We start from the raw sequence: 225,879 nt of genomic DNA on the forward strand, positions 1-225,879 counted from the left end.
TGTGTGGCAGAAAATTCTTGAGAATACCATGAATGGGCTACAGAACAAACAAATGTACTATTGAATAAATTAATTCATGATTCTCACTCCAGACACAAATTACCCTACTTTGGACACATTCTGGGAAGACCTGGTGAGAACTTTAGTGCTAGGAAAGGTGAAAAGAAAGAGAAAAGAGGATGATCATCAGCAAGATAGATGGATTCAGTTACAGTACTGATTGCTACCCCATTAATAGACGAGATTAGGGAGCGATCTCTATAGAGAAAATCTATGTATGTAATTGCTAAGAGAAAACACCAACTAGATAGCATATAATTGAATAACACCAGAACATCATATTTTTAATTGTTTGTTTGTTTGTTTATTAGATTTCTATGCCGCCCTTTTCAAGGCAAAGTACAACATTAAATAGAACAATATATAAGAAATCTAATAACTATAAAATATGAAAATTTACTAAAACATTTTTAAAAAACCCATGTACACTCACACACATTCATCCAATCTAATCATATATCATATCGGCCAGAGACACTCACGGCCCCCATGCCGCCGGCATAGGTAGGTTTTTAAAGCTTTATGAAAGACCAAGAGGGAGGGGGCGTTACATATCTCTGAAGGGAGTTCATTCCAGAGGGCCAGGGCCGCCACAGAGAAGGCTCTTCCCCTAGGCCTCACCAGTCGATATTGTCTGGTCAACGGGACTTGGAGAAGTCTGACTCTGTGGGACCTAACTGGCCACTGGGATACATGAGGCAGAAGACAGTCCCGAAGATAAGCCATGTAGGACTGGATTTAGCTAAATAGGGTGTACATTATTTGCATTATTTGCAAATAGTTAATATCCCAGGAAAGGAAAGTTGTTGAATACAAGGACAACATATCAATATCAAACTTCCATGTTCTCCAGAATTCTTTATTTATTCCAGTGAGTTCTGAAATCTCTGAAAGCTGACATCATAGTAAAACATATTTCCACAGAGCCAGTTTGTTGTAATGGTTAAGGCATCAGGCTAGAAACTAGACCACCATGAATTCTATCTCACCTTAGGCACAAAGCCCATTAAGTGACTTTGGACCAGTCTCTTCTTAGCCCTAGGAAGGAGGTAATAGCAAACAGAAAAACCTTGTCAATAAAACTGCAGAAAATATACTGGTTGTGGATCTTTTTTATGATCAACATACCCACCCATCTTTATTAAGAAAGTGAAAATATATGATAAATTTTGTACCATCTGGTATTTGCATAAAGTTGGTTGCATAGTTATTTTAAAATAAAATGTGCACTTCTGTTAATACGTATCAGAATTTACTTTTAGCAGGTCTGTGTAATGCCAAGATATAACAAATGATGTATGATGGTAAATCTAATTAGATTTTTAAAAAAACAAGAATAAAAGAAAACCCTGGGGGCAGTACATGGACTTAGAAATGTACATATTAGAACTGGTTAGGGAATTTTAATTTTAAAAAGAATTTATTTGGCAGAACAATAAGTGCATAGTAACTTCTGCAATCTGGATACTATAAACATTAGAACTCTTTGTGGAGATCAGAATCAAATCCACATAACTGAATTTATTTAACCTCACAGTATTCAGGTGTTTTTACTTGATAACTCTTACAGTAAGCGCTTTCCAGGAATGCCTCAATCTCCATTGATTCCTTATTAGAATCTCCTTTGGATATTCAAACAAATGCCTACAACAAAGAAGCATTTTCATCAATGACTACACACTTACTCCATTTGAGCCAAAGGCTTGCAATATCATGGCACTTTTGTCAAGTAGAAGGCAAGCTTTCTTACTAGAGTACTGGGGTCAAAAACTCAATATGATAGCTACCATAATATAATTGAAGCTCTGCCATTTTGCTAAAACCAAACAAATAAACAAGGGACAGGAGTACTTCCCAGAAAGCAATGGTAGACGGAAGATAGAATGCAAATACACCTAAAGGGGGGTCAGAGGTCGAACTCTAGGCTTCTCCCTTGCGAGGTGCCTCAGGGGTCGGTCCTCTCCCCCCTGCTATTTAATATCTACATGAAACCTCTGGGTGAAATCATCCAAGGGCATGGGGTGAGGTATCATCATACGCTGATGATACCCAGCTGTACATCTCCACCCCCTGTCCAGTCAACGAAGCAGTGGAAGTGATGTGCCATTGCCTGGAGGCTGCTAGGGTCTGGACGAGTGTCAACAGACTCAAACTCAACCCTGATAAGATGGTATGGCTGTGGGTTTTGCTTCCCAAGGATGATTCCATCTGTCCATCCATCACCCTGGGGGAGAACTATTGACCCCCTCAGAGAGGGTCCGCAACTTGGGCATCCTCCTCGATCCACAGCTCACATTAGAGAACCATCTTTCAGCTGTGGCGAGGGGGGCGTTTACCCAGGTTCACCTGGTGCACCAGTTGCGGCCCAATCTGGACCGGAAGTCACTGCTCACAGTCACTCATGCCCTCATCACCTTGAGGCTCGACTACTGTAATGCTCTCTACCTGGGGCTACCTTTGAAGAGTGTTCGGAAACTTCAGATCATGCAAAATGCAGCTGCCTGCAAGAGCAATCATGGGCTTCCCTAGGTATGCCCATGTAACAGCAACACTCCACAGTCTGCATTGGTTGCCAATCAGTTTCCGGTCACAATTCAAAGTGTTGGTTATGACCTATAAAGCCCTTTATGGCATTGGACCAGAATATCTCTGAGACTGCCTTCTGCCGCACGAATCCCAGTGACCGGTTAGGTCCCACAGAGTTGGCCTTCTCCGGGTCCCGTCGACTAAACCTAAACAATGTCGTCTGGCGGGACCCAGGGGCAGCCCCCACCCTCTGGAACCAGCTACCCCCGGAGATTAGGATTGCCCCCACCCTCCTTGCCTTTCGCAAACTTCTTAAAACCCACCTCTGCCATCAGGCATGGGGGAATTGAGACATCTCCCCCAGGCTTATATAGTTTTATGTATGGTATGTTGTGTTGTATGTTTTTAAAATAATGGGGTTTTAGCTATTTTTTAAATACAGTATTAGATTTGTTTATTATATACTGTTTTATTGTTGTTGTGAGCTGCCCCAAGTCTGCGGAGAGGGGCGGCATACAAATCTAATAATAAATAAATAAAGAAATAAATAAATACAGATTTTGGTCCTTTTTTATGGCTAATGTGATTTCATTTGCTTAATACTAGTTGTTGGTTGTCTTCTGAATGCAATTCAAATTGTTGGTCGCTACTTTGCTCGACCAAGTTATTTATGAGACTACTTTCTTCTAAATTCATCGGCCTGTCCAATCAGATCAGACAAGATTACCTCCCTTCAGGTCCTCTCCCTCTTCCAAGACTACCATCTGACAAGACTTAAGAAATTAGTACAGGTAATTCTTGACTTAGGACCACATTTGAGCCCAAATTTTCTGTTGCTCAGTGAGATCAGTTAAGTGAATTTTGCCCTGTTTTACAACCTTCCTTGCTTCCGTTGTTAAGTGAATCACTGCAGTTGATAAGTTAGTCACCCAGTTGTTAAGGCAATGTGTCTTCCCTGTTGGTTTTGCTTATCAGAAGGTCACAAAAGGGAATCACATGACCTTGGGACACAACAAGGTTGTAAGTATGAAACAATTGCCAAGCCTCTGAATTTTGATCGCATGATCACAGGGAAAGGCCACAACTGTGAAAATGGTCATAAGTCACTATGTGCTGTTGTAACTTTGAATGGTCACTAAATGAACTTGTAAATCAAGGATTAGCTGTATTTTCAATCCCACTGTATAAAAATCCTATGTACCTTTTCTCTCTTGGGTTTCAGGAAAGTATTGGCGACTTGGTTTTTCTAACTAGCCCTGAAAGGAGGCATAAATATTCCTGAAAAGAACATTGTCCATACATATAGATAGATAGATAGATAGATAGATAGATAGATAGATAGATAGATAGATAGATATAGATATAGATATAGATATAGATATAAAAATGCCTTTTTATTTTTAAAAGGATTATTGTAATTATTTTTTTAAAAAATATATTATTCCTTCAGAGATTTGGGGATGGACAGCAAATGAAGAAATTCACCACTAACCGAACCCAATTTTGCCTGGCAGTGCACCCTAAAGCCACTGCGTGTTACACAACTCTGTTAGTTACACAACAGGCTTTTAAGCTAAAACCCCATTGGTCGGTTTTAGGTCTCGGTTGTGTGAATTTGCAGTGTTGTTATTGCACAAGCCCATTTCCTATCACAGAGAGAGATTAACAAACCAGCCAAGGATCTGCTACAATGGAGCCCGCAGAAACACGTGCCAGAATTCCTGCCCTGCCATTCCCGGTTAATAATTTACTGAGCAGTTCGTTCAGCCTGGCCACAAAACCATCCCTGCAATGGCATGCCTGGCTTCATTCACAATGATATTAAGGCACCGGCTGGATGACATTAAATGTTATAACATCCCTAATGTGGACATGCCTTATTCTTAATTAAATATGACTGTAACTTATGACTGTAACTTGTTGTTTGTATCCTTAAGATTTTTATTAATATTGATTGTTTCCTGACTGCTTATTTAATCATTAAGTGTTGTATCTCATGATTCTTGACAAATGTATTTTTTCTTTTATGTACACTGAGAGCATATGCACAGTGATGGGCTGCCAAAATTTGTATTGCCCCACTGTAGGGGTGGCTTATTTTGTGGGTGTGGCTTGATGGTCATGTGACCGGGTATGAGTGGCTTGCCGGCCATGGGACCAGGTGGGAGTGGCTTGACAATCATGTGACCTGTGGTGGCTTAAAGGTCATGTAACTGGGTGGGAGTGGCTTACGACCAACATACATTTTCAAATAGGTGCTTGGACTCTTTATCAGTTGATTAAGTCACATTATTTGAATAGCCACACAAAGGACAAATGATAAACAGCATTATTTGTTGAGGAGCACAGTAACATTTTAAGGTTTTGTACTGAACCCACAAGGGTCAGTATGATAACAGATTAGGCAAGTAGCTCAATTTTCTTTAATTGCTATAAAAGTTCAGTTCTAGTTACTGATTAAAATGATTAAAGCGTTTATGGGTAAAAACATACTATTTAATTATTATTTTTATTTTAAAAGTAATTAAGGATCATACTAAGATACTAGAGAAGGAAGGACAATAAAAAACTATAAAGTATTCAATAAATAGTGCATAAACTTACTAACCCCCACTGCTCCCCCTCCCTGCAGCAGCAAATCACTGCATATGCACCAAAGACAAATTCCTTGTGTGTCCAATCACACTTGGCCAATAAAGAATTCTATTCTATTCTATTCTATTCCATTCTATTCCATTCAGGCGACCTGAGCCTGCCTGGCCCTTCGCGGTTTCCATAACAGCGCGCGATAACAAAAGGGAAGGGAAGGGTCAGGCCGGAGCCTTCCCTGCAGGGTTAACCTTCACCTCCCCTCAGCGCAGCGGCTCTCGCTCTCTCTCCCCTCCCCGCCTTCTGTTTTTTGCTTCCCTTTCATTGGCTGCTGGGCGTCTTGAGGCAAGAAACCTCTCTAATTAGGACGCGGGCGGACACGCATCCCGTTTCCTGAGCAAAGCAGAAGCCGGAGCCGAAGAAGGCAAAGTCCAAGCCTGGTCGCCGCCGCCAGCCTCGCTGTTTTGTAAACAAGAGCTGAGTTGCTTTAGCTTCGCGGGCTTTTCTTCTTGCCCAGAGCCAGGAGTTGTTCTTGTTGTTTTGCACTCAGGTGTGGAGGGCACCGAGGAGTTGAAGAAGCAGGAGGGGGAGACACAGCCCTGGGCAGAGGCGGAAGGAGCGCGCCTTTAATAGGCTGGGAAGGAAAAAAATAAATCTCATTAAGCGAAGGGCAAGTTGGCCGCGGAATTCCTGACCGTTCCGCCGCGGGACAGAGCTGGCGGGAGAATAAAAGCAGAATCACCAACCGCAGGTAAGTGATCTCGGGTGGCTTTCCAGGAAAGGACGAGGGCGGTTCCTTGAAGCGGACGGGCTCGTCACAAGCCCGACTTGGAGGGCGGTGGGAAAGACAAATTCCTTGTGTGTCCAATCACCCTTGGCCGATAGAAAATTCTATTCTATTCTATTCCAGAGCTGTTTCGGTGCAGCTAGAGGAGAATGGGAATGGGAAATAAATGGGAAATAAAATCATATTTTCCCCTTTTGCAGTCATACTAACCCTGCACATATACTTGGTTGCTGCAGGAATAGGGTATAATGTACACTGCTCAAAATAAAATAAAATAAAGGGAACACTTAAAGAACACAATATAACTCCAAGTTACTCAAACTTTTGTGAAATCAAACTGTCTACTTCAGCACTGATTGACCATCAATTTCACATGCTGTTGTGCATATTCAACTTTGTACAGAACAAAGTACTGTATTCAATGAGAATATTTCATTCATTGAGATCTAGGATGTGTTATTTGAGTGTTCCCTTTATTTTTTTGAGCAGTATAGTTGCAGTTCAAATCAAATCGCTCCAGACCTGTGGAGCTGTTGTGGGTACGCAGGAAAGGCACAAGGGTAAGAGAATCCTTTAAAAAAAAAAACTGCCAGTAGTTCTTAAGGTCTACAAACTATTATCTCTTGCTTTAATTTGGTAGTTTGCAATCTCCAATGTCTTTAATTAATTAAATTTGTATGCCGCCCAACCCCTTAGGACTCAGGGTGGCTTACAACAATAAAACAGCGTAAAATCAATTGACATTAATAATAATATAAAACCCAGAAATTTATCCATACAATCGTACCATATCACACACACGTAGATAGGATAACCTGTTAAAAAATGGACCCTCCTCTTTAAGTCTTAGGTTTGATTACAAGCAGTCTTAGCCCATTGGGAATCTTTCACCAATTAAAATAGAATAGAATAAAATTCTTTATTTGGCCAAGTGTGATTGGACACACACACAAGGAATTTGTCTTTGGTGCATATGCTCTCAGTGTACATTAAAAAAACATATGTTTGTCAAGAATCATGAGGGACAACAGTTAATGATTGTCATAGGGTACAAATAAGCAGGAAACAATATTAATATAAATGATAAGGATACAAGCAACAAGTCATAAGAGGGAGGAGATCAGTGATAGGAACGATGAGAAGACTAATAATAATAGTAATGCAGCCTTAGTGAATAGTTTGACAGTGGTAAGGGAATTGTTTAGCAGAATGATGGCATTTGGGAAAAAACTGTTCTTGTGTCTAGTTGTCTTGGTGTGCAGTGCTCTATAGTGTTGTTTTGAGGATAGGAGTTGAGGGGTCAGTAGATATTTTCACTGACCTCTTTTTGACTCGTGCAGTATACAGGTCCTCAATGGAAGACAGGTTGGCAGTAATTGTTTCTTCTGCAGTTCAGATTACCCTCTTTGTCTGTCTTGTTGGGTTGCAGAACCGATGGTACATAGGTTAAGGAAGGTACATTGCATTAAGGACTTTTCTGACTTTTGAGTTGAGACAGTGTTTTAGATGTTTGCTAAATAAATACTGAAATTTGATTCTGTTAATGGGAATTTGGATGAGAGAAAAGTATTTCTTAATGATACATTCTTTTAATAAATAACATTTAAAAATACTTCTTTTTCATCTTTCACTACATTTCTTCAATGAATCTGCAAAACAGTGCACACATATTCTAACTGGGCTGTATTTATTTCATCACCAGGACAATTGGGAACCTGCTTCTGCATTAGTTATGAGATGAGTGGTGCCTAAATTTGATAAATAAAAATAAATATTATATGTAATTCTCTATAGAGAGCATCTTTACAATTACAGGCTCGTTAATTGGTAATTTCAAAGTATTACTGCTGTAAACATTACCTAGGTCATTATTTATGTGAAACATATGTTAGGTTATCAGATCTGGACTGCAAAATTCCAACAATTGTAGACAACTGCAACAATTAGAATTTTCTATATCTGTTTGCTGGTGTGTGGATTTTTTGCATCCCACAACTGGTATCCCTAATATAATTGATTTTTCATGTGATTATTTGTGCTTTGTGAAATCTGCCTATAGCAAGAATACTTTAAGAGTGCTGATGAAAGTCTTTATGTTCTAGAGACTGCATTTTATCTTTCATATCCTCCTGGTTCAAGTACTTCATAGCAAAGAAGGAACAATATTGACATGTTATGTTTTTTTATGGCTATGAGGTCTGGCAAGATCTGTGGTATCTATGCTAAGCAAATACTAATGAATGGCACAACTATGGTTATGAATATTGTGCCCTGCTTAATAGGCTGATTGTATTGAAGTATATGTGATATACTGTACTTTCAATCAGAATAGAAGGGACCTTGGAGGTCTTTTAGTCCAACCCCCTGCTCAATCAGGAGTCCCTATACCATTTTAGATAAGTGACTCTCCAGTCCCTTTTTAAAAGCTTCCAGCGATGAAGCACCCACAACTTCTGTTCCACTGGTTAATTGTTCTCATCGTTAGGAGGTTTCTCCTTAATTTCAGGTTGCTTTTCTCCTTGATTAGTTTCCATTCATTGTTTCTTGTCCTGTCTTTTATACCACATTTCATTCATGGAAAATTAGATGGTACACTCTTTTGTTTGAATGTATGTTGAGAGAAAAATTTTAAAAAATTTATACCACCTCCAGAAAGACCTTCCTTCCTCTGTCCCTCCATTAATTTCTTCTTCCTTCCATCTTTCCTTCCTTCCTTTTCCCTCAATTTCTCTTTCCTTCCCTCCCTCCTTCCTTCCTCTCCTTTTCTCTCTCTCTCGCTTTCTTTCTCTCCCTTGCTCTCTCCCTTCCTCTCTCTCTCTCTCTCTTTCTCCCCCTTCCTTCCCTCCCTCCTTCCTTCCTTCCTCTCCACTTCTCTTTCCGTCCCTCTTTTTCCCTTCTCTTTCCCTTTTCTTTCTTTCTCTCCACTTCTCTCTCTCTCTTTTCCCTCTTCTCTCCCCATGGAGGATTCACCTGACAAGCCTCCACCCTCCGACCCTGGACTCCCATTCAATCCCCATTCAGAAAATGGGAGCTGGCAACTCAAAGAGAAGGAGGAGGTGTGTGTGTGCGTGTATGTGTGTGTGTTGTGCCTGGCTCGGCTTTTGGCAGGCTTTCCTTTACGTCGGGTGAGATGAGATCGAGGAGGACGTTTCCATCATTGCTGTTACTCCAGCTTCAGATGCGGAGGTGCCTCAGCGAGTGGGCACAGAGATTCACTGCCTCCTCCGGGTGCAATCCCCACCTTGGCAGGAGGCGCCAGCAATAGACAGGCGGTGGGGAAGGAGAGGGAGCCGCTGCCACCCCCGGCACCGCCCATTGCAGATGGGCCAGTGCTGAGCCTCTTTGAAGTTTGCAGCGGAGTGCTCAGCCTCCCCACCCCCCCAGGCACATGGCGGGTTGGCAGTGGAACAGGGAGCTCGCGCACGCAAGCACGCGTGAACCTTCGTTGGAAAAGACTGCACGGGGGTTGTTTTTGTGTGTGCAAAATGTTACAGGGAACATTGGCGTGGTCCCCGGACACAGCTGGAGAAGCCGGGCGGGGCTCAGAGCCCACGGGGGTTTCTCCCGGCCAACAGCAGATCAGTTGTTGGGCAGGAGAAACAGCGCTGGCTCTACCATGCGGGGTTTGACCGCACAGGCTAGAGGGAACAGTGGCCAGGAGCACAGGATGCAGACGCCACCCTGTACTCCTGTCACTCATCTGCAGGCCGGATAAATGGCCTCAGCGGGCGGTATGCGGCCCACGGGCTGTAGTTTGGGGACCGCTGCTCTAGGCCTTTAATCCTCTTATTTGCCCTTCTTTGCACTTTTTCCAAAGTCTCAACATCTTTTTTGTAATGAGATAACCAAAATTGGATGCAGTATTTAAGGTGTGGCTACTAAGGATTTGTAAAGTGGTACCAATACTTCATGTGATTTTGATTCTGTGCCTCTGGTATTAGCTTTTTTGGTTGCTGTACACTGCTGGCTCATATTTAACTTATGTCCATTAGGACTCCAAGGTCTATCTTACAATTACTGTTTTTGAGCCAAGTTTCACTTAATCTGTACTTGTAACTTAGTGTAAAACCTTGCTTTTCTTGACATTCAATTTCATTTTGTTGTTTAAGTCTGTGAAGATCTTTTTGAGCTTGTCTTCTGTGACATTGGTTATTCTTGCCAGCTTAGTATGCAATCTTTGTTTGTTTATTAAATTGATTTGCTGCCTATCTCACTTGGAGTTACTCTGGGCATTTTACAACAGTAAAAATGTAAAACTACAAAAATGTCAACATAACAATAGTAAAACAATGGAACAAAGTAAATGCTGAAAATACGATTAAAAGATGAGTGGAGGGGGAGAAGGATGCATAGTGGGAGATTATGTCCTACTATTCAAGGAATAATTTAAAAAATGATATTTCTTTCCCCCCCCCCCTAACTCTGACCTCCCAAAAGACATACTCTCACTTTCTTTTTGTTAGCAGTAGAGTTGGGATCCACTAGAAATGTAAAGGAATAAAAACCTTTTATTAGCAAGACTTGCATCTTCATCAAAATAATTTTATAAGATTTATTGCCTAAGTAAGTATTCCACCCGCCTCAGAAAATAATTGTTAGAATGTGGTCAGAGGTTATTCTCACAAAACAGCTGTGAGTGTAGAAAGGTCCCTGAAGGTATAATTATTTTCATAGTTGCAACTTCATAATCTCATGGAAATGTAAATTCTCTCTCCTCCCCTGCCTCGTGGCTCCAATTTCATTCCTAGGTAGCAGATGAGCTGCCAGATGTTGTAGTTGTGTAAAAAATTTCAACAGCCCTTGTTTGATGTAGCTTCCTGTTTCCTTCCACTACAACCTCACTCTACTTTTATTTTTAATTGCAGACATCGTTGTTTCTGATTTATACAAATATGTTCCATGTGCCTTGGGAAAAGTTCATTCCCCTTTGAAGAGGTGCAATTTGGCATGAGATAAGACTATCTCAATACCACACCTAGGCTAATTGCAGCTGTACTTGTGTGGATCTTTTTGGAATGATGCATGAGAAAATGGGAAAAATGCAACACTGTTGGTCCTAAGTCAGATGCAGGTTATGACGGATATTAATTTTACTTTCCATATTGTCAAGCCAGAAGCTTAAACTTAGGTTTATGGTCCCACAAGAATAAAGTTGAAAGCAGCTGTTTCAGGTCTAAAATATCCTTGTTTCATTTAAATCAGAGTCTCCAACCTTGGCAACTTTAAGACTTGACTTGACTTCAACTCCCAGAATTCCTCAGCCAGCTTTGCTTGTGGACTTCAACTTGTAAACTTCAATTCCCAGAATTCCTCAGCCAGCTGTGCTGGCTGAGGAATTCTGGAAGTTGAAGTCCACAAGTCTTAAAGTTGCCAAGATTGGAGACCCCTGATTTAAATGTTTATGTTGCAAGTTACAATGGGCAAAGCATAAAGCCTCCACTGCAGATCGTTACAAATGCTTCCAGAAGTTCAACTTTTATTTATTTATTCATTCATTCATTCATTCATTCATTCGATTTTCATGCCGCCCTTCTCCTTAGACTCAGGGTGATCCTTTGACCCAGCAAATAACAACACTTATATGGATCTTCAGTGATCCACAATGAATAAAGACAAGGACAATCCACTCTTAATAGTATCTCCAGAAAAGCAACATTTTACTGACCCATCCATGGTTATACAAATGAGGAAAGTCGTTCTATGGCTTCAGTAATAGCCAAAGATGTAGGAAAGTGCTACCTACATTCCTCTTCCTCTTCTCACCATGTTTAAGTCTTCTACCCATGGGTTAGTATCAATTTGACCTTGGAGTTGCTTCCTGCACCCTTACTACAAGGGTTTCTATAAGGCTGTAACATCTCCAAGTGTGGTTCACAATTCAACACTCTGCACTTCTGGAACTGTGACATGGACAGATTCCGTAGCGGCAGACATGGTTGCCTCATTCTTCCTCTCAGATTTCCAATCTCATGCTGGGAGTCAAGCCATTATGGAGAGCTTTTGTCTCTAACCCTAGATATCTGTCTTCTTTTTCTTTGACTGCTAAAGAACCCTGCCTGGAACATTGACTTTTCCATTTCCTTACTGTCAAAACTGCCTGGCTTTTATTCAATTGATATCTACACCATCTTCCCTTCACAGTAGTCCTTTTTTACCAATTTCCTGCAACCATTGTGTTTGGAATACATTGGGGAGAGAGACTGACCCAGTGAATTTTTCAAAGCTGAGTCTAGGTCTCCCCAGTCCTATGCATCTTGGCCTTCTTGGTTTCTCATTCATAGAAGCTCCAGGAAGCAGAAACTCTGTGTTGGCATAAAGTGTAGCACAGTGATGGTGAACCTTTTCTCCCTCAGGTGCCAAAAGAGTGTGGGCGCACACTATCACGTGAGTGCCCACACCCATAATTCAATGCCTGGGGATGGCGAAACAGCTTCCTCTGCCCCCTGGAGGCCCTCTGGAGGCTGGAAACAGCCTGTTTCCCAACTTCTGGTGAGCCCAGTAGGCTTGTATTTTGCTCTCCCCATGCTCCAAAGGCATTGGTTATGACCTATAAAGCCCTACATGGCATCGGACCAGAATACCTTCTACCGGACAAATCCCAGCGACTGATCAGGTCCCACAGAGTTGGCCTTCTCCGGGTCCCGTCAACAAAACAATGTCGTCTGGCGGACCCCAGGAGAAGAGCCTTCTCTGTGGCGGCCCCGGCCCTCTGCAATCAACTCCCCCCAGCCAGAGATCAGGACTGCCCCCTCCTTCCTTACCTTTTGCAAATTACTGAAAACCCACCTATGCCGCCAGGCTTGGGGGACATAACTGACCCTTAGCTGTTTCATTTTATGTATGGTTTAATTGGATGGTATGACTGTTTTTTATAATAGGGTTTTTTAAATTTGTTTTTGATATTAGATTTATGCTTTGTATTTTGTTGTGAGCCGCTCCAAGTCTCCAGAGGGGCGGCATACAAGTCTAATAAATTATTATTATTATTATTAAATTATTATTCCCTGGAGCCAGGGGAGGATAAAAACGCCCTCCCCATCCCTCCCAGAGGCTCTCTGGAAGCCAAAAATGTTCTCCCAGAGCCTCTGTGCAAGCAAAAAATCTGCTGGCCAGCACACACATGCATGTTGAAGCTGAGCTAGGGCAACAGCTCATATGCCAGCAGACATGGCTCCGCATGCCACCTGTGGCACCCGTGCCATAGGTTCGCATCACTGGTGTAACCATCAGTCAGTGGGGTAAGGCTAGTGGCTTTGTAAGAATGTCGTTGTTTGGGGCCTGCCTTCTGATGGGGATGTTGGTGGGGAAATACTGTAGAAGAGGCAATGGGGAACTACTTAAAATTGCTAAGAAAACTGCATGGATGCATTCACCATGCGTTCTCAAGCCAACCTGACTTGAGGGCACAGTTACGGAAGAACAGTGATTTTTATCTCAGCTGCTGTACCACAAGTTCCAGAATTCCATACTAATAGCAAGGAGTTATGGGAGATGAAACCCCTGCACATTTAAAGAATAACTAAACTGCGGAGAACTTTCTATATTGTAAAGAACTGATCCTTCATAACTGATGTGCAGGCATAAAAAGCCAGCTCTCTTCAAGAGCAATTCATTTGGAAACGGAGTCAGGCCAGAAAACAGTATATGGTGGAGGGACAGAGACAATTGTTTTCAGGTGGGGCTTTTAAAATGTCTTGATAATCTAAATAACTTCATTTTCATAGTGTTTTGTTTGCGCAGTTTTGAGAAAGCTTGTCTTTAATGAGAGCACAGATACAGTAGCTAATTTGACAGGGTTGCTGACTGAGTCTTTAATGAAGGCAGTGATATGAACAGGATTGCTGCTTCTCATCTGGAAGAGACAGTTTTTGTGTTGTTCAATCAACACCTTTGGCTTGAGTCATCCGATGGGTGGTTACCTGTTCTGATGAAATAATTTGTGATATAATTGGCTTCCTGAAAACATGCATTTTCCAGTGCTATAGGTAGGGGTCATGGGGTCCTCTTGGCTGGAAATTTCCAGTAAAGATGTTCTAGGGAAACCACAAATAGATTACTGGATACTACTATCCAGATTATGCTTATAGATTGTTGTTTAATTTACATGTTGGCTTTTGAAACTAATTATACTGGTGAGAATTAAAGCCAGAGTACTACAGTGATCCCCCGTTTATTGCGTCCCCAACCATTGCGAACAGGGTACTTCGCGATTTTTCAACCCGGAAGTCAAAATACCATCTATGCATGCGTGCGTTTTTTCTATGGGCACGCATGCGTAGATGGCAACCGGGAGATCAGCTGCTGGGTGGCTTTCCTGGGTCTTCCCCCTCTTGCTGGCGTCAGCGAGGAGTTTCCCCACCGCCCACGCAAACTCCTCGCTGCCGCCCGCCCTTCGCCCGCCCACGCCGTTCATTCTCGCCGCTTTCGAGCTGAGTCCTGAAGCGAATTCGCTCCCGGACTCAGCTCGAAAGCGCCGAGAGACAGCGCCAAGGAACGGGCCTGTCCACGCTGTCTCTCGGCGCTTTCGAGCCGAGTCCGGGAGCGAGTTCGCTCCCGGACTCGGCTCGAAAGCGCCGAGAGACAGCGCCAAGGAACGGGCCTGTCCACGCTGTCTCTCGGCTCGAAAGCGCTGAGAGACAGCGCCAAGGAACGGGCCTGTCCACGCTGTCTCTCGGCTCGAAAGCGCCAAGAGACAGCGCCAAGGAACGGGCCTGTCCACGCTGTCTCTCGGCTGGAAAGCGCCGAGAGACAGCGCCAAGGAACGGGCCTGTCCACACTGTCTCTCGGCTCGAAAGCGCCGAGAGACAGCGCCAAGGAACGGGCCTGTCCACGCTGTCTCTCGGCTCGAAAGCGCCGAGAGACAGCGCCAAGGAACGGGCCTGTCCACGCTGTCTCTCGGCTCGAAAGCGCCGAGAGACAGCGCCAAGGAACGGGCCTGTCCACGCTGTCTCTCGGCTCGAAAGCGCCGAGAGACAGCGCCAAGGAACGGGCCTGTCCACGCTGTCTCTCGGCTCGAAAGCGCCGAGAGACAGCGCCAAGGAACGGGCCTGTCCACGCTGTCTCTCGGCTCGAAAGCGCCGAGAGACAGCGCCAAGGAACGGGCCTGTCCACGCTGTCTCTCGGCTCGAAAGCGCCGAGAGACAGCGCCAAGGAACGGGCCTGTCCACGCTGTCTCTCGGCTCGAAAGCGCCGAGAGACAGCGCCAAGGAACGGGCCTGTCCACGCTGTCTCTCGGCTCGAAAGCGCCGAGAGACAGCGCCAAGGAACGGGCCTGTCCACGCTGTCTCTCGGCTCGAAAGCGCCGAGAGACAGCGCCAAGGAACGGGCCTGTCCACGCTGTCTCTCGGCTCGAAAGCGCCGAGAGACAGCGCCAAGGAACGGGCCTGTCCACGCTGTCTCTCGGCTCGAAAGCGCCGAGAGACAGCGCCAAGGAACGGGCCTGTCCACGCTGTCTCTCGGCTCGAAAGCGCCGAGAGACAGCGCCCCCCGGACCACCGCCTGTCTCCTGCTGCCCGGTTTAGCCAGGACACGAGCGGCGAAATGACTTGGAGGAATGTGAAGCTGAAACCGGCCGGTTTCAGCTTCCCATTCCTCCAAGTCATTTCGCACCCCGCTTTAGGGCGACAGGCGGTGGGCTGGGAGCCGCAGGCGAAAGGAGCTCAGGCATTGTTCTTCGGACCCCGCCCGCAGCCTGGAGAGGGAAAGGGCCGCCGCGGGGCTGAGCGGGCGGGGTCCGAAGAACAATGCCTGAGCTCCTTTCGCCTGCGGCTCCCAGCCCACCGCCTGTCGCCCTAAAGCGGGGTGCGAAATGACTTGGAGGAATGGGAAGCTGAAACCGGCCGGTTTCAGCTTCACATTCCTCCAAGTCATTTCGCCGCTCGTGTCCTGGCTAAACCGGGCAGCAGGAGACAGGCTTTGAGTTTTTGGCTGCGGGGGGAGAAGTAGGACTTTCCTAACTCCCTCGCCCCGCAGCCAAAACTCAAAGCCTGTCTCCTGCTGCCCGGTTTAGCCAGGACACGAGCGGCGAAGTGACTTGGAGGAATGGGAAGTCCAAATCGGCCGGTTTCAGCTTCCCATTCCTCCAAGTCATTTCGCACCCCGCTTTAGGAGTCAGCGGAGAACGGCGCAACTGTTTTAAAACGATCGGAGCTTTCCAATGAGTCCCGAAGACGTGTCTTCGGGACTCATTGGAAAGCCGCGCGGGTGTTTTAAAAGGTCCCCGCCGACATGGGGGGCTCGCTAGCACCCCCCCAAACCTGGGTTGGGGGTTCGGGGGGTGCTAGCGAGCCCCCCATTTCGGCGGCGACGTTTTAAAACAGCCCCGCCGCCCCCAATCTTCGGCTCCTCGCTAGCGCTGCGGAAGTTAAAAACATCATCTGCACATGCGCAGATGGTGTTTTTACTTCCGCAGCGCTACTTCGCGAAAACCCGCTCGTTGCGTGGGGTCCTGGAACGGAACCCTCGCAACGAGTGGGGGATCACTGTACTGCAAGTAGTCTACCTGCCATGTGAAAGTGAAGGCTCACCAGAGATTCCACAACAACTTGTGTGAAAAGTTTCCATACTATGCAGTATGGAATTTTTGACACTCTTGCAACAATTCATTTGAGAAACTGTTACATAGGTTACAAATGTTGCTTTAAAAACAAGACATCTGAAAATTGATTCAAGTCATTTGCATCCAAGTACTGTAGGTATTTTAGTTTCATTGAAATTGGTATCCTCAGCATTTCATTTTGATCAAAGTCTCTTTTCTATAAAGATTTTGTTTGCGGGAAATAATGTAATAGATTAGATCCCGTTTAAGAGGAAATACACTCAATGCAGTTTAAATTAGTCTTAACCATGCCTTGCTGAATAGATTACAATTGATTAGGATTTTAAGGCCACAAGTTATGATTTGTTCAAGTTGTTAAGGATTCGCAAGAACTCAGTTAAGATTTACTGCCTTCATTCAATCAGTGTTAAAATGTAAATAAACATCAATTATTGTGAAATTCAATTAAATTAGTGATAATATGCATTTCGACCATATATATAGTATGAGGTCTCACCTTGTTCTCCTGACTCACCACTAAATAGGAGTTTTCTGGTACTGGATTTGTCTCACTTGCATAATCTATTTCATCTGTTTTAAAATATAGTGAGTGTGCTCCAGTTAGATATCACTGATAAAGTTGAACTTAATTCAACCTCCTAATTTGTAGAGGCCCTAAATAAACATTTTTTTCCTGCCCACCCCTCTGCTGTTACACAATTATTATTATTTTTCACGTGGCCATTTGTTCTTGGAAACTTTGCTAGAGAAATAGTCCTCTCCTCCAATGCTTATTATCTATACCAGTTGTCTATATCAATTTTGCATTTGTGAGGTAAGGTATTGGAATCTGATTAAATCAGCTATAGGAAATCCTCAAGTTATGACAGCTAACTTAGCAATCATTTAAAATTACAACATTATCCCCCCCCTCTCCCATGTATTTATGACACAGTCACGGAGTCAAAGAATGTTGCAGCACCACAGCAGTTGTTCACACTTATGAACAACCACAGAGGCACTGCAACATTTACCCTGCCTAGTCCACACCCTCCACCCCGCTGGGTCTCCATAGGAACAGGGCCTATGGAGGGTCACTTACTTTGTGACGATCGGTTCCTTTGCCTGTTTCGGTGGGTTCAGAGAGAACAGAGACCTAGACCGAGATTACGCAAAATCAGTGGGGTGAGATCTTGCGCTACTGATCTTTTATGATTTCGCACTACAGTACCTTAGGTCAGTGTTTCCCAACCTTGGCAAGTCAAAGATATTTGGACTTCAACTCCCAGAATTCCCCAGCCAGCGAATGCTGGGAAACACTGCCTTAGGCCTTTGTTCTCTGTGCACTAAGGTCTGCAAGAGATCTGTAGCCAAAGGGGCCTTCCCTCTGTTTGCAAAGCCTTTTGCCATGGGTCTGCTACAGGCCTCCATTTGTAGAGAACGGGGGCCTAAAGTACTGTAGTGCGAGATCATGCAATATCAGTATTTATTTATTTATTTGTTTGTCTGTCTATCTGTCTGTCTATCTATCTATCTATCTATCTATCTATCTATCTATCTATCTATCTATCTATCTATCTATTAGATTTGTATGCTGTCGCTCTCCGGGGCAGCTAACAACAGTAAAAAAGACAATATAAACAAATCTAATTTTAAAAGTAATTTAAAAAACCCCAATTTAAGAAAAACCAATCATACATACAGATATACCATGCATAAATTTTATAAGCCTAGGGGTAAGGGAATATCTCAATTCCCTCATGCCTGACGACAGAGGTGGGTTTTGAGGCGCTTACGAAAGGCAAGGAGGGTGGGGGCAACTCTGATATCTGGGGGAAGTTGGTTCCAGAGAAGGCTCTTCCCCTGGGCCCCGCCAAACGACATTGTTTTGTCGATGGGACTCGGAGAAGGCCAACTCTGTGGGACCTAACTGGTCGCTGGGATTTGTGCGGCAGAAGGCGGTCCCTGAGATAATCTGGTTCGATGCCATGAAGGGCTTTATAGGTCATAACCAACACATTGAATTGTGACCAGAAACCGATCGGCAACCAATGCAGACTGCGGAGTGTTGGTGTGACATGGGCATATTTAGAAAAACCCATGATAGCTCTCGCAGCTGCATTCTGCACGATCTGAAGTTTCCGAACACGCAAAATCATGGCCCCTGGAAGTTTCCAGTCTCAGCATGAAAAGTGTTTGCAGGCCAATGGGAGGCTTGAAGCAATGCAATTTCACTGCCCCAAAGTCTCATCGGCTTGCAAACACCAAGAGTGCAAACAGGCAAAGCAACTGCAGCAAACCAATTGGAGAGGAGACAGCTTTGCTAGACCTTCACAAGGTAAATGACCTAGCACAGCTGGATGCGGGGGCAGGAGCAATTGTGGGGACTCCAAGGGAGGGAGCATGAGGGTGGGTCCATGGGCAGGTCTGAAGCAGGAGGCCTGTTCCATCATAGGCCTCTCCATGGCCTTCCCCACCTGGAGATACCTCAGGTGCGCTTAATAACCAGTGCATTCAATTAGTGAATACGTGGGCAAAAGCAGGGAGTGACCACATTTGTTTGGTGTGATTCACTCACAACAAATCCTCGGGTTACAAATTTTAAGCATTCCTAATTCAGGGATTACCTGTATTGTTTTTATTTTTCCTCCTGCTCACCAGTTAATTTGCTGAGTTAATTATTGATCCAGATGCAAACTAAACATCTTGAGTTCTCCTTGCTAATTATATCTTAAGAAGATTGCACTACAGTATACCAAAAATGTGGCATGCTTCTGAAGCACTTGAAAATAATTAGTTGGTCATTAAACTCTATAGTTAGTTGCTGATCCTTACAGTTCCTAGTTGCCTTGTCTTTCTGCTGAAGATTTTTAATTGTGTAACTGGCAGTTTTTGGTAGATACCAATAATTTCCAACAATGTGTATTGAAGACCAAAAGTCATGAAAGAGAAAGTTGGATTTGGGGATAGCTGTTTGCAATCTAATGGCAATGTACAGAAGTATCCATTCCTTCTCCCAACCTAAAACATAACTAGTTGAAGCTAGAGTAATTTATGCTATATTTGACCTTGACTATATACATGTATGTCCCTCTGTATTAGTAGTTCTATTCGGAGGTGAATTTCAGAAATTGTGAAATGTCCCAAATAAATCAGATACTACCTGCCAGTTGGACAGAAAAGCTTTTTATAACTACATGCTGATAGCATCTGATTGGATTACCTCCTTGCCACTAAAGCTATAACCACTGATGGCTCCAGATAAGAGTCAGGCTGTTGCATCCTCATTCCTCCTCAGTCCCATTCAAGGCAGAGATGGGATTCATCCTATTCAGACCGGTTTGGGTAACCGGATGTTAATTTTATGTTTGGTTCAGCGTACCGGTAGTTCTGGTGACCAGCTAGCCACGCCCACCCCTCCCCTTCCAGGAGTCTCCAAGCAGTCCATTTTGGATCTCAGGTAATTGTAGGAGATGCATGGACCCTGGGAACGTGGAAAACGGGCCTTCCAGAGGCCCATGTTGGGCAAAAACGGGCCCATTTCCAGCCTCCAGAGAGATCCAGGGGCTTATGGAAGGAGAAAATGGGCTTCTTTCCAGCCTCCAGAGAGCCTCCGGACCCCAGGGAAATTGAAAATGGGCCTTCCACAACCCATTTTACCTCCCAGGAGGCTGCAGGGAGGCCCACTAGGCCCAAAATGGGACATAGTGTATATGCGTGGCATTGCCCCTCCACAGCCTGTTTTTGCTTCAGGGGGTGCAGGAGGCCGAGTGCTGCCTGTTATACCCCACCCCCAGCCATGTCCATCCAGCCGGTCATTAGGGTAGAGAACCAGTTGTTAATTTATTTGAATCTCACCACTGATTCAAGGCAGTGAAGGGCCGCACTTACCTTTTCCTACCGGAATGGTCCAGGAGGTTGGCACAGGATCCCCCGCATGCGCGGAAACAAAGAAATCAGTGAAAATTCCCCAAATCTCACATGTGCAAGCGTCCTCATGTGAGATTTTGGGGATGTTCACCAATTTCTCATCCGGGGGTATGTGGGGGCACACATGCACATGGCAGGGACACACAGATGCACACACATGGCTGTTTCCACTCCCGGAACGGCGTTCCCAGACATACCAGGGGCAGCCCACCCCTGATTCAAGGCCACCTCTCCCTCTTTTTCTCTGCTTGCTTTGGTGTTGGGAAAGGAAAGTTAACTAGAGGGAGCCGGTCTCTGGGAAGGTATCCAAGTCGTCACAGAAGTTGAACTGAGCCATCAAACTGCCATCAAAACCCCTTTTGTTTTGGAAAGGGACCACAGGAAGGAAAGTCAGCAAGCAAGATCTGGAAAAGAGAATTATAAAATCAGTTTCTTTCCATAACCATTAACCAGGAAAGTTACTCCCTGCCCAAGCTTCTGGGAATGATTAACACTGCAGGCTTATGAAGACGTGAAGGGAAAAATCAATGTCCCACAGGCAGAATAGATATCCAACCAAAAGATGCCATATCTCTGAAAATAAACTGTGTGAACAGTATCTGCATCCTTGTTATGTAAATATGTGACTACGTAAATGGAAAACCTTTTTGGAAAATGGAGTTGACTCATAACTTTTTTAGGAAGTTGGACACATTACATCAACTCAGTTTGAATTAAGTCTGGGATAGTGTTGATAGGTTTGCCACACACCCAAGTGCCAGCTTATGTATCAGTAATTGTATAACAGTTTGCACACAATGGCAGCGGATTTGCTGCTTATCTGGGCACATGCCAAGCCTGTTAATTCAGCCAGTCACAGCACGAACAGTCCAAGTGTGTTGAATGAAATGTCTGTTCTCCTTTTAAAGCTGTGAAGCCTAGAAACATTCTTTTAAAATGTTACAAGAAACAGCATTAAACGACATAATTACCAGTATATTTAAGGTCAGTAAAGTAGCAAAAATAAAAGAGTGGCATTTTGAAATCTTCACAATGCTTTCAGGAGAGTCAGGAAGGAAATGAAGCCCAGGGCAAATCTCAGAGGCCATTGTCTGGTTTTCTCACAGATGGGATGTGAGAGTCGCCAATTGTGTCGTGGCAAAGTTGGACATATGCCTGGGTGCCAAGACTAGAAAAGGACTCTCCTAAAAACAATACCACCACTTTTGCTTTCTGCAAGGTATTTAAGAAGACCCAATGAACGTTTTGCTCTGCTTTTTTATAGTTTGCGGGGGGGGGGGGATGCTAGGTTATAACTGACAAATCCATAGTTAGGACTCACCAAATCCTGAAATTGAAATTCAAGTAACATCCAAGGTGGTAGTTTCTGGATTCATTTGTGTTGTACATACTCCTGGTCAGTTGGAGGATGATGAAGATATTGAGGACTGGGATTCAGATAGTGTTTATGAATTAGTGGGGGGCCCAGGGTTACAGGTAGTAGAACAGGTGGGAGGCCAGCCACAGGATGGGGCTATGAGTTCAGGATTTAGCGAGGGAGAATCAGACGCTCGCTGGGTTAACCCTAAATTCAGAAGGGCCCAAAAATGTAGAGAACAGGTGTCTGGAAGAAGATATTAAGGAGAGGAATGGGTTAAATACTGTAGTGGTGTATTTGGCACATCAGAGGGTCAGTGGGGAAGGAGGGTGGAGTTTCAATATTGCCGAAGAGAAAAATGGAGGTTTTTCTCTGCCTCTCCCAAGTAAGCAAAAGTATTCCATGTTGATTAACAGTCAGGGCTGCTGTTTTAGAAATCATGCTGTTAGGAAAATAAATCTTGTTAAGTGAAGAAGGAGAAGGAATGTGAGATATGCAGTTAAGGGAGATAACGGACCAACAGAGAAGTGCCTGTATGAAATGTGTTTGAATTCCAGAAGAGCAGAGAAATAAATGGAGTTTCTTTATTCATGAAATAATGCATTTAATAAGAGTTATTTGTAATTGCTAAATTTCTACCAGAAACCAGAACAATTTGAATCAGTTATTTTTAGATGTTAATTATGGGGGTTATCCAGAAAGTAAGGCTACAAGGCACGTAGCTCTTAAAGCACTTGTACCACTGCACCACTGCATCATTCAGACAAAGCAGTCACATTCAAAAGTGAGCCATCTTTTGTATCAGTGAAAGCAGCAATTCTTTAGTGGAAACCTATCAGAAACTATGCTGTGAATGAGACCATAGTAAATGTCTCTGTGAGAAATGGACAGTATCAGAACCCAATGGCTCTGTTGATACCATCCCATATTCCATGGACCTGTCTATACACATTCCAGACTCTAGGGCTGCATTGTTATAGTCTTCCCTAACTTGGTACCTTCAGAAAGGTTGAAATTCAATTTTAATCAGTCCAATCCAGGAGAGGAACACTTATCAGGTACTAGTTATAAGTTAAGGTAGATATCAATACAACATAATTAAAGAAGTGAATTAAGTGTTGAAGTATATATGAGGGTTATCCGGAAAGTAAGGTTACAAGGCAGATAGCTTTTGTGGGGAATGTTCATGGAGGAAGTTGGTATTACTATCGTGTTAGCAGGAAGCCAGCAGAGGAGAATGAGCAGTGCCAGTGGTAAGTAGATCATGCACTCTAATATGCTACCTGAATGCTAAGGGCATGAAAGCTGCTGCAAAGGGTACCCAAGATTTGTGCACGATGGGTACCCAAGATTTTTCTCATCGATTGCTGAGTTCTGACCCTTGGCCGCCTCCTGGCTAACCCTCATACACTTAATTCACTTCTTGAAATCATCTACTAGTCATTGACTTTGTCTGGTATGGTTCCTTGTTTATTGGCATATCTTTGCCACACTGTTTCACCCAAGCTCACAATGAAAAATAAAAGCAGTTTGAGTGAATACATAATATTTATACGTGTGTCTAGATCTGATGGTAAGGAAAAATGTGGTTTCAATCCATTTTAGTAATAATTTTGGAAAAAGCAGGAAAATGGGACAAAATATCTCTATAAGGTAGAGCTTGGAATAAACAATAAAGCTTGGACATGTTTTGTTTGTAAGAATGAACTCTCACATAATATGTGTTTCCCCAAATACAAGTATCAAGAGCAAGGCTGAATCTTGCCAATGAGAAGGCTATTCTATAATTGTGAATTATTATATTAAATAAATAATCAATGAGTTTCACGGAGCAATTTATTCCATTCATAGAAACATAGAAACATAGAAGACTGACGGCAGAAAAAGACCTCATGGTCCATCTAGTCTGCCCTTATACTATTTCCTGTGTTTTATCTTAGGATGGATATATGTTTATCCCAGGCATGTTTAAATTCAGTTACTGTGGATTTACCAACCACGTCTGCTGGAAGTTTGTTCCAAGGATCTACTACTCTTTCAGTGAAATAATCACTTGTAATCCATGAAATATCCCTATTTTCTTGTTTAGAGTGGACTCTGCCATTTCTTAATCCTGGTACGAAGAAGGCCTTCTGGAGAGAAACCATACATCTAACGTGGTTGTGAGAAGATAGGATTCTGTAAGTATATTGGAGCCAAATAAAAGGGGGATAAATTCAATTTAGCCACTAAGATTTGGCTTTATTAACCATTTTTAAAATAACCTTGTAAGAACACCTATGGGACTTAGAAGCATTCAGGAACAAAATGTATGCTGCAGGGTTATGTTTTACTTTGTGACATGTCCATTTCCATTTACAGTTAACATAGTATTTAAGAAAATTCAGTGGAGTAGCACTCTTGATAATGTGTAAGGCAGTGGTTCTCAACCTGGGGGTCGGGACCCCTCTGGGGGTTGAATGACCATATCACAGGGGTCACCTAAGACCATGGGAAAAGACAAATTCCCCATGGTGTTAGGAACTAAAGCTTCTATTCAGGCACCTTGGAACATATTTTTACAATCTGACCAATCAGGCGTTCACAATGGGGTTGTCCCTCTGAACTTCCTGCCAATCAGCTTAAAGCTCTGTTGAGATAATTGGCGCTAGACTTATGGTTGGGGGTCACCACAACACTAGGAACTGTATTAAGGGGTCGTGGCATTAGAAAGATTGAGAACCACTGGTCTAAGGTATATTGACTGCCATTTTGGAGACCCAAAGTTAGATCAGAACTTCAGGAATACATCATTCATAGGCAAATGCTAAAGCCACCATACCCCAATTTAACTAATCACTTCTGGGTTAGTCTCTCTTTATATGTTGTCCTCAGTAGAGTGTTTACATTTTTCACCCTAACTTGAATGCATTATAGGAATACCAGGTATAATGAGCAGCCAAATGTTGCTATTGAAAGGAGTAGTCCATTAGCACTCCATAAGGCTTGAAGCTATCCCTGATGAACTGGATAAAATATATATACTAATATGAGAAAATTCAACTATATATAGTTGGCTGATTGGGAGTTGGGGAGAATGGTAGGTACATTCCAGTAATAAGAATACTGAACTTCAAATACTGAACTTCAAATACAAAAACAGCCAAAGGTTAGTGCTATTTCAAACTTTTAATACTTTGATTCTTCTGACTATGGCATCATCATTTGGAGAAAATATCAGCTTTGTAAAAGTTAAAAATTGTAACACTTTCTTGTGAATATAGGACAGAATGAAACATGTACCCCTTAGTCATGTGTGAATGATAAATTAGTTATATTGAAAGTGATTAGCTGTATAACTTACGTTTATAGAACATGACTATGCTAGTTCTTTTAACAAGAACTCTTTATGACACTCTTAATTTATGACATGGAGACACACAGACTTGGCAGGAAACAAATTCCTGAACGACCAGATGTCTTAAAAAAAACCCGACTCGCATTGACGGGAGATGGCGCGCACAATGATTACTGGGGCGGAGTGGGTTTGATTTTAAACACAGGGGGGAAAAGAAATCTACAGAGGGGGGCGTTGGATTTTGGGGAGTGGGGGGAGCCCCCCGAGGTGAGGTTTCTCTTGCGACGAACACACATGTCACATGTCACTTCCACAATTAAACTCTTAGTTTAATTAATTAATATATGTATGGCCAAAGGAAATTCCCCCCTAGCATCCCTTTTGATTTAAAAGGCTACATGACTATAAGTCTCACACTTCCCTCAAATTGTAATGACCCTGTGAAATACTTGCTTCAATATTTGTTTCTGTTATTCCTCTGTCGCACAGATTTAATAGAAAATCTTAGTATGGCATGTTAAATATTTATATATATTGGTAATCCGGTATATCGGTAGCAGTGTTCCAGTATTTCAGGGGCTGCCACAAACAAGAGGGAATCAAGCTTTGCTTCAAAGCACCTGAGGCAATGGGTGGAAACTAATCAAGGAGAGAAGCAACTTAGAACTAAGGAGAAATTTCCTGGCAGTTGGAACAATTAATCAAGGGGACAGCTTGCCTCCAGAAATTGTGAATGCTCCAACACTGGAAGTTTTTAAGAAGATGTTAGAAAACCGCCCCGAGTCTATGGAGAGGGGCGGCATACAAATCTAATAAATAAATTTGTCTGAAGGGTTTCCTGCCTAAGCAGGGGGATGGATGAAAAGACCTCCAAGGTTCCAACTCTGTTGTTTGGTTGTTATTCTAAGGCTGTAAGGGAAAGGGGGAGAATTGGTCTTTTTTAATAGACTCGTTTTGCTTTTTTCAGCACTTCTTTTCTGCGGATGTCCCAGCCAAGTCATATTTGGTCCGAGAGAGAGAGGTCTCCATGTAGTAGAATTGTAACTTCTCTACCACCTGCTTCATCTTCAGATAGTGATTCTGGCTGCGCCCTGGAAGATTATCCAGGTCCAACCACTGAATTTCCTCTGTCAGAGCCGGTAAGGTCTACATCGCTGGGTGATATATTATTTTTGGTATAAGGTACAATTTCCCTCAGGTCTGATTCTTTGATGACTATACAGTGGTACCTCAGGATACGAACTTAATTGGTTCCAGGAGGAGGTTTGTAAGGTGAAAAGTTTGTAAGATGAAACAATGTTACCCATAGGAATCAATGTAAAAGCAAATAATACGTGCAAATCCTTCAGGAAAATCCCAAACTTTAGAAGGGAGGCGAACAGAGGGCAGGGAGGAGCAACTAAAGGGGGCGGGTGGAAGAAGCAAGGCTAGGCTAAAGGGAGAGTGGGAAGGAAGAAAGGCACCCCTCCCTTTTCTTTCTTCAAAAGACACTCTTTCAGTGCCTGCAAGCACGCTGTTCTCCTAGTTTTTAAAATGCAGTCTTTCCTCCTCCAAGCCACCCCTCCCTTTTCTTTCTTCAAAAAAAGGGGGGAAAAGAAACCCCTTCATCCCAGCAGCAGCGGCTTGGGTTCATAAGGTGAAAATAGTTCGGAAGAAGAGGCAAAAAAATCTTAAACACCGGGTTCGTATCTTGAAAAGTTCGTTAGAAGAGGCGTTCGTAAGATGAGGTACCACTGAAGTCAGAAGATCATTTTTGTCTTCTTCAAACCATATGATTTGTCACTGCCTTATTGCAAGATGTTTTCCTCCCTCAATTTCACACACAAGTTTAAGGTTCTGGGATTTTATTTTCATTTCCTATTTAAATATTCACAAGGTTTAACTCTGCTGAGATTTTTTTCCAGATCAGCTAGTGAATAGTGTTTTCATTTGATAATCACTTGGAGTTGTGACAGTAGCAAGGGACTAAACCCACATCACACAACTCTCTGTAAATATCAGTATTGCACACATGACCTTTTGTCAAGCTTGATTCCAGGAAATAAAAGAATTTGAAAACAGGTGGATTGTAATCAGTAGATGATTGCAACTTGAAAATGTAATATCACTTGAAGATGTAAACTGCCGGTTTTGAAGCAGTGGGAAAAAACAAAGATCCCCTTTCTATTTTGGAAAGGAAAAAGTAATGGGGAGGAAATTTGAAATCTGTGTAATACTAAATTCTTTATAGATATGAAACGATTTTGTTGCTCTATAAAATGTTTCATGTATAATTTGATTTATTAAACTTAATTAAAAGGCTGAGAAAGACAGGCTACTCATAATTTTCAGAATTGTGAAATGTTGTTTAATCAGTCTTCTATTCTGAACTTGAAATTATCAGTATTTTCTATGTCTGATAATTTATGATTTTCATATTAAAGCTATACTGAGGAAAGCTTCACTATGCCCTTGTATCTTCCCTTGTTTCTTAATTTACTGTATTTCCAAAAAATATTTCTTTCTTTCTTTATAAATATATTTCTGTTCATTTCAACAATTTTATTGTAAAATATAAATAAATGTTTTGGGAAATATTTTTAATTACATCATCGAAAAGGCTATGGAAAAGTACAGGAAACAAATAAACTTTTTTAAAAAATATTTTTTGCCCAATTTTTCTATTCTTTTGGTGAGGAGACTTCCCATGTTGAGTCTAAACTGCTTGATCAAATTCATATGCAGGAGGACAAGTCTAGCTTTTGCCAAACTTTTTTTTCCTAGTTTATGTGCTATACAATAAATGGGAAGTAAATTACCTCTCTTTCTTTTGTTGGTTTTAATTATCCCTTTATCTCTTAATGTGGCAGGGACCTCAGATTACCGTATTTTATCAAGCTTAGAGAAGATAATCTGTAAGAAAGAGGATAGTGCAGAAAACTCTTTTCCCACAATATCACTCTTTCATTGCCATCTCATTTACTTTTACAGGTATTACCAAACAGCAGCTCTTTTCCATCAGCTGTGGTACCTGCTGCTATTCACAATCAGCTCCGCATCAAAACTCTCCTCCACCAACTGCCTCCACAAGACTGTGATGTAAGCGCCTTAAAACCTTATCCAGGTCTTTTTTACTCCTATATCACTTGATTGAAGAGTTCCGCTAAAACTATTTTCTTCTGCCCCTGAAAAAATTATTCCGCACTGAAAAGATTTGGGTTATCCATTCTTTTCAAATTCTAGTCATGCAATTCCATCATCTTTCTAAAAAACAGCAATAGGAGAAGCTTTCTCTTTATATACTGTATATGGAGAAAAGGTAATCAAACAAATGCTGTAAACAGGCCGGAGTCACTTAGGTGAGATGGGTGCTATAGAAATGTAATAAATAATAACAATGCACTAACTTGGTGATTCAAATGCCTGTGGGGAAGAGAGGGTGAGTAGCACAATTTTATTCTTCATGTTGCAGTGCAGAGTTGCATTACATATCATGACATGGTTTGTTATTTTGTCATCCCAGTGATTGGGAAGATATGTTTATACCGCCCCTGTGGCCCCTTGTGCTAGAGTGCCATTGTCACATGGATCACCAAACTTACTTGCAACTAATGCTCTCATGGAGGTCCTCTAGGACAGTGGTCCCCAACCTTTTGGGCACCAGGGACCGGTTCTGTAAAGAAAGGTTTTTCCGCAGACCTCACAGACCATGGTTTCATGTGCTACATGCATTCTGAGGATGGGGCTTCGCTTATTTCTGTATTTCTGGCATGCTATGAACTGGTGTCGGTCCACAGACTGGAGGTTAGAAACCCCTGTTCTAGGATACTCCAGTCAGAAAGCTGACTGAGTATTTTATTTTCTATTTCCAAGAACTTAACAACAGAAAGAGATTTCTGACCTACTGAAGTTAAGTTAAAATTCAGTGTCTCTGTCTGTCTACACAAAATATGCAACTGTTTGGGTTCACATCCACTAGCTAGTATCCAGCTTTGATTAAAGCTATTGTTGCAATGCTGTTCTAATGACTTAGCCAACCAGAGGTGGGTTCTTGCCGGTTCAGACTGGTTCTATAGAACCGGTAGCAAGAATTTCCCTACACTCACCAAACTGGCTGAGATAGCTAGTTGGACATTCTCCTGAACTGGCTCTCTCAGCGGCGCCATCTTGGTTTTTGCTTCTGCGCACATGTAGGAGCTGTTTTTAGCTTCTGCACATGCATAGAAGCTGGGTTTTTAGCACTATGTATGTGCCCGCATGGCAAGCGCGCAGGGCACATCGAGAAGCGAACTGGCAATGAGGTAAGCCAGGACCCACCCCTGTAGCCAACTGCTAGCACTTTCTTCCTCAATTTGGTACCCTCCATACGGGCAGGACTGACTCCAAAATTAATGTCAAATATTAAATAGATGATTAAATTGGGACACACTGCCCAGGCTTTTAAAACTTTTCCTTCCAAATAATGTGTATCGGACAAAAATAGGTCTTAGAGAAAAGGAATTAGTCACAGTTGGCATAGTAGGATTTCTTCTGAGTAGATATGCATAGACTTTCAGAATCATGTTAGAGAAAAAGAGCTAAGAGTGCAGAGAAATGAGCTGCCAACTAAATATAGCATTGGAGTTTATTGTGGACATATGAATGATATGGTTTTGACTAATGAGATAAACTGCTTGCAGCAAGATCTTTATTTAAATATTTACAAGCCAATTTTTTTAACCAAGCCGACCAGATATTGAATAAAATACAAATATGAAAATAAAATGATGTTATAATAATAAATGCCTATGCATATCCTCAATCGTTTAGGTCATGGTTGTTCTAAAGGCGCTTTTCAAAAGGCACATTTTGGACTTTCTTGGGTGGAGGATTTCCTTCAAACATTTTGCTTCTCATTGGAATAAAAATATTCCAATAAAAGAAATGGAAAACAGCAACACAAACAATAATTCTTACTTTAAGATTCAGAGATTTATTTCATGAGCAATTTCATGGACAGCCATCATAACATTACTTATTCACATCAATAACCCATTGCAATATGGTCCACTGATACAGCAGAGTCCAGCAAGGATTAACTATGGCCAGTGACCCTGAACTCATCTCAAACATTCTTTTTATACTTTTCTGTATGCATTTCAAAACTTACTTCCTTGTACGCTCATACTGACCATCAGTTAACACATACTTGAGTGTACAGGTGAAATCTCCTCCCATCCTTTACTTTCAGTTCCCTGTTTCCCAACATCTTACTGTCCTTAATCTGAATCTGCTTCTTTGCAAATACATGTCATAAATTGCACTGGTGCAACAAATTACCAAAAAGCACTTTATTCTTAAGCAATCATTTCAATTCATTCTGTAATATATGGCAATTTATTCGAGGTCTACTATTAATTTGAGGGCTATAGAATCAAACTCTAGATTTCTTCTTCTCACAAACTGAATGAGAAGCAAAATGTTTTCAAGGAAGACAAAAACAAAGTCTGAAAAGAATCTTTGGAAATTACAATAAAACTTCAAAAATATTTGCAAGTTGATCAACACCTGTTTTGTTCCTGCATCTCAAATGTATATTTTTATCTAGGTGCTTCTTTTGGATCATGGCACCAATTTTGCTTTTTTTAATTTAAGGAGAGATATTGTCCATTCATCGGTGAAGAAGAAAGAAAGCAACTCCGTACCTTTGCTGCATGGCGGCAACAAGAATCGCTGGGACAGGGAGTTCTACGTCATCTGCCTCTCACAGCTCAAGAGTACTTATGCAGAAAGGTGAGCTATTCTTACCATGATATTGGACATATTATGAAGTTGTCTGGGCTGATCTCTAGCCGTTTTCCCTACTTAGTGTGATCTTTGCAGTTACACTGACTTTGGATATGCTAACAAGTGCAGGTGGAAGTTGTAGGTCCTTATGTCGGAGAAAAAGGCATAGACAGTGTTTACTGAAATCTTAGAAATGCAAGGAATGACTACATAATTTTTGTACTGGTTGGAGGAACATAATGTGATTACCTCCTTTGTTATGAAAAATTATATATATATAATTATATATATGTATGAAAAAGGAGGTAATGACTCTATGTTCCTCCAACCAGTACAAATATTATGTAGTCATTCCTTGCATTTCTAAAAAAAGTTCACCATCACTGTTTATAGTGTTTTGTCTTTTATATATATATATTATCTACGGTTGACCTATCCAGATTCCTAAGAGGTCAGTAAGGGGCGAGTACAAGTGCACTAGAGTGCCTTCTGTCCCCTGTCCTATTGCTCTCCTATATCTCCTACTCCTTTCTTCTATTCCTTTATCTCTTCTTCTATTCTTTCATTGATATGTTCTATTACTATATCTTCTTTTCTATTATTTCTTAGATATGTTTTACTATGAGTATCTCCTCTATAACCTTCATCATGTATTTTACTAGGTGTATATAGATATATACCCACTAAAACCCTCATTGGGTATTGGAATGAATGAATGAATGAATGAATGAATGAATGAATGAATGAATGAATGAATAAATATTACACACAAAACAGCAAAACACTATAAGCAGTGATGGCGAACTTTTTTTGGCTCGCGTGCCTAAAGGATGGACATGTGTACAATAGCACATGCACTCCCACCGTGCACCTTCACTGCCCCCTGCGCATACATACTGCCCGCACTGCCTGTCTCGTTCATGTGCACAGGCTTCACTGAAACCTCTGGAGTTCCGGTAGGACCGTTGGGCCATTTTTTGCCATCTCCAGGGTTCAGGAAAGCCTCCTGAAGCCCGGAGAGAACGAAAAACAGCCAACAGCCAAATGGAAATTTGTTTCCAAACTTCCATTTGGGCTGTTGGAGCATTTTCCACCGTCCTCAGGGTTCAGAAGGCTTTCCTGAATTCTGGGGAGAACAAAAATGGCTGAAAATCAGAACTGACGTAGGGCGTCACCTCGCCTGGTCTCAGATATGGCTCCACATGCCACAGATTAGCCATCACTGCTATAGAACTATACGCAGAAAAAACAGCTAAGCAAACAATTGCAATTTGCTAATACTGTATTGCATTTTGCATGTTCCTTTCACTCACAATTTAAATTGCGTGAGTAAAATAATATTGTTGGAACGCTCTCTACATGGGGCTACCTTTGAAAAGTGTTCGGAAACTTCAGATCGTGCAGAATGAAGCTGCGAGAGCAGTCATGGGCTTCCCCAAATATGCCCATGCCACACCAACACTCCGTAGTCTGCATTGGTTGCCGATCAGTTTCCGGTCACAATTCAAAGTGTTGGTTATGACCTATAAAGCCCTTCATGGCACTGGACCAGATGATCTCCGGGACTGCCTTCTGCCGCACGAATCCCAGCGACTGATTAGGTCCCACAGAGTGGGCCTTCTCCGGGTCCCGTCAACTAAACAATGTCACTTGGCGGGGCCCAGGGGAAGAGCCTTCTCTGTGGCGGCCCCGGCCCTCTGGAACCAACTCCCCCCAGAGATTAGAATTGCCCCCACCCTCCTTGCCTTTTGTAAGCTGCTTAAAACCCACCTCTGCCGCCAGGCATGGGGGGATTGATATACGCTTTACAATTTTATGCATGGTATGTCTGTATGTATGATTGGTTTTTATAATAATGGGTTTTTAACTGTTTTTAGTATTGGATTATTGTTATATGCTGTTTTATTACTGTTGTTAGCCGCCCCGAGTCTGCGGAGAGGAGCGGCATACAAATCCAATAAATAATAATAATAATAATTATTATTATTATTATTAAAGCATGCATAGCAATCTTAATAATTTATGAATATTCAGGCTCCTAGATAAAGAAATTCTCTCTGCTTGATTTTTAGTGCGATATGAATATAATCAGAGGAGACCAAGCTGTATTTGCCTCTAAGCTGGGCGAAGAGTACTGGTGGCATCCTACCTGCTTCGTCTGCCACATTTGCCAGCAACCACTCATAGATTTAATTTACTTCCATCGAGATGAGAAGATTTTTTGTGGTCGGCACCATGCAGAATTTTTCCGCCCTCGCTGTGCTTCCTGTGATCAGGTAGTTATGCTTGTGCTCTTGTAATTAAATCAACTGATATATCTAGCTTGGCCATTTCCAAATCCAGACTGATAGATTGGAAATAGAATCCTGTTACCCATAGGAGTGGATTCATGATATAATGGGATTTTTAATTTCCTCCCTCATTACCTCCGGAACCGCCTGCTACCGCACGAATCCCAGCGACCGATAAGGTCCCACAGAGTTGGCCTTCTCCGGGTCCTGTCGACTAAACAATGTCGTTTGGCGGGCCCAAGGGGAAGAGCCTTCTCTTTGGCGGCTCCAGCCCTCTGGAACCAACTCCCCCCGGAGATCAGAACTGCCCCCACCCTCCCTGTCTTTCGTAAACTACTCAAGACTCATTTATGCCGCCAGGCATGGGGGAGTTAAGATATTCCTTCCGCCTAGGCCATTACAAGTTATGCATGGTATGTTTGTTTGTATGTTTGGTTTTATTACAAGGGTTTTTAGTTGTTTTATTAATTGGATTTCTACATGCTGTTTTTATCATTGTTAGCCGCCCTGACTCTGCGGAGAGGGGCGGCATACAAATCCAATAAATAAATAAATAAAAATAAAATAAATAACTGAAGAAATTTTATTTTGGAGGAGATTTAACCAAGATTTAAGTAAATTTAGGACTTTCCCCTGTAGAAAGTCCTAAATTTACTTCCCTTCAATGTTTTGATCTTTTCATTGGGAATAGGTAAGAGAATTAGGTACATGGAAGATAAAACACTTAAGACTATGCAGTGACCAGTATGTTACTAGTGCAGTTTCAGAATTCTTGACTTTGCTGGGTAGTGATAATTGTCATAGAAACATCAAAATAAAACAGGCAAAAGTAAACAAAGTGTACATATTTAACATGGTTTCAAGCCTGAAAACTTTGGAGATATTTAAAGAATATATTATGACCTATTTGATATATATCAAGAGAACATTATCAGTTGGAAAAATATGGTGTCATTTTAAGCAGAAAACCTGATTTATAGGATAGAGTCTGCAAAGGGTTGAGTAAATAATAGCTGTGTAGCCTGAGCGCTTAGAAAGAAAACTTGGTACACTGTGTACTTCACCTTAATAACTAGTTTATAGGATTTTGAATTTTCATCTCTTATGTCTCTACAGCTGATCTTCACCTCTGAGTGCGTGGAGGCAGAAGGCATGCGGTGGCATGAAGAACACTTTTGCTGTCTCGAGTGTGACTTGCCCCTGCGCATTCAGCAATATGTGATGAAGGGTGGACAGCCTTGCTGTTGTGCTTGCTTTGAGAGTCTTTATGCAGATATCTGTCAAGCCTGTGGAGAGGTTGTTGGTGAGTCCAGAATCCTTCCATAGACTTGTAAAGGAAAGTATAAATCTGTCTCAGATCATCACTCATCTAGACAAGTGCTGTCTATTAAGGAGTGAATCTGGCATGTTCTTGCAAGCAAAGCATGTGCAGAGAGTTTACCCTTCCCGTTTCTCAGAGGTATCAACTTGCCTAAAGATTGCCTGAATGTTACTCAGAGGGGACTACATGATTATAAAGATACACGTGGGCATCTATGTGTATCTACTGGAGAAGATAATGAGAGGGTGGAAGAAGTGACAAAATCAAGATACAACATGACATAAAACTTGCTATTACAGATTTGTACCAGCTACCATATGCATAAGAATATAATTCATCTTAAGCCATCACTATCGCATTTACGCATGCCAATGTCTGGTTTTTATTTTAATTATTACGTATTTGGTATTCATAGTGTTATGAGAAAAATGCTCACTTAAAAGGAGAACCAAAACATGTGAAGATAGAAGCAACAAAGTATACTTAATTGGAAATTACTCATAGTGATCACTGCCAACAAACTGAGGTTCTGCAGTAACCCTACTTTCCAGTATTATATCAGTATTAACAATAGCAATAGCATTTAGCAATAGCATATACCACTTCATAGTGCTTTACAACCCTCTCTAAGCTGTTTACATGGTCATCATATTGCCCCCAACAATTTGGATCCTCATTTTACCAACCTTGGAAGGATGGAAGGCTGAGTCAACCTTGACTTGAGATGAGATAAATACATTAATGCAATTATACAGCATCTTTTCCTGTGGAATGTTTTGATAAACTATTAGATTGATCTTACTATTACTTTTCACACTTCTAATATTCTTCATGATATTATCAATATGTACCATAAACAACAGTGTTTAAATGATGATTTCTTGTGATTTACCTATCGGTGTCTAAGGGCAAGCATCTGTGTTACACTAGCTGTCTCCACTTTAAGGCCATACCACTAGGTATAAGATTCTAAGTTCAAATCATTGCTACCAAACTACACGAAAAGCTAAACCTTTACCAGAGAAAATTGACAAGCTTTAATATGCCCTTTATAACCACAATAGGTACAATTTGTGTCTAATTTAATCATTAGGCCAACTTCTCGTTACAATTGTTATTGTTGCAAATATAAAAATCTGTCAGTTTATGACAAATATGTTTTCCATTTTGCTATTTGAAGCTCAAAGTGTTACCTTTATTTACAGTTGCTAGGATCAGGCCATATTCTGTGTAAAAGCAGTAACAGTAGTAGTAATCTAACCAAAACTATGTATATATTGTAAGCATTTTAGATAATGCAATAGTTGCAATGCTAAATATATATTTTGCTTTGCTTTGTTGAATCAAATGGAAATCTCAATTTCAAATTGCGTAATAGGTGTCAAGCATGCAGTAATTTTAGATTTATTATACCTCTGAATAATATGGTTAACTGTTTATGATGACTGCCTAAATCATAGTTCGCTAACTAGCTTTCTCTGGATTTGACAGATTCATTTATTGGGATTCATTTATTGGATTCATTTATTGGATTTTGTGGCTGTTTAGCCATTGGTTTGCAGCTGGAGTCCTATACTTACTGTCTAGGAAAAAGTTCCATTGAAACCTGTGGTTCTCACCTCTGAGTGAGTGGTTGTATGTGAGATGGTGTTACAGTAGGAATTTAATCTGTTTTCAAAGCCACCTGATAATACAAAATTCTGGAAGTTGTGGTTTAACAGCAGCTGGAAAGCCAGAGGTTCATCTCCCAAAATATGAACCAAGAAAAATAAAAAACGAAAGAGTAATATAAAATCAGTATTACTAGTGCTGATGTATAGCTTTGTGAAGTTTGGACAAAGATTACGATGTTAAGACTTACTTTAGCATGCAAGGGCACTTCATGTTTATAAAAAGTTCTGATTTTATATTAATCGTGCAGTCTTTTGTTTACACACTTTGAAACTTGATTTTTATTCTGTCTTTTACATGAGGGAGAGATTGTTCTCAACCAAGTTAGGAAGTAAATAGTTTTCCAGCAACACTGCAGGATGTAAAATGCTTTGTTGATTACTCTCTCCTCACAGGTATTAACAGTAAACAGATCGTACTACAAGGTCAACACTGGCACAGCAAAGACTCATGTTTCTGCTGCACCCTTTGCCATAAAGCATTGCTGGGTCAGCCAATCACCATTCACAATGGTCTTCTCTTCTGCTCTGAGGCCTGTAGTTTGGAAAAGGAGTCAGTTTTGTCTTCCAGTGGCTCGGATTCCTGTGACTCTGCCTTCATCTCTGCTCCATCCCCAGACTCCACCCCAATTTCAAGAGCTAGAAACAGCAGCCCTGACGTCTCCTCTGAAACTGCGAGAACTCAAAGAGATGGCCGTCAAGAAAGGACAGGTGCGGTTGGTAATGCTCTTGCATATCATCCTCTAGAATTTGGGGGGGAGGGGGGGGAGAGAAACTATTTGATCCTGGCCAAATGACGTTTTTCTCTTATTGAAACTCTCTTGATTTGATTTAATTTGATTTACGGAGACTCAGGGCGACTAACAACAATAATAGAACAGTATACACAATAATCCAATAATAAAAACAATTAAAAACCATTAAAGTAAAAACCAAACATACATTCAGACATACCATGCATAAAATTGTGAAGGCCTAGGGGGAAAGAGTATCTCAGTTCCCCCATGCCTGACGGCAGAGTGGGTTTTAAGTAGCTTACGAAAGGCAAGGAGGGTGGGGGCAATTCTAATCTCTGGGGAGAGTTGGTTCCAGAGGGCCGGGGCCGCCACAGAGAAGGCTCTTCCCCTGGGTCCTGCCAAGCGGCATTGTTTAGTTGACGGGACCCGGAGAAGACCCACTCTGTGGGACCTAACTGGTCGCTGGGATTCGTGCAGCAGAAGGCGGTCCCTGAGATAATCTGGTCCTCTTGCAGTTTTTTCTAAGATTCTATAATTAATATAACCTCCATATACTCCCACAGAGCTTCCAACTAACCTCTATTATCACTGCACATTTGAAGGTAATCTATGGGAGTGTGCTGTAGGAAGAAGGCAGCTGATTTATTTATTTATTTTATTTATTAATCAGATTTGTATGCCGCCCCTCTCCGCAGACTCGGGGCGGCTAACAACAATAAAAAGACAATGAAAACAAATCTAATATTAAAAATAATCTAAAAAACCCCAATTTAAAGTACCAATCATACATACAAACATACCATGTATAAATTCTATAAGCCTAGGGGAAGGGAAATTTCAATTCCCCCATGCCTGACCACAGAGGTGGGTTTTGAGGAGCTTATGAAAGGCAAGAAGGGTGGGGGCAACTCTGATATCCAGGGGGAGTTGGTTCCAGAGGGTCGGGGCCGCCACAGAGAAGGCTCTTCCCCTGGGTCCCGCCAGATGACATTGTTTAGTCGACAGGACCCAGAGAAGGCCAACTCTGTGGGACCTAACCGGTCGCTGGGATTCATGCGGCAGAAGGCGGTCCCGGAGATATTCTGGTCCGATGCCATGAAGGGCTTTATAGATCATAACCAACACTTTGAATTGTGACCGGAAACCGATCGGCAACCAATGCAGACTGCAGAGTGTTGGAGTAACATGGGCATATTTGGAAAAGCCCATGATTGCTCTCGCAGCTGCATTCTGCACGATCTGAAGTTTCCGAACACTTTTCAAAGGTAGCCCCAGGTAGAGAGCGTTACAGACTATTACATGTCTCTTCTCACTACTCAGAGATTGCAGGTGGGCATGTACAGGCAGGAAAAACAAGGAGATTCTAGGGTTTTAGAAATAGCAAACCAATCAGCTTGATGGTAGCTTCCAACAATGGCAATAGTACCCTGTTTCCCCCAAAATAAGACCTCCCCTGATAATAAGCCCAAATGTGCTTTTGAATGCATGGCAATAAGGCCCAGCGCTTATTTCAGGGTTAAAAAAAAAAAATAAGACAGGAAGAAACACGGATATTAAAAATGATACCTTTGGATGAAAATGACATACAATTCTGGAATTCTTGAAATTAATGGAAGCTAACACTGGGTGTGGTTGATTACATATCTTAGATGTCAAAAAAGCAGATTTTAATTATTTCAGAACAGCAATAAATATCAGGAAAAACTGGGAAAGATAAGTAAGAATTTATAGAACACAAGTTCTTAAAAGCACAATTGCAAAGAATTCCAATGAGGAAAAATATGTAAATAACAGAAAAACCAATATAATTTCTTCAAAAGCTTAATGAAAATCTGAAATGTTATAAAGGGACTCATTAACAGAGAGAAGCAAACATGGAAGACTACACCTAGACATGCAGATGAGAAAACCACAATTAAAGATGCCAAGAACAATCAATCAGTTATGTTTAAAAGAAGCAGTGTTCCAGTTGTTCCATGAATAGCATATAAAGCTAACAGAATAGCAACAAAAAGGGCAGAACTAATTTAACTCCTATTTTCAGTTAGTCTCTTCTTCGGCCAATTATAAAGAGCTGTTTGGAGAAACAGATTTCCAGTTCTACCTTTATAAGAATATAAGGAATTACCTACTGCAGTTGAATGAATCTAACTGGAATACAAAAGCAATTTGCTGATGGTGCGGTTAACATAATTGGAGGATTATATATGATTATATACATTCTCTCTGAGAAATTCTGCAGGACTAGTTTAGGAAACATGGCTACAGAAGGGCAGTTGTCTCTATCTTCAAAAACTGAAGAAAGAAGAATCCAGGAAACTATGGACCAGGCAAAATTCTAAGGCAGATTATACAGTCACATTAGTAGATTATAACTGAATGGTAATCAAAATTTAATTTGAATTCCTGCAATGAACAGGACTCTGTAACTTAAATAACTCAATGAATCTATGAAATGGCTTCATAGAATAACTGGAACCTTTACTTGAGTTATAAAATGCAAAGACACAATGTCTGGTTTGATTCTGTGTGGTACACGAGCTTAGACGCTGTAGTTACTAACACAATATTCTTAGCAAATTCTGCGAATCAAGCTTTTATAGTTTATACAATAAAGCAGGGTAAAAAATAAAACTATCGTTTAAAGTAATGTGTGAATAAGTCTGAGGATAATTTCAATCTCTTGCTAACTCATTGATGCCAGCAAATGGTTATTGGAACACTTTCTGGGAATCAATCATTCATTCATTCATTCATTCATTTTGTCCAATACATAATACACATTGAAGAGAATAGATATGTAATAATATAAAGAAAGAAAAGAATAGAAGAAAAGATATAAAAGTATAGGTGAACATATTTGAAAGGAAGAAAAGATAAATGAGATAAGGAGAGACAATTGGACTGGCACACTTCTCATAAATGCTAACCTTTCATTCCTTTTGCAGTCACTGAAAGGCTTCACTCATGTGGGAATTCCTCAGTGTATGCCGAATCTGACAGCCAGGAGGAATCAGTTCCTTTCAAAAATAGAACTATTGCCCCACAGCTTCATGTATTTGAATCATTGACTGTTTCCCCTCAAGAGGACGTAAGAATCTCCATCCCTCATCCCACGGACACAGCTTGGAGCACCACAGTTGTGAGGGATAATTGCAACTTGAAAACATATTTTCCAGAAACGTCTCGGCCACAAGCAGACTTCCACAAGCAGACTTCCAAAAGCAGGCACTCTGTAGCCTCACAGGCATCTGCATTTATTACAGATTTTCCAGACCGAATACATGAAGGCAGCACTGGAGAACAGGAAGCTACTGAGGAATTAGATGGTTCCAAGTACCTCACTTGCTCATCCTCATCCTCTTCTGACTCTGAACCAGAAGGATTCTTCTTTGGGAAGCCAATTCCAAAGCCCGGTTCCAGATGTGGAGCTTTCACCAACATGGAGCAGGAAACACTTGGGAAAGGAATGGGATGGGCCGCTAGAGCAAGAGGCAACAGCAAACACTGTAGTATATCCTAACAGTCAGGCAAGGATCAGCCCTCTGAACAGTAAAGCAAATAGGGAAGAGACAGTAATGAAAGCACTATGCTGCAATGAATAGATTAAAATTAGCATCAGAAACATGCTCAAAAATGCATGCATGCATGCATATTCCATTCTCTTCCTGCTGCACGGCTGATAATTCTAAATCCAAAAAGCAGATTAAAAAGTCACCGTTTGTTTTATAATTTTGGATGCGATAATAGGATTATTTCTAATGAGTCAGCACACTTTTATTAAATCAAATAAAGATAGCAGCCATCTTGGCTATAAGATATTCTCTAAAACACTTTTGTTTGGTTCACTCAAATTAATTCTTAAATTTTCTCCATCACATTAGATGTTGAAGAAAGAAAAAATATGCTACCTGCTTATATATAAACTGTATTTAGTTTTGATGCTATTGGGGAAAAGCCTACAGTATTCCACCTTGGCTCTGCCAAGTACCGAGAGTATTTCAGGTTAGCAAGATGATTACTCCACGTTTGCTCTGAAGAAACTAACCACTTAATGCTGTTTCACCTGTCAAGGAAACAATCTTATTCCTGTTTTGTGCATTTAACATGTTTTCCTAAAACATTCTGCTACAGGACTTATTTTCATGTTGACTCAGATTTCCTATCTCAGCATCGCATACAGCCTCATTTGAATGTCTGCAGCTGACTCAGCAAACACACACTTGTGGTTGGAACATTAACTTACTGTAACAAACTGGGGCCTCCTATAACAGCAGTTATGATTGGATGTTGCTTTCTATGTTATTGCACAGATTTGTATGTTCTGGAAGTTAACGAAATAAAATACAATTTCCCAAATGAGATTTGAGGTTAAATGTCATACAGTGAAATTAGTGGGTCAGGAATTGAAACCACAGCCTCTACAGATGTTAAAGTCTTCAAATCAATGACAGGGTAAGAGTGAGTGCAAAGAAAAGTGGGTGAGGTAAGTGGTTTGGAGATGTGATTCACTTTTAGTGGAGCATATAGAGAGTTCAACTATAGACATAAAAAGTAGAAAAATAACATCAGGTGTGGCACTTAGGAGGAAAAATGTATTAAGGGTGATTGTTACAGCAATGAAGCACAAAGATTACATTCGTATACGTCACATCCACATTCATGCTGCTAAAAGAGAGGCCTTTTTGCATAGTTACACTTTGCTTGGGAAAGATTAATCTAAGAAGGCGATGTTCTTCACTGAAAAAGAAGAGGCAGGAATTAAGAAAATAATCACCTTTCCTTTGGATGCCTAGGATGAGGTGTACTGGAAGCTGGTGCAGCTTCTTCGAATTAAAGAAGCAGCATCAGCAAGAAGTGTTTTCGTCTGACTCAACTGTTGTCAGCCACTTTTATACTTCTCTTGAGGAATTAAGTCAATTAAATCGAAACCAAATTCTCACTTCAGGATTTGAGAAGTGGCCAGGAGTCAACAAGAAGGAATGTTTTCCTTCAATTTTGCTAGGCTAAAGGAAGACAAAAAAGACAGGTTATTTTGTAGCATAAAGATCAGTGTTTTCATTGATTGTTTTAAGAAAATGCTTCCTTGAAGTGAAGCCTTGATAAATTTGGAGACAAAAGTGAGATAGTTTCAATCTTTTTATGTCACATTCAATATTAGAAAATTAAATTCTGCATAGATACTATACATAGCCTATCTGATTAATCTTTATAGCTATTTATAAAACTTCTCCCCTTGGACAGGATCTGCAATGGATGGAAAGCATTAACAAAGTTATTATGGCAATGTTTCTGGAAGCTCATATATCAAATCGTGGAGCATCTTCATTGGGTTTTAATAGAAATAGAAAACATTTTTCCAGTACTTTTGCCAAATTAAGAATTATCCTTTCAATTGTGGACTATCTTCTCCCAACATGTAGTAGCTCCTTGACACATCCTTTGTTGATGAGTCATAAGCACCATGAAATAATATTCCAAAGCTTTCCTCATGTCTCCTGTAGTCATTTACATAGCCAATTATTTCAATAATGAGTGTGATGACAAATCAAGAGTACAGTCAACCAAAAAAGGATCAGAAACTTATTTTCCTTGAGATAAATTATGGTCAGCATATTATCAGTTTTTAATACTGCTTCAAACTAGCTGCAAGATGAGATTTTAAGGGAAGATGGAGACCAGTTGTTATGGGTTAGACAGCAGGCAGCGAGGTCTGCTTCTTCTACCAGTAGTGGTGCTATTATTGGATATTGCCTGCCCATCAGGGAAGTGCTATGCTGAACACAGACCAAACCAATGTCAGGCCCAGGCGACAAGCCAGGCAGGCGGGGTTTTTTGTTACAAACAATAGATTTACAGCCATCTCCATTAAAATGCAGAAATGACTCAGTTGCACTTGCTTGTGCAAGATGGTATTTGTTGATCTGAAAAGCAGACCCTGCATCTGTGGGAATAAGGGTAGGAAGACAATAAAATGAGTTAGACGGCAATTTTTACAGTACATTGGATCTTGGTAAGAAGCTGTATATGGATCCAGTGTTATTCCATTTGGGGTGGGGGTTGTCCTATTGTCTCACCTATCATTAATTAATAATTAATAAATTATTAATTTATTAATTTTTGAACGGGTTCAAAGATGGGCTACAAGAATGGTGTAAGGTCTTAAGCATAAAACGTATCAGGAAAGACTTAATGAACTCAATCTGTATAGTCTGGAGGACAGAAGGAAAAGGGGGGACATGATCGAAACATTTAAATATGTTAAAGGATTAAATAAGGTTCAGGAGGGAAGTGTTTTTAATAGGAAAGTGAACACAAGAACAAGGGGACACAATCTGAAGTTAGTTGGGGGAAAGATCAAAAGCAACATGAGAAAATATTATTTTACTGAAAGAGTAGTAGATCCTTGGAACAAACTTCCAGCAGATGTGGTTGGTAAATCCACAGTAACTGAATTTAAACATGCCTGGGATAAACATAGATCCATCCTAAGATAAAATACAGAAAATAGTATAAGGGCAGACTAGATGGATCATGAGGTCTTTTTCTGCCGTCAGTCTTCTATGTTTCCATGTTTCTATTTTTGCTTGTGTGAAGGGTCCCTTAGCTGATCTGTCAAAATCCGGGCAGGGAGCTATAGTAAGCCATTCAATTTTCTTTCACAAATAAGATGCAGAAATAGTCTAGCTCTAATCCTGTCCAAAGTTCCACATAGAACTATATTGAAAAGATGCTGAGATAAAGAAAAACTGAGCCTGCCTTCATTATCTTATTTGAATGCTTAGCTTGATAAACTCAACCAGAAGTTTAAAAAAATATGTCTGAATAGGGACAACACCTTGAAGTCAAACTCACCAATAAAAGCAGCTCTAAGAGATAAGTTGACTCAAATTTATTTTGTTTCTTAAAAAATATTACTTCATAGATTTGACAAGAGTAAAAACATTCAAAACTGCTCAACATATTTTTTAATAAACAACAATAAGAACTTCTTCCCCGCTACCAAGAACATGTGATGCTTCTATGTAAATCGAAGTATAAATCTTAGTAGATTCTACTGGTATTCTACCTGACCTGAGTTACCTGAGCCTTTCAGAGTTCATTCGGCATCACATCTTTTTACACTTTTTGCCTCCCTCCTCCCAATGTTCTCTTCCCAAGTCTTTGGATTGATATTAAAACAATACTTTCAATTCTTTTAGCTGTCATTTCTGCAGCCTGTAGTCATTGCAGGAGAAAGTGGTTCCTCAAGCTCTTTTGGGAGACAGAGGCCTTCTGCAAGGCCATCGTTCATCCTGGGCTTGAAGAACAGGAAGCCTCTTCCCATTGTCTTAAAAAAGACTTCACGTACATTAGGTAGATTTGCCAATGTGATGTCCTCTCAGCTGGCTTCAGTTAAGCTGTCAATGTAGTTCTTTAGCAGACATTCATAGTAGTCTCCAATCTTTCTCAGGTTAGCTCGTAGTGCTGAACTCACGGTTTCTACCATACAGGGTTCCTTTTCCACCAGCATGATGGCTATTACTCCAAAGTTGAGAAGGACCTGCAGATAGGCCTAAAATGAAAGACCAAGTTCTATCAGCCCAATGGACAAGCAATGTATTTTTAAGCCCACACTACTGAATACCCTGTCTATAATTTATTGGGGCTGTAGCAATGATCAGAATAACATAAAGGGGAGTGGGGAGAAAAACACACCCAATAATATATGAAATTAAATATGTATCCTTTGTTTTTAAAAGGTTCAAAGTAGAGAATGCACAAAGCATGCATGTTTGGAATTTTTTTTTTCTGGAATAAACTTGATATGATATGCATGTGGATAGTAGAAGTATTATTTCAAATTATTAGAATTCAGATGAATCTACTGAACTACAATGAATTCAGTGTATGGACTCCCCTATAGTGTGACAGCCTCATCCACATTTGGAACATCGCTGAGTTCAACTATGGAGGTAACACTGAAAATGTACACTGATTGGGCAAAGATGATAAATTCTTTGAAACAAAGATATTGAAAAACAAAGTTATTCCTTTAAAGCACGTGTGGCAAAGCTGGGCCTTTTGAAAAACCTAGCAGCCACAGTTTATGGCCAATTATAGAAATGTTGACGGTCATTGTTCAGCTACTTCTGGAATATTAAATGCATGTGTACCGAGAAAGAAAAATGACCTTGAATGAAACATGCAATACCACCTGCATGTTTTCATCAGGGTCATCTTCCTTTCATACTCACTATAAACAAACCATGAATTCTCAGAATCTAATTTCCAAACTAAGATTTGGATTCATTGTTAGAATATTTATGACTGGGGGAGCCAGTGGTAACTAGGTCAGCCAATGGGAGTTAACCACTTTGAGTCTGTGCCAAGAATAAAAACTGAGAAATTTAAGGCTGGGCGTGGCTCAGTCTGTACTCTTCCTCTCTGTACTGCTCTGCTGAAATGAAACTAACTGTTCTCTGCTCTCTGTAACTGCTTGAAGAAGAACTCTGCTAATGATATTGTAAATTCATCTGTTACTTTGTTTATAAAAAGTTTATGAATCCAGCTGAATCAGTCCTTGTGTGTGCTTCTGGTTTTGATTTTGCAACAAATTTTAATATTCATAACATGTGCTTATGTTCCCTGATTCTGTAGTTCTTCATTATAGTCTCAGCTACAAATGGCTTGAAAATAAATAAATGAATACAAAGAAGCCCAATCCTTAAGCAGGCAGATGAAATGCACAAGCTAAGTCTTCTGACTCCACAACTAGTTTTCTGAGGTCTTCTTTCTTTCCTCTCTACCATTTCTTTTTGTTATCTTTGTCGGTCATGTTTGGGAGCCAGTGGAGAACAAGTTCAGCTTCTCCTTACCTGTTCAAGCTCTTCTTTTTTTGCCAGCACTGCTGCAGATCGGTCTTCAGGAGTCCAAGATGGGATTGAAGAATTAGTTTCTTCTTCAGCATTAAGGTGGCAAGAAGAGCTTGTTTTCTTCTTTTTGGTTGATGACTGTAGCAATAAATTCCCCAATGAGATATGTAGTTATAAAGGCCAACAACAGCCTCCCCAAATTAAAGAAACTCCTGCTGCAGAGCATGTCATAAAAGTTGACTGTAAAAAATATTCATATAATAAGGAAATATAATAATTTGAGGGGTCCTTAACTTTCAGACCAAAATTCAAGTAAACAATGAAGAACCTACCAAAGAGCCATCAATAAACAGCCCAACCACAAAGAATCCCTAAGACCACCCACACAGACAGGCAAGGCACCAGAATATAAAATGACAGCAAACAACACTCCTAGCATTGATGATGTTACCTAGTTAGGGTAATGAAATGTTTGCATGAAAACAAGCAAGCTCAGAGAGCAGTAAAGACTCCTCATTTCAACTATGAGCTACGAATATTCTGCTTTATTGATATAATAATTTTGCTGCAAAATAGATCTAACTTTCCAGTACAAGTAGTCCTTGAGTTATGATTGTAATGAAGCCTGCCCATTAGAGTTGAAAGTCAGGACAAATGTTAAATAAACTACTTCGAGTAACAAACAGTCATCTCTGCTCTTCCCAATGCATTGGTTAAATCAGTAGTTCTCAATCTGGGGGTCAGGACCCCTTTGGGGGTTGAACAACCATTTCACCAGGGTCGCCTTAAGACCACGGGAAAACACAAATTTCCCATGGTGTTCAGAACTAAAGCTTCTATTCTGGCGCCTTGGAACATATTTTTACAATCCGACCAATCAGGCATTTACAGTGGGGGCGTCCCTCTGACCTTCCTGCCAATCATCTTAAAGCTCTGTTGGGAGAATTGGCGTTAGACTTATGGTTGGGAGTCACCACATGAGGAGCTGTATTAAGGGGTCGTGGCATTAGAAAGGTTGAGAACCAATGGGTTAAATGAACAGAAAGGGGAAGATTGGGGTGCCAGGTGAGAGATCCTGGAAGGCCTAATGCCGGCTGAAACCCACTTGGCTTGGGCCTCCCAAGACTTCCTTCATGTTCTGTTTCCCATCTCTCAAGTGGTTCTTACACATGCCCATTGCATGGCTGTTTTGCCAGCAAGAAACAATAGGGAAGGAAAACACTGGGCTCCCCTGTCTTTCTTAGTTCTGCCACTGCCTTCATCCTGCCAAGTTGCCCCTGCCTTTCTGGTGCAAAAAAAGGACCACTTCCCTAGCCTTTGAGAGCTTGCTGCGGGTTGGAGGAACGAAGCTCAGAACTTGGGAATCTGAGCTTCGTTTCTCCAGCCCAACCCAAGAATTCTCTTTCATGCATGGAGGGAAAATCCTTTTGCTGATAGCAGCAGCTTGCAACCTTCCCTGCTAGCTTCCCCACTGACCTTTTGGGAAATTCAATAAAGAAAATCGTTAAATGGAGATCACATGATTGTGGGGTGCTTGACAACAAATTGTAAGTGTGAATGGTTGCCAAGCACCCCGGATCACAATCATGTGACTGGGGGAGAGAGAGCAGCACAATGTTTTATGAGAACTGGAAATGCTTTATGGGTCTCGACTACCTTCGGAACCGCCTGCTACCGCACGAATCCCAGCAACCAATAAGGTCCCACAGAGTTGGCCTTCTCCCGGTCCCGCCGACTAAACAATGTCGTTTGGCGGGCCCCAGGGGAAGAGCCTTCTCTGGCCCTCTGGAATCAACTCCCCCCCCCGGAGATTAGAACTGCCCCCACCCTCCTTGTCTTCCGTAAATTCCGTAAATTCCGTAAATTACTCAAGACCCATCTATACTGCCAGGCATGGGGGAGTTGAGACACCTTTTCCACCAGGCTTTTTATATTTTTATATTTATGTTTGGTATGTATGTGCCGTTTGCTTTTTAATATGATAGGGTTTTATATGCTTCTTTTAATATTAGATTTGTTTCGCTATAATATTGTTTAATTACTGTTTTGAGCCGCCCCGAGTCTTTGGAGAGGGGCGGCATACAAATCTAATAAATTGAATTGAATCTAAAGGATCTATTCTGAGCTGTTTTAATAGTCATTAAATGAACAGTTGTAAGTCAAGGACCTGTATTGCGACAAACTAGATGTAAATTAAAGGGAATTTTGGGATGTTAGTTTTCACCGACAACTAATTTGGGTCAGTTGCATGATGAGAATGATGTACAATACTTAATTTCATCATTCCTAGGATAACATCATGACATGTGACAATATTCTCCTTTACTCCCCACAGATGTCTATGCATACATATGAATGTTCACACAATCAAAAACATGTATATAATTAAGATATTTCATATAGCATTTGGAAATACAGTATGTATTATAAATTACCTTCAAAGCTTTTCTTTCAGTCCTTAGTGTTGCTCTTTTTTTCTTTTCAGTTACTACTACATTAGGTTCCACCACCTCTCTGCTCTCTCTTATTTCCTTTTCATTCTACAGGGCCAGAAAGAGAAAAGATTGTGTCAGGATCCAAAAGGGAAGTACTGTACTGAGATAATACCAGAAAGCCACTTGTCTTTTAAAAAAAAATAATGGAGGAGTGTATTTTTCACAGACATTTATTGTCCTGTGAAGATAAATAAATAAAATTTAGAAGATATTTAGCTGTATGAAAAAAATTAGATATCACTGGTTAAATTGTATGCTTCAGAGCTAGAAGACTTTCATAGTTCTGAAAGGAAAAATAGTAAAAAAAAGAAAAAAACACAAAACAAAGATAAACATAAACATTTCAAAGACACTTAACTGGCTATAAGAAATGCTCAGAAGCTAATACTTCTCCCAAAAAAGATGCTATTTTAAAGGGTGTTCAGACTTTTGTACCCACACACCCGTTTTTCCTAAACAACTGCACATAAGTAGCAAGTTTGTATTTAGATTAGCAGAAAAATATGATGTTAACTATGTAACTATGGAAATTAGGCAGCATATGTTCACCTACAGATTATATTGAAATGACCAGTTTAACCTAATTATTTGCATAAAAGTGTAAGGAAAATGGAAGAAATTGGAATACACTTTCATCATCTCTTCTGGTATGATATAATTTACTAGTTTCCCTTCACCCTCATCCAGCTTGGTCAGTAGCAGAATAAAACCATATTAAAACCATATGCCACATGAGAACCAGCAACTGGTTAGGTCCCACAGAATCGGGCTTCTCCAGGTCCTGTCAACTAGACAATATCGCTTGGCAGCCTAGGGGAAGAGCCTCCGGCCTTCTGGAATCAGTTCCCCACAGAGATTCGCACTGCACCCACCCTCCTCACCTTCCGCAAGAGTCTGAAGACTAATCTAGGCCACCAGGCTTACGGCCCTTAGACTCTATCCCCCTGGCCGATGTATGTCTGTTGTTTGAATGGGAATGACTGACTTTTAATGTTCCTGGGGTTTTTAGATTAAATAGTCTAAATTAACTGGATTTAGGATATTTGTATTGTTTTCTTCTATATGTTGTAAGCAGCCCTGAGTTCTTGGAGAGGGGCGGCATATAAATCAAATCAAATCAATCAATCAAGAAAAATATAAAAATAAATATAAAGATATAAAAATAAATATAAAAATATAAAAATAATATAAAAATATAAAAATAATAATATAAAAAGATAAAAAGATATAAAAATAAAAATTCTCTTACCTCAGGTGACTTCCTGGGACAAAGGTGGTTTGGCATTTCATAGACATTTTTTACTTCTGTGAAATAAAAACAAAATCAGAAACAGATTATTTCCTTCAGAGAGATGCTTGATTTTCTATTCCAAGACCAAAACAATATAAATGCAAATAATGAAGGAAAAAACAATATAAGAATGATATGATATGATATGATATAATATTAACATAATACTGATATAGAACCAGGTTGGTATAGTGGTTAAGGCACTGTGCTAGAAAACAGGAGACACCAAATTCAAATCCCACCTTTGAATGGGTGACTTTAGGTCAGTCACTATCTCTCAGCCTAACCCAACTCAACTCACAGGGTTGTTGTTGTGGGGGAAATAGAGGAGGAAGGTACAGTATGTTGTATATGTTTACCACCTTGAGTTATTTGTAAAAGGCACAGTATAAATTAAATTAAGTTCAATTGAAGTCATATATCCTTCCATATAATTTTGGAAATCTCTACCCAAAAATATTGAATATATTCAACAGAGGTCAACTATTGGCTTCATTCTTAATTTACCAAGTCAGTTTCCAAAATATAATCATATTCTCATGGAAGGAAGCATTTCTTCACAAAAAGTTCACAGTCAATCTATTGAATTCATTACAAGATGTAGTTTTCCTGCCAACATTGAAATGCACTTCAATAAACTCATGGCACATGCCTTTCAATTTGCTTGATAGTTTTTGGGCTTCCCATAGGCATCTCATTAGCCACTTCCATTAACTTAATACTAAGCTCCACCATAGTTTTCCTTTTGGAGATCACATAAAGAAAATAAGCTATTAAAACCTCTGGTTGAATTTTAGAGAAAAGGCTAACCCACAATAATTTGCTATCCTAAAAGGTACAAAAACTCAGTCCCTTCAAGGAGAACAGAATATGCCACATTATGAACTATTTCTGATATAAAATCCTCAGGAAAAGCAAACCTTTGGGAACACGGAGGTGTTCTATCTTACAAGTTAAGTAAGAAGGAGAGCAACATCTCTGCCACAAATTCTCTTGGTATGGACTGCAGCTGTGTTGACAGTGGCAATAGCAACGGCAGCAACAACTTCTTCCCAACTTTTTCTCTTTCCACCTGAAGTGGGGAAAAAGGGCTCACTTGAGTGGCAGAAACCTTCTGCCTCAATTCAACCTCAGGAATCTGACTCAACCAATACTGTATATCGCATTTAAAACTTAAAATACTGGTTAAGAATGTAAGATTAAATCTTATTCTCACAAACTAAAAACATATATCTTCTCTTCTATCCCTATATCTTTTCTTCCATTCTCTCATTGATATATTTTATTCCTATATTTTCTCTTCTATTCTTTCTTTAATATATTTTACTCGAGTGTATCCTCTATAACCTTAATTGTGTATTATTGTGTATTGGAAAAAACAAACAAACAAACAAACAAAAATAAATAAATAAATAAATAAATATTCACTGGCTAAAGACATGTCACCTGAATGAAGCACTAATGGCTCAATGGGGAGGAGAAAATGCAGTGAGGATTCATGGATGAAGCAGAAAGAAAAGGAAGGAAGGAAGGAAGGAAAGAAGGAAGGAGGGAAGGAAGGAAGGAAAGGAAGGAAGGAAGGAAGAAAGGAAGAAAGAAAGAAAGAAAGAAAGAAAGAAAGAAAAAAAGAAAGAAAGAAAGAAAGAACATAGAAACATAGAAGACTGACGGCAGAAAAAGACCTCATGGTCCATCTAGCCTGCCCTTATACTATTTCCTGTATTTTATCTTACAATGGATATATGTTTATCCCAGGCATGTTTAAATTCAGTTACTGTGGATTTACCAACCACGTCTGCTGGAAGTTTGTTCCAAGGATCCAAGAAATAAAGGAAGGAAGGAAGGAAGGAAGGAAAGAAAGAAAGAAAGAAAGAAAGAAAGAAAGAAAGAAAGAAAGAAAGAAAGAAAAAGTCTGATGGCAAACTGGTGCCTATGTGGAAATGTCTGTATCTCAATCTGAGGCCCACTAAAGCATTCTTTAAGAGCTGACTATTTCCTTTTTGTTATGAGAATTCCTGTTTTTCCATGGTCCTTTTCTTAATTTGTCCTATTCATGTGGTCCTACCTTTTCTTACTTGCCTGATTCCTTAAAAAAATACAATTAGCTATCCAAAGTACCTATCCAGCTTCTGAGATTTTGAACTTTGTTTCCTTTTTGGAGGAGAATTTGAACTATGCTTTCGCTTGGACATTGACTTCACACCATGTTCTTTCTTGAGAGACGTTTTTGGGCTACAGTCCCGTTTCTGAGAAGACTGTTCTTGTCTGTAAGGAGATTTTGATATATGCTTTTCTCTTTGAGGAGAGTCTTCTTGTTTGTGGGAAGATCCTGAGCTATGTTCTCGCCTACAGGATAATTTTGAACTTCTGTCCTGTCTTTCAGTGGACAGGTTTTGCTTGCCAGAAGATCTTGAGCTATACTCTTGCCTGACGTAAGATCTTGGACTTCGGCTCTTGAGGTCTCTTGAGGTCTGATTTATACTAGAATGCTTGGAACTGATGATGTGATGAATCTTGGGAGAACTAGACTTGGATTTTACCAGGCTTTCAATATTATGTTTTTCATTAGAAGAAATAGTAGTAGACACCTGAAAAGAGAATGAAACCATCCGATAAAGAATTGAAGAGAAATTCATCTTTTTCCATTTCAAACTCAGAAGTATTTATAAAAATTCAAAGCATCATTAATACTAAACTCTAAGCTAAAATGTTAATCTCTTAGCTTCCTGGCCTATGAATGCTATCTAGTTCCACTATATAATTTAAAAAAGCAAAACATGTTATGGTTTTTTCCCATATTTCAAGTTTAACTTTAATCACAGAGCACAACAATTCTCTTTTTTTCTATTCTGAGACATAGTGAGATCATCCCCTAATTTTTTCAAAATAACAGACTACGTGAACTATAGGATTAGTATAAATATCTAGAGGGGATCAAGTTGGAGATGCCTTAAAGCAGGGGTCCCCAAACTACGGCCTGCGGGCCACATGCGGCCCACTGAGGCCATTTATCCAGCCTGTGGGTGAGCGACAGGAGCACAGGATGCATCCACATCCTGTGCTCCTGGCCACTGTTCCCTCTAGCCTGTGTGTTTGCGCGGCCACGCAGGTAAAAAACAAAGTCCGTGCAGGTTTTTCAAACTCTGTGCAGTAGAGCCAGCACAGTTTCTCCTGCCTGACAGATGATCTGCTGTCGGCCGGGAGAAACCAACATGGGCTCTGAGCCCCGCCCGGCTCCTCCTGCTGTGTCCGGGGACCACGCCCCACCCACTCCTGCCAATATTCTTCCCGCCGCTAGGAAGAAACAGGAAGCAAAAAAAAACCCCTAGAAACAAGAGGCAGCGGTTGGATGGCCTTGCCACCTGCACGCAGAAGCAGCGCCCTTGGGGAAAAAACGGCGGGCGTAGACTTGTGCCTACACCGGAGCTGTCACCTCGCCCTCTCTCCACCTTTCCCATAAGTTGATTTGCGGGGAGTCTCATTTTTTTCAGCAGAGAGAGAGACAGAGACGCATCCCCTCAAGTTCATTCATCCTGCCTGCTTAGACTTTTTAATATTGATCACGTTACATGGGTCTCAGCTCTGTGTTAAATTTAAAAAGCTTTCTCACAAGATATTTTGTGGGGATAAAAAAAACCACCCTCATTAAAAAAACACCTTCTTATTTGGAGTCCTCTCATTTTTCAAGAATTCTCTCATATTTTTTAGACATTGGCTTTGTTAAACGTTAAGCGTACTTTAAATACAGATTGATAATTTGGGCATTCGCGGCAGAGCCTCTCCCACCCCCCACCCCCCGAGGTGCATGGCGGGGCACAGAGGTTTTTGTGAGAGAGAGAGAAAAAAAGAAAAGGGAAAGAGAGGGAGGGAGGGAAAGAGAAGTGGAAAGGAATGAAGGAAGGAAGGAAGGTAGGAGAGAGAAATGGAAGGAAGAAGGAAGGAAGGAAGGAAGGAAGGAAGGAAGGAAGGAAGGAAGGATGAAATGAATGGAGGGACAGAGGAAGGAAGGACTGTTTTGGGAGGAGGATAATTTTTTTTAAATTTGTTCTCTTAACATACATTCTACAACACAGTGTACCATCCAATTTTCCATGAATAAAATGCAGTATTTTGTTAGTAACTAATATCAATCATCAAAAAAGTTGCTAATTTTTTTTCTGATTTTGTCATCCAGTTACATTCATTTTCTTTTAATTAAATTCCCTCCTTAATGTTCCTTCAAAAAGTACACCACCAATTATATTTCTAACTTATTAAGCATTATGCCAAAGTGCTTCCTTCTTTCTTTATACATTTTTCTAATAAGCCAAGAAAACCTTGTATAGCCAATCAGATGTTAACAAAAGAAAATTAAAAACAAAACATAAACATATATGAATTTCAGACTTCTTCCCCTCTCTAAATAGTATGTTCCCATTTTATTTTTTACTTTAAAATAATGTATGTGCAGTGTGCATAGGGATTTGTTCATAGTTTTTTTTATAGTCCGGCCCTCCAACAGTCCAAGGGACAGTGAACTGGCCCCCTGTGTAAAAGTTTGGGGACCCCTGGCTTAGGTCCTTTTTTTGGAAGCAACTTTTTCTCCTTTCTATAACCTTAATCCGCTCTTCACTCATATCCCACACCTCCTCCTCGTCCCCCTCCATACATACACACCTTACTAACAATTATTTTCATTATGATCAGAATCAACTTACTGAATCTTTGTAACATTCTGACACTTTGAAATACTGGTCAGCTTGGTTCACACTCCAGGGTGGCTCCTGATAATCTTCGGGTGCCCATGCTCTCTGGTTTTCAGCCTGCTGTTGAGGGGAAAATAGGAAGGAGTTGTGTTGGATATGTTCACTGCCTTGAGTTATTTGTATTTGACGGAGAATATATGAATGATTGAACAAGTGAATGAATGAATGAAAAGAAGCAGCTTCCTAAATGTATGACTAGAGATAAATGAAATAAAACACGTGGAATAGGACAACAAATGGAAGTGGGGGACACACAGAGTAATCTTTTATAGTTTGATGCCTTCCATATATGTTTAAACTTCAACTAATTCCCAGGGAATTATCTTTCTTGGGGACTTTTTGACATAAAAGGAAGTGAACAACAACAACTAGAGTCACACATAAATTCAAAATTGGACCTATCTATATTTTCAAGAAAAAATATGCAAATATTCCCATTCTTACCAATCCAATAACTTTTCTTCCCATTAGCACAGGTACACAGCGAATATCATTGAGGGTATTTGGAAGGGTGGAAGAATCAAGAGCTGGAACAACAGCACAAGCTTGAGAATCATCTGTATCCTTCTTCTTGACTGAAGTTTCAATCTGCACCAATTTAAAACAAAATCGAGATTAGAGCCTTTTGGGAAGCAGATTTTGAGACATAAGAGGAACTGAACAACCAAAACTCCTGTAGTCACAAATAAATTCCAGATTCCAAATTAAACTTGCTTATATTTCCAAGAAAAACACATACAAAGATTTTTTCCAATTCTTACCAATTCATTATCTTTTTCTCTGACTAGCACAGGCTCACAGTGAACATCAATGGGGGAAATTGGAAGGTTGGAAGAATCAAGAACTGGAGCAACAACATAAGCTTGAGAGTCATCGGTATCATTCTGAGTGGCTGAAGTTTCAGTCTATGTCAAATTAAAACAAAATCGATATTAGAACATTTTGGGAAGCAGATTTTGGGACATAAAAAGAATTGAACAACCAAAATTCCTGTAGTCCCAAATAAATTCCAGTTTCCAAATTGAATTTAGATTTAGATTTAGATACCACTTCACATTGCCCCCAACAATCTGGGTCCTCATGTTACTGACCTTGGAAAGATGGAAGGCTGAGTCAACCTTGAGCCTACTGAGATTTGATCTGCCAAACTGTTGGCAGCTGGTGATCAGCAGAAATAGCCTGCAGTACTGCACTCTAACCACTGTGCCACCGAGGCACTTATACAGTAATACCTCATCTTACGAACTTAATTGGTTCCCTGGAGGAGGTTCGTAAGGTGAAAAGTTCGTAAGACGAAACATTGTTTCCCATAGGAAACAATGTAAAATGAATTAATGTGTGCAAGAAAAAAAATGCAAAAAACCGCTGCCGCCTGGCTGTCACCTTTTGAAACAGCCGGGTGCATCTCAGCGTTCTCCCAATGCCGAACCCGGAAGTTTGGCAAAAGTTCGGGTTCGGGTGGCCGCCGAGAAGCCCCGCTGCTCGGCTGTCGCCTTTTGAAACAGCCAGGGGGCTTCTCGGCGTCCTCCCAAACCAGAACGCCAAACCCGAACTTTTGCCGAACTTCCGGGTTCGGTGTTCAGGAGGCCGCCAAGGAGCCCCGCCGACCGGCTGTCGCCTTTTGAAACAGCCGGGGGGTTTCTCGGCATTCTCCCGAACGCCGAACCCAGAGGTTCGGCAAAAGTTCGGGGTGGGCGTTCGGGTTCAGGAGGCCGCTAAGAAGCCCCGCCGCCCGGCTGTCAGCTTTTCAAAAGAGCCGCGGAGCTGTCAGGCCGGTCAGGAGGCTCAAACGCAGGTGGGGAATCCCAATAGGGAATTCCATGGGCAGAGCTTTGACGTCACGAAGACGTCCTTCCTGGAGTCCATGTTTCGTATGGCGACGGGTTCGTATCACGAGGTACCACTGTATTTGTATGTACTTATATTTCCAAAGAAAATATATGCAGATGGATTTCCCATTCTTACCAGTCCAGTATCTATTCCTATCACTAGCACATGCTCATAGGGAATATCATTGAGGATATTTGGAAGATTGGAAGAATCAAAAACTGAAGTAACAACATAAGCTTGAGATTCATCGGTATCGTTCTGCTTGGCTGACGTTTCAGTCTATGTCAATTTAAAACAAAATCAAGATTAGAACATTTTGGGAAGCAGATTTTGGGGCATAAAAAGAATTGAACAACCAAAATTCCTGTAGTCATAAATAAAGTCCAGATTCCAAATTGAATTTAGATTTAGATACCGCTTCACAGTGCTTTACAACCCTCTCTAAGCAATTTACAGAAAGTAAGCATACTGCCCCCCAACAATTTGGCTCCTCCTTTTACTGACCTTGGAAGGATGGAAGGCTGAGTCAACCTTGAGCTTACAGAGATTTGATCTGCCAAACTGCTGGCAGCTGGTGATCAGCAGAAGTAGCCTGCAGTACTACACTCTAACCACTGCGCCAACAAGGCTCTTATATTTGCACTTGTATATGTATGTATATTTCCAAAGAAAATATATGCAGAGGGTTTCCCGTTCTTACCAGTCCAGTATCTTTCCCACTCACTAGCACAGACTCACAATGAATATCACTGAGGGTATTTGGAAGGTTGGAAGAATCAATAACTGAAGTGACAATATAAGCTTGAGAGTCAACTGTATCGTTCTGCTGGGCTGAAGTTTCAGTCTATGTCAATTTAAAACAAAATCGATATTAGAACATTTTGGGAAGCAGATTTTGGGACATAAAAAGAATTGAACAACCAAAATTCCTGTAGTCCCAAATAAATTCCAGTTTCCAAATCGAATGTACTTTTATTTCCAAGGCAAATATATAAAAAGATTTTTCCCATTCTTACCAGTTCATTATTTTTCTCTCTGACTAGCACAGGCTCAGAGTAAACATCAATAGGTGTATTTGCAAGGTTGGAAGAATCAAGAGCTGGAGCAACAACATGAGCTTGAGAGTCATCGGTATCATTCTGCTTGGCCGAAGTTTCAGTCTACGTCAATTTAAAACAAAAGCAGAATTAGAATATTTTGGGAAGCAGAATGAATGGATCTGTTACTACACAGACCTGGATCATCAGTTGGCTCATTTTGAGGATCATTGTTCACCCCCTTTCAATTCCTGAATGAATGCTTTCAATCTCAACTACATACAATTCTTCCCTAGAGTGAAACATCTGGTTCGGGTGCCTTCTGCAGAGGCTAACGGGAATGCAAAGCTGACTATTATGCCTTTCATAATAAAATAACCAGCTGGTCTACAAACTAATGGTTTTGGGTCTTCTCTGATCAAATAACTTCTGCAAAAGCCTTACAGTGTTTGTCAAAACAGTATGTTGCTTTCATGATGAAAAATATGGATCAGGCCGGAATTGGCAACAGGAGGAAATAGTAGAAAAAACAGGGTGCGCATCACATGGTGGGAGTGGGGGGCATGTGCACAGGCATGGGGGGCTTGCATGGAGTGATGGGTGTAGACACACAGGCACAGGCCCTTCCTGCCCCTCACACGAACCGAAAATGTTTCACCATCACTGTTTGGGCAGGGGGGTTGGACTAGAAACCTCCAAGGACCCTCCCAGCAATATTCTGATTCAACAAATACAGTATTCATTGGTATAGTTCAAGGGAGATCTCTCACTTAGAAATCTAGGTACAAGTGATGCAGAAATACAACAGCAGCAGAATGTACAGTGGAACTTCTGCTTACGAACTTAATTCATTCCATGACCAGGTTCTTAAGTAGAAAAGTTTGTAAGAAGCAGCAATTTTTCCCATAGGAATCAATGTAAAAGCAAATAATGTCTGCGATTGGGGAAACCACAGGGAGGGTGGAGCCCCTGTTTCCTCCCAGGAGATTCCTAGAGAGGCCTCACAGAGGCTTCTCCCCGCCTTTTCTGGCCCTGTTTCCTTCCAGGAGATTCCTAGAGAGGCCTCATGGAGGCTTCTCCCCACCTTTTCTGGTCCTGTTTCCTTCCAGTAGAGAGGCCTCATGGAGGCTTCTCCCCACCTTTTCTGGTCCTGTTTCCTTCCAGGAGATTCCTAGAGAGGCCCCACAGAGGCTTCTCCCCGCCTTTTCTCGCCCTGTTTCCTTCCAGGAGATTCCTAGAGAGGCCCCACGGAGGCTTCTCCCTGCCTTTTCCGGCCCTGTTTCCTCCCAAGAGATTCCTAGAGAGGCCCCACAGAGGCTTCTCCCCTCCTTTTCTGGTTACAGTTTCGGAGGCTCGGGTTTGTAAGTGGAAAATGGTTCTTGAGAAGGGGCAAAAAAATCTTGAACACCCAGTTCTTATCTAGAAAAGTTCGTAAATAGAGGCGTTTGTAGGTAGAGGCATCACTGTAATTTCTAATTTATTTATTTTATTAGATTAGATTTGTATGCCGCCCCTTTCCGTAGACTCGGAGTTCATGTTTAAAATTAATATTTATGCAGCAAGAAGAAAACAATAATTTAATACCAATTCAAGTTCTTCTCTTCTCTCAGGCTGATCATCATCAGCATTATCTGACAGGAACGGTATTTTTATACCGTGGCTGGAATCTTGTGCAGACTGGCTGGCTTGCTGTTACAGGAAAAAGAAAGATTGAAATTTGAGAATTGGGAAGAATCAGGTATTGACCATAGATAAAACAAGGCACAATCCCTCAAAGACACATGCAACAACTGCAAAATGATTTTGCAAATAATGTATTTTCCACTATTCTTCAAAAGCAATTCTAAAAGATACAAAAATATTTTAATCATTTAAATCAGAGGTCCCCAACCGCCGGTCCGCGGACCGGGACCGGGCCGTTGGGGGTTTTCAGCCGGTCCGCGGCGGCGCTGCCCTCCCGGCAGAGAACATTATGCAGGACGGGGTGGGGCGTCGGGCGGTGACGCAGCCCTCCACACTTCTCCACAGGGTGGGGAGAATCAGGAGGCTCCTTTGGCGGCTGGGGGCTGCCTGGCTTTGTGATTTTGGCTGGGGGGGGAGTTAGGAAGGTCCTACTTCTCCCCCCCCAGCCAAAAATTCAAAGCCTATCTGCTGGATACGGGCGATGAGTGGGACAGAGCGGCGCGGAAGCCTCTTGCAGCAGCTGCCACAGCCACCGGCTTCGGCGCCGTTCGTCCCGCCCATCGCCCGTATCCAGCAGAAGCTGCTGCCCGAGTGCTCTTGGCCGGCGGGATTCAAAGTGCTGGGGTGGGGGTGTCCTGACAGCCCCCCCACCCCAGTGCTTCACCTCCCGCTGGGACACCCCCCACCCCAGCACTTTAAATCCCGCCGGCCAAGAGCACTCGGGCAGCAGCTTCTGCTGGATACGGGCGATGGGCGGGACGAACGGTGCCGAAGCCGGTGGCTGTGGCAGCTGCTGCAAGAGGCTTCCGCGCCGCTCTGTCCCACTCATCGCCCGTATCCAGCAGATAGGCTTTGAATTTTTGGCTGGGGGGGAGAAGTAGGACCTTCCTAACTCCCCCCCAGCCAAAATCACAAAGCCAGGCAGCCCCCAGCCGCCAAAGGAGCCTCCTGATTCTCCCCGCCCTGTGGAGAAGTGTGGAGGGCTGTGTCACTAAGCTCCACCCCTCCATAACCCCACCCCCATATGACCAAAGCCCCCCCCCCCCCAACCGGGCCGTGGAAAACTCGTCTAACTTAAAGCCGGTCCCTGGTGCTAAAAAGGTTGGGGACCTCTGATTTAAATAACTGGTTTATTAATACATCAAAGTAATAAATATTTACTACTACCCATATTAAAAATTAGCTCAAATATTCATCACAAAGCTTCAACTACTTTTCTTTGAAACAGACCTGGCAAATGTGTTTTTCAATATAATTAAAGGAATTTGTTGTTCAAACTAGTTCAGTAAAGTTAGTTCTTAGTTAGAAATCTGTATTAAGACTGCCCACCCAGGGATTATTTCAAATCATGACAATCCGAATACTCTTACAAGGGAACAAACAAAACAATCAGCCTCACAAACAGAGACCAGTGAAAAACAAAAAGTGCAAACTTACAGAAGTACTTAATCTCATCATTCCTGGGAAAACATTACGACATGTGACAATATTCTCCTTTACTCCCCACAGATGTCTACGCATACATATGAATGTTCACACAATCAAAAGCATGTATATAACTAAGATATTTCACATAGCATCTAGAAATATGTATTATAAATTACCTTCAAAACTTTTTTTTCAGTCCTTGGTGTTGCTCTTTTTTTCTTTTTAATTACTAATACCTTACGTTCCACCACTTGTCTGCTCTCTTTTACTTCCTTTTCATTCTACAGGTCCGGAAGGAGAAAAGATTGTGTCAGGATCCAAATGGAAGTACTGTAGTATTCTATTCTATTCTATTCTATTCTATTCTTATAAGATTCTTGAAGTTGTTACACAGTTACACATAATATTGTTTGTGTTAATCATGGAAGAAAATAAATAGCTATGAATCTTAAGTATCACTAGATAACAACATACCGTAATTATAATTTTGTATTATTTAAGTTCTATATATCAGGCATTTTTCAACCATAACTTTGGAAGATGCAAGTTTTAAGCTTAATATAAATTAAACAATGACTAATCCAATACTAAGAAATACTGTTGTTCAAATTCTAGACACAGTATATTCCTTACTAAATTACACCTGCAGATCAGAAATCGTCTTCTAAAGAAAATAAATAAGATGTGTATTACGGTAGTAGATGCTAAAAATCAAATAGATTTTTGGGAATCAGAAAGTTATAATGTTTATTCTACTCCATATCTGCAGGAAGTTAAATAATTTTGTCAGAAACGCTGAGAAAATAAAGCAAAGTACAAATACTCATAGCACAAAATCAAAGAAATATGCAAGTAGAGTTAATGAGACACAACAACAGTGTTATAATAATAATAATAATAATAATAATTTATTAGATTTGTATGCCGCCCCTCTCCAAAGACTCGGGTGGCTCACAACAATAATAAAACACTGTGACAATGTAAAAAAATCTAATATTTAAAAAAGCATCTAAAAACCAATCATTTAAAAACCATGCAACACACGCATACCATACATAAAACTATAAAAGCCTAGGAGAGATGTCTCAATTCCCCCATGCCTGGCGATATAGGTGGGTCTTAAGTAATTTGCGAAAGACAAGGAGGGTGGGGGCAGTTCTGATCTCTGGGGGGAGTTTATTCCAAAGGGCCGGTGCCGCCACAGAGAAGGCTCTTCCCCTGGGGCCCGCCAGACGACACTGTTTAGTCGACAGGACCCGGAGAAGGCCAACTCTGTGGGACCTTATCAGCCGCTGGGATTCATGCGGCAGAAGACAGTTCCGGAGGTATTCTGGTCCGATGCCATGTAGGGCTTTAAAGGTCATAACCAACATTTGAATTGCGATTGGAAACTGATCGGCAGCCAATGCAAGCCACGGAGTGTTGGAGGGACGTGGGCGAACTTAGGTAACCCCACGATATCTCTCACGGCCAAATTCTGCACGATATGAAGTTTCTGAACACTTTTCAAAGGTAACCCCATGTTATCACAGGGAATCTCATCAAAAGAACATCTGAATACTTTTACAAGGAAACAAACAAAATAACCAGCCTCACAAACACAGACCAGTGAAAAACAAAAAGTGCAAACTTACACAAGTACTCCCAGATTTTTTTGCACATAATGTAACGCACACATCTCTGACGACAAGAAAAGTTGTGTTACTTATTTAGACTAAGTTGTCATGAAAAAAACAATTCCTTAGCAAAAGAAAGGAAGCATTCGTACCAATACAGAATCTTTCTCCTCAATGTTTTGAAGGACTTTCACGCTACAAGATGATGTTTTATCTTCTGTTGATACTCCAGGAGACAAAATAGAGACAGTCTGACTGAGAAGATCTTCAGTGGTCTCCCAATCTTTCAGCTTGAAGCTGAAGTTGCGCTTGTTTTGAAGAGTTGTTTTGTTTTAAAAGGAGGGGGGGGGATAAGAACCAATTTAATGCTAACAAAGACTTGAAGAAAAATAATTTCTATACCACAGGGTACATTACTATCTGGAAATTCTTTTTTTCCTTTTTACCCATATAGAATTTGAGGCCCTCCTGGATGGAAAACTCTTGCTTGAACAGAAGCTAGAAGTTGTGGTTAAAGGAAGGAAACCTTTGTTCAACTTTAGTTGGTATTCTAATTATGATCCCACTTGGATCAGAATGCTCTACTCCAGTGATGGCAAACCTTTTTTTCCTTGGGTGCCAAAAGCACACTTCCGTGCACTATCATGCTTGTGTGGGTGCCCACACCCATAATTTAATGCCCCCTCATGTATGAATGTGTGACCCACCCATGCTGCCCTGCCCAGGTGTATGACACTCCCCTCCCGCTCCCATATTTACTGACTTCCCGGTAGGCCCATTTTTTGCCCTTCACAGACTCCAGAGGCTTTCTTGGAGCCTGGGGAGGGAAAAAGCAGCCCCCTGGCCAACAGATGTTATGTATGTTTGTTGTTTGAGTGGGAATGATTGGCTTTTAATGTAACTGGGGTTTTTAGATTAGATTAATTTAAATTATTATTATTATTATTATTATTTATTAAACTTGTATGCTGCCCTTTCCCGAAGACTCGGGGTGGCTCACAGGGTACAATATAAAACAATGTGTACACAAATCTAATTAATTTATTATTTATTATTATTATTTGGATTTGTATGCCGCCCCTCTCCGAAGACTCGGGGCGGGTAATTAAAACTATAGGCTAAGATCCCACTATATTAAAAACAGTCAACCAACTCAGTCACAACCACACATCACATTTGGTAGTCAGGGGGAGCGTGATCCAATTTCCCCAATGCCTGGTGACATAAATGAGTCTTAAGATTATTGCGAAAGGTGAGGAGGGTGGGGGCAGTGCAAATCTCTGGAGGGAGCTGAAATTAATTGGATTTAGGACGCGTGCATTGTATTGTTTTTCTTTTATATGTTGTAAGCAGCCCCAAAGCCCTCAGAGCGGGGCGGCATATAAATACAATAAATGGATGAATGGATGAATGAATGAATGAATGAATGAATGAATGAATGAATGAACGAATGATTTTTAAAAAATTATTATTATTTATTAGATTTGTATGCCGCCTTTCTCTGAAGACTTGGAGTGAATGAATGAATGAATAAATAAATAAATAAATAAATGCTTTGTCAGGATACATGCAGCCTGTTTATTATTCATGATCAGAAGCAAGTGTGCTGATAGATGTCTCATTTAATGAGATTCAAAGGGTTGAGTGAGTCAGCAGGTTTTCCTTTTTGGCAGCCTTCACCTTGCAGAATGCAAGGAGTCATTGATTTATGACCATTTTTAGTGACCATTCAAAAGTCATGCCCCACTTCCTCAAGAAGGGATTTACGACCCAGTTTCTAAGTTCTGGGGTTAACCCTTCCTAAAATAAGGTGACCAGATGTTCCGTTTTTGGGGGGACACTTCTGATTTTTAATAATTTGTCCCGCATCCCGTGGCATTTTAAAAAACAATAATTGAATACCAGCTCAAGTTCTTCTTTTCTCTCAGGCCGATCATCATCAGCATTGTCTGACAGGAAGGGTATTTTTGCAGCTGTGGATGAATAAACGTGGCTGGAATCTTGTGCAGACTGGTTGGCTTGCTGCTAAAGGGGAAAGAAGATTGAAATTTGAGAATTGGGAAGAATCAGGTATTGACCAAAGATAAAACAATGGACAATCCCTCAAAGACACATGCAACAACCACAAAATGATTTTGCAAATAATGTATTTTCCACTATTCTTCAATAGCAATTATAAAAAAGATATGAAAACATTTTAATCATTTAAATAACTGGTTTATTAATACATCAAAGTAATAAATATTTACTACTACCCATATTAAAAATTAGCTTAAATATCCACAGAAACTTCACAAAGCTTCAACCACTTTTGCTTTGAAACAGACCTGGAAAATGTGTTTTTCAATATAATTAGAGGAATTTGTTGTTCAAACTAGTTCAATAAAGTTAGTTCTTCATTAGAAATCTGTATTAAGACTGCCCACCCAGGGATTATTTCAATTCATGGCAACCTGAATACTCTTACAAGGAACAAACAAAATAACAAGCCTCACAAACACAGACCAGTGAAAAACAAAAAGTGCAAACTTACAGAAGTACTTAATCTCATCATTCCTGGGAAAACATTATGACATGTGACAATATTCCCCTTTACTCCCCACAGATGTCTATGCATACATATGAATGTTCACAGAATCGAAAGCATGTATATAACTAAGATATTTCACATAGCATCTAGAAATATGTATTATAAATTACCTTCAAAACTTTTTTTTCAGTCCTTGGTGTTGCTCTTTTTTTCTTTTTAATTACTAGTACCTTACGTTCCACCACTTGTCTGCTCTCTTTTACTTCCTTTTCATTCTACAGGTCCGGAAGGAGAAAAGATTGTGTTAGGATCCAAAGGGAAGTACTGTAGTATTCTATTCTATTCTATTCTATTCTATTCTATTCTATTCTTATAAGATTCTTGAAGTTGTTACACATAATATTGTTTGTGTTAATCATGGAAGAAAATAAATAGCTATGAATCTTAAGTATCACTAGATAACAGCAACTTAATTGTAATTTTGTATTATTTAAGTTCTATATATCAGACATTTTTCAACTATAACTTTGGAAGGTGCAAGTTTTAAGCTTAATATAAATTAAACAATGACTAATCCAATATTAAGGAATACTGTTGTTCAAATTCTAGACACAGTATATTCCTTACTAAATTACACCTGCAGATCAGAAATCTTCTAAAGAAAATGAAGATGTATATTACGGTAGTAGATGCTAAAAATCAAATAGATTTTTGGGACTCAGAAAGTTATAATGTTTATTCTACTCCATATCTGCAAGAAGTTAAATAATTTTGTCAGAAACACTGAGAAAATAAAGCAAAGTACAAATACTCATAGCACAAAATCAAAGAAATATGCAAATAGAGTTAATGAGACACAACAGTGTTATAATAATAATAATAATAATAATAATAATAATAATAATAATTTATTAGATTTGTATGCCGCCCCTCTCCGAAGACTCAGGGTGGCTCACAACAATAATAAAACAGTGTGACAGTGTAAAAAAAAAAAAATCTAATATTAAAAAAAAGCATCTAAAAAACCCATAATTTAAAAACCATGCAACACACGCATGCCATACATAAAACTATAAAATCCTGGGGGAGATGTCTCAATTCCCCCATGCCTAGCAATATAGTGGGTCTTAAGTAATTTGCGAAAGACAAGGAGGGTGGGGGCAGTTCTGATCTCTGGGGGGAGTTGATTCCAGAGGGCCCATGCCGCCACAGAGAAGGCTCTTCCCCTGGGGCCCGCCAGACGACATAGTTTAGTCGACAGGACCCAGAGAAGGCCAACTCTGTGGGACCTTATCTGCCACTGGGATTTATGCAGCAAAAGACGGTTCCGGAGGTATTCTGGTCCGATGCCATGTAGGGCTTTAAAGGTCATAACCAACACTTTGAATTGCGACCGGAAACTGATCGGCAGCCAATGCCAGCCACGGAGTGTTGGAGAGACGTGGGTGAACCTTGGTAACCCCACGATAGCTCTTGCGGCCGCATTCTGCACGATCTGAAGTTTTCAAATACTTTTCAAAGGTAGTCCGATGTTATCACAGGGAATCTCATCAAAAGAACATATAAAAGCAAGAAATGGTCCATACCAACACAATATCTTGATTCTGGGTGTGAGGAGAGATTTTTGTAATTCCAGATGATGATTTTTCTTCTGCAACAGCTTTAGGAGATGCAACAGAGTCAGTCTGGGTAGGAGGCACTTCATCCAGCTGACTATCTTTCGGTTGGACCTGCAGTATTTATTTAGATTAGAACGTGGAAAAGATTTTAAAAGCAAACCTTGCCCACCCACCCAGAACAAAATCTGTCATTTTACTAGGAAAAGAGAATCCCCTCTCAATTAAAACCGAAATCACCAATGCATAAAACTTCAATATGTATGACCCAGTTTTGAGACATTTTCTATGGAAATTATATTATCAACCAGTCACTAATATGCTAAAAGTGTTAAAAAAATTAAAGCTGATCAACTTTCCATATATTTGAATATGAATAATGATTTGAACAGAATTCCCTTCCCTGCTCCCTCTCCTCCTCCTCTTCCTTGTGTTATTCCTATACTATGACTATTCCTGGAAATCCTTGAAGCTTATAATATGCACAGAAGTGTATGCAGTAACTAAACCTCTAGTCACACAGACAAGAAGCAGGTGGACCAGTTTTAAGGCAGCATTGATTAGCTACTTGTTTTCAAATCCAATTCAAGATACAAGAACTTACTTTTAAAGAACTGAACATTTTTAAACCTAAAAGCCTTAAGGAATATCTCTCCATATATTTTTATGCATCCAATTAAAATCAACTTTGCCCAGGCATTTAAAATGTGAAGTCCACACATCTTAAATTTCCAAGGTTGAAAAACACTGTTTTAGGACAAAGTATAGAAATTAGCATTGCCAACATCTGTTTATGGTTTGGAAGCTCATGATCTTACTACACAAATATTTTAAATCTTTTCCTATTATTACCTTGGATGATTTATCTTCCTCCACTGAAGTTGCAGTATTTCCCTTGTCCTGTTCAAATTTCTTGGAATCTTCTGGCTGTTTTTTCACTTTCTTAAATGTTTTCTTTGGCTGCAACAGAAGAGTCTCACATGATGGATATTTATTATATACAGATATTCTGCTTTTATTGTTCTGGCACTTAATGATCAGATAGGTTATTTAGGATTCAAGACAATAAACACAATTGTAGAACGAAGTGCTTGAAATTTGATTAAGGATAATGTATACCCATATGTCCTTTTTGCTAACAGGAACTGTAAAAAGAATCCCTTCTCTGTAGTTCTACAATGGAGTCCCCATCCCATCCTAGCTTTTCTTAGTGATGTCTACTCCAGTGATGGCGAACCTTTTTTTCCTTGGGTGCCAAAAGCACACTTCCATGTACTATCACGCTTGTGTGCGTGCCCACACCCATAATTTAATGCCCCCTCATGTGTGAATGCGTGACACCTCCATGCTGCCCTGCCCAGATGTATGACACTCCCCTCCCGCTCCCATATTTCCTGACTTCCCGATAGGCCCATTTTTTGCCCTTCACAGACTCCAGAGGCTTTCTTGGAGCCTGGGGAGGGAAAAAGCAGCCACCTGGCCAACAGATGTCATGTATGTTTTTGTTTGAGTGGGAATGATTGACTTTTAATGTAACTGGGGATTTTAGATTAGATTAGTTTAAATAATAATAATAATAATAATAATAGTTATTATTTATTAATTAATTTGTTTGTTTGTTTGTTTGTTTATTTATTTATTTATTAGACTTGTATGCCGCCCTTCTCCGAAGACTCGGGGCGGCTCACAGGGTACAATATACAACAACGTGTACACAAATCTAATTAATTAAAACTATAGGCTAAGAGCCCACTATATTAAAAACAGTCAACCAACTCAGTCACAACCACACATCACATTTGGTAGTCAGGGGGAGCTTGATCTAACTGCCCCAATGCCTGGCGACATAAATGAGTCTTAAGACTATTGCGAAAGGTGAGGAGGGTGGGGGCAGTGCAAATCTCTGGAGGGAGCTGAAATTAATTGGATTTAGGACGCGTGCATTGTATTGTTTTTCTTTTATATGTGGTAAGCTGCCCCAAGCCCTCAGAGAGGGGCGGCATATAAATACAATAAATGAATGAATGAATGATTGATTTTTATTATTATTATTATTATTATTATTATTATTATTATTATTATTAATTAGATTTGTATGCCGCCCCTCTCTGAAGACTTGGAGTGAATGAATGAATGAATGAATACATAAATAAATAAATGCTTTGTCAGGATACATGCAGCCTGTTTATTATTCATGATCAGAAGCAAGTGTGCTGATAGATGTCTCATTTAATGAGATTCATAGGGTTGAGTGAGTCAGCAGGTTTTCCTTTTTGGCAGCCTTCACCTTGCAGAATGCAAGGAGTCATTGATTTATGACCATTTTTTAGTGACCATTCCAAAGTCTTGCCTCACTCCCTCAAAAAGGGATTTACGACCCAGTTTCTATGTTCTGGGGTTAACCCTTCCTACAGTAAGGTGACCAGATGTCCTGCGGGACACTCCTGATTTTTAATAATTTGTCCCGTGGCATTTAAAAAAAAAAATTGATTACCAGCTCAAGTTCTTCTTTTCTCTCAGGCCGATCATCATCAGCATTGTCTGACAGGAATGGTATTTTTGTAGCTGTGGATGAATAAACATGGCTGGAATCTTGTGCAGACTGGCTGGCTTGCTGCTAAAGGGAAAAGAAAGATTGAAATTTGAGAATTGGGAAGAATCAGGTATTGACCAAAGATAAAACAAGGGACAATCCCTCAAAGACACATGCAACAACCAGTGTTCCCTCTAATTTTTTGGGTGGGTGGGCGGAAAAGTATAGTGTCTGAGCGGCAGTCCCTTTAGGACTGGGCGGCACAGAAATAATAAACAAACAAACAAACAAACAAACAAACAAACAAACAAAAAACCCACCCTGTTTTGCCTCAGAGAATTTCAAAATAAAATACTGTACTGTGCGTCTATAACAGTGAGCTCATAATAGGGCTACTATCAATATCAAAATGCCACTTAAATAGTTGAGCTAGTTTCAAACTAGATTTTGATTTTCTTTCTCTCTTCCTTACTCCCGTTCTTTTCCTTCCTCTCTTTTTTCTATCTGTTTCTCTCTCTTCCTCTCTTCCTCTCTCTCTCCTTCCCTCTCACTCTTTCCCTCTCGGCCTCTGGGCAGGTTTGGAAAACTCTGAGTTGATGATGATTTTTAAGTCAGCGATTGCTCACTGCTCAGCTTAGAGGGAACTATGGCAACAACCACAAAATGATTTTGCAAATAATGTATTTTCCACTATGCCTCAATAGCAATTATAAAAAAGATATGAAAATATTTTAATCATTTAAATAACTGGTTTATTAATACATCAAAGTAATAAATATTTACTACTACCCATATTAAAAATTAGCTCAAATATTCATCACAAAGCTTCAACTACTTTTCTTTGAAACAGACCTGGCAAATGTGTTTTTCAATATAATTAAAGGAATTTGTTGTTCAAACTAGTTCAGTAAAGTTAGTTCTTCATTAGAAATCTGTATTAAGACTGCCCACCCAGGGATTATTTCAAATCATGGCAATCTGAATATTCTTACAAGGGAACAAACAAAATAACCAGCCTCACAAACACAGACCAGTGAAAAACAAAAAGTGCAAACTTACAGAAGTACTTAATCTCATCATTCCTGGGAAAACATTACGACATGTGACAATATTCTCCTTTACTCCCCACAGATGTCTATGCATACATATGAATGTTCACAGAATCGAAAGCATGTATATAACTAAGATATTTCACATAGTATCTGGAAATTTTTATTATAAATTACCTTCAAAACCTTTTTTTCAGTTCTTGGTGTTGCTCTTTTTTTCTTTTTAATTACTAATACCTTAGGTTGCACCACTTGTCTGCTTTCTCTTACTTCCTTTTCATTCTACAGGCCCAGAAGGAGAAAAGATTGTGTCAGGATCCAAAGGGAAGTACTGTAGTACAGTGTTCCCTCAATTTTCGCAGGTTCGAATTTCGCAAAAAGTCTATACCACGGTTTTTCAAAAATATTAATTTAAAAAATACTTTGTGAGTTTTTTCCCTATACCACAATTTTTCCTGCCCTATGTCGTTATATGTCATCGCCAAACTTTCATCTGTCTTTAATAAATATTTTTTTAAATAAACTTTAATAAATAAACATGGTGAGTAATAATCTAAATGGTTGCTAAGGGAATGGGAAATTGCAGTTTAGGGGTTTAAAGTGTTAAGGGAAGGCTTGGGATACTGCCCATAGCCAAAAATGGTGTATTTACTTCCACATCTCTACTTCGCGGAAATTTGACTTTCGCGGGCGGTCTCGGAACACAACCACAGCGAAAATCGAGGGAACACTATATTCTATTCTATTCTTATAAGATTCTTGAAGTTGTTACACAGTTACACATAATATTATTTGTGTTAATCGTGCAAGAAAATAAATAGCCATGAATCTTAAGTATCACTAGATAACAACAACTTAATTATAATTTTGTATTATTTAAGTTCTATATATCAGGCATTTTTCAACCATAACTTTGGAAGGTGCAAGTTTTAAGCTTAACATAAATTAAACAATGACTAATCCAATATTAAGGAATACTGTTGTTCAAATTCTAGACACAGTATATTCCTTACTAAATTACACCTGCAGATCAGAAATCTTCTTCTAAAGAAAATGAAGATGTATACTACGGTAGTAGATGCTAAAAATCAAATAGATTTTTGGGAATCAGAAAGTTATAATGTTTATTCTACTCCGTATCTGCAAGACGTTAAATAATTTTGTCAGAAACACTGAGAAAATAAAGCAAAGTACAAATACTCATAGCACAAAATCAAAGAAATATGTAAGTAGAGTTAATGAGACACCACAACAGTGTTATAATAATAATAATAATAATAATAATAATAATAATAATTTATTAGATTTGTATGCCGCCCCTCTCCGAAGGTGGCTCACAACAATAATAAAACAGTGTGACAATGTAAAAAAATCTAATGTTAAAAAAAAGCATCTAAAAAACCCATCATTTAAAAACCATGCAACACACGCATACTATACATAAAACTATAAAAGCCTGGGGGAGATGTCTCAATTCCCCCATGCCTGGCGATATAGGTGGGTCTTAAGAAATTTGCGAAAGACAAGGAGGGTGGGGGCAGTTCTGATCTTTGGGGGGAGTTGATTCCAGAGGGCTGGGGCCGCGACAGAGAAGGCTCTTCCCCTGGGGCCCGCCAGACGATATTGTTTAGTCCAGTGATTTTCAACCTTTTTTGAGCCGCGGCACATTTTTTACATTTACGAAACCCTGGGGCACATTGAGCGGGGCGGGGGTGGCCTAAAAAAAGTTTGGACAAAAAAATTCTCTCTCCCTTCCTTCCTCTTTCTTTCTCTCTCTCCATCCCTCTTTCTTTCTCTTCCTTCCTTCCTCTCTTTTTTGCTCTCTTTCTCTCCCTCCTTACCTCCCTCTATGTTTTTCTCTCTCTCTCCTCTCTCTCTCTCCTTCCCTCCCTCTCTTTCTTTCTCTCTCTTGCTCTCTCTCTTGCTTTCTTTCTCTTGTTCTTTCTCTTGCTTTCTTTCTCTCTCTCTTGTTCTCTTTCTCGCTCACTCGCTCTCTCTCTTGCTTGCTTTCTCTCTCTCTTGCTTGCTTTCTCTTTTTTTCTCTCTCTCTTGCTTGCTTTCTCTCTCTGAGCTTCGCGGCACACCTGACCATGTCTTGCGGCACACTGGTTGAAAAACACTGGTTTAGTCGACAGGACCCGGAGAAGGCCAACTCTGTGGGACCTTATCGGCCACTGGGGTTCATGCGGCAGAAGACGGTTCCGGAGGTATTCTGGTCCGATGCCATGTAGGGCTTTAAAGGTCATAACCAACACTTTGAATTGCGACCGGAAACTGATCGGCAGCCAATGCAAGCCACAAAGTGTTGGAGAGACGTGGGCGAACCTTGGTAACCCCACGATAGCTCTTGCGGCCGCATTCTGCACGATCTGAAGTTTTCAAATACTTTTCAAAGGTAGCCCCATGTTATCACAGGGAATCTCATCAAAAGAACATATAAAAGCAAGAAATGGTCCATACCAACACAATATCTTGATTCTGGGTGTGAGGAGAGATTTTTGTAATTCCAGATGATGATTTTTCTTCTGCAACAGCTTTAGGAGATGCAACAGAGTCAGTCTGGGTAGGAGGCACTTCATCCAGCTGACTATCTTTCAGTTGGACCTGCAGTATTTATTTAGATTAGAACGTGGAAAAGATTTTAAAAGCAAACCTTGCCCCCCCCCCCCAACAGAACAAAATCTGTCATTTTACTAGGAAAAGAGAATCCCCTCTCAATTTAAACCGAAATCACCAATGCATAAAACTTCAATATGTATGACCCACTTTTGAGACATTTTCTATGGAAATTATATTATCAACCAGTCACTAATATGCTAAAAGTGTTAAAAAAATTAAAGCTGATCAACTTTCCATATATTTGAATATGAATAATGATTTGAACAGAATTCCCTTCCCTGCTCCCCCTCCTCTTCCTTGTGTTATTCCTATACTATGACTATTCCTGGAAATCCTTGAAGCTTATAATATGCACAGAAGTGTATGCAGTAACTAAACCTCTAGTCACACAGACAAGAAGCAGGTGGACCAGTTTTAAGGCAGCATTGATTAGCTACTTGTTTTCAAATCCAATTCAAGATACAAGAACTTACTTTTAAAGAACTGAACATTTTTGAACCTAAAAGCCTTAAGGAATATAATAATAATAATAATAATAATATTTATCTATTTATTTACTTACTTACTTACTTACTTACTTATTTATTTATTAGACTTGTATGCCGCCCTTCTCCGAAGACTCGGTGCGGCTCACAGGGTACAATATACAACAACGTGTACACAAATCTAATTAATTAAAACTATAGGCTAAGAGCCCACTATATTAAAAACAGTCAACCAACTCAGTCACAACCACACATCACATTTGGTAGTCAGGGGGAGCTTGATCTAACTGCCCCAATGCCTGGCGACATAAATGAGTCTTAAGACTATTGCGAAAGGCGAGAAGGGTGGGGGCAGTGCGAATCTCTGGAGGGAGCTGAAATTAATTGGATTTAGGACGCGTGCGTTGTATTGTTTTTCTTTTATATGTGGTAAGCTGCCCCAAAGCCCTCAGAGAGGGGCGGCATATAAATACAATAAATGAATGAATGAATGATTGATTTTTATTATTATTAATAATATTATTAATATTATTATTATTATTATTATTATTATTATTAATTAGATTTGTATGCCGCCCCTCTCTGAAGACTTGGAGCGAATGAATGAATGAATGAATGAATGAATGAATGAATGAATGAATACATAAATAAATAAATGCTTTGTCAGGATACAAGCATCCTGTTTATTATTCATGATCAGAAGCAAGTGTGCTGATAGATGTCTCATTTAATGAGATTCATAGGGTTGAGTGAGTCAGCAGGTTTTCCTTTGTGGCAGCCTTCATCTTGCAGAATGCAAGGAGTCATTGATTTATGACCATTTTTTAGTGACCATTCCAAAGTCTTGCCTCACTCCCTCAAAAAGGGATTTACGACCCAGTTTCTATGTTCTGGGGTTAACCCTTCCTACAGTAAGGTGACCAGATGTCCTGCGAGACACTCCTGATTTTTAATAATTTGTCCCGTGGCATTTTTAAAAAAAAATTGATTACCAGCTCAAGTTCTTCTTTTCTCTCAGGCCGATCATCATCAGCATTGTCTGACAGGAATGGTATTTTTGTAGCTGAGGATGAATAAACATGGCTGGAATCTTGTGCAGACTGGCTGGCTTGCTGCTAAAGGGAAAAGAAAGATTGAAATTTGAGAATTGGGAAGAGTCAGGTATTGACCAAAGATAAAACAAGGGACAATCCCTCAAAGACACATGCAACAACCAGTGTTCCCTCTAATTTATTTTTTTTGGGGGGGGCGGAAAAGTATAGTGTCTGAGCGGCAGTCCCTTTGGGACTGGGCGGCACAGAAATAATAAATAAATAAATAAATAAATAAATAAATAAATAAATAAACAAACAAACAAACAAACAAATAAAAAACCCACCCAGTTTTGCCTCAGAGAATTTCAAAATAAAATACTGTACCGTGTGTCTATAACAGTGAGCCCATAGGACAACTATCAATATCAAAATGCCACTTAAATAGTTGAGCTAGTTTCAAACTAGATTTTGATTTTCTTTCTCTCTTCCTTACTCCCATTCTTTTTCTTTCTCTTTTCCTCCCGCTCTTTTTTCTATCTGTTTCTCTCTCTTCCTCTCTCTCTCCTTCCCTCTCACTCTTTCCCTCTCGGACTCTGGGCAGGTTTGGAAAACTCTGAGTTGATGATGATTTTTAAGTGAGCGATTGCTCACTGCTCAGCTTAGAGGGAACTATGGCAACAACCACAAAATGATTTTGCAAATAATGTATTTTCCACTATTCCTCAATAGCAATTATAAAAAAGATATGAAAATATTTTAATCATTTAAATAACTGGTTTATTAATACATCAAAGTAATAAATATTTACTACTACCCATATTTAAAATTAGCTCAAATATTCATCACAAAGCTTCAACTACTTTTCTTTGAAACAGACCTGGCAAATGTGTTTTTCAATATAATTAAAGGAATTTGTTGTTCAAACTAGTTCAGTAAAGTTAGTTCTTCATTAGAAATCTGTATTAAGACTGCCCACCCACGGATTATTTCAAATCATGGCAATCTGAATATTCTTACAAGGGAACAAACAAAATAACCAGCCTCACAAACACAGACCAGTGAAAAACAAAAAGTGCAAACTTACAGAAGTACTTAATCTCATCATTCCTGGGAAAACATTAGGACATGTGACAATATTCTCCTTTACTCCCCACAGATGTCTATGCATACATATGAATGTTCACAGAATCGAAAGCATGTATATAACTAAGATATTTCACATAGTATCTGGAAATTTTTATTATAAATTACCTTCAAAACCTTTTTTTCAGTTCTTGGTGTTGCTCTTTTTTTCTTTTTAATTACTAATACCTTAGGTTGCACCACTTGTCTGCTTTCTCTTACTTCCTTTTCATTCTACAGGCCCAGAAGGAGAAAAGATTGTGTCAGGATCCAAAGGGAAGTACTGTAGTACAGTGTTCCCTCAATTTTCGCAGGTTCGAACTTCGCGAAAAGTCTATACCACGGTTTTTCAAAAATATTAATTTAAAAAATACTTTGTGAGTTTTTTCCCTACACCACAATTTTTCCTGCCCTATGTCGTTATATGTCATCGCCAAACTTTCATCTGTCTTTAATAAATATTTTTTTAAATAAACTTTAATAAATAAACATGGTGAGTAATAATCTAAATGGTTGCTAAGGGAATGGGAAATTGCAGTTTAGGGGTTTAAAGTGTTAAGGGAAGGCTTGGGATACTGCCCATAGCCAAAAATGGTGTATTTACTTCCACATCTCTACTTCGCGGAAATTTGACTTTCGCGGGCGGTCTCGGAACACAACCACAGCGAAAATCGAGGGAACACTATATTCTATTCTATTCTTATAAGATTCTTGAAGTTGTTACACAGTTACACATAATATTATTTGTGTTAATCGTGCAAGAAAATAAATAGCCATGAATCTTAAGTATCACTAGATAACAACAACTTAATTATAATTTTGTATTATTTAAGTTCTATATATCAGGCATTTTTCAACCATAACTTTGGAAGGTGCAAGTTTTAAGCTTAACATAAATTAAACAATGACTAATCCAATATTAAGGAATACTGTTGTTCAAATTCTAGACACAGTATATTCCTTACTAAATTACACCTGCAAATCAGAAATCTTCTTCTAAAGAAAATGAAGATGTATACTACGGTAGTAGATGCTAAAAATCAAATAGATTTTTGGGAATCAGAAAGTTATAATGTTTATTCTACTCCGTATCTGCAAGACGTTAAATAATTTTGTCAGAAACACTGAGAAAATAAAGCAAAGTACAAATACTCATAGCACAAAATCAAAGAAATATGCAAGTAGAGTTAATGAGACACAACAACAGTGTTGTTATAATAATAATAATAATAATTTATTAGATTTGTATGCCGCCCCTCTCCGAAGACTCGGGGTGGCTCACAACAATAATAAAACAGTGTGACAATGTAACAAAAATCTAATATGAAAAAAAAGCATCTAAAAAACCCATCATTTAAAAACCATGCAACATACGCATACCATACATAAAACTATAAAAGCCTGGGGGAGACGTCTCAATTCTCCCGTGCCTGGCGATATAGGTGGATCTTAAGTAATTTGCGAAAGACAAGGAGGGTGGGGGCAGTGCTGATCTCTGGGGGGAGTTGATTCCAGAGGGCCGGTGCCGCCACAGAGAAGGTTCTTCCCCTGGGGCCCGCCAGACAATATTGTTTAGTCGACAGGACCCGGAGAAGGCCAACTCTGTGGGACCTTATCGGCCGCTGGGATTCATGCGGCAGGAGACGGTTCCGGAGGTATTCTGGTCCAATGCCATGTAGGGCTTTAAAGGTCATAGCCAACATTTGAATTGTGACCGGAAACTGATCGGCAGCCAATGCAAGCTACGGAGTGTGGAAGAGACATGGGCAAACCTAGGTAACTCCACGATAGCTCTCGCAGCCGCCTTCTGCACGATCTGAAGTTTCTGAACACTTTTCAAAGGTAGTCCGATGTTATCACAGGGAATCTCATCAAAATAACATATAAAAGCAAGAAATGGTCCATACCAACACAATGTCTTGATTCTGGATGTGAGGAGAGATTTTTGTAATTCCAGATGATGGTTTTTCTTCTGCAACAGCTTTAGGAGATGCAACAGAGTCAGTCTGGGTAGGAGACACTTCATCCAGCTGACTATCTTTTGGTTGGACCTGCAGCATTTATTTAGATTAGAACGTGGAAAAGATTTTAAAAGCAAACCTTGCCCACCCACCCCAGAACAAAATCTGTCATTTTACTAGGAAAAGAGAATCCCCTCTCAATTAAAACCGAAATCACCAATGCATAAAACTTCAATATGTATGACCCACTTTTGAGAAATTTTCTATGGAAATTATATTATCAACCAGTCACCAATATGCTAAAAGTGTTCAAAAAAATTAAAGCTGATCAACTTTCCATATATTTGAATATGAATAATGATTTGAACAGAATTCACTTCCCCTCCCTGCTCCCTCTCCTCCTCCTCTTCCTTGTGTTATTCCTATACTATGACTATTCCTGGAAATCCTTGAAGCTTATAATATGCACAGAAGTTTATGCAGTAACTAAACCTCTAGTCACACAGACAAGAAGCAGGTGGACCAGTTTTAAGACAACATTGATTAGCTACTTGTTTTCAAATCCAATTCAAGATACAAGAACTTACTTTTAAAGAACTGAACATTTTTAAACCTAAAAGCCTTAAGGAATATCTCTCCGTATATTTTTATGCATCCAATTAAAATCAACTTTGCCCAGGCATTTAAAATGTGAAGTCCACACATCTTAAATTTCCAAGGTTGAGAAACACTGTTTTAGGACAAAGTATAGAAATTAGCATTGCCAGCATCTGTTTATGGTTTGGAAGCTCATGATCTTACTACACAAATATTTTAAATCTTTTCCTATTATTACCTTGGATGACTTATCTTTCTCCACTGAAGTTGCAGTATTTCCCTTGTCCTGTTCAAATTTCTTGGAATCTTCTGGCTGTTTTTTCACTTTCTTAAATGTTTTCTTTGGCTGCAACAGAAGAGTCTCACATGATGGGTATTTATTATATACAGATATTCTGCTTTTATTGTTCTGGCACTTAATGATCAGATAGGTTATTTAGGATTCAAGACAATAAACACAGTTGTAGAACGAAGTGCTAGAAAGTTGATTAAAGATAATGTATACCCATATGTCCTTTCTGCTAACAGGAACTGTAAAAAGAATCCCTTCTCTGTAGTTCTACAATGGAGGCCCCATCCCATCCTAGCTTTTCTTAGTGATGTCAATCAAGAGACAGGAGGCAGCATCTTGTGGGAAGGCACTTCTCCAGGACAAAGCCTGGCACCTCTTTTTATTATCCTCAACTTGCATACCATTAGTCATCAAGTTACATCTCATTGGATATTAAGAAACCACTTTACAGAATCCTATTGGTTAGTTAATGCATGGGGGGCCTTTATGATTGCCTCGTAGGCAATGAGTGATCAATTCATGTTGTTGCTTAAAGGTCCATTGTCTACGTGCAGTTATGGAGTTCTTCTCCAGAGCTGTTTTTCAACTGATAAGGAAGTATTCTCCTTTTAAGGAAATAAGTATGTATGTGGGGTGTAATTAATCAACTTAATTGTTGATCTGGTGCCTTATCACAGGATGTCAGGCAACCCCGTGGTATGCCAACCAGAGTTAACTTCCATCCTGTCTCCACACTTAGCTTATATATGTTTGTGTAAGTGAGGGAGATTGATCTGATTTAGCACCTGGAAATGCCTGCCAAGAATATTCCATGTTTTTTCCTTGGCATCTATCAACTCCTATAATTTATTTATTTTATTTATTTATTAGATTTGTATGCCGCCCCTCTCCGTAGACTCGTGGCGGCTCACAACACAATAAAACAGTTCATGACAAATCTAATAATTTACAATTTAAAATTTAAAATATTTTAAAAACCCCATTATTAAGCAGACATACATACAAACATACCATACATAAATTATATAGGCCCGAGGGAAATATCTCAGTTCCCCCATGCCTGACGACAAAGGTGGGTTTTGAGGAGTTTACGAAAGGCAAGGAGGGTAGGGGCAGTTCTAATCTCTGGGGGGAGCTGGTTCCAGAGAGTCGGCGCCGCCACAGAGAAGGCTCTACCCCTGGGGCCTGCCAACCAACATTGTTTAGTTGATGGGACCCGGAGAAGGCCCACTCTGTGGGACCTAATTGGTTACTGGGATTCGTGCAGCAGAAGGCGGTCTCGGAGATATTCTGGTCCGATGCCATGAAGGGCTTTATAGGTCATATAAACATACCTGTAAGTCTAGGACAGTGATGGTGAATCATTTTATTTATTTATTTATTTATTTATTTATTTATTCATTCATTCATTCATTCATTCATTCATTCATTCATTCATTCATTCATTCATTCAATTTTTATGCCGCCCTTCTCTTTAGCCTCAGGGCGGCTTACAACATTTTAGCAATAGCACTTTTTAACAGAGCCCGCATATTGCCCCCACAATCCGGGTCCTCATTTTGGTTCCTGTGCCCAAAAAGAGGGGCAGGGGGGCGCATGCATGAGTGTTCACACCCCCATAATTCCATGCAGGAGTCACCATGCATGCATGCATGACCAGCCTCCCTCCAATTCTCGGCATGCAATGGCACGCCTATTTTTCGCTCTCCCCAAGCTTCGGAGCCTTTCTAGAAGCCTTTTCCCAGGTTGGGAAATGGGCCATTCCGGGTTAGTAGGGAATGCCATTTTTGCCCTCCCCGGGCTCTTAGAAAGGCCCTGGAGCTTGGGAAGAGCAAAAAACAGGCTTCCCCATCCCCTCTGGAGGCTGAAAACAGGCTATTTCCTGACTCCTAGTGGGCCCAGAAGGCCCGAATATCAGCTCAGACCTGAGCTTGTGTGCCCACTGATATGGCTCTGCGTGACACTTATGGCACACGCTCCAGAGGTTCGCCATCTGGGTCTAGGACAGATCTGGGCAAGGGGCGGCCCACAGGCCGTATCCGGCCCACTCGCTGTCTGTGACCAGCCTGCCTCCTATCTGTGACCAGTCCGCGGAGGTCGGAGTCCACTCCAGTGCGAGGATGAAAGCGTTCACCGCATCTGCCGGGACTCCTCCAGTTCCTGCTTTGCTGTTGAATCATGAGGAAAGTAGGAACCAGAGGAGTCCTGGCAGGCGCAGTGAGCTCTTTCATCTTTGCACTGGAGTGGACTACGACCACCTACCGAGAGCGGACAAGCACAGAAACCACGCAAACACTCCAGGGCAGTGACTGTGGTGCACTGTGTTGCCGTAAAGCAAACAATTAGGGGCCTGTAGAGTGGGTCTGGGTGTTTAGGTAAGGCCAGGGTCTGGGTCTTTAGAGTGGTAAGTGCCAAAAAAATCCCCTAACTGTGAGCAGTATAGGAGTGGTACACAGATACCACGTGTTTCCTCCCCTGTCCCCTGCAGCAGCTACTAGTGCTCTGTTCTTCTGACACTTGGGCAGAGAATCGGGACTCCCATCAGAAGAATTAGCCAAAGCTAGCTGTTATTTATTTAATTTTTTTTAATTATTTATTTATTTATTTATTTAATTTGTATGCCACCCCTCTCCGTAGACTCGGGGCGGCTCACAACAATAATAGAAAAACAACAATGTAGAATACAGATCTAATAATTAAAACACAGATCTAATAATTAAAACTAATTAGGCTCTTCCCCTGGGACCCGCCAAACGACATTGTTTAGTCGATGGGATCTGGAGAAGGCCAACTCTGTGGGACCTAATCGGTCGCTGGGATTCGTGCGGCAGAAGGCGGTCCCAAAGATATTCTGGTCCGATGCCATGAAGGGCTTTATAGGTCATAACCAACACTTTGAATTGTGACCGGAAATTGATCGGCAACCAATGCAGACTGCGGAGTGTTGGTGTAACATGGGCATACCTAGGGAAGCCCATGATTGCTCTCGCAGCTGCATTCTGCACAATCTGAAGTTTCCGAACACTTTTCAAAGGTAGCCCCATGTAGAGAGCATTACAGTAGTCGAATCTTGAGGTGATGAGGCCTTAAATATGGCGGCTAATGTTAAAAAAAAAAGATTGATGGAGAATGCAGAGTTTTTAACAAGGAATGGACTTCTAAATATTTATTTACTGAAGCCAAAGGTAAAGCTGTTTGCTTAGTATATACAATATTGGATAGAACTGAGTTAATTATATTAGTCCGGCCCTCTAAAACCATCCCAATTTCTCATGCCCCATGGCAAAATTAATTGCCCACCCCTGGTCTAGGAGATAAAATATGTGTCAACTCTGAAGCTGACATGATTAAAGCAACTGTGTATATGTATCAAGGTCAGTAGAAGGTAAGGCTGCAAATAGGTAGGCAAAGGAAATACAGAGTGCAAAAGACAAACAATAATGGGTGATATAGGATAATACAGAGTTTATAAAAGGTATCGGAGAAAAAGTAGATCACTCCACTATGTGCCTCCACACCATTACTTTCTTGTAAACACTACAGCTATATAGGTAGTCTTTGACTTACGACCGCAATTGGGACTAGAATTTCCATTACTAAACCAGGAGGTTAAGTGAAGCTCTCCTGATTTTATTACCTTTTTTTGCCACCATTGTTAGATGAATCATTACAATTAAGTGAATTACATAATCATTAAATTACATGATCGTTAAACGAATCTGGTTTCCCCCCCATTGACTCCGCTTGTTTGGAAATCAGCTAGGAAGGTCGCAAGTGGCAGCCACATGACCCATTAAGGATACAACTGTCACAAATGCTTGCTGGTTGCCAAGTGCTCAACTTTGATAAGTTGTCTATAGGGATGCTGCAATGTCACAAGTACAAGGACCGATCCTAGGTTGCTTTTTTTCCAGTATCATTGTAATTGTGACAACAGTCACTAAATGAATGGTTGTCTTATGACCACACCTCAGCCCCAAATTTCCATTGTTAAGATAGTTGAATTTTGACCCATTTTACCACCTTTCTTGCCCATCGTTGTGAAGTGAATCACTGCAGTTGTTAAGTTAGTAACACGATAGTTAAATGACTCTGGCTTCCCCATTGACTTTGCTTGTCAGAAGGTTGTAAAAGGTGATCACATGACCCCAGGACACTGCAAACATCATAAAAATATATGCTTAGTTGTCAAGTGTCTGAATTCTGATTATGTGACCAAAAGGATACTGCAACAATTGCTAAGAGTGAGAAACGGGTGAGAAAAGGTAGTAAGCACAAAGACTGAACCAAGTCACCTTATTCAGTACCATTGTAAATTTGAACAGTCGCTAAACAAATGGACTACCTGTTGTCTATTTTACGCATCATATTTTTCGGAGTATAAGGCGCACCTTCTTCCTCCCTAAAAGAGGCTGAAAATTCAGGTGTGTCTTATAGTCTGAATACATCTTTTTTTGAAGCTTTTTCCCCCAGCCCTAACCAGGTGGTAACAATCTTCCCAGCTCTTATCTTGCAGGTTCTTTCATTGTTACTGTCTGCAAATAATGTTTTCCAAGCTGTTCTGGTTTCTGGTAGAACTTTAGCTATTACAAATAACTCTTACTAAATGCAGTATTTCATAAACAAAGAAACTCCATCTTTATTCTCTTCCGTATTCAAAATACAATTCATACTAGCACATTCCTCTTCCTCCCGTTATCTTTCTTAATTGCATTCTTCATGCATTCCTCCCAGCCTCCTCCGTTTAACAAGATTTATGTACTCATAGCATGATTCAAAAACAGCAGAAATGACTGTAAAATAACACAGAATGCATTTGCTTGCTTGGGAGCTGAACGGAAACACCTTTCATTTTAGCCCTACAACATTGAAACTCCACCCTTCTTCCCCACTGACCCCCTGACGTACCAAATACAGTGGTACCTCAAGATACGAACCCCTCGTCTTACGAACAACTCGAGATACGAACCCGGGGTTCAGAAAAAATTTGCCTCTTTTTACGAACTTTTTTCGTGTTACGAACGCCAAACCCGAACTTCCGAGTTCGGGGTTTGGGAGGCTGCTGGGAAGCCCCCGGCTGTTTTAAAAGGTGACAGCCGAGCGGCGGGGCTTCCCAGCAGCCTCCGAACGCCAAACCCGGAAGTTCGGGTTTGGCGTTCGTAACACGAAAAAAGTTCGTAAGAAGAGGCAAATTTTTTCTGAACCGTTTGGAGGCTGCTGGGAAGCCGCACGGCTGTTTTAAAAGGTCACAGCCGGGCTGGGGGGCTTCCCAGAAGCCTCCCGAACCCCGAACTTTTGCCGAACTTCCGGGTTCGGCGTTGGGGAGGTTGCTGGGAAGCCCCCCAGTACGGCTGTCACCTTTTAAAACAGCCGCGCGGCTTCCCAGCAGCCTCCGAATGCCGAACGCGGAAGTTCGGGTTTGCCGTTCGGTTTCGGGAAGCTGCTGAGAAGCCGCCCGGCTGTTTTAAAAGGTGAAAGCCGGGTGGCGGGGCTTCCCAGCAGCCTCCGAACGCTGAACGCGGAAGTTCGGGTTTGGCGTTCGGCTTCGGGAAACTGCTGGGAAGCCGCCTGGCTGTTTTAAAAGGTCACAGCCGGGCTGGGGGGCTTCCCAGCAACCTCCCGAACCCCGAACCCGGAAGTTCGGCAAAAGCTGCTGGGAAGCCCCGCCACCCGGCTGTCACCTTTTAAAACAGCCTGGGGGCTTCTCGGCGGCCTCCCAAACGCCAAACCCAGAAGTTCGGGTTTGGCGTTTGGCGTTCGGGAGGTCGCTGAGAAGCCCCCAGGCTGTTTTAAAAGGTGACAGCCGGGCGGCAGCGGGTTTTTTGCGGGGGTTTTTTTTTGGTTGCACAGATTAATTGATTTTACATTGTTTCCTATGGGAAACAATGTTTCGTCTTACGAACCTTTCGTCTTACGAACCTCCCCCTGGAACCAATTAGGTTTGTAAGACGAGGTATGACTGTACATCACTCCAGTATTTAACCCATTCTTCCCCTTAATATCTTCTTCCAAACACCTGTTCCTTACGTTTTTGGACCCTTCTGAATTTAGGATTGACCCAGCGAACGTCTGATTCTTCCTCGCTAGATTCTGGACTCATAGCAACATCCTGTGGCTGGCCTCGCACCTGTTCTACTACCTGTAACCCCGGGCCCACCCCTAATTCATAAACACTATCTGTATCTGAGTCCTCAAGTTCTTCATCATCCTCCAACTGACCAGGAGTATGTATAACACAAGCCGTAAGTCTTTGCAGGTTTTTTTCATTGCTCTACTTGCTCAGAATATTTCCTTCCAGCCCTAACCAGGTGCTAACAATGTTCCCAGCTCTTACCGGCTTGCAAGCTCTTTCCTTGTTACTCTCTGCTAAGAATGCTTTCCAAGCCCTAAGTGTTTGCAGGGTTTTTTTCATTGCTCTAACTTGCTCCAAATGTTTCTTTCTAGACCTAACCAGGTGCTAACAATGTTCCCAGCTCTTACTGGCTTGCAAGCTCTTTCATTGTTACTCTCTCCAAATAAGGTTTTTTTAAAAGCCCTTACCAGGAGATAAAATAATGTGCTGAAACGGACCAGACTAAGGATGCTAGCCAGATGAATATCAGGTAAGCAGATTCTTTTCCCTATTTTCCTCCCCAAAAACTAAGATGTGTCTTATACTCTGAAAAATCTGGTAGGCCTTTATGTCTAGCTTCATTAAGTGAAACAGTTATTTGGCTTTGTTTGTAATTTCCAAACATTAGGAAACATAATTATTTGGGGCATAGAAAAGGGAAGTAGTTAAAAAAGCAATAGTAACTGATCTAAACAACTATTTCATAGTCACAAGCTGCCATAATACTATATATAGCTTTAAACTGCATTTGTCTTCATTTATATCTTTTTGAGTATTCCCCAATGAGACACCAGCATTGTATTTTCCTTCTTGCATGAGCAAAAGATTGCTTGTGTTTGCCAATTGGCATATAAAGGTGTACACAACAACACTACATCAAAATGAGGTGCAAATACTGTGCTTATGTAATTGCATAGTGAATTTGAGATATGCACATAAATCATGTCAAAAGTGAGGTACTATCATGCACATCTCAGGATTTGCTTCCCTTTCCTCCCCAGATATCCATGAATGTACATATAGGAAATTGTTTGAATATATTTGGTGTAAAAATACACACTGTTCTTGAAGCATTATTATTTATTTCTTACCGGCGCATTGATGAAGGGAGAACTTGATGAGTTTTGAAAATTACCTCTTCCTGCAAAAAGAGAAACAGTTAAATGAAAGTAAGAAGTTCCCAATGAATTCCATGAGGTAAGTGAAACATTAGGAAAAGCTTTGTTATATGGTATTATTATTTTCAGAGTACAGTAATCTCTTGCAACTTCACGGTTCATCTTTCACGGATTCGCTACTTCAAGGGTTTTCAAAGGGGGCTTAAATCCATTGAAAATTTTAAATCCATTAAAAATTCATAAAATCATTCTCCAGTACTACTGTACTCTATTAAAGAAACTGGTAGGATATCACATGTAGTTCCAGCTGAGAAACATTATAGAAGGACTGTTTAATGCAAAGGGTGGGTTTTAAAAGTCCAAATACTCATTAAATACATTAAAAAATATATTTCCTCTACTTCACGGAAATTCGTTTTTCACGGGTGGTCTTGGAACGCATCCCCCGCGAAAAACGAGGGATGACTGTACCTGAAAGAATATTGGGATCTCATTCATGCATATATATATTGTTGTGCTGAAAGTTAAATCTAGTAGAGGAGAGGAACCATCCAAAGAGTGAAAAGAAATAGATTTGTTTTGACTACTATCCTGGAACCAGGAAAAGGAAGGTTCCTCCCTTAAAATGTAAATGCTTTCCTTAACAGATTGATGATATTTTTTAAAAAAGAATGAATCCTGGATTGAGAAATCATGGAAGTAATAGTAATAATGGACAGTCCATTAGTGCATGTGCTATAACACCTACCAGTTTTAAGGCAATATCAGCTATGTATTTGGTAAATAGATTTCTATAAAAATCAATTTATATTTTCATTTATCTTCTTTGGCAATGTCTACAGATTCTTCTCTATTTTCATTACATTCTTATCCATGGTTTTATACACACGCAAACACACACACTGCTCAAAAACTAAAGGGAACACTCAAATAACACATCCTAGATCTGAATGAATGAAATATTCTCATTTAATACTTTGTTCTGTACAAAGCTGAATGTACACAACAGCATGTGAAATAGATTGCCAATCAGTGTTGCTTCCTAAGTGGACAGTTTGATTTTACAGAAGTTGGATTTACTTGGAGCTATATTGTGTTGTTTAGATGTTCCCTTTATTTTTTGAGCAGTGTGTATGTGTGTGTGCGTGCGTGCATCATAGCCAACAAACTATGTTCTGTATGTATCACATGTTTTTGCTGAATTTTTAAAATAAAGGGAGATTAGATTAGCGCTATTTTGGCCTCATCAGCTAGCCACGGGTTGGGCCTAGAGGCAAAAAAGAGCTGTGACGTCCCTTCAATATACCAGGGTGATCCAACAGAAAAAATATTTAGTCCCTCCCTGATACAAAACTGAAGGGATCAGATCTGGTGGCCTAGAGGTTAATTCTCTGCCTTACAAGGCAGAAGCCCCAGGATCAAATCCCAGTAAGGGTATGGCTAGCTGATGAGGCCAGAACAAGGCCGAAATGGTGCCACCCTTCACATTCACCATCATCAGGCTGAAGTTGTAAGCTTCGTGCTGCTGTAAATATAATTATGTAAATATAAATATTATATACTATATACTATATATATATATATAGTGTGTGTGTGTGTGTGTGTGCGCGCGCGTGTGCGTATTATAGTGTGTGTGTGTGTGTGTAACATATTTTTGCTGATAATGAAAAGGATATAGTATTGTTATATGATTACACTTATTAGTAAATTACTTTTCTTCTATACCATTTGGAGGCTTCCTCCTCTTTCATTCTCTTTTGCTTGAAGTACATACTTAACTCTCACAAACCTTTTGAGGTCTTTTTAGATCTTCCAGAAGGTCTTGAATAAGAACGACCACGGTAAGGACCCCTATGATAGGAACCTCGGGTGCAATTATCAAAACCAATGTTGTAGGACCTGCAGAAGTACAAACAAACATAGGCTTCATTGTATGGTATTTGGCTTCATTTCTGTTAAAAATACCGACAGTCCTTGACTTATAACTAGTGACTTAGCAACCATTTGAAATTATGACAGCTCTGCCAAGAACAACTTATAAGCCAGTTTTCAAAGTTATGACCACTGAAGTTCTTCTGCCGGTGTTAACTCATATGACTGACCTCTGGGATACTGCAGCATCCTGCATCTATTTCACCCACCTATCCCACCAGATTCTTGCAGGCCTTAGTCCAGGGGTCCCCAAACTTTTTACACAGGGGGCCAGTTCACTGTCCCTCAGACTGTTGGAGGGCCGGACTATAAAAAAAACTATGAACAAATCCCTATGCACACTGCACATACCTTATTTTAATGTAAAAAACAAAATGGGAACGTACTATTTGGGGGGGGGAAAGAAGTCTGAGATTCATATATGTTTATGTTTTGTTTTTAATTTTCTTTTGTTAACATCTGATTGGTTATACAAGGTTTTCTTGGTTTATAGAAAAATATATAAAAATATTTATAGAAAAATATATAAAGAAAGAAGAAAGCACTTTGGCATAATGGTTAAGTTAGAAATATAATTGGTGTTGTACTTTTAGAAGGAACATTAAGGAGGGAATTTAATTAAAAGAAAAGTATGTACCTGGATCACAACATTAGAAAAAAAAACTTTTGCAACTTTTTTCATGATTGATATTAGTTACTGACAAAATACTGCATTTTATTCAGGGAAAATTAGATGGTACATTGTATTGTTTGAATGTATGTTGAGAGAATTTTTTTTTTAAATTTACACCGCCCCCCCAAAAAAGTCCTTCCTTCCTCCACCCCTCAATTCATTTCATTCTTCCTTCCTTCCTTGTTCCCTCCATTTCTTCTTCTTTCCCTCCCTCCCTCCTTCCCTCCTTCCCACTTCTCTCTTCCCTCTCCCTTTTTTTCCTTCTGTCTCATTTGTTTTGTTTCCCTCTCCCTCGTTCTTTCCCTCCATCATTTTCTCATTTTTCTCTTTCTCTCTCTCACATTCCCTCCCCCTCTCACTTGTTTTCTCTCCCTCTCTCTCATGCTTTCCTTCTCTCTCTCTCCTTTTCTTCTCTCTTCCTTCCTCTCTTCTTTTTTTTTCTGCCCTGCAACGCGCCGCGAGCCAGTCGGCTGAAAGCAGAAGCTCCAAGACAGTGGCACCAACGTCGGGTCGCAGTACATTGCTGGCACTGCGCTGGGCCTGGGCTGGCACTGGCCCGCTGGCTGGGCCGGGACGGAGGTGCCAGCCCCATGTCCAGCGCAGCGCCAGCAATGTACGTAACACATCAAGCGGCCGGCGCCGGTGCCTTGCAGCCAACCGCCCCACCGCCGCCTTACGGCTACTGCTTAGTGCCCCCCCCACTCGACCCACATTTGGCGGCGCCACCTTCGCGGCTTGCCCTGCTGCCCTGCGCCCGCCAGAGCTGCCCAGTGCAGCCGAAGCCCGGGACGGAGTAGGCGGCGGTGGCTGCTTCAGGCCCGCCCCCAAGCTGAGCTTCCTTTGGCTTCCTTCGATGCAAAGCTGCAAAGCTCACCTCCCGCCTCGAAGGAAGCCAAAGGAAGCTCAGCTCAGCTCAACGAGGACCGGGTGTTGGTCCCTTGAAGCTGCAGCCGCCGCCGCCCACCAAGGAGATCCCTTCGCCCGAACGGAGGCGGCGGCGGCGAGCTCAAGGAACCAAGAGCCGGTCTTTCTCCGCGCTGAATTGTTGCAGCTTCTGAGGCCGCCTCCGCCTCCAGGCAAAGGGATCTCCTCGGTGGGCGGCCTCGGTCCGAAAAGGACCGGCTGTTGGTCCCTTGGCGGAGGCAGAGGCGGCCTCAGAGGCTGCAACAATTCAGCACCGAGAAAGACCGGCTGTTGGTCCCTTGGCGGAGGCAGAGGCGGCCTCAGAGGCAATTGTTGCAGCCTCTGAGGCCGCCTCTGCCTCCGCCAAGGGGCCAACAGCCGGTCTTTCTCGGTGCTGAATTGTTGCAGCCTCTGAGGCCGCCTCTGCCTCCGCCAAGGGACCAAGGCCGCCCACCGAGGAGATCCCTTCGCCTGGAGGCGGATGCGGCCTCAGAAGCTGCAACAATTCAGCGCGGAGAAAGACCGGCTCTTGGTTCCTTGAGCTCGCCGCCGCCGCCTCCGTTCGGTTTTTTTTGCACCGGTGAGGGAGAGAGAGAGCGGGAGAGTGCTGCTTTTTTGCTTCTTCGCTGCCCGCGGGGAGCCTGGAAGCCCTGCAAGAGCGTCTGGAGGGGGCAGTAAACAAGACCGCCGGTGGCGGGCTCAAGGGACCAAGAGCCGGTCTTGTTTACTGCCCCCTCCAGATGCTCTTGCAGGGCTTCCAGGCTCCCCGCGGGCAGCGAAGAAGCAAAAAAGCAGCACTCTCCCGCTCTCTCTCTCCCTCTCTTTCTTGCGTTATTTCTCTCTCACACTCCCTTTCTATGTCTCCCTCTTTCTTTCTCTCTCTCTCTCCCTCTCCGCAGCAGACCCCCCACACGCCAAAAGTGCCCAAGCGCGCGCAAACCTCACCGGTGCAAAAAAAAAAAAGAAGCAAAAAAGCGGCACTGGAGGGACAAAGACGGTCTGCAGCTGAGCGTCTGGAGGAGGAGGAGGCGGAAAGCCAGGGGGCGGGGAGGAAAGCAATTGGCCAATTTCTTTCTCAGAGGAACTGTTGCTGCTCTGCCATAGGGTGCTTTCCTCCCCGCCCTCCTGGCTTTCCTCTTCCTTGCCGCCGCCAGACGCTCGGCAGCAGAGTGGAGATGACATTCGGAACTTAGTATATTATAGATGGTAAAATCTCGTGCGCTGCCACGGGCCGGGTAAATGACCTCAGCGGGCCGCATCCGGCCCGCGGGCCGTAGTTTGGGGACCGCTGCCTTAGTCCATTGCCAAGGAAAGCAGTTACAGGTTAGGACACTGATGGCGAACCTATGACACGCGTGTCAGCACTGACACGCGTAGCCATTTCCGGTGACACGCGGCTGGAGAAACAGGGAGCTTTAGGGCAGCGATCCCCAAACTACGGCCCGCTGAGGCCATTTACCCGGCCCCCGGCAACGTACGAGATTTTACCATAAGCTCCCGAATCTACCCTCCACTCTGCTGCTGAGTGTCTGGCGGCGGCAAGGAAGAAAGCCAGGGGGCGGGGAGGAAAGCACCCTATGGCAGAGCAGCAGCAGTTCCTGTCCCTGAAGGCGAAAAAGAAATTGGCCAATTGCAGGCCCGCTTTCCTCCTCCTCCTCCTCCAGACGCTCAGTTGCAGACCGTCTTGGTCCCTCCAGTGCCGCTTTTTTGCTTCTTCGCCGCCCCACGGGAAGCCTGGAAGCCCTGCAAGAGCGGCTGGAGGGGGCCGTAAGCAAGCCATCAGGACCCCCGCGCACTAACTTGTTGACGGCCATGCCGTCCCGGATCGCGGGGAGGGGAGCTCTTCTCCCGCCAAGCGACGGCGAGGCCCTCCCAATGCTTGCCTGCCCAGGCCCCGCACTTGGAGCCGGGGCGACGGGCCTAGCCTCAGGTTACTTGGCCCCGGCGCGGCCGAAGCGTGGGGCGGAGTAGGCGGCGGCTGCTTCAGGCCCGCCCCCGAGCTGAGCTTCCTTTGGCTTCCTTCGAGGCAAAGCTGCAAAGCTCACCTGCTGCCTCGAAGGAAGCCAAAGGAAACTCAGCTCAATGAGGATCGGCTGTTGGTCTCTTCAAGCTGCTGCCGCCCACTGCGGAGATCCCTTCGCCCGAACAGAGGCAGCGGCGGCGGGTTCAAGGGACCAACAGCCGGTTCTTTTCGGGGCTGCGTTGTTGCAGCGTCTGAGGCCGCCGCCGCCTCCAGGCGAAGGGATCTCTGCAGTGGGCGACAGCGGCAGCTTTAAGGGACCAACAGCCGGTCCTTTTCGGGGCTGCGTTGTTGCAGCCTCTGAGGCCGCCCACCGAGGAGATCCCTTCACCTGGAGGCGGAGGCAGCGGCGGCCTCAGACGCTGCAACAACGCAGCCCCGAAAAGGACCGGCTGTTGGTCCCTTGAACCTGCCGCCGCTGCCTCTGTTCGGGCGCCCCCCCCCTGCCCAGGAAAGAGTTGCAGCAGGAAAGCAGCGCATTTGAAAAGCGCGCTGCTTTCCCGTAAAGCCGGCTTTCCTGGCTGGCCCAGGGCTTTCCCGGGCAGCTGGCTTGAGCCTTGTGCCGGTTAGCAAAGCCGTCTGCCCGCCGGAGATGTGGAGAGAAAGAAGGGAAAAAGAGGGAGGGAAAGAGGAGAGGAAAGAAGGAGGGAGGGAGGGAAGGGAGAGAAAAGTGAACAAGAGGGAGAGAGAAAGGGAGGAAGAGAGGAAGGAAGGAAGAGATAAAGGGGAAGAGGAAGAGGAAAAATGAGAGGAGGAGGAAGAGGAGGAAAAGGAGAGGAAGAGGAGGAGGAAAAGGAGAGGAGGAGAAAGCGGAAGAGGAGAAGGAGAAGGAAGAGCAGGAGAAGGAGAACCAGAAGGAAATGGAGGAGATGAAGAGGAGGAGAAAAAGGAGAGGAGGAGGAAGAGGAGGAAAAGGAGATGAAGAGGAGGAGAAAAAGGAGAGGAGGAGGAAAAGGAGAGGAAGAGGAGGAGAAAAAGGAGAGGAGGAGGAAGAGAAGGAGGAGGAGAAAGAAAAGGAGAAGAGGAAGAGGAAAAATGAGAGGAGGAGGAAGAGGAGGAAAAGGAGAGGAAGAGGAGGAGGAAAAGGAGAGGAGGAGGAAGAGAAGGAGGAGGAGAAAGAAAAGCAGGAGAGGAAGAGTAGGAGAAGAGTAGGAGAGAGGGAGAGGGAGGGGAAGAGGGGAAGGAAGTAAAGAGAGAAAAAGAAAAAAGTGGAAGGAAGAGAGAAGGAAAGAAAGGAAGAGAGAGAGAGTGAGAGAGAGCAAGAAAGAAAGAGTGAGAGATGAGAGAGGAAGGAAGAGAGTGAGAGAGAGTGAGAGTGTTTTTTTCTTAAGGTGACACACCACCCGAGTTATGCTCGGTTTTTTGGCGAATTTTGACACACCAAGCTCAAAAGGTTGCCCATCACTGGGTTAGGAGGACGCTGGGAAGCCCCCCGGCTGTTTCAAAAAGCGACAGCCGGGCAGCGGGGGCGGGTTCGTAAGACGGAAAACGTTCGTAAGAAGAGGCAAAAAATATCCAAACCCCGGGTTCGTATCTCAGATTGTTCATATGGTGAGGGGTTCATATCATGAGGTACCACTGTACTTTGGTTGTGAGGTACTCTAAGGGACTCCTTTTTTAGGGAGGTTCTTGTTTGTGGAGTTTGTGAAGACTTTGAACTATAGGATCTTCTCGGTGTAGATGACTTTGTTCACAGCTCCTCTCATATTAATTATTAATATAAATATTAATTATTAATATTTTGCCACTCCCCCCCCCCACACACACACACACACAAACTTTTACTATTATTCCCAATTATGTAAGCTACTAAGTAAAAATTCTGGGCGATCCAGACGATGATACCATGGTCTTTCGAGGTTGAAGGATGCCAATGTCAAGTAAAAACTAGAAGTTCTGAAATGTTTACTAAGCTTCTTTTCCTGGGAGACTCACTAAATGATGCCTTTCAGCTTGACACTTATACCAGATCAATGGTGTTTTCTCTATATGGTAAAGCTTGTGTTTCTTGTAAAAGCTTTTTATTTTTTCCCTCTACTTCAAATCCATACAAATGTCAATGCATATACCTTACATACATCTCAAAGACATACGTAATTACATATTTCTTTACTGGCCTCTTTTATCTGCATATCAACATGTTATCAGTCTGTATTCATGTTTCTCTTTCTCACTGCCCTCCTCACTCTCCCCATCTCTCCTCTCTACCTTCCTTCCCCTCTCTCCCTCCTGCCTTCCTTCCTTTCACCACCCTACCTCTACCTTCCCGGATCCTACTTCCTCTCTCACCCTCTTATCCTTCCCTTGAGTGACTTTAGTTCTATTAGAAGTTTATATTAAACAGACTGATAATATACAATTATATTCTATTTCTTGAACTATGATACCATGTTGCTCAGTTGCTGTCTGGGTGTCTGAGCAATGCAGTACAGTGATCCCCCGATCATTGCGAGGGTTCCGTTCCAGGACACCTAGCAATGATCGGGTTTTCGCGAAGTAGTGCTACGGAAGTAAAAACACCATCTGCGCATGCACAGATGGTGTTTTTACTTCCACAGCGCTAGCGAGGAGCCGAAGATTGGGGATCCTGGGAAGGGGACTCAGCTGGGAAGCGGCGCTGGGGTTTCCCCACCGCCCATGCAAACTCCTCGCTGCCGCTCGCCCGCCCTTCGCCCGCCCACGCCGCTCGCTCGCGCCGCTTCCCAGCTGAGTCCTGAAGCCAATTCGCTTCAGGACTCAGCTGGGAAACGGCCGCGAGCGAACGGCGTGGGCGGGCGAAGGGCGGGCGAGCCGCGGGCGCGCGGGCAGGCAGGCGGCGGACAAGCCGTTCGCTCGCCACCGCTCGCTCGCGCCGCTTCCCAGCTGAGTCCTGAAGCCAATTCGCTTCAGGACTCAGCTGGGAAGCGGCGCGAGCGAACGGTGTGGGCGGGTGAAGAGCGGGCGAGCGGCGGGGCGCGCGGGCAGGCAGGCGGCGGACAAGCCGTTCGCTTTCGCCGCTCGCTCGCGGCCGCTTCCCAGCTGAGTCCTGAAGCCAATTCGCTTCAGGACTCAGCTGGGAAGCGGCGGCGAGCGAACGGCGTGGGCGGGCGAAGGGCGGGCGAGCGGCAGCGAGGAGTTTGCGTGGGCGGTGGGGAATCGCTGATGCCCGCCGCTCGCCCTCCCCGCCAGCAAGAGGGGGAAGACCCAGGGAAGCCGCCCAGCAGCTGATCTGCCCGGCGCCATCTACGCATGCGTGCCCATAGAAAAAAAGGACGCGCATGCACAGATGGTGTTTTGACTTCCGGGTTGAAAAATCGCGATTTAGCCCGTTCGCAATGATTGGGATCGTGATACCCGGGGGATCACTGTATATGCAGTACAACTGAGCAGCGTGGTATATGCAGTACAATGCAGGGAGTTATGTGCAGATCTGTACATTGGGAAAATGAAACAACTGTTTCATAAATGCATTGCACAACATAGGAGAACAAACCCATCAGAACTAGATTCAGCAGTCATCTGCATTTAAAAGACACAGGCCACTCTTTTGAAGACAACAAAATCCATATTTTGGACTGAGATCACTGGTTTGAAACAGGGTTAAAGGGGCCATCTATGTCAAAACTGAACAGCCATCTCTCAACAGAGGAGGAAGGATATGATATCATCTATTTCCAGTATTTGAGGGTCGCCCAGAAAGTAATGCACCACAATTTTTTTTTCAGCCAGCAGTAATGGTATGAATGTGAAACTTTAGATATACATTATTTGAATTGTCAGGAGTGCGTGTATAAATTTTGCATGTCTTCAGACAGATAGCATAGCTGCAGCAGGGTTTCGAAGTGGCGTCTGTAAGTGATGTACGTTACAAGCAGGATATCGTGACTGAATTTCTCAGTGCGGAGAAAGAAACTGTTGGGAACATTCACAAATGTTTGTGTACAGTTTATGGAGAATCTGCAGTCAACAGAAGTACAGTTAGTCACTGGGCACAGAGGGTAAGGCCAGTGCAGAAATAGCTTCATGACCAGAACAAGGAGTGGTACCGACAGAGTGTACATGCCCTTGTATCTTGCTGGAACGAGACAGAGATTACATAGAAAAATAGGGAATGTAGAAGAAACATCATTCTTTCTTGTGCATAAGTTTCACTGTGATCAATAAATAATTGTTGAAGAAAAAAATGTGGTGCATTACTTTCTGGGCGACCCTCTTACAACACAGTCCTTTCAACAGTTCCAAGAAGGCTCCACATCCATTTGCACCACTCAGATGACCCTGATGACAAAGATATACCTCCAGGTGACCTTAACAACTTGCTAAAAGAATGCAAATAATAATAATAATAAATAATAATAATTAATAATAATAATAATAATAATAATAATAATAATAATAATAAAAATAATTTATTAGATTTGTTAGCTGCCCCTCTCCGAAGAGGTCAGCTGTCTGCAAGGAGTATAAATCCTTCTATTCCCCACTATTGCTGAAGAAGCTTCTTGGATAAGAAGCAAACATGCCTTAAAAAGAAAAACTAGAAAGTCCAGTTGCCTCTTGGAAAAACACCTTTGGGATCACCATGACCTGGATGACTGAGAATCTTCATAGACACCCCCTAAGCGAAAAATTATTTGCCCATACAGTGGTACCTCGACATACGAGTTTAGTTCGTTCCAGACCCGAGCTCGTAAGTCGATCAACTCGCATCTCGAACGAATGCCTTTAGACTTTGTTTTTCGCGCCGAGATAACCAGAAGCAAGGATTCTTGCGCCACCTAGCGGAAGCTCGGCTCGTATCCCGAATTTGAGCTCGGGTGTCAAACAGAAATTTTGCTCGCGTCGCGGCTCGTAACTTGGAATACTCGCATGTGGAGCAGCTCGTATCTAGAGGTACTACTGTAATTGTTAAATAAATAGTGTTATGTGGCTTTTATTTATTTATGATTTATTGCTTTTTAGTCTGGTATTTTAAGAAATTGAAAGTAGCTTCATGCTTTTTTAAAATAACAACAATAACCAAAACTACCTATAAAATAAAAGATGTTACTAAATAATGTAAGTTGAGAAAGTAACATACCCCTGGAACTCATTCTGTGGCATGTGCCAATTATCCATCGAAAAGTTGTCATGTGGATTCTCATTTGAATACCATGAAGGGTATGGGGGTCTCTCTGGAAACACATTCTGTGGCATGTGCCAAGTATCCCTCAAAAAGTTTTCATGTGGATTCTCATTTGAATACCATGGAGAAGGTGGGAGTCCCTCTGGAAACTCATTCTGTGGCATGTGCCAATTAGCCATCGAAAAGTTGTCATATGGCATATTCTGGGTAATTAAAAAAAAGTATTATTCACAATTGTAACTAATCTAGAAATCCTTTAACAAGTAACAAAAGCCATATTGAGAGAAAGGCAGATTATTATTTCTGGTTGTACAGTTTCATCTTTGCTCACAGTATTATGGCAAAAGGGCAAATTTTGTCCATTTCTAAGCAAGGCGGGTTTTGTAGCAAGGCTACAAAATCAATCATGCCCAATTTTACCACCTGTTTTTGCCTTATTCTTAAGCAAATTGTTGCAGTTGTTAAGTGATCATATGGTCCCTAAGCCAATTGATGATTTTGCTTGTCAGAAGCTGGCTGGAAAGGTTTCAAATGAGTATGATGGGGATACTGCAACCTTTCAAATAAATGGCTGGTTGCCAAATGTCCAAATGGGAAAGCTGCAATGCTTGTTACCTGAGAGGAACAGTTGCAAGTCATTTCTCTTCAATGCTCTTGTGACTTCAAAAGGTCACTAAACAAAAGGTTGTAAGTCAAGGATAACCTGTATAGGCCAGGGGTAGCCAAAGTTGGCTCTTCTATGACTTGTGGACTTCAACTCCCAGAATTCCTGAGCTAGCATGATTGGCTTAAGAATTCTGGAAGTCCACAAGTCATAGAAGAGCCAACTTTGCCTACCCCTGGTATAGGCTTTTTCCCTCTTTGCCTTGGATCTCTATCTTACACCTATTTTCCTCTTCTGCCGTTCTTCTTTTATGCACTCATTCATTCCTCTGTTGACCAGAGTTCATTTACACCTGCAGGATTTTCCTTTTCTTCTTCTGGCTTTGTTCTCACATTGCTTTCTTTTCTCTTCTAACAGCAAGGGAGAGTAAGCCAACCTTTCACTTTTAAGCATTTTTGTTTACCAGTGAAGAAATTTCAAATTTCAAATTTTAATGCCACATATAGTGAGAGTACAGTGGAACCTCGACATACGAGCAGCTCTACTTACGAGCTACTCGAGATAAGAGCTGGGAGGGGAGCGACATTTTTGTTCGCCTCCCGAGCTCACATTCGGGATACGAGCGCCAAGGAGCTGTCTCCTGAAGCCGAACGCTAACTTCCGCGTTCGGCTTCAGGAGACAGCTCCTTGGCGCTCGTATCCCGCGCGCCGCTTCACAGCTGTCTCCTGAAGCCGAACGCGGAAGTTAGCATTCGGCTTCAGGAGACAGCTGCGAAGCGGCGCGCGTGTTTTAAAAGGTTGCAGCCGGCCTGGGGGGCTCGGGGGGGGTGCTGGCAAGCCCCCCAGGCCGGCTGCAACCTTTTAAAACACGCGCGCCGCTTCGCTGCTGTCTCCTGAAGCCGAACGCTAACTTCCGTGTTCGGCTTCAGGAGACAGCTGCGAAGCGGCGCGGGTGTTTTAAAACGTCGCAGCCGGCCTGGGGGGCTTGGGGGTTTGCCGCTTCGCAGCTGTCTCCTGAAGCCGAACGCGGAAGTTAGCGTTCGGCTTCAGGAGACAGCTGCGAAGCGGCGCGCGTGTTTTAAAACGTCGCAGCCGGCCTGGGGGGCTCGGGGGCTTCGCAGCTGTCTCCTGAAGCCGAACGCTAACTTCCGCGTTCGGCGGCAGCGGGTTTTTTTGTTGTTGCACGGATTAATTGACTTTACATTGTTTCCTATGGGAAACAATGTTTCGTCATGCGAGCGTTCCGACTTACGAGCCTCCTTCCGGAACCAATTAGTCTCGTAAGTCGGGGTTCTACTGTATATGAATATATACTGCAGTAAGAATGAAAATATGATTTTTTAAAAGGTGTATATATTCTGTTGTTTAGATTCAGTATGTTGCTGAGCTACTGAAATTATCTGGCAATGCAGTCATCCTTCCTTGCCAGAGTTTTGGGGCATTACCATTACAATCAATAATAAGAGGAGTTTTAAAACAGTCTTGCAACATCACATTAATTTCCTCAAATTGTCAGCCACAGTATTGAGGATCTAGACAGCATTCTTTTTATTCTGTTCATAAAAAATAATTTTATAAAACAGCACACTTTTTGAACCAGATTATTTCCTGAAGAAAAATAACGTTTATTCTCCAAGAATTAATTTATGTGTTTGTGAGTATGAGTGTATATTTCTCTGATGTCTGGCATAAGAAACTAGAGCTGAGAGGTGGGAAGAGTTAAACAGAAAATAAAAACTTACATTCTGGTTAAACCACTGATCATGGCATCTTTGGGGGGGAAGGCCCCTGTCCATATTTCAAGGCCTGTGTGGAATTAAAAATAATAGAGTGTATCAGCATTATATTTAGAGACATTCTGCTTAGAAGTCTTCTAAACAGAAATGCACAGGAATTTATGACTAATGTCACTAATCAAATACAGTATCTTTCTACAGCAATGTTTCTCAAACTTTCTGTAATCATGGCCCAATAAACACTCAAAAAATGGAGCAATCTCCCACCCTCTAGATTAAGCAATCATCCATCTTCCCACATATTGTCCTTAAGAGCGGAGTTCATACTTTTGGGCAAATAATGTTCACTTGTGTACAGTATGCCCTGGCATCTTCTCCAGCTTAAAAGGCTTTTAAAAATTAAATTTTATACCAAAGGAGTTTCTCCTTATAGTCGCTCACACTCTTATCACCGCACGGCTCGATTACTGTAACATGCTCTACATGAGGCTACCTTTGAAAAGCATTCAGAGACTTCAATTAATCCAGAACGCAGCCGCGCAAGCTGTTGTGGGTGTGCCTAGGTACATCCATATCAAACCATCACCCTGTGAGCTGCACTGGCTTCCAATCGGTCTCCAAATGCAATTTAAGGTATTGATTATCACCTCTAAAGCCCTCCATGCAGTGAATGGCTACCAAAATTTTACTACCACGCTGTTGTTGTAGAATTGACGAGACATAAGCCAGCTCTTCCAACAAAGGAAAGGTTTATTGCGCAGGTTCAAAGCACAAGACTAAAAAGAAACGGCCTGAACCCCAAACAAATAACAGACACTTCCTTTTATACTACTTAATTATACATTATCTCAGCATTATCTCAGCATAACATGCTTCCCCATATATGGTTATACAATTGTGGGAAATTAACAAATATCGGTATACATCATGTGCTAGACAGGCCAGACATCCTGTTTGTCGCAATCTTCTTGCTTAAGCAGATTTAGGATACATATATAACTTTGCTGCTGACACCACAATAACCCCCCCCCCTTCCCTTATCTTGTGCCAGCTATACATTTGTTTATTCGAACCGAGGTCATACTGACCCAGTCTCCAAACTTTGGAATCAATAATGGTTATGCTAGCCACCTCATTCCCCCCTTTGTGACTCTTCTTCATCAGCAAGGAGAGTCACATAATTAGGATCAGCTTGTAAAGTGGCATACTCTGATTCCTGATTAGCAGCAAATTCCCACATAGCCAGTACTTGTGCAGTAGCCTTACAATCAGCGAGCAATGATAAGCTATTTGAAATAGTTTTAATAAAGATAGGTAAAATACATGGAATGAGTACACATCCAGCAGCAATTAGCCCAATAAACGCCACTATTGCCTGTAATCCTGGTAATTTGGGAAACCAGGTACCAAACATTTCTTTCATATTAAACCCTTTCCACACTTGGTCAGGATTATGGGTAAGTTGTCGCAGTTCCGTCGTTAACTGCTTAATTACCTTCCCTGTTTCATCTATTTGTAGGCAACAGTTTGAGAGATTAAATTTACCACAGACCCCTCCTTCTCGGGCTAAAAGATAGTCCAGGGCCAATCTATTTTGATACACAGCTGTTCGGATCTTATCTGTTGTTTCCGAAAGAAAATTAAGTGCACCATCTATTCGTTTTCCAGCCAGATCAAGAACTGCTTGTAAACGAATAATCCTATTTAACATATAGATGGGTGTTCGATATCCCCATGACCCATCTTCTGCCCAAGTAGCCTTACCATATGTACATACAATCCTTTCAGAGCTCCAAACATCAGTCTCCTCATATTCAACAAGCTCCTTACACGGGAAATTGGAGAATAAGGCATCCACATCACGCCTTCTTCTATCGTACTGTTGTCCTATTGATTCATATAATGGAACTCCTAACACTTGACGGGCTGCGATGGGCAACAAGAAAAAGGACGGTTTTATCCATCCCAATACACATGACCCTGACCAATTCCTGGGCAGGGTTTCATAGGCCAACTTTCCACATATCCAATACATATCATTGGGAGCAATCCACTCGGTATCAGATGCCGTGGAGAGTAAATAACCCAGGTATGTAGTGTCAAATTTCAGGGGTTTGGTTGCATTTCCCGGCGAGCTCCATTTTTGGTACGTAATATCCCAGAAACCCAAACATATCAAATCTCCCACATTTACACTTCCTGTCCTCAGGAAACAGTTTCTGCCTACTAGATTCGTAGACAGAGTCCATATTATTCCAGAAAGCTTTTTCCTTTCAGTTATATTACCAGCACGAGAGAGATTATTAAAAACAGAAGGCTCCGCCTCCATGGCTTCCCATGGCCACTGTTCACCCATATTAGTCCCTCCACATACAAAACAATTCTTTACCGTGAGAGCTTTAGCTACTTCTTCCGCCATTTCAATGAACAGGTTATTCGCCTTGTTGCTAATTGGTAGGGGTTTTTCAAGTTTTCTCAGGGAGTCATACACCGACCAACCCAGAGACTTAACTTCCCCCTCAACCACTCTCTCCACTTTAATAGTGAGATATGTCTTGGGGTCTCTCCCTTGTCCATCTATTCCAAAGGCATACGTTATCAGGGATGGGATGTGTTAAAAAAATTCCCCAGACCATGAGAATAAAAGCTAAAAATCTTTTATTAACCACATGATATATATCATAGAAACATTTATCAAACATAACACATATCAAACATAACATACAGATCCCAAACATACCAGTGTGATAATATCACACTGGGACCAATTTGAAGTCACAGGTATTTTTACCCGTCTACCTCAAAAGGTAGAGTACCTAACTTCAAGTATCATCTTTTATAGTAGTTTCATGTCTAATTAACACCCCCTTCCTCCTGTCCATATATGGGGTTGTCTTGCATCCAATTTCATCACAGTTCCTTGGAACTCTCTAGATTAATCCATCAAGCCTTTATGAATGTTTATTGGCCTAAACAATAGGATTTCTTCATCTTGATACAGGATGTAAACATGTTTTTGTACATTCTTGCTTTTCTGGCAAGAACTACTGTCCAAAAGGTCGGAAGTTTAGTACTCCAATAAGAGTGTTTTGTATCCATCTAGGCCTTAGATGCCTAGATCCTATAGATATTTCTCTCAATCCCCCCTCCATTTTATCCAAGAATCTTCAAATTCTTGGAAAATTTCCATCATAATGCAGGCCCCCTATTCGTGGGGATATTCATCCCTATGCCAGCGGGCCTTCCATCAGATAAAGCAAACCAGCGTACATTTTAATACAGATACAGGTTACAGAACTCAATACATAACTTAATACAATGCTTATAATAACTCCTACAAATAAATCCGGCAACCAAGAGTTGGAGTGTTCCATATGTCACTAGATGTAGCATTATATGATTCTACTCCTAACTGCGGTTTCTCGTGCCGTATCTCTACTTGAATAACTCATCTCCCATGTCTATATCCATATGTCTTTATGGTCACTCTATTTTACATTATAGATTTATTATCTCCCTTCTATTGCACATGTACAATACCTCATTTGCTTAAGTTGAGTTCTTTAAGGCATATCAGGGACGTATACTCAACAAATCATCTTATATGTTTATACTACTCCCACCTTACTACTCTTTGTATCTTATCCATAAGTGTGGGATATGTCACCAATTACATTCTATTCTCCGGGCCTTGATCAAACAACATTTGTAAAGATAGGCCTCTAAATAAATCATTATCTTGGTATATGTTTATAATGGGGTACATATACCATTTCTCCACCTACTGGGACATGTTTATGTAATGCCTACTAATACATGACTATCATGTTATAGTGTAGAACAGTGTTTTTCAACCAGTGTGCCGTGGCACACTAGTGTGCCGCGAGACATGGTCAGGTGTGCCGCGAAGCTCGGAGAGAGAGAAAGCAAGAGAACAAGAGAAAGAAAGCAAGAGAGAGAGAAAGAGAGAGAGGGAAGGAAGGAGAGAGAAAAAGACAGGGAGGTAGGGAGGGAGAGAGAAAGAGCAAAAAAGAGAGGAAGGAAGGAAGAGAAAGAAAGAGGGATGGAGAGAGAAAGAAAGAGGAAGGAAGGGAGAGAAAGAGGGAGGGAGAGAGAAATAGAGCGAAAGGGAGGAAGAGAGAGAGAGAATTTTTTTGTCCAAACTTTTTTTACCCCCCCCCCCCCTCCACTCAATGTGCCCCAGGGTTTCATAAAAGTAAAAAATGTGCCGCGGCTCAAAAAGGTTGAAAATCACTGGTGTAGAATGATCTTTCCTCTCAGTTACCCTTTCACAAATGACCCATTTGTTTACAAAAAATGTTACCTCCATAAATGTTAGATTTGTCTATTGTGCAAGGCTCATCTAATCCAGTTGCAAGAATGCATAAGCATGAACATATAAGTCACCAAATTAAAAACCCCACTTGTCCTAGGGCTTCAGCCTTTTTCCCTTTCCAGCAACTCTATGGATAATTGTGTTCACACCTCTTGCCTATATGTTACATACCAATTGGCTGGTAACATATTTCCCTACAATCACCAGGCATATTTTACTGTCCATTTAGAACATCCCAAGTAATCCACCCTTGCAAGTTAGATTTCATAACAATCTTGACTTCTTCAAACAATAGGGGACATAAATGCATTGTATCTGGATATGTTAATTCCCCTTTTCTTAATGTGTCTCCCATCTCCCTTGTTTAACTTCGTCTCATTTCATTCACATAGCTTATTGCACAGTTTTGCTAAGGCTACATTGTATAAAAATACCAGTTTGGAAGGTGTTTTTGTTTCATGATATAGCAATAATGATTCTTCTTCTATGATCCTTCACTACTTATATAAAGGTGTGTAATCTATACCATTAAAAGTATTACTTATAAATTACTTCCACTTCATAGCTAGTGGATCTGAGGCATATTCCAGTTTTCAAATCTGGATCAATTAATACTAGTGATGTTTGTGTATACCAATGATCCTGTCCGGTATGGAAACAGAGCTGCTATCATGTCACCAGGTGATTAGATAACACAGCCTCTAATACCATCCCCTTTGTGTACAGTATAACATTCCACAAAACAATCACCAACTTTATTATCACATTCATGCTGCTATGTATTATGTGTACTAGGCCCCCCCAGCGTATAGTTGCATGTCATGTGTATATGTGACAGTATTGTATACACTAACACTCTGAATTCAGGGGCTTACATCCACAAATTTACACAACATAAATGTGACCTATTCAGATATAAGAATGACAATGGCAAAATAAAACATTCCTATCCAGATTCACAAATCCACCCTCCAAAGTTCCATTTATGGGGGAAAAAAACATTAAAAGGTTTCATAGTCCTTCTTTCTCTCACTCTGCTTTCGAGAGACACTGATAAACTGACAAAGTCCAATCCTTCATGCATAAAACCCTTCATATGTGTCCATGGCGTGCACAGTCATTTCAATCATTATCAGTCTTTTCAATGGACAGTCCCAAATAAGCTTCCAGTTGTGTCCTTTTAAGTTTTCACTCAGGAATCAGTCACCATTCTTAAAATTGTAAATAAGCCACCAGCCCGTCAGACCTTAAACGAGAAAAAACTGGGACAAGTTCGTTTTAGTTGTTTCAGAGACAATTTAGCATCTCAGTGCATCTTGTTCCAGTATTACACATTTAAATATACATTGCACAAACATTTATACACATATAAATGCTAAAGGTAAACGTTTCAAAGTTGTTATAACTTTATACTGCTTCTGGAATTCAATTTTCTCCCCAGCCTTTGCCAAATACACTCAGACAGAAGGGAATCCTTTTCAGTTCCCTATTCTACTAAATAGACCATAAAACGTGTACCTCTATCATTATTAATATACATTTTTTAATATACATATAATATACATATACTTTTCCATACCAAGGCATATTTATTTCACTATTATATTCACTCTCATCTTAAGTATTTATCATTACAAATGAAAATGCTTTCACCCATCCACTTAAAGGATTCAATTCTTACTCAAATACATATCTCAACTGCTGGCATTTTTTTTTTCACTCAATTCACTGAAATAACCAGCCAGCAGGTTACCTACTACAATTAGTCCTCTCATTCCTTTGAATTCAAACAGTACACTGAGATCCAGAAATACCCTTCTCTCCAGATTTTCCAAGTTCACCATTAAAGACCCTTTGGTCCTGGGAATTCAATATTACCAGGTTCACCTTGTGGACCAGCTGGATCAGCTGGACCAGGGCAACCATCAGGTCCAGTTGAACCAAGAAGGCCTAGACCTGGGCTTCCAAATTGTCCTGGAAGACCTCATAGACCCATCAGACCAGGTTCACCAGTGGGGACTAATAGCATCAGCTAAACCTTGTACCACCATATTTGCCATAAGACCCTGGATCACAAGATCCAGATTCTCCAAAAAGAACCTATTGAACCACAAAAACCTTGAGGCCCTGTTTAACCAGGTTCACCAGGCTCACCTGGAGGTTCCTGGTTAAACAGGAAAACCAAGTAATTCCAAAAAAACCCAAACTCAACAACACCACTAGGGCCAGCAGGGCTGACTACTACTAGCATCAGCTCGTCCTGGAGTACCTTCTTCACCAGGTACACCAGATTTACTTTTGTCATCAACAGTATCAGGTTATTCATCCCAACCACTGTATTCCCTTATTTATGTTATTCCAATATCCATGTTTTAGTATATACACTCATTCACACTCAATCAAAAACAAACGTTCTTTCACAATGAATGGAAAACAGTTATGCATCCTTTCATGCATATGTCCAACATATTTCTCACACTAAGTTAAATTAGTTGACCTTCTTCTTCCCTACTGCCTCTTTTACAGCACCTCATCTTTACTCAATAATCCACGTCTTATACAGGCATTTCTTATAATCAGTCACACCGATCATTCAGCTTTATTTTTCTCAGACAGCATGTAAAAACCCCTACTTATCACACACATTATTTGCTATCACTTCTTGTTAAATCTCTTCTATCCAATTTTGTTACATTTGTAAAACATTCCCCTTTAACAAAACCTTTCCTGTTTTACTTACTAGCAGCTAAACAAAATTATACTATAAACAGACACCCTACGGGTCTATCCTAATCCATTCAAATGCCTTCAGCCTCTAACACCTTCCTTCACCACAGGAAATCATCAATCCAAAATTATCAAAACTACCTGTCTTCTAAATCACAACAGTTTTATCTAATATAGCTATACACTTTTTATTACATTCTATAGCTAACCCAACATTTACTGCCACAAATAACCCAAATACCAACACTACTATTACAACAGCCAGAGTTGGAAGGGACCTCAAAGGTCATCTAATCCAACCCCCTTTCTTCAGCAAACAGCTCTCTACCAACTCATAAAAATGACAACAGGCAAACCGCTCCACTATGTAATTGCTGGCTTCATTCCAGCATCCTCATACGTATCATCCCACATCATATCTTCTAACAGTTTTCACATAGGAGTATTTCTTCATCAATAAACAATATAAAACACGGAACCACAATCCCAAACATATGTATAAACACCACTTATACCATGCTGTACAAAACAACCACACTTCCCTGCATTCTCTCAGATTACAAACCACAGAGAGAAAATAATGTGTAAAAGGAAAAGAATGTTGCACAATCAACATTCATACACTCATAAACAACTTTCTCTTCCCTTAAAACAGAGCCAAATCCAGAAATACGTTACCATACAGTGCAAAAATCTATTGTCACAGAACCAATTTATCTAAATCTACACGAGCTTCTCAGCTGTATTCAATGATGCCACAGATTTAATCCAGAAAACAAGTATCTATCATCGAATTCTACTCAATTGTGAAATTTTTCCTAAAATGTTTAGCTTCCTTACGAGCATTGTAAAATCCAGCAACAATTGTCACAGCAACAATTAAATATTTTCATTTCATAACACCACAAGACTCCCTACCAGTACTTTATTTCATTTATCAGATTTGTGTACAATTCATAATTCATAATCAAAGCTTTTTACAATAAAATAAAATATGATTCCCCTCATCTTGAATCTCAAGATATCCTTCAAAATCTCCCAGCTAGCAATTTTCTTATGGGCATACAATAAGAGACTATTACCTCCAACATATATAAAAGGCAATTGTTAAAGAAAATCCAATTCCTGCTATGTATCTTGACTAGGTTGTTTTAGAGATACAGTGTTAGCTTATCCTTTAACTTAATAAGTAATTACTGGTAACTTAGTAGGCTTGACATTCCATCTCAGTTCTCTGATTCAAACCAAGGTAAACACTTATATAAAAAAACATCAAAAATAGCCAGTTATTGTCCTCAATACTGGACTCCAGTTCATCATATGTAAAACATACACATTACTATGCATGAAAGAAACCTCCTTCATACCCACATCTATACACTAATCTTGGAATTCACCAATACGGAATTCCCTCCAACTGCTACATAAAGCCATTAAAAAAACCCTTTATAACTCTTTCTCATCCTCAACCTCTTAATATACATAACACATAAACGTAACAACTCAGCCACAGAACTGCAAACCTTTCGCCTGTGTATTAAACACATGCCATCTATCCCAATACAATATTTAAAATCTCCACTCTCTCAAATAACAAATATCCACAAATCCCCTCATCTCCAGCTGCTTATAAACCAAGCCTGCTGTAATAAATTAATTCTCCTTCAAACCTACTGCACCAAACTATCCCAGGAACAGCAATAGCCCCTCAACAATTATAAACTTACCTCCTCAAAAAGAAAACACAGCCTGTCCACCCACTTAACTTCAAGACAGCCTCACATTCTCACATTCCTTGTTTTAAACAAGCAATATTATAAACCCTACACATACAGCCTCAACTCCAATTCATCAAACAAAATAGGCGTTGATTGCTTACCTGAACGCCTCTTCTCGTACGGTGAGCGGGTACAGCAGTCACATGGGTTGCTCATGTCCAATCCGGTGGAACTGAGCCTAGTGTTAAAAAAGCTTGCTGGATCCGCCCCTTCCCCAGAATTCGCGAATCCGTAGACTAGGCTCAGATGTGAAGCTCTTTAGTGTTCAACTCTCATAGTTAGAGGAAAAAGGTTACAGAAGATAGAAAATAGAAAAGACACAAACAAGGGCGGGAAGTGACTGCTGTACCCGCTCACCGTACGAGAAGAGGCGTTCAGGTAAGCAATCAACGCCTATTCTCCGTACTGAAGGAGCGGGTCCAGCAGTCACATGGGACATACCCAATAGATTGGTCCCTAGGGTGGGGTCAGATTGCTATCGTGAGAGATAACGGATTGGAGTACCCTTCTGCCGAAGGCAGCGTCCGCTGAGGCGTAAGAATCAATCTTGTAGTGCCTGATGAAGGAATTTGGCGAGGCCCATGTGGCTGCTTTGCAGACCTCCTCCAACGGGGCTTGAGTCGCCCAAGCGGCCGAAGTGGCTGCGCTTCTGGTGGAATGCGCTGTGATGTTCCTTGGAACTGAGAGGGAGGCCGACTCGTAGGCCTTAGAGATAGTCCCTCTGATCCAACGGCCTATCACTGTTGAAGACACCTTGGTACCCATAACTCTGGGATGATAGGCTACGAAAAGTGCTTCCGACCTCCGAAAAGGTCCTGTGCATTGGATATAGATCCTAAGCGCTCTAATGAGATCCAGAGTGTGCCATCTACTTGCCAAAGGATGGTCCCGTTGGAGGCAGAAGGAAGGTAGGACAATATCTTGGGTTCTGTGGAACATGGAACTGACCTTGGGTAAGAAGGTGGGGTCCAGTCGTAGTACCACCTTGTCCTGATGAAATTGGCAGAGGTCCTGCCTGATTGAAAGGGCTGCCAACTCCGAAATGCGTCGGGCAGAGGTAATAGCCACTAGGAATGCTACCTTGAAAGAAAGGTACCTTAGGGACGCAGATTTTAGGGGTTCGTAGGGTGCCTGTGTGAGGGAATGGAGAACCCGTGGCAAATCCCAGGAAGGATATCTGTGAACCTTGGAAGGTCTGAGATTGGCTATACCTTTGAGGAATTCCTGAACTTCTGGAAAGGAACGGAGAGGCTGTCTGCGGGGCCCCGCTAAGACAGAGGAAATGGCCGCCAGATGACGCCGGAGGGTGCTGGTGGAGAGGCCTTGATGGAAGCCTTGCATAAGGAAGGAAATGATCCTGTGTATGGGGATGCACAGGGGGGAAAACCCTTCCAATATACACCACTGGTGGAACTTGGACCATGTATGGTCGTAGATTCGATTGGTCGAACCTCTCCTGGCTTTTAAAATGACCTCCACTGTGTCGGGGTCGTGTCCACGCAGTTCTAGGTCTCTCCTGATAACAGCCAGGCGGTGAGGTGGAACCACTCCGGGTCTGGATGAAATGAGGCCCCTTGTCGAAGCATATCCCCCGAAACGGGGAGTCGCCAGGGGTCCTGGACGGACAGCTGCTGTAGATCCGCGAACCAGGGCCGGCGGGGCCAATGAGGGGCGATTAGGATTACTCGGGCCCTCTCTCTGAGGACCTTGTGAATCACGTCCGGGAGAATTGGGATTGGAGGAAATGCGTACAGGAGTCCTGGAGGCCAGGGGCTCCTGAGGGCATTGATTGCTTCTGCTCCCGGGGATGGAAATCTGGAAAAGAAGCGAGGGAGTTGGGCGTTCGCTTTGGTCGCGAAGAGATCCAGTACTGGTAGGCCGAATCTGAGGCTGATTTGATGGAACAGGTCTTGATGGAGATTCCACTCTCCTGGGTCTATCGTTGCTCGAGAGAGCCAATCCGCCTGGACGTTGAGGCTCCCCGAGATGTGGTCGGCTAGGAGCGACTGAAGGTGTTTTTCCGCCCAAAGGCCTAACTTGAGGGCCTCCCTCATGAGGGCCTTGGATCTCGTGCCCCCCTGTCTGCAGATGTGGCTTTTTGTGGCAATGTTGTCGGTGAGAATGAGAACGTGCCGGTTGGGGATGCGAGGAGAGAATTGCTTCAGAGCCAGGGATACGGCTCTTAACTCTAGCCAATTGATTGGCTTGGAAGCTTCCTCCGGGGACCACGTGCCCTGGGCTATCATCCCCTGGGCATGGGCGCCCCATCCCGATAGACTGGCGTCTGTGGTGATGACAAATTGATCCGGGCACCTGAAAGGGGATCCTTTGTCCATGGCCGGAGACATCCACCACTTGAAAGATCTGCGAACAATCGGTGGGATGACAATGCGACGACTTGAGTTGCTGTGCCCCGATCTCTGAAAGGGTAATAGAAGCCACTGTAGTTCCCTAGCATGAAGGCGAGCCCAGGGAATGATGCCTATGCATGACACCATCTTCCCCAAAAGAGAAGACAGGGTTACTATGGAAACTGAAGGTTGAGGTAAAATGCGTGAAATCAACTCCCCTATACTGATTTTTCTCTCAGGAGAGAGGAAGACCTGGGAGGATTCTGAATTAATAATGGATCCCAGGTGTAAAATGGATGTGGAAGGCTGGAGGTGACTTTTGTCAAAGTTGATGGAAAAACCATGGTCCTGTAGAACCGACATGGTGACAGAAAGGTCTACTTTCACTTTCTCTAGGGAGTTCCCATGAACCAAAATGTCATCAAGGTAACATAAAATGTGGATGGGCGAAGCCCGGATATAGGCCGCCAGAGACCCCAAGAGCTTTGTAAAGACCCTAGGGGCCGAGGAAAGGCCAAATGGCATCACCCTATACTGGAAATGCCTGCCCTGGAAGGAGAAACGTAAGAATTTTCTGTGGCACTTGGCTATAGGAATATGGAGGTAGGCCTCAGTGAGGTCTAATGAAACCATGAAATCCCCCGGGTGGATGGCGGCCAAAATGGATGATAAGGAGTGCATCTTAAACTTTCTATATTTGATGAATAGGTTCAGCTTCTTTAAATCCAAAATAGCTCTCCAACCTCCGGAGGACTTAGGAACCATAAATAGGATGGAGTAAAAACCACGGCCCTTCTGACCGGGAGGGACCGGTTGAATGGCTCTGATGGACAATAAGTGGGAAATGGCCTCCTCCATACGGTTACGATCTGAGGAGGACCTGGGAGACGGGCAGGAAATAAAACGTTTAGGGGGGGGGAGAAGTAAATTCTAAAAGAAGACCTTTTTGAACAGTGTCAATGACCCAGGGGTCCTTGGAAGTGAGACGCCAGCTAGAGGCGAAATAGGCTAGGCGGCCACCTATGGGAATCGAGGCAGAACTACCATCTAGGTTTTTTTGAAGCCCTATTAGAGGACGCTCCCCTTTGGAAGCGAAAACCTCTGCCCCTGGAGTTCCTACCTTGGGAACGAAAGCGGGGGGAATACTGACCTGGGATTCTCTGATAGGTAGCCGCTTGATTTTGTTGACGCCCTGGGCGACGAAAGGACTGCGTTTTGGTGGCCTTTTTGGTGGTTGGACCCAATACTTTCTTCTTGTCCGTGGTTTCCGTGAGGAGTGGATCCAGAAGATCCCCGAAAAGTAGATCGCGCTTCAATGGTCCCAGAGATAACTGCCACTTCTGACGTACTCCTGCTTGCCATGGGCGAAGCCATAGGAGTCTTCTTGCCGTTGTAGAAGCTGCAATAGACTTGGCTGCAAATCTGGTAGACTGTAGAGTGGCATCAGCTACGTACTGAGCAGCTGCAAATACCTTGTTGAAGTCTTGTTGACCTCTCAAGTCATCGGGAGGAATATGCTGTTGAAGTTGGCGAAGCCACAGAAGCATGGCTCTGGAGAAAAAGGAAGCCGCTGCGGAACTTTTAATGGCCCAGGAATCTGCGGTGAACCCTCTTTTGAGCATCTGTTCAATCCGCTTGTCCTCTGGGCGGAGGACCTCCTCTGCTTCGCCTGGCACGGCAGCCGCCGAGTGAAGGATCTTGACAGGTTCATCCGGTTTGGGAAAAGATAGGAGATCCTCATAGGAAGAAGAGAGTTTGTACAACTTTTTGTCCTTGGTAGTGGGATTAAGCCCAGAGGCTGGGAAATCCCACTGCTTAAGTAAGGCATCTTTAAACAATTTAGGCATAGGAATTACCTCGTTATCCTCCTGTTCCTCTGTGAAGTAAGGTAGGTTCTCCTCCGGAGGTTCAGTGGATGTGGAGGCCTGCTTCTCTTGGGCCGCTAATCCTGTAGAAATTCTAGCTTTGAGGAGGAGAGATTTGAACAATTGAGATTTTTTGTAGGGCTTGGTCCCTTCTCTTCTCAGCCCTGGTGACTTTGGTCAAGGGGCGGGCCCCTGAAGAAGAGGAGGTCGAGGCCTGGGGGATACTGGTAATCTCATCGCCTGTAGGCCTGGCCTCTCTGGGACCTTGAGTGGTGCCTCTCTTGGGAAAAGCAGCCATAGTCTGACAATTAACAGAAGACAAGGCTGAGCCAAATAAACAGGATTATTAGGGAGAAGAATTTTAAGGTCTTCCCAAGAGGAATGGATCCTGCTCCTAGGCCTCGGAGCTGCTGAGACTTGAGGGCAATCTGGGCAAACCCAGAGTTCGTGTCCCCAAATACAGCGTGGCCAGCCTCCCTAAACTTTAACTAAAGTAACCAAGGCACTCTGGTTGGAGGCTTAGCCGGTGGAGAATTAAGCCTGAGCGTCTCAAAGCCCACTCCGGGATCCGAGCGGTGGACTAAGGCCTATGCGGCTGGCAGGAGGCCAACACGAGAGGCCTAAATTAAAAAAGAGACGCGAAGGCCTTCGCGCCGAAAAAATCGCTCCGTAATAGCAATTTTAAAGGGGAAGCGATCGACTAAGTCCAGGAGACTAGAAACAAGCGTCTCGCACCGCAGGAGGTATTTCTCGAGCCCTTTAACAATAGCACTATAAATAAATCAATATATAATATGTATAAATACTTGCACAAAGACCTCCGGGCCAAAGGATTGAAAGAATCCACAAGCGGCAGCGGGGATCGTAAACGGCAAAAAAGCCGTGGGAAAACGAAACCGCTACTTCTCCCAAGGGAAAAGCCGAGCCGTAAACGGCTGGCGCTGATAAGGCAAGTAATCAAATAAGAATAATAATAATCTTACTAATTTTGAAGGAAAGATCGAAGGGAAGGAATTAGAATGTTGAACGAGCTTATCACAATACAACCGCAGGATGCGAGAACTGAGCGAATTCTGGGGAAGGGGCGGATCCAGCAAGCTTTTTTAACACTAGGCTCAGTTCCACCGGATTGGACATGAGCAACCCATGTGACTGCTGGACCCGCTCCTTCAGTACGGAGAAAAACCCCTTAGTACTTACCATTTGCTCACCCAAAACATCTATCTCTGATTATTAATCACATTTATCAAAAGCTCTATTTCTCAAGAATTCAAGAATATCAGTTAGACTTCCCTACACCTCTTGCAATAATCTTTTTGCTCTACCAGCAATCTAACTATAACCATATGTATTACACTTCTTAAATCATACCAGCAAAAGGACAAAATATTACATAGCACAGCTGCTATCTCCTCATAAAGACACCATTCTGCTCTTCAAGATACAACTTACCAGCAGCCGTCATCCTTTGTCAGAGAGGGGGAAAGAAAAAGAAAGAAGAAAAACAAAACAAAACACATACTTCCACCACCGCATCCGCTGTTAGTTTTCAATTTAGACGAAACCCATTCCTAGCATACGCTATGTCCTAAATTTAAAGTCAACACCCATATTTTTCTTCCATAATAAAACCCCTGTTTCATTATGTCATAGACGTTCACCCTGAAGTGAAACATAAGCAAGCCGATATTCAACTATGTAAATATCCACTCTGATCCCTTTAAAACTCTTACTCCACGGTGTCACCACCCAACATGTGTTTTAAATTAGTTCTCGTGCACAAGAACCCAGCACAAATATAGAGACATTTCTCTCACATGCTCTGTGTGCCCACATGTATTCAATCATGCTACCACATATCACCAACCCAGGATCAGACCCCTTGGCCACCTTTACTCGCCAAGGACGCTTGCTCTCGCCGGCAGCTGCAATTTTTCCCGGGAAACCTCTTATTCTCTTGGCCTCTCAGTTCGAAAAGAAGCTAATTCCTGGACATGGAAGCAAGAGAAAACCAGCCACTGGAAAAAACTCCAGTAAGGGCGCCCTGCCAGGTTTCTCTCGTCCTCCATCCAGGAAAAAAGTTCTTGGCCCTAAAGTTGGGCGCCAATTGTTAAAAAAATTCCCCAGACCATGAGAATAAAAGCTAAAAATCTTTTATTAACCACATGATATATATCATAGAAACATTTATCAAACATAACACATATCAAACATAACATACAGATCCCAAACATACCAGTGTGATAATATCACACTGGGACCAATTTGAAGTCACAGGTATTTTTACCCGTCTACCTCAAAAGGTAGAGTACCTAACTTCAAGTATCATCTTTTATAGTAGTTTCATGTCTAATTAACACCCCCTTCCTCCTGTCCATATATGGGGTTGTCTTGCATCCAATTTCATCATAGTTCCTTGGAACTCTCTAGATTAATCCATCAAGCCTTTATGAATGTTTATTGGCCTAAACAATAGGATTTCTTCATCTTGATACAGGATGTAAACATGTTTTTGTACATTCTTGCTTTTCTGGCAAGAACTACTGTCCAAAAGGTCGGAAGTTTAGTACTCCAATAAGAGTGTTTTGTATCCATCTAGGCCTCAGATGCCTAGATCCTATAGATATTTCTCTCAGGATGGATCTATCTACTTCCATCACCATGAGATTTCCCTGGCCTCTCTGAAAAGACTTTACATATTTACACCCCTTGTATCCTCCACCTGTATATTCACACACACATCCCCAGCCACTACATTCCGCAGATCTGGCACATGGCAACCAAGTATTAGGATTTCCAGTTTTCCAAGTAGGATCAACTTCACACAAATACTTGTGATCTGATTTGTACTGGATAACCCATGTACTACTCCCACAGGTAGTGGACCAGCCTTTACTTACTGCTTTACAGGCATCAAAAGTTAAAATAATAGGTGACATACTTTGCTGCAAGTGGAGGGTGTAATTTACAAAATATAATCTACCATCCCCCTCTGGATCCTTCCGCCACCCTGTGACAGGTAACCCCGTCCACAATGTAACATTCAAACTTTGGAATCAATCATGGTTATGCTAGCCACCTCACTGTGGGCGTGGCTTATGCAGGATGTCCTGCATTTTCTTTCAACATCTTTCAGTGCAAATTGGGTGCTTTTTATTATAATTGTGAATAGTTGTTATGTGAGTAAGCAAGGCTACTTATGTAGATTTATAAAATTTGCTTTGAAACTTCATATGTACAGGTAGAAGGAATTTATAAAAAGTTATGCTCAAAGGGGGAAAGAACTGTATTATTTTACTTCTTTGCCATTTCTTCTGGAGTAAATGTATCTTCACTGATCCTTTTCACAGATCTATCTATCTGGTTCTTAATAGTTCCCCAAGTCTTGCAGCTTGTTTGCCATTTAAGAATAAATCTAGAGTCTCTTCCTTCCTGTTCAGTTCTAACAAAAAATATTTAAAGGCAGTCATTTAGGATGCATAAAAATCTGGCTTCTTTTTGTGTTCTGTGAATAAAAATACTTAAGGTAGTTTACAGGAAGATAAGTGATGACAGCCCCATTATTAAAGTAACATTTCCTTTTCATTCTCTATTTCACTGTGTCAAAATCACTATTATCATTTTAATCAAGTGGACAATAGAACTTCCTTAAATCTATTTTACATTTGTAAAATAGAATGAAGAATGAATCTTTTTGATGTAAATAGCAAACCTTCTTCAGTGCATACAAGCCTTTTCTTTTTATTCCACAATTCCTTCCCTTGCATTCCAAATTGACCATCCCCTCCCTGTTCCTGTTGTCTACTTGTTAGTGTGTGTTTGTGTGTAGGAGTCAAGCATGACACAATGCTTATATTCATGAATGATTATGTCCTACTAGTTATTTTTATTCCACCATCAGTTTTCCATCATATATTCCTATTCATAGACCAAAACTGTAATTACTTAGCATTGACACTGTCACATCTGTACACGGTGCACATTTTCAAATATTGTTGGTGTTGATTTTTACTTACAGCCTTTGCTACATTGTCATGTACAATGAAAACCAATTGTTTTCTATACTGAATATTTAGTGAAACACTCAACAACTGCTCAAGTTCAAGGTTACCAGGGAAAGAAACATACTTCTATGCTCACAATCAACCATTATATTTGGCTTCATTTTTATTTGCTGAAACATTTATTATCTAGCAGCTAGATAATAAATCCTAGTCAAAGCAATCTCTGTGAATGTTCTGCCAAATCCTGTCTTCACACTTGTATAAAATCAGGTCTGAGTTTTTCTGTCAATTTCTGGTCTGGAAATCTGACATCCATTAACCTATCTCTAATATTAGCCTTCTCCCTTATGGTACTTTCCAAAATATCTACACCACCCAAACTGGATGCTGCCAAGCACTTTTGATGTTATGCATCAGCAACTGTTTATATTTAAGTTCAAGTGGACACCATATAAATGGCAATCAAAAGAGTGACTTATGGTCTTCACAGTAACAACCATTGCAATATTTCCATGATCATCAAAATTCAGGTGTTTGGCAACTGGCATGTATTTATGATAGTTGTAAGACAAACACCCCAATATATGTATCTTTTAGTAGTACAGTGTTCCCTCGATTTTCGCGGGTTCGAACTTCGCGAATAGCCTATACCACGGTTTTTCAAAAAATATTAATTAAAAAATACTTCGTGGTTTTTTTCCTATATCATGGTTTTTTCCACCCGATGAGGTCATATGTCATCGCCAAACTAATAATTTTTGCAAATAAATAACAAAAAAAAAATTATTGTTAATAAATAATTATGTTTATAAATATCAGGATCACTAAGGGTCATATTCAATGGTGAGTACCAGTAATAATGGTGAGTAAATGGTTGTTAAGGGAATGGGAAATGGTAATTTAGGGGTTTAAAGTGTTAAGGGAAGGCTTGTGATATTGCCCAAACTAATAATTTATTTTTGCAAATAACAAAAAAAATAATTATTGTTAATAAATAATTATGTTTATAAATATCAGGACCACTAAGGGTCATATTCAATGGTGAGTACCAGTAATAATGGTGAGTAAATGGTTGTTAGGGGAATGGGAAATGGTAATTAGAAACATAGAAACATAGAAGACTGACGGCAGAAAAAGACCCCATGGTCCATCTAGTCTGCCCTTTTACTATTTCCTGTATTTTATCTTACAATGGATATATGTTTATCCCAGGCATGTTTAAATTCGGTTACTGTGGATTTACCAACCACGTCTGCTGGAAGTTTGTTCCAAGGATCTACTACTCTTTCAGTAAAATAATACTTTCTCATGTTGCCTTTGATCTTTCCCCCAACTAACTTCAGATTGTGTCCCCTTGTTCTTGTGTTCACTTTCCTGTTAAAAACACTTCCCTCCTGAACCCTATTTAACCCTTTAACATATTTAAATGTTTCGATCATGTCCCCCCTTTTCCTTCTGTCTTCCAGACTATACAGATTGAGTTCATTAAGTCTTTCCTGATACGTTTTATACTTCAGACCTTCCACCATTCTTGTAGCCCGTCTTTGGACCCGTTCAATTTTGTCAATATCTTTTTGTAGGTGAGGTCTCCAGAACTGAACACAGTACTCCAAATGTGGTCTCACCAGCGCTCTATATAAGGGGATCACAATCTCCCTCTTCCTGCTTGTTATACCTCTAGCTATGCAGCCAAGCATCCTACTTGCCTTTCCTACTGCCCGACCACACTGCTCACCCATTTTGAGACTGTCAGAAATCACTACCCCTAAATCCTTCTCTTCTGAAGTTTTTGCTAACACAGAACTGCCAATGCAATACTCAGATTTAGGATTCCTTTTCCCCAAGTGCATTATTTTACATTTGGAAACATTAAACTGCAGTTTCCATTGCTTTGACCATTTATCTAGTAACGCTAAATCATTTACCATATTACAGACCCCTCCAGGAATATCAACCCCTAATTTAGGGGTTTAAAGTGTTAAGGGAAGGCTTGTGATACTGTCCATAGCCAAAAATGGTGTATTTACTTCCGCATCTCTACTTCGCTGAAATTTGACTTTTGCGGACGGTCTCGGAACGCATCCCCTGCGGAAATCGAGGGAACACTGTATTGAAGTTTAGTATCAAAAAATAATGATTAACTTATGCAAATTCTGTATTTTTAACATCTCTTTTCCTACCTTTTAATTTACTTACTAATGTAAAACAAATATAGTTTTGCTTATGGAACATGCACAAGGAAAAGAAGTTAGGAAGTGAAACTGGCAGATGGTGTACAAATAAGAATATAGTTGCCGAATTGAGGTGGCTGCAAAATCCCTGAGGGGAACGATGTCTCAGAGGGAATTAGAGCACCCCCAGCCAGGCAAGGTCACTCACGGAACGCCAATCCTAGAAAGAAGACTTGGACACATTTCTCTCTGGGTGAAGTGACACAGTGTTGAGCTGTGCACTTCCTTTTATTGGGAGCATATGCAAATGGGAATGATTACACGTACATGTCAACTGATATACAAACATCCAATACAACTTTCAAGTCCTTCCTATCCCCATATGTCACGTAACCAATTTCCTGGAATAGTTTCCTTTGAGCAAATGTTTCTCATAGCTAATTTCCTTGAGCCATTTGTCTTTTTTAAAAAATATATATTTATTAAATTTTTCCATTTTTTTTAAAGTACATAATCATATTTACAGATGAATCTACATCATATATACATTCCTATCAACATTGTCTTCTAATTACTTTTAGATTTCTTCATACAGTATTTTATTTCGATGCTTCTTTTAAGTTTCTTTTTTTTTGTCCATTTGTACCATTTTGTCCAGGTTTCATAATAGTCCGATTCTTTTCGATTATTAAGTTCCATTGTCAATCTGTCCATCTCTGCACAGTCGTATATTTTCTTGATGCCATTTGTCTTTATCACAGCCAATCTCCTGTTTACCAGGAACAAGGCCTTTCATCACAGTCTCATCCCGTTTACTCCAGGCAATGCATATTGCATCCTTTGATCACGTAGCTTTCATCCTTGAGTGATGTATACTTGTTATCAGGGGGATGTTGTTGAACCGTTTTATGGTCAGCTATTTCCTTTAGTAGTTTCCACCAGAAGTGCAGACTACCTATGTGAAATACATGTAGTCCTGTCCTGGCTATAATGGAATCAGAGTGAGCAAGGCATATTATGCTAGAAGTACAGATATAATATAATCCTATCCTAATATATATGCTACATCGGCTACACCGAATGCCCTATTTACCCCATAGAATGGTAATCTGTCTTTTCTGTTAACCTTATGATTGTTTTCCAATTTTACCTTATTAGTAGGGGTAGGCAGCACCTGGTGCACCCAGCCAGGTGCACAACTCTGGTACCGGTGATACCGGTGATTTTTCGCAATAGTCAAAAATCACCCAAATCTCACTTGTACATATGAGAGATTTGGGCAATTGTCACGTTTTTCTGCTTCTGTGCATGTGCGGAAGCAAAAAAGTGCTGAAAATTGCCCAAATCTCTCATGAGATATGCAGGATTCGGGCAATTTTCGGTTATTTCTTTCTTTCCGACAAGCGCGGAAAGGCCAAAAATTGTTGGTATCTCACCGGTTGTGCCTGTACACAGCAGTCGAATCTCACACTAGCGCCGTACATGCACACATGTGCACAGAGCACACCATGAGCACCGGTGGCTGGCAGCACATCACTGCTTATAAGGATATCCAACATAATTGGTCAATGTAGTGATATGCCTTGCTCATCCTACTTCTCTGTAAAAGTATAAAAAAAACCTTGTACGGCTATCAGCCTTTGTTCAGATGTTGTTTTGCTATCTTCTGAACCTGCATGCAATAAATCTGAGTCACTCCATTTCTTTGTGGTTTCCATTCCCTTTACGGGTAGTTCGTTCAGCTGCAACAGTTGCAGTGCCCCAGGGTTGTGAGATCACCATTTGTGAGTTTCCTGGCAAGCTTCTGACAAGCAAAGTCAATGAGGGAAACTGGTTTCGTTTAATGACTGTATGATTCACTTAATGACTGCAGTAATTTTCTTATCAACTATATCAGAAAATGGGTCATAGATAGCAGTGAAAACTCTGGTCCCAATTGTCATTGTTAATTGAGGATTACATGCACCATTTCTTCCATGTCTTGAAACCTCTAAACTGTGTCTGTCCATCTAACCAGTTGAGATTAAGGAAAATCCAGCATTTCTGAAAAGTTATTATTTATTTATTTATTATTTTAATTTATATGCCACCCAACTCCCAAAGGACTCTGGGCGGCTCACAACAAAGAGAAACAACATCTAAAAAGGAACAATTTTAAAAAAAACCAATTTAAACACCTTTAATAAAACCATGCATATCTTTTGTGGCCGGATCTAGATGATGCATCATTTGATCAAAATATCTTCTACCTGAATTTGGATTTCAGAACTAGCTAATTAATGTTTCAAATGTCTCTGATGGCAACATACACCAGAACTGATGCTCTTATGATCGGAATTCAAAGAAGTCTATTTTATTAATTTACGCAAATGGTTCAGAGTGATTCAAACACCTAAGATCGGAACAAAGAACTTAAACAGTCTGTTATATACTTTTCTTCTCTGGAAATACAATATCTCAACCCTGATAGGATACATCTATTGCTATCCTAAAAAGCAGAATTAACATGTGCCTTCTTTCCTATTGACAGAGGTGCACAAATAGACTTGCATCTATGTCTACATCTACTGCAGTCTGTAGTTAAGTTTCTGCTCGGAAATCTCACATCAGGTTTCTGCTCAGAAGCCTTGCATCCGGAGATTAGACATTGGTTCTACTACTTCCCCTGTAATTACCATATTATTCTACAGTATATACAAGGTGGCATAGCAGATAGAGTGCAGTACTGCAGGCCACTAAAGCTGACTGTAGATCTGTAGGTCAGAAATTGAAATCTCATCACAGGCTCAAGGTTGACTCAGCCTTCCATCCTTCCAAGGTGGGTAAAATGAGGACCTGGATTGTGGGGGCAATATGCTGGCTCTGTTAAAAAGTGCAATTGCTAACATGTTGTAAGCCACCCTGAGTCTAAGGAGAAGGGTGGCATTAAAAAACCAAACAAACAAACCAATCAATCAATCAACCAATCAATAGTTTGTTTACGAATTCCTTGAACAAATTTTATTGCTCTGCTGAAACTGATTTAACTATTTAGAAGGGATTTGGAAAGCTTGCCTAAATACACTAGAAATATTTTTAAACAGACTACATTGGGGAGTTAAATGCTTAAATTTGAAATTACAAACAGAAATATAGAACACACAGCTTGCTTTCATCATATTCTACAACATAAAGGGTTCTTAAGGCAATTCAAAAAACTTTTCATCCAGAACTAGTCAGATTAGAAAATCCATTAAAAAGGGATAGAATTTAGTAACTCTATTTGGCATTATATATAATTATATCTAATAATACCAAATATAAGCAAAATAAAAAGTGACAAAGTGAAATAAGTCCTTTTAGGGGGGAAAAGCCTTTATTATAGGCTAAACAGCTATAGAAATCAAGTTGATTACCATGTATATCATTTACAAAAGAAAAAGAAAGGTGATAAGCCACCATCTGAAGATCTTGCAAATAAAAGGGAAGTAATTCACACTGTTGCTTAACTGGAATTTCAACAGGATAAGAAAAGCTATAGACTATAATCTAATCATGTTAACACAATACTCTGTAGTGGAAAGGTCCAAAATTAACATTTCAGCACACAACCTACTCAGTTATTTTGCTAGGTGCACATTGCTTCTCAAGACCTTGAAAAAAAATATTCGTGTAAAAGTGTATTTTGCTAAAAGTGTATTTTCAAAAGCAAAAGTGGCAGAATCAGCCAATAGAATAGACTAAGGAGGGAGGTGGGAGATAATAACATTAAAACTTCAAGAAAATAAACAGCATGAATAACATCACTGTTGTAGAATTGACGAGACAGAAGCCAGCACTTCAATGAAGGAAAGTTTTATTGCGCAGGTTCAAAGCACAACATAACAGAATAAATGGCCTGAACCCCGAATGGGTATCAGGAACTTCCTTATATACCCTTGGACAACACATTATCTTGGGGGAGCATAAGTTTCCATATATGGTTATAACAGTTTGTGGAAAATAACAGTTTTCGATATATATCATCAGTTGGCATATGTACATGGGAACATCCTGTTTCTCCTAACATAAAAGAGGATCTAAAACTCTTACAATGGCACATTTCCAGTAAGCAAGCCCCCTACATATTTTCTCTACTTCCTTATCGTAGCTGCAGCTGCTGATTATACAGAAAGCAATAATAGCCAAGGTTATACTGACCTGGGCCCAAAGCCTTGGGCCTTCATCCAAGTTAACTTTGGTTCACCCAGCCACTTTATCACAGACAGACTAGGACTAACACACCCCAAGATTATGCTCTGAGGATCCACCTCATGCTCTCTAATCTCTAGGAGCTACAACTGGGAATTTACATTCATATCTTCCACCTTAAGAACTCTAAATAATAGAAGCTGTTTACAAACTAGTTCTTAAAACCTATTACAAGGGGCATCCCCTTATTCCCAATAAGTGACCGGGTAGCCCAGAGCTGCCTGCTTAAAATTAGTCGCCATCCACACATTAACTGCTGCACCGCATGGACCTCACCCCTCGCAGAAGGCACAACAACTCAGCACAGTTGTGGATTCACCACCTGGGACACAAAAGAGGCGTAAACAAATATCAATCTTTCCCCGACCAGGTTCTGCCAACATATTCTGAAACAGGGCCAAAGCAATAAGCAGGCTCTTCTTGTGCACAGGTATTTATTTATTTGTTTGTTTTGTCACGTACATATTCGTGGTATACAAACATATAATATTTATATACATGATATTAGTAAAAGAGAAACATTAGGACAGGGGACGGAAGGCACTCTGGTGCATTTATGCACGCCCTTTACTGACCTCTTAGGAATCGGGAGACGTCAACAGTGGATAGTCTAAGGGCAAAGTTTTGGGAGTTAGGTGATGATACTACAGAGTGTGGTAATGAGTTCCATGCATCAACTACTCGGTTACTAAAGTCGTATTTCCTGCAGTCAAGTTTAGAGCAGTTTACTTTAAATTTGAATCTGTTGTGTGCTCATGTGTTGTTGTGGTTGAAGTAGACCCATAATTCACTATTTTGATCATCAAAGTGAACATCTACTTCTATGGGGAGTGCATAAATGCACCAGCGTGCCTGCCGTCCCCTGTCCTAATGTTTCTTTCTTACTAGTATCATGTATATAAACATTGTTATATCTTTGTATACTACCAATTTGTACTTGATAAAATAAATAAAATAAAATAAAGAGTATCTTCACAATAATCGGAAGAAGGAAAAGAGAAATCAAGAAAGAATTACAGTCATAACAAGGCCATCACAGCAACTCATAACAATTAAATAATATTCTAGAGCATGTGTTTAAACATAAATATAAGTAAATCACTCTTAAGAAAGCTGCTCTCGGCTCATATTACACAAACTCAACAGATTGTCCTGACTTCAGAATCTTGAAGTCATAGTTTTTAATAATGCGCCATAGCAGTTACTTTGGTTTCAGGGCAAATCTTGCCTCCTCGTCGCTTCTCCAGATGCGTACGAAAACCAATCCTGGAAAACTTACCGACCCAACGTCTACTTCGGCTTTGCTTTAAAACGGAGATCCAGTCCAATTCGACAGTTCACCATAAATGGTCTGATTCAGACTTGAGATGCGGGCTGAAATCTCCGCGCCACGGGCTGAAAGGGGGAAAAAGCAGGCGAGTAACACGAAAAATAAAGATACGGACGAGCCAAGCAACAACCTTCTTCAGACGCGCTTCTTTGTGGCTTTCAGCCTGCAAGCGAGAAGGCTGCGCGCAAGAACTCTCGCATTTTGGAGAGCAAGGAAGGACCAACTTGTTTACGCAGGCGTTTCCTTTGGTAATTGGCCAAGGGAAATGAGACTCGCAAGTTAACGGGCTATGATGAAGGGAGGGGCCAAATGTGTTTCTTTTCCTCTTATAACAAACGTGCACGTACAATTTTAACCCATTAATTCACATGTAGTCTAGTATTGCGCCCAATGTATAGAGGGGTGTATGGGGTATACAGTAATACACTGCTCAAAAAGAAAGAAGGAAAGGGAACACTTAAACAACACAATATAACTCCAAGTAAATCAAACTTCTGCGAAATGAAACTGTCTACTTAGGAAGCAACACCGATTGACAATTAATGTGCATGCTGTTGTGCACATTCAACTTTGTACAGAACAAAGTAGTCAATGAGAATATTTCATTCATTCATATCTAGGATGTGTTCTTTTGAGTATTCGCTTTATTTTTTTTTTGAGCAATATATAATAAATTGTAATTTTCCATTTAATACTGTATTTTATAATTTATATGGGGTTTGTCCTTTGGTCAAATTACCTAGAGTTAGTATCTTAACATAGAGCCACACTGCTACATACCCAAGGTACAACCGGGATTAAATTTTCTTTTCAGTTGTATACATTGCAAGATACCACCTTATCTTTAGCTGTTCTTAAATTTCCATGAACAAAGAAAATACTTAAGTCTAATCTTGAGAAGGCTGAGAATGTTTAGGTGACAATAAGGGCTTAACTAATGTTTGGAGGGGGCGGGGGGAGAATCCATCTGGTTCTGTTCAAAGCCCGGAGAAAGGCACTGCAAGCAAAAAGGAAGCTGGAGGCTGATTGAAAAGAAGATCCATTTATTGGTGAACAAAACCACCAGGGTTTCTCTCCTGGTGCAGCTTACAACATGGAGTTGAGAGTGGGTGGGTTTTTATACCTTCTTTGGGCTTTGTAGATGAACTAGAATGCATCTTTCAATGTTTGTTTGTTTGTTTGTTTGTTTGTTTGTTTGTTTGTTTATTTATTTGTTTACTAGTCAAGCACATGTTAGATTGTGTGTGTGTGTGTGTCTACATCAGTATTTCCCAACCTTGGCAACTTGAAGAGATCTGGACTTCAACTCCCAGAATTCCACAGCCAGCATTGGCTGTGGAATTCTGGGAGTTGAAGTCCAGATCTCTTCAAGTTGCCAAGGTTGGGAAACACTGATCTACAGTATGTATGTGTTAAAAAAATTCCCCAGACCATGAGAATAAAAGCTAAAAATCTTTTATTAACCACATGATATATATATATCATAGAAACATTTATCAAACATAACACATATCAAACATAACATACAGATCCCAAACATACCAGTGTGATAATATCACACTGGGACCAATTTGAAGTCACAGGTATTTTTACCCGTCTACCTCAAAAGGTAGAGTACCTAACTTCAAGTATCATCTTTTATAGTAGTTTCATGTCTAATTAACACCCCCTTCCTCCTGTCCATATATGGGGTTGTCTTGCATCCAATTTCATCATAGTTCCTTGGAACTCTCTAGATTAATCCATCAAGCCTTTATGAATGTTTATTGGCCTAAACAATAGGATTTCTTCATCTTGATACAGGATGTAAACATGTTTTGGTACATTCTTGCTTTTCTGGCAAGAACTACTGTCCAAAAGGTCGGAAGTTTAGTACTCTAATAAGAGTGTTTTGTATCCATCTAGGCCTTAGATGCCTAGATTCTATAGATATTTCTCTCAGTATGTATAAAGATGACTTGAATACATGAAATGAATAAGAGTAAAAGAGAACATTAGGACCGGGGCAGTAGGCACACTGCTGTGCATTTAGTGAAGGGCTACCAAATTTTTTACTACCACACTGTGGGTTTATGCATTCAACATATTTCAGTGCAAATTGGGAGCTCTGGGGTGGAGCTCCATTTTCGCTACCCTACTGCGTTCCACCACCACCCCCTCTGGGCATTAGCTCACCCCTATGTGCATGCCCCTTACAAAGCTCTTAGGAATGGAATGAGGTCAATATTCTATTGACTGTTGTCAGATTCCTGTGGGGTTATTTAGGGGTCATAGCTGGCTCAACATGCAAAAGAGGAAATGCAAATCCTAGGTGTTTGTCTCTGTTATCTGGTCTCTGTTATCTGGTCAATTTATCTGAGCTAATCTGGTCAACCACTGGTTCATTGTTTATTTGAGCTCCAGGTTTCTGTGACTTTGAAGTCTGGACTGCTCTGGGGGTGATGCAATTAAGGGGTGTTCTGAAAGGGTATTGGGCAATTCCTATTGTGGCTAATGGCTTTTGTCCTGTGTTGGATCTTGAATGAGGGGCTGCTTTTTAATCCTACCATTCTGCTTTTATTCACTGTCAAAATTTGCTGCAAGCAGTTTTGAAATATCCTGTTTTGAATGGATTTTTGCCTGCAATATTTGCTTTGCTTGTGAATAGAGCCATCTAGATAGTTAGATTCTTCTTTCAACAAACTCTTTATCTCTAAGTGCTGGCATTTGCTGTGGGTTATTAAGAAAGACTTGGGGGCTGCTTCCTGCTCCTAAAAATATGTTTCTCCATTTCTCCTTTAGGGAAATATAATATTCTGTATTTTTTTAATACTTTCAAAAACATTTCATTCTTCTGGGAGGGGGCCTTTCCACACTAACTTTAAACATTTAGGTGTGATAGTACTGTAGTTTATAGGCAGTTGGAAAGCATGTGACCAAACTGGGCTTGGAAAGGAATGGTGTGGTGTAAGCTGATCGGAAGGATGGTTATAAAAGTATGCTTTTTCATTATTTGGGAATGGTCTCTTACCGGTGTGTACTGTATTGAGATCCACCAGCCTTTGCAAATGCTTCAATAAAATTGTTTTGTATTCCACCAGCTTTGAGTTTGCCTTTTACTCCTCACAGAGGGAAAATGCAGGCCTTTAAAAATGTTTGCAATAAAATTTGGGGATGGAAGATGGAAATTACCATAAGTCATTCAAGCTACGTAATTGTTTTGGGTGTTGTGGGAGTAAACAAATGGTCTTCAAAATTAAAAATTGTAAGAGGAGGTGGCTACAAGAGGAAAAAGCTATCTTAAAAGTAAAAAAAGAAAACCAATTGACAAACATGGAAAAAAACCTAACTGAAGTGAGTAACAGGATAACTAATTCTTGGAAATAAAACCAACAGTACTGGATCAGTTGAAAACAAAAAGACTTTTATTTTTAAAGAAAAAGATGACAGTTTGCAAAAGTGCCCTTGGATCTTTTAGCCTGCCTCTCAAATTGAGGTTTGAGCCAAAAGCCAGACTTAAGATTTCAGAAGCATTACATTTTATAGTTTCTATCTCAATGCTGCTCCACCCTCCATGCCACTCCTATGGGATACAGTTACCGATCACATCTAATTTGTAAGGCCTCAGAGATTTACAATATCTCTTGACGTGTTGTTCATCATCTCCCCAATAACATACAGCATCGTCTTATCTCCCTTTCCCCAGTGTATAGAATGACTTACGGTAATTCACATGGGAAGAGATCTGGAGGCCACCTTTGCAACCAGGTCTTGAAGTAAACTTTTGAATTGTGGATCAGACTTGTTTCTGTATTGCAAGGATTAAAATATTTGGGTCTCATATCTCCCAAATGGAAAGGGGATTGGTCACATCATTTTCAAAATTTCTCTACCATTTCTTTCAACCATACTATAACAAAGATGTTGAGACTCTAGGAAAAGTGCAGAGGATAGCAACCAGGATGATTGGGGGACTAGGGATCAGAATATATGAAGAACAGTTACAGGAGCTGGGCAATGCTAGTCTAATGAAGAGAAGGACCAGGGGAGACATGATAGCGGTGCTCCAATATTTGAGGGGCTGCCACAGAGAGGAGGAGGTCAGGCTATTTTCCAAAGCACCTGAAAGCCACACATGGAATAATAGATGGAAATTGACCAGAGAGAGATTCAACCTAGAAATAATGAAGAATTTTCTGACAGTGAGAACAATCAGCCAGTGGAGCAGCTTGCCTTTGGAAGTTGTGAGAGTTTCATCACTTGAGACTTTCAAAAAGTGATGTCAGAGATGGTGTAGGGTCTCCTGCTCTCTCTCTGTGTATGTTTAGTTTAGTTTAATTGGATTTGTATGCTGCCCCTCTCCGGGGACTCGGGGCGGCTCACAACATTTTTATTTAATTTTTTTATTTTATTTATTAGAGTTGAAATGAAAGCATTTCCGGTTTGCCATTGTGCTTTTTTTTTTTTGCATTCTGGAGGGTTCAGGGAAGCTTCCTGAAGCCGTGGAGTGCAAAAATCAACACAATGGCAAACCCGAAATGTGTTTTTCCAAACTTCTGGTTTGTCTGTTGGGCAATTTTTTTGCCTCTAGGGCTTCAGGGAAGCTTCCCTGAAATGTCCGGAGAGTGAAACCACCTTTCCCAAAGCTGAAAATTAGCTGTCTAGCGTACACATGTGCGCTGTAACTGACACAAGGCAAAGTCTCGCATGCCCTCCGATATGGCTCCGTGTGCCATCTGTGGCAAGCGGGCCATAGGTTTACCATCATGGGTATATAGAGAGAAGTGGTGAGAGTACACAGACTTGTGGGGGGGTGGTTTCCTGTGCTAATTATACAGATATCTGATATGATTCTGCCTAGCTTCTCCTGCTGCTTCCTGTCTGTTAGGAAGCTTGTGACCCACTTACAAATGTGTTCAAGACAGTACCACTAGCTGATTTAGTTTAGTTAGAAGAATGTCTGGTATGATGGTGTCTACAAAGAGGATCCTGACTAGCTTAATCTTGTCAAGCTAATTTTGGTACATTCTTGTGGTTTTTTTTGTTTCAACAATTATATACAATTTATCCCTTTGTGGAATGCTCTTATCAGGTTGCCCAAGGCTATTCCCCCCACAGCGGTGGGCTACGAGCTGGAACCCTAAATTGTGCTCGCCGCCGCCGCTTGTAAGTGCTTGCGGGGCCAGTGCGATTTTGCTTCTGCACCTGGGGAAATCGCGCAGAGCGGCAGGTGCGCCCGTGTTTCCGTGAGGTTTTACCTGCAACTCCGTGCGTGATTTTGCTGCCTCCACAGGTGCAGAAGCAAAATCGCACTGGCCCCAAAGGCACTTACAAGTTGTGATGGTGAGCACAATTTAGCGTTCCAGCTCATAGCTCACCGCTGCCCCCCCCCCTTTTCCTAGTCTGCAGGAATGGCTCTTTTTCTTTTCCTGGGGGGTGTCTTATGATTCTTTCTATACTAGTTACAAGGGTTCTTTTGAGTTGTTGTTTTGCTTCCAACCTCCAGAAACTCAGTAGCTAATACTCTAGCAGCAGCCGCCCCTCCTCCAACTCCTGCTTCTAGAAAATGCACATTCCAAATACCTCCCTTCTCAGGAAATAAATTGTAATCCCCCGTAATTGTAACTCTTTTGAAAGAGTCAACAGGAAGATTTATTACTGTTCTTATTGCTCATGCACACAGCAGCCTGTTACAAATTCTTCTGCCCCAGAGATTTAAATTAAGTTCCATATAGTATTTAATACTAAGTAAGCTGAATTCTTTTCAGAGATTATGTCTCATAAAAGAAAATTATATATCAATGCACAGGTAACTGTTTCAAAACCCAGTTGAGTCAGGGGGTAGTTATCACTGGCATAATCTTGCAAATATGCTCCTTACTCAGTTCTGAAGTGAGATTTATAGCAACAGCTGACCTACAAGCATTCCCAGACCATGAAACATTTATTTATTTAATATACTGTACATTGCTCAAAAAATTAAAGGGAACACTTAAAAAACAGAATATAACTTCAAGTAAATTAAACTTCTATGAAATCAAACTGTCCACTTAGGAAACAACACTGATTGACAGTCAATTTCACATGCTGTTGTGCAAATGCAATAGTTGTGCAAATGAAATATTCAATGAGAATATTTCATTCATTCAGATCTAGGATGTGTTATTTGAGTGTTTCCTTTATTTTTTTTTTAGTATATCTGTATGGCCATTCATCTTACAACAGCTTAGAGCAGCTCACAACAGTGATATAACAAGTACTGTACCTTAACACATTAAAAGTACAAAACAATCCAGATTGTTGGGGGGCAATATGCTGATTCTGTAAAGCACTTTAAGAAGGCTGTAAAAGCATTATGAAGTGGTATGAAAGTGTAAATTCCAGCTCAGGAAACTCAAACTGCCCAAGGAGCTGCAGATACAGTTCTACAGAGGAATCATTGAGTCTGTCATCTGCACCTCTATAACTGTCTGGTTTGGTGCTGCAACTCAACAGAACCAACACAGACTTCAGAGGATAATCAGAACTGCAGAAAAAACAATTGCTGCCAACCTGGCTTCCATTGAGGACCTGTATACTGCAGGAGTCAAAAAGAGGGCGGGGGAAATATTTATTGACCCCTCGCATCCTGGACACAAACTGTTTCAACTCCTACCCTCAAAACATCACTACAGAGTACTATCACACCAAGACAACTAGACACAAGAACAGTTTTTTCCGGAACGTCCTCACTCTACTAAACAAATAATTCCCTTAACACTGTCAGACTTTTTACTAAATCTGCACTTCTATTCTACTAGTTTTTCTCATCATTCCTATCATCCTTTTCCTCCCTCTTAGGTCTGTATGACTTTAACTTGTTTCTTGTATCCTAAGATTTTTATTAATATTGTTTCTTCATTGCTTATTTGACCTGACAGTCATTAAGTGTTGTACTACGATTCTTGACAAATGTATATTTTTCTTTTATGTACGTTGAGAGCATATGCACCAAGACAAATTCCTTGTGTGTCCAATCACACTTGGCCAATAAAATTCTATTCTATTCTAAATGCTATTGCTATTAACCCTGTGTCTTAATCATCTTAGGATGCCCTGCAGCAAATTCCAATTACCCACACTTCTATTCTTTTTGTTCTATTATATTCTGTCCCAAAACATTGGTTAAAAAGCCAGCTCTTGATGACTTTCCAAAGCCTAGAACAGGTCTCCAACCTTGGCAACTTTAAGACTTGTGGACTTCAAGTCCTAGAGTTCCTCAGCCAGCGAAGCGAAGCTGGCTGAGCAACTCTGGGACTTGAAGTCCACAAGTCTTAAAGTTGCCAAGGTTGGAGGCCCCTGGCCTAGAAGACGTGTGTGTGTGTGTTTATGTGTATGCTTGTGTGTGTGTAGTCAAATCAAGTGGGAGAAATTGTTCCACGAGGTACATAGGGGCAGCTACTTGGCAATCACGGGGGTTGAAATCCACCCATCTTAAAGTTGCTAAGGTTGAAAAAGCCGGAAATCGTTTCCTCTACGGACCTCGCACCTTTCGTTTCCTCCGCAAGCAGAAGAAACAAACGGGCGCGAGGCCTCGCCTTCCTTTCCAGAGCTCCGAATTTCAGGGAGTGACGTAAAGGCCGCGCGCCGGAAGTGACGGATTTTTTGGGTTGCCGCGGCGGGAGGGACATTTCCTCCGCTTCAAAGAACTCGTGCGAGTCTCTTGCCAAGGAGAGTCCGGAGCTTTAGCTATGGTGACAGGCGGTCAAATAGGCTCCGCTGGCGGGAGTTCCGGCGCGGTTACCCCTGAAGGTCTGCGCGGCTGGATTCGAGGAGCTTATCGCTTTGCCACTGACCGCAGTGACTTCCGCAGGTGAGAGAGGAATATTGTTCAGGTCTCGACCAGAAACCCTAGTGGGAAAAAGAGTGAACGCCTTGCTTCTCGTGTCTTTATCAACTCGTTTTTCCCTACCTGATTTTAACATAGGCCGCGGCTAGGAACTGTTGAAGGTTAAAACCCCATATTTTTTTTTTTATATGTATACATGTACAGTATGTATAAAATATGTATACATGTACAGTATGTATAAAATATGTATACATGTACAGTATGTATACATGTACAGTATGTATATGTACAGTATGTATACATGTACAGTATGTATGTATGTATCTATATATGCATATGCATATGTATATATGTGTATCTATACAGCTGTCAGTCTTGATAGCTTCAAGGCAGGATTAGATAGGTTCATGGATGCCAAGCATATAGATGGTTATTGAAACAGATGTCCAAGTGCTGCCTCTATGTTGGTTGAGGCAGGCAGGATTCCCTTGACAACCACTTGTTGGAGGTCAAGGGAAAGGGAGGGTCTTGCCTTCTCTTTCTGCTCAAGATCCCCATAGACAATTGGTGGGCCATTGTGTGACACAGAATGCTGGACTCGATGGGCTTTGGCCTGATTCAGCATGGCTCTTCTTATATATATATACATGTGTGTGTGTGTGTGTGTGTATGTATATGTATATATATGTACATATATACATATACATACATCCTGATATACCCAAATATGAGAGGGAGCATACTAGTTCTATACTAGCATACAGGGATGGACTGCTAGCTGGAATGATAAATTGAACTTGCCGCCTTGGCTCGTGAGTGCTAGTGGGGCCAGCACGATTTTGCTTCTGCACCTGTGTAGATAGCAAAATTGAGCACGGAGCCACAGGTGCGCCTGTGTTTTGGTGAGTTTTTTTGCTTCCACACATGCCGAAGCACGGGCGCACCTGGGGCTCCGTGCCACGATTTTGCTACTTACACTGGTGCAGAAGCAAAATCGTGCTGGTCCCGCTAGTACTAACGAGCCGTGGCAGTGAGACCAATTTTGCATTCCGGCTAGCACGCCACCCCTACTAGTATAGAACTAGTATAGGACTAGATCTATACCATTCTCCCTTCTTTATCTAGTCTCCCTTCTATATCTAGTTCTATACTAGTCTCTCGTCCTTTTCATTATCGTAAAAATATGTTACACACATATATATATATGTTTGTGTGTGTGTATATAAATATATATATATATATTGCTGATAATGAAAAGGAACAGAGACTAGTATAGATCTATTTTGAGTTTATTTGCTTCTATACACACACCTACACACATACAAATGATGTGCCTCTCGATGTATTGACATTCGTTAATCTTGAAGGTGTAATTGGGAAATACATGAGAAATTAAGACTTTCAGAGATTACTGTTTGTTTAGGAACACAAATGTTATTCTTTATGTCTTCCTTGGAAAGTTTCCGTAAGTATCTAGTCACTGTGGAACTACCACTAAATCTGACGAGCCTTGAGGCAGTTAAGTTCTTGTGTTCTTAAGATATACAGAAGAGCTGTGTCAAAACAGACATCATGCTTCACCTTCCTATGCATTTTCTTTATAGCAGTATTAAAAAGATTTTGGGTTAGAAAAAGTCCCCCCAAAGCATTGGAGAACACATAGATCATTTCCACAACTGAAAAAAACGTTATTTCATAGTGTTGTTACCTAGGAATACTCTTTCAGTGTTTCTAGATAGAAAAGTCTGTATTAGCATTCTGTATACAGTAATCAGTATCAGTTGTCATTTGCTCTCACTTGTATTTGTTACAGAAACCTCATAGTTAATCTGGGACTCTTTGCAGTAGGTGTCTGGGTAGCCAGAAACTTAACAGATATTGATTTGATGGCACCACAACCTGTTGCATAACATGTGAGTATATACCATAGTGTATAATTATTTATTAAGAAAATTATTCATTTATGTCAAACCCAATTAATTATTAAACTGTTTACACTTGTTTTATGAAAGCAATACAGCTTGATCTGGTGGTAATGATATCAGACCAGAAACCAGGAGACTGAGTTCTAGTTCTACTTTTGGCATGAAAGCCAGCTGGGTGACTTTGGAATTTTAGATATGTTTGCTGCCTTGTTAAAAAATAATAAAACCAGGATTAAAAAATTCTAATAACTTGTGTTTTTTTTAGCAAACCACAATTATGTCAAAAGGACAATAACAATCTATTGAAACATAAGTGCCACAATTATGTATTTGGGTCCCAATATCTCATGCAAATATTTTATGGCATAATATAAAGCATGTTTTGTTATTTTCAGCCCTCCCCTTCTCTAATGTTGTATAAAATGTGCTATATCCACGAACTTTGTATTGGTTACTTTATATATCAGTCCAACCCTTTGTTATTGCTTTTCTTAAAATTGTCCACTTATTTTTAATTTTAAAGAAACTGTCTTTTCTATTATTGTCACAATATGAGGGCAAATGTATTTTTCTCCAGTCCTTGAGATGGGAATAAAGTACTGTATACTCTTTAAAACTCACAGCTTTCACAGCTTCAGTCCTCAAGAAAAGACAAGGAGTTTAGCTGTCCTTACCCAAAGTTCTCCAAAATCAGCTGTGTGACGAGTCCTGCCAATCCTGAACAGATGCTCTGTCCTGCTACAGACAAAACAACTTAGGAAAATTATGCACTTTTTTCTCTCCTAAGAGGGTGGAAATGTTGGTGTGTCTTATATACTGAATATAGCCATTTTTGGCCTCCTGAAACTCCACCCCAATTGTCGGATTTTTGCCAAAAAACCCAGGCCTGCTTTTTGCAAAAAATGGGGCATGCAGAGGCTTTGGGAGGCTTGCAGAATGCTCCTGGGGGCTGGGGAGAGCAAAATGCAATGTGTGTGGGGGGGAGAGGGTTGGGAGGCAAAAAATGGGCCCATTTTTTAATGAAAATGGTGTTCTTCCCTCCCCAGCCCCCAGAAGCACACCACAAAGCCTTTGCATACCCCATTGCACAGAGAGTTTGTGACTGATTGGCCTGCAGAGTGCTCATGGGGACCGGGGATGGCAAAACCCTTTTTCTTGTTTACTTCTTGGTGCATCTTATACTTCAGTGTGTCTTATAGCCATAAGATGCAGGAGGAAGGTGGGATTTCAAAGCAATATTCTGCCTCCTCAAAGTCAAAAAATTTCAAAGGAACATGATTTCCACAACAACTAAATTAGGTCTTTTTGTAGTGGTAGTGGGGGAGCAGGCAGACAGTGTGAGCCTGATTATTGGCAGACAGCTTTCCAAAAGAGCTTGCTCCAATCTTTTTATATATATATTTGGAATTACTAGTAGGTAAGGGAGATTCAAGTTTTCGCAGTCTGGTTTCTGGTGCATCCAATGGCAAGGAGAAAATCTGAATTCAGTCTTACCCTACCAAGGCTTTCCTTCCTTCCTATTCTCAGTGCTCCATGTTTATTATTCAGCGCATGGATTTTCCATTCTGGAATTCAGGGGCTCAAATTTATTTATTTATTTATTTATTTATTTTATTAGATTTGTATGCCGCCCCTCTCCATAGACTCGGGGCGGCTAACAACAGTAATAAAACAACATATAACAAATCTAATATTTAAAATAACTAAAAACCCTTATTAAAAACCAAACATACACACAAATATAACATACATAAATTGTATAGGCCTGGGGGGAATGAATATCTCAATTCCCCCATGCCTGACGACAGAGGTGGGTTTTGAGGAGCTTACGAAAGGCAAGGAGGGTGGGGGCACTTCTGATCTCTGGGGGGAGCTGATTCCAGAGGGCCGGGGCCACCACAGAGAAGGCTCTTCCCCTGGGTCCCGCCAAATGACATTGTTTAGTCGACGGGACCCAGAGAAGGCCAACTCTGTGGGACCTAACTGGTCGCTGGGATTCGTGCAGCAGAAGGCAGTCCCGTAGATATTCTGGTCCGATGCCATGAAGGAAGAATGCAGCAAACCTGACAACTGGCTACATCCTTGCAAAAACTGGCAAATAAATGTAATTCCTTGCAGAGGCAGGAATTGATGTTAGGTCCAGCAGTCACTTGATTTGTGTGCCATGAGTGTCAACCTCCTAGTAAATAGGTGGTTGGTTTCTTTAAGTGAATAATTTTGAAAACAAAAATTAGGCAGTGCTGATGAAGTCCCTTTAGTAGGAAGCACCTCCTCTCCAGAGCAGGTTTTCTTCCCTTTCCCCAAAGAAAACTACTTTCAAGCCAGAGTACTTTGGATCAACTTCAGCCTGTTCCTCCAGTGGGCTGGAAATGAGATGGAGGTTTTGTTATTAGGGTATTTCCTCAGCAGATGGTAAGAAGAATGTCTTGAATGGCTGTGTCTTTGATTCCTACTCTAAAAACCCTTCTATCAAATTCTGGCATTTCTTATACCACAGCCATTTTAACATAAGAGGATGGTTGAATCTATTGTTCTTATTTGAAAATGCAGGGGAAAAACACTACTAAAGTCTATATGTACAGATATAGCTATTAAACCCATTTACACTTTGTGGTATGATTTGTTCATATTCTGGAATACTGTAAACCTACCTAAGTGTGCATTTTAGCAAAGGTTTCTATAATTCTATTTGAACTTGTCTTCAAGAAATACATTAAAGAGAGAGATTTGATATAAGACAGTATTTAGTGGTAGTAGGAATTCTATTAACTATTAAACTGATTACAGTTATTCTTTTTATCCCTGAAACTAAACCCTTGCTAAGAGCATACAGCAAATGTGATGTCTTTTACAATAAGTGGATTTGATAGTTTAATCTGTGTGATTTTAATTCTGTACCCTTCCTGAAAATATGAAAATGTACAATCTTAAAATTTTCTTCACTTATTACTAAGCAATTGTAGCCATCATGATGATTAGCTATATAATTTTAAAATCTTTTAGGATTTATTTTACATTCTCCCAGAATAAGAATTTGAAAATGAGAGTTGTGTTGTAAGTTATAGATTATGTATACTGTATTTGTGAAAAGGCTATATATTCTTTTATTCAGTTAAGCAGTGCCATCAACCTTCTAATTTTTTTTACCATTACATTTTTTAACAGATTTTACAAATCTGAATTTCTCTTCTCTATATGAGAAAATAGTAAGAAGAAATGGAGAAAACAGAGACAATATTTTACCTCTACATCATTCTTCACTATGCTTAATTATTTGGCAGCATTAGGTTTTATACTCAAATAATAGATAGACGTATTCTGTTGGTGTCTTTTTTTGCTAAATGTTTATGATATATGTACATTATTTTGCAGAATTGAACTGTTGGATTCTTACTTGAAATGTGAAATAAAGACATGCCAGTGCACTGGACTTTTTTCTTTTTTAATAGAAAATTTCAGCTTACAAAACAAGGTAAAAAGAGTAGATTTACAAAATCATAAAAACATGATTCATTTTTCACTTTTAAAGAAGTAACAAGCCCCTATCCTGTGTTTAAGTAGGACTATTAACTATTGAACGGAAAAATACATTTTAAAAAGGCCTAGGTGAGGGTTAATTATGGATAACTTTCAGCCGATATAACAGTTATATGGTGCTTTGAGTTGATTGTATGTTATATGTGGAAAAAGAATTCTGTTGCATAGCATTTTGCTTCTTGAATTGCTCTATGTGCCTTTCAAGTTAACTGGAAACTATTTATGAAATATGTATTTTTTAAAAGTTGAGATATTTTGCCTCTTTTGGAAGATTGCCACTGCCTCTGCAAGACATCTTTTAATATATTATTTAGCAAAAGCAGAATGATTTTTCATCAGAAATATTTTTCAAACTATGGATAAAAAGTAGCTTAATCCAAAAGAAACGCAAGCCAATAAATCTATCAGTAGTCGTCATAGATAAAATTAGAGGACAAAAAGACAAAGAATGTAATCCTGTCAGAGCTTTACTTAATGGACAGAAACTGTTGTTTTCCATCTTTGTGTCACTAAAGGTTCTTGCATTACAAAAACTTTAAATGCACCTAAACATATCAGATGAAGTATAAAAAGATCGACAGACTGCTGGACATTGACAGGTCTGTCCTCTTTTATTCACTTCCATTCTATAAAACCTTGTAGAAGAAGCAGTATCATATACACAGCAAATGGAAAATAAGACCACTTCAATAATTAAGATTTTATAAGTAGTAAAAAGTGAAGCTGTAAATTACTACTCTTAATTCTTCCCAAAGACAAAATTTTAACAACTTTTGATACTCTTAAAGTTAGTAAGCAGTAATAAAAAAGTAGAGAATCCTTGCATTTAGGAAACACTTTTAAAATCAACTTTTCAGTGTGAAATAGGGTTGTTTTGGTGTCAAAATATCTCAATTCTCAGAGAAGACCTACTGGATTTTGTATACTGAAAACCCACAATCTAATCTTAAGTATTCAGCATACTTTAGGTAAAAGCAATTTCTATACAATTTCAAAAAAGCAAGTAGAAATAAAACCTACTACTTAATTTTAGTCTCATAAGGTTCATATACTAAATCTTACATTTTATGGAAATGAATTCTCTTTGAACTAATTGGAATGGGAAAAGAAGTTTTTTGCTGGGAGAAAACTATCTGCTGCTGGAATTACATCAACTGTAAACCCAGACTGCTTCAACTACCCCTTCACTTACTAAGAGTTCATTTTTAAGTCTTCCAGTTGTTAATGGTGTATTCTGCAGAACTGCAATATATGTATTGGGATTTCCTAAGTGGTGGGCAACATTTTACCAAGATCTCTATTCATCTTATATTTTGCTGGATTCCTACCGGTAAGTCATAAAATTGATTTTCCTTAAATGTAGGATTATAGCAACACTAGGAAGAATTTTATGTTTGTGTTCAGTTCCAATCATTTCAACATGTGCTGTATTGGATTTATAAGTAATTTTACAAGACACTGTGTATTATGGGTATTACATAGCATCCACGATAGTGTAATTTTACTATTAAATGTATAGATCTAATAACATTCTTTCACCTTACTGCTGGGCTGAATATACAAAAGAGACCATTCTTATTTTATGAAGAAATAGTGGCAATTGAGATGTGAATTTTTAGATTCAACTGATAATGCATGCATATATGCAAACTTTTCTGTTCAAATGAAACATTTTAACACTTGGTAGTGTATTTAACATATCCATTTACAATCCCATTTAAAGTGAAGAGCACAGTTCAGTCTGCATCAGCATTGTTGCATGCTCTGCATTACAAATAATCTTGGCCCTATTGAGAAGTGCTACAACTCAAAAGAGACATATTACAGCTATGCAATAGTAACCATGAATAATCTTACTCAAAGTACTATATTCAAGAATGCAGTTTCAGTTATTAAGATAACTAGATGTCAGGTCATATTTTATGAAATAGTATTCAGTATATGGTTGATCTGTTAATTTCTTTTATATTGAAACACCTATATGCCTGATTCATACTATTGGAAGTATTATCTGCATGAAGATATGTTGAGTCATTGTCATCTTTAACAGAAGTAAGAAAAAGAACATGGCAAAAGAGAACCATTATCATGCAAGGCACCAGTCAGTAGTTTAAGAGCCTTTTTCAAACTGCTTTGTCAATAAGCTGCTCTAGGCATTCTTACCATTTGTTTTAATTTACTTAAAAGAGGAATAATCCTATCTAAAAAAATTTAAAAATTACTGACAAAGATTTAACACAAAACCCAAAATGATCTACTTCTGAGCAAACAATTTGCGTCATTAGAAATACAGTATTTAGACATATACAATAAAATACATCAAGTTGCTGGTAGGAAACATTTTTCCATTCACATACAGATAAGAAATGTTTAAAAAAAACCCAAACCTGCTACCTAATTATTGTAAAGACTCAGATCTGGGAGTGAAGAAACTAAAAACTTGTGTCCCATGCAAAATATAGTTAGGTACAAGGCACCATTTTAAACTTTAAAAAATTGTTCATAAAGTTTTATCAGGAGGGAAAATTAATCCTATACCCAACTTTCACTCAATCCATAAACATAATAGTCAGCAATACTGTTGGATGTGGCTGCAATTTGTGCTGGGGTTATTTGTTATTTCAAAATTGTTCACTTTCTTTCCTTAGATATAACATTCATAAAATATGGAATTTTACAATCAGAGATTGTGTATATAAAGAGACATGTTTTTTTCTTAGCATCTCCTTATGAATCCATATAACACATTTACTTGTGCATTTTAATTTCTGTGTGTAGAAACTTTCCCTGAAGTAAATGAAAACAGCTTACTCAAAAGCAATAGCAATAAAAAAGGTCTCCATAGTTCAGCTCTATCATAAAATGAAGAAATATGCTAGGATATTGTCCTAATTAATTTGTTTGATAAAGTTGGTAATATTTTCCATTGTTATCTAATAGGAAAAATAGCCATTGTTTTCTTTCTTCCTTTGCATTTATTTTTTATTACAAGCTGTTTATTCTTCTGCAAATGTTAGAGGTACAGATGTATCAAATTAATAAAATTGATTTATAACTGATTTGATAGTTCTTTAAAAAATTGTCCTTAATTGCTTCACTCAACTTTATTCTTTCACCACTACTTTTGGCAATAGGCACAGAATTAGCCAATTAAGTTTTAAATGTAACCAGATTATAGGTTACATTTTATAGGTAAATTTAAAAGTTGTTTCCCAAAGATATTTATGCAGAAGTAAGTTATTCAAGTTAATGGGCTTGCTCCCTAGTTAGCATTCTTAGGACCATAAAACTCTTAACATGACTAAACTACTTACCATGGTTTAACAGGTACATATATGCTTTTAGTCATATCTTTGCTGGTAAAGTATGTTTTGTGTGAATGAATCACTTACTCTATAATACAGTACTTTCAAATCAGGGCTGGTTGACCCTGTCAGCCCTGCAATTAATATTTATGCAAAGAAAGAGGAGTTGAATGTGGCTAAGAAAAAAAAGGGAAGACATGGTATCATTTATTATTCTGTTAGGTTTCAATTATAATGGCAAATTATTATTATTTCATTTTCTGCCAACCAGGACACTTTAAAACAGTGTACAAAGAATAGCAAGAACACAGCTTGCAGCAGATATAAAAGAAACAGCATAAAAATGCTATACACTATCGCTTCCAAATAAAAGCTAGTATTACAGAAACCTCACAGTGTTGGGAACAGCAAGCTCAATTCAAAAGTAAGTTACTTCCATCTCTCAAGATAACTCTCAATTGCACATTTTTATATCCCATGGCACTATTACTCACATGAGAGACTGACTTTTCAAATCTTGGGAAATGTAAAACATCCATGGCTATTAATACACCCACCTCTCTATTATCTTCCCCATATATCTCCTAGAAGTGTCAGATGTTCCTATTTACTCAAATATGGATGTAATGCTCAAATCAAACAGTATTAATGGAAGCTGTGCCAGCTTTTGATCAATATTCTAGTTTTGCTTTTTCTAGAGATGGGTAACCTTTGAGGCTTCAACAGTTCTGAATACCTCATAACAATAAATTCTGTGTCAGCCTTTGCCCGCAAGGACAAGAAGAAGGCAATGGGTACATAAGAGATCATAGAACCCATGTTCAGAGCCACTAAGAATCCTCTCAAAATTGTCTAGCTGCCAAGCAGCTTTATTTTTCTTTGAGAATAGAAACAACTGTAATGTTATATGCAAGATATTCTTGGTCTGGTTTTGAATTATTAGGGTGTGGTGAAGTTGGAGGAGCAAGGTATTTTATGGCACTCAATGAGGAAGACAAAACAAATAGTGGCAGAAAAAAGAATGGGTACGGTAAGTGGAAATAGCAGTGGCAGAAAGATCTTGATTTATAAAAATGGCCACCTTTCATTTTTGTTTTGAGATTCTTGAATAGAGGAATAATCTGAAATAATATTAAAGCAAAAAAAGTGAGGTCTGCACATCAACCAATTATCTTTCCTGGATATAATCCTTACAAAGCTTTTCATGCTGTAAAAATAATTGTGCATATTTTTGCACTTTAATTCACCTTTCAAAGTCAATGCTACCAAAAGAAGCTCTGCTTCTTGATTCAAGTTATTACATTCCTTAAATGTTTCTTAATAATTACAGTAATTGAATTGTGAATTTATCATCAAAAATGCTTCTGCTAAAAGAAAACTTTCTGGAATGGCAATTATATTGTTTTGTAAGTCACATCTGGGCTCTGAGTGTTCCTAACTGTCTGACTGGAGACTATAATCTGGTAGAATCAAAGTGAATCATAGGGTCAAGGCTAACACTGCATATAACAATCCCATGTACTTCCAATAGTTCCCTAACAGGATGAGAAGAGACTACTTGATAGTTTTTTCTCTAATTTTTTTGTCTTTCAATTTCACTGGGAATTTGCTGATAGATTTAAAATACCAATTCAGAATTACCACAGGAAAGCACATAAAACCACTGCATGTGCCAGAACCATGTCCATTTTTGTGTTTAAAAACATTAGCTTGACACTACCATATTCGAGTTTGACTTGTTACAGATTTCCATATACACTGATTCCTCCCTCCCTGCTGAAAGCTGAATCGTATACTATACACAGCAATTTATATTCTTGGTTGGCTAATACAAATACAGTCAGCTATTAAAGACCCTGTGAATTTTTCAAGGCTTTGTACAGCAAAAGAATCTGTTTCATGTATCTTAAGTGAATAACATGGGATTTGTATGCTGTACATCTGGTATTTCTTAACTGAAAGGCAGCAAGTTGCTTAGCTACAATATGGTCTGTATTTTCCGAATATGCTCTTCAAAAAGAACTGAAATAGTGATAATCATGAAAGGTTAACCATTAAAATAAGCCATTATAAATTGGATGTTAGTGATACTTAAAGTCTACATGACATGGTCAGGGGTTTATCCTTTAAGATATACAGTATACTAGATTTTTACTGTTAAATTTCCAGAGCTGTATGTGTATTATGTCTCTGAGACAGCAAGAACAACAACTGGGGAGAAGAGAATATAAGGTGCACAATTTAGGTGCAATCTCTTTCGCCATAAGACTCCAAATAAATCTCTTTGAGACTTCCCAAAAACACAACAAAAACCTGAATGGAAAAATGGTCATGAAAAGAAGATTATTAAGGTGAAATGATCTTTTTACTCTATGTAATGGCTACTATATTCCTGACCATTTTTTTCTTGTATACGCAAGTTTTATGCATTTAGGGAAAGAGTGGATTTTAAACCGTAAGATTCACTGTGAACCTGAATGGCTTCACAAGATCTATTCATGCAGTGATCATAAGATAAACAGTAGATGATGAAAGTCTTGAAAGTAATGTATCTCATATTAACTATTATAATTACACAAGGTTACAAATTCAGTTTACGTTAACTGACTTGTTAGCAACTAAGAATAAGATTAGGCGGGGAAGAAAAACTACTTGTAATTTTTAGCACAGGTTCAAATTGTATGCAACAAATTACTCAGATGTGTATATAATTTCCACTTTTTTGTCCTAACAAATTGGGGTACAAACATTGGTTACCCGAAAGATATAAACAAGAATCAATGAGCATATTTTCCCAGTTTAGAAAAACCATTGTTAAGAGTTTTTGTATAGTACAATTCTATCTACCTAAATTGGTGAGTTATTTACACCAAGAGGTGCAACAACAGTTCACCACATCAACAGAACAGAGATAGAATTCCACTATTCATTTATTTTCCTAAGTAATGTATAGCTTTGTGGTCAGTTTAATGGCTTTGAATCCTGGCTGTACACAGAATTTTTGAATGTACCTACTTTTTCATACCACATAGCAATTCCTCTTTGAAAGAAGATAAATGGTCATACACATTGGAGGCTGTTACTCTTTGTTTGGAGGAGGGTTTACAAATGCATCTGCCTTTAAAAAAAATAGATGTTCTGCTACAATCTTATAGAACAGAGTTGCACATAGGAGGAGGACAAATTTTCCAGACGGTGGATCCAAAATTCTTGCAACAGTATTTGTTCCAGCCTAGCTGAATTAATTCCAAAGGCTTTTGAAAAAGAATCAGTTGATTGAGAATAATGTCTCCTTTCAGGGGAGTGTCAGTCTTCTAACATTGTGTTTAGACAGCACCTGAGCTTGAAGTTGTGTTTCTGAGATACTTGCTCTCCCCTGTATAGTTCTTTGTGTATAAAAAAGAATGTATGCTTGGGTTTTGCATACCTCCTCCACGCTACATACATTCAGTTTAGAGTCATTGCAGTGGACCCAAAACCCTAAAAAGGAGAAAGAAATATTGAATATTAATGGCAAGATTGTGGTCCAACAAATTATTTTTAAATAGTTATTGGGGGAAAGACATCCAAAGAATAATGCAATCAGTTCTATAAGTTCAAGAGAAGGTTTGGGATTCTGATTGTGCCTTAAAAATAATCTCTTGATCTCAGTTTTTCTGTTTCATGGATATTTCTGAATGATAGTTAAGAGAAAAAATAATTCTATTTTTTACAACAGAAAGTTGGAAAAATGTAATACAAACATTTTACAAAGAAATGCAATAACTGACTGGAGACTAAGCAATTAAATTCTTCATAGCAGATTTTTCAAATGTTTGTTTTTCAGCTTAAGTAATGGAAACATCAGTCACTTTAATTCTGTCTCACATACACACACAAGCAAATAAAATGCAAACTGAGAAAGTAACCTTTTTTTAAAAAAACACACAAGCAATCAAAGTTACTCCTTACTGTATTTAAGCAACAGAACCCTAATAGATTTTTAAAATTCTAATGTTATTATCAGTGCAAGGTGTAAGCTGAGCAATATAAACTCATACAAAAAAAGTATGTTTTTATGGAAGAGATAAATTTATAAGATGCATTAATTCACCCCCCTGTAATAAGGCTCACGCACCTCCCTCTGTGTTGTAGCAATATGCCGTGTAATGTCCTGAGCCAAACCCTTTCCCGTGATGCATCACCACAGCCGAGAGGTCATAGACAAAGGTCTCTTTGTCAAGAGAGGAGAAAGTATCCCTGCAGCAGTAAGGTTCCATGTTTAATACCTGGTCAAAGAGGACATGAACCCCAATCTTCTCACGGTGATTACGTCCAGACCACCTGCAATTTGAAAACAATTAATCAAAAGGACTTTCAATATGAAAAAGGATCTGATGCAACATCTTTGAAAAAAAATAAGTAGTCTAATTATTGAAATTGTATACATTTTCAACTAATATTTTTCAAACATTGTTATTACCTAACTTCTCTGATATAACATTTGAAAACTATTATGCTTTGATTTATCAAATCCTTTTCTGAAATAGATAATTAATAAGATAAACATTTATGCTAGGGCTAAGTTTAATGTCATGGGAAACTACCAATAATGATTATGTTGCCAGATGTAACAAATTTGTTGTTTTTTTAACCATTCAGTCATGGCAACTTTATAGGACAGGGATTGCGAACCTATGACATGGATGCCACAGGTGGCATGCAGAGCCAAATCTGCTGGCACACAAACTAGATCAGTTCCAACGTGCATGTTTGTGCCAGCCAGCTGATTTCTGACTTGCACAGAGGTTCTGGGAGGGTGTTTTTGGCTTCCAAGGAGATGGGAGAGGGCGTTTATACCTTCCCTCTGGCTCGAGGGAAACCTTTGGAGGCGGGGCAGGGTAAAACATGAGCCTACTGGGCCCACCAGAAATTGGGAAACAGGTTGTTTCCGGCCTCTGGGGGGGGGCAGGGCAGGGGAAGCATTTTTCGCCCTCCCCAGGCATTGAATTATGGGTGTGGGCACTCTTATTGCTACAGGTTAAAACAACAACATTTTTTTTCTACTATGGCTGAATCCAAGCACAGAAATGTAAAGAAACTTTTCAGAATCTTAAAGAAATTTAAGCAACAGAATTATTTAAAAAATATATACATAGAAATATAAAATTTTCAAAAAAATATTGCAATTTAAAAGAATTCTAGCACACAACAATTTAAATCCTTATACAGTAATTACAAGAGGAATCAACAATTTTTGCAAATGTTTAAACTTGAGAATTCTCTTTACACAAGTGAATATAGACAAAGAAAGAAAGTAATGAGGGTTTTTTTCAGAACTGCTCAACTGCAGACTAATATTTTACTATGTACACCATATTTTTACAAGTAGCTACTTTGTGCTCTAACATTTCTTTCAGAAAAATATCAAAAGTAATGTCCCCCAGGTATGGGGGAACTGAGATATTCCCTTCCCCCTAGGCCTATACAATTTATGCATGGTATACTTGTGTGTACGTTTGGTTTTTTTAAATAAAGGTTTTTAAAAATTATTTTAAATATTAGATTTGTTACATGTTGTTTTATTATTGTTGTTAGTCGCCCCGAGTCTACGGAGAGGGGCAGCATACAAATCTAATAAATAAATAAATAAATTTAGGCGTTACATTTAGTTTTCTAGAAATAGTATGGTAATAACTATACTGCCATTTCAGATACAAAAATGACTTCATGTTTGTACCACCTTCTATTCACCTGAATCGTTTAAGGTGCAGCCGGAGGACCTGAGGTAGTCTGTAGATCATTAACTGCTTTTTAGCTTCACTTAGAATAAGAGGTTTAGGAGAAGACTTCCGTCGTTTGCCTATATAACATTTAAGAAAACACAAAATGTCATGCGTTAAAGGCTTCCATCTTCTAATATAAACGTTGCAACCAAAAAACTAAGATACTGTCTTGAATTTATGGTTTGTTGAAAATGGTGACACCATTTTCAGCAAGACATAATCTAAATAATAAAGGTAGGAAGGGGAAACTTTCCTGGAATTTCTGTTTATACCTCTTTTTAATTTTTTAGTTTAGATAGTTTGGGGAGTTGCTTTAAAAAAAATTCAATATATCTATTTTTATGGCTATGATTTCAGTGTCCCACATAAACATGGTGGGAATACTACTATATATTTTCATCAAGGAAATTCCAAGGACCACAAAGGAGGTGCTCAAGTGATATGAGGTCTTGAGCTGCAGGTTGCTCTCTCTTGAAATATGGGATTGTAGCCCAATTTCTTTAGCTATACATGGACTTATTATGGGTTTCAAAACCAATTCGCAGAACAGTTATAAAAAGAAATCTCTTATCCTGAACTTTTTTAAAAATACCAATTAAATGTTAAACATAGTGAGAATAAAAAAATAAGAGACAAGCAATAAAGCAGTTTGCCTTGCTTTGCTATTTAAAAGATAGCCTGTGCCCAATTCAGTGTTTCCCTTTTGATAGTTGGCCTCTGTAAGAAGTGCAACATGAGGCATTGCACTTCTGCTATTGCTAAGTTTAAAGTTCTAAATGCAAAAAAAATCAACAGATCAAATTTGAAATATATAGGGAGAAGGGGCGGGATCAAATGGTCGTGGCAGCACGGAGGTTCCCCTCTCCCTTGCCCCCCCCCCCCGAATCCCCACCGTCCGGGGGTTCTGGTTCTTTTCTCTTCTTTCTTCTGATTCCTCTGGATTTACAGTGACTTTTTAGAATAGGGCACAATGATTTCACTGGGTTTACAGTGATAAATGTGATGTGATGATTTAATTGATTTCAGAGTAAAAGAGATACATAGAAGAAGAGGGGAAAGGGTTTTTGCTTATCCTTCTTTTTCATCTTTTTTATTTCCTTTTTCTTTTCTTTTCTGCTTTTTTTAAATATTTAATATTTTATTTACTTACTAAAAGGAATTATTATTAATTGGGCTAATTGGGACATTTAGGATAAATTATTTGGATTTTTCTCCTCTTTTGAATTGATATATGTTAGATCCCTGTAACAGTTAGATAAAATTTAAGTTAGTTGTTATGACTGGGAATTCTGGTTTCTTTCTTTTCTTTTTTAAAGAGCGATTACAATAAAAGTAATGGTAAGAAATATATATGAAATTGAGATTAAGGATATATTGAGGAGATTGAAGCATGATGGCCTAAATGATCAGATGTAATAAAAAAAGAAGCAGCTAAAATAAATTGTATTAGTTAATAGCTTTTTAAATGCATATAAGAAATTTGAATAATTATCTTTTATCCAGATGTTAAAAGTACGGATTATGAATGCCCAATTTAAAAAAATTATTATTGTATTGTATTTTAAGATTGATGATATATTATATTGCATATATGATTGGAGTGGAGAAAAAAAAATCCTGAAAAAAAATTGAAATATATCTGCTCCTAGTCATAAATATACTGTATTTCATGTATATATAAAGTTCATGACATGACTAGAACTATCATTCTCCTTCAACCATTAGAGATAGTCCTCTACTTATGACCACTTGGTTCAGAAACCATTCATAGTTAAAGTGGCATTGAACACATAGTATTTATGATTGGTCCTCAAAATTATAACTATTGCAATGTTCCATGGTCACGTGATCAACATTTGCAATCTTTCCTTTCAGCTTCCCACCAGCAGAGTCAATGGGGAGGTTGGCAGGGAAGATCACAAGTCCCTTCCACTGCTTTTATTCTTGATGAATCTCACTATAAAGTCCCCAGGGGTCTCATACTCTGAAGCATCCCCTACCTGTTCTCTGAAGCACTTGCCCACTGGCAGCACCCCTTGCTTTGTAGTATGGATCATACTTTGTAGTATGAATCCCTGGCAGCAGCACCCACCCCTTGGTGTCTGCCCATGGCTTCTGCTAACACATCTGTGACCCCCCACCAGCCCATCCACACTTCATAGGGCTTGCCTATGGTACTTACCACCATCTCACACACCCCTTTGATACTTGCCTGGGATGTCTGCTTCTTCCTACTTAATGAAACATACTGTAGAGGTTATGACAAAAATCAGAAGTGCCAGAAGTGCCATCATTAAGTGATGTAGTCATGTGGCATCACACTTTGCAATGAAATCATTTCCAGATGGAAGTTCTGCTTCCAATTGTCATCATAACTCAAGGACTGCCTGTATTTGTTTCTCCCATATGCCATTCCTTTTATATTTTTGAAGGTAAAAAATTATAAAATATTTTTTTAATTTATATCTGGGCCATTGACTAGATATGGGCTTTAATGGTATGTCAGTGATTGAACTCCAAAAACTGGATGGGTTCCAGACAAAGAACTACAGTGGAAAAGATGAAATTATAATGCGACATAATTATTCCACAAAAGTATTTATTTCTCCTAGCTCCTGAAAAGTACAATTTGATTGCAACATCTGGAAAGTTTTTAGGGACAATTAAAGGGATTGTAGGGCAAGGTTGGACAACATTTTAATGACTAGGGCCACTGTACATTTTTTAAGAAAGCAAGATTATAATTGTTGATCAGTGAAACAAAGTGGGCAACATCATGCATATATTCTTTTTGGACAGTCTGACATTTTTCTGATTTTCTTTTCTTTCTTCATAGCATGGGAATTTAGGATTTTTAATTTGTTTTATTTTTGCCTTAAAACATACAGTCTTGGTTGCCTCCTGAAAATGGCAACGATCTCTGTTTTCTAACAATAATGATTGGAAAAATTTTCTGCAGATCCCAGAACAAAAGCTTAAATGACTCTGTGTAATTTTGGGACCTCATCCATCCATTCCTTTTTAAGGGATTATAATTTGTGCAATTGTGTTCTAAAAACAACTAGTTCTATCCATTGAGGGAAGGCAGTCTCTTTCAAGAAATGTTTACTTGTATTTCTTGTAACTATTAGACATCTCGGCAATCTGCCAGAAGAAATGATGAATTTCTTTGCTTTGTTCTAAGAAAAAAAGATACACGACACTGCAATCTGTTCACAATTCTATATGGGAGTAATTTTTTTTACAATCTATGATCAATTTTAATTGCTGATATTATGTAAACATCATTATTAACAACTTTCCTGAACTCTTGCACAGCAATTTAAAAATAATGAAAGAGAAACTATACCAGCTTTACTTATTTGGTATTATCTAGCTAAATTTCCATCCAGCAGGGCTTATAACTGCATTGACTGGAAATTCCATGATTTCACATGCCATATATCTGGAAGTACCCTCTTGTGAAACACCTGAGCTTTACAATTATAAAAACATATAAGGATGTTTCTCAACAGATTCAAGGAGAAAACACAACAAAATCTATTTTTCTTACTATTACACTGGTCACAAGCATAAATTCTTCCTTCCAAAGCTTCTGTTTCTGTGAATTTGGCCAACATTTCCGTCAGCATGCACTCAGTCTGATTAAGAGGCATAATCCCTTTATTGATAGAATGATAACGTTCTGGAAACTCCAGGGAAAGATCCCAGAAGGGTTCCACAGTATTGGATTTATAATTACACGTTATACAAGTAACCTGTCAAGGAAAAAAGAATATCAGAACATTCCAATAGAGACAAAAATTGTGATTCCTGTGAGATTATTTTCAAGTCTGAAATGTCCCAACTCTGTAACCATTGGATATTTTGTTTTAAAATTCTCAGATGAAAAGAATCTTCAAAAAAATAATTGTGTGATTTTACTACCTTCATACAACTCTATAGCATAATAATCAGTTTTACTACATTGGATTCTGTGTCTAATACAAAGACTATTGGCATAAAGTTAATCAAATGTTAATTTTAAAATGTTGCTTACAAAAAACTATTTTCAGATCCCTGGAATCACCAAAATATTGCACTGCTGAAATGTCAATATTGATCTCTCACAACAGCCAGGGATATAAAACAGGTTAAAGAAAAAACCCGTGTTATTCAATTTGCTAGGTTTATTGAATTAAGAGATCAGTTGCCACAAACTCTTCTATGTAAAAAATAATTATTTGACAGTATATATAAGCTTCTGCTCTGAGCAAGCCCTCATTTTGACCCTCACCCACAATTCCAGCTTTAGAAAAAAATGGTGGTCTAGAATAGATAACATGAATAAAAGCATTAAGAAAGAAATCAGAGATTGTCAAAGATAGCAGTTTGCAAGACTGAAGCTCCTTTAGCATAATACACAAGAACAAGTTTGTATTTAAAAAATATGTCAGTGATGGCTAACATTTCCTGGACTGTGTTCTATCCCAGGCCTACGCAGATTGAAAATAAAGGAGGAATCCACTCGCTGATATTTTAAATCCACTTTTCTATATAGAAAGCATCATTTATACATGCCAAAATCATGTTCATCTTTACAGCTTCTCAGTGAAAGGAATTAAGAGATAACAGTTCAGCAGCTAGGCTGCTGCCAAAGATCAAAGCTACTTGCACATTCCTTTATGAGATAGGGATTCTTCAGTTTCACTGACTTACAGTTACAGTCTTCCAGCCTCTCCGCAGACAGGGCACTTTTACTCCAAGGATTTTAGCAGAAAAATAGCAGTTAGGTAGTGTAACATGGCTGGAACCACAAACCTCAACTGCCTCCATTACCAAACGTTGAAACTCCATCCCGAATTTCCCATCAGCCACCCTTAAATACCTATGGGGAGTGGGTCAACAATTTCCTAGAGTTAACAAACTACAGACTACTTCCTTTTCCCATGCAAGTATTCTTTTTCTTAGTCTTCTAAAGCGGGCATCTAACAAAGGCTCATAATCTCCCTTCTTCTCATCTTCCTCTAAGTAAACCCTACTGTCATTGGCATATCCGCCACCTCGGATGGTCTTTCAGGTTCATCCAGGTGTATTTCTCCCTCACTCTCACTCTCTGCATCAGCTGGCAAAACTACTGGCCCAGTGTCCCAAGATGGGCCTGGCTCCTCCAGAATCTATCATTACCAGAGTTTGTCAAGGATCACTCACAACAGACCCAAAATGTGCACGCGAACCCCCAAATGCAATGTGCGTGTGGCCTTGCGCATGTGCCCCCACAGATGCACGGGGGCCAAAGACCAGTTGGCTGGCGGGAGGGGGGCAGAGCTGAGCTGGGGCGACAGCTTGCGTGCCCACAAAGAGGGTGTTGTGTGCCATGTTCACCATCACTGATATAAATGAAAAAAATAAAGTATTAAATGCTATTTTAAGAAAATATTGTTTTGGCAAAAATTCTTTATGGCTTAAAATGTAAAACCACTCTCACTCTATCAAATATGCTTTTGAAGAAATGATAAAGTTTATAAAAAACATATAAAAATATACAAGGGTGTATATTCAAGGAAAGAAGAAACGACAGTCCCACCTATAATGATCATAAAACAATCTTAATAGAATTGGAAGAGGAAGAATCATGTCAGTCCATAAACACACACAGAATTGTCAGCTTATTTTTTTATTTTTTTTTAAACTCACCTTTGGCTGCAACTAGAGAAAAAGAATCATGCAACAACCATACTACATTAGAAACATATGTTCTATGTTTGTGAATGAGTATTTCTGACTTGGCAAAGGATCAGATACCATGCATACCTGACTGAGTAGCTGCCCATGAAAAATGGTGTTCACCACTTTCAGGACCTGCTTGGTGAGCTTCCTTTGTGGAAAAGGGATGAGGATCCTGCGTTTTGTTCCTTCTGATTCCAGCTCTTGCTGCACTTTGTCCAACAATTCGCAAAGAAATTCCTGAGCATCTTGCTGATCATAACCTCGAAATGCTGGAATCAAACTCCATACAGAGTGTAGCATGGCAAAAGGAGACACTGAAGCCCACTTCCCAGACCACATAACTCGGAAGAGTGTGTGCAGTTCATGACAGAGAGAGATGTGCTTTGAACTTGGTTCCTTGGGCTGTATTAGTTCTAAACTTTTGCTTATTGAGGACCCACCATTTAAACCAACAGATAGGCTTTGCCTGCCAAATGAACTCAGTTGATCATTTCTGCCCGACTCCGTTGGAGTAGATCCAGTGACTAGCTTTCCAGATATTCTAGATTTTCCTATTACAGTCTTAGCTAAGAGTTCTTCAGTTTCACAAAGGTCCAGCGTCAAGAAACATTCTCTAAATTTCTGGAGGTGACTTAATACTTGAAGGATAGAGTTCATATAGCACGTATTTCCTAAATTCTTTAGTCCAGTCACACCAGGAGTCATAAGAGGTTTGCGCCGGATAGAATAGAATTGTTTGAATTTGCTACTCTGCACTTGTCTTGAGGTAGGGGAACTAGCTTCCATATCTCTGAACTTCCGAGGAATCAGGTTCTCTCTATGAATGTGCGATAAAAGCCTGGCACTTTTTCTTGGAGGAGTGTTTGCCAGCTCCTCTAACAATCTCCGTTTCATCTCTTGACGTCGCTGCCTGGCCACTTCCTTTTTCCTCTCCAATTCTTCCATTTGCTTTTTTTGTTCTAATTTTTGTTGGCCTCTAGAACTTTTATCAAACCATGTTCGCAACGCTTTTGCAAGCAACGACTGCCGTCTATACCAGAGAGCTGTAAGCATCTGAGGTTGTCCCTGAGGGGCTCTTTGATGGTTGCAAACATCCTCCCCCAAAGCCATTGACCGCAATGTCCTACCACTTCTAGCAGAAGGATCATGCTTCTGACTTCTAACTGCAGACAAAGAACTCCTCAGTAATTTCAGGTCACCCTCGGGATTATCATTCAATACATAGTCTTCACAAAGATAGCAAAATACATACAGATCATTTACTTCCATAGCCAAAGGATGTCTGGTCTCTTCAAAGTGTTTAAGTGCATGGTCCTCAATATACCTTCCACATGCCACATGGGAACATTTTAGGCAAGCCCAAATGGATTCTGTGGTGTTACAGTCCATGCAGTACCACTTCTGGGGGTTCAGAATGGAATGATCCTGGGCAAGTCTTAGCCGCCCAACATGTTTGCATCTATCCATGTCTTACATAAAACTCCGTTGCTTTAACCTTAACAAAGGAGAGAAAAAAATAATGTAATTATTGCACATAATCAAAAATATACAGTTCTATCATTTTCTTCAGAGGATCACATATTTGTAGAGTTTAATAGATTAATAAAATAGGGAAAAGAGATTGAATACATTCCAGGCATGTAATTTTTTTTTTAAAAATTATTTGATCATACACATTTGCAAATCCCTTAAATTGCAAGGCGATCAAACGGGTCAGTCCTAGATGAGATGAACCCTGACTGCTCTTTAGAAGGCCAGATCCTGAAGATGAAACTCAAATACTTCAGCCACCTAATGCAAAGAAAGGACTCACTAGAGAAGAGCCTAATGCTGGGAAAGATTGAGGGCAAAAGAAGAAGGGGACCACAGAGAATGAGGTGGCTGGATGGAGTCACTGAAATAGTTGGCATGAGCTTAAATGAACGGTAGAGGACAGAAATGGTAGAGGACAGGAAAGTCTGGATGAATGTAGTCTATGGGGTAATGATGGGTTGAACATGACTTTGCAATTAATAACAATAACAAATTTGTTCTTGGGGTTAAAGTAAAGAAGCCTGTTGGGAAACTAGTGCACTTCTTTGAGCAGTTGGTTGGCCACTGTGAGAACAGACTAGATGAGTGAGAAGTCTAATCCAGCCAGACACAAGTTATATTCTTACATTTTGCATGTATATGTTTGTATGCATGAATGAATTTTTCGTTTACTTCATTCCTATTGTCACATAAAATCTAGCATTCCAGGAAATGTGTCTAACATGTGACTCCAGGGTATGAAAGGTGACAGTGAATAAAATGTAAAGTTATAATAAAAGTTATTTTTGTTCTTCAGAAAGTCACTGAAAGTATGAATGTGGAAAGGCAGATTCTTTTACATGTGACTTTTTAAAGAAAACATATTATAATATGAATAGGCTTGAATTATAGAATACTTTGCAATAATAGGGAGATGACTGCATTCTTGCTAAATGCAAGAAAGGTAATATACAACGAAACTAAGACATCCATTGGAATTAATGAAATACATAGCAAACTGTTCAGCACTGAGCAAGGAGTTAGAAAAAAGATAGAGGATATATTACTAGATAATTTTCATCCAGTGTCCAATCTTTCCTTTTTAGGGGAATTTTTAGAAAGTAGTAGGTATGTAGTTTCAGAGGGCCTTGAAAAAAGTGGATTATCTGCATCTGGATCAGGAAAAAGTATAATAGTGGGACAGTAGTGGTCATATTTGAAGTTGATCTTTGAAATGTTGACATGAATGGTATATCCATTCTTGTCAACATAAATTTCTCAGCAGCCTTCCATACTACAGTAGACCCCCGCTCGTTGCGAGGGTTCCGTTCCAGGACCCCCCGCAACGAGCGGGTTTTCGCGAAGTAGCGCTGCGGAAGTAAAAACACCATCTGCGCATGTGCAGATGGCGTTTTTACTCCCACAGCGCTAGCGAGGAGCCGAAGATTGGGGGCGGGGCGGCTGTTTGCCGCCGGCATGGAGGGCTTCCTAGCAGCCCCCCAAACCCGGGTTGGGGGTCCGGGGGGCGCTGGCTCTCGGCGCTTTCGAGCTGAGTCCGGGAGCGAATTCGCTTCCGGACTCAGCTCAAAACCGCCGATAGCAAGCGGCAAGGAACGGCTTGTCTCGGCGCTTTCGAGCTGACCGGACTCAGCTCGAAAGCGCCGAGACAAGCCGTTCCTTGCCGCTTGCTATCGGCGGTTTTGAGCTGAGTCCGGAAGCGAATTCGCTTCCGGACTCAGCTCAAAACCGCCGATAGCAAGCGGCAAGGAACGGCTTGTCTCGGCGCTTTCGAGCTGACCGGACTCAGCTCGAAAGCGCCGAGACAAGCCGTTCCTTGCCGCTTGCTATCGGCGCTTTTGAGCTGAGTCTGGGAGCGAATTCGCTCCCGGACTCAGCTCAAAAGCGGCGAGAATGAACGGCGTGGGCGGGCGAAGGGCGGGCGGCAGCGAGGAGTTTGCGTGGGCGGTGGGGAAACTCCTCGCTGACGCCAGCAAGAGGGGGAAGACCCAGGGAAGCCGCTGCCATCTACGCATGCGTGCCCGGCACGCATGCGTAGATGGTATTTTTGACTTCCGGGTTGAAAAATAGCGAAGTACCCTGTTCGCAATGGTTGGGGACGCAATAAACGGGGGATCACTGTATTACAGTAGTATTCTTTTGGACCAGCTTTACGGGTTGGGAGTTGAGATACTGTTTTGTGGTGTTTTCCTCCTTTCTCCAAAAACAATTTCAATCAGTATTGGTGATATAAATTGAATGGATATTATGAGAGAAGAACAGCTAAGTTAACAACAGGTGTTGTTAACTGTGTGCAAGTTTGTGAAAAGATATTCTTAAATATTTCACTTAAAATTTTGTAAAATTTGTAAAAAAAACACACCAATGTTCAGAAACTCAGGATTGTTTGCTGATCATTAAAAAAGCATTTTCATGTTATATATAAAAACTGGGATTTTAGCCTACCATATATTTTTGTTCTCTTTCAAGATTTAGGAAGTTATCAGTATTATAAGATGATTTCATGAAACTTACATCTACAATCAAAACTACTGGAAATTGAAGAACAAGTCAAAGAAACGATGGTTATTTGGGCTCAAAATTTTGGGTATAATATTAATTTGGATAAATGGCAAGAGTTATGGGATAAGAATAGAAAATTGTCCTTGGCTACAGCCTAGAAAGAAAATCTATATAAAATGTTCTACAGGTGACACATCCTGCCAATAGGATTAGTGAAAATGGATAAAAAACTTGCAGCACAATGTTGGAAATGTAAAATAGCGAAAAGTTCTTACTATCATATGTGGTGGTTGTGTAAAAAAGAAAGGGAATTTGGAATCAGGTTAAGACGTTACTAGAAGAGATACTAAATAAGGACATAGATATGAAACCAGAATTGTTTTTACTAGGAATCATTAATGAGAAATATGAACAGATATATTTAACTCTACATATAACAACTGCAGCAAGAGTGATCTATGCACAATACTGGAAATGAAAAAACTCAATTGGAAGAAGAAATAATGGAAAAAAATATTGATACTTGCAGAAATGGATAGACTAACACTGGAGATCAAAGACAAGGGGGAGATGAAATACTTTGAAATATGAGATAAATTTTATCAATGGATAGAAAGGAAACAACGGTCAGAGAAGTAGAGATTAAAGATTGGAAAAAGGGAAAGTAAATAAGGTTTGGATATGTAAATAAACAATGATGAGGGATACATATGTAAGATCAAAAAACAATGTATATTGAGCAATAATGATATTTATTTTTATGTAAACATTATGTAAAAAAAATGACCAAACAGGATGGTCATAACCAGTTTTTAATGTTTGTTTAAATAAAAGAATTTTTTTATTTTTAAAAAATGGTTTCACTAAAAGTTTTTGCACAGAAATCTAAATAGGCAGCCCAAAGATCAAGTGCATTTTAATTCAAGCAGGTGAATACAACCCAAAAATTAATACCAGAAATTAAATAAATACTGTCTGGAGAGAAAACGTAAGTAAATAAGGTGATGTTCTATTAGTAAAATTATTTCGTTATAAGATTTTAATTATTGATGTCTTTTTACACAAAATGCTTTTTAAGTACAAATTGTTGAGGTTGTTTTTAACAGACTGTTTACTTCTATTTGTTATGATAGAAAGTAGAAAGTAAAATGTGTAGATTATTCTAAAATAGTTACATTGAAGAATGGCATTAAATGATTCAAAAGAAAGATAATGTGCATTTCTAGGATGGAAGCAAATATAGACAGCTGTGCCAAAGTAATAAATTATACTAAAACACTAAACAGCATTTAAATATTTATCTACAATTCTGAACACTTTCAAGTGGAACTGCATTTATAAATGAAATTAAAGCTGTTGAGTAATAACATATGCAAGAAAAATGTGTATCAGAAGTAGTTAAAGCTTGGAGAATATAGAATTAGTACACTACAAATGCACAATATCTTTTGAGTCTATATGTTTATTCATAATAGCCTTTTAAGATGTCTAATTTCTTTTTCAAATTTAATATTAAACACTATTAAATACTAATATTAAATACTATTAAGGTCTGATGCAAGAACTGAAATTGACAAAATGGGAATTAATTATCATCAGGCCTGAAATAATGAAAATATGGAGCAAGTGTCTCTAACTTATAAGACTTAGAAAAGATTAATACAAGTCTATTGATTTTTAAAGGTAGGAGGAAAAGGGCTAAATTTGCAACCTGAGCTTGACATTTTAACAGGATTTTGTTTTGCAATAGGCATAACCTACAAACTATGGTAGATGAATTGTCAGTAACATGACAAAAATGGGACATATTAATGAACAGCATATAACAATTTATGCAGTGTATTAATAATAATGGGAATGAAATGCAAGTACTGTAATTGTAACAAAAGAAGCTTCACATACATTCATTACTTTCATGAGTGCTGCTGAAAGTGCTTTCTTTACTCTATGCTTAGTGATAAGACATGAGTTCTGTCTTGTTCATGTTGAAATGTGGCATATGCTTTTTCAAAAAGAAAAAAATAAGCCAGACAGAAACATAATTTAAGACAAGAAATAATACTCACCGATTCATATTTAAATATTCTCGCAATTCAATAATCAGTGGCCGGAACATCCCCATTTCAATCAATAGGAGGTCAATTTTCCTTTCAGCAGCTTTGGATATTCATGAGAAAAAGTAATGTAATATAAAAGCCCTGAAGACAGAAATATCCTCATGAAATAAATACAGTATGCAGCTTTTTCATTAAACTTTACCTGAAATATTTTTTTATTAAACAAATATACATCTCTACAGTTTTAGAATTTGAACAATTTCTCCAATTCCCTTATCAAGAAAAATGCAATTGAAATAACAAAATGCAGATAGTCCAGGGATGGCTTGTTTTTCTTCACTGCCAGTTTATGCCCTGCACACGATTTGCCTTGGCGCATATGCGCAGTACTAAAAACCCAGTTTCTGTGCATGCGCAGAAGCAAAAACCAAGACGGTGCCACTGAGAGAGCTGGTTCGGGGGTGTAGCAGGCCTGCGTCACTGCCAGTTCCAGCGATTCCAGGCCGCCAAATTACTACTGGTTCCATAGAACTGGTTCGAACTGGGAGGAATCCACCTCTGAGATAGCCCTTGGCTTAAAAACCATTTCTTCAATGACAGTTCAATGTTATAATGATGCTGAAAAAATGAACTTGATTATGGCTGATGAAGCAACTCTGTGGTCATGCAATCAAAATTTGGCACTTGGCACCTCGCCTGCACTTACAACTATAGGGGTGCTTCAACTCCCTCACCCACTAATCTTCCACTCAATCTATACTCTTTTGGCTGCCCTGCACCTGCTTTGTAGTCCCTGAATTGTTTGACACTAAGCCTCCTTGCCATGCCCCAGGAACCCTTAGCCTGCCCCAGCAAGCTCTTCATTCATCTACCTCCTTCTCTCCCAGTTCCTTGCACTGACCTTTTGTGTCTTCCTGACTTCTTTTTGAAGTCAGCTTCTCCAACAAACATTTCCTATTTCCCTACTTCTATTCCTTCTTTCTGAAGGCAGTGTTCTTTACTTAAAGCTGCACTATCTTTATAAAGCTTTGTAAACCCCCATCTCAATTGTAGTTATAAATCAAGGACTATCTGTAAAGCTACCCGGAAGCCAGATAAGTAGAAAACAGTGAAGCAACGTTACACAGATTTTTTTTAAAAATGCAAACCTTCTGCTCTATAAGAATCTGCCAATCGTAAACTTTGGCCAATTTTATGAGTTGCAATAATTATGAGTTCTAAGAACTATTTTGATACGAGATGATTGAGTAAAACAGCCTTTGCTGAAACATTCTATCCTATATTTAGCTTTGGTTATTTTATGATTTTGGATTATATTGTGCCTGTATAAAGTAATTTCAATAAGGATTACTCTTCAGTTTAAAAACACAGTACATTGAGTTCCATTTACAATGGCAAAATATCATACTTTTGCACAATAAAAAACCAAACAAATTAACAGCACTAGCTAATGAAAAGGTTCATCATTCTTCTGCAAAACAGAGTTATAGATGTCTGATGGCCTTGCTAAGGAAAACAATCCCCCACACCAAAAGCATCTTTGATAATGTAGTAAATCATTCCACACATTGTTTTGTGCTCACAAATAACAAAGGAAATCTTTTCCTGAAAGATCCTTTGTCCTGGAAACAATCTAATTTATCCTCTGACATTAGCCCTATGAGAAATCTCTCTATTTGCATAGGTTTGGCCTCCCACTAAGCAGATTTCAATAGGAATGAAATCCTACATGGGATCAGTTAACCACAGTAGGCATTCTGAAAACCTTTCATGAATTTTAGTAAAGAACAAAGAAATATCAGTGGGTGCAAGTGGAGAAAGAACAAGGAACTCTGATTTTGTTTTTTGGGAGATAACAGAAAAGTACCTTTTACTTTCATGAACGTACTATTTCTTTAAAAATTAAATTATGCAAAAGATAATCATAGATATTAACAGACATTTAACTACTTCTGTGTACAAACCCAAGCATTACATAAAATCTGTATTTTAGTCACACAACTTTTCACTCCCAATGAAATAAAGCCTTATGCTTCTTCATAATTGTCATAAACAGGCTATCCTCGATTTACAACAACCGAGCCCAGAATTTATGTTGCTAAGAGCAACGGTTGTTAAGTGAGTTTTTCCCCATTTTATGACTTTGTCAATTGAGTTAGTAACATGGTTGTTAAGGTCCCCATTGACTGCTTTTCAGAAGATTGCAAAAGGTGACCACATGACCCTGGAACCTTCATAAATATGAACCCAGTTTGCCAAACATCTGATTTTTGATCAGGTGGAAGCTGCAATGGTTGTAGCTGTGAAAAAAAAAGGTCATAAGTCCCTTTTTCAGGGCTTTTGTAACTTTAAATGTCAATAAATGAATGGCTGTACATCAAGGACTACTTGTGCCTTTGTCAGTTTTTCTCTTGCGGTATTCCACAACGGCAGTTTTCTCAGAAGTGTATCGTATATTACTTACAATGTAAGCCAGAGAGACTTACAAGGAACACCCATAGATTTTAATGAATTAGGTTAAATACAGAAAATCATTTACATTTCTAAAAGGTAAATATACATGAGTAGCTTTCTGTAAACTAATTTTAATACCACAACAACATACATCAGTAATTTATTAAGATCTTTTCATACATAACTATGTGAATCTGTACTGTTATTTGTCAATGCATTCAAAGGCAATGTTATAGAAACTGCACCCCAAATGTGGTGTAATCTTTGAGTAAGAGATCATTTTAAATTTATACTGTTTGTAATAAAAATTGTAAGTCATTTCTTTGTATTTCTTTTTCTTTCCTTCTTTTGTTTGTACTGTACTTTTGGCTTTGCTTTTTTCTTCTTTCTTTTTCTTTTTTATCTTAAATATTAGTTTTCCTTGGTATTTATTTTTCTAGTTTTTAAAAATTCTAATGTTAGGGTTTTTTAAAAAAAAAAGAAGCTACATATCCTCATTAAGAACAACAACTAGTAATATACAGTTTATGACCATTTCAACATATGTTGACATATAACTAGTCATCTTGGCTAGATGACTATTTCCTAATCTCATATTTACAACAGTTGCATTAATCATAGGACAATTTGCACATACCCCCTTTCCATTTTTATGGATTTTTTGTTTATAGGTAATCCTCAGCTTATAACCACAATTGAGCCAAGACTCTGGCTTGCACATTGACTTTGCTTGTCAGGTGGTTACAAAAGAATTACATGACCCCAGACACTGCAACTTTCATAAATGTGAGTCAATTGTCAAGCATCTGAATTTTCATCACATAACCATGGGGATGCTGCTATAGTTATAAGTGTGAAAATGTCGTAAGTCACTTTTTTCAATGCCATTGCAACTTCAAATGGTCACTAATGAACTGTTGAAAATTGAGGACTACCACATTTAAATTTAAGTCCATCATTTCTCTGGAAGCTCACAATAGCATACAGAATACTTCTTTCTCCAGGTTTTTTCCTAATCTTGGGAAATAAATTAGGCTGAGAGAAAGTGACTTAGTAACCTAGTAAGCCTCTATGATTAAGATTTAGATTTTAAGATTTAATTGGATTTGTATGCCGCACCTCTCTGAGGATTCAGGGTGGCTCACAACATATACAAAAAACAGAAAACAGTGGTAAACAATTAGTAACCTGAACCTGTGGATTTTTCCAGTCAAAGTTCAGCCACAGTTTCACTTTTTCAGAAAATTATCCTGGCACGCTTTTGTTTGTGATTTCAACAGTAGGTATATTTTATCATCTGTGAAAAATTCTTACCTTATATATAAAGTACCGTATATACTCGAGTATAAGCCGACCCGAGTATAAGCCGAGGCACCAATTTTTGCCACAAAAACTGGGAAAACGTATTGACCCGAGTATAAGCCGAGGTTAGAAAATGCAGTGGCTACTGGTAACTTATAAAAATGGAAAACAATAAAATTACATTAATTGAGACATGTTTTAGAATATTTATTTTAAAGAAAACCAGTAAACTAGCTCTGTAAATTTAAAAGAGGGTAAACAAATTAACAATATTAACAATAAATTAAAAAGTAAAAAAAGTAGCTCGATCAGCAACAAAGCTAAAACCTAAGAGTTAAAATCCTTCAAAACTGGATTCCTTCTCATCATTAATTGGATTTACATTATTGTTCTGTTTTTATATATGCTGTGAGCCACCCTGAGTCCTTGGAGAGGGATGGCATACAAATCCAATTAAATAAACAAACAAACAAACAAATAAATAAATAAATAAATAAGTGTATTCAAAGAAGAGCTTCAGCATTAGCTGCTGTGAGGTTATCAGCATAGAAAACCAAATAGATAGATAGATAGATAGATATAGATAGAAAGATAGACAGACAGACAGACAGACAGACAGATAGAAAAATAGATAGATAGATAGAAATAGATACAGATAGATAGATAGATAGATAGAAAGAAAAATAGATAGATAGAAAAATAGATAGATAGAAAGAGAGAAAAATAGATAGATAGATAGATAGAAATAGATACAGATAGATAGATAGATAGATAGAAATAGATACAGATAGATAGATAGATAGATAGAAAGAAAGAAAGAAAAATAGATAGATAGAAAAATAGATAGATAGACAGACAGACAGATAGAAAAATAGATAGATAGATAGATAGATAGATAGATAGATAGATAGAAAAAGAATTCCTGTCTAGCTCTGCCTCATAACACATTATTAGATCCTATCCAAGCAAGGACAGCAACTACCACAAAATACCATTTTTTAAACAGTTTAAATCCTTTCAAAGGAGGGGGAGGAGAATCTGACAGCAGGGGGCCTTTTTAATCCAACTAAGGGCAATGCAGAAAGAGCAAGGAATAGTTACTGTAAACCTGTTGACAAATACACACAGGGAGTTAAAAAAAAAAGCCTCTGGGTTTCAGCAAGAGGTAACTGGTTTTTTTCACGGTGGGGGGGAGAGGGGGGCATGCACACACACACACACACACACACCGACCTCACCGGCTTCCCATTGCTTTTTTCCCCTCTCGGTTGGAGAAAATGTCTGCCTCCTTTGCTTGAGCCAGGGAGAGGAACTACGGTGTGCGAGAGGGGACAAAAGCTGGTGCCTCCTCGCTCTGGCTCAAGCAATGGCGCCCTCATGTGGTGACTTTGTCAATGACCCGAGTATAAGCCGAGGTTGTGTTTTTCAGCCCATTTTTTGGGCTGAAAAACTCGGCTTATACTCGAGTATATACGGTATATTAAATCTCCCTCCCCCTTTGTATTTTGTTTAGACAAATAAGAATTATTATTATTATTATTATTATTATTATTATTATTATTTATTAGATTTGTATGCCGCCCCTCTCCGTTGACTCGGGGCAGCTCACAGCAATAATAAAAACATAATAAAAAATAAATAAAAAGAATATAAAAAAGAATAAAAAAGAATGACATAGTGAATTGAAATCAGTGGTGCACTGGTTATTTGTTGGTATCTGTTATCGCTCAGAATAATACAGAATTGTTTATGAAAACTTAAAAGTCTGCAAAATTAGACTATGTTGAGTTACCTTGTTTCTAAGTAAACAATATAGCATTTATAATCCACATTAAAACATACATCTCCTGGAAAAAGTTAGTATAGTTACATAATTAAATAGAAGAGCGATCTCTACACAACAAAGACTTTGCCCCATCTGTTGGTGAAAATAGAAACAGTCTCCCAGATATTTGTATGTTCTTTCTGCAATATGATACATACACTAAGTCAACATCTTGATGCCTTAGTCATTTGATCAAAATTCAGATGTTTGACATCTATATTTATGATGGTTGTAGTATCTGCTTTTGCAACCTTCTGACAAGCAAATTTAATGCAGAACCCAGATTCACTTAACAACCATGTTACTAATTTAAGTAACTGTGACAAGAAAGGTCATAAAATGGGGCAAAGCTCACTTAACAAATGTCTCACTTAGTAAAATAATTTTGGGCTGAATTGTGGTTATAAGACAATGACTATAAACAAAAATTCCATAATAATGAAAAACGGGTATGTGCAAATTGTGTTATGATTAACACAACTGTTGTAAATATCAGATTAGGAAATAGCCATCTAGTCAAACTATTTTGAAAACAATTCTGTTTATTGGAAGAAAAATATTCTTATCTTGTTTAGAAAACTGTCTGCGCTCATTTATTTAAATTTTATTTTATACAGTTGGTAGAGGCAGCTCATCATACTTCTGATTATTAAGTAAATCAACATCTGCATAATAAAACTTTGCCTCATTTTGTTTCTTGTTTCTATTGGTCCAATCTCAATCAGTAATAGAATTACACTACTATGTATAAGTCCATCTTGCCTCTCAGGATTGAGATTGGAAGGCCAATATTTCAATATATTTAATGCTTACTTAAACCTCCTAAATGCATGTTCAACATATAAGAGGAATTTTCTTCAGGTTGTTTTTTTAGATGTTTTAGAGGAAAAAAGAGTCTTTGCTGGTTTCAGTATAACAGAGATGTTCGTAAAAGCAAAAAAACTGAAAGGTTTAGCACTGTAGCTAAATGGAAGGAAAAAAGAGGAAGGGAAAGAAAGCCAAAGAGAAAAGATACATGTCTCAATTGCCAGTGTAGGTTTGTGTGTATGTATGTAGTGGGGTGGAGTGGGATAAGCTTGTACAAGTATGAAAAAAATATGTACTTTAGACATTATTTTCTGAGGCACTTTGTTTACCAGATAAAACATTTAAATTAGAGGGCATTAGTATCTTCAAATTGGACCGTAGCGAACTGGTCTATTTTTATTTATTTATTTATTAGACATCTATTCATAATGAGATTCAGAAATTTATTTATTTATCAAATTTATAAGCCACCCCTCTCCTGATGGACGCAGGGTAGCGTACAGCAATAAAATAACTTCAAAAATTACAATATTCCATATACATATATTATGAAACATATACAAAATTTAAAACCCGATATAAAACAAACATACAACCAACCAACCATCATTCATATTACTGGCAGGAGCAGTATAACATTGCTCAACGACCCCAGGCCTGCTGGCATAAGTGTGTTTTCAAAGCCTTTCCGAAGTCCAGGAGAGCGGGAGTGGTATGAATCTATGGGCGAAGTTGGTTCCAGAGAAGGCCCTTCCTTGACCGACCAGACCTAGAGAAGGCCAACTCTGTGCGATCTAATCAATCACTACACATGTGAGGCAGAAGACGGTCCTATAAGTAATCTGGTCCTAAGCCATGTAGGGTTTTATAGATAATAACCAATGCCTTAAATTGCATTTGGAGACTAATTGGAAGCCACTGCAGCTCGTAGAGTGCTGGACTAATATGGGAGTATCTGGGTACCCCCATAATGGTTTGTGCAGCCATCTCCGAACGTTCTTTAAGGGTAGCCCCAAGTGGAGAGCCTTGCAGTAATCAAGCCTAGAGGTGATGAGGGCGTGAGTGGCTATGAGAAGAAACTCACTATCCAAATAGGGCTGCAACTGGCGCACTAAGTCCTAGCCACAGCTGAGAAATATTGCTCTAACTTCAGCTGTGGATCTAGGAGGACTCCCAAGTTGCGGACCTGCTCTGAGGGGGTCATGGTTCCCCTCCCCCCGGAGTGATGGATGGACAGGTGGAATAGTCCTTGGGAGGCAAAACCCACAGCCACTCTATCATACTAGGATTGAGCCTGAGCCTGTTGGTACTCATCCAGACCCTCACAGCCTCAGGCACTAACACATCACTTCAATTGCTTCACTGAATTGGCACAGGGTGGAAATGTACAACTGGGTGTCATCAGCATACTGATGGAAACTCACTCCATGTCGATGGATGATCTCACTCAGTGGTTTCATGAAGATGTTAAACAGTAGGGGGAAAAGAACCGCCACTTGAGACACCCCACAAAAGAGTGGCCTAGGGGCCAATCTCTGCCTCCCCACAAACACTGATCATGACCAACCGGACAGGAAAAGCACCGCAGAATAGTGCCTCCCACTCCCAACCCCTCCTATCAGCACAGAAAGGATACCATGGTTGATGGTATCGAAAGCCGCTGAGAGCTCAAGAAGTACCAGGATAGAGGAATAAAATGATGTTTTAATACATTGAAAAGAATGAACAGTGTCAGAATTTGCTGATAATTTACTTGATACTGAACAATCTGGATAACTGATAGGAAAACATGAGGATGATTTTTGCTTTTAGTATCAGTTTATTTTTTTGACTACATAGTGTACAAAGAGTTAACAATACCAAATCCAATATTAAAAAGGCATATTATAGAACAGTGATGGCGAACCTATGGCACGAGTGCCACAGGTGGCACGCAGAGCCATATTTGCTGGCACGCGAGCTATTGCACTAGCTGAGATCCAACGTGCATTTGCGTGCTGTCCTGCAGATTTTTGTCTCATGCAGATGCTCTGGGAGGGAAGTTTCGGCTTCCAGAGAGTCTCTGGGGGGATGGGGGAGGGCATTTTTACCCTCCCCCAGCTCCAGGGAAGCCTTTGCAGCCTGGGGAGGGTGAAACGTGAACCTACTGGGCCTACCAGAAGTTGGGAAACAGTCCGTTTCCAGTCTCCCGAGGGCCTCCAAGGGGTGTGGGAAGCTGTTTTCACCCCCCCGAGGCATTGAATTATGAATGTGGGTACTCGCACATATGCAATAGTGCATGCCTATGCTTTTTCAGCACTCGAGGGAAAAAAGGTTCGCCATCACTGTTATAGGAGAAATAATTGGTCTGAAATTAAATAATTCTAATTTTTAACACTATGTATAACTCTAGAAATAACAAGATTGACAGGGGAAAAAACATAAAAATTAAATGTTCATGTATTTCTCATAATTTAAGTTTGTGAAAATATAACATTTAGAGTAACAATGAGCATAACAAAAAACCTTTAAATTCTAAATTGATGGTCCTGATTAGAAAACAGTTCATCCAATAAGTCAAAAATATTAAGTTTATAAAAAAATAAGCAGTACTGGAGAATTATTTTAGAAATAAATCATGTTTAGAAAACATACCTATTTCTTTCTCTAAGGTTGAGCTTTGAAAAAATTGGTTCTACCACTTTGCAATAGACATCTGCTTTGTAAAATGTTCATTGGCTATCATATGTGACATCACAATCCCTCCTTTCCTAGTTGTTCAATTTGTTTAAATAAGACAATCACTTTAATCAATTAGAAGTAATGCAGCATTTGTATAATTTGTATAATTTAAAATGATAGACCTTATAAAGAGCAGGGAGAGGAAAAGATATTACTAGCATTGCATCTGTCAACTTTATAAATAAGGAGAAAAGCTAGGATATAGCACAAATCTTCTAAGAATCTGCATGCAAAAAGGCTCTGAAAACTCTCACAAAATATTACAGTACCCTCTGGTGTCTTGTCTCTATCCCTCCCTCAGTGTGACAAAATATCCACATTGGGTCCGAATGTCCATCAAGAGTTTACACCAACTAAATGTCTGATTTTTTTCAGCATAGACCACCCTGTTCTTGAATGGCTGGGTGGACATTTGATCTATATAAGTTAACATTTGATCTACTATAAGTTCATGTATTTGCCAAATGCTAAATAAATAAATAGTACTCTCTACAGAAATGTACGTACATTACACTTATCTTTTACATCACAAAATCAGAGTTGGAAGGGATATTAGATATTCTCTAATCTAATCTCCTATTTGGTTAATGATTTATTACAACATCACTAACATCTTTGATCATGCATTGTGTCTAAAGAGCTCTAGTTAAAGAGAACTTACCTTCCTATGATAATCTGTTACCTAACAGGTGGTATAGTGTGATGTGGTGTGGAATGGGATGGGATGGTACACCTTTGAAAACATGGCTCTTCCATGTTTATAGGGGTTTTTTTGTTATATGTTTGTTATTTTTATACTGTGATATGCTTTAATTGCTACTAATTGCTTATAAACTGCCAGAATGAGATGAGCTGCTAAATAAGTCTGGTAATAAATAAAATAGTAAGAATGATAGAATTTCCTTTTTTGCAGCTGTTCATATGGTCAACATAACACAGGATTTTTGGAAGTGCACTGTAGCCATCATTTTTTTAATCATCCCCTTATCCATAACATATCCCTCTTAAAGCAAAATCAAGAACCTGAGAAGTTCACCTGTAAAGTTTCTCACTAAATGCAGCTGCGAGAGCAGTCGTGGGCCTACCTAGGTATGCCCATGTTTCACCAACACTCCGCAGTCTGCATTGGTTGCTGATCAACTTCCGGTCACAATTCAAAGTGTTGGTTATGACCTTTAAAGCCCTTCATGGCACTGGACCAGAATATCTCCGAGACCGCCTGCTGCCGCACAAATCCCAGCGACCGATTAGGTCCCACAGAGTGGGCCTTCTCCGGGTCCCGTCAACTAAACAATGTCGGTTGGCGGGCCCCAGGGGAAGAGCCTTCTCTGTGGCGGCCCCGGCCCTCTGGAACCAACTCCCCCCGGAGATTAGAACTGCCCCTACTCTCCTTGCCTTTCGTAAGCTCCTTAAGACCCACCTGTGTCGTCAGGCATGGGGGAACTGAGACATCTCCCCCGGGCATATACAATTTATGAATGGTATGTGTGTATGTATGTGTGTTTAGAAAATGGGGTCTTTTAAATGTTTTTAGTAGAAATTTAGATTTGTTGTAAACTGTTTTTTCACTTTGTTGTGAGCCGCCCCGAGTCTGCGGAGAGGGGCGGCATACAAATCTAAATAAACATAAACATAAACAAACATAAATTAATAGAAACAGGAAAAGAACATAAAACATATCCAAGTGGATCTTCTGACCTATCCCTATTTGTTTTCAACTGTGGTAATAAAATGTCAATTTTTAAAAAAAAGATTTGTTCACATGATGCTGCCTTTAACTTGTCCCTAGACTACAAGGGAAAAAGCCTTAAGAAATGCTTATTTGTTATTCTGACAAATTTAAGCCAAGTGTCAAGGTGTATTAAGCAGAAAAATCAGATGACCATAAACAAATGCAACAGAGAGGATTAGGGTCAGCAATAGATTCTACAAATTTTATGCAGGAATTGTTTTTTCAGTGAATTCAAGAATGAATGAAAAGCATTTCAATTTTACAATACTGTAGTTAAAAAGCTGATAATAGCAATAGAACTCAGACTTATATATCATAGTGCTTTACAGTCATCTCTAAATGGTTTATCGAGTCAGCATATTGCCCCAACAATCTGGGTCATTTTACCGATCTTTAAAGGATGGAATGCTGAGTCAATTTTGAATCAGTCAGGATCAAACTGCTGGCAGTTGGCAGAGTTAGCCCCCAATACTGCATCCTAACAATTTCATCACCATGGCTGTTATAAGATTGCTATAGCGATATACTTGCTATTGTGCCATAGAGTTTTAACTCTGGAATAACTATCTACTGCTTTTTACATCACAGCCCTATTATAAATTCCTAGTGCGGTGATGGTGAACCTATGGCACGGATTGCCACAGGTGGCACGCAGAGCCATATCTGCTGGCACACAAGCCGTTGCCCTAGCTCAGCTCCAGCACACATGTGCGCACCAGACAGCTAATTTTCGGCTCACATGGAAGCTCTGGGAGGGTATTTTTGGCTTCTGGAGGGTCTCTGGGGGATGGGGGAGGGTGTTTTTGCCCTCCCCAGGCTGCAGGGAAGCCTCTGGAACCTGGGAAGAGTGAAAAACGGGCCTACCAGGCCCACCAGAAGCTGGGAAACAGGCTGTTTCTGGCCTCCAGAGGGCCTCCTGGGGGCAGGGGAGGCAATTTTTGCCCTCCCCAGGCCTTGAATTGTGGGTGTGGGCACTTGTGATGGCGCAATAGTGTGTGCACACAAGCTTTCGGCACCTGAGGGAAAAAAGGTTCACCATCACGGTCCTAGTGTATTGTATATTCCCTCTTCAAATCTTGCTTGGGTACAAGGATGGAAAATGTATCATTCTGCTCACTTCTGCTGTTTTAGTGCCTTAAAAAGATGTTAGTCAACACAATCTATTCCAGTCGTCAATTCCCACATGGTCAAAAGGGAGAGAAGAAAAAAAACTCCAAAATTGATGTTTCCAGAAGAGCCAGCAGTTTTTGTATTTTAGCCAGACAACAGAAGATCAGCTAATTCAAGTAGGAACAGCACATACATGGGCTAGTGCTTCCCAGCCTTTAGGTAAATAGGCATGTTAGCAGAGAGGTTATTCTATACTGAAAGATGATCAACCTTTTTCAGTCTTAATTACCTGTCACACTTATACATTGGGAAAGGTACTTGAGGCCTATTTAATAGCTGCAAGGACAGAAAGGCATTTGTGCCTTTTTTCTTCCTGCCTACGGCTCCCTGAATATTTTGAAAAGATACTCCAGAAAAATACCACAATAAGGATTCTTACTTTTGAACAATGTTACATTGGGGACTGCAACAGAAAAAAGAAAATTAGCAATAACTAAATGATAAACTTTGTGAACAATTACACCACCAGGATCTTTTAGGCATATGTTGAAGTTTTATTTTTTAAACTGGGCCTACATTTTTACCCAAATTTTACTTGTTTCCATTTTTTAAGTTTCCATTTTATTTTGCCTTTTATTAATAATCAAATTTATTATCTGTATATTTATAGCCTGTATAACCCTTATCAAACATAATGTGCATTTACAAGTTAAGCACAGCAGATCCACCTTTCCATTTCTGCACATTTTTGTATATTCAAGGAGCTGTACAAGATTGTAGTCCTAATTGGAAATTACCTTTCTAGGGCTGCATTTCTGATCCAATCATTTCATCTTGGCATTACATTTAAACATAACAAATGAACGCATGATCCTAACACTTTATATGTTCCAATCAAATAATACATACCGTATTTTTCAGAGTATAAGATGCACCCACACCAAAAGAGAATGGAAATGTTGGTGCGTCTTATATACCAAATACAGCCATTTATGGCACCCAAAAAAACGCCCCACGAATCTAGTTTTCACTAAAACCAGGACCGTTTTTCCCAAAAATGGGGTGCACAGAGGGTTTGGCAGACCTGCAGAGTGCTCTTGGGAGCTGACGAGGGCAGAAACATTATGGAGGGGATAGGGGGCAAAAAACAGGTCTGTTTTTCACAAAATGGGGGCATTTTTGCCCTCCTCAGCTCCCAAGACCACTCTGCAGGCCTTTCAAAGCCTCTGTGCTTCCCGGTTTTGTGAAAAACAGGCCCATGTGCAGGGAAGCCAGGGAAGGCAAAAACTTTTTTTTCTTGTTTACCTCTTCAGTCTTGGTGCATCTTATACTCCAATGCGTCTTATAGTCCGAAAAATGTGCTATTTCTGGTACTATAATTCCATTTACTATTTATTAATTGATAAATCTTACAAATTGGTTAACAAATATAAAAACTAATCATACTATTATAATTATTACTTACTGGAAAATAAAATTACTTTTAATTAGTTTCTTTTCCAATAGTTTCTTTAACTGTTCTTAATCTGTAGTAAACACTAAGGTGAGAATCTAATTTCATTTAAAATACCATTGTTCTCTGACTTCTTAATGTACTTTTTAATGATCACCACTTAGCTGTGATCAAGAGGAGTGTCCTCCTCTTCCAATGACAAGATGCAAGTGTCTGTGCTTGAAGATGGAGATTTTTCTCAGAAACTATACTTTCTGCTGTGTGCAACTAGCCTATGGTTGCCCTGGAGGCATTCCTAAACCTTCCCATTGAAAGTTGGGAAAATTCCAACATCAGTTACTAAATTGATCTATTCTGTCTTGGGAGATGTTGATGGAACTGTTTTTTAAAAATCACAGTGCCTCTAACATTGGCAGACCATGCTATTATAAACAAGGAGCAAATCCCACTTACCCACACCAATATAAACCAGTTGGATAAGGAAATGTGTGCAAGCAAAGAACCAAGGTCAGAGAGAATCAACAACTCCATGCTTTTAGTAAGTATATTTTGGATTATACCCAATGCCATTCCTAATGTAAGTATTTAATTATAAATTTCAACAATCAATTAACTTCCCCAGCACAATGCTGCCAATTTCTCACTAAAAAGCTTGAAGCCAGTCTGACTGCCTTCAATTTTGCTGACACAAAAATAAAGAGAACAAGGAGACAACATCATGAGCCAATCAGTGCTATTCCTCCAGCTAGCAAAAGGAGAGTGCAAAAACCACTCATCTGGATTCTGACCTTTCTTATTATTTGTCCAAAAATAATAGCTGCCAAGCTGTCATTCCTTTACTTTGTTGCACTGAGAAGACTTCTACTGAGCAATGTACTACAAATTTTCAAGTACAGTACTATAATGGTTATAACGTTGCTGCAAAGAGACAAAACAATATCTTCAGATAGACATCAAGAGGAGGACTCTTAAAGGAAAGAAAATTCGAAGCAATCCAGAATCCTTTACCTCTTACCCAACTCTAACAAAAAGAAAAATAATTGCTATCTCCCATTCCATCCTCAAAAATGAGGATATTTGAAAATCTCTGTCTGAAATAACATTTGCAAGTGTTTGCAGTCAAAACTGCTCATGTGAGTTGTATTTTAAGGTGAAACAAGCAAAACAATATGCATTTGAATCACACTCACCCACCATCTGAATGCATGTTGAGTGGGACTTGGAAGCTATTGAGAGAACTTTCTCTTTTAAAATCCTGTGAACAGAAACATACATCAGCTGAAGCTCAGAAGCCCAATGAGTCCTACCAATGCAAAAACAGGCCACCCACAAACTCTGCAAAGCAAAAAAGATTACTTCTTTTGGTGCAATTTTGGATATACCACCACTGAACCAGAAATAAGCCAGCTCAGCTGGTGAATGCAGGCAACAGTGTAAGATCTGAAGCTGGTTCTGGGGTGATGGAAAGACCTTGTGTGGAAGTGCTCTCACCCAGAAAATGACTTAAAGACATCTACACTGCTGAAACCAAGCAGAAACTGTAAGTCAAACTTTTTTTATTAGCTCTGCCCCTAAGCCTTAACACATCTTGGCACACACAAATTTTCCTTGTTCTTGCCTATCTCAATATTAAAAATAACTTCATTTATGTGTTTTCAATTTATAGGTCCAATTTTACATCCTGCTTTCCTTCCAAGAGCTCAAACAATGTACATCACATTTTCCTTTCTCATTTTTTCTCACAACCCAGTGAGAAATTATATTGGACTGAGAGGGAATGAAAGTCATGTAGTGAGTTCCATGGCGAAGGATCAGTTGTATCTGGTCCTACTAGTCCTAATCCAACATTTTAATAAGTGGGGAGATTAAAAGATAGACTTTTATTTATTTAGCAAAAATCATTTATATTTGTTTATATGCATGACTATATAAATATACGACAGATGGAAGGATTAAACTACAATAATATATAATAAACATTCTGAAGTTGAGTTCTGGAGACCTCACCTACAAAAAGATACAGTGATACCTTGTCTTACGAATGCCCCTTCATACAAACTTTTCGTGATACGAACCCGGGGTTTACAATTTTGTTTGCCTTGTCTGAAGAACCATTTTCATTTTACGAACCCGAGCCCGGGTGAGTGCGCTCTCTTACTGTGCATGTGCTCTCGTACTGCGCGTGCGCTCTCTGACTGCCGGTGGGATTTCCCTACCTCGTGACTGTCAACTCCGGGATTTCCCATTTGATAACAGCCCCCGCCGAGATTCCACGCTTGGAGAAAGCGCTCTCGCAGCAGCTTCGCTGGGAGCGCTTTCTCCAAGCGCTTTGGGAACGCCAACCCCGCCCCTCTCACAGCGCCTTCGCTGGGAGTGCTTTCATCCAGGCAGGGCTGTAAGCGAAGGGGGGGCTGCAGGAGAGGCGGGGCAGGTGTTCCCAAAGCGCTCGGAGAAACCACTCTTGCAGCCGCTTCGCTGGGAGCACTTTCTCCGTGCGCTTCCGGAACACCCGACCCGCCTCTCCTGCAGCCCCTTCGCTGACAGCTCTGGATGAAAGCACTCCCACCAAAGGGGCTGTGAGAGGGGTGGGGCAGACGTTCCGGAAGCGCTAGGAGAAAACCCTCTCACAGCCCCTTCGCTGTGAGCGCTTTTGCTGAGCTAGCCCCTTCGCAGCCGCCCTTCTGCTCCAGCTCCACCCTCCCAAAGGGTGGGGCTGCCACGTCCCGGCAGATTCCATCCCTCTTGCCAGAACAAGAGGATAGTGGCAGCGGCGGTTTCCCTTTCACAAGCAGCAGCAGCGCTGGGAATGTCACATCCACCACCCCTGCCATCCCCCGCCCCCGAACAAGGATCCAAATGCCAGCAATAATGGGCAAAAGGGGTGAGTTTTTGGCTTACACGCATTATTCGCTTTTCCATTGATTTCTATGGGAAACATTGTTTCATCTTATGAACTTTTCACCTTACAAACCTCCTCCCGGAACCAATTAAGTTTGTAAGACAAGGTATTACTGTATTGATAAAATTGAACCGGTCCAAAGACAGGCTACAAAAATGGTGGAAGGTTTTAAGCATAAAACTTATCAGGAAAGACTTAACAAACTCAATCTGTATAGTCTGGGGAAGAGAATGGAAAGGGGGGACATGATCGAAACATTTAAATATGTTAAAGGGTTAAATAAGGTTCAGGAGGGAAGTGTTTTTAATAGGAAAGTGAACACAAGAACAAGGGGGCACAATCTGAGGTTAGTTGGGGGAAAGATCAGAAGCAATGTGAGAAAATATTATTTTACTGAAAGAGTAGTAGATGCTTGGAACAAACTTCCAGCAGGAATCACATGGACAGTTTGCTAATCAAGGACAAGTGTTGTATGCCGCCCAACTCACTAGCGACTCTAGGTGTCTCACAACAAAATAAAACATCCAGTATAATAACAGGACATCTAAAAAAGAACAATGTAAACAATTTAAATTTAAACAATTAAAACCGGGAGCAAAGAAAAACCATACATGCCATTTATGGCCTGATCTCGATGGTATACCATCCAATCAAGGGCCTCAGGCCTGCCAGAAGCAGCTGACTATTTGTTGTCAGCTGCTAGGAAAAGAAAATAGAAAAAAAAATTAAACAATTATTTAACCGAAACAAAAAAATGTTATTTTAAAATATATTTTATAATCTAAATTAACAATATAGATTGATCTTTGAAAATTACATATCTGAATAGCATTCAAGTTAAATACATCAATTTCTACTGGAAATAAAATTCATGCAGAATTTAGAATTAAAATAATCTTCTGCATTGAATCAGAAGAATTAAAGTTTAAAGGTAGTTTCTGACCTAGATTCTAGGATGATTATATACAGTTCAAAGTAATAGCTTGAACTTAATAAGATGTACGTTGTATGAAACCCCAATGTTCCCAGTTTATTGGGATTGTATTCACTGATTCCAACTATACATTGGGCAATTTGTTTCTTACATTCAGCAAGAAAAATATCTCTTGATTTAATTGGATATGATGGGCAATATATTCCTTTCTTTTTGCAAAGCTGAGTACATGGCTGAAGATATCCTGCATCTTTATTTTAATCTCAAGCACACAAGATGTGTGTGTGTGTATGTATCTTGATACATACTGCTCAAAAAAAATAAAGGGAACACTTAAATAACATATCCTAGATCTGAATGAATGTAATATTTTCACTGAATACTTTGTTCTGTACAAAGTTGAATGTGCACAACAGCATGTGATGATGTCAATCAGTGTTGCTTCCTAAAAGGACAGTTTGATTTCACAGAAGCTTGATTTACTTGAAGTTACTGTATATTGTATTGTTTAAGTGTTCCCTTTATTTTTTTGAACAGTATATATCAAGATGTTTGTGTGAGTGTGTGTGTGTGTATCTTGTTTGCTTATATAAATATTTGTCACAGCTTAGCAATAAAATTATTTTTCCTCTAAATAAATATTTATTTTTCAACTCATTTGACACAAGTACATTGTGATTATTTGCAAATATTTTATGGTCCTCCCCACCTCAAATATTGGTCAATCAATATATTGAATACAACAATTTGCAGCACCATTAACATCCTATCCTAAATTCTGCCTTTAGTACATGGTTATATATACATGGGTTTTATAAACAATCAACCTAGAGGAAAGCTACTTTAAATCTCTACATGGGGCTACCTTTGAAAAGTGTTCGGAAACTTCAGATCATGCAGAAGGCAGCTGCGAGAGCAATCATGGGCTTCCCAAGGTATGCCCATGTTACACCAACACTCCACAGTCTGCATTGGTTGCCGATCAATTTCCGGTCACAATTCAAAGTGTTGGTTATGACCTATAAAGCCTTCATAGCATCGGTCCAGAATATCTCTGGGACCGCCTTCTGCTGCATGAATCCCAGCGACCGATTAGGTCCCACAGAGTTGGCCTTCTCCGGGTCCCGTCGACTAAACAATGTCGTTTGGCGGGACCCAGGGGAAGAGCCTTCTCTGTGGTGGCCCCGACCCTCTGGAACCAGCTCCCCCCTGAGATTAGAACTGCCGCCACCCTCCTTGCCTTTCGTAAACTCCTTAAAACCCACCTTTGTCGTCAGGCATGGGGGAATTGAGACATCTCCCCCGGGCCTATACAATTCATGTATGGTATGTTTGTTTGTATGTCTGCTTTAATAATGGTTTTTTTTTAATGTTTTAAAATTATTAGATTTGTCTTGAATTGTTTTATTGTTGTTGTGACCCGTCCCGAGTCAACGGAGACGGGCAGCATACAAATCTAATAAATAAATAAATAAAAATAAATCTGATTTGGGTTAATACTGCATGAAAATTAAAATGAAAGTTGACAAAGTTTTTTACAAGTATCTGTTTAAAAGGACAATTCTGGGCTCCACAGAAGATTCCTAAACATTTGTACAACAGAAACATAAAGAGTGGTTACATCCATGTATCTGTATGGAAATGTATCCATTTGTCCAGAGAAAAGGAACAAAAACCTGAGACAGTAGGAAGTATCTGGGAAGGGGGAGATTAGTAGGAAAGGTTAGCTGACCAATTTGTCTTTGATCCATTTACCTATAATGGGTGTTCTGCAGCTAGTAGGTGCATTATGACAGCCATTTTGTGAATAGAAAAGGCTTCCCCAACAGCCATTTTGTAAGTGTTCCCCTGATATGTTCACAAATTCCAGATGTACTCACCAGCTCCTCAAATGATCATCTCCAGTCATATGAAACAGTTCTTAACATAAACTTTGGTTCCAGAGTTTTATTTTGTATTATTTTCAATATGAGAATAACATATACTAGATAGAACTAAGAATTGCCTGCTATCCTGACACAATAGATTTGGTAACTGCTGAATCTCACTCTTTCAGGCATAGAGAAATGTGTGGCAATTTCTTTACCAGTTCTTGAGGGTGCACACATAAAACTAGCTTGCAAAGGAATGGGCCAGTTATGCACAAGCTTATCAGTAACTATAATCCAAATAAATGATAGAATTCTATACAATTCACTGCACAGCCAAATAAGAATAAACATTTTAAAATACTAAGGTAACAAATATATATGAATTTCCAAACTTGCAAACAGCACAAACTCAATCATAGTCTGTTACATTCAGAAACTGAAAACTGAATTCAAATTACATTTATTAAATAATTCAGTGATTAACAATTAAACATACAAAAATCAAAATGTTATCTCCTTTTTAAATCATAAGACTATAAAACAGTTTTTATGGAATATAAACATCATCCAAATCAAACTATAACTAAGAGTATAAGTCAAGGTAGAAACAATTTCTGCAAGATGTCTGATTCTTAATTTATTTAGATGCAAAGATGCTTTACTGTATTTTTTAGCAACTTGAAGAAACCTTAGTAATATTCATACATTGTTATATACTGCATAGTTATTAAACAGAAATATTTAAAATTATTACAAATGGAAGTTATTACTGGAAATACAATAAGAAGATTGAAGGAATATATATATATACGGTATATATGTCTGGCTTCTACAGACTTTTATGGATCCCCCCCCCCCAAGTCTAGCATTACCTAGCTTCTATTTACTGTCTGGATAGATAGAGGAGTTGAACCCAAGTTGCAAAGCTAACACCTGATAATGGATTATATAAAGTTATCTTCCTTTTATGAGCTGCTTAAAAGAGCTGTTTGTATATGTGATAATGGTTTCCCGTATATCACTTTTTTTCTCTTAGCATTTTCAACATCCATCTTTAAGTGTGCTACGAAAGAGCACATTTAAGAATGCTATTGAAGCATTTATGAAAAGAACCAGTAGCAGCAGTATTTGGGGACTTGGTGGATTCTGGAGATCCAGCTAGTACTTGAATACTGACAAGGATTTTTAAAAATCATGTGAAATGTAGTATTCCCTAGCACTATAGTGCTCTTTCACATCCACAATATGTTATCTCTTACTTTTCTTATAGTTTCTTACAGGACATTGTATGTTATCGTGGCAATTACATTTTAATTGCATCAAAAACAAAGACATCATCCACTACTCCTTCAGTAAGCTTACTTTCTTAAGTATTTTTCTCTGATTAATCTTCTACTGAAGTTTCTGGTTTTTATTCTGGACCTCCTTCCTGTTGCTTTCATTGGCTGCCCACCCACCCTTTTGTCCCCAAATACATAACATTCAAGTTTCAGTACTTCCTTCAACCCCCACTAATTTCCATGCCTCTCAACTCTTTTTGGAATATAACAACATCTCAGCAGTTGAAATAGTGGCTGGAGAGGAAGAAAGAGGGTAATCAACAGCCTTTACAGCCAAATACTATTTACAATTAAGCTGAATTTAAATGGATCACAGAAAATAACTAGGAGGAAATTGTGACTTTGTATTCCAAACTGAAAATACAATTCTATACAAGGAACTCTTAATAATTCTGTATTGTTAATCCTTTTGCTGTAAATAATGATTGCAAAGATGGATGTTTCTTTATTGTCCACCATTTGTCAGATGGGGAAATATTTATTTTGAATGTGTATGTCAGCTTGTAGCCAGAATTATTCAGCCAGGATGAACTAGTATTTTGAAATAGCAGAACAGATTTTCTTATGGGTGCCATCCACAGCAAAATGTAGCTAACACAATCACCCTTCAGAGGAAACCTCTTTCCTCCAGCATTGCAAATCCTTAGCCAAATACCATCTATCCAGATTGTTAGAAAGAAAATAATAACCAAATATAAACTTTCTCTCTTCAATATTTCAATTGCTTCACTATTGTGAACCCAATTCTAAAATATACTATTCATGCTAACCTCTAGAATTTCTATATTAGAAGTCTAGTAAGTAAAGCCAACTAGGAATAAAAAAGTGAAATAGCCATCGGTGCTTTTGAGTAGGAAACTAAACTTGTAAAAATATATTTAGAAAAGAACAAAGTTCAACAAATGTTGAACTCCAACATTAGCTGATTAGTCGTAGCCATCATGACCAATAGTTGGGATGATAGAACAGCAATCCAATATCTGAAAGGCCTCATATTTCCCTACTTTTACGATCCGTATCCTATGATTTGATTCTTCCTTTTGCATTATAAATTGTATAAGCAAGCTGAAATTCAATATTGTAACAGTAAAAATATTTTTAAAAAGACAGCATAATTGCAAAGCAATAAACTAAAAGAGTATAACTTATTTTTGCAATTGTATGTGAATTGTATCACCCATTAGTATTTGTTTAAATGTTTAAGAACATCTATCATGTCTCTATTATTACCAATGTTTTTTTCATGATTACTACCAGGTAAATCAATATGGATAGTTAACATTTAAAAATAGAGATAGTATTACTAGAAATATAGTGCTTCCACATTCTGTACTTTATGCATTCACTCCATAGATCCTCCATAAGTGGAGAAGTAGGACATTCTCATTTTTGAGGGTGAAGATTCATTCTCCTTGAGCTTGTGGGTTGGTTTCCGAACATTTCATTACCAGGCTAAGAAACATCTTCAGCTGAGTTTAAGAGATGTCAGTGTCAGTGTTCTGTTTATAAACACTGACACTCCATAAACTCTGAAGATGCTATGTAGCATGGTAATAAAACAGAAACCATCCCACAAGCTCAGGGAACAAACTTTCACCTTCATCCTAAATCCAAACTACAGATATTCACCACTATTGCATTCTCATTTTTCTAATTTAAATTTAAAACAATAGTTCATAAACAAATGAACATTGAATAGTATTTAACATGAAATTTAATTTTAGAAAGTGAGAAAGAGAAAAAATCATATTTTTCTACACTAAAATGGTTTATTGTGACCAAAAAAGGGAACCAGATTTCACAAAAAGCTTAGGAGAAAACATAAAAGAACCAGAGGAGCTTGATTTTACACACCTTCACTATTATTTTCTGTGTACAGTATTATATTTTAACAAACATATTAGTTAAGAGTGAAGACTTGGCTCCACCTCATTTTCTATTAAAGTATGAGTGGGAAAGGAAAAAAACCCAAAACTTTAAATGAAGTAAGCGAAGGACTTTGCTTCCTTTTTATAGATCAGTAAGCCAATACATTTTTAAACTTTAAGAACTCTAACTCTTTTTTAACAGACGGAACAATATTTATATGCAGATGGCTAAAGATTCTGCTTATATTGCAGTTTACCATTATAAGATCATGCCCATCTATCAAACCAACTAGTTAATTGTTTTAAAACAATGCTTCATTTCTTTTCTTGTATATTAAAATATTTCAATGATAAAAATAGCATAGATATTAAAGGACCACTGTATCAATATAATTACATCAGCAGGCATGTTTAGATGAAAATATAGTATTAACAATACAGTAATAATTTCAACAGCATAGTTGCTATATAACAAACATTTGGAAATGAATAGTTACAAAACCTCAATCCTTGTTTAAAGGCCAAGAATTCCCAACTGCATCAACTGCTAGGAACATATAACTTCTATCACCTGATCTCCCCAAATCTCGTTATTTATATCAACATGCCTAATAAGAATGAAACTTCAAATTGCAAAATAATTTTAAGGTGCTTAAAATTTGTGAAGAAAAAAAGTTACAAACATCTCACTTGAAATTGGCCATCTAAGATTCTAACTTGCAAACAAAGAAGTGCATACAACTAAGCAACAACAGCAGGAAGTCTTTCTGTTGTCTTTTTCACCATTCCATCACTAGCTATGCTATCTCTTCCAGCAATATACTACTTATTAAAACAATTTCTACATGGCCTACCGATTATTTTTTTCAACTTTTTTTTGCTGCTCATCAGCCACAAGTAACAACTATGAATGTAACTGGTTTAGCTTTCAGCAACTATGCTATTTATTTATTATTTATTATTTAGACTTATATGCCGCCCAACTCCCAGAGGACTCTTATACCTACCCAGTTCTTAATGTAGTTCTCAATCTCCTTAACGTGGCTTTCTTCCAGCATCCTGAAAGTTTAATGTCTAGTAGTTTACTTCTTCCCCCCTTTTCTTTTCTGCCTCTGTCCTCAAGCTATCTCTCAGAAGCCTATGGGTTGAATACTCTCCTAAGCTCTCACTGTACAAAAGAGCACACAGCCTGTGTTTACCAAAGCAGAGTAAAAAGTCTGTCTCAGACCTTCAAAAGTCAGTTGTTGGCCAATATGTTTGACCGGGCAAATCCTGTCACAACTAATTCACCTTTTCATTTTGGGAGGGTTGGCTCCTATCTTCTTCCCCGTTCCTTCTAAAGAGGGGGCCGGCGCTTCTCCACTTCTCGGGTGAGCACAACCTTCCTCGTCCCCTTTTTGAAACCGGGGCTGAGAGAAGAAAGGTCCTTCCCCACCCGCCCCCTACTCTTCAAGGGGGTCAAGACCTCTTTCCCCTCTGCCGGCCTGCCCTAGACGCGTGAAGCGAGATTCCCTCCAAATCAGAAGGTGGGGCTTAAACGAGCACAGCCTTCACGTCCCCAATGTGGAAATCTGAGCTTCAAAGGGGTGGAGCCCCCTCAAACCTTCCACGACAATTGGGGGGCAGCCTCCCCAACCGGCTACAGCCCACGCAATCAAAGAGCCCGTTCTACCTCAGGAAAGGGCTCTCCTACCTCCCCCTCTTGAAGGTCCAAACCCCAAGGGGGGCAAAGCCCCCGCCCCCCCTCCGGCCCCTTTATTTACCGCCATCATCAGCACGCGCGAGCTGTCACCAAGCGCGAGACACCCCAACCGGTACACGACACGCCCCCCTCACCCACCATTGGCTGCCAACTTCACTCCGCCCCCGATTGTCATTGGACAGCACGCCCGCCACACATTTATTTCCGTCCCACCCTCTCGGCATGTGACGCTTTCACTATTCAGCTATGTTGTTTACGCCGTCTGCGCCCGAGTTTTCTGGGACGGGGTGGGTTTTTTTTCTTTTCTCCCCCTTTCCTTAACGTCATATACGTAACAAGAAAAAAAAAGCGGGAAGCGGCCCCCTGATTTACGCGAGTGACGCGTCGTAAGGGTGCGCGTTCTTTTCAAGAATCCGAAAAACGAGTCTTAACTGCTTTTGCTCAAAAGAACGCGGGCTCCTCCCCCCCCCCCCCCCCTACGGAACGAAATGGCTGACTTGGTGGCCTCTGGGCGGACATGAGGGAAACTCGAACTCCAATTCCCCTCAAAGTCGGAAGCTTTGGCTGAGAGCGTTTCTCAAAAAAAAAAAAAAAAAAAAGCGGAGCCGGGGTGTTACGTGTAGCTCCGCCTAGGAACGGTGACATCCTCTCAACTTGTGAATCGCAGGCGGGAGGGAGGGAGGGAGGGGGAGTTGGATATGGGGCTAAGTTTGGTTGAATCGCAGGAGGGTAAATAAGGATGTTTCCGAGACAAAGGGACTCTTAAAGTCGCAGTGGCCCATTTCGTGAGGGCTCCCACTTAGCCTGCCTCTCTGGAGGTCGGCGGAGAGCTTTGCCAGTAGCTTATTTCGGCTCAAGGTCCTTCCAAGCAGCGCAGACTTTGTTTGGAAACGTCTGTAGAGAACCGTGGGTTGTATGCGGGACATTCGGGCCCGGGGGAGGATGGAGGAGTCAATATCTGCCGCTCGACGACTGTTTTCTTGGTACCACCTGACAGGTTCACACAGATGTAAGCACACGAAGATAATAACCCGCGCCGTCTTGCAAGGTCTTTGACCCGACCTGACGGAGGGATCAAATCTGTTAAATCTTCGGTTTCTCGTCTAGCTTTGTTGGCATTATGTTTTTAATACCGCTGCATTCTCTTCTGGGAATATTTCGGTTTTAATTAAAGGGGGAGGATGGTTTTCCCTCGTTAAAAAACCATTAAGAAAATCCCAATTGTTTTTAATACGACATCTACTTTTTAATATACTGTAGTTTGCATCTGAATGGAACTCAATGCGACATTTTGTTTGGGCTCGAGCAAGACTATCGTAGTGGGTAAGTCTGAATCTAGACAGGCTGCGATCAGGGAATGAAGCGCCGAGTGTTTAAACAGCCTAATATCGATTTCAATTCATACACATTCCCTTTTGTAACAAGAGGCATTCACCATCATACAACCCCTCCCACACACACCTCTGTAGAAGGTTGGTTAGTTTCTTTGCAGCATCTTATTTTGTAGCTGAATTTTTAGTGTTTCTAGAATTTTATAGTGCTTCCAGACATGCCCCCCAACATTAGTGTCAAACAATTTTTATTTTTTTGTTTTCCTCAATAGATTTTTTTTTGTTTTAAAGGTTGGGGGATTTTGCCCCCTTCCCTGTAAAATTCCATGAATGGAGCAGCACATTAGATGGCTTGTTCAAAAGAAGCTCTCTTCCTGAGCAAAAATTGTGGCATCGTGAATGCATTTTCATTTTCAGAAGAAAATGTTAAGAGTAATTATTAAATGGGACATTTGTCGGATTTCTATTAATCCATCAAATTATACCTCACACCCATGTCTGTTCAGCATAGTAAATGTAATGTATCAAGTGCTTTGTGATATGTATGAAGTTAAAACTATGAATCTTAATGATTATTACATATGATCTATATATAGTCAATTTATTTTTCAAATGATGCCCTGAATTGCAAACAAAGGATCCATGGTTTCTGATATCCAACTTGCATCCACTATTCCAACATAAAATCCAAATCTATTTTGCTTAGTAGCTCAAGGAAGTGTTATTCAAAACTTGAAAGACTTTATAATTTGCAAATTTGATTTGTTTTGATTGGTCCTAATAAAGATAGAGGCTGACTATTTTGCAGTATTTCTAATGGGTTAACTTTGCTTTGTATATATCTGGGATTACTGCTCATTCCAAAGCATGGAGGGTTTTTTTAACCAGGACTCCTCCCCCCTCTCACACAGTTCGCCACCATCTCTCTTGTTCAGGCTTCACAATTTGCAGTAGTGCCACAGTACAGAAACCTGACAATGGAACACATAAGTAAAAACTAAAACCATTTGACAGACTCTACTAACCCAAAAACAATGAATTGATTTTAAGATATTGCAATAGGTGTTCTGCAGTGTCATGCAGTCCTACATGAAGAGATGCTAAATTAAATTCTTGAATATCACGTTAAAGGAAAAGCTGTGTTTGAATACATATTACAGAATCAAAATCAAAACAATGAATCATAGTAGTTTTTGATCCTTTGGATTTACTCAGTTCTATTATACAATGTTCACTACTTAACTGAATAAGAGATAACACTAGTGTAGTAGCCGCATAATAGGTACACCTGAGAAATCTGCAGTAATGTGATGCATGCATGAGATTTCATTGTGACTGTTACATTTTGTGTCATTAACATATCAGCATATATATAAAACTATAATATATTTGGGGTATTTGTCTGTAAATGTAATAGCTATTATACAACTTCTTCCATAAGCACCTGTATTATGATGCAAGATAGGCATAGACACCAACTGTAACAGTGGTCTTTAATAGGACATCTACTTTTACTTTACTGTTGTTTTAGAATAACATTTTCATGACAGTCATCCCACAAAGAACTGTATGCAAAATTGTTATTTAATCTATGGCATAAAGGTAATTTGTGATTTGTGTATTACATGTTGGTGCCATATCCATTCTTATTCCTGATTTATATGATATGTGTCTTAACCAGCTTTAAACATCCTGAACATCCTCTCTTGAAAGCTGGATTTATATCACAATGATATAAATCTTTAATTTCTGTATTGTTCATTGGCATTGATATTAATAGTACTAGATTATGGATTTAGGATGTATTAATGTAAAATTTATAATGTATATGTAATACCTAATCCTTAATTTTGCACCATTACTCTTAATACCATTATGTTATCATTTTTGACATACATGTAAACAGCTTTAGAAAGATCTCTGATTCAAAATAAGGTTGACTGGATCAGATTGGTTCTGTCAAGCAATTACGGTACTTTATTATTGTACCTTTTTTAACATTGGTAGAGGTTAAATTCAGATAGTAAATTTAAAAGTGCTTATTTTAAAAAATGATCTATGAAAATCCTAGATATGTTCTTGCGATAGATGTAAAGTTTAATTAGTAATGTTCTTATTAAGTTTTTCTTTATGCCTAGTGCAATATGAATTATTTTTAAATTTGCTACTTATAAATCAGATGACTGGTGTTAAGGTAGGTTTTTGTCAATGCCTCCTTTCCAAAATCCAATGAACGTTTTTAATAATAATTATTAGATTTGTATGCCGCCCCTCTCCGAAGACTTGGGGCAATATGGAATTAGGTATGGAATTAAGTCATCTTGGATCCACTTAAATTGATCTTGGCAGTTTTGTATATTGGTATGCAATAATCTGACACTACTAAATTTTCCCATTATGACAGAATAGAAAAGTAATTCTATATAGCTTTATTGTGATTCTAGATAATTGTAAGCAGCAAAAACATGTATGGAAATCAAAGGTGTATACTGTACTATAATGATATTTCTGAATGGTCTGCATACCAAACAAAAAAATGTTTACTACATAAAAGTTACTTTTCACTTCCACTATGTATAAGTAAAGAAGTATTGGCCAATCAAGTTAACCTAGAAGAAGAAGCAGGCTGTGATGGTTTTGGTTGCTATGGGAACTAGTGAATAGAAAGGGAGAGAAAAAGAGGCCAACTTTGGGGGAGGGGTAAACAAAGAAATATAGAAGAAAATGATAGCATGGGAAAGATATAGCTGTAATCTTAGAAAATCTTCCCTAAAAGTTATATGTCTCCGTTTTATAAGAATAGATGAGGGAACTAGAAAGCAAGGTACTTGTGGAGAACAACTACCGTATGTTAAAATTCAGTTGAACTCAGTACTTTGCAGGTTCAGAAAGTGCAACAATGAAGGTTGAGAGCTGGCAACCCAAAGATACAATTGAGAGGGAAGTTATGGGAGAAAAAGGAAAATCTTTTGGCCTCCATCCTTCCAGATTTCTTTTCAGTGATCTCAGTGGGATGAGCTTTGCTCCTCTCTAGAATTTGAAGATGAGAAGGCTTTTACCCGCCCACCCAGTGGGATTCTTTGGGAGTCAAGAAAAGAACCAAAGGGTGCATTAGAAATGGTGGCAGCTGGAATAATCTAGTTTAAGAATAAACATTACTGGTTGGCTTTGAGTCTGAACCCTCTTTCAATACCCAGCAAGCCCCAAAAGGAGAAGCTATGTTTCCTTTGCTTCATGCCACCTCTGTGGCAAACAATTCTGTTGAACCATCTCCCCTTGTGTTTTCCATGGCTCTGTCAGAAACCCATCACAATTGAGGTTTGTAAAAATCATAAAGCTGCTTTTGCGTGGATGATGTGACCCATTAAGGAACTAGAAAAGCATAGAGAGCAGATCTTGAAAACTCTTGGTCTTTCCAAGTATCTCTCATTACTTTCATTTATTAGCTGCTGCCTTATATAGTGTGACAAGGAAATGCAATACACACTTTCATTTCAAACATGCTGAGCAAGCCTCCAGTCAGATGTCTTCCCTGGGATTTTTGTTGGGAAGGGTAACTTTATATTTTTTGGCAAGAATTAAAATTTAAAAAGTAATTTTAACTCGTCCTGCTCAATGAAAGACAATTATCACATCTGACAAAACACCAAAACCAAGTCCCTATTTCACATTGTTTTTATTATAGCTTTTTCATTAAGACAAGAGGCTAAAATAAGAGGCAGAGTATTTGTTGCAATGTATAGACTAGTCACTATACTTTTCAAGAAAGACAGTGAAAAAACAGCGAAAGAGACTTTTATTCTATTCATAGAAAAATTCTATTGGACTTAAGCCTGTTATCTATTTGCTACTGCTTCAAAGAACACAAAGTAGAAATGCTGTAGAATTTCATGGCATAAATACCAGAAATCTGTAGAGAAGAACTTGCAGGCTGATGGAAGCAAAATATTAACCTGTCAGAGCGTAATGAATATGAGTATCAGACTAGAATACGAGCATAAGTGTTTTATTGCAGCTATATCAAACTAACCTAGCAAAGCTTCTCTTTGGATTATTTGAAAATATCTTGAAGCAAAGTTTAAAGATCATGATTTTGATTGAAACCTCCCCCGCCCCCCCAAATTACAGAATTTGTTCACTCCTTGGCTTCCTGAATAAGAAATATATTTGTGGAATTATTCAACATGTTGCTTGAGTGCCTGGCTGTAAGTTAGTATATTAAGGCTTCTGCAGGAAAACGGGACAAACTGAAAGTTTAACCCAGGGTTAGATTTTTGTTTCTCATAAAATGGATAATATGGTTATGAAATAATTCCAATATTTTGTTTTTTTTTAAAGGGTTAAGACGTGAAAGAATTAGATTATATTGGCAATACTGAATCACATCAAGAATTGAATTAATATATTTTTCTATCCATATTAAAAGCTTCAGAATTTGAAAAAGCTGAAGTGATAATGTGGGGATTCTGGATAGCTTCAAGGCAGGATTAGACAGATTCATGGATGCCAAGTGTATTGGTGGTTATTGAAAGGGATGTCCAAGTGCAGCTTCTATGTTGGTTGAGGCAGGCAGGATTCCCTTGGGTGCCATTTGTTGGGGGTCAAGGGAAAGGGAGGCTTTTGCCTTCTCTTTCTGCTCAAGATCCCTATGGACAATTGATGGGCCACTGATTGACTGGACTCGATGGGCTTTGGTCTGATTCAGCATGGCTCTTCTTATGTTCTTATAACATTAAATCTTAATGTCCATAGAAAAAGTTATTCCATTGAGTGACAAGGCTCTAGATGTCTGCATTAATTTAAATGCTCAATTTCAATACCCTTTGACCCAATATATGTGGGGATTTTCAGTCATCCAGGTCATATCTGTCTCAAAAGTCCTATTTTAAAAAGCAACTGGACTGTTATTTTCCTTGAACAAAATGAGTCATTTCTCATCCAAGAAACTTCATCAGTGGTGATGGGGGGAGGGGAGGAATGATAAGTACTGACAGATGAGCCTGGGTGGTGGAAGAATGGAAGACTAAGTTCTGAAGGGATGGAAGGATTGTATTTCTTTGCGGTCATCTGGTCTCTTAGTACTCTGAGAGCTCTTGAGGCCACTTGGGGGTTTATCTTTGCTCTTGGTGTGCAATTGGTTGGCACTGCTGCAAGAGCTATTATAGACTGGAGAATAGATGGTGTCCTACTCTTTTGACTTTTCCCTTAGATGTCCAGTAGGTGGCTTTCATTATATTTTTCCCCCTTAGGCTAGCAATGTCTTTTAGTTCCTTTGTCAATTTGCCTTTTATTAAATTTAAATACATACTATATTTCTGTGGCAAAATCTCAGTCTCCAGTTTCACAGATTTCATTCCAATACTCTTACAATATTCACTTTTTATGTGATATATTGAAGGTGGTAGCTCATTAATATGGATAAACCAAGAAGTAATTTTCTTGGGAAATCATTTTACAGCCACGGTATGTACAGTATGTCTGTTCTTGTGGTTGAAAGACTGTTTCCAAACATGGTATTTAATACACCATGAATCAGCATTTTATATCTTTCTCATTAGTTCTAATAAAATTGTTCCCTAATTTTTGTCTATTTGCAAAGTACAATAGGTACTTAACTTTCACTAATTAAATAAACTTGTCTGAGTTCTTGAAATAATAGAATATTAGCCTAATGCACAAGTGAACATGACTTCCTTAGGTAAGTTATTAAGATTTCCGGTGCAGATTTTTTTTCCTCTGGCAATACAAGGTTTGGCTTTGCTCCCATTTCTTTCTTTTCCAGTCATCTAGTCCTCACTTTAGAGTTTATCTCTTCCTCTTCTACCCAGGGCAATAGTCTTTCACATGGAGATTGCTTCTCCAGAAGCACTTCCTGCCTGCCAATTTAAATCACACTGCTTTTGATTTTCCTTATTTTCTCAGATTGCTTTGTAAAATTACCTTCTTACAAACAAAATCAATGTTTAGTTTACTTCTGTCCAAAAATGTGAAGATTAAACCCCTGATGCTTTGAAGGCAAATTGCAAAATGTACTTCTTTTAGTTGCTTCAGATATTTTATTTTGGCTTTCTAAGTGCCTTATACTTTCCAGAAATTAATCCATATGAGTTGATAATTCTTTGCAACTGAAAGCTTATATAGCTGATAAATCCTGCTGCTTTGCTGAAATAATCTTGCAGTTTACCCCCTCCAAAAGAGTATTGTTCCCTTAATGATTATGGAGTCAATGGACACATGGTCCTGTATTGTATCTTTTATTTTACTTTGCATAATCTGACAATCCTAACACCTTTTCTTCGATATTCAAATAAAATTTCATATTACTGTAAACTGATTATTCTCTGGTATAGTCCCTGCTCTTGAAAACATCCTTCCCTCAGATTAGAATGGCTCAGACTCTATTGTCTTTTAATAAAGCCTTAAAAACTTTCCAATGTCCCCAGGTCTGGGGCCCCAAATGTGTAAAGGCATCTTCAATAGATTCAGTTCCCCTTGTTGGACACATCCATTCACATTGCTTAATTGGTCTATTTGTAAACTAATGAGCACTTTTTAAAAAAGAAGACAAACCTTTTTCTTCCTAATCTTGAAAGCTGTCTCTCATCTTGGTCAACCCCTCCCCCCCTGCTGGTTAACAGAAAAAATAAAATCATCAAAATAACTTTAGTAAGAAAGCCCCTTGGGCGAAACATAACAAAGCTAGGCTTAATCCAGGAAATAACAGTGATAGAAAAAGATGAGGGTCTTGTTTATAACTAATAACATGCAATGTTCCCTCTAATTTTTTTCGGTGTGGGCGGAAAAGTATAGTGTCTGAGGGACAGTCCCTTTGGGACTGAGCGGCATAGAAAAATAAATAAATAAATAAAAAATTCCCTTCTTTTTTTATTAACAGAAATTAATAATAAAACAAAACCAAAATCTATTACTATTATTATCTTCTCTTTTTCCATCCCTGTCTCCTCCCCCCTTGTGTGTGTGTGTGTGTGTGTGTGTGTGTGTGTGAACTCTTGAACCATTTCCAATTAGAGGTGAGCTATTGGAAATGGTTCAAGAGTACACACACACACACACACAAACGGCTGGGGGTTTTTTTCTCTGTTATTATTTGGGTGCTTTTACCATATGCTTTAAATAAGTCATTTCTCTCTTTTTCTCTCTCCCCCTCTTGCTCTCTCACTTTCTCTCTCTCTCTATTGCTTTCTTTCTCTCTCACTCTTTCTTTCTATCTCTCTTGCTTTCTTTCTCTTCTCTCTCTTGCTATCTCTCTCTCCCCCCCCTTTCTCTCTCTCTCTTAGCAGCGGCATTGGGCAGTAGCCATGGGGCGGCGGCAGGGTAATCAGTTGTGAGGCGGAGCTCCGGAACGGAGGCACCGACGGCAAGGGTGCTGCGAGAGCGCTTTCTCCGAGCGCTTCGGGAACGCCTGCCCTGCCTCTACTGCAGCCCCCTTGCTGGAAGTCTGTGATGAAAGCACTCCCAGCGAAGGGGCTGCGAGAGGGGCGGGGCGGGCATTCCCGAAGCCCGCGGAGAAAGCCCTCTCTCGCAGCCCCTTGGCTGGCAGCGCTTTCGTCCCGCAGCCGCCACTGCCGCAAGAGAAGTTGCGCCCCAAGGCAGGAGGCGGAGGAGGAGGAGAGGGGGCGGATCGGGCGGGCGAGGGACAGGGCGAGAAGCCAGGGGCGCGTTTGGCCGGAGGCACCGTGGGGAGGCAGGGGTGGCCGCAGCTCCCTTTCCTCCTACTGCCGCACCTCCCCGCCCCCCCCTGCGGGCTGGCAGGGGGATAAGGAGCGCGTGCCCATGGAAAAGGGCACGCAGGGGGTATTTTGGGGTGCGCGCACGCGTGCAACTTACAGCGAACGGTGATAACATGTACTGTGCTCTTGCACAGTGCATAATAGAAGACAAATCAGGCGAGAAGCTAACCTGCACAGGTCAGGGTCACACAAAAAAACTGAACTGAAAAGCAAAGGAAATGACAGTCTTAAGAATACTATTACAATCAATAGAGTGTTACACATGGATAAAAAATGTAAAGTTTTAATACGAAATGAAATAAAAGTAAGTATACTTTTGCTATCTATCTCTACATGGGGTATATGGGTGTTCATGAAGGGGTAGCATCCCTGGTGTAGGGGCATGTGTCCTTTTATGGCAGATCTTTTAGGGCAGCTTGTTCAACTTTGGTCCCCATCTGTCACTCAGCTCTCAACTGTGACTCCTAGTAGCTGTAGCTTGCATAGTGGCCACATCCTGGGCAACAGCTTCGACAGGCTGGCCAAACCAGGCTGAGAGTAGCTGATGGATTGTTGACCTTTGGTGAGATAGAAATTTGTCTATCCTGAGCATGTGAAGACAGATTCCAGCAAATCGAGTGAAACCTACTACAATAGGTCAACAGTCATGAAGGCGGTCTCCGCAAGCGATGTGGTTGGTACACTAAGAGCACGGCAAAATGCAGAGGACCCCCTAGTCAACCACTAGGAGAAGGGAAACTCTGACTACAAACCTCCACTGCCTTGTGGGTATATCCATCATTGGAAAAGTCTTCAGGAGTAAACCTTGAGGCAAAATCCAGAGCCGGAGTCCCAGAACCAGTTCGTGACTGTGTACAGCCACATTCTGATAACTCCTACGACATAGCTGGAACCAATTGTATTGGCCTTTGCCATTCCATTGGATTATTTCAGAGATTTGGAGATGGGGGGTTCTACTGCTTGGGTAACAATCTATCCTCCATACTAACCTACCCAGGGTTTGTGCTCTGAGAAGTCCATAGCATGATACCATGGTCTTTCAACATTGAAGAATGACAATGTAATATCTCCACACCTATTACCCTTAGTAGTCAGCTTCATAAATACAGAAAATATTGCATGCAAAAGCTGAATTCCAACAATAGAGCCTAGTTCCTATAAATTTTAGAATCAGGTTTCCAGACTGACTGGATAGCAATAATCTAGAGTGGAAGTTGGAAGTTACCAGGAGTAAAATATGAATATTGTGACTTTATTTACAAAAATAGTCCGGCTGTAAAGGCAACAAGCAAGCTCTATGCACATGTACTGGTAAACCCCATTCTTCAATCTTTGTGACTTTTAATGTTTTACTTCAATGTATATACATTTAGAACAAATATTTAACTCCTTTAAATGCACAATATCAACAATTCTAAGGGCTGAGTCTTCAAGTCCTCATTGCCTGCAGTTCTTCAGCAATCATGAAAGTCCCAACATAGTAAAATTACCTATGATTCATGGATAAACAATCAATTTTTCAAATCTTTCTGGGCTCGTATCCAATGACTTAAGATTGAAAATACTAAGAAACAATTTTTATGTACTTCAATATTTTAATATATTAAAATGACAGTTGCTTACCCAATAAAAACATGTCAGTAATAATTTGGGCAATATTTGTTTGGAACCAATCAATAATATTGACCATAATGTTTAATTCTGTATAATATTTTCTAATGGGAAAAAAAGACCAAATATTAACAACTGCAGCACAAAACCAAAACTTCAAATAAATGTTTACTCTCTTTTTCAGCTGGACAATGCTTATTAAGTATAGATAAAGGTTATTACATTCCAAAATCAGTTACAAAATAATAGTCACTACTGTAACCATATAGACACTGACAATAAAACTATATCCATATAAAATCCTAATGAAATTTATATGTTTATGACTTTAGCATTGAAAAGCTGAATCTTTCTTTTCAAATACTGCATATTTATCCGCTCTAGTTCTCTAAGTTAAACAGCTACCCACATACAAGGAATTAAAAAAAATCAAGTTGCATTTTAAATTCATATGGATAGGAATAAGAATCAATTACTGTAATAAACTTTTTTCACAGCCAAGTTGTTAGATCTTAGATCTATATGGAATTCATCTGATACTGAGAATTCCGAATTGAAGATAATCTCTAAGGTATATTTAAATCTCTAAAATATATTCTGAAACTTGGCTCAACCGTGTGCTTAGCCATTCTACAAATATTAGTGTACCTGATTTAAAACATTTAAAAAAAATTGTACTATCTCATAGAGTTAAGAAAACAAAAATATGCTTAAGTTATACTTAAATAACTTTTAAGCATACTACTGTACTACCTAAATTTATATTAGGGTTCAGTGATTATTAAGGAAAGAAATTCATTACTAGGTCTCATTAAAACTTGTTTTTCTTGCATCAAACAACATACAATTAAAAAAACAGCAGAGTATATGGAAGGTTACTGTACAGAGACAGTTGTGGTACAAAGGCAGTTAAGTAATTATCAAGACTTGACTAATTAGAAAATAGATTTTAACAGCTTTTTAATTGGAAAGTTTAATATATTTATGTGAGAACTAAAAAAGTTTTGCAGGAGCGAAATACAATCTAAACGATCATTAATCCCTACCAGACATAAGAATACAATGACAATGAATCAACATCTTTAAAATCAATCGATACAGATTTTGTTTTCATTAATATAAAATGTAACATGTATAGAAGTACAGATATTGGTTTCCAGGACCAGATTCCCTGAATCTAAAACAAGGGCACAATACATGGCAAACATTTTTAAGAGGCTGATATGAGACAGCATTCATCTTCAACAAGAAGATATTTGCAACAGAGACATATTGTTTTGATGGATAACAACTGCCACCTGGAATACTGGATTGAATTTGATATTCAACAAAGTGGTTGCTTACTTGAAGAACATTTTCTGACACTTCTTCATCTGATACCTGCAACTGGCACCTGCTGCTGCTTGCGAATTTTGTTGAAAAGTTCCATGTATTGAACTATTGTATCAGCTGGATTGTAGATGCTGTCATGCTTATTACTGAACACAGAAGGGATACCAGGGACATGATTTCCCATAAAGCTCTGCATGAATTCCATTACAAGGTTCCAACAGTCAGTGGCTACCACACATGGACAATAGTCCACCTGACAACAATAACAACAAAAAAAGAATAAATCATAATTAGCTCCATAGCAAAACAATTAGAAAACTTGAAGGAAAAAGGAATTTTCACACAAATGTTCCCAAGTCTAGTTGGGTGATGAGAGGTTCTGACTATAGAGTAAACCACTTTTTTTATAACATCAAGAGGATCTTGGGAAAAGAGCAAGAAGCAATTAAGATCTTAAAGAACACAGAAAACTATTATAGCAGTACAACATTGCAGGGCCTGAAGGACCAGATTAGGGATAGGTTGTTCTGGAGAAAATCTATCTATGTAGTTGCTAAGTCAATATTGTCAATCAGTATAATAATGTATTGATGAATAGCTGTGAATGATTCACAGAAATGAAAAGATGTGTTACATTCTCTTGTTTCATATCTCTCATATATCTCTCATATATCTAGGGATAAATATATAAGCAGGGGTGGGCTGCTGCCCAGATGGGGAGGAATGCAGTGGGGTAGCGAAAATGGAGTTCCACCGCACACACCCAATTTACACTGAAAGATGTTGAAAGAAAATGCAGGGCGTCCTGCATAAGCCACGCCCACAGTGTGGTAGTAAAATTTTTGGTAGTCCTTTAACTGTGTATAAGGAATGCTTATGATAACATTAGAGATATATTGATTGGGATCTTGAATATGCATGCTCTTTCGGTTATGAACAATGCCACGTTGTTAACAACACAATAGTTTGTAGTAAGTATAGGTATTGTTAGAATGCTTAATAAAAAAGTAAGAAAAAATAAGATACAGTGATCCCCCGCTCGTTGCGAGGGTTCCGTTCCAGGACCCCCCGCAACGAGCGGGTTTTCGCGAAGTAGCGCTGCGGAAGTAAAAACACCATCTGCGCATGTGCAGATGGTGTTTTTACTCCCGCAGCGCTAGCGAGGAGCCGAAGATTGGGAGCGGCGCGGCTGTTTTAAAATGTCGCCGCCGGCATGGGGGGCTTCCTAGCAGCCCCCCAAACCCGGGTTGGGGGTCCGGGGGGTGCTGGCAAGCACCCCATGCCGGCGGCAACATTTTAAAACAGCCGCGCCGCGCTGGCTGTCGCCGCTTTCGAGCTGAGTCCCAGAGCGAATTCGCTCCGGGACTCAGCTCAAAAGCGCCGACAGCCAGCGCCGGCGAACGGCTTCTCCGCGCTGGCTGTCGCCGCTTTCGAGCTGAGTCCCGGAGCGAATTCGCTCCGAGACTCAGCGTTGGCTGCAGCGGCGAGCGAAGCCAAGCCGGCAGCAATGTCGCCGCCGCTGCAGCCAACGCACGCTACGATCTTCCGGGCCAGCCAGGCTCAGCGGATCAAGCCCGGCTCCTCTCGGCCCAGCATCCCGGGCCAAGCGGCTGCCTTCCGTCACTGAGCCTGGCTGGCCCGGAAGATCGTAGCGCGCGTTGGCTGCAGCGGCGGCGACATTGCTGCCGGCTTGGCTTCGCTCGCCGCTGCAGCCAACGCGCGCTACGATCTTCCGGGCCAGCCAGGCTCAGTCACGGAAGGCAGCCGCTTGGCCCGGGATGCTGGGCCGAAAGGAGCCGGGCTTGAAGATCGCAGCGCGTGTTGGCTGCGGTGGCGAGGGCTTGCGATGGAGGGTGGAGGAAGCGGCCATGGGAGGGCGAGCTGCCTCAGGGAGGAGGATCGGGCGGGACCAGGTGGGGGCTGGAATTTCTCCGCTGGGAAGAAGCGGCCAGGGCGAAGGGCGGGCGAGCGGCGAAGGGCGGGCGAGCGGGTGCTGGGAAGGGCTTCTCGCCCTCCCGCCAGCAAGAGGGGGAGCGAACGGCGTGGGCAGGCGAAGGGCGGGCGAGCGGCAGCGAGGAGTTTGCGTGGGCGGTGGGGAAACTCCTTGCTGATGCCAGCAAGAGGGGGAAGACCCAGGGAAGCCGCCCAGCAGCTGATCTCCCGGTTGCCATCTACGCATGCGTGCCCATAGAAAAAAAAAGGGCACGCATGCGTAGATGGTATTTTGACTTCCGGGTTGAAAAATCGTGAATTACCCTGTTCGCAATGGTCGGGGACGCAATAACCGGGGGATCACTGTATATTGATAAATACTAGGATAGTATAGGTCTGTGAGAAGGAATGACAGTTTGTGAAAGGACATGTTTTTAATTATAATTTTGTTAATTATAACTTTGTATAACATTTTAAAAAGTTGTTATGAATCAATTTAGAAGATGCATATTTGCAATAATTTGAATCTTATCTGCAAGAAAGTCCTACATTTGCTTTGTCACAGAACATCAATATGGTACATGCCCAAATTTAAACATAACTACTCCAAATGTAGCTTTTACTGAGCTTTTTCCAGCCCTAACGAGATGCTAACTGGATCTTCCATGCTTTCCTAGCTAAGCAGTCTTTCCTTTGCCTGCTTCTTTCATTGCTGCTCCCTCCCTCCATGCTTTGCAAGCAAGTGATCTTCTGCCTTTTTTTCAGCTCTAACAAGTTGCTAATGAGTGAAAGGATCTTCCCTTTGCCTGCTTTTTTCTCTGAAGAAAGAGGGAAGTGAAATGTTTCAGAAACTGTTTTTTATCCCCAACCAAGGGATAAAAAGCAAGCACTTGCACTCAAAACTAATGTGCTGAAGCTGACCAGACTAAGGACTAGGCAGATGAATATGTGGGTAGACAGATAATTTTTCCCTATTTTCCTTCCCAAAAACTAAAGTGGGTCTTAATACTCCAATGCATCTTACACTAGTTTTATCCCAAGCTTATTCATGCTGTTCTAGTCAAGATAGGTTTCCTATTCTAAAGTTGTAGCCAACATACTATGGCAGAGGTGAGCAATTAATTTTGCCATGGGGCTGCATGAGAAATTGGGATGGTTTTAGAGGGCCGGACTAATATAATTAACTCAGTTCTACCCAATACGGAAAAGACCCAGACCCTGGCCTGACCTAAACACCCAGACCCACTCTACAGACCCCTAATTGTTTGCTTTACGGCAACACAGTGCACCACAGTCACTGCGCTGGAGTGTTTGTGTGGTTTCTGTGCTTGGCTGCTCTCGGTAGGAGGTCAGGGTCCGGGACTCCTCCTGATTCATCAGGAAAGCAGGAACCGAAGGAGTCCCAGCAGACGCGGTGAGCTCTTTCATCCTCGCACTGGAGCAGACCCCGACCTCCGCGGACTGATCACAGACAGCGGGCAGGCCGGATGTGGCCTGCGGGCCGCCCCTTGCCCAGGTCTGTACTATGGTCAACTTTCACTAACTATGCTATATATGCAGAATGATGAAGCATTCAGGATATGATCTCAAATAAAAAGCTTTTGGTCTAAATATTAATCACGCTATTTCTTTAGTTCAGCCAATGCTTACCTCAACAGATATTCCACGGGCGCTGGGCCCCATGGTGACTGTGCCGACTTTCACCAAAAAATCACAGTACTGGTACCGAGTGCCTCGACTCTCTATTTTGTTCCCTTTGGCATTTTGAAAGAAGCCTTTCAATTTCACCATAAGTATGTCAAAGTTGGTATCTGCTATGAGGCATGGGCCATTTTCAAAGAGAGCAAAACAGCTGAGGGGATATTCTGAATTGTGCATCACATACATCAGCTTGGCAGCCTGTCCTGAAACAATAGCAAAACAATGGAAAACTGTTTGTTTTATTCCTCAGAAACAGGAAAAATTGTAACATCTGTTACATCTTTGTCCCTTTTTCAAACCACTTGATTTTACTACAGAATCTTTATCTGATTATTTCTGCGTAAAAGATTTGATGGTCGCTGGTGATTTATGTAAGTGAAATACAGTGGTACCTCATGATACGAACTTAATTGGTTCCAGGAGGAGGTTTGTAAGGTGAAAAGTTCGTAAGATGAAACAATGTTTCCCATAGGAATCAATGTAAAAGCAAATAATGCGTGCAAATCCTTCAGGAAAATCCCAAACTTTAGAAGGGAGGCGAACAGAGGGCAGGGAGGAGCAGCTAAAGGGGGCAGGTGGAAGAAGCAAGGCTAGGCTAAAGGGTGAGTGGGAAGGAAGAAAGGCAAGGGGGGCACCCCTCCCTTTTCTTTCTTCAAAAGACACCCTTTCAGTGCCTTTGCAAACACGCTGTTCTCCTAGTTATTTAAATGGAGTCTTTTCCCACTTGAAGTCGCCCCTCCCTTTTCTTTCTTAAAAAGACACTCTTTCAGTGCTTGCAAACACGCTCTTCTCCTAGTTATTTAAGTGGAGTCTTTTCCCCCTCGAAGCCGCCCCTCCCTTTTCTTTCTTCAAAAAAGGGGTGGGGGAAAGAAACCCCTTCATCCCAGCAGCAGCGGCTTGGGTTCCTAAGGTGAAAATAGTTCAGAAGAAGAGGCAAAAAAATCTTAAACACCGGGTTCGTATCTTGAAAAGTTCGTTAGAAGAGGCGTTCGTAAGATGAGGTACCACTGTATACCGTATTTTTCAGAGTATAAGACGCACCTTGGTTTTGGGGGAGGAAAACAAGGAAAAAAATTCTGCCTCTGCCTCCCAGCAATTTGCCTCCAGGAAACAGCAAACAGTACAGATGATATACACTGTTTGCTGTGTATTTCTGTGCATGGACACCTGAACCATAGAAACAGCAAAGAATTGGAGAAATGTACATTATGGCAGTATATTAATGCCAGAAAGCTTTCTTAAAACATTAACTTCTCCAATTATTTAAATAGATCTACTCCAAACATGACTAAGTCAGAGTTTAACTCAGCTGCCTACTAGAAGAGGACATAGTTACATTTCAGGTTATACTTGTACAGATGCTGTTAAAATTGATGTTGCTTTCTGGAAGTACAGTATACATCATTCTCTGCTATTTAGAAAAAGACAAAAGCACTGGACCTCTTCAGATCAAGCATTTATTTTAAAAAGCTTCATTCTGTTGTCTAGAACGATGATAAATCAGTCTTTAAAAATAAGTCTAATAATTTGAACATTCTACAGACATTTATAGTTATTGACTTATCTTTTTGCATCCAAGTTCAGCAACTGGTTAGCACAAGAAAATAAATTTCTGCCTCTCCTTTCCAGCAATTTGCCTCCTTATAGCTTTAGTTTCACTTTCAGTACCAGCTTGCCTGCAGCCTCAAATCAGCTGAGGGTTGGGAAACTGATAATCAGTTGCTTGGTTTGACTGGCTCTGTTCTGTTTGCTCCAAGAAGGTAAATTGCTGGGAAGCAGAGGCCAAAGGGTGTGGGTGACTACATTTGGTGTATAAGATGCACCTAAGTTTTTATCCTCTTGTGCGTATTATATGGGTAATTATATCATTCAGTTATTTGAAACACTATTCTAATCTAGAGAAATATTTAGCTTATTTAACGTAGAATCTCCAAGTAGCAATTCTGTTACTTTACTCAATTCAGAAAATTATTGCTTATGTTTAGTACTATTTTATATGGAACTGATTTTTTTCCATTGACATTCTAATGCACTGGCCCCCAACCTTTCCAACTTTGGGAAACAGGAGATGGGGGGGGGGACAAGCATGCTTGTATGCATAGTTGCATTTGTGCAAGTGGTTGACACACCCACCACTCATGCAAGTGGAACTGTACGCACTTGTATACTCACCTCCTGCTTGTGCATCCCAGTTCCAAATAGGCCATGGCCTATTACCAGGCCACGGCCCAGGAGTTGGGGATCACTATTCTACTGGACATATATTAAGGTGCCTGAAAATGGAAACTGACAGATAATTTTTGGGCAGAACCTTAATAAATATCTGCAAAGCTTAACAATACAACCCAGGAAAGGAACAAATCCAGATAAATGGATTTTAGTCTTAAATGTAAAAGACGTATCTTTCAAACAAGCATAGAGCTTGCTTTCAGTTGACTTGAAGGAAAAGGGATTTTCTCTGCTGTGAACTTTTAGGTCTAAGCAAAACTAATTTTCAGGAGAAGTAGCAGGACATTCTGCAGACAGTCACATAAATGTCTAAACAGAATATTTATACCTGACATATGAATTTCCTTATAGCTAGCATCAATAACAGGTAAAATACTATCTGCCTATCTGTTCTAATACAGATCAGGAGAAAACTCCCTAAATAAGTGTTAATACTGCAGTGTTTCAAACCTTATAAAAGGTTAATTCTCTTTTCTCTACTGAGCACATATAAGGCAACTTTTAAAACAAAATGGTACCAAAAAGGAAAGCATATTTACTTACATAAAAAACAGCATGAAAATCCATAAGCAGCCCTGAAAAGCATTAAGATAGCAGTCTACTTATAAGGGGACAATTAAATCACTGAGTTCAATCTGCTTTGTCCAAAAATCCCATTTAAAACATTCCCAAAAGCTTACTTAGATTCTTCTCCAATGCTTCTAGAGAAGAACTGGTAACTGGTTCCACTGTCACTCTTAACATTTGGAATCTTTTTCCTAATATCAAAAAGAATTTGATTTTTTTATAACTTAAAATATTTTTATTTTTTCCATTCTAATATGATCATGGCCTCCCCTAAGACATCTCTTTAGACATATGAAGAGCAGTATTACACCTCCCTCCTCAGTCACTGTTTCTCAAGGAATATTTAATCATCCATTTGAGTGGCTGGATGGGGCTACTATGGAAGTTTCACAGGCTGGAAAAAAGCCTCTGAAATTGAGGTTTCACAGGCTGGGAAAAAACCTCTGAAACTAAGGTTTCACAGAATGATAAAAAGCCTCCGAAATGGAGATTTCACAGGCTGAAAAAGCAAGGCAGAGTGCTCATAATCAACTAACCTGTTGTTAAAATTCACCTCTGGGAACAGCTGATTGAGATTATTTAGGAAGGCCATATACCCTGAAATAGCTTTTTTCGTATTTTCCTCTCCACTAAGGTGCATCTTATGCTCCAGTGCATCTTATAGTTCAAAAAATACAGTAATTATTTCTGGCAACCAGATAAGAAAGCTTAATATTTGAGCAGACAAGAATATTTTTGCACCTGGAGAAAAAATGCAGCGTTGCTGTAAGATAGCAAGATTGCAGTTAAACTATTAGCTTTTCCTATCGCCCAAGATGTTATAGTATGCCATCTCCATATAACTGAGGTTATATGCACAGAAACTTTAATGCTTCAGTAAAGTATCCAAATTAATGAAACAGCCAACAGGACAGCATAGTGTGATAAAATGTTTTATATACACAAGGTACTAGATTTCCAATATGCATCTTTACAATCTCATTAGTTCATAATTAGTATATGAAGTTAAGATTAATGACTGTATTTATGTCCAAAAGTTATTTTTGCATGATAAAAGTTACTTTATAGAAAAAGTTGGCTATAAAGTTACTTTGCTGTGATGCATCTACATGTTGCCATGTTCCAATTAAAGAATAGAAATGTACTGGAAGGATCTGAATATATCAATTTTTGAAGACAAAAAACCCTCACCTTGACTACCCATTGTGGAGGCTGCAGTGTGGTAGGTTTCACAATCCACACAAAATGTTCCTTGTTTTTCTGCACCAAGTAGTTCTAGTTTTCTTGTTAAGATTTCAACCGTTTGTTGAACACTTTTTCCTTCTGCTACTGGCATCTGAGATACACTAGCAAAAGAAATATGACTTTTTAATTAGGAATAACAAATACCTCCAAAAAAACTATTTTTAATGCTATGGGAGACAATACACATGTTTAAGAAATGTAGCATCCTTACTCTGCATCAAATAAGAAGACTACCTCTATATCACAATAGCACTTTCACTAAGCATTGTCTGGTATTAAATAAGGTATAGGCATTTTTTTTTACCATATGTCCAGTAACAGACAAATCACTATTGATTTGTGTTCAAAATCACTATTACGCTTTGTGTGTCCTTGTTATCTCCTTTCCTGTGAGACTGGATTGAGGAACAGGGAAAAAATATAGTTTACCTAGAGAGACTTTACCGAACAACTTCATTTAAACCACTCAGCCCCTTAGATTAATTTCCCACCCCATGTCCTTTGGATCCTGAGGAATCAAAATTAAAGTACAAGGAAAGCATACTTTGACCTGTAATTCCTTCAGGTAATACATTAGGACTCAGAACATCCTTTTCTAAGAAAATTAAGATAAAAATTCTGTTTGGTCCAAACGCAACTGAAAACAATGAAACCTACAATCCCACACAGTCAATTTACTAATACATTACTACACAAAAATATTGTCGGAGCTGACATTAAACATGCTCCTTCCCAAGTGTATTATTAGTTTTTATATTTTACTTTTCAGCATCAGATTACATAAAATTTAAATAAAATATATTTTTTCTTACATCAGTTTCAGATTCAGATTTACTTAATAAAATTAAAAATTATTCAAAATAATAAAATTATTAAATTACTTCATAAAAATATATATCAAGCAAAGGTGTAGCACATAAGACTTAATTTCTCTCTGCAACCCGTGCAACTGCAAGGAATCATTCAGATATAAAACTTTGATTTTATAGGGGGATACATAAGTGCACCAGAGTGCCTACTCTCCCTTGTCCTATAGTCTCTCTTACATCTCATATATCTTCTCTTCTATCTCTTCTGTCCATTATATCTTTTCTATCACTTCTATCTCTTTTATCTCTTATATTTTCTGCTATTCTCTCTAATTATATTTTACTCCTATATTTCTCTTCTATACTCTCTTTGATACATTCTACAGTATTCGTATATATCCTCTATAACCTTCATTGTGTATTATTGTGTATTGGACAAACTGGATGGATGGATGGATGGATGGATGGATGGATGGATAGACAGACAGACAGATAGATTAAATAGATAGATTAAATAGATGGATGGATGGATGGATGGATAGATTTGATGGAATCCGATCAGATGTATGTTTATAACTCTATTTCTGGAGAAAGTAAACGCTCAAGAGGAAATATCCGGCACATTTAGGAAATCCACCACCAACACAATTAAACACCTTTTTAAATATTGGTTGAGGATGCCGACCGACCCTGGGCTAGCTAACCGTTACTGCAAATAAAAGGAGGAGCAGCAGCAGCTGTCAAAACATCACAGGTTCTTGGAAATATCCTTCCCCCGTGTTATCCGCGTATTTTTTTCCGGTATCGCGATCAGTGACAGCCTGGCGCCCTCCGGGGCGTGTTTGACCAAGGATCCCCACCTTTTATAACCGAGCAGACTGAAGGCAATGCGAGGATAGGTAATCCCGAGCATCTTGCCAGGTGGGCTGCGTTATAAATATTCCTCTTGACAGCAAGAGGAATGAAAGAAACCAGAAATATCACCACCACTGCCACCCGTACGAAAAGTCTCTAGCGTTCTGCAGCTACTGGCAGCTTGTTCCATGGCCTCTCTCGCTACTTGCGGTTGGCAAGTGTTTAAGATACAAGCGTATTATTACATACAGTCCCAGATCCTCTTCCGTTAGGCAACCCGCACTTTTAAGCGTTTCAAACCAAAGCGTTTCGCTAGATTAGGAGCCTCGTAACATCCACAAAGTATCCTACCAGGTGACGCCCATGCTTGCTACGGCCTCCGTGTGCGATGAGGTCGGGGGGATTTTTTTGCAGCAAGGGCGCCCGCAACTCCGGGTTGCTTTCCACACGGATGGTTAAACACGCAGCGATCTCCCAGCCAGACCCGCCTTCCTTGCCCCTCGCTTCCAACAGAAGAAAGCAAAGCGGAAGTGACGTAGCCGAAAGACTACTGAGGCTCTGGTGGCGTTTGGGAGCCGCGTTTCCTACTGAATGTAACCCCTCCTTATTCCCTTTGTGATATTTAGAGACAGGGGTCTTCCACTTTGGCAACTTTAAGCCTGGCGGACTTCAACTCCCAGAATTCCCCAGCCAGTTTTGCTTTGCTTTTCTCTTTGTGATGTTCAGAACAGGAGTCTTCCACCTTGGCCACTTTAATCCTGGTGGACTTCAACTCCCAGAATTTCCCAGCTTTGCTTTGCTGGCTGGGGAATTCTGGGAGTTGAAGTCTGCCAGGCTTAAAGTGGGCAAGGTTGAAGACCCCTGGGTTAAGAGAGAATTACTCCCACTTGACTCTGCAAGAAATAGATAAGAGTGCAGGTAAATAAAGGAGTTTGTTTGCGGTAGTAGTACATTAACAAAAGTGCTTTTTACATGTGCCTCATTGAACCAGCTGTTTGTGGTATGCAGGTATCATTTTTAATGGGGGCACGAATGCAAATTTTAAAGTAGTGGAAGGAGGTTTGTTCTCCCATGCATTGCTGAATTCTCGTTCTCAGCATTGCAGTTTGATCATTTTAAGTTGACCTGTTATTGGAAGACTGGTAGATTCCCACTTCGGTTTTAAGGACAGATTAAATTTACTTTCCTTTAGATATCACGAGCTTGGGGTCCCCACCCCCCTTGCAGACATTTCATTACCCAACTAGGTAACATCATCAGTGTTAGAAGAGTGTGGGGTTTTAGCTATATCTAGAATGGGTAGGCAAAGTTGGCTCGTCTATGACATGTGGACTTCAACTCTCAGAATTCCTGAGCTAGCATGATTGGCTCAGGAATTCTGGGAGTTGAAGTCCACAAGTCACAGAGCCAACTTTGCTTACCCCTGATCTTGGGCAATTGTTACCATGCTACTATAAGGATTGCACAAATGACAATCTGGATGATTTGGATTTTGGATTTGGATTTACAGTAATTGGATTTGTATGCCACCCCTCTCCGAGGACTCAGGGCGGCTCACAGCATGTACAGAAAAAAACAGGAAACAATAATAACAATCCAATTATACCTTAAAAAAACAATCTTAAAATTCTAATTAAAAACTATCAATATCATTCATTCAGCAGTCAAACTAAGCATTCATCGGTTGGGGGAAAGGTCTAAGGAACCCCAGGCCTGGCGGCAAGGATGAGTTTTTAAACTTTTTCGGAAGGCAAGGAGGGTGGGCGCAGTGCAAATCTCTGGGGGGAGCTGATTCCAGACGGCCGGGGCCCCCACAGAGAAGGCTCTTCCCCTAGGTCCCACCAGCTGACATTGTTTGGTCGATGGGACCCTAAGGAGACCAATTCTGTGGGACCTCACTGGTCGCTGGGATTCGTACAGCAGATGGCGGTCTCGGAGATAATCTGGTCCTATGTCATGTAGGGCTTTATATTTGTGGCCTTTGATGAAATGAGTGCAGCTATCAGTGAGGGAGGGGTGACAGGCATTATCAATAGTTCTGAATTGATGAAGTATAAGTCTGCATGCTCTCAATTCGCAATAAACAATATACTGTAAAACTCTGGACAGGCCAAAAACTAGTCAAAGAAAGTAGTGTAGGGTTTCCTGCCTAAGCAGGAGGTTGGGATAGAGGACCTCCAAGGTCATTTCCAAATCTGTGTTGTTGTGGTAGTAGTGATGATGTTCGTCCATTCTGTTCAAAGAGGACCTTGACATCTAATGAGTTGTGGGCTGTACGCGATGTGTCCGCAGGTGGCTGGCAAGGCCTATATGGGCATGAAATGTTCTGCTACATGTTGTGCAGACATGTTTGGGCACCATTGTCACAGCATTTGCAGCTCTGCCATTGCAGAGTGCTAGCTTCTCTTCTGTTATATGAATGTTCTTCTGGCTTCAGATGTCTGGCAGCCTTGGTGGATCAACATGCATCATGTTGATGGATCTTGTGCCAGGGTTACCTAGGAGGCACAGTTCCCTGTAGGCTGCGCACGTGCGCGCGCTCTCTCTCCAAAATACCGGGTCGCGCACCCTTTTCCATGGGCACGCAGTCCCCATTTTCCATGGGCGCACAGTCCCGTGGGGCGGGGGCGGGGAGGCGCCAGCAGCAGAAGGGAAGGGAGCCGCAGTCGCCCCTGCCTCCCCATGTTGCTTCCGGCCCCCTCGGCCTTTCGTCACTGCCCCCCGCCCAATCCGCCCCCTCTGCTCCGCCGCCGCCTCCTACCTTTGGGCGCGGCTCCTCCGCACCCGGAACGCATGCCTTGCCCGTCTCAGTCTCTTTGCTGAGAGCACTTTCATCCCGGGCTCTCAGCAAGGGGGTTGCAGGAGAGGCGGGGCAGGTTGCGCACGCTCCCTATCTCCATACCAGGCCACTAGGAACATTCAAAATAAGAAAAACTTTCGCCAGCGAAGGCTTTTCTTATTTTGAATGTTCCGAGTGGCCTGGTATGGAGATACGGAGCGTGCGCAACCGTGCGCGCGCCCCCAACATTGAATATCACCTTCGCCGGCCTCTGCTGAGAGAACGCCTGCCGGCGAAGGCTTTTCTTATTTTGAATGTTCCGAGTGGCCTGGTATGGAGATAGGGAGCGCGCGCAACGGCGCGCGCCCCCCGACATTGAATATTACCAGCCTCCGCTGAGAAGAACGGAGAGAGAACGAGAGTGAGTGAGAGCAACAGACAGCAAGATAGAGAGAAAGTGAGAAAGAGAGAGAGAGAGAAAGGGGGGAGAGAAAGAGATAGCAAGAGAGAGAAAGAGTGTGAGAAAGAAAACAAGAAAGAGTGAGAGAGAGAGAGAAAGCAAGAGAGGGAGAAAGTGAGAAAAAGAAAGAGACCAAGAGGGGGAAAGAGAGAGAAAGAGAAAGAAAGAAAGAAAGAAAGAAAGAAAGAGAGAGAGAGAGAGAGATGAGAGAGGATGGAAGAGAGTGAGAGAGACAGAGAAAGCAAGAGAGAGAGAGAAGAGTGGAAGGAAGAGATAGAGAGAAATGATAGAAAAAAGGGGAGAAAAGAGAAATGAGAAAATGATTGAGGCAGAGAATGACAGGAGAGAGAAACAGAGAGAGAAGTGACTTGATTTAAAGCATATGGTAAAAGCACTTAAATAATAACAGAGAAAAAAAACCCAGCCCTCACCTGTTTTTATTAATAGTTATGTTTTTGGTTTTGCTGGTTGATTTAGTTTTAATAGTAATGGATTTTGGTTTTTTTAAATTATTAATTTCTTTTAATAAAAGGGATTTTTTTCTTATTTATTTATTTATTTATTATTCTATGCCGCCCAGTCCCAAAGGGACTGTCGCTCAGACACTATACTTTTCCACCCACACCGAAAAAAAAATTAGAGGGTACATTGCTAGGAGGTGGTATCAATATCGATGGACTTGAAGGAGGCTTTCATCATGTTATATTGCTTCCTTTGTAACAACTGACTCTCTGTAAACCAGTTAGAGAGAGCTGTAAAGCACTGTGAAGTGGTATATAAGTATATATATATATAAGAAGAATAAGAACTACTACCACCACCACCATCACCACCACTACTATTACATGAAAGGCCACTGATTCTGTCCACACACACATGAACACACACCCCCTGAGAACTGTGCATGCCATCTGTGTTATTGATTGATTGATTGATTGATTGATTGGATTTGTATGCCGCCCCTCGCGGTTGACTCGTTGCAATGCCACATGCAGCTCTGTTCTCAAAATGGTCAGGCGAAGATAACAACAACAACAAAATCCTCCAGAGGGGGGGGGGGGGGGAATCAGGGAATTGCCACTTATGTCTCTCGCGGAGGTTGTAAAAGTCACCTCTACATTCAGGTGTAGCTCTGCAGCCGGGTGACGCGCCTTGCACGCATGCGTGTTGTGCGCATCCCTATTTTTTCCCCAGAGCTGCGTGCTCGGTCGGCGGGGAGAGAACCATGCCGAAAGCGAAGCGGTCGAGGGGCTCCGGTGGGGCAGCGGCGACGAGCGTCCCTTTGGACGAGCAGATCGCTCGGAGCGATGCCGTGAAGCCCGTCACGAGGGTCAAGCGACGGGGCCAGGCAGGGAAGCATGGTGGCGGCGGGGGAGACGAGGAGGACGAGTATGTGGACGAGAAGCTCTCCCGGCGGATCTTGCAGCAGGCTCGCATCCAGCAAGACGAGCTGGAGGCCGAGCACGGCGTCGGCAGGAGCCACGAGCCCAGAAAGAAGACGACAGTCCTGGGTGAGTGGGTCTAGGACACGGGTTCTCCAACCTTGGCAACTTTAAGACTTGCAGACTTCAACTCCCAGAATCCCTCAGCCGCAAAGCTGTCTGCTTCAGTGCACAGCTGGCTGAGGAACTCTGGGAATTGAAGTCCACGGGTCTTAAAGTTGCCAAGGTTGGAGACCCCTGGTCTAAGAAAGCTTGGGGCTATAAAGACTGAACAAAGTATTTTCTTGCTGCAGTTTACCCGAAAATTATAAAAGATTTAAACACATTATGCAACAAATTGGGGTGGGGGGGTCAGTCATCCATAAGATTTACACAGGGAATGCCAGGGTGAATGATAGATATTTTCCCTTGGCATCTTAAATGGTATAATGGCATAGGCTTCCGGGATTTCAGAATGTCATTGTGAAAATCACAACAGAGAAAGTCCACATGAGAGACTGCAAGATACAAACCTCTCAATTGCAGGACACACCGAATCCCAGCAAGAATAGAATAGTGAGAGATCAAGCAAGGAGTTTGAGCAGCCTCCCTCAAGGAGATTAACTGTCAAGTTCTAATTATGTCTGAACCCAGACTAAAAAATTGTTTTTCTTTCATATAGACTATAAATAGAGGGAAGCTGTAGTTAAACTTCCGACCATAACTCATGGGTTGTTTTTATTTTATTTTTAATAAAAGAATGGATGGTTAGCTTTGCAGTCAATAATAGAAACGTAGAATCTTTCTGGCTTGTGTTACCTAGAGTTCTTCCTTTTTTTTATCCAGGATACTGAAATAAAATTTGACCTAACATTGTTTTTAAATATCTAATACATGGCTGGTTTTTTTAGCTGATGATGTTATGTATTTATGATGTGGTGTAATTTTGTTGTATATATAAGGTTAGGGAGACATCATTATGGAGAAAGTCTATGTGATAGCCAAGACATATTTGATGGCACATAATCAATCAATAGGTTTGGTAAGCTCTGCACTTAATAGATTGTGGTTTAGTTGATTTGTATAAACTATGCAAGTATAAAATCCTACTTCGAATTATGTAATCTTAGCAGGTAAGTAGACATTAATTAAATGCCATTGGGATTTAAGAAACATTTTAGTGTAACAGAATGTTTCCCTCACTTTACTCATTTAAATAAAAAATGTAAACTAAAGTTGCTTCCTCTAAAATATTTTCTTCTTTCTTTTCAGGACCTACCTCTAAGGATGGAGACTCAGATGCAGAGGACAATGAGTGGCCAGAGCTGGGGGCAGCTGAAGCCATGGAGAAGGAAGAGTACTGTGAAGAGATGACTGTAAATCTAGATGATGAAAAAGCCATTGAAATGTTCATGAGCAAGAACCCACCAGTGAGGTAAACCAAATGATCAAATACTGATATTATGGTAAGATCTCAGATAAATTGTAAATGGATAATGTAAACGAACCTTGCTGAGATGGCTAATGTGAGCTGAGAAAAGGTAATATCTATGTTTATTCCTGTTTGGCAACACTTCAAGAACTTTTTGCAGAAAACAGGAAAAATAAACATATGATTCAGAGTTTTGATTAAGCTGGATAAATTATGGAAAGAAGGGAGACACAGAGTAAGAGATAAAATTTATAATTTCATTTATAACTAATGTAAAGAGAGACAGAAGCCTCAGATCTTTTCCAACGAGTTGTCTTTTCTCATTTGATGGCCAAATTATTGAGCTTCAGTTTTCAGTATCTATCCTAAAGAATAGTCACGGTTGATTTCTCTTAGGATTGACTGATTTGATTTCATGGGACTCTTAAGGGTCTTCTTCAGCACCACAATTCTAAAATATTCTTCAATGCTCAGCTTTCTTTATGGCCCAACTCTTGCAGTCATACATTACTACTAGGAAAATCATAGACCTTTGTCAGCAAGGTGAGGTATCTGCTTTTTAATATACTAAGTTTGTCATAGCTTCCCTCCCAAGCAGCAAATGTCTTTTAATTTCATGGCTCCAGTCATCATCTGCAGTGATCTTGGAGCCCAGAAAATATAATTTGTCATTGCTTCCATTTCTTCACCTTCTATTTGGCAGAAAGTGATGGGACTGGATGCCATGTTCTTAGGGTTTTTTTTAAAATAATGTTGAGTTTCAAACCAGTTTAATTAAATAAGTAAGAATTTATAACTATTTGAAGATTTATAAGATAGAGTGAAATAGTTTAAAAACAATATAAACATAGAATTTTTGTTCTTCTTTTCTTTTTTCCCCTTTATAATATGATAAAGTTAGAAGTGTTGTTTTTTTCTTGTATTTTTAATATTTTATCTTTTTGAATAAGTATATGATATTTTATAGATAAAGAAATTTAATTAACACAATTAACATAAAGAATATAGAGTTAAATTTAACAAGAATGTAATGTGCACGTGTGACATTTCTGTATTGATCTGACAATAGTTAGGGTTTTATATTTCTGTACTAGTTAGACTTCTACGACAAGCGGAGCAATGGTAACTCCTTAAATGTTTAATGTTGTTTGTCTTTGTTTGTCTTTTTTGAAAAATAATTTAAAAAAAAAATTAACATTATAAAAGGTAGACCCTGCCAGTCTATTCCGACTCTAGGAGGTGAGGGAGTCAGCATTATTTGAAGACATTTCCATGTCACGTGGTCAGCGTGACTCTATGCTGAGATGTGTAGAACACTATTACATTCCTACTGAACTGATAATTATTTACTTGCATTTGCATGCTTTCAAACTGGTGAATAGGAGCAGGGGCAAATAATGGGAACTTACCCTATTGCACGTCTCTCAAACCCAGGCTGTCATCTTTCCAGTTGATAAGCTCAGCATCTTTAACTGCTGAGCCACTGCTCCGCCTTAAGATTATAACACGATGTAAATTTAAATTATTTCAATCACTTTTTCCTATTCCATCTGTGTATTATAACCAATATTTTTAGCCCATTCTATTACAAATGATTTTTGGCTCCTTTTCAAATTTCACTAAAATTTCATACATTTTGGTAATTACATGTTCACCATTTGTACACAATTCTGTTTCAAATTCAGTCTTAAAATGTTCAAAACTATAAGTTTTTCTAAATCTTCCCACCAACTGTAAATAATATTCTGGTCATGTTTATACAGCCAACTCACTTGTTTTCCATCACTAATCAAGCCCTGGTCCATCTTGCAGTAGCCCATCCTAAATAGTAACTGTTTCATTCAGTAGTTCTCATCAAGACTAAGGAGGTTTTATTTTCCCCTTTGTCCACAGAAAATACTCTAATTATTATTCCTCATAAAAGTAAGTGCAGGAGATGGGCAGATTTTAGGTCACTAGTGTAATCTCTTATAGTTCATGCTTACTGTAGGAATTCTGTGGGACAAATTTTATTCATTTCTACTATAGGAACTTATCTATTGTATTCAGATATGGCAGTTCAAATGGTACCGATCAGAATGATAGTTTATTCACATGTCAGTACCTCCATGGATGTAAGCAGCTTTAGACTATCTCAGAAAAAATTACCTGTTCAGCAGCCTCCAATTGTAATTTTATTTATTTATTCTATTTATTTATTCATTTGTCCAATACACAAATACATAGGAAGAAAAATAGACATGTGGTAATACTGTATATATAAGGGTAAAAGTGAACTTAGAGGAGAGGATACAGTATATGAAAGGAAGAGAATATATATGATAGGTGAAAGAAAGGAAAAATAATTGGACAGGGGACGAAAGGCACACCAGTGCACTTATGTACGCCCCTTACTGGCCTCTTAGGAACCTGGAGAGGTCAATCGTGGAGAGTCTAAGGGAGAAATGTTGGGGGTTAGGGGTTGACACAATTGAGTCCGGTAATGAGTTCCACGCTTCGATAACTCAATTGTTGAAATCATATTTAAATCATATTGGATGTACAAATGCAAATCTTAAGGGTTTGGGGATGCTTTCACTAATTCCTCAGTATTTCTTAGTGGATGGTGAAACTGATAAGTCAGCTAGCAACAAGGTACTCTATAATTCTAAAACTTTCTTGTTGTTGTTTAACCAGCAGATGGTGCTTTAATTATTGGGTACAAAATATTGCATTTATAATCTTGAGATTCAAATCTATTTTTTTATAATAGTTGTGTGTGTGTGTATATATATTCTATCTTTACAAATTTGAAACCCAACATAAATATTATATAATTTACCTCCCTTAGAATGTATTTGTATTGGCATAACTTTGGAATGTAACTGTTTAGGTACAGGTGAAACTTGAAGAATTAGCATATTGTGTAAAAATTCATTTATTTCAATAATGCAACTTAAAAGGTGAAATTTAATATATGAGAGACACTCATTACATGCAAGGCAAGATAGTACAAGCTGTGATTTGTCAGAACTATGATGATTATGGTGTACAGCTCATAAAAAACTCTGTATATTCGTTTTTAACTCTTGTAGACTAAATAGTGTGTGAATTTATGAGAAACTCTGAAATTGGCATTTTGAAAAGTGCAACATATTTGTCAGCGGTGACTGCATTTCATCATTATGCATTGCTTGTTTTCTTCCCACGGCAGCTATTGTATGCACCCCAGATCTGCTCTGAAGAAAGCTTTATTCTCATGGGAGAACAAAGAGGAATTCCTAAATTACCCTAAATGTAAAAGATAATCTTGTATTTTTCAAAGAGATTGGACAGGAGTATTCAATGATACCGTGTTTCCCCGAAAGTAAGACAGTGTCTTACTTTCTTTTTACCCCCAAAAGCCCCACTACGTCTTACTTTCGGGGTATGTCTTACATTGGAAAAAAATTGAAAGGGTCGCGTTCCCGAAGGCATCTCCCCAGAGTCCAGAAGGGCAGCCGCGGGACAGGAGCCTCGTGAGCCCTTTTCCAAGTTCAACCTCAGGGCTCCAAGCGACGTGCACGCGTGGAGCCACAGAAGCGTGTCGGGGAAGTGTGTGTCTGGAGGGGAGGAGCCGCTCTGCGCAGTTGGGCAGCCCCACCTGCCTGCCGGAAAGGAGGCGGGCGAAGGAGGGTGCAGCTCCGGCCGCTCGCCTCGGAGCTGGTCGGCCTCGCTGGCTGCTTGCAGCCGAGCCTCGGCAGGACTCGGTTGCTGGGACGAGCGCCTTTGCTGCAAGCCGCCGCCCGCTCGGCTCGCTTCGGACCAGCGCCGTCCTTCGCTTTGCCAAGCCGGGGAAGAGGCGGTGGCGCCGCGGCGAAGGCGACGGGCGCGCGGGGAGCTTGGAAGCGACGTCATCGGGCTCCCCCCTGGCAATACCCCCGTGTATGTCTTACTTTCGGGGTACGGCTTATATTAGCCGACCCCCCTGAAACCCCCGATACGTCTTACAATCGGGGGTGTCTTACTATCGGGGAAACAGGGTAACATAAGGAAAAATGTTGCCATTTTCAAGTTGCTTGTTTTTAACCATAATCTTCTGAACTGAACAATCATAGGCAGGTGATGGTGAAGGGCCACCTAAGAAACTTTATTCTGATCTATTACAAATCAGATTAAGAATCATCTTTAATGCTGTGTTTCCTATTTAGTTTGCTAATAAGGGGCTGAATAAGTTACCTGGTCCATTTCCCCCTGTTTGACACCTATTAGGCGCACCTTAGCAGACATTATCATGGAGAAGCTAACAGAAAAACAGACAGAGGTGGAGACGGTGATGTCAGAAATATCAGGCCGGCCCATGCCACAGCTTAACCCTCGTGTCCTGGAAGTGTACAAAGGTGTTAAAGAAGTAAGTGTAATGGGTATGTGTTTTGCTAGCCATGCGTTTGTAAATCATGTGTATAATTAATAATAATAATAATAATAATAATAATAATAATAATAATAATAATAATTTATTAGATTTGTATGCCGCCCCTCTCCGAAGACTCGGGGCGGCTCACAACAATAATAAAGAATATTACAATGAAACAAATCTAATATTAAAAACATGTAAAACCCCATCATTTAAAACCATGCAGCACACACATACCAAACATAAAATATAAAAGCCCTGGGGGAGGTGATTGTGAGCTAATTGCTGAAAAATTTTTTAGTGCACCGTGTGTGATGTTCATAACTAATAATACACTTCAGTTTATTATAGCTGTTAATATTAGTTAAATTTTTTTTGATGAAGGTTATTAGTATTAGCATAACCATTGCTGATGTGAAAAAATAGAGTAATATCAATGAAGGATCCCTGATATCTCTCTCTCTTCCAAAAGACTTTTATGAACAGTAATTATAGGTTGTTATTAAGCAATGCTGACTATTGCTATCTCATAATTAATCACTGCTAAAATGTTGCGAAAGGTATTGTCAAAATACAGGAGTGGAAAACTGCCCAAAGCCTTCAAGATCATCCCAGCATTATCCAATTGGGAGCAGATGCTTTATATCACAGAGCCAGAAACATGGACGGCAGCTGCCATGTACCAGGCCACAAGGTGGGATTCTGCTATAAATTTATTTATTTATTTATTGGATTTGCATGCCGCCCCTCTCCGTGGACTCGGGGCGGCTAACAACAGTGACAAAAACAGAATGTAAAAATCCAATACTAAAACAGCTAAAAACCCTTGTTATAAAACCAATCATACATACAAACATACCATGCATAAATTGTAGAAGCCTAGGGGGAAAGAGTATCTTAGTTCCTCCATGCCTGACGGCAGAGGTGGGTTTTGAGGAGCTTACGAAAGGCAAGGAGGGTGGGGGCTATTCTAATCTCTGGGGAGAGTTGGTTCCAGAGGGCCGGGGCCACCACAGAGAAGGCTCTTCCCCTGGGTCCCGCCAACCGACATTGTTTAGTTGACTGGACCTGGAAAAGGCCAACTCTGTGGGACCTAACTGGTCGCTGGGATTCGTGTGGCAGAAGGCGGTCCCTGAGATATTCTGGTCTGATGCCATGAAGGACTTTATAGGTCATAACCAACACTTTGAATTGTGACCAGAAACTGATCGGCAACCAATGCAGACTGTGGAGTGTTGGTGTGACATGGGCATATTTAGGGAAGGCCATGATTGCTCTCGCAGCTGCATTCTGCACGATCTGAAGTTTCCGAACACTTTAATGCTGTTTAAATAACTTTAAATAATGCTGCCATGCTGTTTTTCATTCACTAGCAGCTTCTTTCTGATCTGGATACATTCAGAATGACAGTTTCAACACATTAAATCAAGCTTGTGTTGTAAAAGGGATAGTTGATGAAAGCCACCTTAGGGACTTAGTTTAGGGACGTTCCATATTTTCCCTCGCAGACCATTTTAAACAGGTTTATCTGGACCAGAATGTTCTATCTTGGACACTTTCAATCATTTCTGTGGAAGAAATATTTTCAGAGCCCTTTTGAATTCACCAAAAATGGATCAGCCTGGAGGAGGCTCAGCATGGCTTGGAAGGGGAACATAAATTCTGGAATTCTGTTCCCAAATCAATCACTTTTACCCATTCCTTCTCCCGAACATTAAAACTCCTCCTCTTGAAGATAGTTACGAGAATTTTATGAGATGATTTTATCTTTTGTATGCCAATTCTTCCACCATGGGAAAATATTATTTTACTTGGAATAAACTTCCAGCAGACGTGGTTGGTAAATCCACAGTAACTAAATTTAAACATGCGTGGGATAAACATAGATCCATTCTAAGATAAAATACAGGAAATAGTAGTATAAGGGCAGACTAGATGGACCATGAGGTCTTTTTCTGCCGTCAATCTTCTAGGTTTCTATGTGTGCAAACATATGTGAATCCTGTTGGTTGTATAAAATGTTTATTGAGATTGTTATAAGAATGCTAAAATGATATTTACACTGTATTATAAAACAGTTGATCATCACTTATTTCCCAGTTGAAATGTTTCCTTTTTCACCTTTCGTCTTTCTTTCCTTCCTTCCATGTTTTTATTATCTGTTCTAGAATTTTTTCTTCTAATCTTAAAGAGAGGATGGCTCAGAGATTCTACAATCTTGTGCTTCTCCCACGAATTAGAGATGATATTGCTGAATACAAACGCCTCAATTTCCATCTTTACATGGCACTCAAGAAGGCCTTGTTCAAGCCTGGAGCATGGTTCAAAGGTGAGTTGGTTACAATTGAATGGTAATTTAAACTATAAAATTGTCAATCAAGTCTTAAGTTTCTTGGTGTCAGCTAGAAAATACACTTTTCTCATCTTATGCACATTGTTTCAGATTTATTCTCTTACACTTCACTGCTACCAATGTTCTGTAATACATTTATTTTAAAAGGCAACAAGATAGGCTACGTGGCTAGAAGTTTCATTTTGATCTGCAATATGCATTTGCCTTTGTTCTCTTTTTGCTTATCAGGCAGTATTTCTTCCCCTACTAATATAAAATAATCATTTTTGTGTCAAGCACCACTTTAGCAAGAACAACAACAACAACAACAAAAAAAGATTCTGGCATTCAACTTCAGGGAGGCAAATTTCTTTCCTTAGCATTATAATCTGAGATCATGGAGTTTCTGTTAGGAGTCCAAGTGGCTGAAAAAGAGTTCAAAAGGAAGAGGAACTGGTGTTGCTGAATTGTCAGCTGGATCAGAGGAGAGGCTGACTTCCTCCAGTGCAACCTCAGAATAGCTTCCTCCAAGCAACAAAGGATAGAAGGAGGAACCTGATGGGAGGAGGGCTCTTTTGCAGAGGTGATGGGAGACAGCTTTTTCTGATATCCCTCTGCAATCTAATAGAAAACCCTAAGTTGGACTTTAAAGGATAACTCATTTTCTCATGCAAGCGACAAAGGTTGCATCCAAAAGTATGAAGCTGCACAGACATGTGGTTAAAAGATAAATTGTCATGGATCAATACTAGCTAGCCAGGTAACAACATGGCAGTAAAAATAGAAATTTTGTAGAGACTGCAATGAGAGGAGGTGCATAATTTTCTTAATGTGAAGATCATATTGATTCTATCCCAATGTTCACTGCCTAAGAACCTATGATTACAACATCATATATTATTCCAAACAATAATAGATGTTGGTAAACCTCAACTTACAAAAATTTATATTACTAAGTGAAACATTTGTTAACTGAATTTTGCCCCATTTTATGTTAAGCTAGTGATATAGTTAAGTGAATCTGGCTTCCTGATTAGCAATAGCATTTAGACTTATATACCACTTCATAATGCTTTTACAGCCCTCTCTAAGCACTTTACAGAATCAGCATATTGCCCCCAACAATCTGAGTCCTCATTTTTCCCACTTCGGAAGGATGGAAGGATGAGTGAACCTTGAGCCGGTGGTGAGATTTGAACTGTTGAACTACAGCTAGCAGTTAGCTGAAGTAGCCTGCAGTGCTGTACTCCACCACTGCGCCACCCCAGCTCTGATTGAGTCTGCTCGCAAAAGCAGATCACATAACCCAAGGACACTGCAACTGTTGTAAATACGGGTTAGTTGCTAAGCATCTGAATTTAGATCATGTCATCATGGGGATGCTGCAGTGGTCATAAATGTGAAAAATTGTGGCAAGTCACTTTTTCAATGCCATTGTAACTTTGGCCACTAAATGAACTGTTGTAAATTGAGGACTACCAGTACTTGGTGCCATTGGGTTTGTAGTTAAACATAATTAAACTTAAATACAGTTCATATAGCTACTCTTCAGCTGCACATGGTACATAAGGCCTCCCATCCTTTCTCTCTGAAACAGTTTTTGAAAGTCTGGGGTATATTCAAAACTTTTAAAATTGCATAAATTGCAGCACCAGTTTGTAAGTTCCTGCAATCGAAGAGAAGTATTATAAGCTGTTCAACATTGCAATCGTTTCTCCAGATCCTATACAGCACGATGCATGTTAATAAGAATACAGTGTTCCCTCACTTTTCGCGAGGGATGCGTTTCGAGACCGCCCGCGAAAGTTGAATTTCCGCAAAGTAGAGATGCGGACGTAAATACACTATTTTTGGCTATGAACAGTATCACAAGCCATCCCTTAACACTTTAAACCCCTAAATTGCAATTTTCCATTCCCTTAGCAACCATTCAGATTATTATGCACCATGTTTATTTATTAAAGTTTATTAAAAAAAAAAATTTACTAAAGGCAGATGAAAGTTTTGCGATGACATATGACATCATCGGGTGGGAAAAAACATGGTACAGTATAGGGGGGAAAAACCCGCAAAGTATTTTTTAATTAATATTTTTGAAAAAACGTGGTATAGACTTTCCGCGAAGTTTGAACCTGCAAAAATCGAGGGAACACTGTAATGAGGTAGCATAGTCTTTGAAAAAGATTAAAATTATTGAGAAAGATAGATAATTGGTGGAGGCAAGACCAAGGCTGGCTAACTCTGAGTCCTTTGGAATTGGGCAGCATAGAAGCGAATGAATGAATGAATGAATGAATGAATGAGCTATAACTAGCAATACGAAGTGGAGATCAGTGAATCTGTACAGGTTCTTCAGAGAGGGACGGCATACAAATCTAATAAATAATAATAATAATAATAATAATAATAATAATAATAATAAATAAATAATTATTATTATTAATCCTCTAATTACCACACTGCAATTAGAGATGGTTCAAAGTTACGTGATAACACCCCCTCCCCAGTGTTTACAACAAAGTTTCCAAATTACAAATGTTGCCGCACCATGGCAGTCGTTCACCCTTACAAATGACCACAGGGAAACTGCAACATTCACACTATCCTCCCTCCAGTTCCACACAACTGTCCCCATCCCACCCTGCCACGCTTGACTCACCTGGCAAAGACCTGTTTCCCCTCTGCTGCAGTTTCTTTGCCTTTGAGGAAGAGGAGAGCAGGATGATTTCCCCTTCCAGCATCCGGTTGGCTTGCAAATGCTTTTCTTGTGAAAGTGAAAGATTCTGCTGTCTGATCTTGTGTGACTTCAGGCACCCATCTGTTCTTGCACAGAATGGACGCCTGAAGTCATGCAGAAGCAGGGCTCCCCAGAAACCCCCAGAAATGCCTGAGGTCATGCAAAAGCAAGACCCCCAGAAACCCAGAAATGGAGCATCTCCCTTACAAAACCAGGTTGCAATGCTTTGGTCTCTTCAGCTTTGAAAGATGGTGTTTAAGAGGCGTTTAAAAATTCTTTTCTCTATCACACAATACTAGGGCGAGGGGACACTCTCTAATGCTCGTAGGTAAGAAAGTGAGGACAAATAAAGGGAAATATTTCTTCACCCAGAGGGTCATTGGTTTATGGAATACATTTCCAGAAGAGGTCATGACAGCTGTCAACCTGGATGGCTTCAAGGCAGGATTAGACAGATTCATGGATTCCAAGTGTATTGGTGGTTATTGAAACGGATGTCCAAGTGCCGCCTCTATGTTGGTTGAAGCAGGCAGGATTCCCTTGAGTACCATTTGTTGGGGAAAGGGAGGGTTTTGCCTTCTCTTTCTGCTCAAGATCCTCATGGACAATTGGTGGGCCACTGTGTGACACAGAATGCTGGATTCGATGGGCTTTGGCCTGATTCAGCATGGCCCTTCTTATGTTCTTCTACTCTTGACAGAAAAAGCATTTGCAAGCTGACACTAGAAGGGAAATTGTCCTGCTCTTCTCTCCCTCAAAAGCAAACAATCTGCGGCAAATAAGATCTTTGCAAACTAAGTGATTCCCGTGTGACAGGAGGGAAGGGGAGACGCATGAGGTATCTCAGTAGGGCAGGGATGCCTTGGGTTGCCTCTTCTATCACTAGGTCACCCATGGCCTTAACAACCTTAAAAACCCACTCATTTAATTAGCGAATGCATTGGGCGAAAGGGAGTGATTTGCACTTCTCCAAATCCTCGAGCTAATGCATATAATTGACAGGCTCCGTGACATTCGTAACTCAAGGATTACCTCCATAAAGTAGTAGGTTAATCTAAGAGTGTTGCAATTCTTGAAGTTTCGGGTTCTTAAAGCATGAAGCTGGTGTGCTAATGTGAGCTTTTGATAGGAATTTGTTTGAGATTCTGATGAGGATTTTGTGTGCATTACATTAGAGGAGACTATGTCATCTCTCACCCTCCCTTTTCTCTAAGGAATTCTCATCCCTCTGTGTGAGTCTGGAACATGCACATTGCGAGAAGCAATCATTGTGGGCAGCATCCTCACCAAGTGTTCTATTCCAGTCCTTCATTCCGGGTAAGAGAGCTGAGCTAATTGATTATGGAAGGGATGTGAATGTGGAGAAGGGTCTCCTTTGCCATTTATCCATATATCTTTGGCTCTCAAAACTTGCTGGCAAAAATTTATTTTAGTGTCTTGGGAGGGAAAAAAATGCTTCAGACTATATTCATAATCTGCAATGGGAATTATGAAAAAAGCCTATTACAAAATCCTTGTTTGATTTGTAATATTTTTGAGTTTAAGTGTTTACATATTCCTTGTTCTGCCTGACGGGGCTCAGGCAGTAATTAAGGGTCCAGGAAAGAAGGTCAGACACACACGGGCAGTGATAAACAGCACAATTGTATTAAACACACAAGAAAAAATGAAACAAAACGTCCTTATTCTTCAGGAGTAAAACACAGTTCTAAGCGAAAGTTCAGATAGATACAAAGTGCATGTGGAGCGAAAAGGCAACCAAATACAAAGTTCACGTAGCAGGAAAGTTCCAGGACTTCTCCGAATTCACGAGGCACGATAGAAGCAGTGATTCACAGGTTTCCCAACACCCACTTGCCTGAAAATGCTGAGTTGAATCCAAAAGCACAGAGCAAAGATCTCAAAGCAGGTAACAGCAAAGCCACACAAACCACAGAGATAAACGTCCACAGTTTGCCTCTGCCTCTGTTCCCTTTTGTAACTGTAGCCCTCATTCTGTGGACCACACCCAAACACAGGTGACACCATAATCACCGTTGATAATCCCGTAATTGAGCCTTACGTTGCATTGCTCTACAGCTACGTATATTGATTATCTGTTCGGCATTCGAATCCAGAGAAGAGAGGCTATCCGATGGGCTGCCTGCCAAGTCCCCTGGGCTGTCGGCCAGTTCCCCTGGGCTGTCTGCCAACTCTTCTGAGCTATCTGCCAAATCCTCTGGGCTGTCGGCCAAATTTTCCTGGCTGTCAGCCATGCTTTCACAATCGCTCTGTGACGCATCTCTCACACACCTGGGAGCAGCAGCCGGTCCAGGCCCAAACACAACATTCCTTGGGTTCAACAATGTAATACGAGTGTTGTGGCCTAAATGTTTTGGGGAAATTACTTTATGCCAGGAATAGGGTTGCCAATTCTGATGTGCCAACTGACTTGCATGATGTACCCATGCAAGAAGGAGGTAAAGCTTAAAAGAAAAGACTCAGGTTCTTATCTCTACAAATCAGGCTATCTGCAAAGCACAGAAGTGCCCGCTGTAACAGACATTGGCAACCTAAATTGTGGACATTTTGCATTTTGTTGCTCCAACCACAACCCAAATTGCTCTCTGGCCGGTGCGCCCGTCAGTTTTATTCATCATTCCCCAATTTGGTGTTCTCTTCATATGTTAGACTTAACTACAATCTCAGCTGGCATGGCCAAATCCATGCCTGCAGCCATTGGATTTGAGGCAGAGGGGCAGGATTTGCTATTCCTCTAACTTCCTTTATTGACTAGGAATCCTAGTTTTCTCCTTCAAAGCAAATTTGAAAGTATATGGAAATTCCCTTAATCCTTTGGCCTCTGATCACCCTTCCTTTAAGTCTTGCAATCAGATGATCAAATTGTTATATAAACATGCATTCAAGTGTTATTTCCATTCTTTTCTCCTTTTCTTTTTGTTTTAGAGCTGCTATGCTAAAGATTGCTGAGATGGAATACAGCGGTGCCAACAGCATTTTCCTCCGCCTGCTGATTGACAAGAAATATGCCTTGCCTTTCCGTGTTGTTGATGCTCTAGTTTTTCACTTTCTAGCCTTTCGGAAAGACCAGCGAACCCTACCTGTCCTTTGGCACCAGTGCCTCTTGACATTTGCCCAGCGCTACAAAGAGGACCTGTCCTCTGAGCAGAAAGAGGCCCTCTTGGAGTTGCTGAAGTGTCACAACCATTCCCAGATTTCTCCAGAAATCCGCCGGGAACTGGTGAACTCCAAATGTCGGGACATTGAGGGGATTCCACCAGTTGCAATGGAGTAAACGAAGCAAGAGGTGAAGGACTCTGTATATGGCTCACTTCAATTATTGTGATTTGTTCATGATGGGACTTGTAAGTCAAAGAATAAAATGATCCTACAACTTTGGAGCTTAGCAAGCCTTTTTGTAGGAATTAAGGGTTTTATAGATTTTCTTTTTTAATCAATGCTCTGCTTGGGACAAAAATAAGATTATTCCCGCAGATGAGAGCCCCCTTTAATAAATAACATTAGTAGTAGAATTATAAGGTTCTCGGAAAACCCCTCTCTCAGAAAGTATTGTGATAATGACATCACCTTTGGAGGCATTGATAGAGGGATATTAATAAAGAGCAGCAAGCTGAAAAATTGCAATTCTGATTAGTGGGAAGATAAAAAGAGTGCTAATTCTGTGAGGCCATCTAAAGAGAGAAATCATTGTTTTATGGAATAGGGCTTCTTATAAGTGTGGATAATCAAGGTCTTGTTCCTTTAAAACAGGAACGATCACATAGTGACCCATGACCCCAAGCACCTTACCCAGTCCCTATGGATTTAGAAGTGTGTATGTTGCTGATTTGGGTTGCCCCTTTCAAGTGCTGAATGAAAGGGCGGCTGGTCAGACCAGACGGGGATGCAACTTGAGCTGCTTTGCTTTCTGAGAGGGATGTCCGAGTATTGCATAGCGTACAATGTCTTGTACCACTTTTTAATAAGTCAGTGACCATTTCTGTTCTCAATTTTGGTCACTGGCAAAGCCAGTGTTTTGAATCTTGATACTTTTGTGATGATGATAGAATGGTTCTCTGCCTCAAACACATCTGCACATGTATGAACAGCAGACTTTAGTCCACTTGTTGTCAACCCTGAAGCTGATCTGACTGGAGGTCATTTTGAGACACTAGTTGAGATCTACGGCATGTTTCACTTGTACAGTCCAAGGACAAGTGGCATTTAAACACTTTCTGATGGGGAAAGTAATAAGCAATCTTGTGTCAGCTGCTCTTTTCTTCCTGGCTAACAGATGCAACTAGAATGGTCATCTTACTGTACAGACATGTTCTTTTCATCAGTCAAGAGAAGCAGCCTTCAGCTATTTTGCTTCAATTAACCTCAGATCAGCTCATCTCAACTAGAAGTTGGAAGCGATGCTATTGTTGAGTCCTTGGAAAGTGGCTTATTTCATAAGCTGCTTCTAAACTGGATTATCTTAATATTGTCACAGAGAAGTGGACAATATAAAGTTTTCTGGGTCCGGGAAAATGCTTATAAAACTCTCAAGCAACTTGGATGAGGAGGATTTGGATCTTACCGCATAAAACGAAATTTTCCTGCATACATAGACTTACAAATCACATTTGTTCTATAGTCTTAGTAAGAAGCATGATGTGGTCTTTGACACTTTTTTTTTTTGCCAAAGTCTAATATTCAGAGGATCAGTAGATGGCTACAAGTATTAAAACTTGTGAATAGTAACCCTTTCTGAAGTAGAATTCATACTCTTATGTTTCCTGTGTCCTGAATTCTCTCTTATCTGTTCAGAATGCTTTTCCAATATTGTATCCCTAACAAAGTCCAACTATTTCATTTTGTTTTATGCTCCCTGATGCCAAAATGCAATGTATTTGAGCTATCAGTCAAGTCGCAGGAATGTTGGACGGGCACTATTGTAGAATGTAAGGTTTTAACTATGTGAAACAGCTGGCTCCAGATGAGATCTGTGATACTTCTGATGTTGCTGTTGTCATCATTACTTCTTTCCACACTACACATCATTTCCTTCCCACTACAAGCTGGGGTCTGCCCTAGTTATATTCTAACACTGATTGTTAACACAAATGTGAGGATACCAAAGGCCTGGGCCTTCTTACTGGTAGGGAGTTGGCAAGACACTTTATCCTGTGCTATTCAAACTGATACTAATACTACTAATAATAATTTATTAGATTTGTATGCCGCCCCACTCTGAAGACTCGGACTCTAGGGCTGCATTAGGATCTTTATGCTTTTGGGAACAATCAGTAAGTGGAAATCACTTTTCCAAACTGTGGACAAGCTTATTGGTTATTTGTGTAGCAGCTGGGAATGGAAGAGTAATTGGTTTGAATAGGTTTCAGCTTGAGGGGAGATTTGGTTGAGTGGCTGTTCTGAGCAGCAGGCTTTTCATGTTAAGATACGTCCCTTAGGACAAAACACTTGCTAGAGCACCGATTACTGAAAAATTTGCATGTCGCCCATCCATCTATTTGGCAGTGAGAGCGGACATAGGCTGAAGCTTTTAATGCTGCATGGAGCTGGTAAATTGACAGCTGATGCAGCCTAACCCATTTCCATGGATAGACTTCTATGTTACTAACTCAGAACAGGTTGCTAGCGTGTCTCTTGAAGGGTGAAAGCAAAGGAAAACCAAAGAGAGGTGATGTCTGGAACATGTTCCCAGCAGAGGAACAGTCAAGAGGCTTCGAATAGACCAAGCACACCTTGTGCAAAATAAATGGAATGGAGTCAGTGTCTTGTGGTCACTGTTTTCTGGTTGCATTTACATCCATTATTATCATCTTCGGAAGATGGGCTTTAGAATTTTAGGTTTCCTTTGTACAACTGTAGAATAGGCTAAGGCTTGTTTGTGGTTCAGCATTTGCTTAATATCGGCTACTTGGACATAGCATGAATGCAGCCATTGTATTTTGTTGAGCTCTAACATACAGTACTTTGTGGTTCGACCTGTAAGAAAGAGAGAATCATCTAGATCAGTGATTCTCAACCTTTCTAATGCTGAGACCCCTTAATAGTTCCTCATGTTGTGGTGACCCCCAACCATACGTCTAGTGCCAATTCTCTCAACAGAGCTTTAAACTGATTGGCAGAGAGGTCAGAGAGACACCCCCACTGTAAATGCCTGATTGGTCGGATTGTAAAAATATGTTCCAAGGCGCCAGAATAGAAGTTTTAGTTCCTAACACCATGGGAAATTTGTCTTTTCCCAGGGTCTTAGGTGACCCCTGTGGAATGGTTGTTTGACCCACAAAGAGGTGCCGACCCCCAGCTTGAGAACCAATGATCTAGATTATTGAATCCAACCTGTTGCCCAGTGCAGAAATCCAAATGAATGTGTCCATTTAGATAGCAATCACTGGTCTCTAGTTCCTATGTTTGCCCTTTTCTTCTTGAAACAGTGTCCTCCAATCACCTGTTTTCTAATTCTTTTAAAAAGCACTATGTTTGAAAGGAAATGTAGAGATGCTCATTCCAGGATGGTTCTTCTGCAGCTTTTTCAGTAGATTGAAATTCAGAGAGATGCCCTTGTTTTCCTAAACCATAAGAACATAAGCAGCACCTTGTTGGATTGAATCTCTGACCCATCCAGTTGAGTAGCCTGTTCTCACAGTGGCCAAGCACAAAGAAGCCCATTAGTCTTCCCCTGGATGGCCTTTCATTACATTTGCTATGTTACAACTAGTCTTCAGTTTTGTTATGTATGTAAAAAAAGACAACAAAATAACAGTAGACCACCAGGCTGGTTTTAAAAGCCCATCCTTGTAACATTTAAAATTTCAGAGACCAGAAATCAGATTAGCTAAATATAAAGTAGGTGTAGGGATCTTTGTACTGAATTCAGAAGGAAATTGATCAATTATCTTGATCGCAATTATTTTCCTTCAACGATATCCAGCATGTTTGCAGATAAGTCCCAGTCTCATTAAACCATATTTCCTTTAAGCTAAAGTTGCCTTTTGAAATAAGACATGGAATATATAGCAAATTAGCTTAAATGTGAAAAAAAACACCTATGGAAGAATAGCATCAGGAATAGCTCCAGGCTGACTTTCCTTGGGAATGCATTTCACACAGGAAGGGCCAACCAGAACCCAATACAGTGATCCCTCGATTATCGCGAGGGTTCCGTTCCAAGACCCCTCGCGATAATCAATTTTTCGCGATATAGTGGTGCGGAAGTAAAAACACCATCTGCGCATGCGCGCCCCTTTTTTTCCCATGGCCGCGCATGCGCAGATGGTGTTTTTACTTCCGCATCTGGGAAGACCCAGGGAAGGTTCCTTCCGCCGCCCAGCAGCTGATCTGCTCGGCAGCGCCGCAGCAGCAAGGAGCCGAAGATCCGGGTTTCCCCTTTGCGTGGGCGGCGGGGAAGACCCAGGGAAGGTTCCTTCGGCCGCCCAGCAGCTGATCTGCTCGGCAGCGCCGCAGCAGCGAGGAGCCGAAGATCCGGGTTTCCCCGCCGCCCACGCAAAGGGGAAACCCGGATCTTCGGCTCCTCGCTGCTGCGGCGCTGCCGAGCAGATCAGCTGCTGGGCGGCCGAAGGAACCTTCCCTGGGTCTTCCCCGCCGCCCACGCGCCGCTTGAGAGCAAGAGGGGGAGAGATAGAGAAAGAGAGAGAAGGAAAGAGATGAGAGAGGAAGAGAGTGTGAGAGAGGAAAAAGCAAGATAGAGAGAGAAAGAAAGATGAGAAAGGAAGAGAGTGACGTCATCGGGTGGGAAAATATTTTTAATTAATATTTTTTGAAAAATCGCGATATAGCGTTTCGCAAAGATCGAGATCGCGAAAATCGAGGGATCACTGTACTCCATGTTGTAATCTATCGCTTCATTTTACTTATTACTAGGGATGTGGTCAAAGGCCACAAATGGTGAATGTGGAGTTCTAATGGTATTTTTTACTTGCTATATATTCTCCATTGCTTCATTTCCACATGCTATGAGTATATACATAGAAACATGGAAGATTGACGGCAGAAAAAGATCTCATGGTCCATCTAGTCTGCCCTTATACTATTTCTTGTATTTTATCTTAGGATGGATATATGTTTATCCCAGGCATGTTACTGTGGATTTACCA

At 40.2% G+C, this 225,879-nt stretch overlaps 6 protein-coding genes across 46 annotated transcripts; 3 read left to right on the forward strand and 3 right to left on the reverse strand.

Annotated features, from left to right (window-relative positions):
* Positions 1-5,492: 5,492 nt before the first annotated feature.
* Positions 5,493-41,246, forward strand: PRICKLE4 (prickle planar cell polarity protein 4). Of its 2 annotated transcripts, none has more exons than XM_070745374.1 (9): positions 5,493-5,926; positions 23,876-23,966; positions 26,091-26,262; positions 28,094-28,201; positions 30,737-30,874; positions 32,941-33,144; positions 34,276-34,462; positions 36,547-36,870; positions 39,836-41,246. In XM_070745374.1, exons 3-9 carry the CDS (start codon positions 26,107-26,109, stop codon positions 40,408-40,410), a joined length of 1,692 nt encoding a protein of 563 aa, XP_070601475.1. In that variant the 5' UTR covers positions 5,493-5,926; positions 23,876-23,966; positions 26,091-26,106; the 3' UTR covers positions 40,411-41,246. The 2 variants fall into 2 exon arrangements, with proteins under 2 accessions (XP_070601475.1, XP_070601476.1); XM_070745375.1 differs by having other exon boundaries at positions 5,509-5,926; positions 36,547-36,861.
* Positions 20,768-122,931, reverse strand: LOC139163957 (biorientation of chromosomes in cell division protein 1-like 1). Of its 27 annotated transcripts, XM_070745347.1 has the most exons (32): positions 122,649-122,738; positions 97,914-97,977; positions 95,523-95,770; positions 86,725-86,834; positions 84,909-84,958; positions 77,652-77,759; positions 76,763-76,906; positions 74,985-75,089; positions 73,692-73,814; positions 72,056-72,199; positions 69,773-69,877; positions 68,508-68,630; positions 66,866-66,973; positions 65,984-66,127; positions 64,568-64,672; positions 63,770-63,892; positions 62,020-62,175; positions 60,428-60,532; positions 58,725-58,832; positions 57,120-57,263; positions 56,804-56,947; positions 56,239-56,382; positions 55,035-55,178; positions 54,718-54,861; positions 54,226-54,333; positions 51,647-52,116; positions 50,449-50,600; positions 49,487-49,542; positions 48,178-48,282; positions 45,746-45,880; positions 44,239-44,442; positions 20,768-20,833 (listed from the first exon to the last, which is right to left on the reverse strand). In XM_070745347.1, exons 2-31 carry the CDS (start codon positions 97,965-97,967, stop codon positions 44,269-44,271), a joined length of 4,083 nt encoding a protein of 1,360 aa, XP_070601448.1. In that variant the 5' UTR covers positions 97,968-97,977; positions 122,649-122,738; the 3' UTR covers positions 20,768-20,833; positions 44,239-44,268. The 27 variants fall into 27 exon arrangements, with proteins under 27 accessions (XP_070601448.1, XP_070601453.1, XP_070601455.1 ...); XM_070745352.1 differs by lacking the exon at positions 20,768-20,833 and having other exon boundaries at positions 43,765-44,442; positions 63,770-63,889; positions 122,649-122,885; XM_070745354.1 differs by lacking the exon at positions 20,768-20,833 and having other exon boundaries at positions 43,765-44,442; positions 63,770-63,889; positions 73,692-73,811.
* A 7,383-nt stretch (positions 122,932-130,314) lies between these two features.
* Positions 130,315-135,856, forward strand: TOMM6 (translocase of outer mitochondrial membrane 6). 3 transcript variants are annotated; one of them, XM_070745386.1, is made up of 3 exons: positions 130,315-130,530; positions 132,320-132,419; positions 135,597-135,856. In XM_070745386.1, the coding sequence occupies exons 1-2, from the start codon at positions 130,409-130,411 to the stop codon at positions 132,414-132,416; spliced, it is 219 nt and encodes a 72-aa protein (XP_070601487.1). In that variant the 5' UTR covers positions 130,315-130,408; the 3' UTR covers positions 132,417-132,419; positions 135,597-135,856. The 3 variants fall into 3 exon arrangements, with proteins under 3 accessions (XP_070601487.1, XP_070601485.1, XP_070601486.1); XM_070745384.1 differs by having other exon boundaries at positions 130,318-130,530; positions 135,804-135,856; XM_070745385.1 differs by lacking the exon at positions 135,597-135,856 and adding an exon at positions 133,055-133,073 and having other exon boundaries at positions 130,318-130,530.
* A 1-nt stretch (position 135,857) lies between these two features.
* USP49 (ubiquitin specific peptidase 49) lies at positions 135,858-181,027 on the reverse strand. 7 transcript variants are annotated; one of them, XM_070745378.1, is made up of 7 exons: positions 180,916-181,027; positions 156,846-156,977; positions 150,832-152,242; positions 148,592-148,796; positions 145,007-145,115; positions 143,391-143,596; positions 135,858-142,753 (listed from the first exon to the last, which is right to left on the reverse strand). In XM_070745378.1, the coding sequence occupies exons 3-7, from the start codon at positions 152,212-152,214 to the stop codon at positions 142,569-142,571; spliced, it is 2,088 nt and encodes a 695-aa protein (XP_070601479.1). In that variant the 5' UTR covers positions 152,215-152,242; positions 156,846-156,977; positions 180,916-181,027; the 3' UTR covers positions 135,858-142,568. The 7 variants fall into 7 exon arrangements, with proteins under 7 accessions (XP_070601479.1, XP_070601480.1, XP_070601478.1 ...); XM_070745379.1 differs by having other exon boundaries at positions 139,443-142,753; positions 180,993-181,022; XM_070745377.1 differs by having other exon boundaries at positions 139,443-142,753; positions 180,443-180,945.
* A 10,484-nt stretch (positions 181,028-191,511) lies between these two features.
* MED20 (mediator complex subunit 20) lies at positions 191,512-202,749 on the reverse strand. 6 transcript variants are annotated; one of them, XM_070745388.1, is made up of 5 exons: positions 202,569-202,728; positions 200,500-200,654; positions 199,422-199,499; positions 196,462-196,715; positions 191,512-193,132 (listed from the first exon to the last, which is right to left on the reverse strand). In XM_070745388.1, exons 1-5 carry the CDS (start codon positions 202,580-202,582, stop codon positions 192,917-192,919), a joined length of 717 nt encoding a protein of 238 aa, XP_070601489.1. In that variant the 5' UTR covers positions 202,583-202,728; the 3' UTR covers positions 191,512-192,916. The 6 variants fall into 6 exon arrangements, with proteins under 6 accessions (XP_070601489.1, XP_070601490.1, XP_070601488.1 ...); XM_070745389.1 differs by lacking the exon at positions 202,569-202,728 and adding an exon at positions 202,467-202,532; XM_070745387.1 differs by lacking the exon at positions 202,569-202,728 and adding an exon at positions 202,223-202,395.
* Positions 202,750-206,591: 3,842 nt separating this feature from the next.
* BYSL (bystin like) lies at positions 206,592-221,148 on the forward strand. Its single transcript, XM_070745394.1, has 7 exons — positions 206,592-206,967; positions 208,150-208,312; positions 212,540-212,678; positions 213,245-213,378; positions 214,853-215,013; positions 218,968-219,070; positions 220,700-221,148. Exons 1-7 carry the CDS (start codon positions 206,682-206,684, stop codon positions 221,046-221,048), a joined length of 1,335 nt encoding a protein of 444 aa, XP_070601495.1. The 5' UTR covers positions 206,592-206,681; the 3' UTR covers positions 221,049-221,148.
* The last annotated feature ends 4,731 nt before the right edge of the window (positions 221,149-225,879 follow it).

The sequence above is a fragment of the Erythrolamprus reginae genome, chromosome 3 (assembly GCF_031021105.1).
Source record: "Erythrolamprus reginae isolate rEryReg1 chromosome 3, rEryReg1.hap1, whole genome shotgun sequence".
Taxonomy (NCBI): Eukaryota; Metazoa; Chordata; class Lepidosauria; order Squamata; family Dipsadidae; genus Erythrolamprus; species Erythrolamprus reginae.

Excerpts from the sequence above, each read along its gene's own strand:
- BYSL (XM_070745394.1), top strand. The coding sequence starts at position 206,682 with ATGCCGAAAGCGAAGCGGTCGAGGGGCTCCGGTGGGGCAGCGGCGACG. Across the intron at positions 206,968-208,149 it reads AAAGAAGACGACAGTCCTGG|GACCTACCTCTAAGGATGGA; the intron begins GTGAGTGGGTCT and ends CTTTCTTTTCAG. Across the intron at positions 219,071-220,699 it reads ATTCCAGTCCTTCATTCCGG|AGCTGCTATGCTAAAGATTG; the intron begins GTAAGAGAGCTG and ends TTTTTGTTTTAG.
- LOC139163957 (XM_070745347.1), bottom strand. The coding sequence starts at position 97,967 with ATGGACAGGGGCCTTCCCCCCCAAAGATGCCATGATCAGTGGTTTAAC. Across the intron at positions 76,907-77,651 it reads AGAAAGATAAGTCATCCAAG|GTCCAACCAAAAGATAGTCA; the intron begins GTAATAATAGGA and ends TAAATGCTGCAG. Across the intron at positions 54,334-54,717 it reads GAAGAAAAGTTATTGGATTG|CAGGCTGAAAACCAGAGAGC; the intron begins GTAAGAATGGGA and ends TCCCCTCAACAG.
- PRICKLE4 (XM_070745374.1), top strand. The coding sequence starts at position 26,107 with ATGTCCCAGCCAAGTCATATTTGGTCCGAGAGAGAGAGGTCTCCATGT. Across the intron at positions 30,875-32,940 it reads AAGAGTACTTATGCAGAAAG|TGCGATATGAATATAATCAG; the intron begins GTGAGCTATTCT and ends CTTGATTTTTAG. Across the intron at positions 34,463-36,546 it reads AGCCTGTGGAGAGGTTGTTG|GTATTAACAGTAAACAGATC; the intron begins GTGAGTCCAGAA and ends CTCTCCTCACAG.
- MED20 (XM_070745387.1), bottom strand. The coding sequence starts at position 202,275 with ATGCTCGGGATTACCTATCCTCGCATTGCCTTCAGTCTGCTCGGTTAT. Across the intron at positions 200,655-202,222 it reads AGTCTGCTCGGTTATAAAAG|TGTATCTCAGATGCCAGTAG; the intron begins GTGGGGATCCTT and ends TTCTTTTGCTAG. Across the intron at positions 193,133-196,461 it reads CCCGTGGAATATCTGTTGAG|GTGGACTATTGTCCATGTGT; the intron begins GTAAGCATTGGC and ends TATTGTTGTCAG.
- TOMM6 (XM_070745386.1), top strand. The coding sequence starts at position 130,409 with ATGGTGACAGGCGGTCAAATAGGCTCCGCTGGCGGGAGTTCCGGCGCG. Across the intron at positions 130,531-132,319 it reads GACCGCAGTGACTTCCGCAG|AAACCTCATAGTTAATCTGG; the intron begins GTGAGAGAGGAA and ends TATTTGTTACAG.
- USP49 (XM_070745378.1), bottom strand. The coding sequence starts at position 152,214 with ATGGATAGATGCAAACATGTTGGGCGGCTAAGACTTGCCCAGGATCAT. Across the intron at positions 145,116-148,591 it reads TGCTTGTGACCAGTGTAATA|GCAAACGACGGAAGTCTTCT; the intron begins GTAAGAAAAATA and ends AATGTTATATAG. Across the intron at positions 143,597-145,006 it reads CTGCACCTTAAACGATTCAG|GTGGTCTGGACGTAATCACC; the intron begins GTGAATAGAAGG and ends TTCAAATTGCAG.